This window comes from Nansenia antarctica (genome assembly GCF_963989245.1).
Source record: "Nansenia antarctica genome assembly, chromosome: 12".
Taxonomy (NCBI): domain Eukaryota; kingdom Metazoa; phylum Chordata; class Actinopteri; order Argentiniformes; family Microstomatidae; genus Nansenia; species Nansenia antarctica.
The window spans coordinates 15,059,813-15,348,170 of NC_137682.1; the positions used below are offsets into that span (position 1 = coordinate 15,059,813).

The 288,358-nt window shown below is 43.8% G+C and overlaps 9 protein-coding genes across 9 annotated transcripts in view; 7 read left to right on the forward strand and 2 right to left on the reverse strand.

The window, feature by feature from the left end:
• plcxd2 (phosphatidylinositol-specific phospholipase C, X domain containing 2) overlaps window positions 1-3,631 on the forward strand; it is a gene marked incomplete at both ends in the record, with an annotated part of 14,438 nt that extends 10,807 nt beyond the window's left edge. The window contains one exon of the mRNA XM_080543550.1: window positions 3,472-3,631. Within this exon, the coding sequence (XP_080399676.1) occupies window positions 3,472-3,631 (160 nt within the window). The remainder of the gene's footprint in view (window positions 1-3,471) is intronic.
• Window positions 3,632-19,173: 15,542 nt separating this feature from the next.
• Window positions 19,174-55,591, forward strand: LOC308168229 (pleckstrin homology-like domain family B member 2). The gene is made up of 22 exons (XM_080542735.1): window positions 19,174-19,209; window positions 20,076-20,196; window positions 21,129-21,311; window positions 28,144-28,263; window positions 29,940-30,115; window positions 31,831-33,039; window positions 34,339-34,698; window positions 35,922-36,059; window positions 36,425-36,562; window positions 39,855-39,983; window positions 40,679-40,834; window positions 44,578-44,688; window positions 44,853-44,942; window positions 46,088-46,240; window positions 49,751-49,894; window positions 50,071-50,170; window positions 52,207-52,360; window positions 53,044-53,134; window positions 53,417-53,563; window positions 53,679-53,898; window positions 54,005-54,090; window positions 54,182-55,591. The coding sequence occupies exons 1-22, from the start codon at window positions 19,189-19,191 to the stop codon at window positions 54,320-54,322; spliced, it is 4,188 nt and encodes a 1,395-aa protein (XP_080398861.1). The 5' UTR covers window positions 19,174-19,188; the 3' UTR covers window positions 54,323-55,591.
• Window positions 55,592-61,690: 6,099 nt separating this feature from the next.
• dynlt5 (dynein light chain Tctex-type family member 5) lies at window positions 61,691-63,197 on the forward strand (the record flags this gene model as incomplete). Its single annotated transcript, XM_080542998.1, has 4 exons — window positions 61,691-61,803; window positions 62,095-62,186; window positions 62,497-62,621; window positions 62,994-63,197. The coding sequence occupies 4 exons, from the start codon at window positions 61,691-61,693 to the stop codon at window positions 63,195-63,197; spliced, it is 534 nt and encodes a 177-aa protein (XP_080399124.1).
• Window positions 63,198-68,788: 5,591 nt separating this feature from the next.
• On the forward strand, window positions 68,789-130,063 carry gpr158b (G protein-coupled receptor 158b; the record flags this gene model as incomplete). Its single annotated transcript, XM_080543551.1, has 11 exons — window positions 68,789-69,690; window positions 83,047-83,152; window positions 105,731-105,842; window positions 108,927-109,132; window positions 110,541-110,609; window positions 114,916-115,025; window positions 117,813-118,051; window positions 120,483-120,621; window positions 127,559-127,664; window positions 127,957-128,103; window positions 128,294-130,063. The coding sequence occupies 11 exons, from the start codon at window positions 68,789-68,791 to the stop codon at window positions 130,061-130,063; spliced, it is 3,906 nt and encodes a 1,301-aa protein (XP_080399677.1).
• A 3,581-nt stretch (window positions 130,064-133,644) lies between these two features.
• Window positions 133,645-139,088, forward strand: LOC308169085 (annexin A13-like; the record flags this gene model as incomplete). The annotated part of the gene is made up of 11 exons (XM_080543725.1): window positions 133,645-133,659; window positions 134,489-134,564; window positions 135,187-135,281; window positions 135,522-135,692; window positions 135,810-135,843; window positions 136,082-136,161; window positions 136,872-136,940; window positions 137,796-137,897; window positions 138,374-138,449; window positions 138,768-138,880; window positions 138,969-139,088. 11 exons carry the CDS (start codon window positions 133,645-133,647, stop codon window positions 139,086-139,088), a joined length of 951 nt encoding a protein of 316 aa, XP_080399851.1.
• A 57,161-nt stretch (window positions 139,089-196,249) lies between these two features.
• Window positions 196,250-238,235, reverse strand: LOC308168450 (sodium/potassium/calcium exchanger 2-like; the record flags this gene model as incomplete). The annotated part of the gene is made up of 11 exons (XM_080543044.1): window positions 196,250-196,499; window positions 196,968-197,134; window positions 198,438-198,527; window positions 198,798-198,932; window positions 206,225-206,307; window positions 208,251-208,349; window positions 211,998-212,048; window positions 214,892-214,906; window positions 217,373-217,481; window positions 218,834-218,875; window positions 237,303-238,235. 11 exons carry the CDS (start codon window positions 238,233-238,235, stop codon window positions 196,250-196,252), a joined length of 1,974 nt encoding a protein of 657 aa, XP_080399170.1.
• A 21,118-nt stretch (window positions 238,236-259,353) lies between these two features.
• Window positions 259,354-261,754, forward strand: rpl34 (ribosomal protein L34). Its single transcript, XM_080542886.1, has 5 exons — window positions 259,354-259,371; window positions 259,867-259,939; window positions 260,454-260,553; window positions 261,058-261,161; window positions 261,609-261,754. The coding sequence occupies exons 2-5, from the start codon at window positions 259,875-259,877 to the stop codon at window positions 261,691-261,693; spliced, it is 354 nt and encodes a 117-aa protein (XP_080399012.1). The 5' UTR covers window positions 259,354-259,371; window positions 259,867-259,874; the 3' UTR covers window positions 261,694-261,754.
• A 14,043-nt stretch (window positions 261,755-275,797) lies between these two features.
• Window positions 275,798-278,254, forward strand: ostc (oligosaccharyltransferase complex subunit). Its single transcript, XM_080543449.1, has 4 exons — window positions 275,798-276,009; window positions 276,184-276,277; window positions 276,593-276,790; window positions 277,753-278,254. The coding sequence occupies exons 1-4, from the start codon at window positions 275,871-275,873 to the stop codon at window positions 277,769-277,771; spliced, it is 450 nt and encodes a 149-aa protein (XP_080399575.1). The 5' UTR covers window positions 275,798-275,870; the 3' UTR covers window positions 277,772-278,254.
• A 1,660-nt stretch (window positions 278,255-279,914) lies between these two features.
• Window positions 279,915-288,358, reverse strand: part of etnppl (ethanolamine-phosphate phospho-lyase) — a 15,669-nt gene continuing 7,225 nt past the window's right edge. The window contains exons 7-13 of the mRNA XM_080543072.1: window positions 288,260-288,342; window positions 287,423-287,648; window positions 282,577-282,731; window positions 281,776-281,865; window positions 281,482-281,612; window positions 281,274-281,344; window positions 279,915-281,053 (exon numbers count right to left, since the gene is read on the reverse strand). Coding sequence (XP_080399198.1) covers window positions 280,943-281,053; window positions 281,274-281,344; window positions 281,482-281,612; window positions 281,776-281,865; window positions 282,577-282,731; window positions 287,423-287,648; window positions 288,260-288,342 — 867 coding nt within the window. The 3' untranslated portion in view covers window positions 279,915-280,942. The remainder of the gene's footprint in view (window positions 281,054-281,273; window positions 281,345-281,481; window positions 281,613-281,775; window positions 281,866-282,576; window positions 282,732-287,422; window positions 287,649-288,259; window positions 288,343-288,358) is intronic.

Here is a 288,358-nt window from a genome sequence, read left to right on the forward strand (position 1 = left end):
TGCGGTCAACAGAAAATACAACGACCCTGTCTCCCCTCTCTCTCCACTCCCGCCATACAGGTGAACAGGTGTTTTAGTTAACCTCGGGCTATCCCCGCCCATAATCATGTGACTTCCGGAAGGAAGAACATAACCTCATCAAAACAATAAACAAACAAGCAAATAAACTCACAGATCATATTCATGGCTCCTACAAGGTGTTTCCGGTATGTCTGGTGTGTTCTATCACATCATTTGTGCAGGCATAAGAGAGCTGTCAATGTCAGAACAATCTGAAACATAGTCAAAACCTTAGGGTTGCCAAAAAGTTCAGATCATTAAAAAGAAATAAAAGCACAGGTGAGCTCAGCAATAGGGCTTGTAAACCAAGGGGTTTTAAACCACTTCTACAGTGGATGACTGGGTGGATAACCATAATTAAGAAATAGTTTTTTTAGTAACTAAAAAGAAAAAAGAAAAAAGTAACTAAAAAGCCTGCAGAGGTCTGGAAAAATGTCTTGTAGACAGATAAGATAAATATTATCATGTACCAGAGTGATTGTAAGTGGAAAGTTTGGAGAAAAAAGGATCTGCCCAAGATTTACAGCATACCACCTCATCTGTGAAACATGGCGGAGCTCATCTGTGAAAAATGTTGTGCTTTCTAAATGGTTAAACCAATCTGAAAAAAAGAACTCCACTGAATTAAAGCTGAGAATCTCTACTTTAACCATATAGCAATTGTTTGATTTAAAATCCAAACTGTTAGAGTATAAAAGAAGACAAAATGCTTCCTCTTTCCAATATTTATGGAGGGCATTGTCATTTATCTCTCATTCTTTGAGCAGCCAGCAGAGGGCAATGTATACAGTCAGGTGTATACTGTCCTCAAACTCGAATTTAGGATGACCAAAATGGTCCTAAAAGCTAACCTTACCCAGGGGGTCTATGGGCACAGTTTGAATGGTGCCTTGGTCACACCTATTATCTGTGTTTCCTTGAATTTCAGTTGGTATTTACCTCGTTCCAAATGGCGCCTTGAGTTGCTTGGTTTAATAATGAATCCAAATGTTCATCCAAACACTTACTGTAGCTAAACACAGCATCCATCATGATTGACATTCTGTGCCCCATTCCACTGCCCTTTTCCCTCACATGGATTTAAAAAGCATATGATACATTTAAGCATGGGCTTCCACCACATCTTACAGGAACAGTCCATTGTTTCTACATACATGTAGTTGAGTAAACGTGCAGAATGGAACGCAGACGGATCTATAAGATACCTCACTCCTCTTGCCCTTAGGCACACTTCTAGGATCAGTTCCACCTCTCTAAATCCTCACATCAACCATAAGATGGTAACACTCTTAAAAACTGATGCTAGATCAGTGTCTAAACTAGAGGCAACTTCCCCCTACTCTGAAGCCAACATTCTGTGGAGACAGTGGTCTGGGAGGAAGCAGCCTAATTTTGTGTTTTCCGAGGAAACGGGATTGTATATTACAGTGTCTGGCGTTTGTAATGGGACAGTGAAGCTTTTTGTATTCCTTTATTTATATACTCCAAATGTTTAGATTTGAAATCAAACAAACCATTTAGAAATGACAACACTCAGGTGTATTCTGTCACGTTATTTGTGCAGCCATAAGACAGCTGTCAATGTCTAGTATTATTTGTAGGTTTTGCATTTGCCTTTGGCGTCTGCTATTGGTGTTTGTCAAGATAAGGACCAAAGAGAGGTCAATGAAAGTCAATGAAGCCATTATGAGGCTGAAATATCAGAAACACAAACAAAATTACCTCACTATACATAGCTCATAACTGTATATAGCTCATAACTGTATATACCTCTAAACTAAACTGATGTTTACAATACTACCTCTGCACATAGTGTATATTACACAGTTACCTATCACTACCATTCTTGTTCTATTTATATCATGCCCTTATATAACTATTTGCACCTTTGGTTGGATGCTTAACTGCATTTAGTTGTATAGTACTTTGCAATGAAAATAAAGTTGAATCTAATCTAATCTAATCTAAAATCTTAGGCATGCCAAAATCAAGAGTTTGGATCAATAAAAAGAAAGGAAAAAGCACAGGTGAGCTCAGCAATCGCAAACTTGACTGGTAGGCTAAGGAAGACTTCTACAGTGGAGGACCAAAGTATATTCACCATAATTAAGAAAAAGCCTAAAACAATTGTCGCACAGATCAGGAACACTCTCCAGGAGGTCGACATAGATGTCTAGACATAGATGTGGATAGATGACATAGATGTGGATAGATGACATAGATGTGGATAGATGACATAGATGTGGATAGATGACATAGATGTGGATAGATGACATAGATGTCTACCATCCACAGAATACATCACCAGCCGACCTACAAAGGCTTCACTGCGAGGTGCAAGCCACTAGCTAATGCTCAAAAAGGATGGTCAGGTTAGAGTTTGAGGTCTGGAAAAACGTGCCCAAGATTTACAGCATACCACCTCATAGTGAAACATGGTGCAGGGGTGTTTGGGCACGTATAGCTGCCGCTCGAACAGGCTAACTTGTCTTAATTGATGATGTAACTGCTGACAGCAGCATAGCAGTGTATAGAAATATTGTCTGCTCGAGCAAATGCCTCCAAATTGCCTCCAAAAAGTGGAAGGTGATTGATTGGCCAAGTCAGTCTTCAGACTTAAATCCATTTAGACATGTATTTAATTTCCTGATGATAGGATTTTAGGCAAAAAGACCTCAAAACAACTGAAGATGACTACAATACAGGCCAGGCAGAGCATCACCAGAGAAGATACCCAGCATCTGGTTGGGTCAATGGGCCGAAGACCGTAGGCAATTATTGAATGCAAAGGATTGTCGACCTTAATACTAAACATGACTAGACATTACATAAATCTGTCGCATTACTTCAGGTGCCCTGAAATAGGGGGACAATGTATAAATGTGCTGTCATTTCTAAATAACTAATATGTACACAAATACCATTACATAAAAACAGAGAATATCTACTTTAACCCCCATAGTAATTGTCTGATTTCAACAATCTAAGCTTTTAGCGTGTAGAGCCAAAAGAAAAAACAAACTTTTCTCTCTGGATAAACATTCCCAATTTCCTGGTTTTGTCCCAAACAGCCGCCATGACTTAGCAGAGGGTTAAGGGCTTTATCACTGATATAAATACTATGTGTTTGTGCATGTGTGTGTGTGTGTGTGTGTGTGTTTGTGTTTAAAAGTGCGCCTGCTCATAACTAAAACAGTGGGTCTCCAAAAAACAATGATTTTGAAGATAATGACTGTCTTTAGTTTCACCAGCCTCTATTGAATCCTATCTTTCTCTTATCCCCTTCTTCCTTTCCCACCCTTCTCTCTCCTGCACCTCTCCCTCTTTTCCCTCTCCCTCTCTCTCCCTGCCCCTTTACTCTCTCTCCCCCACTCTCTTTCTTCACCCTCTCCCCCCCTCCACCCTCCATAGGAACCTTCCTACCATTTTGACGTGGGTGGAGGCCCAGAAGCCTGGCGTTGGCGGGGTTAACATCATCACCTCGGACTTCGTGGAGCTGACCGACTTCGCCAACACGGTCATCAACCTCAACAACCTCTTGCTGCGCGACCAGTCTACCAAGGCCACGTGACCCATGCCCTACACTAACAACCAGTTAGAACAGCCCAGCAAGGCCACGTGACCCATGCCCTACACTAATAACCAGTTAGAACATTCTATAAACTTGAAAATTCACCTGGATTTCTTTTCATGGTTCGAAACCAAAATGGCAGCTGCACCGACGTTGATCACAGGACTAAGAACTCAGGGACAACCCTGTGATCATGTCAGAACTCATTGGACCTAGAATGTCTTGTACCATGAGGATGTCCTCTTGGTCTAATGTTTTTTGCCTGTGCCATCCAAGCGAGAGGTCCCTGGTTCAAACCTTGCCAGTTACACATAGGGGTCCCTGCACCAGTTCCTGCATTTATATGTGACAGCAGCTGGTGAAAGTGGGAATAAGTCAGTTGCCGACTTATTCCTGCTTTCACCAGCTGCTGTCACATATGGTCAGGCTAAGAGAAAGCAAGTGCACTCTGGGACTGCTAATGTCTTGTGTTCTAGTGATGGGGGGGTTTTCTGGCATGGTCATGAAAATGCTGCATGTGTTAATTATGTATTGAGTTTATACAAATGTAGCAACGCTATGCAAGAAGCCTGAGACTACTTACGCATGTGCGTGTGCACACACACACACACACACACACACACACACACACGCACACACACACAGAAATAAGCAGACCCGCACTCACACACAGGCACATAAACACATTTTCAATGGTTACAGTTATTCTTTTACAGCTATATTGTCATGCAATTACTCATTGTAATAACGATGCTGCATCATAGATCATAACATTTTATTGACATCTTGATTTATAACCTTTTGAGAGTAATGAAAGAATGCCACACACTTCATAGCCATACACAGCAGTCTGGTTTGTGTGTTTGTGTGTGTGTGTGTGTGTGTGTGTGTGTGTGTGTGTGTGTGTGAGTGTGTGTGTGTGTGCACACGCGCGGTTCTAATTGTTGCTTATGCTTATGTTTGCTATTGCCTTCCGCTGACAACTTAGCGTAACCGGATTGGTACATTTTATATTTTTGGGCTTTGAAATTAATGATACATCACATAGCCATTGATTCTTGAAGAATATCATTTAGAAATGCCTCATTAGCTTAGTTCAACTGTCTTACCCCATCAGAACCCCAAATATAAGGTTGTTTTATTCCACTGTTTGTAAACAATGTTATTGTAAACAAACACTGTATAGCTTCAAAATAATAGTTAAAACTATACACACAGATTGCCAATTTAAAAGGGAGAATAAGGAGGGAAAAGATACCACAATGATATTAGAGAGAGTGAAAGAGGAGAGAGCGAACCAGAGAGAAAAAGATCAAATCATAACAGCTGCACTCCTCTAAGCAGGATCCCTCCCTCCCTTTCTCGGCTGATGTGAGCGTGTCCCTGTCCAGGCCGCATTGTTGACTCTGTCTCGTGCGGTCCATGAGCACTGTGGCAGTAACTCTCTCTCTCTCTCTCTCTCTCTCTCTCTCACACACACACACACACACACACACACACACACACACACACAGGGACACTAATTACATAGTCATTACACATACCACAGAAGGCCTGTGGGAGTGGAGCAGCTATAATGGACTGTGGGAGATCGCCGTGTTGTTCTGTCCTTTGTTCTCTTTCTCTCTCCCTCCCTCTCTCTCCTCTCTCTCTCCCTCTCTCTCCCTCTCTCTCCTCTCTCTCTCCCTCTCTCTCTCCCTCTCTCTCCCTCTCTCTCTCCTCTCTCTCTCCTCTCTCTCTCCCTCTCTCTCTTCTCTCCTCTCTCTCATCTCTTTCAGTGGGCTCTCCAGGTTACCAAGGAGAGTTTTGGCTTCAAGACCCGTTGACCCGTGTCTGTTTGTCTATGGCATTAAAAGAGGTGTGAAAGGTAACGGTCTGGCTCTTATTACACTGAGAAGTTGACACTGTGTCTACATTGGCACAGAGGCATCAGACTGAGGGAGAGAGACGGTGAGATAGGTGAATGAGTAAGTGAGGTAGTGAGGTAGGTGGAGGGGGGAGAGAGGTAGTGAGGTAGGTGGGAGGGTGAGAGAGAGAGAGAGAGGACAAGACAGGGGAGTGCTTTTTCTAACCAAAAGCTTTGGGGATCTGCAGAATAAACTGGTCATTCTGGATGTAAGAGCTCTTAATTCCGAGTGTTATCCCTGTCAAAACAGCCCCAGAGAGCCTGCTCAGCCTCCAGAGTGCCTGCTCAGATGTAATCACTTGGGAAATCTGGAATTCACTCTGGAATGTTGCCAGACATTCCACGGCCGCCACGGCATCCGTCTGTGTTTCAGTATGATGTCATTGATAACTTACAGCTCCTCTACGTGCGTGTGTGTCTGAGGAGGGGGCGGGGGGGACATGTGACAGACATGTGACAAAACAATACCAAACATGATTTCTAGTCAGTTCAATTACTTTTTAATCAATTACTTGGTGTGATGTACAGTATGCATGAAGATGAGTGGTGGAAATATTGTTAGTGGAGAGGGTAACATGGATGTAGTGAAGAGACATGGATGGGGCAACATTACGTCTAGCATTATTATTACATGGTCATTATTTCCTGCTTACATCAAGTTGTCCCGGTGTCTGATATGATATCCCCAAATGTCCCTGTCGAACGAGACGAGTCTTACGCCATAGGACCGCTCAGATCTGCCCAGAGCCTCCAGGTGCTGAGATAGTATGTGCATAATCCTCTCCTAATCTCCTCTCTGGGCTTTAACCTGATCTAGAAGGCTAAGTGAAAGCAATATGGAGGATACCTGCAAGTGGAACAGTCCCAGAAGATGGGTAACACGTGTGTTTCTGTGGTAAAAGACTATAACCTGAGGAGGCACTTCAAGACTAAACACTCACATTTTCCAATGGGTTCAGATGTTCCCAAAAACAACATTGAAAATGTATCGGCCTCCTACAGTATAACCAGAGAATAGTCACCATGGTTATAACTTGCTCCGCACAAGAGAAGGCTACAGCCTTTCTCCGTGTGGCATGGATCCTTGCTAAAAAGAAGACGCCTTTTACAAACTCTGAGATAGTGAGTGAGTGGATGTTAGCTATTGTTGATAAGTGGTCAGAAATCAGGCAATGTCGTAGATTAAAAACATTCCCATGTCTGACACATCAACCACATGATGAGTTGACGTTCTAGCAACAGATGTTTTCGAGACCCTTTTGGACAGACTGAGAAACACAGAGGTCATGTCATGTTGACGAATCCACAGACAACACTGACATAGCACAGCTTTGTTTATATGTGCGATTTTTTGATGCCGAATGGTTTCTGAAGACCTTTTTCAATGAAAGTTAGGGAGGAGATTGTTGCTTTTCTCTGAGATTGTCAGGACAAGAAAGCCAACACATATACAGTTAGGTCCATATATGTATGGAAATGTTGTTATTTTAGCTGAAATTACAGTTATTTCATAAACATGGGATTAAAGTGCAGACTCTCAGCTTTAATTTGAGGGTATTCACATCCAAATTGGAGGAAGGGTTTAGGAATTACAGCTCTAATAGCCCCCTCTTTTTCAAGGGACCAAAAGTAATTGGACAACTGACTCAAAAGCTGTTTTGTGGACAGGTGTGGGCTATTCTTTTGTTATTTATGTCTTGATTAAGCAGGTAAAAGCTCTGAGTTGATTCCAAGTGTGGCATTTGCATTTGAAAGCTGTTTCTGTGAATGCACAACATGCGGTCAAAAGAGCTCTCAATGCAGGTGAAACAGGCCATCCTTAGCCTCAGCCTGCAAAAACAAAAGAAAAATTCAGAAGAGAGATAGCGGGAACATTAGGAGTGGCCAAATCAGAAGTTTGGTACATTCTGAGAAAAAAAGAATGCACTGGTGAGCTCGGCACCACAAAAAGGCCTGGACGTCCATGGAAGACAACAGTGGTGGATGATCCCCCATGAAAACCCATTCACAACATCCAGCCAAGTGAAGAACAGTCTCCTGGATGTAGGCATATCATTATCTAAGTCTACCATAAAGAGAAGACTTCCTGAGAGCAAATACAGACGGTTCACCACAAGGTGCAAACCATTCATAAGCCTCAAGAATAGAAAGGCCAGATTAGACTTTCCCAAAAAACATCTAAAAAACCCAGCCCAGTTCTGGAACAGCATTCTTCGGACAGATGAAACCTGTACCAGAATGATGGAAAGAAAAAAGTATGGAGAAGGTTTGGAATGGCTCATGATCCGAAGCATACCACATCATCTGTAAAACTCGGTGGAGGTTGTGTGACGGCATGGGCATGCATGGCTTCCAATGGCACTGGGTCACTAGTGTTTATTGATGTTGTGACATAAGACAGATGCAGCCGAATTAATTCTTAAGTGTTTATGAATATACTCTCTGCTCAGATTCAGCCAAATTCGGCAAAGTTGATTGGACGGCGCTTCACAGTGCAGATGGATAATGACCCAAAACATACTGCGAAAGCAACCCAGGAGGATGTTAAGGCAAAAAAGTTCTGCAATGGCCGAATCAATCACCTGATCTCAACCCGATCGAGCAAGCATTTCACTTGCTGAAGACAATTTTTATTTATGATTATGTTAATTTGTCCAATTACATTTGAGCCCCTGAAAATACAGGACTGTGTATAAAAATGGTTGCAATTCCTAAACGTTTCATGTGATATATTTTTTTAACGCCTTAAATTAAAGCATTTCAAATCTATTGTGCTGGCGTACAGAGCCAAAGTTATGGAAATTGTGTCACCAATATTTCCAGACCTAACTGTTTATTGCAAATGCTGGATAGGGAATTTATGGCAGAGGTTTGCTTTTTAAGTGACATCTTCAACCACTTGAATGGACTTAATTTGGGACTCCAGGGCAACATTGATATTAAAAGCTTTTCAAAAGAAATTGGTCATTTCTTCTTCCGATTTGACATAATGCTCCATTTCCCTACACTGGTCGACTACGTATATTATTAGGCAAGGCAATCAAATTTATTTGTTTAGCACATTTCATACAACAGGGGCAATTCAAAGTGCTTTACATTAAGCATTAAAAAATACAGAAAAAGGAGGCTAGTAAGAAAATAAAAATGACAAGAATAGCCCTAACCCTAAATATAGTAAAAAAGTAAAAATGTGTTAAAATGTCCTATGTTTTAACTTATTATGTTTTTTAGCATGTTTCTTTTTAACTCTGTAGCACTCTGAGATTCTTTTGAATGAAAAGTGCAATACAAATAAAATGCATTATTATCATTATATAAATAGAAAATAAATAGGTAAATATTTAACAAGATAATAAGACAATGAATAAAAAGATATAGATAAAAGTGTTATTACTGCAACTGTATTCAACCGTTGTCCAACCACTGTCCCGATATGGCGTGTGAGATTGCAGGTACTCCGTCTGTGTTTAGCCACTATCTTGCATGATATGGTGTGTGAGATTGCAGAGTAAAATGACACATCTGCCTATATTTACAGTGAATTTATAGCTCTTGGATATTACTCATAACTGCTGCAGATATAACAAGTAAAAAGATAAAATGTTTAATAAGATAATAGTTAATGGATAAAAGGCATAGATAGAGTGTTAGTGTTTAATCATAACTGCTGCAAAACATTAAGGTTTTTAGCTTAGATTTAAACATTCGTAGGGTTTAGGCCTGTTTGATTTCTTCAGGGAGTTTGTTCCAGGAGCATGCAGCAGAGTGACTTAATGCTGCTTTACCGTGTTTTGTTTTCACTCTTGGAATGATTAGCTGATTAGTCTCAGCTGACCTTAGTGGCCTTGCTAGAATATTGGGTGGGAGAAGATCTGATATGTATTTTGGTCCAAGACCATTTTGTGATTTGTATGTAATTAGGAGTATTTTGAATTACATTCTCTGAGAGACTGGTAGCCAGTGTAGGGATCTCAGGATTGGTGTTATTTGTTCAAACTTTGTTTTTGTTAGGACTCAGGCAGCGGTGTTTTGGATGAGCTGCAATTTACGAACATCTCCTTTAGATAGGCCTGTTACATTACCATTACAATAATCAAATCTACTCAAAACAAATGCATGGATGAGTTTTTTTCTAGCAAGGTCTTGCTTGGACATGAAACCTCTCATTCTTGTTATGTTTTTCAAGTGATAGTAGCCTGATTTAGTTATCGAGTTTATGTGGCTGTGGTTTAGATCGGAGTCTAGAATTACACCAAGATTTCTGACCTGTTTTTTAGTTTGAAGAGAGAGAGACACCCTCCCACCTAACAGCTCACAGCAAAAACATAGTATAGAGTAGACTACTCTCCAGCAACCCCGAATGAACTCCTCACTCCTCTCTTTTAACCCCCAGAGTCTCAGAGTTTTTCAGCCACATGGCTGTCCATGGTTGATTGCGAAACACCCCCTCACAAATGTCCCCTCCCAAAACAGGTTCACTACAGTACTACCAGTACTACCAGGGGTGTTCTAAGGGAGTAGACTGTTTCATTGATTTCTGCCTCTCTCAGGTGGCTGCCTCTTCGTGCAGAATCATACCATGATTCACACAAGTCTATTTCGGGGGTTATATTATTATTAGGGAGAATGTTGTTGAATTTCACCAGGGTAGCCAGAGGTGGCAGATTTCCAACCAACTTCATTCATCAGGAGCCCTGCTCCTTTAAGAGCTGTATTTCATCCCCTAAAATAGTAATCGTGAGAGGAAATACATTCCAGGCCTAATATCATTATCTAAACGGCAGAGAATGTATGTTAATTAGATTAAATCTAAGTGCATATAAGGGACTGGCTCAAGAGGTCATAGGGACAGTTGGAATATCTTTCTATTTTCCCTTACTCTTTCTCTCTCTCTCTTTCTCAGAAAATAAAATGAAATGGACTTAACCAAAGACCATGGAGAAATAATCAACTCACCGTTTTCGGACAGAAATAGAGAGAGGATGGTGAAGGTCAAACCGAGGTGTCTGTTAACACCTGCCCATTATGTGTGTGTGTGAATTTGAGAATGTCTGTCGGTCGGCACCGCTGGACTGAGCCTTTCCCCAACACACACGCACACACACACACACACACACACACACACACACACACACACACACACACACACACACACACACGCCCCCCTGTCCCGTCCGTCCCTTGCGGGTCCCGTTCCAGCTGTTACGCATTCCTGTGCGTTACACGTCGCCACTGGCGTGGGCCGGCCTTTGTGTGTGTGTGTGTGTGTGTGTGTGTGTGTGTGTGTGTGTGTGTGTGTGTGTGTGTGTGTGTGTGTGTGTGTGCGTGTGTGTGTGAGGAGAAGGGGGGGAGGGGGGGGGGGCGTCAAAGTCTCTCCAAATGAGCCGCAAGTGCCGTTGTACTTCTGGGTCCAGGTGTGGAACGCGCTGGGGAAGTGTTCGGATTACCTCGTGCTTGGAGAAGAGACGTACAGTGACATTCCGCCGGGACAGTCCTAAAAGAACAGCTCAGATATTCTATAGAACAAATAATATTATACTTATAAAGACAAACGAAGAGAAACTGGGCGACTTGCGCGCCTGTGTGTTTGTGTAGGCACCTTCTCCCCGACAGAGTTGGCGAGTCCCGCTTCAACTATGGTAGGAATACGTTCTTTTAAATAAGTTCTATACATGTACACTAGTAAAAAAAGACTATTGTAATTGTTATGAACGACAAAACCGCTGTGGAGTGTTTAAAAGTACAGGTCTGTTGCGTTGTTCTTCTCAGAACGCAGCCTGTGCTATTAGGACCCTTAATGGTTGATTATTGCTCAGTAATCCATGTTGTTTAATTGCACATTTTGTTAATTTAGAACGGAGATAAAGGCTGCTGTTGTGTGTTATTATATCGTGACGTTAGAATTATAAGGTTCTATCTCCATTTTTGTAAAAATTGAGTTTTTTACATAATCTGATCCATTAGGTGTTTATTGATGCCTGTGTGGTGTTATTTTTAAAATGTTGACATTTTTGAGTTAGTAATTCATAAAATACAAAGGTTCCATCTCACAAAACATAATGGAATGTAAAAACTTTGACGCTCAATATCTCTGAACTACCCTAAACGGAGATAGAACCTTATCATTCTAAGCTCACGATATATCGTTGCGCATGGTTTGGGAGGTCGGGACGAGAGTAGAACCCGCGTGTCTGATTTCTATCAATACCAAGACTGTTGTGGTTCAATTATTATTATTGTGAGCAGTAAACTATAAGGTTGACCACGCCCCAGGGGTTAGACCTTGGCTGAGGTTGAATCTATGTATTAACCCCCTACCCCCCTAGGTAGGTGGTAGTCTAAAGTCTGTTTCTACTTCTACTGCTTTTCTACTTTTCTACTTCTACTCTTTCTATTTTGAACCAGAAAGGAGCATTAAAGCCTGCTCGATGGCTGACACACGCACAAGGCAAGAGGCATGTTTATTTAAGGTGACATTGAGTGTCTTGAAAGTGTCACAAAAGTTGTGTCCTAAAGTTACCCCTCAAATGTATTATCACACACTGCACACACCCTCTCCCTTTATCTCTCTCTCTCTCCCCCTCCACCCCTAGTCTCTTTCCTTCCTTCCTTCCCTCCCTTCCTCTTCTCTCCTCCTAGCCATGGTCTATCCCAGAGACACTCCCATATGAGGTCTATTGGTGGAGGTCAGCAGACCCAGTCCGAACGTGGTTTACGTGTGATATCCGCCCTGCTGGAAGTGAAGTGAAGTGTGTCTGTGTGTGTGTGTGTGTGTGTGTGTGTGTGTGTGTGTGTGTGTGTGCGTGTGTGTGTGTGTGTGTGTGTGTGTTTGTGTGTGTGTGTGTGCGTGTGTCAATAGTGATCATTAATACCATTGACTTACCTGTTGTATACATGATCATTAATACCATCGACTTACCTGTTGTATACATGATGACCATCGACGGACCACTGACTCTCTCAGTCAATGTCTGTGTTCCAAATCAAGCTCTTACTATTACAGTATGTACTAAATACTTGTATGAAGCCAAAGTGACGTACTTCGTATTTCATATACGAGAGCAATCAGTGATTTCAGTATGGAATCCTTTTCCTTAAGCCGTCACTTATATCCCCTATGCGTACTAGATACTAGTATGGAGGTATGCATTTTCCAGCAAAGCCTCTGCAATGATTCAGAAGCCTCTTCTGTCATGCCTCCATCTCGTGCAGTGATGTATATCATAGATCCAAGGAGAGGGGGAGAGGAGAGAAGGAGGAGAAGATCACCTCAGGGGGAGGAGGGGGAGAGGAGAGGTTCACCTTAGGGGGAGGAGGGGGAGAGGAGAGGGTCACCTTAGGGGGAGGAGGGGGAGAGGAGAGGGTCACCTTAGGGGGAGGAGGGGGAGAGGAGAGGGTCACCTTAGGGGGAGGAGGGGGTATGGAGAGGGTCACCTTAGGGGGAGGAGGGGGAGAGGAGAGGGTCACCTTAGGGGGAGGAGGGGGAGAGGAGAGGGTCACCTTAGGGGGAGGAGGGGGTATGGAGAGGGTCACCTTAGGGGGAGGAGGGGGAGAGGCGAGGTTCACCTTAGGGGGAGGAGGGCGAGAGGAGAGGTTCACCTTAGGGGGAGGAGGGGGAGAGGAGAGGGTCACCTTAGGGGGAGGAGGGGGAGAGGAGAGGTTCACCTTAGGGGGAGGAGGGGGAGAGGAGAGGTTCACCTTAGGGGGAGGAGGGCGAGAGGAGAGGTTCACCTTAGGGGGAGGAGGGGGAGAGGAGAGGGTCACCTTAGGGGGAGGAGGGCGAGAGGAGAGGGTCACCTTAGGGGGAGGAGGGGGAGAGGAGAGGTTCACCTTAGGGGGAGGAGGGCGAGAGGAGAGGGTCACCTTAGGGGGAGGAGGGGGAGAGGAGAGGGTCACCTTAGGGGGAGGAGGGGGAGAGGAGAGGGTCACCTTAGGGGGAGGAGGGGGAGAGGAGAGGTTCACCTTAGGGGGAGGAGGGGGAGAGGAGAGGTTCACCTTAGGGGGAGGAGGGCGAGAGGAGAGGTTCACCTTAGGGGGAGGAGGGCGAGAGGCGAGGGTCACCTTAGGGGGAGGAGGGGGAGAGGAGAGGGTCACCTTAGGGGGAGGAGGGGTATGGAGAGGTTCACCTTAGGGGGAGGAGGGGGAGAGGAGAGGGTCACCTTAGGGGGAGGAGGGGGAGAGGCGAGGTTCACCTTAGGGGGAGGAGGGGGAGAGGAGAGGTTCACCTTAGGGGGAGGAGGGGGAGAGGAGAGGGTCACCTTAGGGGGAGGAGGGGGAGAGGAGAGGTTCACCTTAGGGGGAGGAGGGGGAGAGGCGAGGGTCACCTTAGGGGGAGGAGGGGGAGAGGCGAGGGTCACCCTCTGACGTCTCATGTCATTCTTAAGTCCAAATCGGCGCCTAGCCCCTGTGGGCCACTTTGGTCCTAGTCGGGGCCAAAATGCATAATTTTATCATTTTGTGTATCAATTTGCAGGCTGCATATAGGACAGGTGTAAGCTGGATGCGGTTCATGGGCCGCTAGTTGCCAATCCCTGCCCTTGGCACTAGATCTGGAGAGGGGCATATCTGAGGGCTAGATGAAGCTTTAGCCTATCCAATCCTCTCAGATCTACAGGAGTGCGTAGGGGGGAGGGGCTAGTGGTCGATTGGGAATTCAGCATCTGAGGGACAGGCAAAGGGGACTCCATATTAAACAGGAGAAGGAACACAATACTGCCTTTGTCAGGTGGGAGGAGACCATAGCAGGAATGTGTGTGTATGAGAGAGAGAGAGAGAGAGAGAGAGAGAGAGAGAGAGAGAGAGAGCACCTCCTGACAGCCCTTCCAATGACCACCACACACACACACACACACACACACACACACACACACACACACACACACACACACACACACACACACACACACACTTGGAGCTTGAGCTCCACCCTCCACAATATTTACATGCATTTACTGAACTGGTGAGGGCACTACAACAACTGCAGCACCCGGTCTCACCCTTCAAGAGGTCAAAGGTGACAGCTGCTGTGAAAGGAGCCGGCAGCCGATTTAATGTTCTGACTTTTCAACATTTCAGCGTTGTTGAACATCAGTGACACACTCGCTAGGGATCTAAGACAGCTTGTTTTGTGAGCCTGCTAACAATGTAAAGTAGTTAACTAGGTAGTAGTGGGGATTACTCACCGAATCCATTGCATTGCAATATTTTGGCTTGACTAGCGAGTGTGTGTTGTGATTTTCAACAACGTTGAAATGTATTCCCGTTTTTCAAAATAAAAGTCTGAACATTTTGATTACTTGCCGACTTGTTCCCCCTTTCACCAGCTGCTGTCACAAATGTCTCCTGCTTGCGGATGCTCTGGTGCTAATGTCCACAACCCAGGGGGCCTACAGCAGCACCTAGATCTTCTGCACAGATTCTGTCAGACCTGTGCCCTGACAGCGAATCTCAATGAGACAAAAATAATGATGTTCCTAAAAACAGATGCCAGGACCACAAATGCAAATTCAATTTAGACGCTGTTGCCCTGGAGCACACACATACCTATACCTACCTCTGGAGCACACACATACCTATACCTACCTCGGCCTAGGCTCACCACAGGTCACTTTCACAAGGCTGTGACCGACCTGAGAGACAAGGCAAAGAGGGCCTTCTACGCCATTAAAAGTAACCTAAAACTTGACATCCTGATTAGGATCTGGCAAAAAATACTTGAATCAGTTATAGTGAGGTCTGGGGTCCACTCACCAACCAATAATTCACAAAATGGGACAAATACACAATTGAGACTGCGTGCAGACTTCCGAATCCATTTGAAGTAAAACTTCTAATAATGCATGCAGGGCAAAATTAGGATTATACTAGACTATCCTATTAGGACTAACATCAACATTCAGTAAAGAGATGTTCAATTCAACAAGGAAGCGATGCCCAAACCTTCCACCACAAAGCCCTGAACCTGCCTAGAGAGGAGTCCCCTCAGCCAGCTGATTCTGGGGCTTCCTGAAGTTTTATAAATAATACCTAATAAATAAGTTGCCGCATAAATCTTAATTGAGGTTGCGGCTGTGGTTGTGTGCGTGTGAGAGTGTGTGTGTGTGTGTGTGTGTGTGTGTATGTGTGTTTTCTCTAACCTGCTGAGGAAAATATTGAATTTGTGAGTTTGCTTACTGTGTGTGTGTGTGCTACTGTGTTACTTATTTTCCCTTTATACAGTCCCCCCCCCCTCACACACTCACACACACACACACACACACACACACACACTCACACACACACACACACACACACACACACACACACACACACACACACACTAACCTCGGCACCTTGTGCGACCTCCTCACGCCCTGCCCACAACCCTGTGCGGTGGTACATGGTGTCTAATCAAGAATGTGGCTTTTCCAAAAACGACAAGTGTGCACGCACACACACACACACAGGCACGCACATACACACACACACACACACACATACACACACACACACACACACACACACACACACACACAGATCCTTTGAACTCCGTCCATTCCATCTGTATAACAGCTGAGGGTTTCCCCAAATACCCTCTCCATCTCGCATCTGGAAGAGGGCAGAACTCTCAAAGAAGTGAGGAAAAGCAGCAGAGAGAGAAGGATAGGAAGATGGAGAGGGAGAGAGAACTCATAAAGAACAAGAAAGAGAGAGAGAGGGCAATATTCATCCAGACGGTTTCTCTTAGTTACAGCTCTGCTCTGGTTCTTTCATCTCATCTCTTCTTCATGTTCTCCTCTCATCAGACACCCCTCTGTCTGATCCCCCTCTCCTCCCTTTCCTCCCTTTCCTCTCTTTTCCCTTTTCCTGTTGTCTCGGTAATACATTTAGTTTTTTTCAACTAGACGTGCCTTTTCTACCTACTAAAAGAGCCGCTTGTAAATTAGCCTGCTACCTACACAGAAAAACGGCAAAATAGCTTTATATTAGCTTATCCTATGATGATCCCAAATGATTTTGAAAATGTAAGGATACTGTGTGGTAGAACGCACATATCTAGGGAAAGTCATGAAAGGAGGGTCCTGAAATGTTATCGAGTGCAAAGATATAAAATGTTTCTTTACTCACAGGGGTCAAATGACCCCTCATGGCTGTTCAAATGTTCTCAATAATGCTGGTCTTGATCTTGTACTTGAGCCACTGAGCTTTGTGCAAGTGTTGACACTCTGTGTGTGTGTGTGTGTGTTCTTCCTCTCTATCTCTATGTCTGTGTTTGTGTGTGCGCTCTCTGTATGCGTATGTGTGTTATACCGTTTAAACATGTCTAACCTCTCTACCTGAGGCAGTAACATTCCACTAAACTAATCTGTTATGATTATCACATAGACTACACACACACACACACACACACACATTAACCTCAGATTTTCAACACCAAAACACATTCTCCAACCCTCCCCTGTCCTCTCTGGTTGATATGGACAAATCCTGATAGTATCGGGATCGGGAGAGACAGATCTCAGGAATGCAACCTCAGAACGTCGTTCTGTATTCTGTATCCCGGGGCGACATCTGATTACTCCACTAGAGCGAGACGGGGCTAAACAATATGTGTCTGGGCTCGTCTGCTCACCTGGAGGGCACGGGGGGGGGGGGGGGCAGGTGGTGACTCTTTGTGTGACTTCGAGACTCCCCATGAACTTCAGGAGAATGCACCTACAGTATATAACTGTCTTTCCCTTTCTGGGTTAGGGTTAGGGTCCCCCCTCTCCCCCCACTTCCCTCTCTCAATCACTGTCTCTCACTGAATGTAGATATTACATATCATTTCTAGTTTTACAAGTAAATTAACACATTATCTCAATCACGATGAGTGGTAGTTGTAGTTGTGTAGTATAGTTGAGCCTCTGAGCTGTTTGGGGTGTGTGTGTGAGTGTGTGTGTGTGTGTGTGTGTCTGTGTGTGTGTTGCTGTGTCTCCTTGCTGTGACACTCATTTCCCTTGTGTTTGTTTCTGTGTTTCCCACACGCACACACTCACACACACACACACACACACACTCACACACACACACACACACACACACACACACACTCACACTCACACTCACACTCACACACTCACACTCACACTCACACACACACACACACACACACACACACACACACACACACACTCACACTCACACTCACACTCACACTCACACTCACACACTCACACTCACACACACACACACTCCAACAATTCAATCACCCTCAACTTTCTCCAAAACACATGCAAACAGCCACATTTTCAAATCAGCCCTTCTCCTTATCACACAGACCTGCTTCCGTACATCACACATTATGGTGTGTGTGTGTGTGTGTGTGTGTGTGTGTGTGTGTTTTAAGGGAAATGAGGGAGCAGTACAGGAAGTGAGTTGAGACAGGATGTGAGCCCTGAATTAGAGGAAGTGCTCTATGATTGTCTATGATTGTTCTTCCTTCTGTTAGAGAGTGGAAAGAGAGGGTGAGGAGAGGAGGAGAGGAGAGAAGGTGGAGGAGAGGAAAGGAGAGGAGAGGAAGAGGAGAGGAAAGACAGAGGAGGACGAGAGAGAGGGAGGGGGCGAGGGACGAGTTAGGAGGAAAAAAACGAGATGGAAAGGGGCGGTTGGGTGCAAAAGAAAGGAGGGAGGAGGAGGGAATGATGGAGGAAATGGTAGGAGGATAAGGAAGAGGTGCAGGAGGAAGAGAGTAGAGGACAGATGAGAAGATGGATGGAGGGATGATTGAAAGGGGAGTGCGGTTTCTTGGTGGCTTGGCCTTGCCACACACACACACACACACACACACACACACACACACACACACACACACACACACACACACACACACACACACACACACACACACACACACACACACACACACACACACACACACACACACACACACACACAGCATGTCTTATCTGTAGAGAAATTCTCTCCTATCTTCTCCTCCTAATTTCTCCTACATTCTGAACCTGACAGAAATTATTGTAATAATAATGCATTTATTTTGTAAAGAGCTTATCTCCATACTCAGACACTACATTTCATGAGGAGAACAACAATAGATAAATAAAAAGTTAAACCAAAGTAGTTCGGTCTGTACAGTGAGACAGGTTGTCTTGAAGACTTGCTCAAGTTGACACCCTCTAGATTTGAATTGATGCAGTTCAGCAGCGCCGGCTGATTACAATACAGTAATAATTAGCAGCATTGATGGTATTGAGTGAGAACGGGTGTGTGTGTTGATCATTGTTGTCATAGGTTCTAGCATAATAGCTTTCCTTAACAGCTGAGTTGTACTCCCGTGGCGTGCCAAATACTCCCATGGACTAGTGGGAAAACTGCCGGCATGGAACATTCCTATCCATTCCTCTCATTGTGTGTGTGTGTGTGTGTGTGTGCCCGCAACTGTCTTCCCAGCCTCTGCCCTGTTGAAGCAATTTTTTTCCCTATGGCACTATTTCACACGGACGGACTCTATCAGCCAGCTGTGGTCAACCCTGCTTCTTGCATGACCTTGCAGTTGCTGCTTGTCTGTGTGTGTATGTGTGTGTGTGTGTGTGTGTGTGTGTGTTGTCTCAGTAACACTCTCCTTTCTATCCTGTAGGACCGAGGGGCATTTTTCCAGCCAGAGTTGGACCAGATGAGTCCAGACGAGTCCATGGTGAGACAGACGCCTCCTACCGATGAGACAGAGCTCAACACATTACACTAGGAGAGACGAGACAGAGCTCAACACATTACACTAGGAGAGAGACAGAAGAGACAGAGCTCAATACATTACACTAGGAGAGAGACAGATGAGACAGAGCTCAACACATTACACTATGAGAGACGAGACAGAGCTCAACACATTACACTAGGAGAGACAGATGAGACAGAGCTCAACACATTACACTAGGAGAGACAGACGAGACAGAGCTCAACACATTACACTAGGAGAGAGACAGATGAGATAGAGCTCAACACATTACACTAGGAGAGACGAGACAGAGCTCAACACATTACACTAGGAGAGACAGACGAGACAGAGCTCAACACATTACACTAGGAGAGACGAGACAGAGCTCAACACATTACACTAGGAGACACAGACGAGAGCCAAAGTTATAATAATTGTATTATTATATATTAGTAATTATATTAGTAATTAATTATTAATTAATACATTATTAAGTAATACATTCTTATAGTTATAATAGTTATAAAGTTATAATAATAACTTTTCCTGCAAACGAAAAATTCAAAATTTAATAAAAAAAATAAATACATTTATGAATTAATTAAACATTTAGAATTATGTATGCAACCTATAATCATTCTGTTATGGGTTAGGGTTAGGGTTAGTGTTATTCTGTTATTGGATTTAAATCCACTTCACTTTCTGTAGCTCAACCAAAAACAACAACCAAAAGAGACATTTTCAAACTCAACGTATATGATAACTAAGACCCCAATGTCTCTGTTACCGTGGAATTGCCAATCTACAACGTTTCACCTACTGAATACATCTGTTTTTGTGTTTTCCAGTCTCCTCTTGACTTGATTGACACAGGGAAAGGCTTGACGTTGCAGACAGCCACGCCCCATCTGGTTAGCTTAGGCAGCGGAAGACTGAGTGTGGCTATTACTCTACTGCCACTTAAAGAAGGTAATGCACACACACACACACACACACACACACACACACACACACACACACACACACACACACACACACACACACACACACACATATTCGGGTAACAATGAGAGCAAAATGTGGATGATGATATTGTTTACACAATAGTCTGGCTAAGACCCTCTGGGAGTTTGTGTGTGTGTGTGTGTGTGTGTGTGTGTGTGTGTGTGTGCATGTGTACGCTCACGCGCAAATTCTATTCATAGACTGAATGGACCAGGACATTGATATGGGTGGGGTTCAGTGTTCACCTATCCTATCCTCGTAGACGTAGAGTAGAAGTAGAAAGCGGGTGGAAGGGGGGGGCAGAGGGGGGAAGGGGGGGGGCAGGGGTATCCGACACCATGGGAGGATATTAAGTCACAATAGTCAGGATAGGGAGCCAAGTCAACTTCCTCCCTTAGGCCAGACATGCATTCACCCCCACACACACACACACACACACACACACACACACACACACACACACACACACACACACACACACACACACACACACACACACACACACACACACACACACACACACACACACACAGTGTTTGGCCAAGATACATGTTAGTAATGCAGACTGTATGAAGAGTTTTGACAATGTGACTTCAGTTTTGAACACTGCGGGTACTGTACTTGTCTATTCCATAGATATACTGTCGTATTCCAGACAGTTAGGCTAACAGAGTGTAGATGGAAGCACAGATAGAGAGATCTACACAGAGATAAACTGTCTGGAAGATGAACTTGTACTGTGTGAGATTATGAATATCTTACTCCCATTTGCATGCAGCATTATATGATCATGAACATAGGGAATAGGGAACGTTTCTCTGGTAAATGTACACACATACACACACATGTACACACATACACACATACACTAACATGACATTCTTTCCCTGTTCCAGGCGTGACCCTTATTGGGCGAGAGGATGCTCCTGTGCCCCAGGACATCACCATCCAGGGTGCGGGCATCGAGGCGGAGCACTGCCGCATCACCAACAGGGGCGGAGTCGTCACCCTTGACCCCTGTGGTCACCTCTGTGCCCTGGACGGTGTCCCTGTCTACGCACCCACCCCGCTGACGCAAGGTGAGAGATGCACATAGACCTGATGGGGCTGAATTCTGACAGTTCATCCGGGCCGGGTCGGGCCGGGCAGGAAACACACAGCTGTGTTTAATTTGATTTAGATATAATCTGTGAATGGCTGTGTGTATAACTCACAGGCGCCTACTGCTCTCTCCCTATAGATGCACAGCAGCAGCACTTGTTCAATACATGTTTGTGTTCATTTTGGTTGCTGTTATTTTTCCCATCTGCAGAAATAACGCAAATACTTTAGTTGTTTTTTTTATCCCTTTTTTTTATGTTCTCTTGCCATTGTCATTGCCACTTCGAAGTATTTAATTGGTGTTTATACGCTGCAAAATTAGCTAATTTGACTTGCTCTGATCAATTGAAAGCATAACACACTTCGCTAGATCTGGCAAATTTTTGGAAATATGGTATTCTAAGCCTAAGGTAAATACAGTTGTTGATATTAAAGTGAGTTTTCATCAGTCTCTCTCTCTCCACTCTTCTCTGAGAGTAGCTTACTCTTCCTTTACTCCACAGTGCTGCATTTTTGCTATGGTGCTCAATGGAGATGTCTTCGATGTTGGGCTTGGGCTTCATCTCAACGGGCATGGGTTGGTTCGGGCTTGAACATCCAGGCCATTTAAAACTCTATGCTAACTGCATATATTATATCATCGTGTGTGTGTGTGTGTGTGTGTGTGTGTGCGTGTTATATGTGTGTGTGAGAGGAATTTGTGGGTTGGCTTGCATGCCTGTCTGTGTGTGTATGGATCATGTGATTGCTCTGATGATCCCAGTTCTGCACACTGTTATACAGTGAGTTGGATTGTTTGTGTGTGAGTATGTGTGTGTGTCTCTGGTTTGGCCACCATCCTGTAGCGTTAATTCATTGGTTTGGTTGAGGCTAGCTGGTGTTGGCTGCTATGCTGTGAGTCACAACCTCCTGTTCTCCAAGTACTCTCTTCCTTACACAACCCCTCACAATGTTTCCTCTCTTTCTCTCCACTCTCATCCAAGGTCTCTCTCTCTCTCTCTCTCTAAACTTTTATTTACTGTATCTCTTTCCCCCCTCCTTTGTGTTTTGAGGGGAATGACTGGGGCCACGTTCTTCTACAGCACTCTCAGTTTTACTTCCTAGTCATGCCCCTGTGTTTATCCTCACCCTCAGCCCTGTTTAGAGAGGGCTGTGGAAATCAGTTGTGGACCGCCAGATGTTTGCCGTATATAAACAGAAAGTATATCGCCAAAAGGGTTTGTTGCTAAAAATTCAGATTTTCCCGCTCTCTTGCGAGGTAGCATGCAACAGTTCCGCAAATGAACAGTACCCCCCTGTGTCTCCCAGCATGTACATGTACATTTATGTAAAATCTATGTAAAATGTAAATAGAAATTGCCAAAATATCTAGCTAGATTAGTTGCGACCATTCCATTGCTCTGTGTTGCTATCTCCAAATTGTGTCAATAAGGCAAATGCAGGAGACAAAGGGAGCGTGTGGAGTAACAACTCCCAACTGCCCCTAGGCCTGAGCTAGATCACCCTTCCTGCTACAACTGGTGGATTGATGATTCACTTGCTTAGTCAAATGTATCGATGTATAAATGTAAGTCGCTTTGAAATAAGGCGTCTGCTCAATGCCCAAAATGTAAATGTAATGTAAACATGAGTGAGAATGAGACCAGGGCTCCCCTCTCTCTTTGGTAGACTGACCGGATCCAGTGATCTCTGAGGGAAGCGACCTGGGGATGAACTGAAGGGTGTATTTACATAATGTGTTTACAATCCAGTCGCGCAGCTTGATCTTGTTACATTTTATGTAGATTACATGAAAACACAGGACATTTTATCATCCACCATGATTTGTGTGATCATTCCACAAAGCAAAGTAAAGAGCCCCTCTCTCTCTCTCTCTCGCTCTGTTAAATATTGACTGGCCTATTTGTTTTTACACCGTGGCTGGCTGCTTCAAATATTGACAACGTCTTGGTATGTATACATCGTAGAGGCAGAGGCATTGTGAAGTCAGAGAATAAACCAGAGGTCCACAGAGAGGGCAGGGAGAGAGGAGGGGAGACAGAGAGGGCAGGGAGAGAGGAGGGGAGACAGAGAGGGCAGGGAGAGAGGAGGGGAGACAGAGAGGGCAGGGAGAGAGGAGGGGAGATAGAGAGGGCAGGGAGAGAGGAGGGGAGACAGAGAGGGCAGGGAGAGAGGAGGGGAGACAGAGAGGGCAGGGAGAGAGGAGGGGAGACAGAGAGGGCAGGGAGAGAGGAGGGGAGACAGAGAGGGCAGGGAGAGAGGAGGGGAGACAGAGAGGGCAGGGAGAGAGGAGGGGAGACAGAGAGGGCAGGGAGAGAGGAGGGGAGACAGAGAGGGCGGGGAGAGAAAAGAGTGAGGTTAGAGAGAGGGGAAGAGAGGGAGGGGAGGAAGCGACACAAGGAAGATGAGCAAAAGAGACAGAGAGAAAAAAGGAGGGAGGAAGACAGAGAAAAAGAGAGAAGGAGACAGTAAGATATAACAATTCCACTTGACTAATCCAATCCCTCAGACTCCAAACCAATGGTAATGAATTAATGCTACAGGATGATGGACAAACCAGAGACAAAACACACAAGCGCGGTGCATATCACTTTGAGATGAGATCCATCCCATATTGCTGTCCGTGGTCAGATCTATACCACCCATATCCCTGTCCCTGGTTAGCGCCCTGCATAAGTAATGGGACAGTGAGGCATGTGTTCTTCTTTTGGTTCTATACTCCAAAAGTTTGAATTTCAAATCATACTTATACAAATCATCTTTTATGTGATGGTATTTGTGTGCATATTGGTTTCACCATTCAGAAATGACACTTTTCAAGGTAATGAGGCTATGGTCAGCTTTCTTTCACCAATCCTAACATCATTAACCAGTGGGGAAAAAACACAAAACTGACCATTTACCAGCATCAAGGGGACAGCATCTTACCCATATGCAGCCCCCACTGGCATCCAAAAATACTTTTCTGAAACTCAATCTCTAAAAGGAGATTAGCCTCGCTCAGATGAATACACACACATATGGGCATATTTGAAGGCAAAAACACACACACACACACACACACACACACACACACACACACACACACACACGCACACACGCACACACACACACACACACACGCACACACACACACACACACACACACACACACACACACACACACACACACACACACACACACACACACACACACACACACACACACACACACACACACACACACACACACACACACACACACACACACACACACACACGCACACACACACTGAAACTCTATCCCTAAACCAGAGTCTGCCAGGAGTCTTCACAGGAAAATATCAGAGTGGATGTTTTTCTCCTTCTCACTATGCCCTCCCCTAGTCTCTCTCTCCCTTTCTCTGTCCCAGTATACAGTATCTCTCCCCCTGTCTCTTTTCTTTTCTTCTCTTTGATGCACTGGCACTAAACTGCTATTTATCTGAGGTAGGTAGATAGGTAGACAAAGAAAAAAGAGAGAGAGAGAGAGAAGGGAGGGGGGGGGGGGGGGAGGACCAAATACCTAAGTGTGTTTAAACCACTACGAACCCGTCCAACAGAAAAAATGGGGGTCAAGGACTCAAACAGTTAGGCTGTACTACTTTTTTTAGATCGAATACAGTCGGATTGGTTTTTACAATCGTGTTTATTGCTCATTTAGAACTTGTAAACGTTTTAACGGGGTAGATTTTGCCTTCTACAACATCTGTTTGTATGAAGCTGAAGTTGACACCCCTTTTTGAAAGAGTTGGTGCGTTCTTTAACTCCCAGCCCCATCTGGATGTAAATCTGAGGACCCCAACGTAGAGTCAAGTCTGGAACTGCACAGCAAAATGTGACTTCACGCCGTACTCACTCCACGAATAATCAATTGTCATGATACTTATTTAGTCTGAGAGGAAATAAAAAGTCTTTACCCAGTGTTCGCTGAATGGGACTCGGTGAAAGGTCAATAAGGTAATGAACAATTTCTATAGTTCACTGAGTTGTAGGAATCTCTGTGCGTGTGTGTAGATTATTGAACATAGTCTCCTCTTCTCTTTATTTTGCCATAATGATCTGGAACGAGTTAGCATTGCAACTTAGTTGTGTTGCATTACTTTTAGACAAAGTGGGCTATTTGATATGGGTTGTTATGCTTCACAGCTGCTGTTGATTAGAAAATGTTTGAGTAATTTGAAACGAAAATGAAACAATTTGAGTAATTCGTTTGCTGTCGCAATGCAAACCACTTGAATGTGATTAAGCATGATATTTGGACCACGTTTTCTGTGGGATTCTTATTTACATGATGATGATATCAAGTGGATTACACTGACTACATTGTGACTGAAGGTAAGTCTTTCTATAAGTATAATACAACTTTAACCATTCTCTGCTAACCCCCCCTAACCCCCCCATCCCCCCTATTTTGTAGTGAGAAAGTTGGCAACTTTTAATTAACATGTCTACCACCTTTTATTGACATAATAACTGGTCAGAGACTAGTGGAATATTAGAACCTCTGAATATTCCCCTCATTCCTTTCCCCAGGCTTTGATCCCTGTCACAACAGGATTATACAGGTGTGTTCGTAGTTTGCTTTGTAGTTTGTGTTAGTGTGTCTGTGTCTCAGGACGAGGATGGGACAACAGTGGTGTATTTGAACCCTGGGCCCTGGATGGGCTCTGCACATACTTATCACATCTATAAATCATCTCAACTTCCAAATCAACCAAAATCACTCACAGATCCTTATGGTGGATGGATTAGCTAATCTACACAGGCAAACCTACATGTGAGCCTGCAGATTGTTTTCTGATTGCGTCATATTTCCCTTGTGTGTGTCCCACACAGATTGATCGGTGGTTTTAGGGCCAATTACACACACACACACACACACACACACACACACACACACACACACACCTCTCTCACCCACCCCATGTAAGAGGAAGAGGACCGTATGGTTTCAGTTGGCAGTTTCCACTCATATTTCCAAGCGCAGAGCAGTTCCCCTCCCATAACATTGTGGCTTTAAGTGAAGTGGATCATTAATTTAGATGCGGCAAGAAATTGGTACCAGACTTGAAACCCCATGGCATATGTGTCATCAAAGCAGTGAGGTTATCTTTGTAGATGGCAAACACAATATTTTTAAACGTATGTGCATAGGCATGTGCATGTGCATGTGTGAGAAGGGAGGATGGGGGAAGGGGGTTGCTGTTTGTTTGGTAATGGGATGAGAGGAAATGAGAAAGTAGTGTAACAAACAAATAAGGGGAACATTTCACCTCTTCTATAACACTGGCATCCCGGGGGAGAGGGGGAATTAGCCTAGCTTTTATGAGGAAAGTTGTTTAAGCTGTTTAAGCCTATTTCTTTCTCTGTTTGTTTCTCCTCTCTGTGTTTGAATGAATGAATGAATGAATGAATGAATGAATGAATGAATGGTCTTTATTGTCATTGCTACAGTACAGGTACCAAACAACGAAATTTAGGAGGGGTGGCTCCTTTCATGCTAAATCATTTAATTTATTTCAGGGGTTTGCTTTCATGCTAAATGCAGAGTGGCACTGTCAGTCATTAGACAGCCACTGTAAGGAATATGTATACATGGTTAACACTCGCTCACACTTCTGAAGACGTATACTTTACACACGTATGACACATATGACACACAAACACAAAAGCTAACCGTGGACACTGGACACCCATTTTGGGATGTGGGTTTGACTGCTTGGTGTGAGCACGCGTGTGTGTATGTGCTTGTCCAGAACACACACACACCACACAAAGTACACTGGTTAGTAAACAAAATCTGGAATGTTAAGGGTATGATATTGATATCTGGATGTCACACACAGACACACAGACGTTTAGAGAAAACACATCACCTGTAAGGAAGTGTGTCAGTGTTTCTTTATACGGTGGAGTGGACACTTGTAAAACACCTCAGACCTGAAGACTTGAGTAACTGGAGTGCCTACGTTTTAACCGGATACCAGGATTGAAACCCAGTCAGCCACACCAGCTGCCTACCAGACATGTCATCTACTGTACCTACCAGACATGTCATCTACTGTACCTACCAGACATGTCATCTACTGTACCTACCAGACATGTCAGTGAAGCACGCTAGCTATGTACTTTAGAGGAATACTGTATGCTAAAACAACACGTTCCAGTTCCTTTGCCTTTTCGCTCGACTTTGGAGCTTTAGGACAGGGAGAGAGAGTGTGAGAGAGAAAGCCAATGGGCTTCGAGAGAATGTTTCCATGCTGCCCCCCCCCCCCCCCCCCCCCCCCTTCGGTTCTGTCTGACAGTGCATGGGCCCATGGTCTCTGGTATAGCACCGACGGAACATTCCTGTAGCCCAGTGTTATAAACTGTCTTTTACTCATACGATAAAGAGGAAAGTGAAGAGAGAGGATAAGTGAGAAGATTGTTTGGGAGATAGAGAGAGAGAGAGAGACAGAGAGACAGAGAGAGAGAGAGAGAGAGAGAGAGAGAGAGAGAGAGAGACAGAGAAAGAGAGAGAGAGAGAGAGACAGAGAGACAGAGAGAGAGAGAGAGAGAAAGAGAGATAGAGAGAGAGACAGAGACAGAGACAGAGACAGAGAGAGAGAGAGAGAGAGCTAGGCCCAGTGTTGAACTGTAGTATAATAGTTCCTTCTGAGGTATTTGGACAGCTGTGGCTTGTGTGTGTGTTTTGATGGTTGTGACCCTGACGTCTTGTGTGTGTGTGTGTGTGTGTGTGTGTGTGTGTGTGTGCGTGCGCGTGTGCGTGCGTGTGTGCTTCCTCTCCAGGTTACTCTCTGTGTCTGGGTAAATCCTACATCTTCCGCTTCAACCATCCAGAGGAGGCCAGCCGTATGAAGAGTATGCAGCCACAGAAGAGCCCTGTATCAGCCCTGGCCTACAACACAGGTACAACACACACACACACACACACACACACACATTCAGGCAGGCACACACATACACACATCCATACAGATTCAACTCCTACCCCCTCCTCTTTCACCTCTGAACCCAACTTAACCCCTCAGTCCTGTCGTCTCCTTTGTTCCCCCTCTCCACCCCTCTTCTCTCTCACCGCTATAATCTCACAGGTCCCATTTCTCTCTCCCGCTGTGTGTGTGTGTGTGTGTGTGTGTGTGTGTGTGTGTGTGTGGTTGTGGGTACAGTTACAGGTAGACCCCCCACCAGAACATGTGCGTGTGATGGAAACGGGACCATGCATGACTAAACTGGGTTGCTGGACAGCAGGAATGTGTGTACGCACACACACACACACACACACACACACACACACGCACACACACGCACACACACACACACACACACACACACGCACACACACACACACACACACAGACACACACACACACACACACGCACACACACACACACACACGCACACACACACACACACACACAGACACACACGCACACGCACGCGCACATACATTCAGCCTCTTGCACGGAGCCTGAGAATGCAGAAGAAACATCTGTATAGGGGTGTCTCTCTTTGAGGTTACACCATATAGAACAGATCCTTTCAGTGCCCAGAGTACAGGGAGATCACAGAGAGCCGATACGAGCCAGGCCTGCCCCATATATGGAGCCAAGCTGTGTGTGTGTGTGTGTGTGTGTGTCTCTGTGTATGTGTGTGTCTGTGTATCTGCTTCTGTGTATGTGTGTGAGTTGCACCAACAGCGTCTTGAGATCTTGTAATGCATTTTAGTTTCTACCTCATTCCTACCCCCCTCCGAACAAGGCACTGTAAGTAAGCCTAACTTACACACCCAGGCCCATCACTGTCTAAATGTATACACACACTCCCATCCGGACGTGTGTACTTAGAACTTACACACATCTACCCACAGCATGTCCGTCTGGGTTCACATTTTATCATTCAGACTGTAGAGAGGTCCCGTTTCCACATGCCTTGCGGTTCTCTGACAAACATCTGTGCAGTGAAATCCATTTCTGACCCTAAGCCCTTTCTGAAATGTGACCTGAGTGACAAACATTGTTAGCTTAGTCTTGCAACTTGGTTGTAGAGAGAAATAAAGCACTGTGTTACCTACAATAGTTACTCTACTATCACAGATGGGCCGTTGAAAGAAATAAGGGGGCATTTAGGGGGCAATTCCTGAGCACAATGTTTCCCAAATTTCCAAAATAAGGAACTCTGTTGCTCTGCTACTTTTAGAGAACGGAAACTACCACATGTGTGTTTGTTTTGGACGTTCCTGTGTGTGTGTGTGTGTGTGTGTGTGTGTGTGTGTGTGTGTGTGTGTGAGTGTGTGTGTGTGTGTGTGTGTGTGTATGTTTTGGCTTTTGGAGTACATTTGGTTCTGGATGGTTTGCTGCCAGGTCTCTGTTGTTTGTTGCCAAAGCCGTCTATGCTATGTATACACTGTATAGACCAGCTCCAGGTGCAGACACCTCCCCCCCCCCCTCTCTCTCTCTCTCTCTCTCTCTCTCTCTGTCTCTCAATAACTCTTACACTTTCCCCCCACCTCTTTCTCTCCACCCCTCTCCCCTACATCTCTCTCTTCCCCTCTCTCTCTCTCCCTGATCCCCCCCCCCCTCAGACTATCTGAAGTTCAGCAGCGACTACGGCCATGCGGTGGTGGGAGGGGCGAGGGGCATGCGCTCCGCCTCCGAGCTCCGCGATCTGATGGACACCCTCCAGCGCAAGAAGGTTGCCCTGGAGACCAGCCTGAGAGCCAATGGGGACTCTAGCCCCTCCTACTTCAGCATGACACAGGTACAAGCGCCAGCGTAGCCCTGATGAAACAGTCCTAAACCCTTCTGTTCTGCTGTATTCATTCGCAAGGTTGCAGATGGAATCCGTCTAATCCAAATCCTATTCTACATGCCAGTTATTCACATTGTGTGAATGACAGGGGACTTCATTCCTACGCCCACAGTCGGAGCCTGAACTGACCTGTCTTGTAGGACATGAAACCAATCTTCAAAAAGAACAATCACAAAGCATCAGCCATAAAGTATTTTCCTAATTTGTGGTATTACTGCGCCCTTCCATTACTTTCCATGGGACGGCTACTTATGTTACAAAAACCACTATATGAGACAGATCAGACAGATCAGCTGCTTGGAGAGATTCTGTGCCCTGCGTAAGTAACGGGACAGTGAAGCATTTCCTCTTATTTTGGCTCTATACTCCAGAAGTCTGGATTTGAAATCAAACAATAACTATGGGGTTAAGAGGAGAGATTCTCAGCTTTTATTTGATGGTATTTGTGTACATATTAGTTTCATCATTTAGAAATGACGGCATTGGTTGGTCAGGTTTGTTCTGTCACATCATCTGTGCAAGCAATGTCTAGTATTGATTCTAGTCTTTGCTGTTACCTTTGGAATCTGCTGTTGAACAAACATAACCAAAACCGTAGGCTTGCAAAAATCAACAGTTTGGAACATCGTTAAAAAGAAAACGCACTGGTGAGCGGGTGGTTGGCAGGCAAAGGAAGACTTTTCCAGTGGATGACCAAAGAATGCTCACCATAAACAAGAAACCCTCACAAAAAAATGTCCCACAGATCAAGAACACTCCACAGGAGGTAGGCGTGAATGTGTTTGGGACTCTGCTATCCACAGAATATGTCCCCAGCCGAACTATAGAAACTTCACGAACCACTAGTTAGCCTCAAAAAGGGCAATTAGGTTACAGTTTACTAAAATGTACCTAGAAACCCTGCAGAGGTCTGGAAAAAGATCTTTGGAGAGATAAGATGAATATTATCATATACCAGAGGGATTGAACGTTTGGAGAAAAAAGGATCTGCCCAAGTATTACAGTATATGGTTTGTGCATGTATAGCTGCCACTAGAACTGGCTAACTTGTCTTAATTGTTTTGTCTTAATTGTAGAGAAACATCTTGTCTGTTTGAGTATAAGCAATCCAATTGTACATGCATTTCATTTCCGGATGATCAAATCTTTCTCTAGAAGAGATCCAACATCTGGTGGGGTCAATGGGTCACAGACTTCAGGCAGTTATTACATGCAAAGGATTGTCAACCATATACTAAACATGAGTGATTAATTTGGACATTATATTAATCTTTCTGATTACTTTTGGTGGCCTAGTATTTTTTTTATTTCAAATCCAAACTTTTGGAGTATAGAGCCAAAAGAAAGTCTAAACTATAAATGTACAGATAGATAGAAGGTAGATAGATAGATGGATGGATGGATGGATGGATGGATGATAGATGATGATATTCAACCAGGTCTAAGTTATAAATGGAGGTCTAAACTGCTCTAAACTATACATGAACAGAGGTCTAAACTGCTCTAAACTATACATGGATAGATAGATAGATGTATTCAAACAGTTCTAAACTATAAATTAACAGAGTGCAAATGCATGACTTTATTGTTCCATATTTGAGTCTTCTAATATGATATTGTCTCCATTTCCTCTTCTTATCTCTTTCTCTCTCTCTTTTTCTCAGTCTCCTCCCACCACGCCTGTGACCTCACCTATCTCGCTCTCATCAGCCTATCAGGAGCAGGCGAGACATTTTTACAGCTCAGAGCGCCCACCCCTGTCAGGCAAAGCCAACCAATCACCGGACAACCAGGTCTCCTCTCGTGATGGTCGACGCCGGATAAATCCAAACACCTCCCCCCTGCTCTCTATGTGGAATGGTGGTGGCTCCTCCTCTTCTGTTGCCAGTAGTGACAGCCTCCTCCTCTCCCCTCCTCCCCTTGTTCCAGGAGGGGTGGCGAGCATGCCCTCCAGCCCCCGCCTCGGTCGGCGTAGCCACGGAAACCAGGACTCCATGCCTAGCAACCGAACCAGGAAGTACTCGGCGGGATCGCTAGGGGGGATGACGGGAGGTCACAGTCGCTCCCTGCCCCGCCTCTGCCCATCGCCCCGTAACCCGGGCAACGGAGTGGTCACCCTGACAACGTTGCCTCCACGTCGCTCCGAAACCAGCAGCTCTCAACATAACCACAACCAAACCGCTACTCTGAACCACAACCAAACCACTACCCAGAACCACAACCAAGCCACTACCCAGAACCACAGCTCCAACATTGACCGCAACCACAACCAAGCCTCTACCTACCACATCTCCAACACTGACCGCAACCACAACCAAGGGGAGGGGGTAGTGTCCATCTCCCTGTCCTCCCCGAAGACCCACACCACCACCGCCACCCCCGGCCCCCCTGACGTGACTGTCCCGTCCCGAGCAGGGGGCTCCTCCAGCCCCCGCATGGCCAAGAAGCTCAGCCTGACCTCCACCAGCTCCAGTACCGGCTCCATCCCTCCAGAGCCAGGGAGGCTGGCCAGCCACGGAGTCTTCGCAGGAACAGAGCTCTGTCCGGGGGAGACGGAGGGGGAGAGCGAGAGGAAGGGGAAGGAGGAGAGAGAGAGGTGGGGGATGGGCCTGGATCCTGGACTGGGGGAGAGGAGGTCTTCATTTGGGAAGGCTGGGCTGGAGTCAGGTTCAGCCGGGTTTGGTCTGGGCGAGAGAAGGCAGTCGTTTGGGAAGGCCGGGGTGGGGGTGGGGCTGGGGCTGGGGGTGACTCCACCAGGGGGGTTCAGGGAGAGGAGAGGCAGTATTAGCTCCCTGAGTGGGAAAGAAGAACTGACAGACTACCACCAACACCAGAGAGATGAGAGACTCAGGGAGCAGGAAGTGGAGAGGCTGGTGAGTTGTGTCACACACACACACACACACACACACACACACACACACACACACAGACACACAAATCTCTTGGTAGCTGTAGTCCCACATTCTTCTCCTCTGTGTGCTCAATGGATCCAGTCTGCCCTCTACAGGTTGGACAACTAAACTACAGGTTTTGGGTCTTAGTGGAACACATACCTGTCACTCCACTGTCCTTGTACTAATATAGGAACATCGAGTAGATCTCCGTGTTCCTATATTTGTATATCCTCTCTCCTCTTTCACACCCCCCCCCCCTTCTCCACTCCTCTCCATCCCTTTGTGCCAGGGTGCCAGAGATCGCATTACACTGGAGTAGCCAGTTGCTTACTTCGCTAGATCTTCCTCTCTCTCTCTCGTTTGCTCCCCCTCTCTGCTTCTCTCAATCTCTTTTATACCCTCTGCTCTCTCTCTTGCTGCCTTTGTCCCTCTCTCTACCACACATAGTCACACTCACTTTTGCTCATGCTATATCCTCTGCTCTCTCTCTCTCCTGGGTGACAGTGTTATTGTAACAGACTCTGTGTAGTAGCTCTACAGAGGCTTGTGTTCATTACAAGTGAACCAGGTGTGGAACTGACACAGTGTTTGCTTAGTGTGTGTGTGTGTGTGTGTTGTGGTGTAGTGGTGTGTGTGTGTGTGTATGTGTGTGTGTGTGTGTGTCCTTCTGAGCCTTCTTCCATAGAGAAAAGACATGGAGGTGCATAAGAGTCCTTGATGAGTGTTACTCACTCAGATGACTGTGACTGATCGTACATACATTTTAAATGGCTTGTGTATGCTTAGCTTTTCCGGTCCAAGATTCCTTGACTGTGACTGAGAGCCAACAGCATTCCCAGGAAAGCCCCCCGCCCCCCACACACATGCACTCTTACACTCTCCCTCCCTCATACTGTACCTGATATCAGTTGCACTGCCCTGGTAGCTCTCTCTGTGTGGTTCGTAGTTTCTCTACATTAGGCGCTAATAGCACATAGGGCTGCTTTAGCCTGTAGCTACTAGCTTCAGCCGCTTTTGGAGTACATTGCTATAGGTTCAGGTTGTGTTAGGCCATGCGGTCATGTGATGGTTAGGAGCTTGGTGCTGCTGACCCAGGTTCGCACAACTATGATGCATGTTAATAGGTCTGTGAGAAGGGGATGATTCTTTCGACAGCCATGCTTCCTCAGGTAATATCTCTACAATGGTGTGTGGTGTGTGTTTGGATGTTATTTCAACGGAAGAATGTCTGTTTATAGGATGTGTGTGTGTGTGTGTGTGTGTGTGTGTATGTTGTAGGAGCGTCAGCGGCTGGAGACCATCCTCTCTCTGTGTTCTGAGCTGGGTCGAGCGGAGAGGGACAGGGAGCGTCCTGGCTCTGCCATAGCCAACCTCCAAGAGATCAACCGGAAGCTCGAGAAACTCCAGCTCTCCGACGACGACGACGAATCGGAATCCGTGTTCTCCGACTCGACGGCTAACGGAAACAGGAACGGACACGACGCAGGCTCCGAGAATGGTTACTACAGCAACGGCGAAGAGCGCCAGGGCCGACAGAGCTGGAGCAGCAATCACTGTGACAACAGGGCGGAGTCACCTGCGGTCAGTCTGCGGAGTCTGGCGCCCTCCCCCACCCTGTGTACACAGAGGACCAATCAGGTGAGAGTCCTGACAAAGACATCAGGATTTCAAGCGTGGGCCATTGTTAAAAAAACAAGGTGCATCCTCCTCAACTTCCAAAATAACCGTGAAATGCTTTGTCTCAATGGGATTCCTCTCAAGTAGACCTAATATTAAAACAAAGCAAGATTAATACTGCGTTAAATAGGCTATGCACTACTACAACTTGAATGAATATAGTGGGCCTAACCTGCCTCGCAAAAACTGCACTCTCATCATGACTCCCATCTCATCCAAATCTGTGTTCTGAGTTCAAATAATGATTTCAAAAAAGCATGGTTAATTCACTACGTCAACACAAATCAAAGAATCATTTCTGTAAATCATGAAAGATTTCTAGTGCAGGTAATGTGGGATAACTGGGTCAGGATAGGCACACCAGACTCTGCCAACGGCTCCTTCGGTGTACAAAAATAAACATTGATGGTTGCCAAAGATACTGTCCCTAGGCTCCTAATGAATCAAATAAACACCACAACATGACCCTCAAGAGGCGACGGCCCCAAGGTAGCAAGATGCTTTACTTTACTTTACTTTATTTGTATAGCACTTATCAAGACAGCAGTCACAAAGTGCTTCACAATACAGTTGGTAGTATACAGCATAACACAGGAAGTAAACAGCCAACAAATAAAATATAATTCATAGGTAAACAAGCACTTCACAAAAGCAATGAAACAAATGATAAAGGATCAAATCAATACAGATATCAGAAGTAAAAAGAGAAAACGACTTATAAAAATGCCATCCTGGGTTTTTAAACGTTTTTAAAAAAGTGGTACAGACCCAGCTAACCTGACAGTGAGGGGGAGGCGATTCCATAATGTTGGAGCTACAACAGTAAAAGCACAGCCACCCTTTTTGAGCCTAGACCGTGGGACAATTAAAAGCCTTTGGTCAGACGATCTAAGTGATCTAGGTGCAATGTATTCTGTTAAAAGATCGGAACAGGACAGGAGCGAAAATGCCTGATTGGGGTTATTTTGGAAACAAAATGTTTCTGTAGGCACAATTTCCCCATGGCACTGAGAACCAGGCAGGATTTAAATAATATATAGGCTACCTCGCACAAACTGTGGACCTCTCATTCATTGAATCAAAATGTTATCAATGAAGCCAAGTGAAGTTGAAGTTGATGAAGTTTCACCCAACTGAGAAGCTCTTAAACTGTATTCACTGTGGGAGTGTGATGTCATCAACAGGTGCCGGAGGACGGCCAGCAGCAGAGACAGGAATTGACCCGTGTGGAGGAGGAGAGGATCCAGGTGCTGAACGACATGGAGGAGCTGGAGCAGAAGATTAAAGAGCTGGACAACCAGATGGACGAGTCTCTCAGAGAGGTAGAGGGAGGGAAGGAGGGAGAAAGGGGGAGACAGGGAGAAGGAGTTAAAACAACTGAGAGGTCGAGGGCAGGGTAGAAGATAGATAAACAGAGGGAGTGAGGGTTACACACTAAATACATCTACCTTAAATAACGCTCCGGTTTATCACCAACGACACATATACCACTCGTCATTGTACTTCATACCAGAATGTGGGTTGGGTTGCCCTGTCTAATCGAACATCATGTCATCGGCTTACTTTTGTTTTTTAAAACTTAAAGTTTCTCCAGAAACTACCATCGTACCGTACCCTACTTTTGAATCGTATGTACATTCATGTGTGCGGTACCTGATGGTTCTCTATGTGTGTGTGTGTGTCCCAGGTGGAGGTGGAGCGTGCTCTCGTAGAAGCGGAGCAGGAGACGGAGCTCACCGCCCTGCAGCAAGAGAGAGATGCCCTGGACACACTCAACACCAGGATGGTCCACATGGAGACACACACACAGGCCCAGAAGACTCAGGTAAGGACCTGGGTCTAGAGATCAAATCTAATCACACTTTATTTACACAGCGTAGTTTCATACCAACAGAGATAAAAACCCTAGTGTATATCTGCACAGGGTCAATCTCATCTCTTGAGGGAGAGAGAGGGAGAGTGTGTGTTTCTGTACATGACATAATGAGTAGTGAGTGTAATGTGAGTGGGGTATATGTTTTCAAGCACACTTTGTAAGTGTAAATCCCTCATGCTGTCCCTGGTCCAAATATACAGCTGTTAATACAGCACAGAGTGTAGCAGTCACGGCCCTGTCCCATCTCACACACCCAGTGTGTGTGTGTGTGTGTGTGTGTGTGTGTGTGTGTGTGTGTGTGTGTGTGTGTGTGTGTGTGTGTTGAAGTAAAGGATCGATGACAGGGCAAAAGATGAGATTGGATAAATGGAAGGAAGTGTGTGTGTGTCAAGTTTGGCACCCTTTCCTCCGTGAGATCGTGTTCAGGCCTGCTTCCGGAGAGTTCCGTTAACCCCCACAGCTGGCTGATACATGAGAGAGGGGTGGAAAAATAGATGGGGAGAGCTAGAGATGTTTTACATTTTAAGCTAAAGGCAAACAGGGTTGCCATTACCAACATGTTCCTTTTGAGACTTTTATTTGATGGGATTTGTGTACATATTGGTTTCACCATTCAGAAATTACAATACTGTTGGTTTTAGCAAGTCGGAGGTTTTGGTTATGTTTCTTTTCATATTTTCCAGCCTAATAAAGGCTTCCTTGGCTGTCATTGACACTGCCTTGGTCCTCAAGTTGTCACCAATAGCAGAAACCAAAGGCACAAGGAACACAAAACTTAGAATCAATACGACAATAGACATTGACAGCTCTCTTATGCTTTCACAAATGATGTGATGAAACACACCTGTCAACCCAATTACTTTTTCTGGAAGTACTGGAAGTCCCAGAGTCAATGAGAGGCAGGGGGCTTGTTTGTGAGGCAGAAACTGTGAGGAAGAAACTGTTCAGGTGGCGCGAGGTTTTGGTCTTGATAGACCAGAACCTTTTTCCAGATGGAAACCAATGTACACAAATATCATTGAATAAAAAATGCTTCCTTACGCAGGGCACTGTATGTGCATAACTACGCTTTTTGCAAGACAAAACACATCTAGCTGTGAAAACATGTCACTTTGTTTCACCAAACTATTTACAACACCAGCCATACACTCTGGGCTCCAATTGCTTCTGCAAAACAGTAGCAGGCAGTGCAAAAACCATGTGCAAAAACCGTTGGTCATTTTGTGTCACCTCGAGGCGCGTCTAAGTCTGACCAACACAGACTTTGCACCACTATAGGCAGAACAATAAATAGGAGTGTTCAGAGGACTTGGAGTGGGCAAGTTAGCCATTCCACGTTAAATAATTAACAATAAGCAAACGTAAGTCTTATTGGGATTGACTACTGTTACAGGGGGACATTAGTAATGTAGATACTACCCTGGAACGGATTTCCAGCATACCACCTCATCTGTGAAACATGTTGGAGGGGGTGCTACAGTGGGCCACTGGTTATTAGGTTGACCCGCCATTGCAGCGGTGGTCCACCTGAATGCTGCAAGTACAGGTTACAAAGTGCTGCTGAAAGCCACCACAAGGTGGTGACAATTAAGCAATATCACACGAGAGGGAGTGTGTTATACTGAATATCAGCACGGCTGTGATTCGGTCGTGTGACGATCACAGCCGTGCTGATATTCAGTATAACAGCACGACCTCGAGTGTGATATTGCTTTTAAACAACAGTTCTACAGCGCGATTTATTAGTTAACAGTAATAAGCGACAACAGATTATGATTTGTTTGTTTATTTAATCATAAAAATAAACAAAAAATAGTTCCGCAACTGAACTTCAAATGGACTGTTGCCTAGTAACCTGAACAGAAACATGTAGTCTAATTAACGGTAATTCAGTAGAACATCTGTGCGGCGGAGTGATACATATAGTTAAAAGTCCCAGTGCTGTTATACTGTATACTCATGGAATGCCTCTTGTCCAATCAAATTACTTGGTCGGAACTAACTGTTGTATAAGGGCTGTTAGAGAATAGTTTTCCTTATCAGCTTGCCTTATCAGATACATTGGCAAAATCTAGTTTATTATAGCAGCTCATGAATTACAGAGATTAAGAATGGAAATTGTTTAAATATCAGGTTATTTTAACGAGGACCAAACAAAGGGACCAACTCCTATCTACTCTCATACTGTCATCACGCAGTCTCTCACAGAGCAGAGAAGCGGGGGAAATGTTTTTGCGCAATCTGACATGGATAAGTGTGAGTCGGCTTTAATTGCATTTTAATTAACTCATACAGATGTAATGTTTCCCAGTTGATTCCGCCTATTTCAGCAGTAGGCTATGGTGAACAGTGTGCTCACAAAGCACAGAGCGCAGTTTGTGTAATGAAATTGAATGACAAAATGCTTTGTCTTTCCAATACCTATGGAGAGAACTGTATTTGCATTCATGCAAAGAGGTAATCTATCTTGGAAGAGTAAGGCACTGCAATCATAAACTAGAAAGACATTTTACTTACTTACTTACTTACTTACCATCTCTCCCTCATGTCCTTACATCCCTCATGTCCATACATCTCTCATGTCCTTACATCCTTCATAGCTCTTGCCTCCTCCTGATGATGACTTTTGGCAGCACTTAACATATCTTCACAACTACTCTCTGGCAGTAGCAGCATTGAGGCAGTCCACCACTGCGATGACAGCATGCAATGCAAACAGTGACCTATTGTACCTACTTCATAGAAAAATATGTACAACCTAAAAAGATGATGGTTAGAATCATTCTGAAAATGGCCCAATTCTACTTCTTCAATCCATATTGGGAGAGACTACTATGACTATATGTACTATGACCTACCTAAGTCTAATCCTAAAGGCTGTGTTGTGTTTAGACTATTGAGATACAGCCTTAAAAGCAGGACCCACCCACCATTCTATCTCCCTCCTTCCCTCCTTCTCTCCTTCTCTCCCTCCTTCTCTCCCTTTCTCCCTGCCCCCTAGTCCATCCTCTTGAAGACAACACTGTAACACTGTAGCGCCTAACCCTGCCTCACCAGCTCCCACTAACGCTGCCCTCTCTCTCTCTCTGCCCTGTGCGTGTGTACGTGCGTGCATGCGCGCACGTGTGTGTGTGTGTGTGTGTGTGTGTGTGCACGTCCTCCATGTATGTGCGTGTGTGTGTGTGTGTGTGTGTGTGTGTGTGTGTGCTGGTTGTGCTTTCTGTGTTGGTGTGTGTGCCAGATGTGTGAGTTGCTCCAGAGTGAGAGGGGCAGGGTAGAGAGGTTGGCTCAGAGTGTGTGTGAGCAGCGCTCCCTGCTGGACTCCTGCCCTGAGGCTATGAAGCAGCCCCTACAGGAGCAGCTTGCCAGGGTCAGTACACACACACACACACACACACTTCCTGATCACCTATTCCTGTTCCTTCTAAGCACTCTACCTCCTGCTATGTCTGTCTGCATCTGCATCTGCCACCTGCCTGTTTGATAACCCTCCATCCATCCCTCCATCCATCCCTCCATCCATCCCTCCATCCATCCCTCCATCCACTCACTCTTTCTCTGTGCCCTCCGTCAGTCAGATGAAGCTCTAAAAACAATCTGCCTGCTCTTTGGCTGTCCTAGCTGTGTTTATGAGGAAGGATACAGCACGTTGAGTGCCACATTTTGTTTGCAAGCCTTTGATTTACTTGTGTTCATTGTTTAAAGTCTGGATTGATATGGAAATAGTTGTGGTACGGTTGTGTGTACGGCTGTATGGTTCTGTCTGCCTGTCTGCCTGCCTGCCTGCCTGTCGGTCGGTCTGCCTGTCGGTCTCCCTGTCTGCCTGCCTGTCTGTCTTTCTCCTGTGTGTACAGCTTGGTTTGGTATGTCTGTCTGTCTGGATTGGTGACATGGGTGGAAAATGTGTATGAGTGTGTGTGTGCTCTCATTTGTAGCGGATACAGATTTGATAAATGGAAAGGTACAAATACAGATTTGTAAACGATCTTGACTATTTTCAATCCGCATACAGTAGGTCTATTAAGTATGTGTGCGTGTGTGTGTGTGTGTGTGTGTGTGTGTCAGGACTTGGAGGTGCTGGAGGCTGAGACTAAGCATTTTGAGGACCTGGAGTTTCAACAGCTGGAGAGCGAGAGTCGTCATGACGAAGAGAAGGAGACATGCACACAGCAGCTCCTCCGAGAGATGGCAGAGTACCAGCGTAGCACTGTGACACGCAAGGTAGATGTGTGTGTTGAGATTAACACTAGAACAGCCATTACTCTTTGAGCAAAGAAACATTTTATATCTTTGCAGTCGATCACATTTCAGGACCCTCCTTTCATGACTTTTCCTAGATATGTGCGTTCTACCACCCAGTATCCTTACATTTTAAAAATCACATCAGGATAAGCTAGTATAAAGCTATTTTGAAGTTTTTCTGTGCAGGAAGCAGGCTAAATTACAAGCGGCCAACTAGTGGTTGTTGTGTGTAAATAGCAGCTTGAGCATTGTAAAGAGGCGGCTCTTCTAGTAGGTAAAAAGGCACGGCTGTTCTAGTGTTAAGTGTTTTTGTGCTTACTTTTATTGTGTCGGTTACCTAGTGTAACATGTGCCGGGTCTTCACACGTCATTTGAAATTCAAGCTTCCAAGTTGGACAAAAATTGCATGAAAGCTTCTGGAGCCTCTTTGTGTCTGCCTGTGTGTGGTGTGGTGTATTTGTATGTGTCTGTACAGTAGGTCACTGTTTGCACGTTGTCATCACAGTGATGGACTACCTAAATGCCACAACTGTGGCAGGTAGTAGTTGTGAAGACGTGTGCCGAAGTGCTGCCGAAAGCCACCAGCAGGTGGAGGCAAGAGCTGTGAAGGATGTTGGAAAAGATCCACCCTTCTGTGGTGGAAATTACTTTTTAGTTTTTTCTTGTCTACCATGCCTCTACTTCAGGGGCGGATTTAGGATCGTAGGAGATCCGGGGCTTAGCCCAGAGGGAGAATATAATGTGGGCGCAGAGCGCGCCGGAAAATTTTGCCTTCAACCTTCAACTTACCACCACCTTAAAGCGGACAAAAGGCACTGGAGAACACATATACATTCACACCCTTTAATGAAGCAAACTAATTGTGGTGGTTCTGGGCACAGAGGGAGGTCAGCACACGTAGCTCCCCCTGCCAGTCACCATCATTTATATTTGTATAGAATTACATAATTGATGGGCTGAGGCTAGTTATGTTACAGTATGTATATCAGGGCAGACTCTGTGCTCACCACTTATATTGTATTTAGAGTCTTGTCCTGTGTTATATGACGATATATTACATGTATTGTTGGCCTGTGTATAGTACTGTGAAATCAAATCCCCCCTGGGACATTAAACAAACTTAGTTAGTTAGCGTTACATCTTAGGATAGATTTGAGTCATGTTCTGTATACATACATACTACCATAAGGGCATACTTAATGTGGTTACTCCATGTTTACTAGCTGTAACATTAACGTTACATCATTCTTTTTCACTTGTTACTCAGTCAACCAGAGTGCAGATATCAAAGACTATCAGCCTGTTATTCACTTTATTTGTATAAAGTGAATAACCACTTCATTCCATCTGTTTTTCAAATAAAGTCCATTCCATTCCATTCCATTCCATAAGTATTATCCTTTGTTTGATTTCTTACCATGTACCGTAACAGTACCTTGCTATGTTTCATTTTCATTATAACATAACGTTATGTTATGATAGCCAGCTAGCATTAGCAAACCGGAAAAGTAGTGTCAGTGAGTCAGTCACCTTTCTAATAAGATTCACAAACCTGAAACATCATCTATGTCATCACTGCTGGTGATGTCATTGTTGTCAGCTGCTGATACGGCTGCTGCAACAGTTCTTGGCGCTTGTTTTGTTGAAAACAACTTTCGGATATCCATCCTTACACTTTTGCAAGTCAGGCACTGATTGAGATCACTTCTTCTTCAGGGCAGGGTAGGCTACGCAGTATGCAGGCTAATGTCGCGCAGCTGCTGCCTCTCTGTTGGACTCCGGTACTGCACGTTACTCACGAGAGTTTTTATTTTATTTTATTTTTGATTTATTTTTTTTAAGTAAAACATTCGGGGCTTTTCAGAAAACATCCGGGGCTTGAGCCCCAGTAGCCACCCCCTAGCGCCGCCCCTGCTCTACTTCATAGCTGTGGCAGAGATGCCTATGTAGTGCATCATTTACATTTACATTTTGGGCATTTAGCAGACTTATTCCAAAGCGACTTACAATCAATACATTTGACTAAGCAGGTGAATCATCAATCATCCCCCCCCCAAAAAGAGCCCAGCATCACCTTCCCAACATCTGTTATCAATGGGGTGCAAACAGTCTAAACACCCACTTATAGCTTAACACCCAACCACCCTGTGGATAACTGATGGTTTAAAAGAATACTGTTGACAGGCTGCTGATGAATCACAAACACATGGCAGGGTTCCCGCGGGTCCTGTGAATTTGAGAAAGAAAAATCAAGGTCTTAAAAGTTTTCTTCATTGAAAGTGCTTGAATTCCCCCCTCTCTCTTTCTCTCTCTTTTTGTTTTTTTTACTTAGCTTGGCAACAGCCCGTGTGCACAACAGACTTTTTTTCTGGATCCTTTGCAACATTTTATTATGCACTACAGTAGTAGACTATTAGACTTCCTGTCTGTTTTATTTGATGTGATTCATTAATCACATCTTTCACCATTGCTTATAATGTGCGCATTTGTATTGTGTGAGTGAAATGCACTTTTAAACTGTCATCTCAAGAATGGCTCTTCAGTAGCCTAGAAACTATGATACATTCGCTCCGAAATAGAATCACACCTTCCCCCGCCCCACATTGTAGGCTATGATCGCTGCCCATTGCAAACCCATTATTGGCATTATGGCATTACATTACTAGTCTTCGTCTGCTTTTTGTAGTATCAGCAATTCGGCTACAAAGAATGGAAACACAGATCTCGGTGTCTCGGTAATGATGTGTAGCCTTTTCTTTGCAGTTTCTAAACATCATTGGACTCATTTGGCACAATTATATTATTATAACGGATGAATTAAACAGGACACAATGTGGCCAATTAGAAATGCATTCAATAAAACCCATTCAATAAAACCCATTCAATAAAACCCATTCAATAAAACAGGGCAACATTGGGTCTATTGAAAACACCTTTTACATGACTATTTGTTCTGTGTGCATTTTGACCTCCTGACTGTCTCCATGGGCTGGGGTTTATTATTTATGTGTGGAGGGAGGCTGAGCTCCTGCTGTAGCGCTTTGACGGGACTCCGCCAGGGGTTCGGCTTTGCTCTAATAAATAAAAGAATAAATCCAGACCAAAACGATCAATGCAGCTGCCTGGCGGAAATGGAAAGCTTGTCATGGCCCAACCACACCATGGCCCAACCAACCCCCGAAAACAGAAAGGTTCCAATCCTGAAAACCAAAGATATTTGCAGACACTCATACTCCCCTTTGCAATGCATGTAGTCTAATCTTAATTTAGAAATGTGCCCCTAGTATCTACGGTCGTTTGCAAAGTCAGGTAACCAAATTGTATTCACTGCATGCAGTTCTATGCGTTCGAGACGCAGCAGTAAACCAAAACTTGTGAAGTTCACCAGTGGTTACAATTGAAAAGATAGGCAAGGACCAAGAACATAGAGAATTATAAAAGGAGGAGAAATTAAAACGATTTACTCCATGACAATTGTTTTCCGTTAGTGTCAGTTTTGGGGTTAGACATACACTACAGGCCACCCGCCAGTCACCATAACTGTATGAAGTGTGATGAGCACATCACTTGTGTGTCACGGTAACCGTGCTCTGTCGTCGTTGACAAATTCATGTATTAATCACTGACCTACTGTATGAGGTTGTGTGTGTGTGTGGGTGTGTGTGTGTGTGTGTGTGTGTGCGTGTGAGTGCGTGGTTAAACTAACTATCTTGTTCTCTCAGGAGAGGCTCCTCACTCTGAACAAGCAAGCAGCTCAGATTACCCAGCAGGCTCAGCGAGAGAAGGCCAGTTTCTTGAAGGAGAAGAGCAACCTACAAATAATGCTCCAGAGGGTACGAGTGTGTGTGTGTGTGTGTGTGTGTGTGTGTGTGTGTGTGTGTGTGTGTCTGTCTGTCTGTCTGTTTGTAACTATTTCTATTCTCTATTTTACTGATATTTTTCTACATCTAATTTATTTTATTCTCCCCCCTCTCCTCTCTCTCTCTCCATCTCTCAGGAAAAAGAGAAACTTGCCGCTCTGGAGAGGACGTACGCTGACCTCATGGGGGGGCGGGGCTTCCCTCTCAGCCCTGTCAATCTGAAGGAGGTATGTTTGAGTGACAGCTCATCCAACCAGCCCGGTTGGTGTTACTACACCACATGTCCCACCATATCATATCAATCTGCCTTTCCCTGTCTACTCTCCTCACTGATGATGCAATGGCCTTGTTCCAATACTCTAAACACACATCCTTACTGAATCCCCTCTATTGAGGTCATCACTGTGACAGTGGATTGGATCAGAAAGAAAGGTTTCCACCCTGATGCGTTTAGTAGCCTTGTCCTTGTCCTTCTCTGGATGGTTGCATGGCAGCTGTCTCCATGGTGGCATGACCTTTGGGGATGTGGCTTCTATCTTCTGTCTCTTAGGATACAACCTCACTGGCTGACGTGTGTCAGTCTCCTAGAGACCTCACCTGTGACCGCAACTCCTCCTTTCTCTCTCTCCTTTCCACTGACCTGCTGGCCCTCTCATCCCATCTTTGCTCTCTTTCTCTGAAGAGCGCTGAGGTACTTTTGTCTTTCTTTCTCTCTCTCTCTCTCTCGCTCTCTCCCTCTCCCCATGCTACCCAAAAATGTTTTGAAGAACCCTGTCCAAACTCTGACATAAATAAATTACAATTCAATCCTTTCTTCTTTCCTTCCCTCCCTACTCATGTTCATCCTACCTGAATAAGGTCACTGATCTGAAGGGTTTACCTCTCTATACAAGAATCAGTGCTCTCTTAAAGCAATCTGCAGAGGGAGGAAGAAAGATATGGAGTATACGAGAAGATACAAGTTTAAGAATGTGGACAGGGTTCTAACCCTAACCCTAACCTCTATCATACTCTATTCATACGCTATTCCAGTGAAATAGAACCTTTTTAAAGCTGATTTTTTTAAAGAATATTCATTCCAATATTAACAGACTGCTAAATATATGTCCATGTTTATATGTTTACCTTTCTCATCATTTCTCTGTGGAACTAATAGCACATGTGTAACCTACATTAACAACAAGTTTACAACAAGTTTAACGTGGCGGAATCTCTCTCCCTTTTCTCAACCAATGTACAACCCTTCTCCCTCTCTCTGACAACCCCTTAACTATTGTCTCTCTTCATATCTCCACCCCTCTCTTCCTCCTTCCCACCTTTTCTCCATGCTTTCTATATGGACCCCCCTTTCTCCCCTCATGGTTTGTTCCAGGGCTATGTCACAGTCAGTGAGATCAATGAACTTTACTCCCAGCTGGGGGGGAACCCTAACCCCACCCATGCCCCTGTTCTGGCCAATTCATCACATGAGCCAGAGCCTAGCCCCTCCCCTGACGGCAGCGCCCAAAAAACAGAAGAGGGCCAGGTGTGTTCCTCTCTCTGTTTGTCTCTCTGCCCCTCCATCTCTCTCTCTGTTTCTCTACCCCTCCATCTCTCTCTGTCTCTCTACCCCTCCACCTCTCTCTGTTTGTCTCTCTGCCCCTCCATCTCTCTCTCTGTTTGTCTCTCTACCCCTCCATCTCTCTCTCTGTCTCTCTACCCCTCCATCTCTCTCTGTCTCTCTGCCCCTCCATCTCTCTCTCTCTGTCTCTCTACCCCTCCATCTCTCTGTCTCTCTACCCCTCCATCTCTCTCTCTCTGTCTCTCTACCCCTCCATCTCTCTGTCTCTCTACCCCTCCATCTCTCTCTCTGTCTCTCTACCCCTCCATCTCTCTCTGTTTGTCTCTCTAACCCTCCATCTCTCTCTCTGTTTGTCTCTCTAACCCTCCATCTCTCTCTCTGTTTGTCTCTCTACCCCTCCATCTCTCTCTCTGTTTGTCTCTCTAACCCTCCATCTCTCTCTCTGTTTGTCTCTCTAACCCTCCATCTCTCTCTGTCTCTCTACCCCTCCATCTCTCTCTGTTTGTCTCTCTAACCCTCCATCTCTCTCTCTTTGTCTCTCTACCCCTCCATCTCTCTCTTTGTTTGTCTCTCTACCCCTCCATCTCTCTCTGTTTGTCTCTCTACCCCTTCACCTCTCTCTGTTTGTCTCTCTGCCCCTCCATCTCTCTCTTTGTCTCTCTACCCCTCCATCTCTCTCTGTTTGTCTCTCTACCCCTCCATCTCTCTCTGTTTGTCTCTCTACCCCTCCATCTCTCTCTTTGTCTCTCTACCCCTCCATCTCTCTCTGTCTCTCTGCCCCTCCATCTCTCTCTTTGTCTCTCTACCCCTCCATCTCTCTCTCTGTTTGTCTCTCTGCCCCTCCATCTCTCTCTCTCTGTCTCTCTACCCCTCCATCTCTCTGTCTCTCTACCCCTCCATCTCTCTCTCTCTGTCTCTCTACCCCTCCATCTCTCTGTCTCTCTACCCCTCCATCTCTCTCTCTGTCTCTCTACCCCTCCATCTCTCTCTGTTTGTCTCTCTAACCCTCCATCTCTCTCTCTGTTTGTCTCTCTAACCCTCCATCTCTCTCTCTGTTTGTCTCTCTACCCCTCCATCTCTCTCTCTGTTTGTCTCTCTAACCCTCCATCTCTCTCTCTGTTTGTCTCTCTAACCCTCCATCTCTCTCTGTCTCTCTACCCCTCCATCTCTCTCTGTTTGTCTCTCTAACCCTCCATCTCTCTCTCTTTGTCTCTCTACCCCTCCATCTCTCTCTTTGTTTGTCTCTCTACCCCTCCATCTCTCTCTGTTTGTCTCTCTACCCCTTCACCTCTCTCTGTTTGTCTCTCTGCCCCTCCATCTCTCTCTTTGTCTCTCTACCCCTCCATCTCTCTCTGTTTGTCTCTCTACCCCTCCATCTCTCTCTGTTTGTCTCTCTACCCCTCCATCTCTCTCTTTGTCTCTCTACCCCTCCATCTCTCTCTGTCTCTCTGCCCCTCCATCTCTCTCTTTGTCTCTCTACCCCTCCATCTCTCTCTCTGTTTGTCTCTCTACCCCTCCATCTCTCTCTCTGTTTGTCTCTCTACCCCTCCATCTCTCTCTTTGTCTCTCTACCCCTCCATCTCTCTCTCTGTCTCTCTACCCCTCCATCTCTCTATCTGTTTGTCTCTCTAACCCTCCATCTCTCTCTGTTTGTCTCTCTACCCCTCCATCTCTCTCTCTTTGTCTCTCTACCCCTCCATCTCTCTCTCTTTGTCTCTCTAACCCTCCATCTCTCTCTTTGTCTCTCTGCCCCTCCATCTCTCTCTGTCTCTCTACCCCTCCATCTCTCTCTTTGTCTCTCTACCCCTCCATCTCTCTCTGTCTCTCTACCCCTCCATCTCTCTCTGTTTGCCTCTCTACCCCTCCATCTCTCTCTGTTTGCCTCTCTACCCCTCCATCTCTCTCTGTTTGTCTCTCTACCCCTCCATCTCTCTCTCTGTCTCTCTACCCCTCCATCTCTCTCTTTGTCTCTCTACCCCTCCATCTCTCTCTTTGTCTCTCTACCCCTCCATCTCTCTCTTTGTCTCTCTACCCCTCCATCTCTCTCTGTCTCTCTACCCCTCCATCTCTCTCTCTGTTTGTCTCTCTACCCCTCCATCTCTCTCTGTCTCTCTACCCCTCCATCTCTCTCTCTGTTTGTCTCTCTACCCCTCCATCTCTCTCTTTGTCTCTCTACCCCTCCATCTCTCTCTCTGTTTGTCTCTCTAACCCTCCATCTCTCTCTGTCTCTCTACCCCTCCATCTCTCTCTTTGTCTCTCTACCCCTCCATCTCTCTCTCTGTTTGTCTCTCTAACCCTCCATCTCTCTCTGTTTGTCTCTCTACCCCTCCATCTCTCTCTCTGTCTCTCTACCCCTCCACCTCTCTCTCTGTTTGTCTCTCTACCCCTCCATCTCTCTCTCTTTGTCTCTCTACCCCTCCATCTCTCTCTCTGTTTGTCTCTCTACCCCTCCATCTCTCTCTCTGTCTCTCTACCCCTCCATCTCTCTCTCTGTTTGTCTCTCTACCCCTCCATCTCTCTCTCTCTCTGTCTGTCTCTCTACCCCTCCATCTCTCTCTGTTTGTCTCTCTACCCCTCCATCTCTCTCTCTGTTTGTCTCTCTACCCCTCCATCTCTCTCTCTGTTTGTCTCTCTAACCCTCCATCTCTCTCTCTGTCTCTACCCCTCCATCTCTCTCTTTGTCTCTCTACCCCTCCATCTCTCTCTCTGTTTGTCTCTCTACCCCTCCATCTCTCTCTCTGTTTGTCTCTCTAACCCTCCATCTCTCTCTCTCTCTCTACCCCTCCATCTCTCTCTTTGTCTCTCTACCCCTCCATCTCTCTCTCTCTCTCTGTCTCTCTACCCCTCCATCTCTCTCTTTGTCTCTCTACCCCTCCATCTCTCTCTGTCTCTCTACCCCTCCATCTCTCTCTTTGTCTCTCTACCCCTCCATCTCTCTCTCTCTCTCTGTCTCTCTACCCCTCCATCTCTCTCTTTGTCTCTCTACCCCTTCACCTCTCTCTGTTTGTCTCTCTACCCCTCCATCTCTCTCTCTGTTTGTCTCTCTACCCCTCCACCTCTCTCTGTCTCTCTACCCCTCCCCCCCTATTTGTCTCTCTACCCCTCTGCCTGATTCTGTTCCTCTCTTTTTTCTCAAGCTCTGTTGCTCCTCCTTCCCTGTTGATGGTCCCTCCTCCTCCTCCTCCTCCTCCTCCTCCTCCCAGCCCCTATCTCCCCGCCACCTCCCCAAAACACCCTCTGTTCATTGGCCTGAGGACATGGTGACCTATCGAGATCCCTCCCCTCTCCCTGACTCTCTTCCTCCTCCTCTGCCTGTCAAAAAACACCGCCATCGCAGGCAGGTAAAGTGTGTGTGTGTGTGTGTGTGTGTGTGAGAGAGAGATTAGATTTGTATCTGAAAGATGTCTTATTACTGCCCATCTATTAAAGACTGAGTGTGTGTGTGTGTGCGTGTGTGTGTGTGTGTGTCATCAGCACTTCCGTTCACTGGAGGAGAGGAAGAAGTTTGGGAGCCAGAGCGGAGTACACTTGAGTGACACGTTACCTAGGAAAAGAAACACACCCACGGTGAGCTCTCAGCTAAGCTGTGCTACCCTGGGCCGTAGCCTCGCCAACAAGGTACACACGCACACACACACACATGCTCGCACACACGCACACACGCACACGCACACACGCACACGCACACACACACACACACACACAGCAGCATAAAAAGAGACAAAGTATGCTCCATGTGCATATCTTGGTTTACCTCACTCACTTACTCCCTCACTTCCCCTGGTCCTCCACAGTCCCATCAGCCCTTGATGCAGAGTTCTAGCTGCGGGAGCATCATACCCCGCTCCTTCTCTGTCTCCAGCAAAGAGGCCGACACTCGCCGGCTACATAAGGGTGAGACACACACACACACACACACACACACACTCACTTGTTTTAAATGTTACTGTTGCTGCAAAACACATGGACGGACCAAACCATCTTTAGACCTTTACTGCATTAACATTTACAACAAGCCTCACAATGTGCCTTAGTTGTTTTGGTAACTTGCCATGTCTTGGCACGGATTTGCTGCATGTTTGCGCCACACACACACACACACACACACACACCTACACACACCACATCTAGTTCTATGTAAAGGGCTGGATGTCACACACCTGGTGACCACCAGTGACAAGTGTGAGAATCACACAGCTTACCATTTATGGTCACGGCTTTATAATAATAATACACTTTTTATTTGTATAGCGCTTTTCCTGCAAACGTTGCAGCTCAAAGTGCTCCAATCATTATCCCTTTAGCCCAGTGAGTGAGTGTGTGTGTTCTGTTAGTTTTTTGTTTGTAGAGATAATGCAGGAATGCTAGTGAAGGAGAGGAGGGACAGGAAACTGGCTGCTGTGGTTGAGTCTTCCCTGACCACAAATGGCCCACACATCAACCACAGACCTGTAGTGGCGTAGTGAAGGCTCACTGTACGTGTGTGTGTTCATCCATCTGTGTGTGCTTGTGTGTCTGTGTGTGTGTGTGCGTGTTCATCCATCTGTGTGTGCTTGTATGTGTGTGTGTGTGTGTGTGTGTATGTGCGTGTTCATCCATCTGTGTGTGTGTGTGTGTGTGTGTTCATCCGTGTGTGCTTGTGCTTGTGTGTGTGTGTGTGTGTGTGTGTGTGTGTGTGTGTGTGTGCGTGCGTGTTATCATACCAAACGTTCTTTCCTGCTGGTCCCAGGGGCCAGATCATCAGAAGGGTGTGTCTTTTGACCGCCTTGGGTTGATGGTATCAGTGTGACGTCCTGTGTGTGTGTGTGTGTGTGTGTGTGTGTGTGTGTGTGGGGTGTGGTGTGGTGTGGTGTGTGTGTGTGTGTGTGTGTGTGTGGTGTGGTGTGGTATGTGTGTGTGTGTGTGTGTGTGTTTCCTGTAGCCATTGGTTGAAGTGAGGGATGAGTGTTTGCCCTCCCAGTCCCAGTCAGGTTCAGGTGGTGTGCTGGTCAGGACAGCGTCTTCCCCTTCTGGTTCAACCGTGGTTGTGTTTTCTCCTCTGCGCTAACGGCTTTTGTACTGCTGCTGTGTTTCGGATTGTATTTGGATCATAATTTTTTCAGTCATTTGTGTTTCAAGATTTGCGTTAACTTTGTTCGAAGATATTTGGTTGGGGGTCGCTTAAAAAAAACGGATCATATATTTGTGGAAGTAGTTTCTTTCCAATCTCACAGTTGGGTTTATGACTGGAAGGTTTCTGTAATATTTGTTTGGAAAAGAAGAGAGCGCACACCGCAGAAAACGTAGGCGAGATGCTGGCGACGGAGCAGAATACTATAGAATGAAGTAGAAGCCTCTAGAACACTCTAGTTCCAGATGCAAAAGAGTAGATTTTAATTGACAACGGTTTCCGCCGTAGCCTTTGTCAAGACTTACTCTGTAATATTTGTACCATCCGGTTGTGGTGTTTGTGTTGACTGCGTTCTCACTGTGGCTGGGCTCTGTGATCAGAGGGAGGGGCAGCGGCCAGAGTCACATGGTCAGACTGCGCTCCCTGGGACAGGGATTAGACAGGGTGACCAGGGAGGGGCACAAACAGGTAACTGAATTTGACACACATGCGCGCGCGCACACACACACACACACACACACACAGTCATTCAAACACACGCTGATCCACACACACGCTGAGCCACAGACATTTTTGATGGACAAAATGATTGTGACTCTGCCTCTAAAGGGGATGTTAAGCCTCTGTTAAGAATTTGTGATCTGAGACTGTGACGAGACGTTAACGCTGGCAGGGTGTTTACGTATCGTTTTTGGAGTCGTTTAGTCGGCGATTGGGTGCGAGAGTCAATCAGCGACCCGTCTCGTAGTTGACATCGTAACGAACGATCCCTTAAATTCTCAGTCCTCCTGACCGTGGGTGGTGTCTTGTTGCGGTCCAGGTCAGTCCAGCTCCAGGGCTGCCTCCCAGACCAACGTCTACCTGGACACCTTTGGTTACCGTGACAACGGGCAGGCCTTTGACACGATGAGTGTGGACAGCACCGACTCCATAGAAACCAGCCTCTCCGCCTGTTCCCCTGACAACATCTCCAGGTATGACCTCTGTGTGTGTACGTCTGTGTGTGTGTATGTGTGTGTGTGTGTGTATCTAGAGTAGCGTACAGATCAGGCCTGAAAATTCTAATCCAATCCGACCCGTTGAGCCCAGCCCAAGCCCGACATCAGACATTTTATGAGCCTTTGGTCCGGAAAAAAGCCTGAATTCTAGAAAACATCTGTACCTTTTTCTATTGCGCACAACAGCAACATTGCAGCGCTGTGGAGAGGAGAAAGCCACTCCCAGGGAAGAGTGGAGAGAGAGAATGCTTGAAAACTCACATTAGTTACTATCAACAACTGTATTTACTGCACCTAATTTTCTGTAATACCTTATATATATTTCCCGAAATTAGCAATCTCTTGCCGCTGTTTCCTGTTTTGTTTGTTTGTTTGTTTAAGCATTGATGTCAATAGCGTTCCATAAGAGAAGGCTAAGGCAGCGCACGTTTGTTATGCTATTATTGACCTGGTACCCATGGTCAGCGAAGACAACATGACAGAGCAGAGGCACAATAGCCAAGGGAATGTTTTTTTTTCTTCAGCCTTTAAACACCAATCGATTTCAGTAATTAAGACTGACAGAAACAGCAAGATAATGTTAGCGCTAAAAACATGGTAGCCATAACAAAGCCATAACTAAGCTGACACCCAACTAAGCCCAATGTGTCTGGTTGCAGTGCCAGCATGTCTAACGGGGCCAGACTGGAGGAGATGGAGCGCCTGCTGCGGGAGGCCCACGCAGAGAAACACCGCCTCATTGAACACAAGGTAACACACATACACACACACACACACACACACACACACACATACACACACACACACACACACACACACACACAAGAACACCAAACCGCATTCACACACTTCAACTGTCTCTCTCTATCTCTCTCTCTCCCACCCACACACATACACACACACACACACACACACACACACACAGTCCACATTGATGTTCAACACTGGATAAGAGTCACTATGAGGTGTGTGTTATAGTCGTGTGTGGTATGTGTGTGTGCTAAGCTGTGTATTGTATTGCGTGGCCATCAGGAACAAGAGATGGAGGGGCGCCGACAGGCCCTGGAAGAGGAGAGGAGAAGGAGGGAGGATCTGGAAAAACGACTGCAGGAGGAGACCAACAGACGGCAGAAACTCATTGAGAGGGAGGTGAAACTACGGGAGAAACAGAGAGCGCAGGTGAGAGGGAGAGGGGGAGGGTGGTGAAATTACAATTGACTCACTTGATGTCCTTGCACAATCACATAACTTTGACGTCTAACCCTACCCTTTGACCCATATCCTTTTTACCCAGTCTCGTCCCCTGACTCGCTACCTGCCAGTGAGGAAGGATGACTTTGACCTGAAGGCTCACATTGAGTCGGCGGGTCACAATGTAGACATCTGCTTCCACCTATCCCTCACTGAGAAGACCTGCAGAGGCTTCCTGGTCAAGATGGGAGGCAAGATCAAGACCTGGAAGAAACGCTGGTTTGTCTTTGACCGCAACCGCAGAACACTCTCCTACTACTCAGGTAACTCCTCCTTCAGACACAGGTACGGTATGTGTGTGAGTGTGTGTGTAACTTTACTGATGTGTGCATGTTTGTGTGTGTGTGTGTGTGTGTGTTTTCACTGCAGACAAACACGAAGCCAAGCTGAAAGGTGTCATCTACTTCCAAGCCATAGAGGAAGTGTACTACGACCACCTAAAGAATGCACACAAGGTACCTGCTTAAGTAATGCACACAAGGTACCAAAGAGAGAGATTAATTTCCATGTTACTTAAATGTTACAATCCCTGTCCCTCTCTCTCAGAGTCCCAACCCGACCCTGACGTTCAGTGTGAAGACTCACGACCGGGTCTACTACATGGTAGCCCCATCGCCTGAGGCCATGCGCATCTGGATGGATGTCATCGTCACCGGCGCAGAGGGATACACCCAGTTCATGGTGTAAAAGGAGTTGTGATGTTTTTTTTAAAGAGACTTTTTGCCAGTGTGCCTTCATACAACCAGTTACTTTCTGGCCCAGTTGTGTTGCCTTACGTTGACAGTGAGTGGTTGCTATGGCAACAATAGAGATGTCTGTGTTTCTCATAATGACATGACATCACCAAATGACAATTTTCATAGTGTAGGTTTATTTCCTGTGTGGGCGGAATACTTCCTGGTTTGGTGGGAGGAAGTTGTCATGTGTGCGAGTGGATGATGGGTAATATGAGAGTCATTTGGTTGCTTTTCAATCAAATGATCAGGGGGAAAGGTTACTGAAACATATTCAACCTTTAAGTCCAAGGGTATTATGTGTTGATTTGTGTGTGTGTGTACTCTACTTGCCAATGTTAACTGGATATCCTGAGTGTCTCCAAGACATAGCCTCATATCTAAATCTGTGGGAAAAGGATAAACCTCAAGCAAATCTCAAATGACACACAGTGCAGTGCGCCATGCAGTCACATTGGGGAATAGGCAATCATTTGGGATGAAGCCTTAGAAATATGTGTGGTACAAGGACATTAGGTTTACCTAGTATCATAAGATTATTTTACCTTTATCATTATGCTGTTTTGCTTTAGCTGCTTTTATCATTCTCTAATGAGATGATGTTAGCCAAGGGTTGTACTGTATTTATCAAATGCCTGCCTTGTTTTATATATTATTGAGACCAGCCTTAGAAAATATTATTGTGCACCTGTTTGCCCTCCTGACATCATATACTGTGCAATTGAGTGTATATTGTGCAAGGTTGATACCGGAAGAGGAGTTTGGCATGTTTTGTTAAATGCTTCTAGTTTTTTGCATATTTTATACTCACATGAAATCATTTTGTTGATATGTTTGGATTGTGTATGTGTGTGTGTGTGTGTGTGCACATGAACATGTGTGTGTGTTTGTCCATATCACTCACTCTGGTTTAGGAGTGCAATATAGGAGGATGACAATCCCATGGAATGACCCTAACCTTCTTGAAAATCTGTTATAATGTTCAGAGAACAGCTCATCTGTCCCTGTAGCTACTTGCTCTCACCGACAGAGTCGGCGGGATAGCTGTGTCGTTAATGCGGAACAGTTGTTTAAAATATATACATATATATATACATACATACATACACTGGTGCCATTCATACTTATAAGTATGAATGGCACCATCGTTTAGTTATTATATACTGTATTTATGCCATCGATTACCAATGCATGTATTTTTATTTTTAAAAATTGCATTCAGAAAAATAAAGCTAAAATATATTGTGGGGCTACCTTGGGTTTGTGGTCATGTTTTATGAGTAACATTATGGTGAACCATCAGCTTGATGGAAGGGTATATACAGGGGCGCTGCCAGGTCGGCGGGAAATCAATCTTGGGTCAAAGGCATAAAACTATTTGAATGCCTCCTAAATGGCAGAGCTAACATTTAGTATAGTACTATAGTCAGTGTAAAAACACGTGTGGTGAATCCTCCCCACTAGCCTTCCTAACACGCTTTTCTGAAAAATGGTTTGCTCCACATATTGTAGCCAACCCTATAGTACACATGGTGAGGAAAGCGCGGTAAACAACAGCAATGGTCTGTTAAATGCTGCAAATTCTAGTCAATGACCCTAACCCTAACCGTAAATAACAATATAACATTGAATGGGAAGTTAAACATGTTCTTAACTGTGACCAGGGATTATAGTACTTTAGAAATGCAAGATAACGTTGATATTGGATGACATCTAGATCAGAGGGGTCATCACCCTTATGGAAAGGAACCTTGGGGATAACACCTGAGATAATTGTGACAGTGTCTGGTGAAAAAGTCCTCAAGTAAGGCAATTATGAGGCCCTCATTATGAAATTGCAGATTGTAAGTTTTCAAATGATGTGTCATACATTGAAATCTGAAAATAGTTTAAAAAGATATGCTTTGAATGTTGGTACACCTAAAACCAAATACTGGAGAATCTTGCTCTGGATCAAAACACACACAAAACAGCTAGTAGCTATCAGCTAAGAAGGTACATCGCTATGAACATCTAACTGCATGCACAACATGCTGATAAAACATCAACATGCTAAAAACCCATAACTGCACATCATTAATTCTGTCCCTGAAGAAGCAACAACCAAGAAGACGTCGCTCATTAAGGCCAGTCGCACCTAGTCAGACAGAGACAGAAAGAATCAGAATCAGAATCAATTTGATTACATCTTACTGTCCAAGTACACAAGAGTACAATTCTTTGGCTTTGGTTCCTCAACATTGACATTGCAGCATTCAGATACAAAAAACTATAATAATAATAATAATAATAATAATAATAATAAGTAACATATGTAAATTAAAATAAGCAGCCCTAGATTGATAATTATATCTAAATAAAGAACACAGTGATGGTTTTACATTTCGAGGGCCGAAGAACATAACCTCCTATCTGAAAAATTCACTTTTTTTTTTTTTCTTGTAGAATGCTATTTTTTTAAAAAAAATAGCATTCTACAAGAAAACAACACAGTTATTTTTTAAGGATACCCCTATACAATTCATACAATTGTATAGGGGTATCCTTAAAAAATAGCATTCTACAAGAAAACACCGTTTTTTGTGTTTTCCCAAAAAAGTAAAATTTTCAGATAGGAGGTTATGTTCTTCGGCCCTCGATTTGCTTCAATAGTGCAAAAATGCTGTGCAGAGTACGATGATATGAAATGCAATATAATACAATACAGTACGGTAGTAAATTAGTCCAATGTTAAGTAATCCAGTAGTCCAGTACAAGCTTGTATCACCTAGATATGACCGTGACCGTTTGACTAAGAAGACCATCACCTTGGGCAACACCAACAGCACAGAGATTGAGGGCTTGCGCCTGGAAGGAGCGTGGTCGATCCAGCGAAGGATGGCCTCAAACACGACGTCCTCCTGTCTCACGTTCAGGTTGTCCTTCTCGGTGAGGTCGCAGAGCTGGGCCAGCGGCAGCTCCAGGAACTCCTGAGAAGTGCCGACGATCTCCTCGAAGTGAAGGACGAATAGAAACGCCTTTCGTCGCAACTCGGTGAAAGAGTAGAATTCAGCGAACTTGCAAATGCCGATGCAGTTCTCCACACACAGCTGGCTCTCCATGAGGTCACAGCACGCCTGCACGATACCCAGGATGCAGAACTGGTCTGCTGCTTCCAGGAGCGACTGGACATTGTCTGCTGTGACCGGGAGAGATTGTGTGTAGGCCAGTGGCGTGCAGTCAGGTGAGGCAGGGTAGGCAGTGCCTCACCCAGGCATTTAAGAAAGAAAAAGAATATCAGTCTTTTTAAAATATTTTTTTATTATTTTTTTATCTCAAAATTATATTTTTAATTTATTTTACTCATTATTTTTAACTTTAATGTGTTAATATGTTGTTAAAATAAAAATAAATGATGTAAAATGTGTTGTTATAAAAATATAATGCATGCCCTGGCACCAGGAGAGTTTGCTCCCAGAGGCTGAGGCAGACTGTGCTTGTGCTTCTGTGCTATGCGAAGTGACAGACCAACGGTTTCGTAGGTTTGCGCATGCGTAGTCTGTTCTCACATTGTCTTCATTGGAGGACGTTGAGGCACTGTGCCACGCTGCTTCTGACAGCATGATTGACAGTTTGCGTTTGGCTTGCCGTAGCGGCATCCTCTGCTGTTCGCGCCGCGGTTCTAGGTGAATGTAGGCAATGCCATACAGGCTGAGCTATGCTATGTGTAGTTATGAGATAACAATACATTCAGGGTTCGAGTTATGTGGGAGCCAATGGGAGCTGAGCTCCCATAGAGATGGTCTGAGGCTCTCTGAGCTCCCATGAAGGCAGTAAAATCAAAAATCTGTGGGGGTCGCTAATAATACATTACCACAACTATTATTTGATCAAAATGTCAATGTAATGAATATTATTTAATTTATATTATCAATATTGTAAAATAAACACGTTTTTCAAAAGAACTACGCGCACCATTAATCTCCTGTGAATGACAGTTTGCCTTTGACTGCCTGCACTTCACCACCAAGACACCATGGGGCGCAGTAGAATATTGTGCAACAGCAAAAGGTTGATTAATCAGCTGTGCGGTAAACCGTTGGAACACACAGTGCACAGCTGATTAATCAATTAAACCAATAGAGTGAGACACCAGTTGCCTTTCAGGAAGTAGTGAGATCGTGCACCTAGCCTATTATTGAGAAGCAAACATTCATTAATTAGCTATACAGGAGTATATACATACAGTAGCTACCATGCCGCCCAAAAAAAGGCCACTGCTGCCGACCGGGTCATCAAGCCTAGAAAATGTCGGGTTTTTATCAAAGAAACCTGCTATGACACCTAACGTTAGCCCTGTTGCTACTACTGTTACTACTACTGCTGCTACTACTGAGGACTCTGCTACCTACTGAAAACAGACCACTCAGCCTACTGAAAACAGACCACTCAGCCTACTGAAAACAGACCACTTTGGTCTATCTTGTCTCCGTAAAGGTAAGGTGGCTTTTACTTTTTACTAACCTAGTGTACTAACCTAATGTATTTTTCGCTCCTTCTGTATAGCAAAAATAACAAAATTATTGGCCGAGATACATGTGTGACTATCGCTTTTATAGCTGTTGTTTCATGTGGGGCTGTTGATGTGGTGAAATGAGTAGCCTGCAGCTGTAGCGTCAGGATATGTTGGGATTTGAGGATGAGGATGATGTTTCTGTACCGGTACCGTTTTTAAAGTATCGATTTGTCACCGGTATCGAATAAAACCCAAACTGTACCCAACCCTAACTATATGTTTACATGCCAACTAATTAGCTAATTCATTTCTTTCATTTAGAGCTGAGGGGAGCAACAGAGAGACGGACAACAGGACAGCAACAGAGAGACAGACAACAGGACAGCAACAGAGAGACAGACAACAGGACAGTAACAGAGAGACAACGGGAGAGGAGAGCAATAGAGACAGAACTGAATGCACTGAACCTTTTTTTAATTCTTTGCATTATTAACACTGTTGTGTTATTGTGTTATTAAAGTGTTTAAGTGTTTTATGGTAAAGCATTATGAGTGGTGTGTGTGTGCAGGGTGCTCGTGAGTTGTATATTTTGGGGAGGGGGGAGACTTGTGTATGGGGGCGGGGGGTCCTCACACAAAGGAGTAGCCTAGGGCCACTGACCACCTTAATCCGCTACTGCCTATAGCTAATTAAAACTTGTAAGTCCCATCGCTGTGTGGGCATGATTCGCGCGTGCATGAGAACATTTCGCACTGTTATTTTGGAGACCCCCACAGAGTTCAGCTTATAACTCGAACCCTGAATACATTTGACATTTTTGACCAGCTATTTGATAGTATAGTATATATGGGCTATGTGATTGACTTTAGTATAGTATATTAGCCTACATTACAGTCATTTAGCCGACGCTTTTATTCAAAGCGACTTACAATAATTGCATTTAACGTAGGAGTGTACTGCTTTTTTAAGGCAAAATGAAGAATAGCAAACTAAAAATACAGTATAGCAATATAGCAATAGCAATAGCATAGAGAAGAATAGCAAACTAACAATACAATAGGTGCAGGGAGGATTCTGGTAGTAGACCTACTTCTTGAAGAAGTGAGTTTTGAGCCTGCGTTAAAAGATATAAGGGCTATTGATTGCCTTTATAGTATGCGCTATGCCATTTGAAGTCTGGCTGCTGCGTTAATCGCATGATTTTTTTTAAATAGCTCACTGCCTACCCAGCCAATGACCTCACTGCACGTTACTGGTGTAGGCGTACTCAATGATAATCCCCATCATCTCTGGGGAGATACCAGGGATTGCGTACATTCACTCATTGTTGCAAATAAATAAATACATACATTTAAAAAATTGCCGTTTTAGGACACCCGGCCTCTCCACATGCGTTGCACCTCCTGCTAGCTACCTGTCTAACGTTAGCTGAGTGGAACACGTGTTTCTTCCAAGCAAAGTCAGTGGAACATCGGGACAAAATGTGGGGGGAAAAGACAGTTATTTGTCTTACCATCCTCTAAAAGCACCGTTTTGTTGACGTTGATCCGCTGAACAACTCCGAGGAAAGTTGCTGTTTTCAGCGTTAACTTGATACGCTTTCCTCTGAAGCTGTCCATGAATTGGAAGTCGTCCATTCTCATTTTTAAAAGCTTAAGTTTGATCCAGTGTCTGATGTTGCTATGTATCTACAGTTGCAAAGTTGTTGTTGTAGAAAATATTTTTCCGGGTGGAGTGTGGTGGATGTGGACAAGGCAGGAAGTGTCTGGTCAGCTTTCTTAAGCGAACAGGACTGATTGATTGATTGATTGATGGCAGCTGCTGGCCTGAAAAAATCAGGTGTAGTGCTGAGGCACAAACATGTACATTTCAAGCCTGCAAACTGTGACACTTTAAATAAATGTGAAATAATACCATTGTGCAATATGACAACCCTAGTCGTCTATCTGTACAGTATAGTACAGTGGATAGTGTACATAGCCTTTATTTATTTATGTAAACCAGCTCCTTCCCTTCTTGTGATTTTTTAAAAAGTGTTTTTTCCCCCTTTCCTAACACCAGGGGAGCCACCCCTCCTAAATTTCGTTGTTTGGTACCTGTACTGTAGCAATGACAATAAAGTCCATTCATTCATTCATTCATAAGGAAAATCTGACAAAACGGACATTGTAGGAGTTAACTAATTCCAGTAGATGGCAGTAATGCAACACCAAGGATGCACGCTGCCGTTAAACCCCAAAGAAGACGAAGAAGAAGGGAAACCCCGCCTCTGAAATTGACGGTTGTCAGGACAACACAATGCTTTGGCTGCAGTACATCGTTTCCTGTTTGATTCATCCAATTCTGTTTTGGTAAGGTGCTTATATTATTATATTCTGCACTATTCAACTGCACAAACTTCCGTATCATTTTAAAAGTCCGATTATTAACCACCTTCTTTAGAAATGGCAACATTCAAACTTCAGCTAGCCAGCGAAGCGCGTGAAATGTTGCACCTGCTCAAATATGAATGAATGTTCCTGTATCTTTTGTGTACGAAATCGTTACATTGACATCTCAGTGTCAATGTAACGATTTCGTACACAAAAGATACACACGAATGTATCGGCATGCACTACTGTATGCGTCATTGATTTGGAAAACTGAAGTCAATGGGGACTTTACTTTTTGCCAGTGAGAAATAGCCACAATGTGTCTTGATTGATACATCTTTACCACCATGTGGACTGTAGTCCTGTAGTTGTGATGATCATATTTCATATCTTAAGTAACATTTGGTAATTATTTTATCCTGTTTGATGATATTAGAGAACAACAGACAGCGTGATGTCTGATGTGGCGAAAGAGAAAGCAGCTCGTCTTCTGAAGAAGAGAGGCAGTGTGTCATCTCTTGGCAGTCATGAGGTCAAAGCCAAGGAGACAATGGGAAAGGCCAAGGAGTGAGTATGCTTTTGAATGGCACTCAGAATAATTTAAATCAGTTTAATGATAACTTCATTCCCTCACTATACCCTACATGTGTGGTTTATCTTCATCCATCCGATGTGACTTGCCATGCATTGCTGTATTTATCACTGATTGGCAGAAAAAGCTCAGTCAGAGAGGTAGCCAGCGTGCTTAAAGTAAATGGTGAGACTGGCACACAAAGTCAACATCAACAGACTTGCGTAGAGTATTATGTTCACCTGAACATCACCTGCATGCAATGTGTGGCTCTTCTTAACTTGTAGCTCCGTAAGCACTGTGTCCTATATTGATGAGCCTGGTCACCATGACGATAACCCTCGGCCTGCTGTGCAAACGGAAAACACATACCATTTGGGTGAGAATTTTATTTACATCATTTACAAACCATTACACCTGCATGATACGCATCAGTAGATGTCTTCGGAGGACTATGGTCACGTGTTACATAAATACAGAATTTGGCTATTTTCCTTTCATTACAATTCAATCATGCATGCACCTTATCGACAGCTACCATGTACAGCCCAATTACATTCAATATATATAATACAATACATTCTTGACACCGCATAGCTGCACGGTATCTACAGCTTATTTGATTGCATTGTGTAGGCTAATGCTTTTGTGAACAGTTTCCAAAAGTTTGGTTTTGCCCTCTTGTATAGGACCTTGTAGGCGCTTTCCAGTTGTCATCGTCAATGACATCTTGAAGGATGTACTCGACAGTTACTTGCAAGAGGAGAAATATGAAGCTGAGCTCTGCAGGCAGATGACAAAGACCATATCTGAGGTAACGTGGTCCTCAGGCTATTACTGTGTATATATCCACTAATAGAGATTCAGATTTTCAGTAAAGTACAGAATGTCTTTCCTTTGGTAGAAGTCATAAAGGTATTTACAAGTAATTGAAGTGACAAGTGTAGTGAATGGCGGGGTAGCCTTATCCAGGGTTGTTACACAAGGTAAATGAATAAATTACTGACAGTATCTTAAGTCCTTATGATCAGTACTCCAGTCCTGAAGCCTTGGTCCAAAACTGTCTCTACATTCAACAAACATTGTCCTACCACAATGACAGATTGGCTATCAGAAACAGACTGCCACCCAGGCTACATCTGTTGACTTCCAACTCTCAGCAGTGTAATGGTTGATCTTCCTGTAGGTGATAAAGGCCAGGGTGAAGGATCTGATGGTTCCCCGCTACAAGATCATTGTTCTGATCAACATTGGGCAGCTAAGTGACCAGAACATGCGTATCGGGAGCCGTTGCCTGTGGGATGCATCCAATGACACCTTCTCCTCACACACTTTCAAGAACAGCTCTCTCTTCGCTGTGGCCAACGTCTACGCTGTTTACTTTGAGTGAGTCACAGTTACTGATAACTGCCATGGACTGTGTTTCTCACATGTTTTATGTCCATCTTTTATGTCCACCTTCATTTTCATATCATTAAAAATGGTTGTGTGGAAGGGACTCCTTCAGACGAGCTGATGATTTATTTGTGACAGCAGCTGGTGAAACCAGGACCAAGTCGCCAACCAATCAAATTGTTCAGACTTTTATTCAGAAACATTTACATTAAACTAACTAAAATAAATAAATAATACATTTCAACCTTGAAAATCAATGACACACTCGCTAGTCAAGCCAAAATATTGCAATGCAATGGATCAGTGAGTAATCTCCACTACTACCTAGTTAACTATAACACTACTTTACATTGATAGCAGGCTCACGAAACAAGCTGTGTTAGTTGAGTCGTGAGTGTGTCATTGATTTTCAACAACCTTGACATTTATTTACATTTTTCAGAATAAAAGTTTGATCGGCTGCCGACTTGTTCCTGGTTTCACCAGCTGCTAGCAGAAGAGAGAGAGAAATGCTGCTAGCATAGCATTGTTTTTTTGTAATTAGTTCAACCATAAGGGTTTTCAAACATATAAAGGCAGTAACTGAAGCAATAATTTGATGGTCTCAGGTAAACGGGAATGGTGTACACTACATACTTTTGTGGGAGAATGTTACAAAGTTATCTGTAATTTGTACCAATTATGAGGTATTTAACACTTAGCCAATCCTAGCCTCTCAAATGCAAAACAATGTACTATATGCTAATGCATAATATAATAGTGTACGATACATTCTAATGTTTGCAGTGAGCATATTTTGACTATTGCCCCCGTTTTCAGGGGACATGTTTTACTCTTTGTATAGGTAGATTCTTGATCTGTGCTGTATAATTCTAAACAATTACTCTAAGCAACACCCTGAGACTGCACATTCAGTGCAAATGTTATTGGTATTAGCAATATGCTGCTTTATGTGATAAGAGCAATCAGTAGCAAGACACTGTAGTGGTGAAGATATTTATTGTTGACATGAACAATGAAGGAAATGGCATTATCATTTTCACGATGCAGTGTTGTACTGTGTTTAACTGATTTCCATCGGAGCTTGGAAACTTCAACTGGATGAAAAGTGGCTTTCAAACAGGCAGTAAGGACAAGGCTTCCCCTTTCTCTCCGTAGCAGAGGAGGTGAGCAAATTCTTTAGACACCCAACTGTAGTTGACAGCACACAGTGGTCTTAGGGCTTGGTTCAGGTCTCACCTGTGTCGCTCTGTTACAAGCCCAGTGTCCCAGGGACCGTTCTGGTCCATGCTGCCTGGGTAATATTAACAACAACAGTTATCACGGTCATAGTTGCTCATTTTAGCAGTGAATCTATTTGTGAATATTTTTACATCTTATCATTAATTTGCATTCAATCATAATGAAATCAGGCTTGCAGATGCATGATGTTGTGTTCCAGTTTGCTGTAAAAGCAGCTACGCGTTGACCATCAAGTGCCTTCTCCACCTGGATGCCAGACACATTCCTGCACAAGTGCAAATGACATAAATCTAATGTTTTTGAAACATTGCTGTTTTTCATAGTCCGTTTCCCAGGTTTATTGCCATACTCTGGCTAAATGTTTCCTAATGATGGTTCTTGAGAAACATCCAGTTACCTGAATTAATACAACAGATTAGGCAATTACTGTAATAGCAACAGTGGCATGCATGGTTATTTTTCTCCCTCTCCAACAGTTCCAAGAAATGATATAACTTCAGTTTTGCATGTTGCAATTTGCAGTGGGTTACTCATACCCTCAGCCATAGAACATTAGAACCAGTGACTCCTGTCGAGCAATAATAATAATAAAAGAAAAATCAAATAAATGTTTTTTGTCTTCTTTACCAATGGTTAAATGTGTCAGTGTAATATTTTACCCTTGCAGCAGTTATGGTTTGTTTTGTCAAATGAATGAAATAAATGGTGATGCATATCTGATGCATTTCTGTGTGTTCCAGATTAATTATGTGAATCGTTTAAATGATTTGAGACAAACAGTGATGAAAGATACTGGTGATGTCGTTGTGGCCGGGGCAAGTTATCCAGGATAACTACTGTCACATTCCAACAATAAGACTTCTGGTTTCGTTCTAGTAAAAAAAAAAAAGATCATACATTACTGTAAAGTGAAGGGATCACTTTTCATCGGGGATCACTCTTCATTAATTAATTGCACGCATGCGTTCAGGTAGCAGTGGAAGGGGGTGGATTATGACTGGTCTTAGCGCCTCAATGTTTCCAGGAGGCATTTCCTGGCATTTCCTTCAACAAGCTGTGATTTTACACCTGCCTGTTTACACTCACGTCGAGCCAGACTGCTCACATCACCACCTCACATCTCAATGCTCACACACATTGCTGCCCATCTGTGGCAAGGCTATTTTTAACTCTTGTATTTTTCCTCTCTTACACACAGAAATTGTACATGTTCTTAGAGTTTCTTTTATAATACTGATATGAAAGCAATTGATTGTGTTATTCATGCAAAGTTATTCATGCAAAGCTGATATGTATTGAATTGAGTCTGCAATTAGTTAGCTGTAAAAACGACCTGTATGTAGGCATATTATTGAGGTTACTAGGCTTTAGTGTTTAGGAGAACACAACCATTGAAAGTAGAACCAATTTGATTCTTTCATCTCAACCCTCTTACGAAAGTGGACGTTTGCTTCGTAACATTTCACAAACTCTCTGAGTTTTTCCAAGGAGGAAATCACCCAGACATAACATTTACAATACCAAACGTCCATACACCCAAGACAGCAGATACAATAGACAGAAGACTAAGACAGCACAGTGGCAGATATTCCAATGATATTCCAAAAGAAAAGAGCTGCTAAATCCATCGACATGGCTACCTTATCAATTAGCAGGGTGAGGTTAATATGAAAAGAATGGTTCACTGCCCCAAAAACGTTCTTAATCTATAACATATCTTATCTGTGAGTACCTGTCATTTCATTTGCCACAGAAGCAATGTCGTTCCGCTCAGAAAAAGCACACATGAAAATAGCTCCCTGGTATACTGCCTGCTGTGGTCTGTCTGTTTTTTTGCTATGTATTGTCTGTCTGTCTGTCCTGATCTGAGACCACTGGAATGTGTCAAACCCACTGAACCTATGGGTTCTAGTCCAATAACTGGATCCACTAGCATGGGAGCCTTAGCAGTCATCACCTTTGTTGCCATGGAAATCAGTCACCCCAGGCGGCATGCAAATCTCCTGGAACTGGCTCTAGATGAGCCCTGAAGAACATCAACACACCAGGGTATGGTTGTTTTTATAAACACATTCATGGCCCCATAGAGGACACGACAGAAGTCCCCTCCAAGAACCCTCCAAAGAAATATGCAAAACAAAACTGTAGCCCTCTCATATCTTCCTCATAACCACTTGGCGTTTAGAAGAAATAATTTGAATGAAGAATGTATTAAATGAAGGACATCCTATCTCCTTCACTCAACGGAGCTCCAAGGGCACATCTGACATTTTTTAAGGTGTTCCATCCAAAAATCTGTGTTTAGTGTCTGAACTACAGCATAGTATCACATAGCAGCTGGTGCCATTCAAGATTATATTTTTCTACACATTTTTAATTAGTATGGCCTTATTTCTATTGTTGGATGACTGTATTCGCATTCCATTCATCAATCAGCTCAATGTAACATTGAGGTTTCAGCCTGGGCATGATACCCATGATGAGGTTGCTACAACCTAGCCTACACATGCAAGTTTATAAAGCAGGCCCACAGGAAACGATACATATTTGAGTTAATAAGGTGGCAGTGACACATTCATCTCAGAAGGTTTTAAAGAGAACATTTGAATGTATGGGACTTAACAGAGCAGTGAGGGGAGTCGCTAAATTCAGTCTCCTCTTTCTATTCAGCCTGCAGTTACCATGTTCAACCATTTGGGACCACTGTTGAGACTACTACACTAATGAGACTACCTATCTGAGCCTATTTTTTCTGGATTAATGTGAACAGTTGAGTGAATTTTGTGCAGCAGAATCAAGCATAAATTAGTTTTAATTGGAGTGTTATTCTATTTCATAAAAATTCAAGGGAGGACCGTCCTCCTCTTCCTTAATGGATCAGCCGCCACTGATCAGTGAAGGCATGACAAAGACTGCTCCCTCTTGATTCTCTCTGGAAGAAAGAATTCATTCACATGTCAACGATAATCTTAACTGTCAGATAATATGGGACAATGCAATTCTTTCATTGAGAAACCACAATCACCATGATGATCTACTATAATTACATTCACAGATCCTATCTTTCATCCGAAAGCATGAAGGCTCACACCCGACTGTTCCCTGAGCTCAGGAAATGTCACAGGAGGGTCATTCCTCAATCCCAAACTGTGATGCTTCTGGATGATAGTTCCTCAATAGAGCTTCCTCTGAAGGATAGGCACGTCCTCTTGGCAGGCATCACTGCTGCTCAGAGGATGATTGCCTGTCACTGGATATCTCCACATACACTTTGTGAGGGAATGGCCCCTTTCATAGATGACACGCGCACACACACACACACACACACACACACACACACACACACACACACACACACACACACACATGCATAGACTACACTACAGACTATGCATGATAGACTAAAGTTCACGACCCCCTCTCCCCTCGCGCGCTACTTTCAGCACTGGACAGCTCCGACCACCTCGCTCCACCCATCTCTCACATCGTGAAGATTGGCAGAAAGAATAACCACACACTTTACACTTCACACACTACACTGGGAGAGAGACGGGACACTCTGTTCTCCAGTGTTTGCTCTGTTTTTCCTCACCCATGCAACCGCTATACTAGGCTACTATAGGCGACAGCTAAGCGGACCAATCCTCCTCAACACTACGTGAGCTCAGAATGATAAGGTTCTATCTCCGTTTAGGTTAGTTCAGAGATATTGAGCGTCAAAGTTTTTACATTCCATTATGTTTTGTGAGATTGAACCTTTGTATTTGATTAATTACTAACAAAAAAATGTCAACATTTAAAAAAATAACACCACACAGGCATTAATAAACACCTAATGGATCAGATTATGTACAAAACTCAATTTTGACAAAAACGGAGATAGAACCTTATAATTCTAACGTCACGACTCACGACTAAAACAGCAGGAGCGATCGCTTGGTAAAGCTTGATAAAGGAGCGATCGCTTGGAGTCGGGAGGGCGTCACTTCAATGGTAAACCGTCTGGACATGGGAGAGAGGATTGGTTGACTGTGACAGCATCTGCACATCCCCGACACCCGGTTGCAGAGCGTACACGACGGCTGGAGAAACATGTGAGGTCTGGCATCGCTCTGATGGGGACAAGCATGTGAACTAGCAAAAAGGCGTTGTACGTTATCTTCATTACTGCATATTATGGGTGAATTCGGAATAATCTGTAAGGTGTTTTTATAATTATGACAGTCTAAATATTTAATAATTGAAGCGCAAAGGATTGGTTATGCTCGGTTATGCTTAACACAGAACAAACGGTGTAGCCTTGGCTTAATTCCCTCTGTTGGGTTAAAGGCGTCACGGACCGGTATGGCTTTTTTCCTTATGCTCTTGATTTTGCCAACGGCATTCGTTGTTTTCGGATCGAATGATGCAGGAGGATACGTGGAATGGTCAGAGAATGACAGAGACGCGGAGATACGAGGGAAGCACCCTATAAGCACTCAGAATATCAACAAGGAATCGCGTCTGCAGCACCCAACTTATCACCCGCCGGGACCCGGGGCCACGGAGCGCACCGTGCTGGCGCACCGCATCGAGGAGGATCTGCCCAGGGTGGTGACAGCCTTCCTGCACACGGGAGACTCGTCGGCCCTGAGACAAGTCAACTGTTCACGGAGGTACGAGCTGAGCAGCCTTCGCGTCGCCTCTCACAGTCACTATCCCCTGCACAGCGTGCTGGACACCGTGGCTCATGCGACCAACTTTCTCAACATGATCCTGCAAGCCAACAGGTCCAGAGAGCATAGCCTTCGCCGGGATATCCACTGGTACCACGCGCTAGTTCGGAGTATTATGGAGGGGGACCCCAAAATCCACCGGGCAGTGATCACTTTCCATACGGCTGCTGCTCCGGCGACGCCGGGGGGTCCTCACGTCTTCCTCCAAGCGACAAGAACTGAGAAAGAAGAGGTGGTCCTGGAAGACCTCTCCGATTCTGCTCCCCATCGTCTGGCTCTGGACAGCAGATCCCCGGATTCCGGGTGGTTTAACGAGTTCAGGGACCGAAACCACAAGCCCCCCTTGCAAAGAAGGGCGTCAAACCGAGATGGTGTAGTCACTCCGAATGGTTACTACATTCTAGACAAAAGTCAGATCAAGTGGTCTGCGCCTTACTTGGAGTGCGAGCGTGGGACTTTCGTTCCACACTGGCTACTCACCCTGTCTGCGGGGTTCTACGGGTTGAAGCCAAACTCAGCGCCCGAGTTTAGGTGAGTTGAATGAATGAATGAATGAATGGTCTTTATTGTCATTAATATAGTAATTAATTTAATTAATTAATTAATTTAGCCATTTAGCAGACGCTTTTATCCAAAGCGACTTACAATTACGAATTACAGGGACATTCCCCCTGGAGTAACTGAGGGCTAAGTGCCTTACCCAAGGGCACACTAGTAGTGGTGTGGCTTCAGGCGGGATTTGAACTCACAACCTTCCGATCCCAAGTCCAACTCACTATCCACTAGACCACCACTACTAGTCCACTAGTACAGGTACCATACAACGAAATTTGGGAGGGGGGGCTCCCCTGGTGCTAGGAGAAAAAAAAAGTTGAGTTGTTGTTTACTGTGACAGCATTAATTACCTGTATATTCTCATGGGGGGGGGGGGGGGGGGGGGTTAGAGGTGGCTTCACCCAGAGCATGGTTAGACTGGGATAGTGAGTTGGACTGATGATCAGAAGGTTACGAGTTCAAATCCCATCTGGAAACACCACCACTAACTAGCGTGCCCTTGAGTAAAGCACTAAATTAGCCCTAAATTACTCCAGGGAGACTGTCCCTGTAATCTCTAATTGTAAATCGCTTTGGATGAACGCGTCTGCTAAATGGTAAAAACTAAAAATGTATGTTTCTATGTTGTAATTCAAAATGTATTCCTTCAGTAACGTAACAACACGTTTCATCCAGAATAGTCCTATTTAAATCGAACCATGAATGGAGACGCAATGTCACATTATAGGCTTGTTTGATTTCAACATGGGTCTCAGCCTCAAGTTGGAAAATGAAATGCAATTCTGACTGCAGGGCTTGAAAACATGGCGATCACCACATGACGGCTATTGAAATGCTCAATAAGACGATGTGTACATTCTCTTTGAATAATCACCACATAACACAACCATTAACTGAACATATTATGTGCTATCAATAGATCTTTCAAATACCATAATTATTATATTCTACCACAGTCTACACATCATGGCATAAAGGGCTTTTGCTGATTCAGTTACCCATGTCAAGAAAACATTCCTATGATAGGCCATGAAAAGTGCCTCTCACAATGACTAACTGCTTCACAGGGACTTGCATAGGGCAGACCGGGAATGGTTGTAACGTTTTTGACATTTCTGTCTCTATCTTGGAGCTCTTTTAAGCCAGTGCATTCAAAATGTGATACAAACCAGAGGAGGGGGCAAGCGGGCAGGCTCCCCAGTCACATGTGTCTGCTATGAAATGGTATTTTACATGGCCACCAAACAGAAAATGCCTGGTTTAATCTCAAACGCAAGGAGGGAAATGTTACAATTCACCCCATATTACATAGCCTGAAATGTAACGTTACAAAATAAGTATTATGACAAAAACTGAAAGCTTTTTATTGAACACCGACTTTATAACATAAATGGTGTGTGTGTGTGTGTGTGTGTGTGTGTGTGTGTGTGTGTGTGTGTGTGTTGACCATGTTCACCAACTTCAACAACTGCATATGTGTGTGTGTGTGTGTGTGTGTGTGTGTGTGTGTGCGTGTGTGTGCATGCGTGCGTGAGTGAGTGAGTGTGTGTGTGTGTGTGTGTGTGTGTGTGTGCGTGAGTGTGTGTGTGAAAGCCAAGGCATATGGCACTCCTGGAGGACAGGCCTCATGGGCCCAGAGTGCAGGTCTTACACTAATAGACTACAGGTCTTACACTAACAGACCATGGGCCCTATTATGCACTTCTTAACTTGCCGTATTAAGTCTTAATTAAGACGCACCGCCAGGTTAAGACCTACCCCCACCCTTATTATGCGCTTCATACGCGCTACTGCTATTATGCAGGTGTCGATAGGCGCCCACACATAAGACGTAAAACTCCCGTGCATATATTGCTCATTGTGGGAGTGTTCATATGTTAATGAAGTGCACTAGGCGCCCCTGCTATTATGCGATCTGACTTTGCTCCTATCGCTAAGAAGTGGTTTGAAAAGTTCTTAAGTTTAGACTTCATACACGTTTTGAAACACGAGCGCGCCTCCGCGGTTTGCGCATGCATGTGGGCACACATGAACACGCACGTGGCTCCACGGCAAGACGGTCACAGTATAAATGCTTTATTTCAGAAGGGAGAGGCAGAGAAGCGCGCTGACCTCCTTCTCAGGACTTCCATAATAGCATAGCGCTAATGACTCAACGCAGCCGGTTCTTAAAGGGAATGGCACCTGGCACGCTGATTGGGTTGATTGAGAAGACGCCCAAAACACACCCATGACTAATTTCTTTGCTTAGTGCCGGGTTTTAGGCGCCCACTACCGCATGCATAATAGCAAAGTGGCCTTGACCACGCCTCCACGTCTTAAATTTAGATCTACCGCCTCGTCTTATTGCTTCAAACTTATGAAGTGCATAATAGGGCCCTACAGGTCTTACACTAACAGACTACGGGCCCTATTATGCACTTCTTAACTTGCCGTCTTAAGTGTTAATTAAGACGCACCGCCAGGTGAAGACCTACCCCCACCCTTATTATGCGCTTCATACGCGCTACTGCTATTATGCAGGTGTCGATAGGCGCCCACACATAAGACGTAAAACTCCCGTGCATATATTGCTCATTGTGGGAGTGTTCATATGTTAATGAAGTGCACTAGGCGCCCCTGCTATTATGCGATCTGACTTTGCTCCTATCGCTAAGAAGTGGTTTGAAAAGTTCTTAAGTTTAGACTTCATGCACGTTTTGAAACACGAGCACGCCTCCGCGGTTTGCGCATGCATGTGGGCACACATGAACACGCACGTGGCTCCACGGCAAGACGTCAATTACGGTCACAGTATAAATGCTTTATTTCAGAAGGGAGAGGCAGAGAAGCGCGCTGACCTCCTTCTCAGGACTTCCATAATAGCATAGCGCTAATGACTCAACGCAGCCGGTTCTTAAAGGGAATGGCACCTGGCACGCTGATTGGGTTGATTGAGAAGACGCCCAAAACACACCCATGACTAATTTATTTGCTTAGCGCCGGGTTTTAGGCGCCCACTACAGCACGCATAATAGCAAAGTGGCCTTGACCACGCCTCCACGTCTTAAGTTTAGATCTACCGCCTCGTCTTATTGATGAAGTGCATAATAGGGCCCTACAGGTCTTACACTAACAGACTACGGGCCCTATTATGCACTTCTTAACTTGCCATCTTAAGTCTTAATTAAGACGCACCGCCAGGTTAAGACCTACCGCCACCCTTATTATGCGCTTCATACGCGCTACTGCTATTATGCAGGTGTCGATAGGCGCCCACACATAAGACGTAAAACTCCCGTGCATATATTGCTTCATATGTTAATGAAGTGCACTAGGCGCCGCTACTATTATGCGATCTGACTTTGCTCCTAGCGCTAAGAAGTGGTTTGAAAAGTTCTTAAGTTTAGACTTCATGCACGTTTTGAAACACGAGCGCGCCTCCGCGGTTTGCGCATGCATGTGGGCACACATGAACACGCACGTGGCTCCACGGCAAGACGTCAATTACGGTCACAGTATAAATGCTTTATTTCAGAAGGGAGAGGCCAGCGCTGTACAGTATGTTGCCTCCGCATACTGTGCACATACAGTACGAGCATGCCGTGCGTAATATAATGACATCAACATCTGTCATTCCTGCAGTCTTCCAGCGACCCCTCTGTAATACTTCTCAACTCACAAGCGGAGGTATTGCCGTGTTTATTCAGAAAATAATTATTGCTGCGTTTATTCTGAATACTATATCACACAAGGTTGTTCCATGTTGCCAGGTGACTGTCTCCCTTCCGTCTCCCTGTCTGCAGTTGAACTTAAACCAGCTGACCTGTTCTTTCCTTTAACGAATTTGAGTATAAGGTTCCCTTGCACAGAAAACGAGTAAGCTCGAGATAAGATTGCGAACTGACGAGCCTTGACATGCACGAGCTTGTTACTTTCTTCTGCAGAGAAGCGCACTGACCTCCTTCTTAGGACTTCCATAATAGCATAGCGCTAATGACTCAACGCAGCCGGTTCTTAAAGGGAATGGCACCTGGCACGCTGATTGGGTTGATTGAGAAGACGCCCAAAACACACCCATGACTAATTTCTTTGCTTAGCGCCGGGTTTTAGGCGCCCACTACCACACGCATAATAGCAAAGTGGCCTTGACCACGCCTCCACGTCTTAAGTTTAGATCTACCGCCTCGTCTTATTGCTTATTGCTTATTCCTGCATACACCACTAAGACTGTCAGAACCTGGCCAGAAGGGTCCGCTCCACTGCAGATCTGCCTAAATGACACCCTATGGCAGGAATATGAGCATGAGGACCTGGAACAGTACACGTCGTCGGTTCTGAACCACATAGTGAACTGCACCAACTCAGTCACCGTGGACAAACGGGTCCGGGTCTACCCCAACACGAAGCCATGGATGACTGGGAAGGTCCAAAAACTGTTAAATGAGAGGGACAACGCCTTCTTCGCAGGGAAGCGCACACCGCTGTACAGCTCCACCAGGGCCAACCTAAAGCGCGGCATCAAAGCGGCCAAGGCAGAGCACAGAGAGAAGATTGAGGAATGCCTCCTGAGCAACGACTCCAGGCGGATGTGGCAGGGGGTTCAGCAGATGACAAACTTCAGAGCCAACAGGCTCACAGCCGCAGAGGACGACCCCCTGCTGGCGGGAAAGCTGAACACCTTCTACGCCCGGTTCGACGAGGGGCGAACGGAGGTAACCACAACACAGACACCACTCTCTCCAGCTCTCAGCAGCCTCACCCTCACAGAGCACGAGGTGAGACACGTACTGAAGGCGGTGGACCCCAGGAAAGCCTCGGGGCCGGATGGCGTCCTGGGACGGGTGCTGAGAGACTGCGCCGACCAGCTGGCCGGGGTTTTCACCAACATCTTTAACCAGTCCCTGTCCCAGGCCACCGTCCCACCCTGCCTGAAAACCTCAACTATCATCCCAGTCCCGAAGAAAAGCACGGTGAGCTGCCTAAACGACTACCGCCCGGTGGCACTCACACCAATCATCATGAAGTGCTTCGAGAAACTAGTCCGGGCCCACATACTCACACGCCTCCCGCCCAACCTGGATCCATACCAGTTCGCCTACAGAGCCCACAGGTCCACAGAGGACGCCATAGCGACGACTCTCCACGCCACTCTATCCCACCTGGAGAGGGGAAACAGCTACGCGAGACTGCTCTTCGTGGACTTCAGCTCCGCCTTTAACACCATCCTTCCAGACAGGCTAGTGACCAAACTACTAGACCTGGGTCTATCACACTCTATATGTGCGTGGATCAAGGACTTCCTGACCGACCGCCCCCAGAGGGTGCGGGTGGGCCCCCACACCTCCACAGCCCTCAGCCTCAGCACTGGGTCACCCCAGGGCTGCGTGCTAAGCCCCATCCTCTACAACCTCTACACCCACGACTTCACCCCCATCCACCCCAGCAACTACATCGTAAAGTTTGCAGACGACACCACCGTGGTGGGATGTATCTCGGGGGGGGGACGAGGTAGAGCAATTGAGCAAGCTGTGCAAGGTTAACAACCTGCTGCTAAACAAGTCAAAGACCCAGGAATTCATCGTAGACTTGATTGATTGATTGATTGATTGAAAACTTTATTAGAAGATTTGCAGAAGTAGGTACATGAAAGTACATATTACATACAAGGTCAACTAACAGGATAAAAACCCAAGAAAGCCACTGGCTTATTTCAATTGGGGTCCTTGATTCTCAATTCATCGTTACATGTAAGACAGACAAAAACGCTAGTACTATCTACAAGATAATACAGACAAATAACTATTACTATCTACAAGATAAACACACATCCATCATGGGAAGAACAATACAACAAAACATAAGGTATGTACAGCGGGTAGGACAGGTGGGGACATACACCACAGGTGGGGGCGGGGGACAAAACACAAAGTATGTACAGTGGGTAGTTCGGGTCTTTTAATCTGATTTTTGATTTAGAGGGTCCAGTTACGGATTGCAGCCTCCTGTAAATGTTTTTTGAGAGTGGTTTTGAAGGTGGGCAGTGTTTTGCACTCCTTTAAGATTATAGGAAGGGCGTTCCACATTTTTACTGCATAGTTTGCAAACGAGTTTAACCCCTTGTTTGTGGTGCAACGCGGTTGAACGTGGTTCGTGGAGCTTCCTCTGGTGTTGTATGTGTGGACGTTGTTCACTTTTTGGAAGTATGTTGACAGGTACTTGGGTGTCTTTGTGGTGTAGCGTATCTTGAAGACCAGGCCCAGTGCAAGCTGCTGCACTCTGTCAACTACTCGTAGCCAATCAAGGCTCAAAAAATGAGCAGCGGTTAGATGTGTCCTAGGGTTGAGGCCTAGCAGAAGCCTAACCAGTTTATTTTGGGCTGTCTGGAGTCTTGTTTTATGGGCCTTTGTGGTTCTATAGTACCATGATGTTACGGCATAGTCGAAGTGACATTGAATGAGAGCTCCTGATAGGGTCCTCAGTGTGTTTTTACTGACAAGTGAGGATATCCTGTACAAGAATCTAGTTCTTTGGTTCACTTTTTTGATTACTTTTGCTGCCATTTTATCTCCGGAAAGATTTGCCTCTAAGATGGAGCCCAGGTATGTAATATCCTCTTTTCTTGTGATATTAATGTTACCCACTTTTATTTTAAAATGTTCAGCCTTTCTGAGTTTAGATGGGGATCCGTATAGGATGGTTTCAGTTTTACCTAGGTGTATTGATAGTTTATTGTCAGCTAGCCAGATGCAGATTCTACTCAGTTCAGTGCTTAGCGCTTTTTCCACCTGCAATATGTCCCTGTCAGAGACCAGCAGAGCCGAGTCATCCGCGAACAGGAACAAATTGCAATCACATGCTGATGACATGTCATTCACATATATTAGGAACAGTAAAGGTCCCAAAATGCTTCCTTGTGGAACGCCGCAGGTCACTGGGAGGGGGGGGGACAGTGTTCCGTTCACACTAACCACCTGTTCCCTCCCCTCTAAGTAGGATTGCATCCAGCTCACCGATGTTCTATCGAACCCAATTGCTTTCAGTTTATCTAACAATATGTGGTGATCTACTGTGTCGAAGGCCTTCTGGAGGTCCAGCATGACCATGCCGCAGTACTTGCCCGAGTCCACCTCATGGTTGATGTGGTCGTTCAAATAGAGAAGGCATGTGTCAGTGGAATGGGATGTTCTGAATCCTGATTGAAATTCATACATCAGCTTTTTTTCGGTAAGGTACCTATCGACCTGTTCATAAACTATTTTTTCCATAAGTTTCGAGATGGAATTAAGAATAGAAACAGGTCGGTAGTTGCCTGGGTCTAATTTGCTTCCTTTTTTATACAGTGGGGTTACCCTTGCTATTTTAAAGTCAAGGGGGACGTGTCCCTGTTTGATGGAGAGGTTTATTATGTGGGTGATGATTGGGGTAATGGAGGCAGCTGAGTCTTTTAGAAATCTGGCTGGAATATTGTCATGGCCCGTGGCCTTTTCTGAGTGTAGAGCGCCTAGCTTTTTAAACACCTCATCGTTTGACACCATGGAGAGTTTAAAATCATCATTGCGTACACCCAGTTTATTGTAGAACTCACGGATGTGCTCTACACCATAACGCCCTGAGTGGGGTGGTAGATTGTTAACTAATTTAGTGGCTATGGTTGTAAAGAAAGTGTTTAAGCACTTAGCCACATCCAGCTTGTCTGTAAGGAGAGAATCACCAGATTTGATGCTGATGTTTGTAGACCTGGTTTTGAGTTTTTGACTGCAACCTAGTTGGCTATTAAGTAGCTTCCAAAGGTCACGTGGTTTGTTTAAGTTTTCTTCGATTTTGTTATCGAGGTATTCTTTCTTAGCAGATTTGGTCATGGTAATTACCTGATTGCATAGTTTGTTGCATTGTTTTTTAATTTTCTCAAAGTGGGTTTTGTGATCTTCGTTTAAGTGTTTCACTAATTTTGATTTGCATTTTTGAACTTCAGAGCATTTTAGGTCTCTGACTTTCATAGCATTTAGAATGTCCGAATTCATCCATGGTTCCGATCGGGTTTTAACCCTGGTGGTTCTCATGGGGGCTATACTGTCAATAATATTTAGGAATTTGGTTTTGAAACCTAGCCATGCCTCTTCAACCTGTGTGCATTTTAGTTCATCAAACCAGTCTTGATTCTCCAGTTTATGGTTTAAGGCCTCACTAGAATAGGATTTAAGGGATCTAGTGGTTATAGTTTTATGACCGCCAGCCTTGGGTTTTTGTTTTTTACGAGTGCAAAAGATCATGTAATGATCACTTAGCCCACATACAATAACCCCACTCTTGGAGATTTTGGACTCATCCGATGTTAGAATGAGATCTATGGTGGTTTGAGTAGAAATACACACCCTAGTGGGTTTGGTAATTTGTTGACGGAGACCGTGTAATTCAGAAAACCTAGTGAAGGATTTGAAAACGGATGCTTCATTTCTGAGCATGTCCGTGTTCAAATCTCCAATAAGAATCTTTTCCACACAGTCAACGTCATCCATGCACCCCTCAAGAATATCATAGAAATCACTCTGATCGGGAGGTCTGTAGATAGAACCAACCAGCACCGGTTTTGCTTTGTTAAAGATAATTTCAACCCAAACAGATTCTAATTTGTCATGATTCAGGTCATCACGGGTGTTAAAGATAATATCGTTGTGAATGTACATGCAGACACCACCCCCATACCTGTTCCTGTCGTTTCTGATGACTGTGTAGTTAACTATTTCAATCTCTGGGTCTTTGATGGATTCATCAAACTTGGTCTCAGAGAAGCTCAAAATATGAACCTTGCTGTCATGGAACATTTCTCTGATTTGGTCCAGTTTAGGCACAAGACTGTTCACATTAAGGTGAACAATATGCAGGCCCTTACTGCTGTGTCCAAATAGAGAGTTTATGTCTTTGACTTGGAAATAGTCACCACCATTTTGGTCATCGTCACGTTGAGGATTGGGGGGTGGGGGGGGGCGCCCATTGTTCAACGGTTTCGTCGTAGAGTCTCCGGGTGGAGAAGGGGGGGGTCGTCGTCGGGTGGGGGAGGGAGGGGGGAGGGGGGGGTTCGTCACCGGGTGGGTGAGGCCTCTGTGTTCGTCACCGGGTGGTGGGGGGGGGTTCGTCACCGGGTGGGGGAGGCCTCTGTGTTCCCTGGCTAGTTGGTGGAAGATAGGTGGGGGGGTAATGTTATTAGCATATCTACCCATTGTTTTGCTAGCCACGTCTGAATCCTGGAAGTCTGCTGTTGCCGGCAAACTAACCGGTTTGTCGACAATGGCGTCAATGTTTATGCTCGTAGCATTTGCCTGGGAAAGATATAGTTGTTGTCTGGCTAAACGTGAAGCCCGCCTGGTTGCGACTGGTCCGGGATTCAGCTGGATGTCTCCCGAGAGCAGTAGATAGAGCCATATCACGGTTCTTCTGTCCATTCTACCTGTCGGGGGTTTGTTTCTTCTCGTCCGGTCCGCCGTCAGCGTCAGGAGGAAAAAGTCCGAGATCCTGCCCCTGCTCATCGACGGAGAGAGCGTGGAGATAGTCTCAAACCTCCGATTCCTGGGACACAACATGCGGGATGACCTGGCCTGGAAGGACAACACTAAAGGCACCATCAAGAGGGCACAACAGCGGCTATACACCCTGAGATGCCTCAAGAAACAACACAGCAAGCAGGAGATGCTGGTGGCCTTCTACCACGGCGCAGTGGAGAGTATCCTCACCTTCGGCATCTCCAACTGGTACCACAGCTGCACGGCAGCGGAGAGAAGCGATCTACAGAGAGTCGTGAGAACAGCACAGAGGATCACCTGTCTCAGGAGGGCCTCCAAGATCTCCAAGGACCCGACCCACCCTGGGCACGAACACTTTGTCAAGCTGCCCTCGAACAGGAGGTACAGGACCCCGGCCGCTAAGACAAACAGACTGAAGGACAGCTTCTACCACAGGGCCGTCAAGGCCCTGAACACAGAAAAGGCCTAAGTTCTGGGCCCAGGACAGTCCGGACGGATTGTATGGCAGCTAGTGCTGAGGCACAAACATGTACATTTTCAAGCCTGCAAACTGTGACTCTTTAAAATAATGTGAAAAAATACTTTCTTGTGAAATATGACAACCCTAGTTGACTATCTGTGCAGTATAGTACAGTGGATTGTGTACATAGCCTCTATTGATGTAAACCAGCTCCTTACCTTCTTGTGATTTTATGCATCTATGCTTTTTCCAAAATGTGTTTCTTTTTCCTTTCCTAAACACCAGGGGAGCCTCCCCTCCTAAATTTCGTTGTTTGGTACCTGTACTGTAACAATGACAAATAAAGTCTATCTATCTATCTTAAGACTTATGAAGTGCATAATAGGGCCCTACAGGTCTTACACTAACACATGAACATTATAATACAACTGAACAAATTGTGCAAATGTGCACAAGCTTCAACAATTGAGTGTGTGTGTGTGTGTGTGTGTAGTATGAGTAACCCCCACTGCTACCTTAACTATAACACTACTTTACATTGTTAGCAAGCTCACAAAACAAGCTGTGTTAGTTGACGGCTAACGGGTGTGTCATTGATTTTCAACAACGCTGAAATGTATTTACATTTTTCAAAATAAAACTCTGAACATTAAATCGGCTGCCGACTTGTTCGCCCTTTCACCAGACCGTGTCACAAATGTTAAAAAAATGCCCCAGACGGAAAAAAACTGTGGTTTTCAGTTTGTTGTAGACAAGACATTGACGAAGACACTCACATACAATTTGGCTTGTGGGTTTTTAATTCCAGAGCTCGCCATTGAGGTCAAGGTAAAACTACATTTTATTAGACCAAAATGACCACTCTTACATATTGATTGACCATGGTGCTACTCTGAGAGTCCTTCATTGCAAAACTGGATTTTAATCAGTTATGTGGTGACGTGAATATATTTAGTAGTAGTTGTAAAACTGATAACTTCACAACTACGTCTGTATTTTTGAATCTTCCTGTTTTGGCCTAGAAATTGAGCTATAGCCCGTACATGTATAATATATACTGTGGGCATCATATCGAGCACTCACTTACCCAGTGATATGACCGCAAAATCGTCGGCTGTAATGCATAACTTTTCCTAAAGAAATTTCTGGATTGAGGATTTTCTCTCAAGAATGAGCTAGAAACATCCATTTGAAATCTTTTCAATCTTGGCGTCCTTTCAGTGACAATAAATACCATACTATATCAAGAGGCTGTTTAGTATTTATTTTATCTATTGTTAACTAGGTTAAATATTCTACATGTCACTGTCATACATATGTTTTCATATTCCTATTTATTAGCCCCAGCGTTTATTTGCTTTAACCACAGAGCACCCCCACGCGGTTGGTACATATAAAGCTACTGCTGTTAGACTAGAAGTCGCAACAATCGCCCAGAATCAAATGCGTTGCTCTAAAGGAGACCTATTATGCTCTTTTTTCCACATGTTAATGTACTGTAAGTCTCTGAGGTCCCCAAAACATGTCATAGAAGTTGTATGCTGAAAATACCACTCAGATTTTAATGTAAAGGTATTCTAGCATGGCTCTAAATGCCCCTTTTCTCCAACCTTTCTCGCCGGACTGTTTCACGGGTCAAAAAATCATCAGTGGTTTTCTGTGTGGCAGTGCTGCTAAAAAACACACAGTACCGGGGGAATCAAATTAAAAACCAAATATTCTTGGGCTCCCCACAAAACAAGCAATCCAAAACCATTCACATGGAAACAATCAGTTTCCCTTTGAATGTAGCAGACGGATGAACATGGTGAGGGAAATGTTCAACACAGCACCCGATTTAAATACAATGTCAATACGCACCGACTACACTCTACCCCAGTGTGACGTAAGTCTGAGAGGCATATCTGAATAACTTATTGAATTGCATGTTTTCTGAAATACGCAATCCACAAAAAACGGACCAAATTGCTTTATTTCACAGTTTCTGTGTTAGTAGACACCCAAATGTATAGCAAGCACTGAAACAGTTTCATGCTTTTTTCATAATATGGGACTAATCATCTGCTATTATCAACAGAGATTATTTCCTTTAATATCATTAGTGGCCCGGCTATTATTGGCATTTGTTGTAGTTTGTTGTGTGTTTATTGGGAGTTAGAGGGTAATCTCGCTTAGCCATACTTCCAAATTACGTTGTTCTCATGCCTCTTCAAGGTCTGGATACATTGTTATTATCCAATTCTGTTGGAATGGAGCTCTGGCTGCGAGTAATAATTTTGTCTTTGACAACATCAGAAGTGATGTTTCGATCACTACAACCCCCTCCACTTTTCATTACTCTTGAAAAGAGCAAATTAGTCCATATTAAACAATCAACATGGCTAACATTGCTTGCAAGCTATATTTTTGAAAATGTATGTTATTGTTGGAACACTACCCATGTAGGGATCAGTGAAAACCTGCCTATTGACTGATTGGGTGTGTGGCAAGCACTGGTCGCCATCCCTCACTAACGCACTTCTGCCTCGAATTTCCACAGGCTTTCGGAACAAGGTGAGAAGAAAAACTGGCAGCCTAGTTTATTTAATAACTAGCCCATATCATTTCCCCATGTCCAAGCCCATATCATTTGTCCCTTGTTGAATCCTCCTCGCAGATCTGAAAACATTGGGTCGGATACAGTTATATGGTAAGAACAGCCAGAGTGGAATAATGGCTATTAGAATAGGCTGAGGATTCAGTTTTACAACTTCAATTCCAAACAGTCAAGATAAAAGGCAATGTCTTTCTCTCTCCATTAAAAGCACTGTTCTTCAAAAACACACCAATTCAACTCATCAAGGGCTTGATGATTAGTATATCAATTGAATCAGGCGTGAAGTACCGGGCTGGAACAAACGTTTACACACCACGTGGGAAGTGGGTTGAGAACACTTATAGAGTTCAGTAAACCAACATTTGAATCCAGAGGAATTATAGGCAGATAACCTATACACAAAAACAATACAGACTGTATTGTCAAATGTAAATTATTATAGTGTTCTTTAGAGAACATTTGATACATTATTATTGATCTTAATACATAACAGATGTCATTTGTTAATGTAATGTAACTAGTTTGCTGTAATGGCTGTATGTTTTTATTAAAAAATATATTTTTCTAAATAGTCACTCCAGAAATAGACCTTGCACCCTTTATCCTTAAATCCCCTACACACACACACACACACACACACGCACACACACACACACACACACACACACACACACACACACACACACACACACACACACACACACACACACACACACACTTCCCTGTGTTACACACTCTCTTTCACTCTCTTTTTAACACCCCTCTCTCCTGAACAGGGGTGTTGTTCGAGTGGATGTGAACCTACAGGATGTGGACATTGACCAGTGCTCGAGCAGTGGGTGGTTTGCAGGAACTCATCGCTGTAACTTGACCAGTATGGAAGTGAGTCTATTTCACTTTATGATCCATCCATCCATCCATCCATCCTTCCATCCATCCATCCATCCACCCCTCCATCCACCCCTCCATCCATCCTTCTGAAAAATTGGGATAAAAACACTGAAGTATAGACAAAGAAATGGACGGGTTACGAATAAAGACACATTCATTCCCCATGACAACTTCAGATGGTTATGGGCTTGATGAAGCAGACTCTACACAAGTGGTTTCATGACCAACTAACACAAGTTAACATTACGTTACACTCTGGTATGCATTACAATAGCAAAGGAATTGACAACAAGCAAGGCGCAATTTCTTCAGGGTGTCCACCAGAACATGCTTGTTCAACTGTAAATAGGTATTCCGGGCTGAGAGAGGGGGGCATTGATCACCATTCACACTGGAAGAGCAGACGATCACTGTCTTTGGCCCAATCCCGATTCCCTTCCCTACCCCTATGGCTCGTTTTGGAGTGCCCCTCACTTTGGAGGTTGAAATCTTTCCCTATGAAATGGGACAACCCTTCAAGACCCTGATACGTCATCAGTAGTGTCATAGAAAAGTGGGTGTTTGATAGTGTCTCAAATCATGTCCTGAAGATCATAAATATGTCACTTCAAACAGGCATCTTCCCAGATGCCTACAAAACAGCTGTTGTAAGACCGCTATTAAAGAAACCCAACCTCGACGCCGATGCACTGAAAAACTACAGACCGATATCCAACCTCACATTCATTAGTAAGATACTTGAGAAGGAAGTTTCATTACAAATAAACTCATTTCTCAAAGAAAACAATGTCATGGAGGAATTTCAATCAGGTTTTAGAACATATCACAGCACTGAAACTGCTCTTACTAAAATAGTGAGTGATCTCAGACTAAACTCTGATGCAAATAAGGTCTCAATTCTCGTCCTATTAGATCTCTAAGTGCAGCGTTCAATACGATCGACCATGATATCCTAATCAATCATCTTGAAGAGTTAGTTGGTCTTTCTGGCAGCGTGTTAAATTGGTTCAGAACATACATTACAGGGAGAAAGTTCTATGTCAAGCTTGGAGATCATGTATCTGAGAAATATGACAAGGAGTTGCACAAGGGAGCTGCCTTGGTCCACTACTATTCTCACTATACATGTTACCACTCGGGGACATCATTAGAGAGCACAATGTATGTTTCCACAGCTATGCCGATGACACGCAACTGTACATTTCTGCTGAACCAAATGATACTTCAGCTATAAACTCCATTATGAACTGTCTTCTAGCAATAAGTAAATGGATGAGCAATACCTTCTTGAAGCTAAACGAGGACAAAACTGAAGTCCTACTGATTGGCCCTAAAGCAAAATAATCTGGGGAAACTGACATCATGGATTAAACCTGAGGTTACAAGTCTATAGTAAATCACACTTTCAATGTAACATCTCCATTGAAGATGCTTTTTAGTCTAGGATTAGGCTTAAGCCTCGTCAGTGAAACCGGCCCTAAGTGTTATTTTCGACTCAGACCTTTGCTTCAAGTCCCATATTAACAAGGTGACGAAAACATCATTCTTCCACCTTAGAAACATTGCTAAAGTAAAAAAAATGCAAAAAGATGCTGAAAAACTGATTCTTGCCTTTGTTTCAAACCGGCTCGACTACTGTAACACACTTTTTACTGGCCTTCCTAAACAAAACTACTGCAAGACTTCAGCTCATTCAAAACTCTGCAGCTCGACTTCTAACTAGAACCAAGAGGAGAGAGAACATTACTCTGGTCCTAGCTACTCTGCACTGGCTGTCAGTAACATGTAGGGTTGATTTTAAGGTCCTCCTCCTTCCATATACAAAGCCCTTAATGGGCGAGAGCCAAAGTACATTGCTAATTCCCTTGTCAACTATGTGCCCTCAAGAACACTAAGATCATCTATCACAAGTTTATTAGAGGTTCCCAGCAACAGTCAGAAGAAGATTGGGAGTGCAGCCTTTGCCAACTATGCCCCAAAGCTTTGGAACACATGACCTTTAGAGATCAGGGAAGCCAGCTCACTAAATATTTTTTTAAAGAAAGCTAAAAACGCACTTCTTCAATATAGCTTTCAACTAGCTCATCTGCACCTGCCTACTGCTCATTTGCCAGATACTGCACTTTAAACGTTTTCTCAACTAGCCCTTTTTAAAATTAATTTTTATTGTATTTTCTTTACCTTTTCTTTTTACTGTTTTCCCCTGCTTTTATATTCACGTACACAGACTGACTAGTTGAGAAAGAGGTGATTGTGCATTGTGCAAAAGAAAGAAACTGTAATGTTGATACTGAGTAGTTGGATTTTTGGTGCAAGGTCCAGCAGAGACTGAGAACTTACACAGAGACTGGGAACGTATACAGAGACTGAGAACGTATACAGAGACTGAGAACGTACACAGAGACTGAGAACGTATACAGAGACTGAGAACGTACACAGAGACTGAGAACATCTGAGAACGTACACAGAGACTGAGAACGTATAGAGACTGAGAACGTACAGAGACTGAGAACGTACACAGAGACTGAGACAGACCTTTTCCAAAAACGGATGTTTGTGGTGCTGGTGGAAAGCCAGTGAGAAGTACAGAAAGACTGTGTAAGGTAGGGAGATGAAAGGGATATGGAATGTTAGATCTTTACCTTTTCTTTTTACTGTTCATTCATTCTATGCTTGTATATGTTTTTATATTCACTTCATGTTCTTATTCCTGTTGTAAAGCACTTTGAGCTGCATTTCTTGTATGAAAGGTGCTATATAAATCAAGCTTTACATACTTACTTACATTGACGCTCGCGATTCATTCACAACTTAAGTTTTACCCTATCAATTGATCAAACAAGTAATTGCTTTCGGTTGAAGTGAAACTGAGAAGTCTTACCAGTGTTTCTTGTGACTGGTACCCGAGATACATCTTGTTTTATCACCCTCAGAGCGCAGGCCATTGACAGAACCATCTGTCTTCAGAGTTGTTGATAATGTGATAGTGTGTGTGTGAGATGTGTTGCTAGTCAGATCAGGAGTTGCTGTTCAAGTTTGTGTGGCGTGGTCCTGACTATGATCTATAATAAATGCAGTGTAATGGATTGCAGTAAGAGCTCTGAATTATTGACCATGCTCTTTGTCTCTGTGCTCCTCTTCCTCCCCCCGTAGGGGAGTACTATTGGAGCGACAGCCTCAGTGTGTATTGTTAGTCTCTACTTTCTCTATGTAGGAATGTCTGAATTGTAATTGTATGTGATGTGGGGGGTGGGAAGGCATATTATGAGTTTGAGGTATTTGCTTACTTGTACTTTATGTGTGTGTGTGGGGGGTACATGTGTCCATGTGACAGAAGGCTTTGGTCTAATGAGACGAGTTGCCATATATAAACATTATAAGAGAGCTTGGCTGTCACAAGAGTGGTACTACCACTGGTTCCTTTTGTCAATAATGATGGCAGAGGTGCAGCAGCATTTTCAATGCAAGGTGTTTTATTTACCCAGTGCAGACAAGAACAGCAAGTAGACAAACAACAGCATCCTGGCTCTCCCAGATTTCCAACTCCCCAGGGTTTACTCTGAGGCCCCTCTTAAACTCTAAGCCCCGCCCCCTTGGAACATACCAAGTTTACACACAATAACCATTTCATGGAAACCTAACCTCATTGTCTGTAAAGACTATAGCCTGCTATATTCAAAATACAAAGTACTTTACAGCACAGTACACACATCCACATACCGTAGTTTTCCGGACTATAAGTCGCACTAGTGTCCCCCACCCCTCAAAAAAGAAATACCAGACGGATGTGGCCCGCGGGCCGCCTATTGGCGCTGTTGTAAGCTATCAATGGATTTGCTTTATGGCATTCTTTCTTTGACTTGAAGTAAAATGTAATGACAATGGCACAGAAATGCCATGATGATGTTACTCAGGGGTTACTAATTAAATTGATGAGTCATCACTAGGGGTGTAACGGATCACCTAACTCACGGATCGGATCGTGTCACGGATTTTGAGTCACGGATCGGATCATTTTTCGGATCAACACAAAACATATATATATTTTAATAAAAACAAAATTTTCCTTGAATTCTGTAAAAACACCACTTTTAATGTGTGAAACAAAAAAACAACATTCAAGATGTCAAAACTGATATATATATATATCACATATATATAACATCTATATATAACAACATATATATATATAACAACATATATATAACATCACTGCTGCAATCTGGTTGCCAAGTGAAACCTAACTTTACCTAAATAATAAAGTGAAATCCTTTAAACATGGTAAGAAAAAAAAGTAAATAAAGCAAAGCAGCCTCAAGCTTATAACTTCTTCATATTCATTTTCAAAAAGATGAGGATGTCCACATTGTCTGGGGAGAGGGCAGACCTATTTGCAGTCACTATGTCTCCTGCTGTGGAGAACACCCTCTCGCTAGGAACTGAAGTAGCCGGCACAGCCAGGTAGCGTCTTGCCATCATGGCAACGTGAGGGTATTTATCCTCATTCCTTTTCCACCATGCCAGTGGATCACCATCCAGTGGAATGCTGCTTGCTACCTTGTAGGATGACACCTCCTCCTCAATGGTGTTGGCAAACGTCTGGACTATGTCCATGCTGCTCACAAAGGTCTCCCCAAAAAGCTCCTGCATGGCTGACTTCTTTTGTGGAGGAAATGCATCTGGCTCTGCGTCTTCTCCTGGCAGCTCTGTGGCTTGACCCTGCAGAAAAAAGGAATCGATCTATTAATCTAACTAATCATTTATTTTCATATTTCATAGAACTATAATTGTAGCAATAACATACATTATTATCTAAATCCAAAATGGCATAGACTAAAATAATTGCAGTATTTATTATTTAAGTAATTAAATATTAGGTAAAAAAAACGTTTATATATATATTTACCTTTTCTTCAGTGCCCATAATCTCAGTGATGAGATCGCTGTATGTCCTCTGACGTAGGGTAGGGTCTAGGTGAGACAGCGACTTGAACCTTGGGTCCAGTGCAGTAGATCGATGAAGGTAGTCCTGTAGAGGGGGGTCAGTGTATCTGGGACTCAGGTCCCCTCTAATGGCAGCCTTGACATCTCCAGTGATGTTGCTGTCTTGCTCATCTGGGGCCATGGATTGTAGAATCCTTGTTTTCAGAGGTAGGATCATGGACACAGATGGTGCTGTTTCAGTGCTCATCAGAGTTGTTATCATCTTTAGGGGTTTGAGCACTTGGAGGACCTCTTCTGCCACTTTCACGTCACCATCAGACAAGGTGACAATGTCTTTGACATTTCTTTTCAGGGTCTTGTCTGTCAGTGCAGAGTATACAGCTGCCTGCTGCTCCAGATAGCGCTCCATCATGTCATAGGTGGAGTTCCATCTTGTTGTGACATCCTGTATGAGCTTGTGGGTTGGTAGCTGTAGCATTTCTTGCTTGGTCTTAAGCAAATGAGCGGCTGTTGTGCTCCTGTGGAAATAGGAAACAACCTTCCTGATCCTCCCAAGGAGGCGGTCCATCCGGTTGACAGAGATTCCCCTTTGGGATGCTAAATTAATGGAATGTGCAAAGCACTCTATCTGTGGCCCCAGTCCAGCTTCTATCACTGCATTTGCTTGGTTCTTGGCATTATCTGTGGTGACTGGGATATTTATATTGGGTCTCTCTAGCTTCCACTCTGCTACTGCTCCTGTCAGGATCTGCGCAAGATTGGTACCTGTGTGACTCTCATAGAGTGCGCGCGTCTGCAGCACGGGACTGCGCATCTCCCACTCTGCTGTGATGAAGTGAGCCGTCACGGTCACGTAGCTTTGCGTTGCACGGGAGGTCCACCCGTCTGTGGTGAGGGCAACAGAGGATGCATTTGCTAATTCGCCGACAATTAGGATCCTGTTCTTTTCAAAGAGGTCGGGCACAACCTTCTCACTGAAGTGGGGGCGCGAGGGGATTTTGTAACGTGGCTCAAGCACATTGATCATATTTTGAAACCCTCTGTTCTCCACAACGGAGTATGGCCTCATGTCTGCCGCGATAAACTTCCCAATTGAATTGGTAATGGCTTTAGCCCGGTCTGAGTCTGCAGGAATCGTTTGTTTAAATGACGTTTGGAGAAGTTGTTGTTGAGCTACTTTTTTCTTGCCCCCCGTCATCAACACACCAGGGTGATGTCGCGTTAAATGTTTGGCCATGCTTGACGTATTGCCTGCCTCATAAGATTTCCGCGTGGCACAATGCCTACACACCGTAACTTTCTTATCGACCTCCCTCCTTCCATCATTATTATAAGTGACAGGGAAGCCAAAGTGCTCCCATACATGTGATTTCAATGACGAGGGAGGCCTTTCCAGTTCGCCAACGTTGCTAGCACTCGCCATGATACTTGTTGCTGTGGATTCCCAGCTTCACGTGGAGTGAGTACGTAACAGAGTACTTTTTTTGTGTGTTTACACAATCACCCAGGCTGCTTAGCGGGTGATATGACGTGATATAAGTGGGACAGAGATGAGTGAATGAATGTTGTTGTCAGTACGCATGCAGAGAGTGAGAATAAAGCGCACATGATTGTTCTTCTACCGGTTACATTTTGCTATTGATCCGCGGTACACATGCGTTCCGAACCGTGGAGGGCGATCCGAACGGATCACGGAATTTCCGTGATCCGTTACACCCCTAGTCATCACCATCCTTGGCTCCAGGCTCCAATGGGCTGGAATCCATGGTAACCAAGTTGTAGGGGATTGATGCCACACAGCAAGATAAATCGTATTTTACAAAGGTTTGAACAGAACAAGCATTGTGATTGTCCAAGACGTGTTTGAAGCCATGATTTAATAACGATAATATCACAGTTAAATCACCTGTGAGGATATTCATATGCCGCAGTAGATTTGTTTATCACGTTCCCTTGGCAACATTTGTAGTTTTGGGAACTGTATTTCTCAGCGCAGGGTAGAATCTATAACAAAATAAATATTTAACGAATAGTTTTCTTGTCCCAATTTTCAGATTTGTTGTGGAACGGCATGAAAGCTACAATGCCCTTAAAGCCGTGATTAATCGTTAATATTGTCACTTGGTAGGGGTTTGCCAGCACTCCACTATGCGTCGTGCCTAACAGCTCCCACTATGACAATGTTGACAATACATCACAGCTTGTTGTCCCTTTGTTCGCTTCCTCCTCATCCATCTTTTTGCATTCAGTCTCTTCCATTCCTCTCCCGCTACTTTTCCTTGTTTTCTATTTCCTGTCAACCATCAACCTCGGGCCTGTCTAAGGGAGAGTGGTTGGGGAGAGAGACAGCCGACGTGAAGATGAACACTTACACCAGGGGCGGGAGCCTGAGAGACCGACCCAGGGTCTCCTACACGGAAGAGGAGGTACCGAAGGATGACCACTACCTCTACTGTGAGGAGTGCCAGGACTTCTTCCTTGAGGAGTGTGAGGTGCACGGCCCCCCCCTCTTCATCCCAGACAGCCCCGCCCCCCTGGGGGCTGCAGACAGGGCCAGGCTCACCTTGCCCCCTGGTCTGGTGGTGAGGACCTCAGGCATCCCTGGTGCCGGCCTGGGGGTGTTCAGCTCTGGACCCAGCCTGGCTGTAGGAACACACTATGGCCCTTATGAAGGAGAGCTGACTGACCCGGAGCTGGCTGTGAAGAGTGGATACTCCTGGCTGAGAACTCACCAGAGTTTGATGACTTATTTGGTTTCTCTGTGGAAGATGTCAAGAAGGAGATGAAGAGGGGAGTTAAACTGAAGTGCTCCAGGTGTAAGAAATCTGGTGCCACTGTGGGGTGTGAGCTGAAAATCTGTAAGAGGTCCTACCACTACCCCTGTGCAGTAGAAGACGGGGCCATCAACAGAGTGGACACTGAAAAGGGGACCTTTATGTTGTACTGTAAGAAGCATGATCCTCAGTTAAAAGAAGCCATCGTTGCAGTGGGTAGACTGTCACCATACCAAGGGGATTCAGACACATCTGAACACCACAACAGAGAAACGCCTTCTAAGATGTTCTGTCTCATCTGTGAAAAGAAGGAGGAAAGCGTTAGTGTAGACCAGGTTACTGGTGCCATTTTCAAGTTTTACTGTGAAAAGCACAGGCGACGATCAGAATGGAAAATGTTTGAATCTAATAGGCCAGCGTGCTGTGGCTGGACCATCGTGCAATGCCAGTGACTCAACCATTTCCAGAAATAGCGGACGACAAACATCATCCAAGAAACCATTGAGTCCTCCAAGCAAGCAGGATGAGAGCTTATCCAAACCAAAGTTCAGAAGGATATTGAATGCCTCAGATTTAGAGAGAGGTGAAAATGACATTGACATCAATCCTTTCTTTTGAAGATGCTGAGGTTCTGATCCATTCTTTTGTGACATCCAGATTAGATTATTGTAATGTCCTTTTGTCGGGATTGCCAAAAAAGAGCTTCCATGGCATACAAATGGTCCAAAATGCTGCAGCTCGCATTTTGACTGGGTCCAAGAAATACGACCATATCTCACCAGTGCTGGCCTCCCTTCATTGGCTCCCTGTCCATGTTAGAGCGGATTTCAAGTTGCTCCTGTTAACATACAAAGCTATAAATGGCACTGCTCCTTCTTATTTAAAGGACCTTCTCGTCCCATATGTGCCCTCAAGGGCTCTGCGCTCACAAGGCTCTGCCCTGCTCATTATTCCTAGGGTTAGAAGAAAGACAATCGGTGAGCGTGCGTTCTCTTTCCGGGCACCAACTCTCTGGAACCGTCTTCCACTGGATATCAGACAGGCATAATCAGTAAAAGTGTTTAAAAATAAGCTAAAGACCCACCTGTTTTGCGTTGTCTACATGTCATAGGCTGTTTTTTTGTGCTGTTGTAATTTATGTGTGTTTTTAAATTGAAATAGTTGTTTTTAAATTTGTTTAAAATTTTAGTTTTTACCTTTTATATTTGTGGAGCGAAATTGTGTGTTTTTAAAATTGAAATAGCTGTTTTTATATTGTTTAAAATGTGTTGTTTTTTACCTATTGTACTTGTAAAGCACTTTGACGTAAAGTGCTATATAAATAAAGTTATTATTATTATTATTACATGGAGTTGGCTCCTCTAGACACAGATATAGACAGCAGTGGAAACTCAGAACAAAGGGTGTCTGGATATAAACCTGACAGAACCGATGCTGAGATCCCTGGAGCCTCCAGGAAAGGAAACCTCCCAGCTTCTCCAAACAGAATACACCCAGGGGTATTGTTGTCGGTATAGATGGTGAAATGCGGCGCATAGTACAGGTAATCTCTAAACTTTTCGCAGACTGCCCACTTCAATGCGAGGAATTCAAGTTTTCCTGAGTGGAGTCGGTAGTTTCTTTCCGCAGGTGAGAGAGTCCGCGAGCCATATCCGAGGACTCTGGGTCTACCATCCTGGCGCTGGTACAGGACAGCTCCAAGTCCTTCTCTGATGCATCTGTGTGTAGAACAAATGGCAGGTCAAAGTCCGGGTACGCCAGCACAGGTGGAGTTACCAGCACATTGATGAGCTTACAGAGGGCCTCGTGATGTTTCGCAGTCCATTCTACTGGTGTCTTTGATGGTAACTGTGCTCCTTTCCCCTTCTCTCTCCGGCGTCTCGCCGATGTCTCTTCTGTTAGGCTGTGGTGCACTTGCAGCAGCTCATAGATGGGTGCCGCGATGCGGGAAATCCAAACTCAGGAATCCCACGATCCTCCGCACATCTCCAACAGTGGTCGGTGGTGTATCTCTGAGGGAGGTCACAGCTGCCAGGTCTTTGGGGTCGATTCTTACTCCCTCGGCGGAGACCAGCCGTCCCACATACCTCACCTCCGGCTTAAACAGCTCACACTTGGCGGGTCGGAGCTTGACCCCGTGACGCTGCAGGGCTCTCAGGACCTTTCTTAGGCCTTCCACATGGTCTTCGAAGGTCCGGGCGAAGCACAGAATGTCGTCCAGGTACGGGATGCAGCACTCATCACGCAGGGACGCCAGCATTTCTTCCATACTCCTTTGGAACGCCGCTGGGGCGTTGGTTAGTCCGAAGGGTATACGTACCCATTCGTAGAGTCCCCAGAGTGTCACGAAGGCCGTCAGGTGGCGTGATCCCTCTGCTATGAACCCTTGATGGTATGCCTTCCCTTGGTCGAGGATCGAGAACCAACTGTATCCTCCCAGGGTGTCAGTGATGTCCTGGATTCTCGGCAGGGGGTGTCGGTCAGGTATGGTGCGCTGGTTCAGCAGTCTGTAGTCAGTACAGAGCCTGAGGGTGCCATCTTTTTTTCGTACACATACGACTGGGGCTGGAGTATGGAGATTTGGACTTGATGATCCAGCCTTTGGCGAGCAGGTCCTCGATGTACTCCTTGACCTCTTGGTACAGCGGTTTTGGAATGGAGGTATATGACCTTTGAACTGGAGTGTTATCCTTGAGTGCGAGGGTCATTTCCAGGCTGGGTATACACCCCATGTCATCGTCGTTCCGGGCGAATGCGTTTGACTCTTCACGCATCATTTTCTTTGCAACCTCCTGTTGCTCCTCACTTAAGTGGCTCACATCGACTGGTGGATCCCACTTCACTGCCACATCTCCTTTGCCAGATGGTGGGCCTGCTGAGGACTGGACACTGCCAACTTCCACTCCCATCCGTAGCTCCTCATTTTCCTGCCCTGCTGTCTGGACAATCTTGGAGATTGCTTGGATGCTCCCTAGGACCATTTTGTGAGGCAGTGTCATGTTATGTTTCGTGTAGTTGCCGATGGGGACTCACGTAGGGTCTGTCCAGTCCCTCAATCTGTACAAGACCATCGCCAACATCGAGCTGCTGTAGCTGGGCATTTTCCTCATTTGGTTCGAAGAGCACTAGTGAATTGACGGTGTCGAAGTTGGGGGGCACCTTGCACTTCACATGTCTGACCTGTCCCGGCGGGATGACGACGTCCCCAGGTCCCACCTTCACCACGCCATAGCGCCCATCACCATCACTTGTAGGTTGTGTCTGGACGAAGTTGACCAAGGCAGTTACTTGGTCCTCCTGGATGTTCAGAGCTCCACGCAGTAGGCGTGCTATTGCGGGTATGATTTCAGTGCCCTCCTTTGGTCCCAGGATTAGCTGCTTGATCACGTTGAACCCGATCAGGGGCCGCTCCATGGACACGCTGCTCACGAGGAAGGGCACTTGTACTGCTAGGTCTGGGTCACTGCCAGGGAGGTTCACCATCACCCCCACCCAACCATCATATGGTAAGGGTTCGCCATTGATGCCAACCACTTCCAGAGATACTTGTCCTGTGAGCTCAGACAACGGCCGTATCTTGTGATCAGAGAGGTATGTCTTCACCCACTGACGGTCTAGAATGCTTACTTGGGCCCCAGTGTCCAGGAGGGCTTCCACCGCATAGCTGTGTATGTAGCAATTGATGGTGCACTTCTTCCCCACTAGCTGGACCAGTCTCTCATGGGTCTGTACCTCCTGAGCTGTGAAGGTGGAGGCTGCACTCCTGGCGTTCGCTCGGTCAGTGTCTCCTGTTCTCCGCTCGGCCACTGTGGAGCCTTGTACTTGGTGGCTGCCCATGGCGTGCGCGCCTGCCGGTGGTCGGGAGGATGGACCTCTGCTCTGTTCCTGCCCCCCTCTCCTCTTCAGGCAGCCGACGGCTCTGTGGCCCTCTTCCCCACAGACGAAACAGTGACCACATCTGTTACCCGCTGCCACACAGCTCGGGCACCCAAATTGTCTGGGTGTTCTCTGGTACTCAGGCTGTCTGGGTGTTCTCTGGTACTCAGTTTGGGCAACCTGCCGCTGACGTGCATGTTCAGGAGGGGCTCTTGTGTCTTTAAGAGTGTCGACCACTTTGGTCAAAGCATCGAGTTTGGCACAGAGTTCATGTAGCAGGTTGTCCTTGCTCTTTTGTTTTGGTTCAGGAGGCACGTTTGGTTCCAGTTGTGCGCTGTGAGCAGTGGTTACCTTTTGGCGGGCGCCGTAGCCCAGTCGCCGCTGTCTCTCACTCTCCTCGCTGCATATTTTGTTCACCTGTCTCAAGAGAGTTTCATCAGTAACAGTACAGTCGGACAGGAATGGCTTGAGTTCAGTACGGACATCACTGTGTTTCGGGAGGAGACCTTGGTGGACTGTACGTAGGAACACATTCAGGACTGTGCGAGGCTCATACTCAATGTCTGTGTTGGCCTGTTTTGACGCGAAGAGAACCTTTTGTTTCAGGCCCATCATTCTGTATAGGAACTGTTGGGGGCTCTCCTGTTCATTTTGCTTTGTGCTCATTAACTCTTGAAAGAGCTCGCTGCCACTCTTCTCGCTCATATGCCAGCGTAGGAAGCCTTTAAGTTCGCTGATAGTCAGGTCATCTTTGTTGATGAGCATATCTTTATACTGTCCTGGTTTAACTATGCGTAACACGCCTTGAATAACTTCATTCTCTGTATGTTTGACTCTGATACCCTCATCTATCTGTTTGCATAGACTGTTAAACCCTATGTCTGATGTACTGTCGCCAACCTGCCCGCCTTGAATCTTAAATTCTCTGCGTAGTAATGGTAAATCTCTCATGGAGACAACATTGTCACTCATGGTGCCGGTAGGTGTGTGACTAGTACTCAGAGGGTGTTGGCTATGTAGTGCGGGTGTGAGAGGCTGATTCACTGTAAATTCAGCTAGCCTTCTCCCTAAAGCCTCGTAGTTAGCCATCAGAGTCTGGTACTCAGTTGTTGGTCTGTTAATTAACTCAACTTGAGATGTGTCTGCACTGCTTTGTTCAACTCTAACAGGGTGAGATGTTGGTGTTGCTTTAACAGGTGTTGACGTATCAGCAGGACTGCGTTCTGTTCCTATAGGTAGAGTGACCGCTGGTGAGGTGACTTCTTTATCTGCCACACCAGTTTCTTTCTTTCGTCGCCACCTGCGGTTACCTTGCCATCTCCGTCCATCTTTACTGTTCACAGTCCCAGACGTCTTTGAGTTTGGAGTGCTGCACTCTTCCAGCCAGGTTCCTCACTTGGTCACCTTAGCTGCCTCAGTCGCACACCCCTCGCTCCTCCACGCTGGTCAGTTCACTTATGGGCTTTGGTTGGTAGCTGCACGGACGACGAGCTCCCCCAGGCGGACGTCAGCCGGTCTGGCTACTTGTGGGCTTGCGTTCGTAGTTGCACGGACGAGGATCCCCAGGCGGTCATCTGATGCCCGCCCCACGTTGGGCGCCAAGAATTGTTACAGGTCCCGCCTTGGTAAGGGGCGGGGCCAGCAACGTATAGGGATCTGTTTTATGTAGAAAGACGAAATAAAACAGGAGAGATCATATTGCTTGTTTAGCAGGCTGTGTAATCTTTATTTACTTAACATCAAATTAATCTTCTCTTTATGCACTCTCATTGTTCCCCATGCATCTCAACAACCATCCTTTCCAACCAACAATCACCATACCCCAACAAACTTCCATGTACACATCACACCACGTACACATCACATTTCTACCTGCACTTCATGCAATACTAAACCAATACATTGACCTATTAACACTAACTGTTACGCTCCTTACTGTTTTTATTACAGTTCACTATAATCTTATTATCTATATTTTAGTATGATATTTTATTATCTTCAACACAATATTCAAAATATATCAGCCTCTGTCCAGCAAACTACATATTTACATACAAAACTAGGCTACACTTACCAACAGTAACTGAAGTGAGCTTATACTTTTATTACACACACACACACACACACACACACACACACACATACATACATACATACATACTAACTGATTCACAAACCAAACCCAATGAGCCCAGGAGCCAAAACGAAACAAAAGAAACACTTAACACTGGCGCGAATCACCACTCTCCCCCTCAACGCAAATTAGCATGCCACTAGCCTCAATGCTAGCGAACTTGCAAAGTTCGACAGAATACACCCCTCAGTGGATAACAATACCTATAACTGTATCAACTAACACTTTATATTATTATACATCTGGTTCTCAAAACGTTTTCCTTCTTGGTGACTTTACACACCTGTTTTATGTAGAAAGACGAAATAAAACAGGAGAGATCATATTGCTTGTTTAGCAGGCTGTGTAATCTGAGGACACGAGCCCGCTGCAACAGTCTTATTGTACCGATAGATCGCCCTCTATTGGCGGGAGGTGAACATTGCAACAAATAATTACCAAATTAATACAATACAATATACAAAATTAATACAATACAATATACAAAATTGTGACAACACAATTGTGAGTGTCACATAATCAATAGCTTACTGTTGTCCAACCCATTCTCAACCACCCCATTTCTGTACCTTTGCTTCTCTCCTATTCCTATACCCAGATGCCCCCATTTTCCTTCTTACTTATGTGAAAAATGTAAACTTTTAAAAGAAAAAGACAGTTTCGCTATTGTCACACCCTCCTCCTTCAAATGTTCTCTTAAAACCCATCTTTTAAACGTGCTTTTAATGTACCTTTCCCCCTACATTGGTCTATCAGTACCTGATACTCTTTTTTGAGGTCTGTACTGTTTTTACTGTTTATGTAAATTGTCTTTGAGTACTGAGAAAAGCGCTATAAAATAAATGTATTATTATTATTATTTGGGCCTATTATTAAGCACTTGGCCTATATGGAATCACAGCTTGTTCTACAATCTGATTAACTACTACAGTACCTGACCATGTCCATATACCTCGTTCTTGTAATTCTATCCATCCCTCTGCTAGCTGCATTTTACCCTTTTTCATTTGCCCAGATAAAGTGAGTCTGTACAGGAAGTTACTGTGTTTAAATCACCGTGAACCAAATACAAACCCTCATGCTTTATAGATAGTCTGGTGTAAGGGAAGTATGTTACATAAGGGTCTGCAGCTTATATAATTAGGGACTTCAGAATGTTTTGAGCCTGAATTCAAGGAGTGTATGTGTGTGTTTTTGTAAATGTGTCTTTTCCCCTGCCCATCCTCTAAAACATGGTGATAGAGATAAACTGCTTCAAAGGGGGTTGCTTTGCTAATTAGTGTGAGCTCCTGTGACAGCCCGGGGAGGTTTGTCCCCCCTGGACTCCCTCCTCCCTCCACACCTTCCTCCCTCTCTCCTTCCCTCCCTTCATTCATCTGCACTTCATTCGTTCTCTCTTCATCTTCGTGGAGACATACTTCAGACAAGCCCCGAGATGAAAACTTCTAATCATTTTCCCGTCTGTCAATATATCATCATTTTTTTTTTTCTTCTAATTCTTCATTCCCCTCTCCCTCCTTTCATTTTTGGATTATACTCCCCAAATTGAAAAATGTAAGCACCAGGTAAACACATTACAGCCACAGTCTGTATGATTTCCAGTCATTTCAAATAATGAAATACAGCCCTTGATTTACATATATGAATGATAACTATTACAAAGTAAACATCAATGACAGTAGTACAACTGTCACTGATCACTGTGTAAATACAAAAGCATTCACACATTTTACCTACTGTACACTTACAACATCCAAACAGGCATTTGCTATACAGGTTGCTTTTGAGTTTCTTGGTGCGCTTGCATGAAGCTGCCATACACAATTTATTTATGTTTGGTCTATGCTTGCCAGAGGCTAAATATAGTTCACGAGTAACCTGAATTTGCACTTAAAAACATTGTCTTTATAAGATATGTGCGTATATGAACATACTGTATATAGTATAGAACCATGCAGAACCATGCAGAACCAACACACACTGATATGGGCTAGTGTCAGTTATTTTAGTCTGCCTGAGATGAGAGAAGAGAGCAATGTACGGAGAAAGCTTACTGACAAGATTATTATAAATAAAAGGAGTATACAACTCACAAATGTGTATGATGATCCGTAAACCAAAACCACAAAGCAGTGGTGTTCTGTGTGTGTCCTTCTTACTCTCTCACTTGACCACTTTATTATATCAAGATTATTATGATTATTTTAGTCCTAGCCTACTGTTGAATTTTGTTTGAAAATGAAATGTTCCCCAATGCACTTTCCAAGTGAATATTCAGACAGCGGTGATCTGGAATTGTCAGTGTAATTTGTCATAGGTTGATCACCCAAAATAATCATGGCGAGTTCTAGATATTGCTAATATTATTTCAGCATAAACAAATGGCTTTGAGATCAGATTGTGATTATTAAGAATAACAATTCATCGGGTTTTATATTTTACTCATTATGTAAAGCACATACAGTATCCTAGTGCTGTGCTATATGAGTCTGAGGACCAAACAGGTTCTGTTTTATTCATCGCCAGACAGGGCTGATCAGATAGGAGCGGCATCCACGCTAAGGCAGCACAGAGCTGAGCATTTTCTCTGGAGGTGTGCTCAGGCTGGCTTCAACACTGCAGCACAGTGCCAGGCACATGCACACATCCTCATCTAATCTTCAACAGATAAAAACTGGCGAGCCGAGGAAAAGCAAAGAGTCCCTGTCAGAACTATCTCATATTTCATCTCCCCTGAGAGTTTCCAACTCCAGCTCTAAACATTATTTGTCTGTTGCTTTTGCAATCATTTGGGGATGTAGTTTTATTCCTTCTGAAATACTGAAATAAACAAACAAAAATGCTTCTGCATATTACACCGAAAGCCTCTGTGATCCTTAGCCTGTTCCATCAACAGTTAAATGCTCATTATGATGAAGTGTTAAAATTGCATTTATAGTTTATAGTATAGACTGTGACAGAACATCAAAACTCAACACACAGAAGCCGCTATAGCCCAGGAGTATGAGCCATCAAAATTAAGTTGAGTTATCCTAACAGAGCGGCAGAGGAATGTAACTCAGTAACTCAGTGAATTCAAATATTGCCTTTTTCCCTAATGCCTTATTCAAAGATTATTGACTTTTATATTAATTAATTCTCACTCATATTCATACTGCACATCCATAGAACTCTTGAACCGTTCTTGAGGGACCTGGACTATGTGACAAGATGGCTGGTGATGGCTGGTTTGTTTGCTAATTAGTGTTGGTATTAATTGCTTATACATTTCCCTGACAGCGATACTGTCACGTAACAATCTTTATGATTTCAGGTGCATTATTTAAGTACAATGTTGTATAAATGATTAATGAGATCACGTTAGAAATAATAGTTACGTAAAAATGATGGAAATACCTGACACCTCTAATCTATGTAAATGTCTAAAATACTAGAATCTTACATACAGAAAGCATCTTCACTATTATATTATTTGGCCATCTCTCTGACAAAAAGGATATGCTGGCATGAAGAGGGGGCCTCACTGAAACATGATTTACTCCCTAATCTGGTGTCTGCAGCATTGCAGCTGCCACGGCAATATTAAAGAGGCTGTCAACAAAACATGGGATTATCCTAATTGGTGTGAGCTTCCTTGACTTGATTGACTATGTAAGGCACAGTGACCACCCACAGGTAGCTGTGAGGATAACCAAGCCTTGTCTCTCCTATTGAAATGTGTAGGGCGCCTTTGCAGATGTTCGCTCATTGGTCCATGACTTAAATTGCTTATGCTGAAACTGTTTTGTTGTGATGTTTTCATAGGGTAAAACATATCTACTCCAAGAAACCATCAAATCCCACTCACCAAATTGTCATAAATTGATAGAGAGATTCCAGACAGTCTAGAGACCAGGGCCTTTCTTATTAGACATACAGTATTTCAGTGTGAGGCTGCAGTCTCCAGACTCCAGGGAGAGAGTGATTGTAATGCTTTTAGAGTTTAATGCTTTCAGGATATTTATAGATCTCGGAGGAACGTTGCGTGCTTTCGCCTGTAGTATGTGGTTTCTAACTAAAGTCAGAATCAAAGAAAACCTAGCAGGCAGGATTGGCCAGAGAGCAAACATGAGACTCTTCTCAAGTACGCCTCCAAATACCAGAGTATCTGATACCAGGCAATCCACAACCTTCAGAGAAAGTCCAACCCTATGGTTGTAGTATTATACTGTTTGTCATATCGGGCCATCATGATAGTATCTCTCATGACGTCAATATTTTTTGAAAACAAATACTTTTCATCCCTAGCTAGCCAGATTACCAAGATCAGGAATTTAGCTAGCCAGCTAACCTTAGCTTTAGTATAGAACTAGAATAATGTTTACAGTATAGAACTAGAAAAAATATGTTCCAGGAGAATCTTTGTGGGCTTGCAAAGTCTTATTTTGGTAGTAGAAAAAAGTTTTAAGATGATTTGGATGATGGATTTGCTGGGTAGTTGAAATAATGAATTGAGATGGTGTTATTATGGTAGCGGATTAAGTTAAAAAGATGATTGAAGATGTTTGGTGGGTTGGATGGATGTATGAAAGGTTGGTTGGGATTTATTTATTTATTTGAGTAGGGACAGATGCAATAAAATGTACATTTATCATCCATATACAGTATATATTGGCTCCTACAGTATGTTTTCCTTAAATTCCTTCTTCAGCAAATAAAATGCATGTTCAATTGGATTTAAAACTGTAGATTGACTTAGCCACTCTAAAACTTTCCACGTTTGACCCTGAAAAACGTCCTAGTTGCTATGGCAATATTGGGGTATTGTCTTGCTGTATGATGAAGCGCCATCCATTGGAAGCATTTGCTTGAACTTCAGCAGAGAATGTTTCTGTATACTTCAGAATTAATTTTTCGGCTGCCATCAGCAGTTACATCATCAATGAATGTCAAGTGAGTCAGTTCCAGTGGAAGCCATACATGCCCGAGCCAGAACACCCTCTCTACCATGTGAGAGCCTCTGGTGAAACTGGGAACAAGTCACCAACCAATCAAAATGTTCAGACTTGAGTAATCTCCACTACTATCTAGTTAACTATAACACTACTTTACATTGTTAGTAGGCTCACAAAACAAGCTGTGTTAGTTGACTAGAGAGTGTGTCATTGATTTTCAACAACGCTGAAATGTATTTACATTTTTCGGAATAAAAGTCTGAACATTAAATCGTCTGCCGACTTGTTCCTGGTTTCACCAGCCACTGTCAGATATTTCGCAGATGAGGTGGTATTCTAGGGAATTCTTTTTATCCACACTTTACACTTGCCATCACTCTAGTGCATGTTAATCTGTACACAATACTTTTTGTTCCAGAATTCTGCAGGCTCTTTTAGGTACTTTTTTGCAAACTGTAATCTGGTCATCCAGTTTCTGTTGCTAACTAATGGTTTACACCTTGCAGTGTTTCAGTTTGTGTTTCCGTTTCAGTTTACTGTTGGGATCCTTGGCTTGCAGTCAGTAGTCACAATGAAAAAACGTACAAAATACAATATACCATTACGCAGAACAATCGTAGAAGGGCGTGGTCTTCACTGTCCAACACAGACCTGGCCTTACGGAGAACATGCTGGTCAAAGATGACAATGAGGGTGGTCTGTTGGACATATATAGCTTTGCCAGCCACCTTGACAATAGAGCTCAATGAATGAATGAATGAATGAATGAATGAATGAATGGTCTTTATTGTCATTGCTATAGTACAGGTACCAAACAACGAAATTTAGGAGGGGTGGCTCCCCTGGTGTTAGGAAAGAAAAAAGAACTACAAAAACACAAGAAGGGAAGGAGCTGGTTTACATAAATAAAGGCTATGTACACTATCCACTATACTATACTGTACAGATAGACGACTAGGGTTGTCATATTGCACATAGTGTTATTGCACATTCATTTGAAGTGTCGCAGTTTGCAGGCTAGAAATTATTATAAAATAAGCGGCTCTTATTCCTGATATTAAGGTTAAAGTACCTAGCAATCATGGAGAAGGTAAGAACAGATTCAATAAAATACTTGTAGAACAGCAACACCATTGTCCTATTTACATTCAAACCATTTAGGTTTCTCAGGAAATGCAGACGTTGCTGACCCTACTTACAGACAACGTCAGTGTTGGTATCATAGTTCAACTTGTCTTCAATTACTGTACCAAGGTATATTGATCGACAAATTCAATACGAAGCCCTTTGATGAAGGTCTGAGATGGCGAGAGTGGTTGTCTCCTAAAATCAATAGCCATATCCTTGGTCTCAGTTACATTTAGTTGGAAGAAAGCATCATCACATCACTTTGGTGGTCATTTCTGTCCCATTCATCTCTAGAGCACTGCATTTAACCCCTTGATACAAATTGGGTCCATATGCATGTCCACCTGGTTCGGATTGTCCCATTTCCGTAAGAGTTCTCAAAAGTTATGGTTCATCAACAAATCACTCAATAAGTTGAATTGAGTTCATCTTAATGCAAGGATAATGTCATTTTGGAATCAATATCTCTGATTTGCATCCATCTCCCATCATGCATTGTACAGTTGCTTCCAGTCAGGTCAAATCAGTTTCGCAGATGGTAGTGGCGTTGCAAAATATTCCTTATATTTTCAAAACTTTGTTGTTAACTCTTTTTAGACTCTAGCCAACCATACGGGTAAAACATTTTAAGGTCATGTTCTCACATGAAAGTCAGAATCGAGACCCGGAGCAAGTGGATGAGTTCACAACATTGTTGCATAAATTATTTCTCTGATTTGCGTTCTCACAGCCCTTCATGTAAACAAAGTAACATATGCAATCGAAGCAACAGACGTGGTAGTTGATTGGTCAGAAAAATTGAGAATTGCCCATTGTCCCTCTCTTATCCAGATCAACACGCGTGCGCTGTTGTTTTCCTATGGACTGCCTCGAGCAGTGTTCTCACCAAAAGCGAAGCGAAGCAAAGTGATGGATGCGTCGTTTTTAACCGAAGCGAAACCACCCTTTTCAAGCGGAGCATCCGACGGGTATTTGCTCCGGGAGTTACTTCGAATGCGCGTTCTCACAACTCCAAACAACGCAGAGCAAAGCGAACTTTATCCTAAACTCCGTTTCAAGTGAAGCAAATGTTCTAGTGAGAACACCCCCTAAATGTTTGTTTTCACATAGCTACAGTAGGTCACTGTTTAAATATGCATGTTGTCATCCGACGGTGTTGAGCACAACCTCTCTCAGTGTTGTCAATGGCCCACATATGCAAGCATACAGTGTAAGCCACTGATTCAAGAAACAGGGCTATGGATGGGCGCTGTGGATCCAGCTGTTGCTCAACTTTGCCTTTTGTTCTTTATTTTGGTGCTAACTGTTACTTTTTGTGTACTTTTGTTTAGCTTGCCCTAAGCATTTCATTGCCCCGTCAACGGCTGTGTCTATGATGAATAAACATTGATTTGATTTGATTTGATTTGACGGTCGATCCGTCACATTGCACATCTATTTTTGACAGAGCTCAAAACTGCACATGTTGAAGGAAAGTACCCTCAGTCGATCCAGATGGCCCATGAGCATCACTCTCTGGAATTATGCATCACATTGAAATCCTGCAAACAAGTCCTAATTCTTAAAAAAAAGTGAAGGGGTGTGTTGACTTTCTATAGATAGATAGATAGATAGACTTTATTTGTCATTGTTACAGTACAGGTACCAAACAACGAAATTTAGGAGGGGAGGCTCCCCTGGTGTTTAAGAAAGGAAAAAGAAACACATTTTGGAAAAAGCATAGATGCATAAAATCACAAGAAGATAAGGAGCTGGTTTACATCAATAGAGGCTATGTACACAATCCACTGTACTATACTGCACAGATAGTCAAATAGGGTTGTCATATTTCACAAGAAAGTATTTTTTCACATTTTTTTAAAGTGTCACAGTTTGCAGGCAATTTTTTCACATTTTTTTAAAGTGTCACAGTTTGCAGGCTTGAAAATGTACATGTTTGTGCCTCAGCACTAGCTGCCATACAATCCGTCCGGACTTGTCCTGGGCACAGAACTTAGGCCTTTTCTGTGTTCAGGGCCTTGACGGCCCTGTGGTAGAAGCTGTCCTTCAGTCTGTTTGTCCTAGCGGCCGGGGTCCTGTATAGCCACTGTATATGTTATTTTATTTATTTAGTGTGTGTCTTTATTGAGTGTGTGTGTGTGTATGTTCACCCCCCCCCCCGCCGAAACACCCGGCAATCGAAAACTCCAACCCCCCGACAAAACGTGTGTGCGGGGGGGCTACATTAAAAATCTCACTTAGACCCACAAAAGTCCTAGGGCCGGCCCTGTTGGCATCTTGCATGTCTGCACCAACAGGAGTCTGTTAGCAATGATATGACTGTAAATGTAAATGTGAAAATATGCGCAATGAATGTGAAAAATGCAAAGGAGCCTCAGCGTGCCTCAGAGTTTGAGTATCAGGACTGTTTGTAATGGTGGAATCGAGTTGAGTTTGAACTGACTTGAGATTTGAATGGGAAATGAGAACCCCTTTCAAAGAGTAGTGAACAGAAGACATAAAGAGGGGGACTGTTGAAAGACAATTTCAAACCTTATGTAACCAACCCAAATTGTTCCATTTTTGACAGGATTCCACATTATAGTGCCAGAGGGTTTTTTCGTTCTGTTTTTCAGAAATACACATAACAGTATTCTTTTTTTTAAAAAATGTTTTAAAGCTTTGAGAAACACAAACAGAAGACTGAGTCACTGCATCTGTCTGTTATCCCCTCAATCCTGTTTCCCTGCCTCTTAAATAAATCCTCTATCATTCATTCCTTATTCTCATCTCTCCCCAGTGCACCCCCATCGTGGGCCATGGATTTGTGCTGGACAAGTACAAGTGCCAATGCCGGAGAGGCTTCTACCATCCCAGCAGAGTGGCGCTCAATGGCTTTACAAGTAGGTATAGTGCTCCTCCATTCCAGCAACAAGTGGCATTTCTGCATCATCAACCTGGATCACTTCTGTGGCTTTAGCAACAATGATGGCTTTAGCAGTGGACACAAAACACATGCATTTGCATTGTATTTGTTTTTATGTTTAGTTTGAAGAACATTGCTTGAATATTGTTTGGGTCTTTCTTTTTTAAGTCTTTATGTTTCTACACCACTGATAAATGCAAGGCAGTGGCTTGAAGGCAGAGGATCATTAGCGGACAATAAATTAATATGGTCTTCTCCATTACTTTGTGAGAGAAAATTATGTAATAAGACATTTTTCTACATTTAAGATTCAAACTTCACAACAGTAAATTGAATGTCTAGAGCAAGCTGTAGAAACTGATTTTCTGTTGTAAGCACACAATGAAACCTGTTTTCTCTGCTTGTCCTCCTGTGCCACACATTTGAATAAATGCAATTACCCTTTTGTATTCCATAGTCTGTCTTTGACCCTAGAAACTCAGAACAATGCTGAGTCACACCAGAGTGATTGCCCGGCATTGTTCACTCTAGGGTCACCACTCCTCACCTTTGTTATACTGTAAGGAAGGGAGGGCCAGATTCCCCCCTAACCTTCATCCCCATCATCTTCCTCAATGTACAAATCCACACCCCTTGTAAGTGATTGGTCTAGACCTCACCTAAAGGCGGACTTGTTTATGAAGGGACCTGAGAGCATACTGACATGTAATGAATGATCTTGACTTTGAGAGAAACTTTGACTCTTCAGATGCGTCTGACGAACCTGTAAACGTTCTCCTTCTATAGAGGAAAACATTAAATATCTTTTTCTTATGCATCTTGAAACGAAACAGGCTGCCTTTCTTAAATTTGCTCTAACAACTTCTGCCAGACAGCACCCATTGGGATGCTACAACATTATTGTAATGACACCTAAAAGTATCAGTGAAGAAAAAACCCATACAACTGCATCATTAAAGAGATTCCAAATCTCCCTAATTTGGTTTGGATTGCAGGAGGATACTCATATCAGGGTCTGAATGGACCTGCCACTGTTATTTCTCATACATCCCTCAAAACCGGTTTTTGTTGTTTCCTAGCAACAATAAAACTGTCAAGCATAACTGTGAAGCATAACAAGCACAATGGCATGGTACATAAGATGTTAAAACTATTAAAATGTTCTCCACATTGCTTGTCAGAAACAGTATTGCATGGTAGATTCGAGTTAATTATCACAACAAGAGTGTATCATGCCTAAGAGTGGAGAGTAGAAGAGGAAAAGGTGCCCACCCATTGTGATAATTATTTCCCCAGATATTTTTTGACTAGCTTGTTGTGCTGACACATCCACATCCACACGCACCGCACAGCTGATCAACATCAACTCTGCTCACAAAAGTTACCATGACAATCTAATTTCCACTGACAAAATGCTGCTACAGAAGCATGCATCCCTGGTACTAGGGGTTAATGTGTTTCAGAGAGGCCTTTTTTAGGACAGCTTTTGAAGGGCTTGTCATCTGTACACAGAATTATATGACAGTGATAGTACTATCTCTGTGTTGCCATATCTTCCTGAGTGTAAAGATGACTTTGTTAGACGTGTATTATTTCACTGGATTTCTCAACTGCTCCTTTGTTTAGCTTTGTTTTGATTGTAGTCCAAGTTGTGCATATTTTACTATAATTGGGTTGCAAATACTCTGCACACCACTTAGCAAAATCAAAACCACTGAGAGAAGAAGAGAGGAGTACAGAGTCTAACTCCTCTTCACTTAATTGGGTTCAAATCAATTGAACTTGTTATTTTTGGGGAGGCTGTAGCTTCATACATCATGGAGGAGTAAATTGTAGGAGGATGGACAGATTCTGTGTAGCCCCAGTCCTTTTCGGTGATTTAATCTGAACCAGAGAGTATAGCAGTTATGGTGATGCACTTGAGCAGATGGTCTTCAAGTAGGAACTATTCTTTAATTAGTGTTATTTTAAAGTTGACTTCTGGTTACTATAGGTTCTTAGGCCAATTATGTTTAACCCGTGACTAACACTGTAGCAACACTGGAAGACAACCATCAAAATGACACCGTGTTATCACATTCTACTGTGCAATGTTTGATTCACAGTAAACATTGTCCTACAGTTATTTTCCATTGTCTCACTATGGTTGGCACAAAACAGTGAATCCTTTTACATGTATACAATGTTTAGATTTAGACTGCACCATACTGTTTTCCGTCAACAATGTTCCATCAACCATACCATGTCCAAAAACAATGTTTCAGTCTAGACACTCACTTCAGTTTAATCATAATGTTTTAGGAAAATGGTAATACATTAGTTTGATGTAATTAGATGGCTCCGCTCTGTATAGCTCCCTGCCTGAAGTTTAACAACATAATCCCCAAAAAAACTATATGGCAGGGAGCCCATGACTTATCAGACCCCACGTAGGCAGGCTAAATACAGAGAGACTGAGGGTAAGAAGGTTGGGGCGGTGGGAGGGACGTACCAGCAAGTATTACTCTCATAGACAGTGGTGTCACACTGTTTAACCATGGTGGAGTGTTTCAAACTTGGCTGCTTTTAAGCCTTGTCCCTGAACATGTGATGGAAGTTTTTGCATACGTGTGAATCAGCTGTCCCATCACCTGACTTAAAGTGGCCTGCCACTGTTCCATTTAGAGCGCCCTGCCTGAACTAATGCAAGCTTCATTAATACAACGTCAGTATTTCTAAAATGGGGAGTATTAACAGGGCGGAAAGCTAACATCTGCGTGTTGAATGTTACTGAATATTCGACTTAATATTACTCGCAAAGGAAGCTAGAACTATCATAGAACTGCTATTGAACGTAACTTGCTATTGAAGTTGAAAACATAACCACATTTTTCACTCAATCCATCATGTCACCACATGGCACAGTTTTTGTTGTGACACATTTATAATGCTTTACTGATGATAAAATGCTCGCAACATTACTATCCGCAGCATCTGTCTTGAACTTTGACCTGCAACAGCCTCCCCAATGCTATCATGACCCATCGTCTTCTTTGCTTACTGTGTCCACTATCTTTGCCCTTTCTAAAAGAGAGGGGTCCACACAGTGAAGACCTCTTTGAGGGGTCCAGCAAGTGTCTGCCATGCCAGGACGGCTGCCCCTTCTGCCGGGATGACACGCCTTGTCTGGCCCAGGAGGATGGGACCCTCCGGCTTGCTGTAGCCTCCTTCCAGGGCCTCTGTGTGCTGCTGGACTCTGTCGGCATGTTGCTGGTCTACCACTTCCGCAGGAACAAGGTGATTGCTTTCAGGTCAATGGGGTCAGGTGTCAGGTGTTCAGACTGGGCCTATCAGGTCATTAAAGGGGTTCTCCAACTAAACCATACTTTTTATATGATGAAAATAACACAACCCTCCTCAAAAACAGATTAAAAAAGTGACACCCCCCCTCCCGTATTTTAGACCCTCTCCCTCCGGTAATTATCAAACAGTCCTTGTAAAGCATATAGCACCCATAAATTATACCACTGACTTTGTTCATGGGTAGCCTTGACCCAAATCCTGCATCACAAAATACCTTTTGATCAGAGTAAATAGAGCTAGAACATTGTGAAAAATCTCAAATTCACTCTCCCCGCCTAAAAACTACAGCTTTTAGAGTGAATATCAGCTTGGAAACCTGACATTATAGCCCAAATCATCTAGGAATCAGTACTCCAGGGTCTGATGAGTACTTGTGCCAAATTAGATGCTTTTGATCTCCAAAGATTACTGGGCAAGCTGCAGCAGCAGTGGCTCGTCTGTAAATAATAGCCTACCTGTATAGGCATAGTCAAAGACTGCATAGACTTAGCATACCCCTCTGTCTCGTGTCTAATCAAAAATAGCCGATGCTCATATGTAGGTAATCGTCTGTAAACTGCATATCATCATCTGACCAAAACATTCAAGTATTCCCCCTAGGAAAGCCAAAATTATGACAACATCAATGGAGGTGATAGATAAATATGAGACATTCAAGTTCAAAGCCTTATATCAATTTCAACCTCATCATAATTTCGATCAATTGCGACCTGCAAGAAAATGGTAGTACCGTACGTAGTCTCCGGGCGGGCCTCACCAAAGGGATTCCATTCTTTCTTCAGTCTTCAATATAAACGACAGGACTAACTATTAAACATTTTGAAGATTAGAAATAATGAGGGGGTTGTGTCTTAAAAATATGTTATTTATAGCACTTTATGTTGTTACCAAATAATCTTTTTGAAATACAGTTCAGAGACATCCCTAGAGGTGTGGAAATTTAAATAAAAGACAGTGCCTTCTAGGATATAATAGGTAATTAAATCCAGCCCAGAAGTCTCCTGGCCTTGCTCATCTTCTTTTTATTGGCAGATAAATAAAAGGAAGACTTTTACTCTCCATAACCATTGTGGGTTTTTTGCCACTGAATTAAATACCTCTACATACTCCACAGACCATACATTATGGTACATATTATGTTTTTAGGTTGTTTTGTTTTTAACTTATTATGTTTTTACGGTTGTTGTTTTTTCTCTCTGTAGCACTCTGAGATTATTTTGAATGAAAAGTGCAATACAGATAAAATGCATTATCATTATTATGATTATTATACAGTGTGACAACGTTCTCTGTGGTTAAGAGGCGTTATCTATTTATTCTGTTGTTCTTTTTGTTTCTGTAGAGAATCCGAGCCTCTGGGCTCATCCTCCTGGAGGCCATCTTGTTTGGCGCTTTGCTGCTCTATGTTCCTGTAAGTCACAATGTCTATCTTGTTGTTGTGTTGATTATACCCAGTACTCAAGTTGTAAAAGAAAATCAGGGGGGATGGTGCATTTTATCATATGGGGAGAATTTTAGCATCCCCACAGCGTCAGTGACTTCAGTGTCAGTGACTTGGTAACAATGTCATTGCATGTGTGCGTGCCCCCTCGCCCACAGTGTTTTACTCAATATGCGCAAAACTAAATGTTGAAATAACAGTAATACCACGTTCATTGATAAAATGACATAAGGGACGGAAAGGGGGGATGGCAGTTTTAGAAGGGGGATGATTTTGACTGTTTTTATTTCAGGGGGAATGCAACTCGAATGCTGATTATACAGTAGTTGTCCTTATCTGCTATGGACTGCACTCTGTGATGAGAACATGTAACACCAGACCAGGGTTGAAATAGTATATTATTGTATCAAGTATTTCAATTACTTTCAAGGCGGGGGGAGGGGATAATGTGTAAAATAGTAAAAAAAACAACAACAAATAAAACAAAGGGATAATTACAAATATTTTTGACAGAAGTTGTTGTTTTAGGCAGACCACTCTCCTACACAACTATTCCTGGACAGAAGTGGAGTCCTTCCCCAGAAATATCCCTTTCCTCTTTCCACCCGACAGGAGCAGCATCTCCTCAATTTGACATGCACATGTCTCTTCCTCCCTTCATACTCCCTTTCCCTGCCTCTCCCTCTCTCTTTCTCCCCCCTTCTCTCTCTCTCCCTATCTCACCCCCCTTCTCTCTCTCTCTCTCTCTCCCAACCTCACTCCCCTCCCCTCTCTCTCCCTATCTCACCCCCCTCCTCTCCCCTCTCTCTCCCTATCTCACCCCCTTCTCTCTCTCTCTCCCAACCTCACTCCCCTCCCCTCTCTCTCCCTATCTCACCCCCCTCCTCTCCCCTCTCTCTCCCTATCTCACCCCCCTCCTCTCCCCTCTCTCTCTCTATCTCACTCCCCTCCCCTCTCTCTCCCTATCTCACCCCCCTCCTCTCCCCTCTCTCTCCCTATCTCACCCCCCTCCTCTCCCCTCTCTCTCCCTATCTCACCCCCCTCCTCTCCCCTCTCTCTCCCTATCTCACCCCCCTCCTCTCCCCTCTCTCTCTCTCTATCTCACCCCCCTCCTCTCCCCTCTCCCTCTCTCTCTCTCTCTCTCTCTTACTGCTGCTGCTGTTGCCACAGCCCTGGCTTATCTTAGTGCAGCTGCTCCACTGTGTCACGCAATGCATTTTTAAAGGGTCCATCAAGTTCTAGCACAACTTGTTTTAAAAATAAAGCTGCTGATTAATTGATGGAAGGGGGTGGGGGGAGGGGAGCCACCTTTGCAGGGTGATATAAACATGAAGCAAAAACTCTTGTTGGCTTCAGAGTTCCATGTGACTTTGTCTCCCTCAGAGTCTGTCTGTCTGTCTGACAGTGTATGTTTGTGCGTGTTTATAGGGGAGTGTGTCACCTAGTTTTACCTCGTATTTTGTAGGTGATGTATTTCGGCCTGTCATGGAGAGCCGGGAGGCTAGTTTACTGTAAAGGGAGAATGAGGCCAAGATCAGCTAATCCTAGCCACAGATTATCAGAAGAGAGGGAAGAGTGAGCATGCTGTATATTGCCTCTGCCCTGTTTGATGGTTGGAGTATCGTAGTTGATGTGAAGTTGAAGTTGCCGTTGGGTATTTCTCTTTGCGTGGGTGTGTTTCATAACAGCCACAAATAAACAAAAAATGTGGGGCACAAGACCAACTCTTAATCACCACGAGGCAAGCATGGAAAAGGATGTTGAATGTTCAGCTGTATAAAATCAGCTGTGTAAAATCTACATAAAATATAAATGGGCATTTATTTATTTTTTGGCAGAGCAATATCACAACTATGACTACAATCATAGTGTTTATAGATAACATCACAGCTATAATCCCTGAGCTGGGTACTATGGACATGGCGTTACATTTTCCATGACCTGCATAATGCCAAGCTTTAGTATTTTAAGACTTTGATCAGATGACGATGCAACATATCCTTGATTCTGTGCATTACATTTTCATCTTGAGCTGTTAGAGCATTTCTGGCTGTATGAATGAATAACTGAAGGCAAAAAAATCAAGATGATATTCTTACATTAAGAAAAAATAGGGTTAGGGTTATGCGGTGTGTCCTAACATTTTAACATGACAGTATTTTATTTTGTGGATTTTATGTATTTGATAGTAGTTCTCTTTCACAGCTGTCTCTACAGTAGACAATGTAACACTTAACACCCTGTGAGTAAAAAAAACATGTTATTGTTAAAACTCATTGGGCATGTTTTTGTATCAGTACCAAATGGCACCTGTAATTTTCAGGATGGAATCAAATGGTAACACTTAAGGTTGTCAATGACAACACTTGCAGAGCATTTTTTACGTTAAGTGTGGCAACCACTGGTACCGGCCGTGGGAAAAGCACACACCCAAATCAGAGAACGGCACACAGACCGGGTATGTTTCAGCCACTCTGAGCATATTTAATAAAACAAAGGGATAATCTGTATTCTCTGATGCAACTGGGCTTCTTCCTCATCTCGAGGGTAAAGGAGAGAGAGACCCAAGAATAGCTCGCCTGGGCTTGGGGCAGCTGTCTCTCTCGTCTGGGGGGTGTCCCACCGGGGCCAACCGGTTGGCCTCACCCGACCGTCACTGGGGAGACAGAACAGACCATGTTATGGTAAAGTGGTACTTCGATACTGCCGGTATCCGGCGCTCACCCTTCTCGTGGCTTCTTGTCGTGCTCCCCTCCAAATACGTAACATTTGCACACTGTTAGCCAACTGTGTGCTAACTGGCCTTAGGAAGTACAGCCTTCTTGTTTCTGGCCTTATGAAGTATAGCCTATTCGTCTACGGCCTTATGGAGTATACCTTTTTCCTCTGTGGCCCCATGGAGTATAGCCTCTTCATATGGCCCCATGGAAAAATACTTATTTTAAGGGTTTGGGCCTGTTTGATTTCTTCAGGGAGTTTGTTCCAGGAGCATGCGGCAGTGTGACTGAAAGCTGCTGCACCGTGTTTTGTTTTTACTCTTGGAATGATTAGCTGATTAGTCTCAACTGACCTTAGGGACCTTGCGGAAATATAGGGTGGGAGGAGACTAACTAAGGATGTCCTAAAATGGACACATGTACATCAGAATTGCCCACCCTCTAATAATGTGAAGATGGAAACATGATGTCAACCAAGCACTGAATGGTATACAGACTGTGAATATTGAGTGCTCTCACATCATGGAAGTGTGAATGACTGCAGCACTGTTTCAAGCCTCCTGAGAAGATGTTTTCCTTGTTTGAGAGTTGGTTCGTCACTGATCGCCGACATGTTTTGGTGCCTCAACACCAAAAGGAGGTGCGCCTGTCACACCCGCAGGTGCACCTGTCACACTGCTTAATTAAAGATAAAAATAAGAATGCATCATGGGAATTTGAAAGGGGGATAAATTACTGGGTATAATATATGGGTGTGATATGAGTCATATAGTTTAGTTTAGTTTTAGCACAGTGCAAGGAGGGAACGAAGCCCAGAAGGCTTGTACATAGTTCCAATCCCGTAAATAAATAAATATACAGCATGTAAACAAGAACATAAAGGTAACCCAAATAAAATGGGTTTGGAAAGGCCTTCACACTCATGTGCAGGCTATGATGGGTTGGGGAATTGTGGAAGACGTGTTTGTTTGGTCGTCTTTGTTTGGATTCCATAAAAGTCTGCAAGGCTGTGGAAGCGGTTAATCTGAACAGTTCCTTCTGATCTATGTATGTTTTAAAGGGCATTGATTGAAATAGTAGCATTGACACATGGGAGAGATTTCATCTTAGAGGAATTCACAATATAAGATTTCACATAACACATTGTGTATTCAGCATAGACTGTGACACTCAATTCCATTTTAGTCGCTTGAGATGTGATATATTTGCGGCCCTCCTCAAGTATAAACAAGTGTAAAACGGGGACCTACAACACATAAGCTTTGCAAACACCCATTGTACTTCGTGAAGTTTGCCTATGTCTTGAGTCAGGCTGTAATGAGCAAGTACGATCTTCACACTGCGCAAAAACCGCAGGGTAACATTTTTCAACCCACTGTCAGCATTTTCCCATTTAGTCAACATGCAGAAAATTAGACTGCAAACATTAAGGGTACGGGCCCTGCCCCACAGTCAGATGTCCTCTGGCAATTGGGCATAACGAAAGTTAAAGTTGTGTTTGCAATGCTGAGAGAAAAGTGAGCACTTGCCGTGTATGCTAATGTTGAATATCCCTTTAGGTGATGATACTTTACTTCAACCCGAGCGTATTCCGCTGTATCCTCCTGAGATGGGTTCGTCTCCTGGGTTTTGCTTCTGTTTATGGAACAGTGATCCTGAAGCTTTACAGGTATTAGTTTGATCATAACTTGTATGTTAGTAATACTAATTAATGTATACAGAAAACTGTTGTTACATTGTTGATACTGTGTAAATACATTTTATGCCACTCGACAAGAGGTGAAACAATGAATTTACTCTTATCTTTTTCCCTTTTTTTTCTAAAGGAGCACTTGTCATTACGGTTGCAAAATTCAGGGAATTTGCATGGAAACTTCCCATGGGAATAGTCATTTATCTACAGAGGTTTTTGGATACCGTATAGTAAAGTGACTTACAATTCAATGGATACTTCCAAAAGTGAAACAAAACCAAAACACCACAACTCACTTTCAGACACAGCCAGCAAAACAGTTCACAGATACAGCAACATCACTACTTCACTACTGAGATGAGGATATTTCATTCTAAGTGAAGCATGGCATCGCAGTAACATTTTGTGGTTGATTCAAAGTTGAAAAGACATCTCTGACTCTGTCCAGCGTTGATGTCACACAAATTTCAGGGGCATATGTGAAAGGTCATTTTGAGGTTGTTTCAACTGTTCGATTCAACCCAAAATCTAATTATACATGAATCCTCCACAATTTCTGACATGTAAAGAGTCCAGCTTTCTTGTATCCATCACAAATGGATTTCCTTGCAGAGTGCCTAAGGTGGTCTGCCATGGCATCCTCAATCTCATTGACGATTGTCTGTTGATCCTAATTCACGATGAACAGTGTCAGAAAAATAATGCAGAAAAAATGAATGAATAATGAATTCCTTTAATTATTATTGAAAACAATGCAACAGTTCTAGGTTCCGGTCGTACACTATAATCATATTAACTTCACTAGTCACAGTGATTACATACCTTATAATAACACTGATAATTTTAGAATTTGACTTAAAACAAAACTGACGAGTTTGCTACCATTGGGTTGGTAGCTAGCTAGCAGCTAACAAAAAACATTGCTATATAACATCTAACTGCATGTTTAACACATCACAATATGCTGATAGAACATCAACATGCTAAAAACACTACACATAACTAGATGATCACACAGACTGAGCTTTTGAACAGTCCTAAAACGTACGATGGTTAACAAGCCATGTATCACTAACACTCACCGGAGTACAAAGTAGGAAGACAGATGATATTTAGTGATCCTAAAACTGTTGTTTCTTGCTGAGTGGGCTCTTTCGTAATATGAAAAAAACTAAAACCTTTTGGTCATTTTTACGACTTGACATTTCCCGACTTGTTACCTCTTTCACCAGACCCTGTCACATATAGAATTTAGCAGAGCATAGTTTGCAGTTTGCTCTACTTTTGTCGTTATCATCGCTTATCCTAAAATATCTCCAAACTGCTGACATTGCTCCTCCTCTGCCTACCTGCTACGAGAAGTTACGTTACGTTGCCGTAAAGTGGTATTGGGAGCAGTTGTATCGGAGTAGTTTTCCGATTACGAGTATGAGTATGAGTACAGTATCGGTATCGGTGCATCCCTAATTATATTGCACATTATGCTATCTTATCCTAATGATTCATGTGAGAGGACCATGACATATCATTTTGAATTACACAGATCTACCTACCACAATGTAAACGTTTTCTCCTCTTCTGTGTGCGTGTGCGTGCATATGTGCAAGTACATGTTCACTCCCACTCCCACTCCCACTGCTCGTAGAAGAGGGGGCAAAGGGTAGCTAGCTACTTCTCTTCACAAAATTACCAATTACATTCCTTTTGGTGTGGAACATTTGAAACCTGCCCTCAGGGTCAGACTTTATAGCAGTCCCACTCAAACATATCAAAGATGAGACGGATCAATCCTGGCCTGTTCCTCACAGAGGTTGAGATATCCCCTCCTCGCTATATCTATGATAATCTAGTGCACAGCTCAGAGAGAGCACACAATCACGAGAAGCAATTGCTACTAAAAGAAAGTACATACAGTGGGCCAATGTTTAAATGGTTCATACTGCCATTGCAATGGTGGTCTATCTCGATGCCACCCCTTGTGAAGACATGTAAAGTGGCTATGCAGCTCTCTACAGACTGCATTATAGTCAACGTGATATGTGATCTGGTTATTTACACAGCCGTCCTAACCATTCATTTTGGGGTCATTGTAGTTATCAGGTGTAGTTATCAGTTATTGATTGCATTGCTGTAATTGCTTCTTTTTAATAAAGAGAAGTCCAAACGTTTTCTACCTCAACCCGGAAGTTCACCGGGTTGATCTGGTTATTTACACAGCTATTCATTTTGTGGTCATTGTAGCAATAGTGAGAAGGAATAGACACGTAAATACATACAGGATCCAAGTTATTTGTTGATAATATAGTTCATAAATATTTGTTATTTGATTATAATATTGGACTACTGTACATAGTGTGCCTTAATACAATGGAGTCAGTGTTTGTTCATCCTCCTCAATAGGTGCTCTTTGGTAAAAGAGTTAATTGGTCATTTAAAAACGGAAAGAGGACCAAGGCACTCTTCATACATTTAAAATGCCTTTATTTATTCTGGCATGTTTAATAGAACACATTATAAAAACTGGTTTTCGTTTAGGCATGGCCTTCTTCAAGGACTACAATTGGTTGCAACTAGAAATGTAGGGGATAGTAGTAGTTCCAGTGTAATTACAGTATGTAGATGTAGTGTTATTGTGTTACAGTAGACATAGAAATAATGGTGGTGATAATACCAGTATGGTAGGAGTAACAGTAATACAGTTACAAGAGGAATAGTAACTATATTTTTACAAACCCAATACCCAAACTTTTCGCCCTAATACAGGGTCCTGAAGGTGTTCTTGTCGCGCACTGCCCAGCGGACCCCTTACATGACCAGCTGGAGGGTCCTGCGACTGCTAGGGGTCATCTTGCTGGTGGTCTGCTGGTTCCTGGTGGCCTGGACCTCGGCTGTGTGTCAGAGTCCTGATCGAACCCTGGCCCTCATCGATGTGGGGGTCACCCCCGAGGGTCTGCAGTTCAGCATGTGTCTACTGGACCGCTGGGATTACATGATGTCCATCGGTAAGTCCGTCACGGTAAATGATAGTGATGGTGAGGCTGCTAGTACTGGTGTAGTTTGGAATGTGACTTTTATTACTACTGTTTAGACTTTTATTACTACTGTTCGTACTAGCAACTAGTGCTTTGACTGAAGACAATGCAGTGGAGTCAAAATGCCTTTTACAATTAATATCTAAGTGAAAAGAAACAAACCTAACCTCTAAATGGTACAAAGTTAAACATTTTATCACATTCTAAAGCAAGATAAATTTTTATTTGTAACTTTTTACAGTTTCAAAATAATAAAACAAGGAAAAAGGCCTTGTGCAAAAGTTTGGGAACCCTGTCAGCTAGTACTTTGTAACCCCTCCTCGGGTAACTATAACAGCTTGCAAACGCTTCCTGTAGCCAGCTTCGGGTCATTGTCTTGCTGGAATACCCAACCTCTCTTCAACTTCAATTTCTGGACTGACCTTCAAATATTAGCCTCCAGAATGTCTTGATATTTGGTGGAATCCATTCTTCCTTCCACCCACACAATATTGCCTGTGCCCCCAGCTGCTAAACAATCCCAAAGCATAATGGATCCACCTCCATGCTTAACAGTTGGCAAAGTGTTCTTCTCTACAAATGCTTCACCCTTTTTTCTCCAAACATACCTTCTTTGGTTGTGGCCAAAAGGTTGGTTTGGTCAGTCCAAAGCACATTGTTCCAATAGGCTCCAGGTTTCTCAAGGTTTTCTTTTGCATACTTCAGACGCTTACAGACGTCTGCTACTCTTTTTTGCAGCTCTTTTGCAGTGATGTGTGGATTCTTCTGAGCATTTCTCACCAGACCGTGGGCCATTCTATCTGAAAATGTTCTTGGTCTTCCAGATCTTGCCTTGACTTCAATTGTTCCATTTATTTTCCATTTTCTGATGATGTTTCTGACAGTGGAAATGGGTAGTTTTAAATGTTGGTTTCAAGAGTTAGTTAGTTAGTTAGTCTTCTCCTTGATGGTGGAAGTGAACTATCTTGATTCTGACATCCTTGGACAACTGTTTAGAGGAACCCATGGTTTTTAACACCAGACACAACAGCCACCGCAGTCGGATACTTTAGAAGGTACTTCAGAATATATAATTCAACCCTTTTTTTTGTTTTTGCTTTCAAGACATTTAAACCAACGGTGCCCACATTTTTGCACCCATATATGAAAATATAAATGATATAACAAATTATATCTGTATTCTAGCACTTCTCACTAAAGCATATGTACCTGAAATAATTAGAGTCTTTATGACCTTTCATAATATACAGATTATGCCATCCTTATGACAGTGTTATGTTGACCATATCAAGATGTTGTAAGTAAAGTGTTCCTACAAACAACAACAAAGAAATTGCAACTTATAACAAACTCATTACTAAACTAAAGTTTAATGAAGCATTCCTAAACCCATAAAGCCTTCATCATAAATAATTCATACTTAATTTGGGTGTTATAAAAGGTCCTGCAATCTGGCACTAAGTATAAGTCTTTTGCCAACATTAATGTGGCATAACATTTATTCATAAATTATATGTGAAGCATTTATTTGAGGCTTATAAAGAGTTTCAGAAGGCTTAATAAAGCCTTTAAAGTTGTAATTAGTTTAAAGTGTGATTCCAGATACAGTGGGGAAAATAAGTATCACATCAACAATTGTTAAATTAAACATATTTCCATTGCAGCTATTCACATAAAATTAACATAACATTTATAAATTTAGACCAGATATTCGTATTAACTCAATGAAACTACACAGCTAAAGAAATTGTAACATTCCAATCCATAAAAAATCTATGTGCAATAAAGTGGAATGACACAGTAAAAAAGTATTGAATGAATGGTCTTTATTGTCATTGCTATAGTACAGGTACCAAACAACGAAATTTGGGATATCAAAAAAAAAAAAAAAAAGAAGGGAAAGGAGCTGGTTTACATAAATAAAGGCTATGTACACTATCCACTATACTATACTGTACAGATAAAACGACTATTGAACACAGTAAGAAGAAAAAGCTACAAACAGCTACCATACCAATTAGTATCACATAATTAGTAATGATTTATAAATATTCATGGATGATAATTCACAATGATATTCACTGCTGACAAATCATCATCCAGATTCCAACATGATTCCCAACTTGTAATTGCTAATAATTATTGGGAGGATTTTTGGGGGGATTGGGAGGATTTTCCAAAGAACATTGGAGTCAGATAACTGAGCAAATTTCTGATATAGCAGAGTGAATGAGAAACAATATACAGACTCTCTTTCAGTCTGCAGCTTGCATCCACTCTCTAGCAGGAGATCTGTCCACATGGTAGTGGTGGGTTCTCATGCTGTGGGGGAAAAATGCTGGCAGATAAATGCTGGCAGTCTGTTCTAACCCACATTTTTTGTCTACCTTTCCAAATACAGCTGAATTTTTGTTTCTCCTGTGGGGGGTCTATCTCTGCTATGCTGTCCGGACAGTACCGTCAGCATTTCATGAACCACGCTACTTGGCTTTGGCTATATACAATGAACTTCTCATATCGGCAGTATTCCATGTCATTAGGTAAGTTGAATTAAATTACACCTTAAGATTTAATTTAATTTAAAATCCCAAATGTATAAATGTAAATCCCAATGTATGGTATGCAATGGATATAATAAGCACAAACAAGGGTCAATTGAAAATGCTCCTGTAAGGTTGCTATATAGGTGCCATATACTGTAGTTTATATTCATAATCAAGGAAGATGTGGGCCTCTAAGTAAGAGAATAACAAGAGCAGAATATCCCTGTTAAAAGGCATGGACTGCTCCCCGTCATGTAAATGAATAGTGTCAGCAGGACAGCACGGATAAGCCACTTGAAAGGAGGTGAATAAAATATGCCTGCACCAAGCAGACAGTGCATAAATCTGCCAAGGCTTAAAATAAACTCCTTATGCCCTGTAACTGTCTCTCTTGAGTCTGCTGGAGCTGACACTCAATGAGCTACCTCCTCATTTGACCACTAGGTGTGTGTGTGTGTGTGTGTGTGTGTGTGTGTGTGTGTGTGTGTGTGTGTGTGCGCGCGTGTGTGTTTGTGCGTGCGTGCGTGCGTGCGTGCGTGTGTGGGTGTGGTGTGGTGTGATGCCTGTGTTTGCTGACCTATACTTTAATACCGTCTCACCGTTTCGTCCCAAACCTACATATAGAACTTATCTGTTGTAAGTACATTTAATGCTGAAATTAAATTCCTGAATTATTAAAAGCGTTAAAGCGCTTGGTGTAGAAGTATAAAAAGTCTAGAAAGTATTTTGTCATGCTCATTAAAGCCAGTACAAGTCCCACCCACTTTTGAAAATGATTAGTTTGGACCCCCCCCCATTTTTACCATGTTTTAAAAATCGGTCAAAAATCAGTGCCTCGGTCTATCGACTCGGCCCTCTTTTCAGAGTGCTGTGTCAGTGCTTCATTATCAAATCCATTCCACTTGCATATTGAGAGAATGCCCAAAACAATGAAACTCCATACCATGTTTTCACTGCTACCTTGCACCCAGGCAGATTCTCACTGTACGCACACACATACACAAGAGTGAACACAAGAGTATAACTGGCTAACAATATAATCTAGCTTTGAGACACAGGCCTCAGGTCCTGGTGATTCTTCATAGTAGTAGTAGAAATGATTGGAGGATTAATGTAGTTTATACCCATCGGAGAACAAATTTAAATCGCAGAAAAAGAAAGGCATGACAATGAACAAATAACATTTAATAAAATAACATCGGCAGATGACAGTGCTGTGAATCGTGTATGTTGATCAATGAACACTTTGTTTTGTAGACATTTTGTAAACAAACAAACACACAGACATGCGGCCATACTTATGGGGTTGGCTGCAGGTGCCACCTGTTAAAAGGCACCAGAATACAGGAAACATCTACTCTGTTAAAATGTCTGGGGGAGGATCCCAAAACCCCCCATTACATTGGACCCACCCGTATTAATAATGCTTTCAACACCCATCTAGCCAGGTGATTGTTCTGCCATCACAATAAAGCCTCACTCAAAGTTGTCTGATAATGTTTAATATTGTAGTGCCGGAGGAAAAAGGAAAGACGTAGGCAACGTAATGATAACTGTTTAATCAAAATAACAACTTGTACTCTCAGTACAGGACCAGAAAATAGATCACCAAAACTGTTGTGTCTAAACAGGAAGTTGCAACGTTAATAATCCTCCCCTCTGCCCCTAGTGCCAGAACTGGTTCCCTCCCACTACACAACCAACAGTAAGAGGAGAACATGAACCCATAATGTAGTCACTACACCAGCCCCCCCAGTGTTCACCTCAATATTGGAAATCCTCACGGCGAGGAGGGCGTATGGCCCGGCCCCTACGATCGTAGGTAAAGTCAGGAGGTGCGGGAGGAGGTGTGACATCGCCCATCACGTCCTCCTGCAGGGAAGGACGGGGGGCAGTGACGACCGGGGGCTCGCGAGCTGCGGGGGGTTGTCGGGGTCGGAGGGGGGAATGGCCAGGGCGCGGCAGGGGCGGTAGGACTGGAGGCCGGCCTCTGCGCGGTGGCAGGGCCAAGTCCAGGGGCAGTTCAAGGTCCAAGTGGGCCGGTTTGAGGCGATCAACGGACACACACTCAGGCCTACCCCCCATGTCAACCATGAAGTTCTTGGCTCCGGCCTCGATGACACGGAAAGGCCCGTCATAAGGAGGACGTAGTGGAGTCCTGTGGCCATCATGACGAATGAAAACGAACCTCGCCGAGTGCAGCTCCGGGGGCACCCTCGAAGTAGGGACACCATGCTGCGTAGTCGGGACCGGGACGAAGGTCCTGGCGCTGTCCAGCAGGGAGGCGCGCTGAGCGGCGGCGGACCAGGGCTCCGTTGACTTGGGAATGAAGTCACCGGGGACCCGCAGCGGCTGTCCAAACACCAGCTCAGCGGACGACGACTGGAGGTCCTCCTTAGGCGCTGTCCTGAGCCCCAGCATGACCCACGGCAGCTTGTCAAGCCAGTCGCTGTCCGTGAGGCTGGCTCGAAGGGCGGCCTTCATGGATCGATGGAAACGCTCACAGAGCCCGTTCGCCTGCGGGTGATAGGCGGTTGTGCGGTGGAGCTTGACCCCCAGATTCTCCGCCACCGCTGCCCACAGCTCTGAAGTAAACTGTGAGCCACGGTCAGAGGAGAGATCAGCAGGGGTGCCGTAGCGGGAGACCCACACCGCGATGAACGCCCGGGCCAGGTCGGGGGCTGTCGTTGAGGAGAGCGGAACTGCCTCCGGCCAGCGAGTCGTCCTGTCCACCATGGTAAAGAGATAGGTGTATCCGTGCGAGGGGGGCAGCGGCCCTACCAGGTCCACGTTTACATGATCGAACCTCCGCTCAGGCACAGAGAACTGCTCCAGGGGGGCCTTGACGTGTCGATGCACCTTGGCGCGCTGGCAGGCGATGCACGTGTCTACCCAGGCCCTCACATCCCTCTTGAGCCCATGCCAGACGAATTTCTCTGACACCAGCCGTGAGGACGGTTTCCTACCAGGGTGAGACAAGCCGTGTATCGCCTCGAAGGCGGGGCGCCTCCAGTTGGCGGGGACCACCGGTCGTGGCTGACCCATGGAGACGTCGCACAGGAGCGTGGCCCCTGCGTCACCGAAAACCACCTCTTCTAGGCGCAGTCCTGTGTCCGACAACTTGAGAGCCTGGACGGCGGGGTCGGCGGCCTGGTCTGCAGCCATGCGCGCGTAGTCCAAACCCAGTTGGACCGCACCAACCACCGCCCTGGAGAGACAATCCGCGACCTGGTTGGACTTCCCAGCAACGTGCTGGATGTCTGTGGTGAACTCGGATATGTAGGCGAGCTGGCGCTGTTGGCGGTCGGACCACGGCTCCGCCACCTTGGACATGGCGTGCGTGAGTGGCTTGTGGTCCACGTAGGCCGTAAACTCGCGGCCCTCCAGTAAAAAACGGAAGTGTCTGACAGCAAGCCACAGCCCGAGGAGCTCCCTGTCGAATGTGCTGTACCTTTGCTCTCTGGGAGACAGCTGGCGGCTGAAGAATGCAAGAGGCTGCCAGGCGTCCCCAACCCACTGTTCGTACACCGCTCCCACAGCAAAGTCAGAGGCGTCCGTGGTGAGAGCAGTGGGTGCCGAGGGCGAGGGGTGGGCCAACATGGCAGCGTGGGCCAGGGCCGCCTTGGTGTCCTGAAAGGCTTTGACACGCTCCGCCGTCCAGTCCACCGGCTGCTTCAGAGTCTTGCCCTTCTGGGCATCGTACAGAGGCCGCAGGATGTGAGCGATGTGGTGGAGGAAGCGATAGTAGAAGGTTACCATCCCGATGAACCCCTTGAGCTCGCTGATTGTGCTGGGGCGCGGGAAAGCAGCGACAGCTTCCACCTTCGAGGGGAGGGGGGTCACCCCCTCTGCGGAGACCCGGTGCCCGAGAAAGTCGATGGTGTTCCGTCCGAACTCACACTTCGCCGGATTGACAATCAGCCCATGTTGGCTGAGCCGTGTGAAAAGGGCCCGGAGGTGGGACAGGTGCTCCTCCTCCATGGTGCTTGCGACGAGGATGTCATCCAAGTAGACGAAGAGGAATGGTAGGTCCCGGAGCACCGAGTGCATGAGGCGTTGGAAGGTCTGCGCCGCGTTCTTCAGGCCGAACGGCATCCGCAGAAACTCGAAGAGTCCAAATGGCGTGATTACGGCCGTCTTAGGGACGTCCTCGGGGTGCACCGGCACCTGATGGTACCCCCGTACCAGGTCCACTTTGGAGAAGAAGCGTTTGCCTGCCAGGTTCGCTGAAAAGTCCTGGACATGTGGGACCGGGTAGCGGTCAGGCTTGGACGCGTCGTTGAGGCGGCGGTAGTCCCCACATGGGCGCCACCCGCCGTCTGACTTAGGGACGATGTGCAGGGGAGACGCCCAGGGGCTGCTCGAGCGCCGAACGATGCCCACCTGCTCCATATGCGCAAACTCCGCCCTGGCGATGGCCAGCTTCTCCGGGTTGAGGCGCCTGGCCCTGGCGTGGAGGGGAGGCCCCTCGGTCTCGATGTGGTGCTCCACTCCGTGTTTCACCGTGGGCGCGGAGAAGGTGGGCTTGGTAAGGTCGGGGAATTCGGCGAGCAGCCGAAGGTACTGGTCACTTTCGGCGAGCGTATTGGACCACCCGCTGTAGACCGCCTCCCCCTGCGTACAGGCGAAGGAAGCGAAAGTCTGTGAGTTGACCAGGCGCCTGTTCCCCACGTCCACCAACAGGTTGTGGGCGCACAGAAAATCCGCACCAAGGAGGGGAAATGTGACAGCCGCTATGACAAAATCCCACGAAAAGCATTGCCCTCCGAAGCACACGTCCACCGCCCTAGTGCCATAAGAGCAGATAGGTGTGCCGTCCGCGCCTGCCAACTGCGGACCACGCTCCTCCTTCGCCACATCCGATCTCTCTGCCGGAATGATGCTCCACTGGGCACCTGTGTCACAAAGGAAACTGCGACCAGAGGCGGTGTCTTGTATGAAGAGCAGCCTGTTGGTGACGCCAGCGCTCAGGGCCACTACTGAGTGCCGGCCCCGCCGTTTCCCGTCGGTCCGAAGGTGCAGGGTGAGCGGCACCATTTGGCCTTGGCGCCAAAAGTGGCGTGGTAGAAACAATGGCCCGCAGCGTTACCCTGCTGGCCAGAAGGTCTGGCGTCATCCTTCGCTCTCCTGCGACGGTCGGGTGGCGGGGCGGCCGCGGGAGCGAGCAGGTCGGGGGACCGTTGAGGCATGGCCAAGACGAACCGGTCCGCCTCCCTGGCCAGGGCGCGGGGCTCCATGATGGCGGTGTTGGCCAGCGCCATCCTAACTTGAGCTGGCAATGTGCGCATGAACAGCTCTGTGAAGAGGATCATGGGGTCTTCTGTACCGAGCAGGTTTAGCATCCTCTCCATGCGCGCAGAAGGCCTCTCGTCACCCAAGTCCGACATGGCAAATAGGCGACGCACCCTCTCCGCAGTGGACAGTTCAAATGTCTCTAGAAGCAGGGCCTTGAGGCGCTCATATTTGTTCGTCGTCGGGGGAGCAGACAAAAAACCTACCACTCGAGCTGCGGTGGAGCTGCCCAACATCGCCACAGCATGGTTGTACCGGTCGTCACGTCGGGGTCACCAGTGTAGTGCCGGAGGAAAAAGGAAAGACGTAGGCAACGTAATGATAACTGTTTAATCAAAATAACAACTTGTACTCTCAGTACAGGACCAGAAAATAGATCACCAAAACTGTTGTGTCTAAACAGGAAGTTGCAACGTTAATAATCCTCCCCTCTGCCCCTAGTGCCAGAACTGGTTCCCTCCCACTACACAACCAACAGTAAGAGGAGAACATGAACCCATAATGTAGTCACTACAATATCACCATTATTTGTTGATATGTGTCTCCCAATAAAGCCAGCCATGATTGAATAGTGCGGATAAGTATAAAAATCATATACTTTCTGTGGCAAAATGTAAAATTCAGAAGATTAACACATTAACACACAGTAAATGCTTTGAATTACAGTCTTACGTCATGTTCTCACATGAAAATCTGAATCATGACCCGGAGCAAATGGATGAGATTGCAACATTGTTGCATAAATATTTTTTCTGATTTGCGTTCTCACAGCCCTTTATGTAAATGAAGTAACATACGTCATCGAAGAAATCTAAGCACGCAATCGAAGCAACAGACGTGGTAGTTGATTAGTCCAAAAAAACGAATAATTGCCCGTTCATCCCGCTCTTATTCAGATCAACACGCATGCGCTGTTGTTTTCCTATGGACTGCCTCGAGCAGCGTTCTCACCAAAAGCGAAGCGAAGTGATGCATGCGTCGTTTCTAACCAGAGCGAAACCACCCTTTTCAAGAGGTTTGGATAAAATGTGCTTTGCTCTGCGTCGTTTGGAGCTGTGAGAACGTGCCACGTGCCAAGTGAAGCAAATGTTCTAGTGAGAAGAACACACCCCTATAATCAGGTGCAGTCCGAATAACATTTGCCCAAAAAGAAAGACATGAGGAGGCATCAGAGCAGCCTAGTGCTGCGGCCCGGAGATAAGGGCTGAGTTTGTCTGAAGAAGGAGGGGGGAGGTGCAGAAGGAATTGAAGTGTTGTTGCTCTTCAAGGCCACATGCCAAAACACCCCCTTTGGATGACTAACATGATTAACGAGGCAGAATCGTATTACTGAAAGCTGTGATGGAGGGTCAGCGACCTCCGGAGCTTCTTGGCCACCGCCGCGATCCCTGCTGAATTAGCACAAGGTTGAAGGAGCCAAACACCCCCTTGTAATTTACTTGCCTGATTTGAAATTGACTTAGATTAAGCTTTTACCTCACTTCTTGCCAGCAATTTTAGTAGGATTTTGTTCTGAAAAGAGCTTTTGTTACCAAGTTACCAAGACCGTTGTTGAAATATACTGAGGATTTTGAATTTATTGATTTATCTGTCAGTGACAAGGATCAATGAATGGATCCTCTCTCAAACCCTCTGTTTACAGATTCTCTCTGGCCCCTGGTCTGCACCCTGACTGGATGCTCATGCTGTTCTTTGCTCACACACACTTGACTGTGACTGTAACTTTGGGCTTACTGTTTATTCCAAAGGTAACTCTCTTCTTTTACCACTACTTATTCCTTTCAAATCCAAGGTGGAACACATAATCACTGATTACTACTGTGTCAGTGGTTATTGTCATCTAGCTAAGTGCACCCAGGGGTATTTTCATGCATCTCTTCGGTCTCATGAAGAACATTTAAACAGCTGTGCTGAGTGGAGAATAAACCATTCAGTCTTTGTTCTTATTCAGATGTGTACTGTAAGACAATCACAATGGGATGATGTCAATCTAAACTGTGTCACTCTTGAAGCTGAGGTGTGTTTTTTTTCCTTATCTAGTTTTTCTCCACGGGGACTCAGGCTAGGGATGACATTGCCACAGAAGCTTACGAGGAAGAGCTGGATATGGGCAGGTCTGGGTCCTACCTGAACAGCAGCATAACATCCGCCTGGAGCGAGCACAGCCTGGACCCTGAGGATATTAGGGTGAGCTGGGTCCTCAGACTAACTGACTAATTTGCTAAAACAATCAACAACAAAAGGTATTGTGAATTTTGGGTCACACTTGGTGGGATGTTTTAACCTATTTGCTAAAACATAGGAAAAGTCATATGATATAACAATCATATCATATCAATCCATGTGTATGCGACCTTTGCATCCATTTCCATTTCAGGATGAACTCAAGAAGCTCTATGCCCAGCTGGAGGTCTACAAACGTAAGAAGATGCTGGCCAACAACCCCCACCTGCAGAAGAAGCGCAGCTCCAAGAAAGGCCTGGGCCGCTCCCTCATGAGGCGCATCACTGAGATTCCTGAAACCATGCACCGCCAGTGTAGCCGTGAGGACCGTGATGGCAGTGAGCACGGCAGCAACCGCAGCACCCTTCGAAGAAATCCCTTTGACCCGTCCCATTCTGGTAAGTCCCGCGAAGAGTCCCTGAAGAGCAAGGTCCCAGACCTGAAGAAGTCTCACAGCTACGACCACGTCTGTGACCAAGGAGAGGAAACTGCTGGAGTAATGGGGTCCACGGCAGACAAAATGGCTGGTGGTGGTGAGGGTTCCTTGCTGGGTTCCCTCATAGGCAGGAAGCAGGCCAAGAAGTCGCCTGAACCGACAAGAGTACAACCAGCAGAGTCCACCGAGTCGGTTCCCTTAGTGTGCAAGTCGGCCAGCGCGCACAACCTCACGAGAGAAGACAAGAAGCCTATCCACCTGAGGTCGTCAATAATGCAGAAGTCCCTGAGTGTCATTGCCAGTGCTAAAGAGAAGATGCCCGGACTCACAAGCAAGACCCACAGTGTGGAGGATGCCAGCAAGAAGGGGCTGAAGGGAAGGACATTGTCGGAGGTGGATGAGACACCAGAGTGTTACCCCAAAATGATCATCAGCCAATCAGTGGAGTACACCAAGACCCCTAGCAAGATGGGTATCATGAAGCAGCAAGTGCACGGCAGCCAGCCGTCCATCTGTTCTGAGCCAGGGAGGAACCTCTATGACCTGTCCGAGGTGTGCCCCTGGGACATGGAGGAGCCCTCAACCCCCACAGAGGGAAAGTCCCAAAAGCATGTGTCCATTGCACCGGGAGAGACCACTTCAGTTCACGGTGGCAGTGCCAGCTCCAGCAGCAACAAGGGAAGCCGATCCCAGCAGAAGCAGAGAGTTGCAGGGCAATCTCTCGCCAATCGTCGCCGCTCCAAAGACAAAGGGGGAGAAAGAGATGGAGGGAAGGAGATGAGGAACCCCAGGTCTTTGCTCCCCGTTAAACCAGAGGTTTGCCCATGGGACTTTGAGAATCAACTGGTGTTAGAGGGCGATTCAGATTCCATCTCTCCTGAGAGAATTCAACGTAAGAAGAGCGTCACGCCCACAGACGGGAAGCCAAAGATCCTCCACTCGGACTACTCTAAATCCACAGGGAGTCTGCTGCAGCCGCCTACACTGATGGTGGACATCTGCCCTTGGGACTACGATACCCCACCTTCCCCCAAAGAGGAGAAAACCTCAAGCCCCGTGCCGCATTCCAAGCGGAAACGGAAAGGCTCATGCTCCTCCAAAGACAGGGGAGACAGAGAGAAAGGGAGGGACAAAGAGGAAGAGAAGCACAGGTCAAAGAGCAAGGAGAGGAGGAGCTCGTCCAGCAGGCCCTCGGACAGGAGACGCATCAGCCAATCCTCAGAAGGCGGTCAGGTCGCCCCAACAACGTCAGGGAGACGGAGGAGCTCAACAAGAGACCCGGAGGTGTCGGAGAATAAGAGAGTGGAGGTGTCTCCATGGGAGGGAGAGAGTGTGCCCACCAGCAGTGCACAAACCAAGATTTCCCCAGAGAGAAAGATTGAAAATTCTTTGAGTTCTAGTTACAAATCACCAGCGGTCAGTAGTGCCAAAATGGTTGACGTTTGTCCATGGGATTTTGATGACAAAGAGTCAGGGAAAAGCGCATGATATTTGGCGTGATATACTTTGTATGTTTTGTATTCACAGCACAGAAACCTACAAAGTGGGTTTTAAAGATTTGAGATTGAAGTGTGAGAAAGTAGGCCTCTGTTCAATCTTGTATAGAAGTAATTTTGTGAGGAAGAAAAACATGACACTACTGTCTTGTTAATGCATTCCAAAAAAAGTATTTGCTGACCTTGGGCTCCAATTTGATTCCACTGTGGCAGGCAATGGAAAATCATGTGCAAAGACGGTTTAGGTAAGTAAGTCTATGTGCATCTGCACTGACCAACACAAACTTTGCAGTTATATACTGTAGGCGGAGCAGTAAATAGGTTCTGAGGATTTGTGAAGGGGAATAGGCAAATGAATAATTCTACTTCCAATAAACAATAAGTAAGAATAGGCACTTCATAGCGTCACAGCAATGGTCAGGGATAATCCTTCATAGGACCATCCTCTACAAATAGCACCCTCCTCTACAATGTGTTCTATGTGTAAGTAGGCCTTTACACACAAACATCCTGAAAGTTGTAAAATTCCACTTCTTATCCATGGTATTATTGGGTCGGGAGAATATTATAAAACAAACCAAGGTTTGCAGAGTGGTATGATATAATAGACACTTCAGCTTGTGGTTAAATGTGCTGCCTACTACTGGAAGTATGGTAATTGTATTTGTCACGTGCTGTTATTATTATCCATTCCAACATATGCAGTGGAATCCTGATTGGTGATTGGACAATGAACATCTTCATCTCAGGCTCTTCCACCCTCCAGTGGACCCACCCTCCACCTCATGAGCTAACTGAAACTATCTAGAATTACCAATCTAGTGCCCATGTCAACTTAACTTTGTGGTGTGCAGTGCACTAGCAGAAGCGAATTGGAGCCCCTTGTGTTATTACTGGTGAAATTATGCAACTCAAAGTCACTTTACCTGTAATATAGAGGAATATTTAGTCAGCACTGTTTGCTTGTATATTTGCTCAGTTTGTATTCATACATTTGACATCATACATCCAACCTGTGATAGGATGTCTTTTTCATCAGAGATGCTGTATGTTGCAAACAAACAAATCAAAGTTTACCATTGGTGTATAAGCTTTGTAAAACTGATGTTGCATGTGGCAAAATGTTCAAAAATGTCCATGTGGTAATGATGATGTAAGACTTGATGTTGCCTATTCTAATTCAGTGTCAATTTAAAATGGAAGTGATTTAATACTCGCAATCTAGCTAATAGGCCTACATGAAGCGTTTGAGAATTCTTCTATGTGCATTGATACAAAAACATTTACACAGATTTTTACAGGAGTCACCATACAAGAAAGCAGTATTGAAAGGTTTCACCTTTTATGTACAATGTTTACATGAATATGTACATTTTTGGTGAAACATTAACTTCTCATTTCGTCTTTGCCCCAATGACCTGATGCCGTAGTATACATATTTGTTTTAGATTTTGAAATGTATGTAGACTTATTTTAAATACCTCTCTGATGGACCAAAAACAAATCACAATTTGATGGATTATGTGGATAATATTCATTTTGGATTGCTTTCAAAAGCAATCCATGAATCTGGTTTTTCATTCCTAAGACCACACAGGTAGGTGTGTGTGTGTGTGTGTGTGTGTGTGTGTGTGTGTGTGTGTGTGTGTGTGTGTGTGTGTGCGTGTGCGTGTGCGTGTGCGTGTGCGTGCCGTGTGCGTGTGCGTGTATCTGTGCATGCGTGTAAATCTTTCTGCACCATGCATGAAAGCCAATAATGTTCGCTGCTTCAATCTTAATACTTATTCACTCTTTGTTTACATTGTAAGGTAACAGGTTAACATCAGCTACAGGTTTTTGTGCAATTTAGTCAAAGATGTCAGTCAATGGGGAACACTATTTCTTCTGTATCCTACACTAATGCTACTGTGACTTCTGCATGACAGTAAACATGCCCAATGCCTCACTGCCCTTTACAAATCCTGGTCTTTTAGACTGTTATGAACTTTGTTAAATTAACCTGTACCCTGACCACTATATTGTATCCTTGTTATGCTTTAAATAACAAGCTGTTGCATCCACATGGGAATATTTGAATTCTACATTTATATTGTGTTCTGTTGTAATCGCATGTACATAATTACCTCCTCCTTAAACTGCAATAAATATTTATATAAAACTAAATTTCCTTTTTTGCTGTTATTTGATGGGTTTGATGAAGAGAGGCTGCAACTGTGCGGCCTTGGTTTGTTTGTGTATCTCAACCAAAACAGGTGAAAAAGTACTGTATGCCAGGCTTATACTGTGCATTGCACAGGACGCCACTACCATCTAGTGGGGACAAAATCAACAAATGACCCAGTCATAGAGGTAGTAGTAATATACTGTATATTTTACCGTGTATGCTTATCTTGCCAAATTACATCAAAAGATTGTAATGATGCTCATTACCTACTGTATGTTAGATGTTACCTTAATGGTTTTCCTTTTGAGATTATATGCGCAACAGGTTTGCTAAGACTAATAGGCAGACTACTGTTAGGTTAAGACTAATAGGCAGACTACTGTTAGGTTAAGACTAATAGGCAGACTGCTGTTTGTGAAAGTATTTTTTTCTGCAACCCAGATATATAACTTAGGCACAACCTAATCAATAGTACTAGCCACTAATCACATGTGCACACAAGCCTCAACAATATATATCTACAAATAGATATCTACAGTATAGATTAAGATGCCAGGCATTCATTGAATAAATAGATGCAAGGTTCCTGGATGTGGTCTATATATAGATCCAAATGCGTGAAGAAGAGAAGAAAGAAATACCTTATTGTTACATGATATTACAAGAGGCATTGTGCTACATGCTCTGGTCAGTGGTAGGGCAAAGCTGAATACATAGTGCAACTGTGGGCAGTCATTCTGTTTTGAGACAATTAACAACAGAAGCTTTGTCTTTCATGATATGACAATATATCATAACTATGGATAAAGACAGACTGACTGACTTGAGAATTCAACAAAATGTTTGACCTTTGTGTGCAATCTATTGAATGTAAAAAAAAAAAAAGTACACTGTACTTTTTGTAATGATTGAAATTATAGGACTAACATCATGGTAAACATCTGATTATGTATACTATGCAATCTCATGTGTGTTCCGATAGTTTTTGCAGTTGTGACATCTAAAGCATTATTTTTAATTGTAGTACGGTAACTTGAAGCTCTGCTCTGTAGTAGTACCTGAGCAAGATACATCAACAAAGAAGTACATTTTCATGGTTCTGGCTATTTAATTTCCATTTCAAAATAGGCGTATTCTATCTGTTGATATGATTGGAATATATGTATTATTATTTCATCAATTAAATGAACTGTGATGAATGACGATCTCAAAATCAGATCAATAGATCAATGCTTTCCTTAGGGTTAAAATTAATAATTAAGCAATATTGTTAACCAATGGTGACGTCAGCTATGCAGTAGGGGATCGGGCAGTGTCATGCGCGTGCAGAACGAACCTTCGGGAGGAGAACCGGCCGGGTAGCAACAGTGCGAATCACATCTTGACGCTGGACTAAAAACAGTCGCAGTATGGGCAACATACAAGTAAGTGGCAGTTTGACAACATTTTGATAACTGCAATATGCACTTTTAATAAAGACGTGCACGTATAGCCTATAAACAAATGTGCAACGCTTTATCATTTGCAGCATTCATGTTGTATTGCCTTAAAAGATTTGGAACAAATGACGTAATTACAAAGTCACAAGTGTCGCAATGTATTCATACCAGCTGTTTCATTCGAATTTTCGAAAGATATACAAAGTTTGACCCTGATTTGTGTGAATTCGATTGTAATGATTAAATATGCGACTTTTCAATTGTGTGTCATTAAGTTAATTTGATGTATAATTAAGTTCACTTAGTGTATTATTTCACTGTAATTTCATGAATCTGATTAAAATATCAATGTATTACTTTAGGGCAGCAGCCCAACATTTTCCAAATATGTGGCTCATGACATTGTGGAGGGGGCAGTTTCTCTGTGGAATCTTTCAGAAACCTCTGCTCTCTGTGATCAATAAGACTGCATTGTCTTCGGGGAGGGTGGGCGAGGAAGGGTGGCTGATGCCGCGCATCTCTAGGCTATGCAGGGCCCCATGACTCTGCAGGGCCCCATGACTCAGCTACAGCTTTCCTGGACTGGGAACAGTCGAACAGAGGAACATGTTTTATAGGAGGACTGTTATGCAGACATGTATTTCCTTGCATGTACAGTATATGTTAGAGTGTAGCCTACAATAAAGAGCATAGGCTTCTTGTCAGAATGAGCAAATCATATATTCATATGGTCATATTTTATTTATCATTTACATTTATTACAGTTCCATTTGCATTAGTGTCCTAGTTTTTGATATTTCTGTCCGTTCTATAGCCAACCATTATCCCATATGAGGACTTCGATGTTGTGGCTGATATCAAGGCCATTCGCACAGCCTGCAAAGGTTTGGGTAAGTTTAGAGGTCCTCAAAGTGCCATATTCCATGTTTGTAGTATAGTCTTATTACATTCACTCCATAGCACTTTAAGAATTTCCCATAGAGTGAAATGCACAGGGCAGATTTTTGGTCATATTTCTTAATACTTACATCATATGAGGAGTCATGTTGTATATCATTGTAATCAGTTAATCAGTCAGATATTACAGAACATTAATATATCCGTTGCTAATTAGTTACATGTAAAATAATTTCTGGCACACTTTTGTCATGTTTGTGTTCTCTACACCGCTACAACATTTCTGACCAGTCTCACTGCACCATTAATGAATTCAGATATGGCCATTCAAAATGGGTGTGGTCAACTAAAGCAGGATCTTTAAAATGGCCGCCAGGGGGGTATAAGAGCAAATCTGTGATGGCCCTATAGCTCATACTGATTAACCACTTAATTGTTTTGATCTTTCTATACTTCCCTTCTCATCCATACATCCTCTCTTTCACCTATCCATTTATCCATCCAATCAACCAGCCAAAATAACACTTTGCAAGCCCTCAAGGTTTCTTCTGGAATTGACTTTTTCTAGTTTCTAATAATGTTTTCTAAAGTCTCATTATGTATTATTCTCTACAGGAACAGATGAGAAGGACATCATTGATGTCCTGGCCAATCGTTCCTCAGCTCAGCGTTTAGAAATCAAACAAGCTTACTTTGAGAAGTATGATGACGTAAGTCGCTTATTCATCATGCATTTATCATCTGTAGAGTATTGACTTAAACAGTAGGGTGTGATTATGAAGGAGTTGACGTTACCACAGTATTAACACCGTTTAGTTACAGTCAAGTGTTGAGACTTAACGGGATGAGCTTGTTGCTGTCTTGTGTGTATTTCCCTTTGGAGGGACTGTAGCTCACTGTCCTCACACACCCAAGACCCAAACTCACACAGCTTATCTGTATCTATTCAGGAGCTGGGGGCGGTCTTGAAGAGCGAGTTGTCGGGTAGTTTTGAGAATGCCATGGTGGCCCTGTTGGATCCTCCAAACATTTACTATGCCAAGGAGCTGAGGAGGGCCATGAAAGGGGCGGGCACTGACGAGGCTGTTCTGGTAGAGATCCTGTGCACCAGCAACAATCAGGTCTGTCATCAGGAAACCGCTAACTAATGGAGCCCCTCCTTCCTAAACTTCTATATGTTTGTTTTCATTATGAAAAGGACTAGGCCTCATGTTTTTTTCCTTTCTTGTTTCCCACAGGATATCTTGAATTACAAGGAAGCATATGCTCAGGGTAAGGGTTTTCATTCATGAATACACTTTTAATAGTATGGTCTCTCACACCCACACAGGAGGAGACTTGTATTGGTAATGTCCTTGGTGCGTCAAGGATGAATCACTCTAGAATTACTGGTGGAGATTAGGACATCAATTCACAGATTCCTTTCAGTGTCAAACTCTAGATAACTCACAATTATGAATGGTATCATGCAGGAATGTAGAATCCTGTAAATGTTTACATTTTCCTCCAGTGAATGAGAATGGCTTGGAGGCTGACATTGAGGATGACACCAGTGGTGATGTGAGGAACCTTCTGATCTCTCTACTGCAGGTAAATGATTTATTCTGATATGTATATATTGTGAAAACACATTTGTGACAGCAGCTTGTGAAAGGCGGGAACAGGTCATTATTGAAAATCAATGACACACTCGCTAGTCAGGCCAAAACATTGCAATGCAATGAATTCAGTGAGTAATCCCCTAGGTAGGTAGTAGTGGGGATTACTCACCGAATCCATTGCATTGCAGTATTTTGGCTTGACTAGTGAGTGTGTCATTGATTTTCAACAATGTTGAAATTTACGCAACGTTTACTAGTTCTCAGCTTTTATTTGATGGTATCAGTCTGATGCTCAGTCACATCATTTGTGCAGGTATAAGAGAGCTGTCAATGTCTAGTATTGATTCTAGGCTTCACGTTTGCTTTTGGAGTCTGCTAGAAGGATCAAAGTGGTCACAATAAATGCCAATGAAGTCTTTATTACATTGAAAGATCTGAAAAACCTCATTAATCTGCACATAGCCAAAACACTCACGTTCACAAATACCATCAAATAAAAGCTGAGAATCTCATAGTAGTTGTTTGGAGTGTAGAGCCAAAAGAAGAAAAAAAATTCTTCACTACCATTATTTCCATTACTAATGCAGGGCTGTATGTACGATGAAAACCTACCTTGTGACTCTTGCTATCAGCTATCAGTACCAAGTTTGTTGTTGTTGATTAGATCTCTCTCTCTCTCTCTGCCTTTTTTTCTGATAGGCTAGCAGAGATGAGGGTTACGAGGTGGACGAGGGATTGGCTGAGCAGGATGCCACAGCTCTGTTTGAGGTGAGATCTCACCTCATCTTGCTCATTCCTGTGTGACAGACAACTGATCATATCGGAATACCTGAAATGCTATTTCACCATGCCCTCAAGTTAAGATAAATCGGCTTGTGAGGAGTTTACGCTCAGGCCAATAGCTGAAGCTGATGACTCTCTCGTCTCATTAACAATGCATGTGAACATTAGACATGGATGGTAAACTCTCACGATTATTTTGTGCTGTTTTAACAGAAAATGAGAATAGAGTATCAACAAAATAATCAACATTACATTTCAGAAGCAACATATGACTGTAAGTTTTAACCATACGTTTTAATGTGCATCAAGGACAACACGGGAGAACGTTGCCCGCGACGGGCCTAACGCAAAACTCAAAGAATAATGTGGTCCCTCTCCTTAAATATCATTCCCAACAAAGCACAAGGTGTGAGATGCATTACAATGGCGAAGGAATTGAAAAATGCTGAGGGTGTGACTCCAGGATGTCCGCCAACCTCATTAATCTGCAAATATTTATACACATTGGTGAGGGTGTGACTTCTTCAGGATGTCTGCCAGGCTCATTCAACTGCAAATTGTTATACACATTAAATTCAAGGCTGACGCTCAAAATCCCTCTACAATGTCATCACTGAACCTGAACGGCACAATGTCATCACTGAACGTCTTATGAAGTCAAATAATATGATCCAGGTCAGAAATAACAATACAATGTCATTATTATAAATATAATAGATATCGGAAAAGGTCACGTGGGAGGATTTGAGCGATATGGACATACAATACTGTATACAGAAACAATGACTGCTGATGTATGATGAAAAGGTTTTGTATTCTAATCTCTATTATCGTTGTAAGGCAGGAGAGGGCCGGTTCGGGACGGACGAGTCTACCTTCAGCTACGTTCTGTCACACAGGAACTATCTACAACTTCAGGCCACCTTCAAGATCTATGAGACGGTACGGTAGGCCTACAACTACCATATGAGGCTCATGAAAGAGACCAGACTTCTATAGATGTCTGCTATCAAATCAAATCAAATCAAATCAAATTTTATTTGTATAGCGCATTTCTTACAAGATGCAACTCAATGCGCTTCACATAATAAACATTCTCAGTCAATCAATCAATCAATCAATCAATACTGACAGAGCCGCAAGCAGGCAAAAGTAAAAACCTGTACACTATGTAGCCAGGAAAATTCCCTTGCAGCCCTCTACACATAGAGCGACTACTAGCCAGTTTGCCTACCAGCACCCAGCGGTGGGCCCCCTATAGCTCTGAGCTGAACATATGAAATTCTGCATTCTGTAAACAGTAGTTAAGTGACTGGGAGAATAAAAAATAATGTTTCTCTGTACTGTACAAGTTGGAAATGTTTTGTACACAAGTGTACTGTATGGTAAAAGTTCAAGTTGTTCTTTTTTATTCACAGCTTTCTGGAACAGATATCCTGGACACCATTGACAATGAGGCCACTGGGACCTTAAAGGAGTGTTACATCACACTGGGTATTTAATCACCTTAAAGGAGTGTTACATCACACTGGGTATTTAATCACCTTAAAGGAGGAGTGTTACATCACACTGGGTATTTAAATCACGTGACATCAGTCTGATCATTCCAGATTAGTTTGGCTTTGTCAAAGAGTGCTACTTCACACTACCTATTGTACATGAAGGGGTACAAGGATGTGATGCTGCCCCTTGGTGTGTGTGTGTGTGTGTGTGTGTGTGTGTGTGTGTGTGTGTGTGTGTGTGTGTGTGTGTGCGTGTGTGTGTGTGTGTGTCTGTATGTGTGTGTGTGTGTCTCTCTCTCTCTCTCAATAGTGAGGTGTGCCAAAAACCTTCAACTCTACTATGCCCGCCGCCTAAACGCTGCCATGAAAGGAGTGGGAACGGATGAAGACACACTCATCCGCATCATTGTTGGGCGTTCTGAGGTATGGCTGTGAATAGGAACAGCTCGTATACAGTGGGATGACAATCCAGTGTGTTCATAAGATTAGTGAACATGTTGTGTTCCAACAGATTGACCTAGAGACCGTTAAGGATATGTACCTGGAGAAGTACGACGTTCCTCTGAAAGACGCCTTAGACACAGACTGTGGAGGAGACTTCAAGCGCCTTCTATTGGAGATTCTGCACTAATGCTTCTGTCTTCTACTGTTCCCTCTCCCTCTTCCCCTTCCTTTCCCACTTACACAGACAGTACTCTCTACAGCACGGACCAAAAAAAACAACAACTACACAGTTGTATGTCTCTGACACAGACTATAAGCTAATTTTACAACCTGTTTTGTCAGTGACAGAAAAACTGCCGGTAAAACTAACACTGAATAGTATGTCTAACTGTTATGCCAAAGCCTGTTATGTCACTCTCATGACAGCATCATTGACAGCAGGTATGGCACTAAATTGAGCTACTGAGATTGAACTTACACATAGCCAGTTGTTTAATTTGAGTAGGTCATTGAAATAATTTTCCTTTTACATTTTGATTCTTATCTGTGCCTTATCTGTTCTAGTAAATAATATCCGACGATTTTAGCAAGTAATGTGCACAGTCAATTTAATTTTTCTCTGTGATATGTGAGTATTTAACACTTAATCAGCCATGAGGGGTAATTTGACCTGTGAGTAAAAAATGTGCGTTCTACCACCCAGTATCCTTACATTTTCAAAATCACATCAGGATAAGCTAGTATAAAGCTATTTTGCAGTTTTTCTGTATAGGAAGCAGGCTAATTTACAAGTGGCCAACTAGTGGTCGTTGTGTGTAAATAGCAGTTTAGGATTATAAAGAGGGGCGAGCTCTTTTAGTAGGTAAAAAGGCACGGCTGTTCTAGTGTTAATCATACAGCCAAATCCATTGCAACTTCGACTACTACAATAGCCCCAAGACAGGAGTTGCTTAAAAATGCTTTAAGAATTCCTAAGCAAACATTTCTGGTTTACTGCTCTCATATCATATTTAAATACCTTGTATACCTTATTCTGTTCAATAATTTATTGACTATTTCTTTTCTTTATTTGTTACTTTTGTTTTCTTTTGTCTGTCCTTGTTATAAGCTGATAATGACATGTTGGTTTTAGCGTCACCTTAACTGTATTTTCCACAAAGATGCCTTGAGCAAGATATGCAATCCTTTCTTTCTGCTGCAACACTTACCACTCAAGTGCCGAATAATCAGATTTTAGCTCCGATTTTAAATTACAGATGAAAACATAATCACATAATAACTCAAGTGAATCCATTAGAGACCTACTGTCGTATATCTGTTTTTAGAATTTCTATCCCGATTTTCAAATATTTTCAAAAAACAGTTGGCTGATGTGAATCCATTTGGGTCAGCTTTTTAATCACAGCCTTAAAACTGCCTTCTCTCACATACTGGACTATGGAAACTCAATAGACATAAACAACAATCATAATATCTATTTGACATAATAAGCTAGCATTGCACTCATATCACCTTCATGGGCAAGTAATATAATGGCTTTTAGTGAGCAATATATGAGAAGTGCATTAAGATGAATGAATGAAGGATGAATTCCAAAGCAGGAGAAAGAATCGAACAATTACTATGAGGGTAAAGTACAAATTGCCAGCTTGTATTCAATGGTATTTTGTACAGAAATGACAACATGTACATAGTCCCGCTATTTCAGGGCCAACAGTAATGGGACAGATTAATATTCATGTCCAGATTAAGCACTCGTATTTTGTGTTTGGTCGACAATCTTTGCATGCAATAACTGCCTCAAGTCTGCAACCCATTGACCCCACCAGATCCTGGGTAACTTCTCTGGTGATCCTCTGCCAGGCCTGTACTGCAGCCGTCTTCAGTTGTTGTCAGTTGTGTCAGTTGTGTTTTGAGGACCTTTTGCCTAAAATCCTATCAGGAAATGAAATGCATGTTCAATTGGATTTACATATGAAGATTGACTTGGTCAGTCAATAGCTTTCCACTTTCTGGAGGCTTTTTAGATTTTTTTTATCAAACTAAAGGGTAACCTGACCATCTTTTTTGAGACTAGTGGTTTGCACCTTGCAGTGAACCCTCACATTCATTCATTTTCTTTTTCATTTTTATGATGTTCCAGTTTCAGTTTTTTTTTCTCCAGATCTTTCAGCATAGTAATGGCTTCCTTGACTTCATTGACAACTCTTTGGTCCTCATGTTGACAGACATCAATAGTAGACTCCCAAGACAAACACAAAGCCTAGGATCAACGCTAGACTTTGACAGCCTGCACAAATGATGTAATGGAATACACATGATTAACCAGAAAGCCCAGTCAAGCCAATTGTCCCATTACCTTTGGTGCGCTGAAATAGGGAGACTATGTATACAAAGTATTGTCATTTCTAAATGGTAAAACCAATATGTACACCAATAACAAGAAATAAAAGCTGCTTCACCTGTGTAGGACAAAGTAAATAAAGGCAGCTATGATAATTAATGTCCCTCTAAAATAGTAGCTTACATCATTTACTATATTAACTATTAGAAAACAGTAACATTATATTAGGAGTAAGTATGACTTGTGTTGTCTGTATACAGTATGTAGATCAAAATATCTGGTTAAAACACTAAATCATGGCAACCAAGTTATTGGTTAGCAAACGATTTGTGATCTATGTAATCGTATAACAATAAAACATAACTATATTTAACCAAAAATATGCATGTTCCTGTGTCCTTTCACATCTCTTGTCCTCCAGGTTTTTCATGCCTACAAGTATCTATATTATTGATGGCAGACACTTCATCAACTGTACATTGTATGGAATTGTTCCATTGAGTATGTTCTTTTCAATAACATGTTTAAATTGAGAGCTAAACGATGGAAGTCAGCCTCATTATTGACTTGTGATATCCATTTGCACCTCTAGATGGCGCTGTCTCTCTATCCGTACCGTGGTGATGGAGCCTCAACCTCAGGAACAATTTTTTCTGGGATGAATGTTACTGTAGCCTCTGCTGCATTGATCAGATTCAGCTTAATTGGGCTGACATTTTAGCTACTTCCTTTTATACAGTGTGTTTGTGGCCCTGTATTAATCATAAACAATAACAGTACCAGTACATTTATCCCTTCAGAAGCTATTAAATATCCAATCATACATACACTGTACAGTATATCAATGGTACTATAGCACTGCAAAATGCAATTGTTCATTTGTTGTGCAAAATGCAATTGTTCATTTGTTGTGCAAAATGCAATTGTTTATCAGTTATGGTACTGTTCAATCTACATTCTGTATTGGCTTTATCAATAGTTTGACTGCATCTGTGACCTGAGTATCTTCAAAAGCATTGAGATGACTATGGCAAGGAAGTACTATTGATAATGTAAAAGGATCCTCTTTCTTAATGTTGAGTGAACAAAAATGAAAATACAAAAGCTGTATTGGGCACATCATTTGGAAATGTGCCTTTATCTGCAGTCATTGACATGACAGATAGCCTTGACAACAAAACATCAGGAGTTCAGGAGAACTTGACCTCACTAGGATGTAGATAAAATAAGATCAAAGGAAATATTTAACATGCCTCTGCTGACTGCCGGTAAATCGAGCAATTGTCTTGAGGAATAGGCAGACAGAATTAACATTGAAGCTGAAGAGAAGCTTGAAGCTTTCCTCCTAAACAACACAGAACTGCTTCCAGATGCTGCACCAAACACCATAGTGGACCAATTCTTCCACAGGGGTAACAGTAGTGTGTGCACACACACTCTCTCTCTCTCTCTCTCTCTCTCTCTCTCTCTCTCTCTCTCTCTCTCTCTCTCTCTCTCTCTCTCTCTCTCTTGATAAAGGGCTAAAACAGATCAACTCTAGTTGTGGTTGTACTGGTCTTCTCCCTGTAACATGTGCAGACCACACCATCCGCCTCACTCATCGGCCTCGGCCTCTTGGCAGCCTCTGTGACTCCTGTAGAGTGGTGTGCATGTATTGCACACGTGTGTTACATAGGTTGATGAAATTCCATTCAATATGTTCTCTCTATGCTGTTAACAACAAATGTGTGATGTATGTATGATGTATGGTTCCCTATAGACAAATTCCAGCTTTGAGAAAGAAGCGTAACTCTTTAGATATTTGATTCGTGTAAGATCTTACACCTCACTTTTTCTGTCTAGTAAATAAAATAGCCTTTGCAGAAAACAAAGTTGTTCAAAATTAGCCTCCTATTTTGAACAGACCATTCTCTGTAAGTAGCGGTCAAGGCAGTTCACGACCCAAAATGGCAAAACACAAAACTGAAAGTCAATTTTAATATTATTAGATTTTTGTTCCTCTTTGTTAAACATCTACAGTGCTGCTAGCTCAGATGGCTCTCCATCTGTGATACATTAGTCAAACAGGAGGCTGGCTGGATCCTCTGAGGCCAGCTCTAGGTAAGAGTTCTTAGGGTTTAGCTCGGCTATAACTCATGACTTGTCAAAAACACAGTGTGGAGTGGTTTCCATTTGTCCCCTAATATGCTTTGTTCCTGTCTTGTAGGTCTTACAAAATATGTTTTGACAGTAGTTATTCCTGCTCATGGGACAGCAATTAGCCAAGGCTAGTCAATATGCACTGTTAAAAGAAAGTGTTGCCACCAATTTAAAGCATTCAAAATATGCTGGTGTTTGCAAAACATACACAAAGTACTGAAACACATTTTTGTGAAGGTTTAGGGAACCTTCTCTTATTTAGGATGTAACACCTATCATGAGATTTGAACCATGGCATCAAGAGTTTTGAACTGCCGCTAAACTAATCTAGAGCTGTTTGAGCACCCAATTTTTTCAAATCACTTCATGTGCACAATTAGAACAACACTTTTTTAATTTATTTTTTATCTCCAACACAGGCTTCCCTCTGAAGTTTCCAAACACTTTTTTTAAATGTAGATACACTCCCCATCAGGAGTCCCTGGGGGGTATTCTATCAAAGTCGTAAAGGAAAATCCAGTCTTATTTTGATATGTCTAGCTAATTTCAGTGACAGTTCCGTTCCCTGAATGTGGCTTAAAGATAATCGCTGCTGAGTAACCATGGCAATATACCTCAGAGCTAACTTGGTTCGTACCAGGGGGGTATTCCATCAACGTCGCGACAATCCAGACTCCACTAATTTTAGTGAGAGTCCGTCGCCTGAATGTGGCTTAAAGGAATCCCTCTTCAATATCCAAGGTCATTTATACCTCAGAACTAACCTGGTCCGTACCAGGCTAACTGTCAAGTTTAATTTAGCTGTGCCTCAACATTTTCCAACAAGCAAAAACAAAATCCCAAAAGACAGTTCCGTCAACTGTCTTCGTGATTGCATCACTTTTGTGATGTCTGCATTCGGAAACATTAGGTCAGACCTTTTATTCACAATGTGACAAAGCATGAATTTACGTCTTTACTGAAGTTCCAAAGAACGTATTAAGGAAAATAAACAAGTTAAGAAAATTACCTCCAGGTGACCTATTCTGGACAACACCTGGTTCACTAAATCCAGAGTGGATGATTTCCAGATGATTTTCTTGTCAGTTTCTCCCCTTGCTACTGTAGCTACATGCGTGTTTATGTTTGGCAGGAAAAAAGGAAGACACTCTGTAGTAACTCTTAACTTTAGATTTTTAAACCTTCGCTGCCTAAGCCGAGCAGTGTTCAGAATGAGCATAGCGAAATTGACGCCTCGGGAACACTAGCTTTCTCCACCTGCCACCCAGTTGACATTAAAAGTTCATTGACTGCCAAGCAGCTATCACAGCCTTAATGCACAGAAAGTGCAGCAACAGAGCTACAAATGCCTTTTATTGCGTTCGATATATATAAAAAAACAAATATACATTTTATTACAGCTCACTTTAGGTGAACAACAATAATTAATTGTAAAGCGCTTTGGAATAAGGCGCTATATAAGTGCAGTCCATTACCATTACCCATACAAGACAAAAAAACAGACAAATGTGTGCATAGAATTTCTACAAAAAACACTCAAATAATAAAAACTGTCGAAATAAAAACTGCCCTTTTAATGGGTTTATAAATGGTTTATAAAGGAATTATATAAACTATTAAACATTGGTTTACAGTATAATAAAGAAGTACTGAGAGTTAGCTGCTTAAAGAACATACGACAAAGCTACAATAATCAACCAAAGCAGGCTTTTCTAAACATGATTAACAACATTTTTATCTATGCTTAAGTTGCTGGATATTACTGGCCTGTGAATTATAGGATACATGTGTCTGCACACGATAGTAGCTACTATCTAAGCATATGTGCATGCATGTATCAGACAATAGGAACTGGCAGAGGGCTACAAAAGGTTGGCGAGCGAGCATATAACCAAGTTCAAGTAATACCTTACAATTTACCCTTACCCTAACTATTCATTATTGAAGAGATGCTACCGGATTTGTGTATCATTTCAGCCACTAGCCACAGGTCCCAATAGACAGAAATACTGTCAACAATTGTTTATTTTTTGCTAAATTTTGTTGGTCTTAAACTGAGGACTCTGTGGTGTAATGAGATAAGAAATCGATTAAGATTATGTCATGACCCATACAGTCAACACTTAAGCCAACAATGGATGGTGACAAAAATCCTGTAGCATCTCTTTAATGCCTTAACCCTAATCCTTTCCATAAGCATTCAAGTTAATGCCTTATTCTGCCTAACCACCACTTAAGTTGGAGTACAATGTGATTGCATTGCTAAACATTTTTAGCAGTGCTTTCATGGAATCGTACAGATTTCATGTTACAGTAACGTGCACATGAGCATGTCATGGTGACCGTGTATAATTACTACATGCACATTTGCCATGAAACTGTGATATTGTTGATACAAAAAAAGTTAAGTGTACAAAAAAACAAGCTTTACACAAGTGTGGTATTGTTCTTTCCGTCCATCTGTTCATCATGCTGCCACCCACAGTACCGAGACGCCACTCCCTGCCTGATGGCTGACCTGGTTGATACGTCCGCGCACACAGTCCAATGTGAAAAACACTGCTGTTCCGTTGTGAACCTGGAAGGATGCCCGCAGCCCCACGCTGACCCACTCGCTACCCTCTGGCATCTGACCCCCAACCTGCTGGGCCACAGGCTCTGGCTTACCTCCCTCCACTGCCCCCTCGCTTCTACGCATGAGCAGGGTGACCTTCACCAGGTTGCAGGAGTGGATCAACTTCAGGTCCAGGGCCAGGCTAGCAGTTCCACTCTCCCTAAAGACAAAATAACGATCCGATTGACCATTTCCAGATAGCCCAACCTGCGGCACCTGGGGGCTGACCTGGCGGAAGTGCAGGGGCTTGTTGCGAACAGCCCCGGAGGGTAAGCCTGTCTGGGACACAGAGGCCGAGAGGGCTGAGGAGATAGCTGCAGGCACCCACACCAGGCTGAGGCCGCTGATCCCACTCTCGTCGCCAAAATAGCGCATATTGCATTGGGCCGGAGAGAGGATCTCAAGGCCCAGGATATCACCAGGACTGACCTCGGCAGCCGACGACAGGGAGATGGAGGTGTCGCGGTAGTGTACGCCAGACTTGAAGGCACGCGCTAGCTCCACGCTACTTCCGTTGCGGTTAAGGTAGGCCAGCAGATGGAAGCCCTCGCTCACGCACGCCTGGCCCATGGAGTAGAGCGCCTGCTGGAACACAAAACGCACTGTACCGCCTTCGGCGAATCGAACGCCACGCCCGTCATGAGTCAGCCCCACCACGTAAGGGTCAGAGCTGGACGTGGTCTTGAAGGCAGGCCGATAGTTGGTGTGATAGTGCGCCGAAGTGACCGCTTGTGCCGTCATGGCGACAGCTCCCGTGTCGTGGGAAAGCCAGAGTAGGCTGAGGGGGGGGGCTGAGGGGTCATGGAGATGCAGGCCATCACTGACGTAGTTGCAGTGCTGGCTGCCACTCCTGAGGAGCAGGGAGAGCGTATGGCCAGGGGCCACCTCTGCCACCCCACTGACACTTATGCTCTGAAGTGACTTCCCTTCCCGCTGCTCCACTCTTACCCCACTGAGGTCACGGCCCTCGCTGGCGTTAAGTCGCAGACCCACCTGGACAAAACTACGGCAGCCGTGGCTCAGGGCGAGGTTTTCATCAGCCCACAATAAGCCGTGTTGTCGGAGCACTAAATGGCCATCTTCAGCCGAGACCAGAGCGTCTTCCCTGCCCTGGATGTAAAGCTGCATGCTGGGGGAAGCAGGGTCGGGGGCGTGGCCTTTGGAAGGGGGCAGGTTCACATCTCCAGCCCAGGAGAGTGACAGCCTGCTGTAGGTGGTGGTGGTGGTGGTGGTGGTGGGGACGGAACAAACGGTGTCGGTTGTGAATGAGCAGGGTGTGGCCACGGGCTCCGCCTCGCACTCAGAACAGGCCTGACACTCCTCCATCTCTGCATTGTAGAAGTATATGTGTCCACACATGCCTGTGCTGGCCTCTCTCTCAGTCATCCCCTGACACCTGAACCCACCTGTTTGACACAAAATAGTATAGACACAAATAAACTATAGTATGTGGTGTGTTTCGTTTAAGACATGATTTTCTTCTGTGCATCTTCCACAGATGCATCATACTACCAAACAGAGGAATCCCTCCTTACCTGGGGTATTTAGACATTTTTGTTCGTCACCGCACAGGTTTGATATTTCAAGGCACTCATCTCTGTCCTGGAACACAAAATGTGGCTTAAGTGATTGTGTTTTTTAGTATACAGTATGTGTTATTTTTTCCCCCCTGGCCTTTCATATTTCCCATTATTTTAACATTATTTGAAATAGGAAGAATGAGAGGGAAACAGCAAAGAGGGGTCGCAGAACAGAATATCTGGACCCAGGGAAAGAACCTGGGTCGCTATGAGGATCATACGTGTTCAGAATGGTTGTGTTATATATTACAGCTGTATAACTGTAATATTATTCTACTCTCACCTGGCATATCCTGTCTGCTTGGTTGGAGCACTGGGACACGAGGAAGAACCCTGGAGGACAGACGGTGCATCTCTCACACTGTGGTCGACCTTGCCTGTAGCTGCAGTACTCATCCGGGCCACAGCTCCCACATGCCAATAGGGGGCGCCCTACGTCCATCACACTGGCCTCCATATCTACCTTGTGCACAGCATAGGCCTGGGTGTGATGTGCCTTAGCCTGGCCTCTGAGGGTATCCAGATGGCTCTCTAGCTCCTCCTGCAGGCTATGGAAGGATACCTGCTTAATGCTCTCCAGAACCATGCCATACTGGGCCTTGACCTGCAACATAAACGATTCACAGATTGAGACATTATCAAACATGATCATATGTACTTCTACAATATAAATAGGGCTGGGTTCAAAAAATCGATTTCCCGATTCTGAATCGATCTTCATTAAATGAGCGATTTATCGATTCATAAATCCCGAGATCGATTTTTTTTTTTTTTTTTTTTTTTGCTTGCAGCTTCAACCCGCAACGAGATCTCGTGGCCAGATCTCGCGCTACAATAATTTATCATATCTCACGCAACGTGAGGTCTCAACACTAAAATCTAAAAACATGGCGATGGCAGGGACACTCAAGTCACCACCAGGCTTAAAGTCAGATGTCTGGGTGCATTTTGGATTTTAAAAATGTGACGATAGAGATGAGCTGGACAAAAGCAAAGTCATATGTAAATAAAAAGTACATTCATGTAACTGCTTTGGAGTCAATTCATTGATATGTTTAACAATGCTACATGTTATAGGGTTCCTTGAACCATTTATAGCATTAGTTCGGAGAATCTCTTTCATATTCAAGCAAAAAATGTATATTGTAACTAGATCGAATCGGAATCGAATCGAATCGAATCGAATCGTGAATCGAATCGAATCTGGAGCTGTGAATCGGAATCGAATCGTTTTGGGAAATCAGTGGCGATACCCAGCCCTAAATATAAAGGAATAACCAGTTTCCTGATTTACTCAGGGATGGTTTATACAGTGCCCTGCCTAAGTAATGGGACAGCAAAGCCTTCCTTTGGCTCTATACTCCAAAAGTATGGATTTGAAATGAAACATTTAGGCTACTATGAGGTTAAAGTATACATTGTAAGCTTTTATTGTATAAAGTATAGATTGTAAGCTCTTCTTACACTATTTCAGGGCAACAGAAATAGTGGGACAGATTCTTATAATGTCCAAATTAAACACTCATGTTTTGTCTTTGATCGACAATCCTGCACGCAATAACTGCCTGTCGTCTGTGACCCATTGAAATTAAAAGCATGTTCAATTGGACGTAGATCTGAAGATTGGCTTGGCTAGTCAAGAACATTCCACTTTTTGGCCCTGAAAAACTCCCTGTTCCAGACCACTGCAGGCTTTTTAGGTGCTTTTTAACAAACTGTAGGCTGACCATCCTTTTTGAGGGTAACTAGTGGTTTGCACCTTGCAGTCTCTATAGTTCGGCTGGTGACTTATTCTGCAGATGGTAGTCTCTGACACATTCACATCTACATCCAGAAGAGTGTTCCTAATTGGTGGGACAGTTGTTTCGGGTTTTCCTAATTATGGTGAGCAAGAGCATTCTTTTTATCCATTGTAGAAGTCTTCCTTGGACAACCAGTTCGCTTGTGATTGCTGACCTCACTAGTGCTTTTCTTCTTTTTTTTGCGATGTTGATCTTGCAGATAAAGGTTTTGGCTGTGTTTCTCATAGTTTCTATTTCCTTTTAAGGCCTAAAATGGCTTCCTTGACTTTCATTGACAACTCTTTGGTCATCATGTTGACAGACACCAATAGAAGACATTGACAGCTAGGGCTGGGGCGACTCGTCGATGTCATCGGCATAATCGATTACGCAAATACATCGATTTGCATAACGTGCGTCGGCGCAGCGCAAAGAAGTAAGATGGCTGCGCCCGGTCAAAGCATGGATTCACAATCTTCTAAACTTAAGTGTGGGAGTATTTTAGATAGAGACCCAGCAATGTGGTGCTCTGTAACCTCTGCAACACATGAAGCAAAAGCATCCCGGGTGCCAGATGTGTCCGGTTGCTGGAGGAACCAGGACGCCGGCAACACTGCACAGTTTAGCCAGACAATAGAGTGCATTATCCCGCTAATAAAATACAGTTCCAGTAATAACACTTTTTGACAGTCCTCTTATGCCTGCACAAATGATGTGACAGAATACACCTAACTAACCAGAAAACCTCTGTCAAACCAATTGTTCCATTACTTTTGGTGGCCTGAAATAGGGGGACTATGTATAAAAAAAAGTGTTGTAATTGCTAAATGGTGAAACCAATATGTATACAAATACCATCAAATAAAAGTTGATCATCTCTACTCACTATTTTATAGTCAGATGGTTTCTTACCCCGAAAAGTAGTCTATGGGACAGGAGAAACTGTAATCCATGGTTCAGATTGTTTAAAGCAGCAAGGCTTTGTTTGTTGGCCACCTTGGAACAGTTTGAAATCCCACACAACAACATCCTCCTTAAATAATAGAACCCTCCGAAATGGACTTGCAGTGCTGGACATTAGGTGTTTCTGCATGCACCGAAGAGGCAGCCACCAGAGACAGAGACAAACATCTGTCAGTAATAACATGTTGGTATGCAAATGAAGTGTCGGATAGGACAGTCTATTTTAGAAAGCGTTCCCTGATCGCTACAGATTAAACATAGTCATTACAAGCATTAGGAAGCTTGAATGGCACATACCGGACCTTTAATTAGCCACATGCTATTTTTCTCTCTTTTAGTGTATGCTTTTTAGGCTACCTTGGAGCCGATAACTGTATGCCCCATTTTAAAAAAACGTGTCAAATAAATTCATTAATTCAGTATAGTCACCGCAAAGTACTTTCAAGGTAAGGAACCATCTAACCAATGTCGGAATTGGGATGAACCATCCCTTTAAGATCTACACCAGACCTGATCCATCTGCTTGTATATACTCCTCTGCTGCTCCAGGATCTCTGCCTGCTGGCTGACCAGCGCTCCCTGCTGCTCGGTCAATAGGCGCTGCAAGTCCCTGATCTCCTCCTGCTGGCCTTGCAGAGCCTCCACTAGCTTCTCCTGGCCCTTAGCCAGACGCAGCTGCAGCACCAGGGCATCCTCTGAGGGCACCTCGTTGTTGCCTAGGAGGATGTGGAAAGATACACATGCTTATACATGAACGCATGCATGCCATGTACTCTCTCTCACATACACACACACACACACACACACACACACACACACACACACACACACACACACACACACACACACACACACAGCATTGACACACACTCCCACGCACGAACACAATGAACGTATACACACTGTGCGCACACGAACACCCACTGAGAGACCATTCATTGTCCTTTCTGATTGAGAAACTTGAGAAACCAAACATGATACTGTATTATTATATTTGGGGAATGCTGAAAAAGCTGGGAACTTCGTAATCCTGATTTATTCATGCATTTTAAGTAGGCTATGCGCATTAAACCAAGCACCAACAATCAAATGTCAAACTTTAGTCTCAAAATGTTATAACGTCGGGTTTCTTCTCTTAGTTTTGGCTTGAATCTTTTAAATCAGCCAATTAACCTGATTTAATGTCGCACGTCAACTGTATCCCCAGAGGCGATGCGCCGCGTTCCGATCCCAAGTCTGGAAACTCCCCGAGAAACTGAGCTGCTCTGTCCGTCATGTGAACCATGGGGGGCGGCCCGTTCTCCCCGGCAGGGGCACAGCTGTCGCCGACGCACAGTTGGGGCTTCAACTTTGGTCTCATCCTGAGTGGCAATTTACACTCGAACCCTTTGCATTCCCGCGTGACACTCTCGTCGTGTGCCGTCGGTTGCGGGGAAGCATGGCAATTCCCCCCCGTGCAATCAGGATGGTAAACCTCAGCGGTGACGGTTCCTGGGTTAGCCCTCTGTGCGCTGTCCGTGCCAGTGGCCGTACCTCCACGTTGTGGCTGAATAATTGTATACGGTACCGGCGCGCTCCTGGTGTGAATGTTGGCAGGCCTACGGACGTCTTGGTAAACGGGTTGGATCTGTGCTTGCCTGCCCTGGATCTGTGCTTGCTTGCCCTGGATCTGTGCTTGCCTGCCCTGTGTTGAAGGGTTTAAGTGCCGCTGCGATGCTGTGGCTGATGTGCGCCCCGGGCAATGAGGTCCGGAGCATTGTCTCATTGTCCAGTCCTCGGCAGTGAAACAGTGCGTTCCCCTACATATCTCCGCCACACTCTCAGCTGTGCCGACGAACGATGTTACACAAAACAAAAATAATGGAGTTATAAAAGCCATCTTCATAGCCTAAGATCCACGCGTAGAGGTAAATCGTCAATTCTACTGAAAACACTGAATCTTGGCCCACATCACACCATTTTACGCATCCACGTCGCCTGCCTGTAGTTCACCTTGTTCAAAACATTTCCCCAAGTAAAGATTAACCCCGAGCTCTCGTATGCACTTGAAGTGTCTGGAACTATTAAGAAAATGTGAATTCCTACTAGTACTCCTCTGCTGAGCTTAGTGAGCGGGTAGTTTCTGATGCTTTACCAGTTCTGGGGTCTACATGTGGCATTCCATGCGCTTAATTGGCAACAGGTTTCCTCTCGGGCTTAAATTAACCCATGGCTTTCCCGGACATACCACTGTGCCGAATTACTATTGTTGCCATTCATGTTGTGCATGTGGTAGATATTTCGAATATTTGATTCATAGTATTTCTATTCTGAGACTTCAAGAAATGTTCATGCATTGGATCATTAGGGGTCCTTTTAAGAAATAGAAAGCGTTTTCCCTCCCCAGTAGACCTACATCGTGACCATAATATGAGATGCTTAAAAACACAAAAGGAGACACAAATGTAAGAGATTCTGATCCAGATTATGCAGATGATGAAGTCTACTTTTCAGTATGATTATGCACGTATCGCCACATTTCGTTTAAAGCCTCAACATGAGGTGTGGGATATGGTACTGTGATATATATTTTTTTATTTATTTTATTTATTTTTTTACAACAAGAGTGAGACATGTGGTTTTTTATAGGCTCTAGACAAAATTCAATACTATTACTGCATTTTAGAGGGGAAATAGCTTTGATCTTATCTCTGATATCAAATTAAAGTGTGCAGCAATAGTCTTTAAAACACAATTCTAGGGAATTGTAAAATAAAAGATATAACTTTGAGACCCGCCCTCTACCCACACTAAATGTACACTTTATTACCCCTCTTTTTACATTTCCCTCATCTTCTCTCCCCATGTGGCTTTGGTTAAAGTAGCCTCCTTTTGAAATTCAACCACAGTTAAAGGCCTATGCCAGCCTGTTTTGCTTCCTGGCTTTTCTTGAAAGAAAATACTCAAAGAATGGAAGCACTGAGTAGGAGCAATTTTCAATCAAATGTGTGAAAAAGTTGTTTGACTCTAACGCTAAAAAGATGGAGGAGGGGGTTAGGAGGGTTATATTTGACTTTGGCAGCTAACTTTACAAACAGGCTAAAACCGTCTGAAACTGTCACTTCATGGCACATGGGAAACCGTTTTAGGAGAAGCTAAGAAAATAGATATATCGCCCCCCAAAGACATACTTTTTAGACTTGAATCATTGTACCGGTACAACAACATTATGCACCACCAGGATGTCATATAGCAACAAAAAAAGGCAAGATTACTACGGTAATGTGGGCCTTTTAAAGTTTCCTTTGCCTCCATAGCCTTAACACCCACTAAACTCTAATGACTATGAAATCAAAGAAGGGCTGTGGTGCAGGCATGCAGGCATACTGGCTTAAATAAAGTCTCATTGGATCACAGGACCACACAGGACCAAGCATGCAACTTAGTGTGTCTATTGATGTCTACTCTACAACCTGTTAAGCAATAGTGAACTGATGCCCTTAGCCTTGACAAACCCATATAGGCTACAACCTAATCATTAGGCTAAGCTTGTGTATCGGATTGTTGGTAGTTTGTTGAAGGTTGAGTAATGAGTAGCCTTGCCAGAGACTCAAAGATTGAGTCTCTGAGCTAATGCCTATAGATGTTCAGTGGGTAAACCCAGTCTTGTTGTGAAATACTAAATTCTCCTCTATATACCTCTGTATATCTAACATACATATCAGGAGAGGCTGGTGGAGGTAGAAATCGGAGGATAGTCAACTTCTGCATTTAACAGGAAACTGAGCTCCTAAGATTCAGTCTTCACACTACTTCACAGCCCCACATGCAAGGTGCACATGTATGACTAGATAAAAGAGCCCAATATATCTACACATTCTGACTGGCGTAGCATTTTGTAGGATTTTTATCTGTGTCCTTGGGATATTTGGTTACCTTAGCCCTACTGTGAGTTAATTTATAATATTGATATATGATTGTGAGAATATGTTTTGCATTCATCAGGGACAATACAATAAAATGGAAATAAAAATAGCTCATTTTGGTTTATTTTGTGACATTGGCATAGTTGTTCTCTGTACAATTATCAAATGTCACTGAAATGTGAATTGTGTAAAATACATTTGCTACTATTCTAAATGTATCACAAATCATACAAAATGACTAGACTAGTTTAGGGTTAAATATTTCAGCAGTCACATCAGCTTTAGTTAACACAGGGCTAACACATGTCTTCACACAGCAGCCAATGACTGCTTGTGCATTTAATTAAAAAACAGTGGGAGCACTTCACCACAAGTGGATTGAACATATGTTTAGTTAACATCAATAGGTACTGCTGCTCTTTCTGATATTTAGGCCTTAGTTTTCTTCTTTATTAATTGTATTATTTTATAAAGTTTTTGTGTATTTGCTTGTTTGTCTGTCTGTCGTTTAGTGGTTCTCTGAGTTTTGTCCATGCATACATAATGGACTCATAGGCTGAACTAACACTAACTAAAATAACTGAAATAAAAGAAGACATGTTAAATTCTGGAGTCCAACCAAGGTTTATCATTTATTACAGATCTGCAGGAGAGAGTCAAAAATGTCTGACTGCACTGTAGGTAGTCTGAGGCCAGCCAGTGCAAATATTCAGAGTAATTGACACACCATCAATTTGGTCAAAACTGCTCCACAAGCACTGTGCATTTTTTACTTAACGCTGGCATGAATGATTCCCCATATGGAATACTCAGCTGCTAACCTGAACAAACCTTGTCCAAAGAACATACAACTTTCTGAGCCAGGACATGCAGACACTAGTGGCATACTTCCGGAAACGGAGATTGAAGCTTAGCGAGGCAAAGACGGTGTCGGCTGCCTTCCACCTTAACAACAGGGAGGCTAAACGTGAGCTTAGAGTACACCTAGATGGAACTCCCCTGCCATGTTCCACTGAGCCAGTCTATCTCGGCGTGACATTGGACAGGACGCTCATGTTTCGCCGGCACCTCGAGTCACTGTGCAAGAAGTTAACAGCTCGTGTGGCGTTGATGAGGCGACTGGTTGGCTCGGGCTGGGGCGCCGGCGCAAGGACCTTGCGCACGGCAGCCCTAGCCCTCGTTTATTCAACTAGTGAATACTGCGCCCCAGTATGGTGTCGCAGTGCCCACACCCGCCTCATCGCCTCATCGCCTCAACCTTCCCATCCTAGCAGGCATCCAGCCCGCAGGCCTCCGCCGCATGGGAGCCACAGCACGTCTCGCCTGCCGGGCCGTGGAGCTTAATAACCATCTGCTCCATGATAGGCTCACTATAACAGCGGAGCCCTCCCGGCATCTCAAGTCGAGACACCCATTTGTGCCTGCCGCACAGGATCTCAGGCAGCAATGCAGAGATCTTAACATCAGTGCGGCAGGATGGGCGGATTATATCTGGCACGCGGAGTGGGAGGCAAACACCTCCAAACTCCGCGACCACATCCCAGTCGCCGGCCCTGAGGCCCTTGGGATGGACTTGCCAAGGCTATCCTGGGTGAGGCTCAATCGTCTCCGGACCGGCGTCGGGCGTTTCCGCTCATCAATGCACAGATGGGGCTTGGCCCCAAATGCGTCATGCGAGTGTGGCGCAGAGGACCAAACCGCAGACCATGTTATCCTGGATTGCCCGGTGTACCACCCACCCAATGGGATGCATGGTCTGTCGGTATTAGATGACGAGACGATGACGTGGCTTCTGGAGGGATGTCCAGAAATAGCCCGGGTGAGCCCCTCAACCAGGTCTAGGGGTGGTAAAAGGGTAGCCCCTCAGCCCCGAGCCTGGTGGAGTGGAGAGGAAAACAACAACCCATACGCCGAAGAATACAACTTACTGTGGTCATTCATTCACGGCACGAGGTCACTCCATCTGGATCAGCTGTGTGGAAAAGCTGCTGACTTTCAGGTCATAGAAAAAGATCCTAAAGCACTTGGATCCTTCATGCTACTACATGGCATGTTAGACACAACTTTAGACACTCTAAGACACTAATAGACACTAATTAGACACTAAAATCTGTTAATTGTGCATTTCCATAAACCTGTTTTATGTGTACAGTCCCAAGGCGTATGAGTATTCCTTAGACTGAACAGTGTAACATTATACTGTATAATCTAATTATTCAAAAGTTGTATATACTTTATTGTACCCAGAGGGACATTTAAAGTGCTACTGCTTCACACATCAAACAAAAATAAACAACCAATTTACACTATACACAGTGCAAATCAAAAAACAACATAATACAATAAATGTAGAATATTTAACATAAAAAAAAGAAATAGGCCTACACAGGAAAGTCAAGACGTGGGATCATTGTCGACCGCATGAACCTCTTGAGACTGCGATGCGCACAGTTCCAATGATCAGTGAAGGTTATGTGGGGAGTAGCCTTACATGGGCCTATGCTCGGTTATATTATCTCCCCTCCCAAATTATGACCCTGGATTGAAAAAGTGGAATTTGACAACTTTCAGGATGATTCTAGCAATCATCGTTTTAGTTTTGTACGTAAAGGCTCTCCAAACATACACTGATGAGTCAAAACATTATGACCACCTACTTAATATGCTCTTGCTCCTCCGTGTACCTCCAAAACATTGTCAACCCACCGGGGCATGGCCTCTACAAGACCCCTGAAGGTGTCCTGTGGTATCTGGCACCAAAACACAAAACAGCAGCAGATCCTTCAAGTCTTGTAAGTTGTGAGGTGGAGCCAATGTGGATCGGACTTGTCGGTCCAGCACATCCCACTGATGATCATTAAGATTTGTGGTTTGTCCCTCCTCTGACCACTGTCGGTATGTACTCACCACTGCTGACCGGGAGCACCACACAAGACTTACCGTTTCAGAGATGCTCTGACCCAGTAGTCTGGCCATAACAATTTGGCCCTTGTCAAAGTCGCTCAGGTCTTTACTCCTGCCCATTTCTCCTGCATCCAACACATCAACTTCAAGAACCGACTCTTCACTTGCTGCCTAATATATCCCACGCCTTCACAGGTGAGCTTCACGCACACTGATTGGCTGCTCTAACCCGTTAACATCTGCACTGAAATGAAAAGCACACGCGCTGCTGAGGTAGAGGTCGGCGGTGTGTTCGAATCTTAAGGGTATTCATTTTGAATGAGCTCGAACATGCACACGTTTCCAGCTATACTCAGTTCAGCTGCTTGCCAGGAGAGATGCAGGTTGGCAGGTCGCCCAGTTTTAGGCTGTTTGATGTTGGCTGTTTTATGATTTAATAATTAGCCTGGAGTGACAGCTGTGGTTGTTTATGACAACATAGGTTTTCAACATCATCAACTACAATGTAAAATTGATGCCAAAGCGGTGCAGCACCATGTTTTTGTCCTTGTGACACAACTCGGCTACTTGAAGGTTCAGATAATCATATGCAAATTAGGGGACTCTTTTCTATTCATGTTCTGGCAAATGTTAGACCCCTCAATGGCATTTCCACCAATTTCATCAATTCCACCTGAGTATCCAAAACCATTGCAACCGGTACACTGATAGGTTGGAGTGCATTTGTATTGAAGAAATGTATGAATCAAATATTTCAGAATTAACTACATCTCCTTTATTGTTTTGCACAATTGTTTGTCATTTTTTCATCTATGTGCACTGGGGTTTCAGCATAAGTGGAGACTATCTGTACTTTTCTTTTCCTATTCTTAACCTCCAAGTATTTATCCAACTGAAGCACAAGCGAGAGCAGTCAAAATGAAGATGACACTGGTTCAGAGAAGCCAAAGTGAAGAAAGGTGCTTTAAGAAGGCATTGTCCAGTTTTGTAGAGAATGTATAGATTTTATCACTGAGGGAATGAATGAGATACACCCATTAATTAATTAAAAGAGCGTTGGGTTATGTTAATTGTTTTATTATAGCCACAATCTCTGAATTGTGAATTATATTTCTTCGCCAAATGGCAGCCCCGCCATTTGGTTTGCCTTAAAGCTGAGAGATGGGGCTGGAGAAATGTATCCACTTTCAAACTCATCTGTTATGTAGGACTAGATGTTGATATCCCTCGATACATACATACTAAAGGCACCGATGAGACTCTGTGGTGTTCAAATGAGCGATGGCATCCTTTGGGTTGTCAAGTGGGCGCCCTCCTTCATGAGTGTTTCGCTGATAAGCCCACGACACCTCCAGAGGGTTCAGCAGTGAATCCCAGCGTCCCAGGTTCACTCCCTAGATGCGATCAGCTCATTTGAACGCCCGGGTCGAGTCCTTTCTCTTCATCCACAGCCACTGGCTCCCCTTTTCAGCAGCCCTGGAGAGGTCCTTGATTGCCTGCCGGTGGGTCTTCCCTCGCACTCCCATCTCCCTGAGTAGCCTGGATGTTGAGGTGGCTACGAACCCTCTGCAGCCTACTTCCACTGGGCGTACCTTCGCTGTCCAGCCTTGTTGTTGGGCATCTGCTGCGAGTTCAGTGTACCTCAGCCTCTTCCGCTCGTAGGCCTCCTCCACTGCACCCTCCCAGGGCACAGTGAGCTCGATGATGTAAACGAGCTTGAGCGAGGCTGACCACAGCACAAGGTCTGGTCGCAGGTTGGTGGCTGCGATCTCAGCTGGGAAGCAGAGTTTCTTGTCCAAGTCTGCCAGCAGCTTCCAGTCCCGTGCTCTGCCCAGCTGCCCAGTGTCTGGTCTTATGGTGGTGAGGCTGGCTTGACCCTCGCCCTCCCGAACAAATGGTGCTGGCTGCCACCGGGATGATGGGGGAGGAAGGGCGTTCACACTTGTCCGTTGACTTTCCAGCACTGCTGCAAGACACCTTAGCACCTGGTCGTGCCGCCAGGTGTAACGGCCTTGGGTGAGGCTGGTCTTGCATCCCACTAAGATGTGCTTCAGTGTTGCTGGACTTTGACATAGAGGGCACGTGGGGTCTTCGCCATACCACTGGCTTAGGTTTGCAGGAGAAGGCAGGACATCGTAGGCAGCCCTGATGGTGAAGCTCGCTCTGAATGCCTCCATCTCCCATAGATCTTTCCAGGAGATCTTCCTCTTTTCCACTCCTTCCCATGCCATCCACTGCCCTTGCTTTGACTGCGCCACAGCTTGTGCGCGCCTTCCTGCTTCCTCTTCCCGACGTACCTCCTGGACCACCAGCTTGCGTCTCTGAGATGGATTGGCCTTGCTCCAGGCCGGTGTACTAATCCCGAGGCCAAGACCACTCCTCCCCTCCTGCACTCGGCCCACAATGTCCCTGTGTCTGAGTGCTGCCTTTGCCTGCTCAGTTGCAGCCAATGGGGTCCACTTCCTCCCAGTGGCCAGGATGGGGGCAGCTTGGGCTACAAATGGATCATTCGAATCCAGAAGCATCATCTCCAGTCTGACTTTGGCACACTTGTACTCCTCTGACAGACTGGAAATGGGCAGGTGTAACATCCCTTTGCCGTAGAGCCCAATGCTGCTGAGGCACCTGGGAAGGCCAAGCCACTTCCTTGCATATGAGTTGACCAGTCTCTCCAGCTTTTCCACCTTTGAGAGAGGAACTTCATAGAGGGTTAGTGGCCACAGGAGACGTGGAAGTAGTCCATACTGCATGCACCAGAGCTTCAGCTTGCCAGGAAGCAGGGTTCTGTCAATGTTCTCCAGGCCGCTGGCTACCTCCTTCCTGAGCTGCTCTACTTGCTCTTTATCTTTGAGGGAGGCATCATACCAACGACCTAGGCTCTTCACAGGCTTCTCGGAGACCGTTGGAATGGGTTCTTTGCCAATGTGGAAGCGGTGGTCTGACAACTTCCCCTTGACAATGGAGATGCTTCTGGACTTGCTCGGCTTGATCTTCATGCGAGCCAACTCAATGTTTTCCTGGAGCTTTCTTAGTAGCCGTACTGTGCAAGCCTTGGTCGTGGTGAGTGTTGTGAGGTCATCCATGTAGGCTCTGATCGGCGGCAGCCTCAGCCCAGGTCTTATTCGCTGTCCGCCAACCACCCATCGAGAGGCCCGAATAATGACCTCCATGGCCATGGTGAAGGCCAGCGGGGAGATGGTGCAGCCGGCCATGATTCCCACTTCCAGATGTTGCCATGCTGTGGTGTACTCTGCTGTGGTCACGCAGAGCTGGACGTCCTGGAAGTAGGCCTTGACAAGGGTTGTGAGAGCTGGTGGGATCCTGAAGTAGTCGAAGGCTGTCCACAGGAGGTTGTGAGGGACTGAGCCAAAGGCATTCGCGAGATCCAGGAACACCACGTGGAGGTCCGTTCCCTCCTTCTTGGCGACCTGGATCTGATGCCAGATGACACTAGCATGTTCGACACACCCTGAGAAGCCTGAGATGCCTGCTTTCTGGATTGACGTGTCAATCAGGTTGTTTCTTTGCAGGTATCCTGCCAGTCTATGAGCGACCACGCTGAAGAAGATTTTTCCCTCGACATTTAGAAGGCTGATCTGCCGGAACTGTCCGATTTCTGTTGAGTCCTTTTCCTTGGGGATAAGGATCCCTCCGGCTCTCCGCCAGGACGTTGGTATCGCCTTCTTTTGCCACACAACTTTCATCAGCTTCCAGAGGAATCTCAGGACATCTGGTGCGTTTTTGTAGAGCCTGTATGGAACTCCGTTGGGACCTGGAGCTGACGCGGCCCTTGCTCTACGCACAGTGTTGTCTACTTCACTCCACCTGGGTGGACTGATATCTAGTTCGTGCTCTGGTGGATTGACTGGTGGCATGTCAGGTGGGAGCGTGACCTCTTCCTGGTGTCGGTCATCTGTGCAGCCCTTTTTCAGATGTTCTTCCAGGTGGGCCTTTGCCACAGAGAGACTTCCGCTCTTCTCCTTTGTGAAGAGAGTCTTCACAAATTTGAAAGGATCTTTGTAGAAGCGTGATCTTGTTTGCTCCTTCCTTCTGCGCCTCTTCAGGAGGTTTTCAGCTCTCCTCAGTGTTGCAAGCCTGCTCTTAATCTCTTCCTGCAGCAGGTTTATTCCCTCCTTCTCCTCCTCTGTGGCCTTCCTCCATTGCTTCTTCAGCTGCCTCCTCTCCTTGACTAGTCGGTCTATTTCTGTCTGCCTTCTGGACTTGGTGGGAATTGACTGAGTAGATCGTTTGCCTTCGACCACTCCGAACTGTTCCACTCCATAGGCATAGATGAGGTTGCCCATTCTCTCCAACTTCTTCATGGTGGTGCCTCTGATCCCTTCTAGGATGTTGCAGAGATCAGTGTTGACCTCCTTCCACAGCGTCTTGTTGCAGGACTTTGGCCACTTGACTAATGGCCTTCGCCCCTGGATCTTCTTCTCTGCTGGTGGTCGTGATGTGTTGGATTCAGGTTGCTCTCCTGTGCCTTGTTCTTCCTCCTCTGGGACAGGGGTGTTGATGTCCTGCAGACTGTGGTGTGTGTCCTGCTGCTGAACTTCAGTCGACTGACTCGGCCTGCTTCTCAAAAAGTAGCTGTCGATGCGACTTCCCTGTTGACCCTTCTTTAGGCACCCTTTCTTGCCCTGGTGTATCTTCAGGCCATGGGTGGAAGTAACCTTTGTCCAACCACATACGCAGTTCTGGAGCGTGTGTCCTGCTGTAGCTGTCGGAGCCTCAGGTATGCTGATCATCAATCTCGTAGTCTGTTCCGTTCCTGTGTTCGTTACCGGGTTGTCTGCCGATGAGCCATCTTCCGCCCCCGCTCTCGCAGGCTCAGGGGGTATTTTCTTCTTAGAATTTTTCGTAGCCAAGTTTGGGTGGGACCCATACACTGTTCGTGCTGGATCCCGCCGCCACGGGTAGCTAGCCCATGGCGGCCCCGTTGGGGTCTATTCCCTCCTGTCAGCTGTCTTTCCATGCTGTCGCAAGGTCTTTCCCTTGTTGCCAGCTGCACTTTCACAGCAGTCACTGGTTCACCAGATGATCAGATCTGTTATGTAGGACTAGATGTTGATATCCCTCGATACATACATACTAAAGGCACCGATGAGACTCTGTGGTGTTCAAATGAGCGATGGCATCCTTTGGGTTGTCAAGTGGGCGCCCTCCTTCATGAGTGTTTCGCTGATAAGCCCACGACACCTCCAGAGGGTTCAGCAGTGAATCCCAGCGTCCCAGGTTCACTCCCTAGATGCGATCAGCTCATTTGAACGCCCGGGTCGAGTCCTTTCTCTTCATCCACAGCCACTGGCTCCCCTTTTCAGCAGCCCTGGAGAGGTCCTTGATTGCCTGCCGGTGGGTCTTCCCTCGCACTCCCATCTCCCTGAGTAGCCTGGATGTTGAGGTGGCTACGAACCCTCTGCAGCCTACTTCCACTGGGCGTACCTTCGCTGTCCAGCCTTGTTGTTGGGCATCTGCTGCGAGTTCAGTGTACCTCAGCCTCTTCCGCTCGTAGGCCTCCTCCACTGCACCCTCCCAGGGCACAGTGAGCTCGATGATGTAAACGAGCTTGAGCGAGGCTGACCACAGCACAAGGTCTGGTCGCAGGTTGGTGGCTGCGATCTCAGCTGGGAAGCAGAGTTTCTTGTCCAAGTCTGCCAGCAGCTTCCAGTCCCGTGCTCTGCCCAGCTGCCCAGTGTCTGGTCTTATGGTGGTGAGGCTGGCTTGACCCTCGCCCTCCCGAACAAATGGTGCTGGCTGCCACCGGGATGATGGGGGAGGAAGGGCGTTCACACTTGTCCGTTGACTTTCCAGCACTGCTGCAAGACACCTTAGCACCTGGTCGTGCCGCCAGGTGTAACGGCCTTGGGTGAGGCTGGTCTTGCATCCCACTAAGATGTGCTTCAGTGTTGCTGGACTTTGACATAGAGGGCACGTGGGGTCTTCGCCATACCACTGGCTTAGGTTTGCAGGAGAAGGCAGGACATCGTAGGCAGCCCTGATGGTGAAGCTCGCTCTGAATGCCTCCATCTCCCATAGATCTTTCCAGGAGATCTTCCTCTTTTCCACTCCTTCCCATGCCATCCACTGCCCTTGCTTTGACTGCGCCACAGCTTGTGCGCGCCTTCCTGCTTCCTCTTCCCGACGTACCTCCTGGACCACCAGCTTGCGTCTCTGAGATGGATTGGCCTTGCTCCAGGCCGGTGTACTAATCCCGAGGCCAAGACCACTCCTCCCCTCCTGCACTCGGCCCACAATGTCCCTGTGTCTGAGTGCTGCCTTTGCCTGCTCAGTTGCAGCCAATGGGGTCCACTTCCTCCCAGTGGCCAGGATGGGGGCAGCTTGGGCTACAAATGGATCATTCGAATCCAGAAGCATCATCTCCAGTCTGACTTTGGCACACTTGTACTCCTCTGTCAGACTGGAAATGGGCAGGTGTAACATCCCTTTGCCGTAGAGCCCAATGCTGCTGAGGCACCTGGGAAGGCCAAGCCACTTCCTTGCATATGAGTTGACCAGTCTCTCCAGCTTTTCCACCTTTGAGAGAGGAACTTCATAGAGGGTTAGTGGCCACAGGAGACGTGGAAGTAGTCCATACTGCATGCACCAGAGCTTCAGCTTGCCAGGAAGCAGGGTTCTGTCAATGTTCTCCAGGCCGCTGGCTACCTCCTTCCTGAGCTGCTCTACTTGCTCTTTATCTTTGAGGGAGGCATCATACCAACGACCTAGGCTCTTCACAGGCTTCTCGGAGACCGTTGGAATGGGTTCTTTGCCAATGTGGAAGCGGTGGTCTGACAACTTCCCCTTGACAATGGAGATGCTTCTGGACTTGCTCGGCTTGATCTTCATGCGAGCCAACTCAATGTTTTCCTGGAGCTTTCTTAGTAGCCGTACTGTGCAAGCCTTGGTCGTGGTGAGTGTTGTGAGGTCATCCATGTAGGCTCTGATCGGCGGCAGCCTCAGCCCAGGTCTTATTCGCTGTCCGCCAACCACCCATCGAGAGGCCCGAATAATGACCTCCATGGCCATGGTGAAGGCCAGCGGGGAGATGGTGCAGCCGGCCATGATTCCCACTTCCAGATGTTGCCATGCTGTGGTGTACTCTGCTGTGGTCACGCAGAGCTGGACGTCCTGGAAGTAGGCCTTGACAAGGGTTGTGAGAGCTGGTGGGATCCTGAAGTAGTCGAAGGCTGTCCACAGGAGGTTGTGAGGGACTGAGCCAAAGGCATTCGCGAGATCCAGGAACACCACGTGGAGGTCCGTTCCCTCCTTCTTGGCGACCTGGATCTGATGCCAGATGACACTAGCATGTTCGACACACCCTGAGAAGCCTGAGATGCCTGCTTTCTGGATTGACGTGTCAATCAGGTTGTTTCTTTGCAGGTATCCTGCCAGTCTATGAGCGACCACGCTGAAGAAGATTTTTCCCTCGACATTTAGAAGGCTGATCTGCCGGAACTGTCCGATTTCTGTTGAGTCCTTTTCCTTGGGGATAAGGATCCCTCCGGCTCTCCGCCAGGACGTTGGTATCGCCTTCTTTTGCCACACAACTTTCATCAGCTTCCAGAGGAATCTCAGGACATCTGGTGCGTTTTTGTAGAGCCTGTATGGAACTCCGTTGGGACCTGGAGCTGACGCGGCCCTTGCTCTACGCACAGTGTTGTCTACTTCACTCCACCTGGGTGGACTGATATCTAGTTCGTGCTCTGGTGGATTGACTGGTGGCATGTCAGGTGGGAGCGTGACCTCTTCCTGGTGTCGGTCATCTGTGCAGCCCTTTTTCAGATGTTCTTCCAGGTGGGCCTTTGCCACAGAGAGACTTCCGCTCTTCTCCTTTGTGAAGAGAGTCTTCACAAATTTGAAAGGATCTTTGTAGAAGCGTGATCTTGTTTGCTCCTTCCTTCTGCGCCTCTTCAGGAGGTTTTCAGCTCTCCTCAGTGTTGCAAGCCTGCTCTTAATCTCTTCCTGCAGCAGGTTTATTCCCTCCTTCTCCTCCTCTGTGGCCTTCCTCCATTGCTTCTTCAGCTGCCTCCTCTCCTTGACTAGTCGGTCTATTTCTGTCTGCCTTCTGGACTTGGTGGGAATTGACTGAGTAGATCGTTTGCCTTCGACCACTCCGAACTGTTCCACTCCATAGGCATAGATGAGGTTGCCCATTCTCTCCAACTTCTTCATGGTGGTGCCTCTGATCCCTTCTAGGATGTTGCAGAGATCAGTGTTGACCTCCTTCCACAGCGTCTTGTTGCAGGACTTTGGCCACTTGACTAATGGCCTTCGCCCCTGGATCTTCTTCTCTGCTGGTGGTCGTGATGTGTTGGATTCAGGTTGCTCTCCTGTGCCTTGTTCTTCCTCCTCTGGGACAGGGGTGTTGATGTCCTGCAGACTGTGGTGTGTGTCCTGCTGCTGAACTTCAGTCGACTGACTCGGCCTGCTTCTCAAAAAGTAGCTGTCGATGCGACTTCCCTGTTGACCCTTCTTTAGGCACCCTTTCTTGCCCTGGTGTATCTTCAGGCCATGGGTGGAAGTAACCTTTGTCCAACCACATACGCAGTTCTGGAGCGTGTGTCCTGCTGTAGCTGTCGGAGCCTCAGGTATGCTGATCATCAATCTCGTAGTCTGTTCCGTTCCTGTGTTCGTTACCGGGTTGTCTGCCGATGAGCCATCTTCCGCCCCCGCTCTCGCAGGCTCAGGGGGTATTTTCTTCTTAGAATTTTTCGTAGCCAAGTTTGGGTGGGACCCATACACTGTTCGTGCTGGATCCCGCCGCCACGGGTAGCTAGCCCATGGCGGCCCCGTTGGGGTCTATTCCCTCCTGTCAGCTGTCTTTCCATGCTGTCGCAAGGTCTTTCCCTTGTTGCCAGCTGCACTTTCACAGCAGTCACTGGTTCACCAGATGATCAGATCTGTTATGTAGGACTAGATGTTGATATCCCTCGATACATACATACTAAAGGCACCGATGAGACTCTGTGGTGTTCAAATGAGCGATGGCATCCTTTGGGTTGTCAAGTGGGCGCCCTCCTTCATGAGTGTTTCGCTGATAAGCCCACGACACCTCCAGAGGGTTCAGCAGTGAATCCCAGCGTCCCAGGTTCACTCCCTAGATGCGATCAGCTCATTTGAACGCCCGGGTCGAGTCCTTTCTCTTCATCCACAGCCACTGGCTCCCCTTTTCAGCAGCCCTGGAGAGGTCCTTGATTGCCTGCCGGTGGGTCTTCCCTCGCACTCCCATCTCCCTGAGTAGCCTGGGGGGGGGGGGGGGGGGGGGGGGGGGAGATGGGAGTGCGAGGGAAATAAATGTAGCCTTTGCCTAAACTGTACCTTTACTGCAAGTCATTCTCATTATCACCATGATGTGCTCATCCTCATGGATGTGCGCAGGTACAGGCTATTGTTGCCCGGGCAACAGCCCGTTTACCCTGATTGGCTGAGACTTGAGGTACAACAAAATTAGGTGAATTCAGTTGTTACACTGTGACAGTTACAGTATTACCAATGGTCAGAAAAATAAGAAGACACTGTAGGAACTTAAATAGTTCATCTAATTTATACGATTTAAGTAATTTTGAGATAATAATAATAATTTTTTTTAAATCTCTGGTTAGGATTGCTTGTTTACAACATCCTTCAGGGAGAGTAGACTGCCCACAATGTTTTACTATAGCTGCAGTTTTAGGATAGTTTCTATAGAGGGCGCTACTAACCTCTTGAATAGAGGATGTGAGATACATCAACCTCTCTGTTTTATCCAATACAAAATTATGCAAATAATAGAAAGAGATCGATTTATTTTTGCAGTGCACTGCATATTTTTATCAGTGGTTTGCTGTTCAATCTATAGTGCCTTCTGTAAGTATTCCGCCCCTGGACTTTTTCCACATTTTGTTGTGTTACAACCTGACTTTAAAATATATGTAATAGTTTTTATCACTCATCTACACAGAATACAATATAATGTTCACTCAGTATATCTCTCTAGTACATGTGCATGCACTTTCCATATGGATTTTGAATATATTGGTAAAATCAGTGATCAGGTTTGGACGAATGCTGAAATGACACAGATCTGCTTTTGTTATCCTACTGTCACCTCAGATAGGATAGTTCGTGGGTGGGCAAAATGCCTTTACCGGCCGAAATGGCGTGACTGCAGGGAGTAGCCATTACCAGATATTTAAGGACCCCAATTGAAATAAGCCAGTGGCTTTCTTGGGTTTTTATCCTGTTAGTTGACCTTGTATGTAATATGTACTTTCATGTACCTACTTCTGCAAATCTTCTAATAAAGTTTTCAATCAATCAATCAATCAATCAATAAAAACGGCATGTTTCGTCAAAGAGTTCCGGATTCGTTTTTGCGACTTCAAAATAAAAGCGCGAGGTCACGAAGCTCACTGTACGTCACGTTCTACCTTTGGAGTCAGGAGAGCTATATTACCTATATTTTCTTAACACATTCATCACAAGTTGGGTTGTATTTACATGAATGTCGTACTTTACTTGTGGTGATTTAACAGATGATAAAAAGACATCAAGTAACAAACAGAGAGCATCCTAATCACACCGTTTTGTTGGCCTCCGTCAAGGCAAAGTTGCTATGAGAGCCGCTGATATGAATATGATATAGAATGTGAGGAGATATTTTAACAACGTAATTATAAGTACGTTTAACGCAAATGTTGATAGGATGTGTGATGTATGTGGGGGAAGCAGCGGAGACATTTATGCACCAATATGTGGTGTGTGGGAGACTGGGGTTATACAGTGCCTTGCAAAAGTATTCACCCCCCTTGGCTTTTTACCTATTTTATTACATTACAACCTGTAATTTAAACATTTTTTTAATCAGAATTTTATTTGATGAATCTGCACAAAATAGTGTTAGTTTTTAAATGAAATGAGAAATATATATAAAAAAGAATTTAAAAAAATAAAGAACTGAAAATTGGCATGTGCATATGTATTCACCCCCTTTGTTATGAAGCCCCTAAAAACTCCTGGTGCAACCAATTACCTTCAGAAGTCACATAATTAGTGAAATGAAGTCCACTTGTATGCAATCTACTGTAAGTGTCACATGATCTGTCAGTATATACACACCTTTTCTGAAAGGCCCCAGAGGCTGCAACACCTAAGCAAGAGGCACCACCAACCAAACACTGCCATGAAGACCAAGGAACTCTCCAAACAAGTCCGAGACAAAGTTGTTGAGAAGTACAAGTCAGGGTTGGGTTATTAAAAAATTGCTTTAGCAGTATGCTTGGGGTCGTTGTCCTGCTGGAAGGTGAACCTCCATCCTAGTCTCAAATCACTTATAGACTGGTACAGGTTTTGCTCAAGAATATCCCTGTATTAAGCACCATCCATCTTTCCCTCGACTCGGACCAGTTTCCCAGTCATATTATTAGTACACTGACATACAGTGTGTTACTTGTTAATGTAACATGTGTGTGTGTGTGCTCCACTGGCTTGGCCTGTGCGGCGTGGGCCCAAGGTGGTCATGTTGTTGACAGGTCACGCCGAGGCGAGGTCAGACACAAGACAGAGTACACCCAGATAATGATGTCACATCCTCCTCTGTTACTATGGCAACATCCACCTAACATCACATTGGGATTTGTGGTTTTCAATATTCTGTCTTAGGCATTATGGGATTCAAAGTTTGTCATTGCAGAGTACAACGAAATGCATCTATGGCGTCTAGGCAACGGGTCGCAGCCATTATAGGCGACCCCGGAGCAATTAGGGGGTTTAGTGCCTTGCTCAGGGACACTTCGACACGCGGCCCACCGGGGATTCGAACCGCTGCAAGCTGCCGACTTTTGCGATCATTAGACACCGGCTCTACCGATTGAGCCACCGATCACCCCCCCGCTACATAAATGTGTGCTTTGTATGTGTTTGGATCAGGAACATGAAGGCGCCGTCTTGTCGCCGTGCCGACCCGAATGCATTCTGGCCGGGTCAGGATAATCACGTCAGAGTGTACTTGCCCCGCGTGGCGATCACCCCCGAGGGAGTCCACTTCCAGCACATCGTCCGCTCCCTGGCCCCGAGTCCAGGAAGCTGGCCCGTCAACGACATGGGTTACTCCACCTCAGGGGACATCGATGGGCGCAAGGCCTACATCCTGAAGAGCTCTTTACTCCATGTTGAAGTTCAGTCACATTCAAGTGTCTTGACTCTATGCAGTTGAGTTTATTTTGCCTGTAAAGGTCATAATAAAGACTAACCCTGATAAACAGGCATTTCTGTCCCGTGACTATGGGTGTGTATATACGTTTCTCTGACACATTTACATTGATGCTAAAACGTACATGTTTTTTTATGTGCACTGACCCACTGTCAACTTAAGGGCTAAACAAATACATTAATCCAGCTGCTTAGAGCTAGCATAACATTTTAAAGTTAAATTTGATTAATTTATGCGTGTGAATATGATGTGTTGATGTGATCTGTTGATTTGTGTCCTTCAATAAATCATTATTGGAATGTTCCATTACAGTGCACTATATACTGTATGTCAAATATCAACAAATAAAGTATCTGAGACTCTGAAGTGGATCATTGTTTTTTAATCTAAAGTCATAGATCTAAACTCATATAGCATGTAATTTGTCTTTTACTCTAGTAGTTTAGGAGTAAACAAATCCTACAAAAAAATATCCTCTTACACATACGATGAGTGTATGTGGGTTATTTGTCTCAGTTGAACCTAGACAGATATTATCCTATGCAAGTCTGATGGACTGCATAGAGTCCAAGACTTTGTCATGTAGGCTATCAAAATAAAAAGACAGTTTCAAATAAAATCCTTCTTTCACTCACTCTATACAGTTTGATAGTGTGATAGATAAATAAAAATGTGTAAAAGGGGCGCAGGGGTTAAGGCAGCCAGCTAGAGGTCTGAAGGTTGCCGGTTTGATACTTGCAAATCGATTTACAATATCTGTCTAAGTAAGTGAATCATCTATCCTTCAGTAATCATAAGAAAAAATAAATGGAGAATTTCCAATTCGGGCTTGTGTGAACATTGATGACACAAGCCTGATTCTCATTCGAGGTATCACTGTTCTATTTATATCTATATCTTGCCCTTATATCACTATTTGCACTTCTAGTTGGACGCTAAACTGCATTTTGTTGTATTGTACTTTGTAATAAAGTTGAATCTAAAGTTGAATCTAATCTAATCAACAGATCATTTTCATGCGCTGTGTGGCTGCTCTAACCCGTTAAAATGAAACGCACAAGCGCCACTGACACTGACGTCCGTGGTGTGGTCCTGGCGTAACATGTCCTATTCTTCACACAGGGCACTTTCAGAACATCAAGACTATGCCTGAAGTGACCTGATCAACTATCATGCTTTCACCATCCCTGCATCTGCCTACGTTTCCCAGGTCGGTCCAATTGGTTGGCATACATAGGTTCCATTACTGACAGCCCACCCAGCCAATGCCTAAAGCAACATTTAATTTAAATCTCTTGAAGTAGAAGTGGAATTCCATCAGTAAATTCCTCCGCTCTTGTCGTTCTCGAACTCCGACGGCTGCTACTCTGGCCTGGGCAGCGTTTTAGAACTCTGGCCTGGGCAGCGGTGTCAGCAGCAGGCTGTGGACCTGGGGAGATTCTTCATCAGGGAGTTCTACACCGTCTTTGACAGACAGAACAACATGGTGGGACTGGCCCAGGCAGTGTAAGCAGAACCAGACACACCTCCACAGAGCTCAAATATCCCCTAACAATAAGTCCTCTAATAGAGAGTAGTATGTTTTATTTGATGCTAGAAATTATGGAGAAGATCAACGATGGAAAGATGTGCATAACTGCCTATGAATTAAATATATTTGAACATTGCAAAAACATTGTCTGTGTAATTGATTTTTGGGGTGTATGGGTGATCTATGTATCTGAGAGCTCATGTAGTGGGGTCACAGTACAGTCAAGCGACCATCTTTGCTTGCTGCCGTTAAGGCCAGAGGTAATAGAAATCACTTGTAGTCTTTTCTAACAGACCAGTTCTTTTGTATCTGAACAGGCACCAACATTAGGCTGTATCTTTTGACTTTTCAAGCTCTTTTGTTGAGATAGAACGACCGTCCTCTTAGAGGTGGAACCTTTCTGTAATCTAAGAAAAAGCTGGGAAAAGCAGGGAAGTTGGACGGATGCCGGTGGTATTCCGCGCTGCAGCTGTGCTGCAACTGCTTACAGTTATTGCTGTAGAACTTGTTACCTTTCAGAAGGACGCAACAAGGTGACCTCACTGACAACTTAAATAAATCAAGTAAATTGAGTACGCCTACAGGTGAATGATTGTAGATAATCATGATGAGACTCGTCATGCCGAGGGCTCTTGTGTGCAGCGCTGGTTCAGCCCGTGGATCAGTATAAGGTGCTTATCTTGCTAGTTTAGACACTGTGTAACCTGGGTATCTTAATATAAGGTGTTTATCTTGCTAGTTTAGACACCGTGTAACCTGGGTATCTTAATATAAGGTGTTTATCTTGCTAGTTTAGACACTGTGTAACCTGGGTATCTTAATATAAGGTGTTTATCTTGCTAGTTTAGACACTGTGTAACCTGGGTATCTTAATATAAGGTGTTTATCTTGCTAGTTTAGACACTGTGTAACCTGGGTATCTTAATATAAGGTGTTTATCTTGCTAGTTTAGACACTGTGTAACCTGTGTTAATATCCCAAATCACTATCATTCTCGTATCTCCTGTAAGAGCTAATAGTTCCTCTGCTGTTTATGGTTCTCTCAAAGCAAACAAGCTTTTAGAGAAACAAGTTTAGTTGATGTCCGTATACCCATGTCTACAGAACAAGCAAAGTCATAATTTGCCATCAATCCACACATAATACCCCAGAATGACAAAGTGAAAAAACATTTTTAGACATTTCAGGACATTTATTGATTTGCTCTGACAGTTCAGTTTTGCATCTAAAATGCAAAAATTATCTGAAAAAAACATGCAACATTTTTAGGGTTAGTGTTAAGCCTAAGCCTAGTGTTAACCCTAAGCCTGCCAGCTTTGCTGTCCTTACTCTTTCTTCTGCCACTCGGGCCTTCTCTGCCATGTACCTGGCCTGGGCTTCCTCCATCTCCCTCTTCCAGACCCCTTGTTCTTCCTTTCTTTCTTCTGCCACTCGGGCCTTCTCTGCCATGTAGAGCTCTTGCTCCGCCTTTCTTTGGTTCGCCTCCAACAGCAGGGCAGCCTGGGCCTCTTTACACTCCTGTGGACATACAGTGAACACACTTAAGGTGCAATCTCAAATGTATTTGGCAAGAGGGGTCCCTTGTCTTTTCTGAGAATAAAACCAGTCAGTTGTCTCCCCTCATCTTTGTGTATTGTCTATTTTTAGCAATCCTAAATAGGGTGAGTGGGCAGTTATCAAATACAGTACCATAGTCCTTTGAAACTCCCCGATGGAGATAACAGAGCTATCACTCTGATAAACAATCCACCCCTCCACATACCCCACTGAACTATTGCCCCCCCTCGCACACACACACACACACTTGACTATGACTCTCAGTACCCCCCCCACCTTAGGATACTATAGACAATGGAAAATACCTACACTATGATGACAATGACAATACTTAATAATGGCTGCTCATCCCTGGTTAATGTGATCACTCTATAACCTTTGCACTACTGATGTACATTACTACCTTTGTACTACTGTATATTGCACATTGCACATGTCTCCTGACATGGGGTGGGTCTTACCTTCTCCACAGAAGCATATGAAGCCTGGGCTGCCATGTACCTGGCCTGGACTTCCTCCATCTCCCTCTTCCAGACCCCTTGTTCTTCCTTTATTTCTTCTGCCACTCGGGCCTTCTCTGCCATGTAGAGCTCTTGCTCCGCCTTTCTTTGGTTTGCCTCCAACAGCAGGGCAACCTGGGCCTCTTTACACTCCTGTGGACATACAGTGAACACACTTAAGGTGCAATCTCAAATGTATTTGGCAAGAGGGGTCCCTTGTCTTTTCTGAGAATAAAACCAGTCAGTTGTCTCCCCTTATCTTTGTGTATTGTCTATTTTTAGCAATCCTAAATAGGGTGAGTGGGCAGTTATCAAATACAGTACCATAGTCCTTTGAAACTCCCCGATGGAGATAACAGAGCTATCACTCTGATAAACAATCCCCCCCTCCACATACCCCACTGAACTATTGCCCCCCATCGCACACACACACACACACACACTTGACTATGACTCTCAGTCCCCCCCCACCTTAGGATACTATAGACAATGGAAAATACCTACACTATGATGACAATGACAATACTTAATAATGGCTGCTCATCCCTGGTTAATGTGATCACTCTATAACCTTTGCACTACTGATGTACATTACTACCTTTGTACTACTGTATATTGCACATTGCACATGTCTCCTGACATGGGGTGGGTCTTACCTTCTCCACAGAAGCATATGAAGCCTGGGCTGCCATGTACCTGGCCTGGACTTCCTCCATCTCCCTCTTCCAGACCCCTTGTTCTTCCTTTATTTCTTCTGCCACTCGGGCCTTCTCTGCCATGTAGAGCTCTTGCTCCGCCTTTCTTTGGTTTGCCTCCAACAGCAGGGCAACCTGGGCCTCTTTACACTCCTGTGGACATACAGTGAACACACTTAAGGTGCAATCTCAAATGTATTTGGCAAGAGGGGTCCCTTGTCTTTTCTGAGAATAAAACCAGTCAGTTGTCTCCCCTTATCTTTGTGTATTGTCTATTTTTAGCAATCCTAAATAGGGTGAGTGGGCAGTTATCAAATACAGTAGCATAGTCCTTTGAAACTCCCCGATGGAGATAACAGAGCTATCACTCTGATAAACAATCCCCCCCTCCACATACCCCACTGAACTATTGCCCCCCCTCGCACACACACACACACACACACTTGACTATGACTCTCAGTACCCCCCCCCCCCCCCCACCTTGGGATACTATAGATATGACAATGGAAAATGCCTACACTATGATGACAATGACAATACTTAATAATGGATGCTCATCCCTGGTTAATGTGATCACTCTATAACCTTTGCACTACTGATGTACATTACTACCTTTGTACTACTATATATTGCACATTGCACATGTCTCCTGACATGGGGTGGGTCTTACCTTCTCCACAGAAGCATATGAAGCCTGGGCTGCGCTCTGGACCTGTGGGGCTGCGCTTTGGGCTGCTCCCTGGGGGGCTGCTCTCTGGACCTGTGGGGCTGCTCCCTGTGGGGCTGCTGTCTGGGCCTGGGCCAGTCTCTCGACTGCTTTCTGGGCCCATCGGGCTGCTCTCAGGTCCTGGGCTGTTTTCTCGGCCCATCGGGCTGCTTTCGTGGCTTCCCTCTGGGCCCATGGGTCTGCTGTGGGACTCTGGGCTTCTCTCCGGGTACGGGCTGCTCTCTCGTCTGCTGTCTGGGCTGCTCTCAGGGCCTGGACTACTATCTGGTCCTGGGCTTCTCTCAGGTCCTGGGCTGCTCTCTGGTCCTGTGGGTCTGCTGTCAGGGCCTGGGCTGCTGTCTGGGCCTGGGCCAGTATCTCTTCTGCTCTCTGGGCCTGTCGGGCTACTCTCTTGGCTTCACCCTGGGCCCAGTTGACTGCTGTGGGACTCTGGGCCTCTCTCTGGGTACGGGCTGCTTTCTGGGCTGCTGTGTGGGCAGCTCTCTGGGCCTGGGCTACTACTGCTCTCTTGGCCTGGCTGGCTTCTCTCTGGAGTGCCTCTACCTGCGGGATGCCTACCTGGGCCACATTGGCATATGAAGCCTTGGGCTGGTTGTCCGCGGGGGCAGCCATGGCCATAGAGGCAGAGGTGGCCTCGGGTTCAGCCTTGACCTCTAGGAGGGGGGCTGCTCCCTGGACCTGGTTGTCCTCGGGGGCGGCCATGATGGGGGCAACCATGGCCACAGAGGCATTGGTGGCCTCGTCACCCGAGCAGACCTGCTGCAGGAGCAGAACAGAGGAGGTGTGGCATCATTCATGGCTACATGGTTACACAAAACTGATATAACTGCAGGGACGTGTGCTAATGGTGATGGTTACACTTACAGTTACAGGTCTGTCCCCTCTATCCTCCTGCTTCCTCCCAGTCCTCCTGCTCATGGCTACAATATGAAAAACAAGGAAGAGAATGTGAAATTACGTATTTTAGATATATATTATTATTATATAATTACTTGTCCCCTATGAGTTCATGGATGACTGTGAGGCTGTTTGAACTTCAAAAGTGACTGACTGTTGATATTGCGCAACATTATGATTGAAGCATCAGTTGTCATGACAACAGGTGCAACGTGGCAAAAAGCCATATCCTTGTAGTATTTCTACCTCAAAAAATTATGGCTAGGACGTCGGGTTGTAAAGCGAAAGCTTCTTTATATAAAAAATCTGTTGGCCTACACTTTTGATCACTTTCAAACAATAAAAGAGCTATTTGATATTCACTTTAATTCTGGACGTTACAATTTGCATTTCTCAAAACCAACAAACTAAACTGTCAACTTCCATGACGTCTTGCCGCAAGGCCTCCTGGGACCTGCAGTTCTACCTATTCTTAGCCAATACAACAGAAATGTACTTCTTTATGTTATGTAATATATATTAATTAATTAATTAATCTCTTTTAATTGTCAATCATGTAACATATTAATTAATCCTGTAACCTATAAAGTTAATCATGTAACCTATACAGTTACAACAATCCTATGAATACAGTCAGGCCGTCAACCCCATAGACTTTTACTTGTCAAGGCACATTTTTTATGTGCAAATCTGTAATTCAAGACTCTCTGGTAATTTACGCACAAGACCCATGTTGATCTCTACTCAGCGCACGCACACACACACACACACACACACACACACACACACACACACACACACACACACACACACACACACACACACACCACTGGGTTGGTCCTCCAGGCTGTCTGCTGTCTGGGCCTTGTTGTTGTCCCTGGGGGCGGCCATGATGGGGGCGGCCATGATGGGGGCGGCATTCATGGCTTTGGTTAAGGTGATCTCCTCATCGTCTGACTCATTTTCCAACCTCCAAGCTTCGTCAAAATTAAAGCCTCCCTGACCTCCCTGACTCTTCTTCTTTTTATTTGGCATTTCTGAACAAGGACAGAGAATGTGAAATTACGTATTTTATATTTATATATTATTATTATTATAGAATTACTTGTCCCCTATGAGTTCATGGATGACTGTGAGGCTGTTTGAACTTCAAAAGTGACTGACGTTGCCCATCTGAGTGGAATACAAGTTCCAATAGCCACATCAGTTACAGAGATGCATATGCTTCATACACATGTTTGAGGGCTTGAACTTAAGGCTTGAAGATGTATCAATTGGATTCTACAAAGGCAAAGTAAGGTCATCCCACTTCCTTTCTATGTTCCACATTAATATCACAGTGAGTACAGGGCAGGCTAGCTAGCTAGACATTAATAATATCACTAATATCACAAGACCATAGACTTTGACAAGTAGCTAACACAGGCTTACCTTGCTTGTGTCACGGTGTGTTGCTCCTTCTCGAAGTTCAACTGGCCTGATACACTAGACGCCTGGCTTAGCAGACATTTGATTGTGACCTCCTCTCGACTGTTGACTATGACGTCATAATGCATGTTTTCTGAACATTCTGATCTCAGGAGCTCCATTTTTAACCAAAGAAAATTATTAAAAACAATGATAATAATACAAATAATAATATTTAAAAAGCCCCATATGTATTCATCTCTCATTCTGATGATTAAAGCATTAAATCCCTCGAAAATAATATGATATCATCAAAATATCAAAATGCAGGGTTCCCACGGGTCCTTGAAGTCCTTGAAAGTTTGTGAATTAAAAAAAAAAAAGTTTTGAAAAATAGACATGGGTCCTTGAAAGTGCTTGAATTTCCCCCTCTCTCAATTGTTGTTTTGTTTTAGAGAGGGAGAGACTCCCTAACTCAATTCTTGTTAACGTAATGTTAGTAAATAATAATTATGCTCCGTTACGCTGTCTGCATGTCTCTCCCGCTATCTGAGTCGCGGGGTGTGTTTAAGCACTTTTACGTTTTGTTATTTGAAGTAGGTACATGTCTCTACCCACTCCACTGAAGTACCCCAGGCTCATCCTATCTATCTATCGATCGGTCTGTCTGTCTGTCTATCTAACATTCTATCCATCCAACCAACCAAACCATCTCTAACTTTATCCGCTGCCATAATAAGACCAACTACCCATCTATCTGTTTATTGAAACATCTTTAAACCTTTTCCACTACCAAAATAAGCACACAAAGTTTCTTCTAGAACTTATTTTTCTAGTTGTTGTTGTATTATCTCCAATGTATCACTATGAATACATCCAGTCTGATCATGATTAATATTGTCTGGCAAGACCTTCTTAGTAATTCAGTGTGCTATACATTCGGTATCTGTTCATAAGACATACAGGACTGTACACAACATAATTTAAACATCTAAACATGATTTTTACTGTTGGGCCACATTGTATGACATGGTTGCAACTCACTTGATGCATATTCTAAAAGTGTTGCTGAATACAGTGGTAGTAAAAATCATGTTTAGACTTTGGAAAATTATTTAAATATGATCATTTATTATATGTCCCCTATGCAGTATAGCAGTCTTTTGTTGTGGTAATTAGGATATTAGAAGAATTACAAACCCTTAAAAACACAAATAATACATTGAGAGGATTAAATGTTTATTTCCAGATATAGTTACATATAATTGGTGGTCCCTTTATCCATATTTAGTATTTCTTAATGTTTAAACAAGTTTAATGTGGCCACTTTTATTTTGAAGATATCCTCATTTACATACACACAAGTGGGCGCGCTTCCACTGTTGTCATTTACAGAACACAGCTGTAAAACGAGTGGACTCACGTTCGCTCTTGTTCACTACAATTTCTTATGAAAATTGCTGTTATGGTAGCACTAGCAAAAGAGTCAAGTGTGGCAGAACCCCAGAACAGACGGACACAAGAGGCAAACTAACAATAAAAGGATTTATTAAAATGATGGACAAAAGAATAAACCTACTCTAACGGGGCCTAAGTGGGGGAAATGTGTGGATGCCAGAGAACTGGATAATGTAAATGAGGTGTGAGTGGGACTGTACTCTATGTGTCTGGGTGTGAGTGTCTAGCGTGCAAAACTAGTGTGGTGTAGATATGTAGATGAGTGAAGTGTTGAAATATGTACGTGTACTAACCAGTCCAGAGCAGAGAGGGGGAATAGTCGGCAGGCAGGCAGACGGGGGGGGTTAGGCAGGAGGAGTAGGCGGCAGGCAGGCAGGGGGTTAGGCAGGAGGAGTAGGCGGCAGGCAGGCAGGGGCATAGGCAGGAGGGGTGGTCGTTAGGCAGGCAGGGACATAGGCAGGAGACGTAGTCGATAGGCAGGCAGGGGGTCTAGGCAGGGGGAGGCAGGTTCCTTTGGGGAGCGAGGATCAACAAAGAAAACAACTAAGGTTAGCAAAATAACAAACAAACAAAACTCTGAAGTGAAACTACTTGAACGAGAATAGACAACAGGGAGAGCCAAACTACTAACCACATGGGTCAAAATAATCAAGCGTCGGAGGAAGGTTTCTGGGGCTTCTTATAGGGCTGCCTCCTCCTGAGTTGATAGCTGGACCCAGCTGTCTCCACTTGAGCCTGATGAGGCTCAACGAGCGCCAACGAGGCAGGAGGGGGCGGAGCCGATGAGGGATTCACAACAGTACCCCCCCCCTTAGGGGAGGCACCTGACGACCGTCCTGGAGCGTCCGGGTGGGCCTGATAGAAATCCTCCAGGAGTGTGGGGTCGGCGAGGTAGGATGGGGGCACCCAGCTCCGGTCTTCGGGGCCGTAACCCACCCAGTCCACCAGATACTGGAACCCCCGTCCCCTACGGCGGACAGCCAGTAGGCGGTCAACCGTCCACACCTGGTCGCCATCCTTCAGGACCCGGGGAGGTGGGGGGGCTGGAACGGGGGGGGACAGGGGGCTAGTGGAAACAGGCTTGAGGAGGGACACGTGAAATACTGGGTGGACCTTGAGAGCAGGGGGAAGGTTTAATCGAACCGCTGCAGGGTTAATAATCCGGTCAATAGTGTAGGGCCCAACATAACGGGGATTTAGCTTACGGGAGGAGGTCTGGGCGGTCTGGAGGGGCAGGTCCCGGGCCAACAACCAGACCTTCTGGCCGGGACGATAGGCCGGGGTTGGCACCCTCCGCCGGTCGGCACAGCGACGGGACCGCTCAGTGGCCCGCAGCAGAGCGGTCCGGGTGGTCCTCCAGATGCGCCGACACCGGCGGAGGTGGACCCTGGTGGACGGGACTGCCACCTCCAGCTCCTGTTGGGGAAAGAGAGGAGGTTGATAGCCCAAGGAGCATTCAAAAGGGGACATACCCGTGGCGGAGCTCTCCATGGTGTTGATGGCATACTCCACCCATGGTAGGTACTTGGCCCAGGAGGCGGGGTTGCTGGTGGTGACACAACGCAGGGCTGCCTCCAGGGCCTGGTTGGTCCGCTCGGCCTGTCCGTTGGACTGCGGATGGTATCCAGAGGTGAGGCTGACCGAGGCCCCAATTCCCTTACAGAAGGCCTGCCACACCTTGGAGATGAACTGGGGGCCCCGGTCGGACACAATGTTGTGGGGAATGCCGTGAAGCCTCACCACATGGAGCGTGAGGAGGTCAGCAGTCTCGGCCGCGGAGGGGAGCTTGGGAAGGGCGACAAAGTGGACAGCCTTGGAAAACCTGTCCACAATGGTTAGGATGGTGTCCTTACCCTTGGATAAGGGGAGCCCCGTAACGAAGTCTAAAGCGATGTGGGACCAAGGACGACCGGGGATAGGGAGGGGACATAGGAGGCCCGAAGGAGGACGATGGGAGGCCTTACTCCGGGAGCAGATGGTGCAGGCACCCACAAACTCCTTAACGTCCCCCCGGAGTGTGGGCCACCAAAAACGTCGGCTGATAAACTCCGCTGTCCGGTGGGAGCCAGGGTGGCAGGCAAAGTGACTAGAGTGCCCCCACTCTAGCACTTGCGGCCGGACAGTGGAGGGAACAAAAAGTCTGTGCCGGGGTCCGGTACCTGGGTCCGGCTCGGCACGCTGGGCCTGTCTGACCACCGACTCGATGGCCCAGGTGACGACACCTACCACCCGGGTAGGGGGGAGGATGGTGTCTTGGGTCACCGGCATATCCGGGGACTCCCCCGGGAACAGCCGGGAGAGGGCGTCCGCCCTGACGTTCTTTGACCCCGGGCGGTAGGTGAGGGTGAAGTCGAATCGGCTGAAGAACAGGGCCCAGCGTGCCTGTCTAGGGTTAAGCCTTTTTGCCGTCCTCATATAGGTCAAGTTCTTGTGGTCAGACCACACAAGGAACGGCAGCTTAGCCCCCTCCAGCCAGTGCCTCCACTCTCCGAGGGCAGCGTGGATGGCCAGCAACTCCTTGTTGCCCACATCGTAGTTCCTCTCGGCAGGGTCAAACCGGCGAGAGTAGTAGGCACACGGGTGGACCTTCTGGTCCTCCTCCGACCGCTGGGTGAGAACGGCCCCGACGCCCGTGTCTGAAGCGTCTACCTCCACGATGAACTGCCTGGCTGGATCCGGGTGGGCCAACACCGGCGCGGTCGTAAAGAGGCCCTTCAGGGTGGAGAAGGCCGCCTCAGCCTCAGGGGTCCAAGAGAACGGGCGAACAGTGGAGGTACAAGCAGTGAGAGGGGCCGCCACCTGGCTAAACCCCTTGATGAACCGCCGGGTAAACCCGGCGAACCCGAGGAAGCGCCGGAGTTGTGTTCGGTCGGTGGGTCGTGGCCACTCTGCCACCGCTTTAATCTTAGCCGGGTCGGCGCGCATTTGCCCTTCTTCCACGACGTTACCCAGGTACGTCACAGAGGAGGAGTGGAAGACGCATTTCTCCGCCTTGACGAAGAGACGATTCTCCAGGAGCCGTTGTAGGACCAGGCGCACGTGTTGGTGGTGTTCCTCCATGGTCGGGGAAAAGATCAGGATATCATCCAGGTAAACAACCACGAAAACATTTATCATGTCCCTCAGCACGTCATTGACCAGCTCCTGGAAGACTCCGGGGGCATTGGACAGGCCAAAGGGCATGACCAGGTACTCGAAGTGACCGAGGTGGGTGTTGAACCCGGTCTTCCACTCGTCCCCCTCCTTGACCCTAACCAGATGGTAGGCGTTGCGGAGGTCAAGTTTAGTGAACACCCGGGCGTGAGTGAGTGGCTCGAAAGTGGAACTCATAAGGGGGAGTGGGTATTTATTCTTAACAGTGATGGTGTTTAAACTACGAAAATCTATACAGGGCCTCAGGCCACCATCCTTCTTCGCCACAAAGAAGAAGCCCGCCGCGAGGGGGGAAGACGATGGTCGAATTACACCCGAGGCTAGGGACTCAGCTATATAATTGCGCATTGCCTCCTTCTCCGGGACCGAGAGGTTGTAGAGACGACCCTTGGGAAGGGCTGCCCCGGGAAGGAGGTTGATGGGACAATCATACGGCCGGTGAGGAGGAAGTGAAAGGGCGCGGTCCTTACTAAACACCATGGCCAGGTCAAGATACGTAGAGGGGACACCAGTGAGGTCCGGGGGAGAGACTAAGGGCCTGGGACCGCTGGACGGAGAGAGGGCGGAGCGTAGGCAGTTGGCATGACAGGGGATGCTCCAGCCCAAAATCCGTCCAGTGGTCCAGGAGATGTGGGGATCGTGTCTCTCCAACCACGGCCTACCTAATACTAGGGGTGCAGTGGGGGCGTGGAGGACAAGAAAACGTGCCGTCTCGACGTGATTACCGGACATGGTGAGGGTGAGGGATTCAGTGCTATGCGTGATCCTACCTAAGGGCCTCCCATCGATGGCTTGGGGGAACAAGGCATGGTCGAGGGGAACGAGCGGGATGCCGGCCTGCCGAGCGAGGGTGATGTCCATCAAGCACTCGTCGGCCCCGGAGTCAATGAGGGCGCCGGCAGAAATGGACTCCTCACCCCAGGAGAGGGTGGCTGGGAACAGCCGGTTGTGGTTCTTGATGGGTTGGGGGATCGAGGCACGGCTCACCAAAAACCCCTCCTTTAGCGAGCCGGGTCTTTTGGCCGCGCCGGGCAGGTTCGGAGGACGTGTCCGGGTCTTCCGCAATACAGGCACAGCCCGCCCCGCATTCTCTGCTCTCTCTCTTCCTGAGAGAGGCGGGACCGGCCGACCTGCATGGGCTCCTCCGCTGACTCAGAGGTGGACGGGGCTGGGGAGAGCATGGGAACCCGAGGGGGCAGGGCCGAGTGGGCGGCCGCAAAACGGGGGAGAGAGGACGTGCGGCTGGGGACCGAGTGAGGGGGCCCCACGGCGCGTTGGCTGCGCTCCTGGCGGCGCTCCCGCAGGCGCTCATCCATTTGTAGGGACAAGGTGACCAGTTCTTGAAGGGAGCCTGGGCGGTCCCGGACGATAAGGTCCTTCACCGCCTCACTCAGACCCCGCCGGTAGGCGCAAAGGAGCGCTATGTCTCCCCACCCGCTGTCGGCGGCGAGGATCCGGAACTCTAGGGTGTAGTCCGCGACGGTCCTGGAGCCTTGCCGGAGTTCCAGCATCCTGGAGGCGGCGTCCGCGCCGTCAGAGGGGTGGTCAAACAAAAAGGAAAACTCCCGGCGGAACGCCTCGTAGTCCTGGGCAAGATGTGGGTCTCTGCCCACCACGGCTATGGCCCAGTCTAGAGCCTTGTCCACCAGGAGGGACATAACGAAGGCTACTTTAGCCTCTTCTGACCCATACTTGGACGGTTGGAAAGCAAAAAAAAGTTCACACTGGGTCAGGAACCCTCTGCCCAGATCAAAGTTCCCTCCAAAGGGTCGAGGGGTAACCAGGTTGGGCTCGGGTTGGGCGGGAGCTCGCCCTGGGGGGGCTGGAACCCCCGGTGAATCAGCAGGGGGAGCAGGGACTGCAGCTCCTCCAGGGAGCGTGTTCAGCCTCAGCTGGATGGAAGCCACCGCAGAGGCAAGAGTGCCCATCTGGACAGCAAGGGAGGCGAGAGCAGCTGAGGCGGAGGTGGACGACTTCTGGAGCTCAGCGATGTTACCCTGAACGGAGGGGAAAGCCTTACTCAACTCCGCCTGGAGGGACGCGAGCTCGGCCGCGTGGGCGGAAACAAGCTCGTCAACTGAATGGGATACTGGGTTGGGCTTAACTGCGGGCGTCTGCCCCGAGGTGCTGCCTTGACTCATGATGGCTTGATTATTCTGTTATGGTAGCACTAGCAAAAGAGTCAAGTGTGGCAGAACCCCAGAACAGACGGACACAAGAGGCAAACTAACAATAAAAGGATTTATTAAAATGATGGACAAAAGAATAAACCTACTCTAACGGGGCCTAAGTGGGGGAAATGTGTGGATGCCAGAGAACTGGATAATGTAAATGAGGTGTGAGTGGGACTGTACTCTATGTGTCTGGGTGTGAGTGTCTAGCGTGCAAAACTAGTGTGGTGTAGATATGTAGATGAGTGAAGTGTTGAAATATGTACGTGTACTAACCAGTCCAGAGCAGAGAGGGGGAATAGTCGGCAGGCAGGCAGACGGGGGGGGTTAGGCAGGAGGAGTAGGCGGCAGGCAGGCAGGGGGTTAGGCAGGAGGAGTAGGCGGCAGGCAGGCAGGGGCATAGGCAGGAGGGGTGGTCGTTAGGCAGGCAGGGACATAGGCAGGAGACGTAGTCGATAGGCAGGCAGGGGGTCTAGGCAGGGGGAGGCAGGTTCCTTTGGGGAGCGAGGATCAACAAAGAAAACAACTAAGGTTAGCAAAATAACAAACAAACAAAACTCTGAAGTGAAACTACTTGAACGAGAATAGACAACAGGGAGAGCCAAACTACTAACCACATGGGTCAAAATAATCAAGCGTCGGAGGAAGGTTTCTGGGGCTTCTTATAGGGCTGCCTCCTCCTGAGTTGATAGCTGGACCCAGCTGTCTCCACTTGAGCCTGATGAGGCTCAACGAGCGCCAACGAGGCAGGAGGGGGCGGAGCCGATGAGGGATTCACAACAATTGCTCCGTTTTCATGGGCGTGATGTCATATCACAGAGTCTACCTTTAACTGCATCTTAGCAAAGACTTAGAATTTTACCACAACATTCTAAATGGCCAGTTAATCTAATATCTAGATTTGGTTAAGGTTGTATCCTGATTCCTGTAATAATATCGGTCATCATTACTGTTTCAGTGTCAACTTCCAAAACGCAGGGTCAATGTTGTGGTGGATGGAGGAATCACTGACTGATCGCATCAAATCATGTTTCTATCATCATAAGCAGCAATCTGTCATGATTGAGGATGAATATCTTATCTGTCTATTATGTGTCACAATGTTCTACATTTATGTGACACTGTATATAGCCTACAACATAATCCCTATACAAATGATTGGCATTCACGACTTCCTTTCATGAATGTTGCATCCAATATTCAATAACTATCTCCTCCTCCCGTGTCCCTTCTCTTTCCACGTGTCCCTCCTATTCTCCCTCTCCCTCGTTCATTAAATGAGCACATGACATTTTCATTGTAGCCTACTACAGAATATAACGGCCTTGGAAAAAAATCCCGTATTCCTTGCAGCCAAAGGAAGCGAAAGATGGCAATAAAATGGCATAGCAGGGCCTTTAAATCAACAGCTATGCCAACATCTTGCCATCTTTCCTCAACCCACTTCCAAGACCTTTGATTATATGGCAGAGATGTCCTGTGTGATTGTAGTCTCCGTGTTAGGCACTGCTGGGGGAATTAAGAATTACGATTAAGTAGACCTATAATCAAAGTTTTAATCATAATGTTTTCAATTAATTAACTTTTTCAGTGAGTCAATACAGTTAATACAATACATAAACATCTTTTTTTGGGGTTCAATCTTTGATCTATGTTGAAAGGTGTGAAACCATTTATAATAGGTAAATTAACGGTGTTTGTTGTGGATCAATAAACAATGTATCAGTCAAGTACAGTATAGTTGACCTAAATTGTCATAATAACTTCCACATTAAAGCCACTAAAGACGAATAATGATAGCCCTTCGTTCTATCATAAGCAGTCAATCAAAAGTTCTACGAAAGAGTTCTGGAAGCAAGTGAATGTAGATGCTACGTAACTCAAATTGTAACTTCACAAGCCCTATTTCACAAGTCACAAACGCACCTACCTTTTGAGCTTTGATCGAGGAACTCTTTTCTAGATTGTATCCTGCTGCTCCGTGTAGATCTGTGTTCACTGACTGAATGACTAATGACTATGTTCCCTCGAAAGACACAGAACGGTAGGCTACCATCTGCAGACGCCGTCATATTTCAAATGACTCAGCGTTCACTGGAATTAATTACTCACGTATAGTAGGTGTATCAATGTTTACTTTCTGGGGTAACTTACTAAATCAATGCGGAGCTGACTTTATTCAAATTATAAAAAGAAAAGGTGTTTGTAGCTGTAGCTTAATATATATATATATATATATATATATATATATATATATATTAATTGTTTCAATTAATACAAGTTTAAAAAAACGTGACCTGAGCACTTTTTGATTTATGGACAGTGGAAACGATTTTCTCATGAATGATTGGTGACGGTGATTAGGCTAATTAGAAATACGCACCCCTGCAACTGATTTCAACAGTATTAAACAGTATTTCATAAAAATACACTATGCCCTGTGATAAAGGGGTCTCCACAATAACCAATAGAGGTTATTGGCTTTGAAACTGGTCATATATGTAACATGTAATGGCTGGAGAGAAGAAACGTTACTGGAACCCCAATTTGAACTGCGCTTTAAATGAATTACACATTGCAACATATCCATTTCTTTCACAGTCACTGTCAACAGTCATCCAACACAGCTTATTTATCAATTTTATCAAATGACAGCAAGCTACACATACTTACTTGTGTTTTTCAAACCCATACAGTGTGACTAAGAGTAAGATCTGGGCTCTCCCAGACAGAATGGCAGAGGACCAGAGAGTTGTGGCGGGAAGACCCTGCTGCCAAGATCCCACTGCTGAACCACACAAAATCAGCTCTGGATATAGTTAGTGCTACATCCATCTCCTCTATGTCTGGATATTGTTCCCTGTAATAGTGAATCACAGAATCATGAAAGAACGTCTAGACTAGGGACTGAGATTTCATAATGTCATTGTAATCAAATGTACTGTATGTATTTGTGCATTCTAGACTTGTATGTTTAGACGGTGAAATGTAACTAAAGTATGAAATGTAATTTAGTTCATGAGATAAGTACTGTCAGAATTGATCTAACATCAGATAGGTACAGTGGGGTGCAAACATTTGGGCACCCCTGGTTTAAATGTCTGTTAGCCTATACAATTAATCTCACAAGTCTTTCACTGTCAAATATCTAGTGAGCACACCATGCAAGGGGCCAGTAGACCTCTGTTGATTTAACCAAATGTGGGACTGTGATTCAAATATCAATCATTGCTGACTCATTTCCGATGTTATAAGGGCCACACCTGTTGACTCACACATACACGCAAATAGTTAATTGAACAGGACAGTCCCAGAGCTTGACAGGTTTAAAGACGCTTGTGAGGCAATTTCTCTATTGAATTTTCTGTTAAGTGTCTGTGTTTATTGTTTATCAAGGTTACTATAAGGCAAACAGAAAACACAATAATTAACCTCAATTAATTTAACTGAATATATATTCAGTTATTTGTTGAGTTATCAGAGACATAAATCAAACCTATTATGGATAAATTAGATGATTGGCATTCCTTCATCATACTAGGATCTACCTAAAATGAACTATTTTTGTGGAGGCAAAGATACTTTGAAAGCAGTGCTGAATATATTTGTTTGTATGCTCTAAGTGTATTTGCCAGTGATATGATTTGCAGGCCTCTAAGAATTGTTGTGAAACAATGTTGTGAAATATTTCTTTAGTCCATACTTCTTTGAACAATTGTTTTCAGATTTGTATTGAATGCTCCTATGTATACATGAAAAAAGTATTCTAAAAAGTATTCTGAATAGTGAATACATTTTGAGCGATGTCTTCAGTATTCAGTACCTGAATGCATTTTAAAAGTATTCTATATAACCCTGCCTACAACTTAGATCAACAAAAATCCTTGTGAGTCCATTGCATGTTCTTACTCCTTTGAGGGCCATTTGCAAGACACAATGAAAATAACACCCTTGCAAACACTAAAATCGAGCTAAACTAGACAGTCTAGGATGACTCTTTCTCTCATGACAGCCACACAGAGACATTTGCTCACTCCACAGGCAAAGTCTGCTTGATAACAAGGTCCAGGGGGGAATGAGTGAAGAGTGTTCATTTGTCCTTGAACCACTTCGAAGATTTTTTTGTCCACTTGGAATAATTTTTGCTGAGTCAAATGCTAGTACGCTTGCACTAGCGAGTAAATGAAGTCATTGAACAAAGTCTGGCAGTGGTAGTCCTTCTACTTGCTGATTGAGCCACTCTCAGTTCTACTAACCGCTGTCTCACACACCCATATGGATTCTATCAACTGCAGCCACATGAGTAGGACAGTGATTCGGCCCTCATAAAATGTGAGCACAGGATGAGGGAAAATCCCCGTTGAAGTGGCCAAGATAACTCACTGATTCAGAAGTTCAGGGGAATTTTGATTTTGGTGCGCTTGAGTCATCTAATGTTTCAATGTACCTGATAGCCTGTACATGTCAATAGGGTTGTTTTTGGTGAATAAAGTTGTGGTTAGTAGCTTTAGTATCAAGAGTGTCAGTTTGAATCTTCTATATTGTACGCCTCATATCTAATCTTAGAGGTCATAAAGCCTTAACACACATACTGTACAAGTAAGCATGAACGCATGCACTCACGCTCACACACACGCGAACACACACACAAAGTACAGTATACAGTACAGTACAGTACAGAACACATACCAAAGTTGTGTGTAGACATGTGTTTACAGCCAACTTATATTATATAAGTTTATATATTCTTAGGGTTAGGGTTAAATAGCTATATAGGTATCTCCAACACTTTTTTTAATTATTTATTTTATTTTTTGGAATGTTACAATTTCTTTATCTGTGTAGTTTTATTGAGTTAATACCAATGTCTGATCTAAATTTCATGTGAATAGCTGCAATGGAAATATGTTGAATTAAAAAATTGTTGAAATGTTGAATACTTGCACTGGGGGAAATAAGTATTGAACACATCAACATTTTGTCCAGTAAATGTATTTCCAATGAGCCTATTGAAATGAAATTTGCACCAGACTTTGGTATTAACTCAAACAATCCAGACCAAAAAATCTAAACATTTAAGTCCATATGTAAATAAAGTTATGTGTAATAAAGTGGAATGAAACAGGAAAAACGTATTGAACACACTAACTGAAAATAAATCAATACTTAGTGGAGAAGCCTTTGTTTGTAATGACAGCTTCAAGACACTTTCTGTATGAAGTAACTAGTCGCCCGCAGTATTCAGGTGTGATTTTGGCCCATTCCTCTACACAGATTGTCTTTAAATCTTGAAGATTGCGAGGGGCCCTCTTGTGAATCTGGATCTTCAGATGCTTCCACAAATGTTCAATTGGGTTTAAGTCAGGTGATTGACTGGGCCATTCCAACAAGTAGATTTTCTTTCTCTGAAACCAATTGCGAGTTTCCTTTGCTGTATGCTTTGGGTTGTTGTCCTGCTGGAAGGTCCACCAACGTCTCATCCTCAGCATCCTGGTGGATGGCAAAAATGGCAGCAGGTTCATCTCAAGAATCTCTTTGTACATGGCTCCATTCATTGTTCCTTCAATGATATGAAGTCTGCTAGTACCACGAGAGGAGAAACAGCCCCACACCATGATACTTCCACCTCCAAACTTCACTGTTGGTATAGTGTTATTTGGGTGATGTGCAGTGCCATTTCTCCTCCAAACATGGTGTGTTGTGTGACCACGAAAATGTAAAAATGTTGTCTCATCTGACCAGAGTACATGCTCCCAGTAGTTCACTGGCTTGTCCAAATGTTGTTTGGCAAACCTTAAACGAGCTTCAACATGAGCTGAGCGTGCACAGAGGCCATGGCAGTGGAGTGCATTGCCTGCTGTCCTTTCTGTCACAGTTGTACCTGCTGCCTCCAAATATTTTTAGAGCTCTTTCCTAGTGGTCCTTGGCTCTTTGGCTACTCTTCTAAGTAGTTTAGATTTTTTTGTCTGGATTGTTTGAGTTAATACCAAAGTCTTTACCAAATTTCACTTGAATAGGCTCATTGGAAATACATTTAATAGACAAAATGTGTCAATACTTATTTCCCCCATTGTATTTACCCCACAGTATAGATATACAGTGGGAAAAATAAGTATTTCACCCCCTGCTGATTTTGTGAGTTTACCCCCTTACAAAGACATGAACAGTCTATAATTTTAAAAAAGATTTGAAAAAGATTTTTTTTAAAAAATACAGATATTGACCCCAAGAACATCATCCCCACCGTCAAGCATGGCGGTGGAAACATTATGCTTTGGGGCTGCTTCTCTGCTAACTTCACCGCATCGAGGGAAGGATGAACGGGTCCATGTACCGTTAAATATTGGGTGAGAAATCCACAATAGGAAGTAGCTAGGCTAGTGACTAATCCAATCTCTTGTTGGTGAACCAAACTAGAAAGAACTTCAATCGGCCTTAATCAGAAGGATTCATATGCGGAAGAGTGAAGCAACCTAATGCCTTGGAGAAAGCTGTTAACTTTTCAGTACCCATCTAATCTAATCTACCCTCCATGCTCAACTGACCATGACCTCACTGTCATGGGAGGACTTTAGAACTGCCAGTCAGTGGTCCAGAAAGCAGAGGCTATTTCAGCTTACGCCTGCTTTATGGACCTCCACCTCCTGGAATTTATATATTATATCATTTTTATATATTATATAATAATTAGGCTATGTTTGCCTTTTACAGGATGGTGAGGCAGAGGTGGACAATGAGGAGCCAGAGGAGGGTCTGGAAGAAGGAGAAAGAGAAGAAGTTGAGAAGCAGGAGGTGGAGGAGGAGAGAAGGGAACCGGTTCCAGCTAAAAATAAAAAAAGACCAGTGACATTGATCAGGAAAATGATGTCCTTGGTGCAGTAGGCACCTATTTCATTAATAAATTAAAACAAAAAACCCCAGGAAGATCAGAAAGATCAGATCCATTTTTAAGCCTAGAGCTGCAAGTAAAAAAAAGGAAGGACGAAATTTGAATTCCAACATGAATTACAGGAGGCCTGCTACCGGGCTAGAATGGGAGACCGGTACAATGAAGCCCATCCCCAATACTACATTATTTACATAAGCTGTAAACGGCTTGTCACAGTGTCGGAGGGTTTCACAAATCGTTTATGTAAGGATACTGTAACTGAAGATCTTTCTAAACTTTGCCATACACTGAAATTGCATAAAAAGGTCGTACGTTTTTGTATACAGTCAACTTGGAAATATTAATAATGGTATTGAATGTACTATTAATGCTCTTCTGCACTGCAAGATCCAATTTGAAACACGTATCATGTCTTTTTTTTGCTATGTTATGAACTGGTTGGTAGAACGACTAACGGTTAATCTACAGTAGGTACTGTAGGAGTTGATGATTAAAGTAAATGTTCTTGTGCCATTTTCAGTTTTGAACATTGAGCAAAAAAACAAAAAACATCACTTACCGTACTTGCCTCTGCAGTACACTTGCTTCCATCCACCAATAAAATGCCCTTCACCGTAATCCATGACTAACATATTTCTTCTTCAACTTCCTAAGTGAGATATTGGCATACATACAGGTAGCTATATGCATAAAAACAATGGCCAATGAATGGCCAGTGGCCATTAATGTTGATAGTCATATGGAGTATAGGATATTTTTTAGGAAAAACATCTGAGGGAAAAATCCCAGGTAAAAGTGTGAGCACAAACCAAGCTACAGCAAGTTCTGAATGATTATTCAGAAGTATTTTACTGTATGCTGCATTGCACAATAGTCAGTTCAAGGCTTCAACAGGAAGAGCAGGGATTTACTAAGAAAACCAAGGGTTTTCATCCTTATTTTCCTGGAATTCTCATATCTTTGCTTTGTTACCACTTGTCTTTAATTATCAGCAGGTCAACTGTACATTCACTGTATTAATAATGGTTTAAAGCAGACACTCTAACTCCCTCACATGGAACTTTCTGATAAGATCATTTAGCCACTCCTAGAAATGAAGCGCCCTCAAAACGGCATGCTGTAAAGACAGTACTGTAACGTTATTATCTGCAATATCAAAAGTTCAGTTCAGAAAAACGTTTCATTCAAAGGAATTAATTTGTGTTGTGTCCTATCCTGCATTTAGATATGAGCTTTGTGCCACAAGAGGGCGAACCAACCCACGATAACTCACTTACTGTAGAAACAGTGTTAATGAGCCCTTCACTGAAGTAGCCTCTTCACACTATTACTAATACTATTCTATTTTAGATCACACAGAATTGCCAATGGCCCACTCAATGGAATCTTAGGAATTCTGGCATAATCTGTGATAAAGGTATAATACCTGATATTTTATAATGATGTCTTAGAAATTATTTGACAGTATTTATGTACCCAAAAGTGTACAGTCATGCAGACCATTGTCAGATCAGATTAAACAATATTGCTTCATATGAAATCCATGACTGATCATCATTGAGATATCTTTGAATAAACTAATTAGTGAATTTCTCTAGAAGATCTTTATTTATGCTGAACAATGATGACACACTGTTGATTTAGTTGACATTTTAATGGTATTCTAGAACAGATGTCAGTCAAGCCATAAACATTTAACATAAAACCTGATCGTAAAGGGCCACTGTAAAATAGGCTAAATTGTATTTGCAAGGCATCTCCAGTAGATAGAAGTTGATGGATTGCAGCAAGAGGCTTCAACCAAAAGACCAGGAGTTCACATAGAAAACAAGAGATACTGTATGTTTTAAAAAGTGAAATGTATTACCTTTGGTAAAATGTATTACTTTTTTGTGTGATAACAAAACCTATTTGCTCCTTTAGGACTACACTTTATTCTGTGAATGAAGTGTAGTCTGGGAAAGTTAGTTCTGGGAAACAACTACTTAGGACTTAGACTTAACGTATAAGAGCTGAAAATGTTTTCCAAAATCATTTCCACCTGCCTCTGCCATGTGCTGTGAGATTAGAATTCTGAATCACTGTCAAAAACAGCTTTCTGGCATGATGTGACGTGTCTCCCTCTCTGCTTCTGTCATGCGCAACCATTTATGTTTGGATTCCTCAGCAGCACCTGCAGTCTTCCGCAGAGATTTGAGGAATGTGAGATGACAGGTGAGAAAAGCAGGCTCATCAGGAGCATATTGGAGGAGTGAAACTCAGACCACAATGTTCTTATTAAACATTCCACTCAGCTTCAAACATGGGCAACTAACTCTGCTCAATGCTGATTAGAATACAGTAATTAAAGTATACCCTTTCCAAATCTCAATCTGGTTTCCTGAGGAACAGATATTATTGTCAAAGATTACATTTTTAAACCAAATAGAATATTAACTGATTAAAATCAGACATGAAATGTGTATTATTTCTTTATGACCTTTATTCATTTTATTACATACTTTATGTGTTTTTACATAAAGAGACATGTTCTTTTACACATATAGATTATATGGTTAATTTGTATCTGTATATATGTACACCTTAAATAAATCTTACATTAACACCAAGAAAATAAAAACATTTACAGTGCAAGAATGTGTATTAGTGGTCGATTCATACCCTATAATCCGCAATCAATGCCAGTCTCACATGCTAAACCAATTGTTTTTTTTTTTCATTTTTAGCTCATCATTCATGCTCACACACAAATACACCATAGAACTTTGGAAAAATGGTACCTCTACTCATATGTGATTCAGACAAGAGGAGCCAACCGGAATGCTTAATGCATGTACGCACATTTGACACCCGACATACTGTAGAAGCCACTGAGGGAAGCAGGAAAAGTGAGGCTGAATGAAGAGTCCAGGCGCACCATGGCAGTTTCACAAAGGTTGGGAGAGTGTAAACTCAAGCAATTAACCCCCATCTAAGAGAAATAAGGGGTAAAGTAAAGGTGAAAAGGTGAGATGAGGCAAGACTATATGAGACTCTGCATGGGAGTATAAGGGAAGATGATGACATAGTAATTATGTGTCTGGCTAGCCATAAAGTCAAAGCTTTATTAAAGTATTTTATTATAATTGTGGATTGTACTACACTGGATGAGACTGGGGTACTTCTATTTGTGTGTGTGTGTGTGTGTGTGTGTGTGTGTGTGTGTGTGTGTGTGTGTGTGTGTGAGTGTGTGTGTGTGTGTGTGTGTGTGTGTCTAACTTTGGCGCCAACTATAAAGATAGGTACTGGTGGTAATAGATAGACAAAACAATATCATTAGTATATCAGTATGAAGTTCTATGCTCGTAGACTTTCAGGAGGCATTGTGGTATCTAAAGCCCTCTTTTTTTCAAACCAATGCATAACCTTGACAAACACAAAGGGGAAATATGTAGACAACATATAGAGTATAAGTTAATCATACTTATAATGATTCCATGGAGAAGTGTATGAGCGTGGCTTCATATATACGAGTGTTTTTGCTCAAGTGAAATACTCTGATAATATGGGAACTAGTTTATATTAATATTTCCATTGAAAAAACAAATGAAAGGAAAATGGATTTAACACAATTACAACAAGAACTAAGGAGTTTTGATTGGGATTGGTTCAGTGTGGAATCTTGTAAATATTTAAGTATGTTGTTTCTATTTACAAAATCAAATCAAATCAGTACCAGGATTATTTTTGTGTTAATGCATAAGAGTTAACATACATAGTTGGTGTAGCTGATCTGTGCAGTCCTATGGGTAACCAGCCCAAATTCCTTGCATGCAGTTTTCCCTCATACATTCTCTATGTATTCATATTTTACAGTTAATTCTTGCTAAGCTACTTGCTAGACTGAACTGAGGTAACACAGGTGTTTCTGGCCAGTTTAGAGATCTGAGAGTGAGTGAAACATTTCTTTCTTTTTTTTCTCCAGAAGAAACCATCTACAGTATTCTATGTGTGTAGGAGGTTAGTAAAGTCCCAGCAGGCAGGAATGATAGCAGAGACAAATGTATGGAAATGCACTTCTCAAGGACAATGCATACAGTATATTGCTGTTAGTTTTGTGATGTTCACATACCATGTAGTGACTGTGAAAATGACTGCATGAGATTTGCCAAAAATTACTTGTCTGAGTCCAATAAAAAAACACATTCTAAGTATGTTTTTGCACTTAGTTGCAAAATACTGGGAATATAACCTCTATTTATTTGTTATTACTGTATATCTTTTTTTGTTTGTTAATCACATGGTAATCGTATGATGCCAGAATACAGATTTCACACATGCAGACAAAAGCACCCTTGATTTAAAAATAAATTGCACAAGATTGATAGATATTAACCATACAGTACGTATTTGTTAACATTGTTCTACATAGAAGCTGAGCACTCGTTTGCATCGAAGTAATTACGGAATTCAAAGCATTTGAAAAATCATAATTTTTTTGTAGAGAATTCCTCATAGATATGACAGGGAAATCCAGCCTCATGTTATTTCATCATGCATTTTACACCTTTTATTCACTTTCCTAGGAGCTTTAAAAAGTCCAATGAATTGATCAACTCTTAATTTGAAGAGTGCGCTAAACATATAGGCTAGTAATCTAAATAGACCATTGTATGACTCTTTCAAACACAGTGTCAGTTCTTTTATCTACTACTGTATTTCGTATCAGCATACAGTATTGGTTATGAGTCCTATCTGCGTCTACACATGCTGTTTTTTCAAAGTATGAAGGATATTGAAGGCTAGAATATATTTTTAAAGACTAAAATTCAGTTAACTTTTTTTTTTAAATTTCCCGTATAGTTTACCTTACCAATTGGTGTGTAAAGCGTGGCAAGCTCTGTACAATGTGAACACGTGTGTCCAATGGCAGATGGAGAAGTGGATGAGAAGATAGAGGGTCAGGACCCAGGAGAGGTCAAGATTCTATACCTAATACTGCTACTATACAATTGACGCTACTTCTATTTTAGTCATAAGAGTAGTATATCAATAAAAAAAAAAAAAAAATGAATCCTCTGAAGAACATTCAGTGGTATGGTGGACAAATGACATTTGACAGGGGTAGAGGGAAAGCTTGAACTGCAGTCTTTTGGACAGAGCACAAGATGAATTTTGCTAAAAATCTCTTCCCGTACCCAGCTCCACACTCATGCAAAGCTGTTTGGACTGCGTTGTCCATTGTTACTCAGTCACTTAGTCCACGAGAGGAGAGGTGTGTAGCTCAATGCCATATTCTGGTCCTGTCAGAGTGATGACACAATGCCTTCTGTGCCAATGAACTCAGCATCAGCAAATTCCTTCGTCTAATGGTTGCTCATCATTTCACTCACTGGAACGGCACACAGACTAGAGTGACAAACAAGTCAACTATAGTTTGAGAGTCTGTCATTCAAACTCTCATTTGAAACAGGTTTCTCACGACCAGTCCTGAAGCAGAGAACTATATGTGTTGCCCTCTTATGTTTTATGCTAAGCTCAGCCAGCCTCACTACAGCTTTGTCAGAGGTGTCTGTGAGCATGAATGTACAGTACTTTCTGGTCAAATGCCACAGGAGGTCATCCTCCTCATTCTACTAAGAGTAGTTCCGAGTCCGCTGACCGAGTGAAACAAGTGACATGCAATAAGATGGCAGAGCTGCTCCTCTACCATCCAAAAAATCTATAATCCCAGCCAACCCTCCCCACAATAAGGTCCAAAATTGACTATTTCCGCTCAGGTCTTGCTGTCCACTGAATCAGCCAAGCCAAATCATGCGTCCTCATTCTTTTGGTGTACAAAACAAAACCAAAAAGAAAACCATCCATGTCCTTCCTCCAGTCCAGTCCAGCCTCAATCCCCTCCCCTCGCTTTCTGTATTAGGGGGTTAAAGGTTAGGGGTCAGGAAGGAGGGGGGGTCCTCAGATGGAGATAGGGCAGGCGATGACCTTGTCCTCCAGCATGACGCTGACCACCAGGAACACAAAGTAGAGGAGGAACATAATGAAGCCCAGCAGCTTGCTCATGCGCCACTTGCAGGCGGCGATGGAGATAATGACGAAGATGAGCATGAGGAAGAGGAGCACAATGGCACAGAACAGGCCATTGGAGCTCACTTGCACAGGACTCATGCCGTTGATGATGGACCACAGGAGCCACGGGAACGGCAGGCTGGAACACACACACACACACACACGCACACACGCACACGCACACACGCACACGCACACGCACACACGCACACGCACACGCACACGCACACACACACAGAAAAAGGCATGTTACATTTTGTTCTGTGTGCAACTGCGCAGAATGTACAACTAACTCCTTCGAGGTTCTCTCTGAGCATTGTGTGAATGTGGTCTCACCTATCTCTCATTCACCCAAGAGAACGTACCCCTAAGGGACATGCATAATGACATTAGTACTTAATAAAGTCCCTTGGTGAAATGTCTAGTGTGGTTGCGATGAACTACCTTTTCACCCATTGGTAAGATACCTTTCTAGGTATAGTACTAACTACCAGAATGTAGTAGCAAAGTATCAAAAGATATGTTGGTGTTAACCATGACACATTTAATTCCAACTTGCTTTCTGTTTGTGCTGGGAACTACTACTACTGTAGTAACACAAGCATACCCGACAGTAATGTCAAAGATGTTGGATCCTACAGAGCTGGAGACAGCCATGTCCCCCAGCCCCTTCCGTGCCACAATGACACTGGTGATTAGGTCAGGGATGGAGGTACCAGCTGCTAATATAGTCAATCCCATAATCTCCTCTGTAATCCCAATGGTCTCTCCAACCTGCAAAAACAAGACTTGGGGTTAATAAAAAAATAATAATCTTGTTTTCTCTTTTTTTTCACAGAGAAGTGTAAATCCCAGTATTTGTGGAAGAGAGGCTATTTCACCACAGGGAGTTATTTCGAATTATTCGTTGTCTCGCTTTGAATGACATCCAGATGTAATTACCCGGGCCAATGAGCGGTTCTAAGCTTGAATACATTGCATGGAACACTGATAATAACAATCTCAATTCCACACCCCCTCCTCTCTCTCTACCCCTCTATTCACCACCTAGAGTACTCTTTTCTTGATTTACTGTATGTGTTGCTGCCTGCTACCTTGTTATTCCCCTCCCTTTCTAAATAATTCACTCCTTTTCTCACTACATTACCTCTCTCACTATAAGACATTCATGTTCTGATAGACCGACAGTTCAGCCTGTTCCACAAAGTAACATGATTTCATGTTTCATTATCGTTTCTCAAATAGTGAATGAATCAGTGGTTAATATAATCATAAATATTATAGAGGTCATTTTGATGCTAGAAGAAAGGTAAGGCAAGTTTATGTATATAGTAGCAACGGTAAGAAGCATCAAGCTGATGATTAAAGAAATTATACACTCAAGTGGGTGAAACATATATCTTAGTGATAGTTCACCTGAATTACAAAATCACATATTTGGTTCCTTACCGTGATGGGAGTCTATGGATTGTGGAGCACATACTGTAGATGTTCGGGTGTCCCAATACTTCTGTCCATATAGTGTCATTTAAATCAAGTCATTGAGTCCCCCAGGCCAATGCTCACATAATCTGGGATGATTTGGGCATGACATTTCAAACATCTATTGACTATGTCTATTGACAGCCATTGTTTTTTTTTGGTGAGTGACAGTGCCAGATAAACAGAACCCAAATGTGGATTAAATTATTGTTAATTATTGTTTTAGGCAAAGGAACAAAATATGTGATTTTGTTATTTGGGTGAACTATCCTTTTAGCCTCTATAGTTTCAGTGAAGCATGCCTTGGATCTGTTCGTGTATTGCTAATGCTGAACCCTGTCTGAGTAACCTTCGGCTACACACTACTACAGTATCACAATCCACGAGATTCTTAAATTGTCAATTGTCATTGGATAATCAAAATCAACACAAACATTCTGGCAATGTTAAACAACATGGGCCATAACAGGAATGTAAAAAATGTCAAAACTATTACCGTAATTGAAAGAAATAGAGTGGTTAGTAGTTATACTGATAAATATTGAGTAGCTTTAATGGCTGTCTCATGATGCCGCCTCACGGCCACCTCACGCACCTGGTGAGCCCACCACACCATCAGGTAGGAGAATGCTGCGATCCAGCCGATAGCCCCCACAAACGTGATGGGGAAGAACTTCTTAGCAGTCTGAGAAACAAAAGTGGTGAGGGGTAAGGTAAGGACTGTTACGTTATTATTGGATCACTCTTGACGTAGAAGTAACACTTTCTTGGTTAGTAACAGCTAGAACGGTTCTTTACTGCCATCCACTATAGGCCAACTGTGCCAACACAACAAATACCACAACAAACATCTTATGCATTATCAGCTACAAATAAAGCCAGTGTGCCTCTCCACCTCCCACCTGTGTTAACAGTGAGAGAGAGAGTGACAGAAGAGAGGTGGGGCAGCACTCACTGTTTTCCTGACGTCAGGCAGCGTGAGCCACAGGGGGAAGACGATGGGCATGATGAAGAGGTAGGTGAAGCGCTTGCGGTTGCTATCGGGCCAGCCTAGGCTCAGAGGCTGGTCCTCATCCTCCTCATCCTCAGCCTGTGCAAAGTAATGACGAGAAGGAGAGGGGGAAGAAAGGGAGAAAGGCTTTACGGGTTATATTGGTCTGCGAAATGGATGATCTCTTATTCAAAATAAACTGGTTGTCTCCTAAAGCCCCGCTCCTGAAGCTATCAAAATGCTGGATAGTGAAACAACAATAGGCCTACAATATATATACAGCAATGCCCAAGGGTTCAAACCAGGCACACCCACAGGTATCTGAACTGATCCTTGTGAAGAATGAATCAAATGCTTGTGTTTTTTCCATCGCCACTTGACCTCTTTAAGAAAAACCAGCATTTTCCTCCAGATGAATCACTCAGTTCCTCTGGGTAATCATCCTCCATAGCAACAGTCCCAAGACAAGATGACCACTCACACACTGGCATTTGTAGAAATAACAAAGATGATGATAGTGACGAAAAGGGCCTGAGAAATTGATGAAGAAGTTGGTTGGCATCCTCTCACTCTCAGTGACCTTGTAAGAGTGCTGTTTGATGATAGTGATTTGGGTGATTGTGTCGAGCATGAAGGGGTCTGACACTCATCAGGGGCTCTGACACGTCTGGACCTCCAGAGGCTGATTGGACATGACATACTGTAGGAATACCAAAAGAGTGAGAAACCACCACCTCATGAGATAAGGGTCCACTGCGCATCGCTATACAGCTACAGCGGACACGCACTTGGGCAGTAGCTAACTCAATTTTTAAACTGATAATATCAACATTGTATGACAACTACAGTCATGCACGAACCATGAAACTATCAGAAAAGTGGAGGAAATTTAACACAACTTGGGTATTTGGTATTTTCTGGTATTTTAATAATGTTCTTAGATCAAATGTCAAGTCAGAAGAATTTCTCAAGGTTGTTATTGTTATACTAGAATTATGGATGTACACATGCGATCAAACTCATGTTCAAGCAGACTTAAGACATTTTTAAATTAATTTAACACTATCATTATGAACAATGTATATTAACTTTAGGTAAGTGAAAGAGCACAAACAAACATGAGCTCTTCGGTGAATGGAAAGTTGTCTTAGGTCCCAAGTTGTATCCAATTAGAGCAGGGGACCAGGACCCAAAGGACTGCTGAAGAACAGGTCCTCACATGCCGATCAAAGCAGAAAGCACAGAGGACCCAGAGCCTATACATCGCCCTGCCGCCAGTCATGCTGAACATCAAAAAAAACATGGGAGTGGTTTTTCAACATGGTTCCTGGTACACTCCTGTTTACTCAGACCAGAGGCTCATTTCTGAGGGTTTGCAGTGCGAAAAGAGGTCAGGAAGAGGTGCCTATGCAGCGTGATGGAGCTGACTGCCAGGCTGAGCCCACGTCAGAGGAAGCTCAGGCTGCTCATCCCGCCGTGACTGTCACTGCTGTCAAGAGTCTCGCTTGTAACCTTGGCAATGAGCATCAGCGAAACAAAAGGACTCGGCTGAGGCTCGCTGTATTCCCTCTCTCCCACCCTCTCCACATCCAGATGGTTGCATTGTTGCCAATGAATAGATCTAGAGACAGATGCTTCTGGAACTCTAGGTTTTCTTCCCTTCACATCTGCACACCTCTCTCTCTCTCTCTCTCTCTCTCTCTCTCTCTCTCTCTCTCTCTCTCTCTCTCTCTCTCTCTCCTGCTCAGAACTCTTAGCTTCACTTCTGGCTGGCATAAGAGTGGCAGTGCCAATTGGCCAGATGTGAGTGTCTCTCTCCATCAGCCTGTCTGTCTGTCTGTCTGTCTGTCTCTATGTCTGTTTGTCAATATTTTCAAGGCTGAGGCGTCCTACAGAGATGGTACACCCCTCTTCAGAGTTGGCTCCCAAATGCCAGGCCCTCGGGGGCCCTTCCTGGCGTGTTGTGCCTCAGTCAGTGTTACTGTCAACGGTAAGCTTAAAGGCGTGAACTTCTCTGCAGCGCCACAGAGGGGTGGGGGGGGCTGACATTTGCTAAATTTGATTTTCCTCAGAGGGAAACAATCATTACATTTACATTTACATTTTTGGCATTCATTGAGGAATTGAACGATTAGTGTGACACGGCATTCATTGAGGTATTAGGATTCAGGCTCAAATGAACAGAATTGGGGTTGGCGAATCTGTTACAAGGTGCACTGTCTATTGGCTATCATCTTCATTACCTGTTTTTTTTCAACCTTCTTCAATACTATTGCCCAATAGTGAGTCTGCTAGCATAGAGGTTCCTGCACATGATCACACACCCTAAAGGTCACAGGTTCAAGACCCACCCTAAAGGTCATGGGTTCCACCAAATTGCTCCATCTTCCCTCTACCTGGTCACCCTCTCTGGTTTCCTATGCTACGGTCTCAATTAATAAAGGGGGATAGAACTAGACATTTGTATTTTTATATATATTTTTTCAAATAGTAATTAATCCAGTAAACACAGTACAATCAGATGAGGGTCCTGTGTATGAGGTGTATTTGCACATCAAGTTGTATTATACTACTAGTAGTAGTATACTACTTACTATAACCAGTATACAGCTGGGTGACCATTCTCAAACCAAACAAGTGGGAATCAAACCCACAACTCTGGTGATGTACAGTAAGCACCACGTTCAAACCAGTTGAGACATGGGAACTTTAATCAACGCCTTCAGTCACTTCTGAAACATACTCTATGTGTACAACCTGGACACGTGCTGTGCATAAAAGCATGTAAAGCAGGGGTCTGGGCATTTGTTGTGGGTATGAGTGAACATCAACATGGGAGACTCGTTGGGTGGAAGCTGGGACAACCCGTCAGCTCATTACTGTAGATGGTGGTGTGGAACAACCTGCTCAGATGGAACACGGAGTCTGTTCTCTGTACACGGGAGGAACGTCTCATTGGGAAGAAAAACCGCCACGACAGTACAACGACTGACACATTTCGCTCTCCTGTCATGGCTATTTACTCTTTACTCTTTGCTCTTTGTTTTTCAGAGAATCATAGTTAGGTCTGTCTCTTTCTGTCTTTCTAATGCAGAGAGAATCTCCGCTTGTGGTCCTTGACAGGGCCTAGATTGTCTAGTCCATTATCAGGCCCAAGGCTTCTCCATCAATCAACTAGGATGTGATCTTGTGTGGAGAACAATCAAGATTAATATCTGCCATTATAGTGACCTGGATAAATCTAATGTTTCCTCTCAGTATCTTTATATGGCAAACAGCCATGGCACCCTGTCTCCCTGAGAGTTTGTTTGGGAGTTAAACAAGGTCATGGTCCTGGTCATTACTGGTTGATGCTAGAAATGGTATTGGAAGGTCAGAAGGGGGCATATACCAATGCCACAGAGCATTGATATGGATCCTGCTTGGTAAAGGACGTCCTCCTTCGGATGAGATGATAAACTGTTTATGATCCTACGGCAGTTGATTTAATATACCTTCATTTCATCTGAGAGAAAATTAGGTAAGGTAGATCATGCAGAGTGGCTGTCGGCCGTGCTGAAGAAATGACAGGGGCTGATATAAACGGGGCAGCTGGGTGACAGCCTAGCTCCAGCAAAAAGGTTCTTTGTGAATCCCAAGCAGGATGTGCTTCATGGTTTAACATTAGCATGGATGCTCCTTCTGCATGCAGAGGCTTTCAACCACTTGACTGGGTTTCTATATAAAAAACACCATATCATCCATCAACCATAACACACTGTAGTTCTCCACACATTCCTCTTTTCAGTGAAGCTGTAATGGAAGGGGTAGGATGACTCATAAAGCCTGTTGGTTATCAATCTCTTGGTTTTCTACTCTCTGCTTTTGTTTGAGGAAAAACAGATTAGGGAAGCATTACACTCTCATGAATATCTACCGTATCTAGGCAGAGAGGAGAAACTGCTAAAACCGCTTCAAAGAGAAGAAAACTCTCGCTTATAGCATATGAGTCAAGTTTGTGCGTCATATGAGTCGAGGTTTGCGTCATACTTTATGGAAATGTCTGTTCAGAAAATGAAGGTTTAGACTTACGAAGAAAAAATAAAAAACAGGAACCAGGAAATTGAACTAGAAACCTGCTGCGATTTTTATTTGACCTTAATCATCCCCCTATTCCCCAATCTTGGTTGCCAAGGCATCCTGTAGGAATTGAACAATTAGTGTGACAGGGCCGACGGCGACACACGAAGGTGTGAGCTGCTCCCAGGCACTTCCTGACAGGTGCATTGTGGGATACCAATCTAAGGCAGCCCTCTTAAAATAGCAATGTGTAGAAACCAGGTACATAAATTAGCCTGTAGTCCCTTATTTTCCAAAAAGGAAACACTAGCTGAAAATGTGTTTACATTTCCACTGATAAGTTTGGCACTTCACTTCAAAGTTTGGTTTAGCAAAAAAACTGTCTGATGAAGGTTGACTTTCCTCTCTTTTTAGAGATGCCAATAATTTGAGAGCTACAGTATGAGTGATGGGGGTTATAGTGATGACTATTATTAGCCAGAGCAATAGATCAGGCTGAAAACCAATGAGGTGCAGGAGAATCGATCAATACGTATGGTCATATTACCAATCAGGCTCAATTTCAAGAGCTTCCTTCGGTAGTCTATTCTGAGACTGTCCTATATGCTTTCAATGAGTTTGTGTGTGCCTTTAATGAAGGTACAAGAGAAGAAAAAAGCTTTTGAAAGAGACTAGGTATTGAGAGAAAAAGCCATCTTCTTTCAGGAGGACAACACAACCAGGAATTTATTTCAGAGGGCGATCTATGAGGCCTGTGTATTTTCAGCTCCATTAGAGTCTATCATTCAAGGGGATCCTATTCTTTACTAAGAGCCTTTACCACATCTATGTGACTGGTAGGTTGTTGAATGGGGCAGGATGGGTAATGTTTCTCCACTGATGGCCCAGAGATCTCTGTTTCAAAGAACTGATCAGTGTTTTCTTCAAACACTGTATCCAAATGAAACTGACTCCCATTCAGGGACAGACGTAAGGATACAGTACTCGCATTTTGGTCATCTTGTCTTCTACAATATACAGTGGGGTAAATAAGTATTGAACACATTTTTTAATTCAACATATGCAATTTCCATTGCAGCTATTCACATGAAATTTAGAAAACTACAACAATTTCCCGGTACATGGCTCCATTCATCTTCCCTTCGATAATTTGGATTGCACCAGTAGCATGTGAAGAGAAACAGGCCCATACCATGATACTTCCACCACCGAACTTCACTGTAGGTATGGTATATTTAGGATCATATGCAGAGCCATTTCTCCTCCAAACATGTTGTATTGTTGTATTGTTGCCAAATAGTTTTTTTTTGTCTCATCTGACCAGACTACTACTTTTTTTTTCTTTCTTTTTTTTCTTTCCTAACACCAGGGGAGCCACCCCTCCTAAATTTCGTTGTTTGGTACCTGTACTGTAGCAATGACAATAAAGACCATTCATTCATTCATTCATTCATTCATTCATTCATTCATTCATTCATACATTCTCCCAGTAATCTACAGGCTTCTCCAAATGTTCTGTAGCAAACTTCAATCTTCAACATCTCTTTTCTTCAGTAATGGTGTCTTCCGGGGTGATCGTGAATGGAGGCCGTGGTGGTGGAGTTCATTGCCTATTGTTTTCTTTGTGACAAATGTACCTGCTGCTTCCAGGTCTTTCTGGAGCTCTGGTCGAGTGGTCCTTGGCTCTTGGGCTACTCTTCTGACTAGACTTCTGACTGCCCGGTCCGGGATCTTGCGAGGAGCTCCTGTGCGTGGCCGGCTGATGGTCGAGTGATGTTCCTTCCACTTACGGACAATGGTGCCAATGGTGCTTATAGGAACATTTAGGAGTTGAGAAACCCATCGGTAACCAGTACCGTTACTATGCTGCTCAACAATCGTGTTGTTCTTTGCCTCTACCCATCATGAGATGTTTCTTGCAGGAACGCTTGGTGACAAATGATTTGTTTACTTGCATTCAGAGGTGGGGAAACACTTTTTTCAAAGTGTGGAAGTACTTACCCACCAACAGGCACTAACCCAGCTGATTCTAATTAGCACAGGTAGGAGAACTGTAGTGGCATAAGCTGATTTAGTACTTTTCTTACTGTGCTAAAAACTTCCTGTGTCATTCCACTTTATTGCGCATTGCCTTTTTTATGGATTGGAATGTTACAATGTATTTAGCTGTGTAGTTTAGTTTAGAGTTAATAACAATATCTGGTCTAAATGTAATGTGAATAGCTACAATGTAAAGATGTTGAATAAATTTATTTTTTATACTTATTTCCCCCACTGTATATGTATGTACGACTTTGGGGACACCATATACAGTATTTCGTTGTACTATTCTATTACAACTATCATTTGATCATCATATATGGTAACAACTCTTGCAGGTACTTATTTTAAACAATCCTACACCAATTAAATAAACTAGAGTAGGTATTGATAATGAGTAATAGACATTACATTATTTTAAGGTCTAGATAAATACTAGGTATATGGTGCATGTCACCAACGTTAGTTCACCCTATGTCCTGGGGTCATGTCAGACTCTAGTCTTGTCAGTGAGGCCTGCTGGACTGCCATAGAACCTGGGCGTCCCTTCTGCCCCTCCCTTCCCAGTCCATGACTTTCATAAGGCACCTGATCACACTGAAACCACCCTGTGCCATCTGCTGGCCTGGCAGATCTCAGTGCCAACGGTGTAGGGGTCAGTCTCATCACTCATGCCAGCGCTACGGTAGTGAGTGATTGCATGTGACTTTTGTGATTGTGCGCGACTTTTGTGCAACCAATGGTAGTAGGTAGCGGGAGGGAAAGGGATGTAATTGAAGTCACAGCAGGCAGAGTGGGTCTTTGGCAGGTCTGGGGAACGATGGAAGGGTGTGCCCAATGGCATGCTGGGAGATAACCAGCGGTAATGATCTGTGCGGAAGTCCTTGCGACCTTTGCATCAATTTCATACTCAGAGAAGAACTTCTCACTGTCCTGACTCCCCGTTTTCAGTTTTGGAGCAATTAATTCAGATACACAGTATCTCACCTACGTACAGTAGTACACAAGCGTATTGGATGTAAACTTGTACTATACAAACAAATTATGTTCAAGTCCAGACTAAAAACCCATCTTTTTAATATTATTTAAACATTAAATGAAAAGATAATTAAATTATGATTATATAATGATTGGAGCACTTTGAGATGCAACGTTTGCAGGAAAAGCGCTATACAAATTATACGTGATTATTATTATAGCTACAGTATTACCTGTGTGTGTGTGTGTGTGTGTGTGTGTGTGTGTGTGTGTGTGTGTGTGCGTGTGCGAGTCATTAAAATGCTGTTTCTTACCGCTTCCCCCTCTTGTCCTGCGGTGCCATTCATGGGTGGAGTGACCTCCACCTCAAAATTAGAGCTGTTTGGAAGATTCTTATCTGCATGATGAAGAATGAAAACACAAGAGTTCATAAATTCAATCGTATCATACAGGTAGACAATGCCAAAAACTCTTTAACTAGGTTTGTATTTTGGAACAAAACACTTCATTTAGGTTCTTAAGACCCCCTCAGGAGGGGTGAAAATCGTTGTTTGTCATCTGGGTTAGGGTTAGGCATTTCAGGTAGTTCAACACTCATGAATATGCAAGACATTTGGTGGCAATGTGCGTCTGTGTGCGTGTGTGTGCGTGTGTGTGTGTGTGTGTGTGTGTGTGTGTGTGTGTGTGTGTGTGTGCGTATGTGTGTGTGTGTGTGTGTGTGTGTGTGTGTGTATGTGCAGCCAGGTGTTGGTAGGATAACAGTACAGAGGGGCCAGTGTTAGACAGATGGCGAGGCGATGGCTAGTTTCTCCATCATTGGCAGACACAACCACACAGATCCACACCTATGTCATATTAACTAGTGCACATGTCTCTCTAGCTGGTCTGTACGTAGGTAAAGGAGTGAGAGAAACAGTGTGTATCTCCCTTCTCCTATCCTACATGATGGCTAATACGTCTCCAATTCATTTAGACTGACTTAATTCTCTTGATTAAAATACAAAGTGCCGAAAGCCATGTAATCAGATGATTAAAACATAATTGCCATGGAAATTAGTTTAATGCAAGTGTAGTTGTGACACAGCAGGGGAGATTGTCAGGAAGATACCATGATCTGATACCGCTGTCACCCAACACATGACCTCCCTTGTCCTTTGGAAGGCGTTGTACAGCGCCTGAACACTAATCAAATCAATTGCATGGTTAGTTTTGTTGCGGGGCCCAAGTTTTTCCTGACCACATCACTTGAATACGAAAACTCCAGGCCCAGTTGTGAGTTTACAAGGCCCAGAGTTTTCAAGGTCAGGTCACTTGACACACATACAGGTGCAACTCAAAAAATTAGAATATCGTGCAAAAGTCCATTCATTTCAGTAATTCAACTTAAAGGGTTAAACTTAAATATGATATAGACTCATTGCATTGTACGTATGCATGATTATACTTTTCAGAGGGCTGACATTTCTGTATTTAAAATCCTTTTCTTATTGATTTCATGTAATATTAAACATTTCTGAGATATTTAATTTGGGGTTTTCATAAGCTGTAAGCCATAATCATCAAATGTATAACAAATAAAGGCTTTAAATATCTCGCTTTGCATGTAATGAGTCTATATAATATCTAAGTTTAACCCTTTAAGTTGAATTACTGAAATAAATGAACTTTTGCACGATATTCAAATTCTTTGAGTTGCACCTGTACACTCAAATATAATGTCTGAGTGCATAAGACATCACACGGCATTGTACATTTTAGAATGAAGCATTTTGACTGCAGTACACTAATCAGCAACATAGACTATATAAGTTCCAGTCTGGAGCAACGAGAGAACGGAACATCAAAGCAGGCGACTATCAATACCGGTCATGCATTTGGATTCTGTTAAGATGGTAATATGTTAATGTAGCGCTGTTAGCATAATTTCACCTCAGTAATAAATATCCATGTCTCTCTTTGATTTCGTTGTATGGTAACATTGTACCCATGAAAGCTCTCTCTCTCTCTCTCTCTCTCTCTCTTTATCTATGTCTTTCTCTCTCTCTCAGTGTCTGCTGGCCTGTTGCGGCAGTGCTCTTTGAAGTGAAAAACACACATTAAATAAATTACATTTGGCAGTGGCCACAATTGAACCAAAAGCTGCTTGAAGACAACAGTCACAACTGAGTTGGTAGTATTTGAATACCATGCAACTTGTTTGGAATCATGAAACAAAGCTTATTAAACCTACAATGGACAAGGCTTACAGTACTATGTGTTTAGGTATCATTAATCTATTATACCTGTGCTAACACATAGGGGGTTCCACTGCTCAGGTTAACCAGAAGGCGATCCACTCACCTGAACGACTGGCGACTCCATTGGCCTTCTCGCTGTCCTCCACTTGACACTTCTTTTTGGCAATCTTGTGAAGGATGGATGCCTTCTCTCTGAATTTCCCTGTAACACAACCACAGGAGGAGGGGTTAGACAGGAGAAGTAAGACTCGCATGCCCCACGTTACCTTCACATACAGGTCCCGTCGCCTGGACTTCAGGGTTCCTCCACCTTTCGCCTGTGGTCCCAGACTTCTCACATTGCAAAGGAAAGAACACACTCAACAAGGGTTTCACATCACCTTTTAAATGACACTAAAGTCAATACAATCTCATATCATGTGCTGATGAGCCAGCATTGTCCTAGAGATGCTGGAGAGAGCTCTGATCAAAAGCCTTTATGCTTCAGCATGATCAGTCAGACTTGGGTCAAGAAAATGAATTATAATGAGACATTACAGTGTAAAATGTATAGTCCTTTCATCAGTGAGCTTTGTTTTGTTTTTCTAACTTTGCACCAGTAGAGATGGTTAGATCTGACTATTAACCACTTGTGTGATCTCTGCCTTCTCAAACCCACTTGGTCGGGGGGGGGGGGTACAGTGCCCCACACTAACGTATAACTAAAGTATAACACACTACTATATAAGGGCAGGGGCGGCTGTGGCACAGGAGGTAGATCACACGTCTAATGATCACAAGGTTGGCAGATCAGCGGTTCGACCCCCGGCTGGTGTCCTTGGGCAAGACACTGAACCCCGAAAATTGCTCCCAGTGAGCGGGCTAGCGCCTTGCATGGCAGCTTGCCGCCATTGGTGTGTGAATGTGTGTGTGAATGGGTGAATGAGAGGCCATTGTAAATCGCTTTGGAGCCGCAAAAAAGGCGCTATATAAGTACAGTCCATTTACCATTTACCAAGAGTAACCAAGTCAAATGTGCTATAATGGCACTTAGCAGTACACCATGGTGGTGCATTGGTCACCACAATCTCTTCTTCAGGAAGGTGTCTACAGTGCAATGGATAACACTGATTGGATGACAATCCGATAGCAAAATGCACCAAAAATAAGTTTTTTTTATTCCCAATAAAATAAAATAAAAACATGTACAGAAACTGAAATAGAAAGACTATAGATACAGAATACCTTACTAGACTTCCAACTACAAGGGAATAATAAATAGATCAGATATGACAGTAGATTACGCTTTAGCGAATCACAGTTAGTAACAGGACCTGCTGGCTTAATGACTGGCTTATGTATGCGCTGGGCGCTCTCTTGACATTCACAATAATGGCGCAGGCAAAGGCAATTTGGCCCACACTGCAGTCAATGATTAGCCGCTGTGGTGTAGAAGAATGGCTTTCCAAGAAATCCCTGTGGCTTGACAGAAACCCATACAGGCGTCTGAAAGAGAGCACAGACAGGACTGAGGGACACGTGTCAATGCACCAGCACTCTGTGTATTGTACCTCCTGACAACATCTGGTGATTCATGTAGTACTGTAACAAGGCTAGGGCTTACTGATAGTGGCCTGCTGCACACACATGGATGCATGCTAAATGCTAAAAGGATTGGAAGAGATGTTCGGCGTGTTTCTGACTGTGTGTTCTTTTTCCGAAGTGCCACAGTAGTACTATACGTATTCATGACGAATATACAGGATTTTTTTCTCACAAGGAAAAGAGCCAAAGCTAACCCACGACTAGGATAGAGAGAGACATTGAATCAATGTGGCAAGTGTTGACCCTGGGATTGTTAAGAGACGGAGGGTCCCTCCAATCAACATTGGGCCTGATGATGGAACCAAATGTACTTGAGAGTGCTCAAAGAATGTAACGGGCTGGTCGGTTAGGGGAGACCGCTTCTCATTCTGTGCTGGTACATTTTATTGGATGGATTAATTCCATCATGGTGGCACACATGACCTTCCATAGTTGAGTGTCTGAGCTCCCCATCACATCTCACTGATGTATGAGGGGACTGTATATGTGTGCGTGCAGGTCTATCTGAAAGCTCCCGTATGGTTATTTATTTTGCTGAATGAAGTAACATCGGCTTATTCAAGGTCTGATATGGTGACTCATCGACTTGTACTCCACCCGACCGTGTCACCATCTGTAACCTTACAGCAAAATCATTAACCGTCCAGCAGCACTGGTCTGGTCTAGTCTGGTCGGGTCGGGTCTCTCTCTCTCTCTCTCTCCTCTGTCTCTCTCTCTCTCTCTCTCTCTCTCTCTCTCTCTCTCTCTCTCTCTCTCTGTAACAATCAACACCTTTGCTCGGCACGCATGCACACAGACACGCACACACTCATTACTACTTTCTGTGCGTGTGTGTGTGAAGCAGAGCTTCCAGTAAGTTTTCCCGGCAGGTAGAGGTGGCGTAATGCTGTGCTGGACGTAATTCTGCATCTGTCCTTAAATGGCGAGTGTGTGTGTGTGTGTGTTTATTCAAGAAGGATGTGAGCATATTGCTCTTCCTGCCAAAATAAGTGTCTGTCCTTAATAAAGACAACCACCTCAATGTACAGCCTTCACAATCTGTATACAGCATGTACTGTATCTGTATATAATAGGTATTTCCTAGCTCTGTGTATGTTAAAGTACAAGCCTCTACACAGCATAACCTTCTTCTCCTCAGGCCTGTAAGACACAATAAAGAAAAAGCAAATCCTCAAAGTGAATTAGTAAATTCTGTCGTAGACAGCCCTTCCCCAGTTGTCATTATTGCATTTGCTGTCTTTGGCTACTCTGTTTGCCTTGACAGCCACGGCTGTTATGCAATTCCTGGGTGGATGAGTCACTCTAGTTCGCCAAAATCGGTGACGTAGATCTTACGTGCGTACACAGTCTCGCTCCCTGCTGCCGGTAGTGGGGTTTCCGAGTGGGTGCTCAGGCGTGGCCGATAAGAGTCTCCAAGATGCAAAGAGGGAAGGGACTGGTAATGTTTAGAATGCTTTTAGTGTATTTGTGTGTGTGTGTGTGTGTGTGTGTGTGTGTACGTGTGTACGTGTACACACTGTATGTGTCCATGTTTGCATAGGAAAGGTGGCAACTTGCTGTTGAAACGTTGGTTAAATAAATAACTAGCACCAGAGCTATAGTATAGTATATTCTTTTCTACTATAATATTCTAATATATAGAATAGTGTGCTGTTCTCTTTCTGTTTTTTCCCCTTCTTTGTTAATGCATAGGAAAGAGATACCAGCTTTGTATAATATAATTGGCAAGGCCCCTGGGGCTAAAGACAAACCCCAAATGCATTTCGAACCACTACAGACAAGACAGGGATAACTGCTTTGGCACACCACAGCCTTCTGCCTGCTATATCACACATACATTTACAACAGCAAGGCAACACCGTTGAAAATGTGAAAAAAGGGTGTTAAGTCTTGAAAACATTTCATGAACTGTTATATATTAATGTATATATAAAAAATTGAACATCAATATAATACGCAATGTACATGTACATACAAAATATAATATCAAGAAAACAACAAAACCAAGACAAACCACAAAAATAATATACCTCAGACCATCCAAGAAATAAGAGTTGAATCGGAAAAAAATACAAAAATACAAAAATGAGCATGGCAACCACGATTTGCACTTATGTCAGTGAAATCTCGTTGAGAGAGGTCATCAAACTTAAACAAAAGCGTACACACACAAAACAATGAGGCTCCAGGCAAAGTGATCAGAATGGAAAGACAAATAAAATGGATGGAAAAAATGTGACCAAAAAAATCCAGAGAAAAAGCTTACCTTCCTCGGTCATTGTGTGATAATATTTTAGTTTTCCATATGTCCCAAGCTCTACAACATCACAGCAAAAGACAAGGGTAAGGCAACGAAGACACGAAAAAGGAAAGAGTGAACATGAAAGAACAAGACACACTTTGAAGGTTTAACATCACGCGCACACACATGCTGTACACACACAGCACCAACAGAATTAATTTTCTCCCTCTTTCACCAAGACATCACTGCATAAGTGCAAAACAAAGCAGTAATAATGCAGTACTGTACTACATAACAAAGCAGTAACAAAACAAAGCCAAATAATTTGACTCTTGTGTAGTTGTACATTGGGATGTAATAAAAGTGAGGTGGTTGGGGTGGTTCTCAATATAGAGGTTCTTCCAATATCTCTCGTGCTAAGGAAAACTGTATAGTAGATGCATTCATCTGGAAACCCTCAAAATTAAACAATACAATGATTTCATGTTTCAAGTGCTGTATGATAGGATGACAAATAGACCAAGCAAATAGACTGTCAACAGTGTAAACACACATGCAATAAAGATGGGTCCTCGTCTCCTCTCCAGTCTGATGCTCAGGGACATTAACGATGAGTTTGTATTTATGTTCAGTGATGAAGCTAACATAGTTCTGATTCCCCTTGCTAGTCGTCCAGGTACAGTGAGGAGAGACAGTCAGCACATCTATTTGATGAATTAGCCAGGACTAAAAACTGCACAGACAGCCAAACTCAAATAACCACAATAGAGGACACAGCAAGAAATAGAAATCTTACAGCATCAGGATGCTTTTGTCTGGAAAGGCATGTTTTTTTTTCTCCCTTAATCAAAGCATTCCACCCTGCAACTATGCCAAGACCATCAGAGCAAATTGAATCCGCTGTCTGTGGTAAGAACACACGTCAACATGGCCTCCTTAAATATTTTTTTATTTAGCATATTCAAATATCCAGAAAGAAGCTAAAGACAGAAGCTAAAGACATATCCAGCCAAACATACTGCCAGGACTCTGCACTGTGAACGTAAAAGAAACTCCATTGATTAGAACTTTCATTAAAATATTGTTCCCTAAGACATCTGTTTGAGAGGCTTTAGGACACCTTGTGGAAAAGCTTTCACTGGAGAGTGGAGAGAGATCTGGTGAAAAATGTGTTAAAATAGCATGGTAGAAACTACTGCATGTCAAACTAGAAACAAATAACACTTGTAACTTGACTGTCAAGGAGGAGGTTCACACGTAACAGTTTCAGCTGTAGATGCCTCAGGCCTACATCAATGACAAATAACACTTACAGCAGCGCAGTCTAATTTCATCCTATGAGACAGTACAATGACGATTTCCCATTCATTAGGATATCTGATGAACTGCTTATGGATGGAACTCTCGCTTTAAGTATACTGTACCATTGACAATCTCCCTGGAAAGTGTCCACCACCATTGCAATGTGAGCAATCATGATCTCAATACAATCATTCCCCATGTTCAATTACCCTCTGTAATGAGGAAGAGGGACTTGTTGTTTACCAAGAGGCTTTTTTTTGTCCTTGCAAAATGACCTCTTAGCACTATTTTCTTTTCTTTTTTTAGCATGATGTACATTCACAGTCTGTACTGGAGCAGAAGGCTTTTAACATTGATTTTTTTTTACCAGCCCGCCGCGCACAGGGGGAGTGGAGGGGCTGGGGGGCTTACATAATATAATCACGGCCCAATCATTTATCTAACGATTTCGTTGTGGGGCAGTAGAGGCCTGGGAGCGCAGAGTGGGTGAAGCAGTTGGTCGCAGTGTTTTTTTCCTCAAACCAGTTGGCGGGGTTGGGGAGGGGGAGGGGTGGCATCACTGGGGGCACAGGCAGTGGGCACCGATTGAGTCTCATGATCAATGAGACTCTGGGTCAATGACACACAGCTGGAGCGACCCCAACCATGCAACTTGCTCAGACACACGAATGCCAGATGTGGGCCAAAACACAACACTCAGACGTGGCTGCAGACACAATGCACAGAACAACAATGTGTAGACGGTTAGTGGTGGTCAATTGTAAGTCGCTTTGGATTAAAAAAGCGTCTGCTAAATGGCAAAATTATTAAAATTATTAGACGGAGGCAAAGACTGCAATCTCAGATTAGGAACAGTATGAGACATTATGAGACAGTATGACACATTATAGCTATATACCGTACTTGTGTGTGTGTGTGTGTGTGTGTGTGTGGGTGTGTGTGTGTGTGTGTGCGTGTGTGTGTAGGGTGTCATTCACCATATACAGTAGCAGTCGTAATGCCCAGTCGATGAAGACAGTATAACAGCAACATTATGTACAGCCCACTCATCCCTCCATCCCTCCTTCCCTCCCTGCCTCCACCCCACCTCCATGCTATCCTCTGTAGTTCAATATTTGATGCAGTTTCTAAGTGATATTGTTTTTAGCTCCACACTGATGGAAAAAGAGATGACAGTTGTGCCATGCAGTAATAGCACAGGGAGGCTGGTCAGATTTCAATTGTCTCGTTCAAAAAAGAAAAAGAAAAAAGGCGTTCAATAAAACGGGGTGTGCATTACACATTTGAGAAGTCCTAATACATCTCACAGTAAAATGAGCGTGCATGCTGGTTATTGTGGTTAACATAAAAAGTAACACTACAAAGTCAGGTAAAACAAGGTTAAAGGAGAAGAGAGGTAAAGGATCATGGAAATAATACAGAAATGGTTACATAGGTTTTCCAATGAGTATACAGCCACATAAAAGAGACAAACAGGAGGGACTTGGGTTGGATAGTCATTGACAAAGCTACAGGGATGTACAATCAAAGGTGAACGTTTGGGGGGAAAACTGCTTCTAAGCTGTGGGATGAGAATGAACAGCTTAATGGCAGAAAGAATTTGAGTAGTAACTCACCAGAATCAGCAAATTCTGAGGGGACAGTGAAAGAAATCGAGATAAAGAGAAATAGACAGAGAAAGAGAAAGAGAGAAAAGATATGCCAGGTGGCGTGTGAGTAGATACAACATAGTAAGACATTTAACCTCATGATTGTATTACATTATCTTCAAACAAAAACAAAGATCAGGTAGATCACGCAATGGTTGTTCTTTGCATTCCAATACAAGTTCCTATCTGGGTGGTCAGAATAACAGGCAGCATCACGGCACTTACTTTTAAAAGTCTCTATGAAATATGGATGACTTGGCAGCTTTATATAGCCACACTGAGCCACTTAAGGTCTGAGGGCCTCCAAGGGAAGGTGAGCCATAAGGACAAGCAAAAGGCTTGGCTCTGGATTTGATGGATGCTCCTGCTTGTCCTGTCTGAGTACGTCTCTCTGGCGGAAAAAAGGCTCCTTTGCATAGTCAATATCTCTCAAGGTATGCACAGGGTAAAACCACTTTCGATCGGACCCCATAGTGGACAACTTCAAGGAAAATGCCAGATGCTTCAAAGCAGTTCGATGTATCATACTGTAGTAGTACAACTTGTGAAAAACAGTATATAAAGACTGCCCACCACCGTGTGGTTGGTATCAGAGATCCGTGTGAAGACCACAGAGCTGGCTTCTCAACAGACCACGAGAGGGTGTCTTGCTGCTTCGTTTGAAGATCGCAATTGTGTTTTTACACTGGGATTTCCAAGCTATGCCCTCAGACATGTTCATTCCCACGGCAGGCTGTGATTTAGAACTTAATCAAACAGATGGAATGACTAACGCATTGAGTAATGGGGCGTCTAGGATTCTGAGTGTGAGAGGGTGATGCATGTTAATAGGCACTTTACAGTCAGTCAGGCCACAGTTTATTCATCTTCCTCCAATCGACTCATTCAAGGCTCGAAATTCAAGGCTAGAAATCATTCTTTCTAGAAATGTGAAAACTGTGAACGCTAAAATGACTTTTCATCACCAAGTCCAAATCGCATCCAGCAAAAGCAATCAAATCCACCCAACAAGCATCCTTCAGATATTTTTTTTTTTTTTGTCATTAACTACTATAAAACTATTTTCATGACTGTTGAAAACAATCATTTATCACATATGCATTGATACTGTAAGCAACAGGTGAAGAACATAGACAAATGAAGTGTGTGTATGTATTATCATGAAAGTATGTAGAGGCTAGGCCACTGATGGAGCCTAATGAAAATATCCTCTGGAAAGTCTCTCCAAACCTGCATTTCAAACACTTCTTCTGCTGTCACTCTTACTCTATATTCATTCCACACAAAAAACAACAACATTGCTACTCTCTTTTAACTTTAAAAATGTCCTTCACCTAGGCTTTAAGGTGCAGAATCTTTGGAAATGCAAATCATTCAATCCTCCTAAAGTACCATAACTTTCAATGTAGGGCTATTTGCATCCCATAGAAAGGGGATGCTTTAAAATATATATATCATTATAATTATAATTATTATAATTATTATGTATTATTATTATTATTATTATTGTTATTGTTTTACTTCTGCTCCTTAGGATGGGTTCATACGAGAATGCCACGGTGCCTCCCCTCCCCCTGTATCAGCATATCCAACCCCTACGCAACACACTAACGCTGCAATTTAGCACTCGTCTGAACACCACTAATAGGCCTTCAGCTTGGATTAAAGGAAATCATCTCTCTCCTTCGCTAAAGCCCTGACATGAGCTTAGCAACCACTTACAGTACAAGGATGAAAGCATTACATACATATGTGAGCTAACCGTTTTTGGGGAAGGCTAAAAACTCCAAGCATGGCTTAACTATATTTATCCTACCCTCATTTCTTGGAGAGATGACACTGGACATAAACGTTCACAAACAACATGTGCTGTCACTATTGACGTCACATTCGTTTCAAGGTCAAACTTCAGAAATGTTAAGCAGAAAATACCCAAACCCCTTTCAAATGCAAGACTACATAAGAGGGATTTTATATAACTCCAGGCACTTCCTGCAGATACAGTTTGAGCAAATCTCCACTTGAGTACCAAGATAGCAGTCAATTAAGACCCTATCTCACATGGGAGGGATCGAGGTGGCCACAGCTCAATCACTGTTTTTCCGTCTTTCAGGGAGCTCAGTGAAAAAAGGGAGAGACAGCAGGGAGGCTGATGGAAGCCATGACTCACTGGGGGTATATGCTCATTGTTCCTAAAGCCTTTAGCCTGAAACAACAAGAGCAATTCTACAAAACGAATCACAACAGCAGATGAACTATGGAGCTCTCGCCACAGCTTTAACCAAGAGCAAAGGTGGTTGTTAGATCATATGTCTGGATACTTGGGAATGAAAGAGATTATGATCACTATTTTGGACCTGCTGGTAACCAGAAATAGAGATAGAGAGGTCCATCTGGCGTGTGTGTTTGTGGGGGGTGGGGGGGGGGGGGGGGGTACGGACGTCCTACCTTCACTAAGAGGGTCCAGCGTGTGGATCATCAGCTGGAAGATACTGTTTCTCATCAGGCTGTTGTGCAGGGAGGCGGAGCTTCCGCCCCTTTGGAGCCGGGGCCTTGCCTGCAAGAGGAGGACGAGGGTGTCAATCAAACACACAATGACATCATTAGACTAGCCTTTAGAAACCTGTTTGTGCCACAAAGGATATATCTGACATCTACCTTATTCAGCACTCACACAGCCTGTGTTTTATTTCTACAAATAAAACCCTATTTCAAAAACATGCACATTGTCACTAGGGTTAAAGTATGATGCTCTTAGGGTAGTGAGTGCTGACCCTATTCATAGAACCCTCTCGGAGTCAGATCTCAGGTTTCATCATAGGTTACGTTTCCAAAGATCCATGTTGCCTTCGACTGTATCTTCCAACAGTCCAGATGAAAAAGGCAAATAGTGTTTTTTAGGTAAGTGAAAAAGTGTTTTTTAGTATCAGCGTGTCTTTGTAAACTGTGTTGTGCATCAGGGATCAAATCGGACTTGTTTATGACTCATTGCTAAAGGCCTATCATAGCATTAGCACCAGTTAAGGCCCTGTGAAGAGGCTTAGCTATCGACTGGCTACTGGTCTCTCTGACAGGTCTACTGAGCTCTAACACCCTCATATTTAATGACCCTCTTCTGGATATGACTCACCCATCATCCTTTTCATGACACCCAGAAGCTTAACTCACCACCCGCTAATGTTACGACACAAGTTTCATACAGAATTGACCACTCGATAGGTTAAAGTATCCAATCAGAGCTAAAGCAGCCCTCTTGCTTTTGCCAAAATAGCACCCCCAAAGACCCTTGCCAAGGTCACTCCACCAGTTTGAGCTGAACTTGAGAACTGTGGGAAATCGGCCATCGTCACAGGCGGCAGCTGTTTGGAGCGTGTTCACGTTGGCTTGCCCGTGGTGATGCGTAGGCACAATCTGGAGGTGTCAGATGCTAATTCCTGAGCCCATATGGGTGTGAGCGGGTGGGGGGAGACCCTAACTGGCTGCAATGTTTATAAGGCCATAACGATGCAGTTTAGTGGAATCTGCTGAGATTTCTCCTTTCACTGGCCAAAACTATTGATTTGGTTTATTCTGAGATTTTGGAGCCTTTTTGGATCAGGCGAAAATGAAACACTTCATTGTTGCTTGAATTTGTTATATGGAAAAAGGTCTCCAAGTGTTTCAACGGTAATATATCTCTGTGGTCCTGATGATCTTGAGGTCATTATAGAACTATAAGGTCAGACAGAGCTACTCTATGTACGCAGGGAGGTTGAACCTACAGAAGATCCAGAAGGTTCAGAATACAGAGAGCACATAGTTCACGTGCACAGTATGGAAGGACAGAGAGTCAGACTAGATACATAGCCACACAGACAAACATAGAAATAGACAAGGAGCCATAAATAATGCCAACAAGACAGGACCTACCGACAGCTTGTTCTCATCCTCAACAGGTGGATCGGGACTTGCCTTCACATCCAATAAGAAAGAAGGTAAAAAGAGAAGGAGAAAGAGAAAGAGGACATAGATGTGAAGCATGCCTTACAAAACCAGAGACAGACAGATGAAAAGACAGTAGAGAGACATTACATTGTCATGGTGGTGGTGGTGATGATGATGTGACGTGAATGGACAGGACTTGAGAGACAGACACCTCCCCAGTAATGGATACTGTATGTCAATCACTTTTGACATACACTTTTTTGTTGTTGTTGTTTGTTTACAGTGTGTATATCTTACCAAGATACCCCGACCCAATGAGTAAAAAGTGCTTCTCAGCATACTCTTGAGAAAAACATTATCCTAACCACACCGTTAAATCTCTTCTGGACCGTAAAGCGGGACACATATATAATCAGAGGGAATATAAACGTATAACATTACAGGCCATAGTTATAACAGACTGGGCTCAAATCAAGCTAGAGCTTTTTGAATGACAATTAATCGAAAAGACTCAAAGACAGAAGCGCACAGGATGAGATGACGGAGGGAAGACTATTCACAAGGAGGCCGCTTTGCTTCCCTTGTGTTGTTTCCGTCTCATAACCACATCTCTGAACTAATGAGGGAAAGCACTCTGATGGAACCCTGGTCAAGAAAAAATGCAAGGAAAGGTGATCAATAAAGGGCATCATAGGGATATACTGTAACTATTAAGGGCTGACAATTGGGAAAATGTGCTGACCCTTGAACACTCTCGTAACCAACCCGCCCTGTCGGAACAGTGTGTGCCTGTCCCGGGCATTGAATATTAGTGACTTGTGAGCAGGTACTTGGCCTTCATCTTGCCAATAACACTTGGTCTGACTTGCTAATTCCTAACCTCGAGGCATAGGCCATTCCAACAAGGCAGCCAGAGTTTGAATAACAGAGCCTTATTAGTGCTAGATACTGCACTGCTTACTGGGTGGATGGATCGCCCTGCTTGGCCACCACAGTTTAGCAGCTAAACCCATAACAGCCTCTTGGATCACTAGCTCCACCAGTCTTTGTTCAAACAACGCCAACCTTCTCTCTTTTACTTGAGATGAATAAAAAGCAGTTGGCCCAGAGAGGGTCACCTGGTGATTCCCGGCCAATCAGGGAGTGGCAGAAAAAGCAAACACTCTGTGTAGAGGGCTTCTAATCAAGAGTTTATAAAAAAGGGTTTATAAAAACACCAGACATTTTTGCTTCCTGGCTTTACTTGATAATACTTACGAGTGGTTGTCATTCACTGAGCAATTTGAGAAACGCCAGATATAGCTAATAGTAATTCTCAGTCAAATATGTCGAAAGGTTATTTGGGGGTTTAGAAGGTTATATTTCACTCTGGGTGCTCTCTTTGCAAACAGGCTAGCCACGTCAATAACATTGTGCAGTACCAGGACATCATACAGTCTATATGACTAATGTTGGCCATTAAGACATTCTCAAAATAGAAAGTCATTCTCATTGATTTCTTCCTCTGCCTGTATTCTGAGCTAAATGCACTCTATGCACTATGTGTGTCTGAAATAACAATAACTGTAGAGCCCTATGCTCCCAAATGAGGATCGAGCACAACACATTTGCTGGGATCTAAGCACATGGAGCCTTTCATCATCACATGGCTCCGCTACTTAACTAGGGAGTTCAGAGAGCTGTGCACAATGCCATGATGTCTAAGTGAGTGTTTGCAGTGAGTGCGTAAAGTGTAGTTAAGTGATAGAATGCAAAATGAAATGCTGTGATATTCAAAACACATTATATCCGTTTTATGGCATGCATACCACATTTTAAGATACAGTACAAAAACACAAACCCATGACAAGGAACAACCTCACAAAACTGTGGCGTGTTACTGTGTGAATTCATTAGTACTCATTGCATAAACAATGACGTGCTCATATCCGTCTCCCTAAACGTGTCGAAATTAAGTGTGTTCCTCACAGAAACATCTCTTTAGAATTTGTGGAAGGGTGGTGCCTGGGTTGAGGTTGGTTAGCAATAGTTTGTCAAAACTGTTTCATGAGTTCCCCCATCTCTTCATGTGTATACTTACGTGTTTGGATTAAAGCATTTACAACACCTGAACATTTAATCAAATAACAAAAGGAACTGGTGCTCCCTTTAGCCCAGAGCTAAACCTCCCTCCCTAATTCCATATCTTTTGGTTAATCCCTGACTTCTAATCAATCTATTTCACTCTCTAAACCTTTTCTCAGAGGCAGGTCCAGAGAGCCAGAGAGAACAGGTGAGTAAGACCGCCAGATAGCCTAGAGAAAATACTGAGCTTGTGTTAAATATTATGACTAATAATCACAAAGGGAGATTAGCATGTTCTGTAGAGTCGCTGCAAGTGCTTATCTGGACAGCTCTGTTCTTATGTAATGTCAGGATCGTTCCTGGAAACGGATCAGGAGAAAATAATTCTCTATGGGCCAAGCCTTGTTATGCTATATTATGGAGTATTATGTGTAAAAAGTAACCTCATGCTAGTTTGCAGCTCCGTTCTCTGTTGCCCCAAAGTTGCACTCCACAGAGGAAAGTAAACTGTGCTGTGCATCAATGTAAACGTGAATTTCATTTTTGAAAGTCAGAATTTGATTAGCTCCTGGGGAATTCCACAGTAACAGAATGTTGCTGGGACTTTACTTTTCACTTTCAAACATATGCCAAACAAAAACCCTTTATAGCAAAGTTAAACAAACCATACAACTCTATGCACAAGGACTACTCTTCACAATTCCTACTGAAAATGTACTTTTTACTTTAATTTGTGCAAATTCAACATTCGGTCATGGAATGACCCTAAAATCTCCCTGGGTTTTGTATGTAACCATGTTCGTTACAAAGTAGTCCATTGAGACTACCTCGTCATCATATTGATAATGTAGGAAAGTGAGAGTAAGTCAAAATGCATGACGTTGCCAGATTGGGGACCTTTTCATCCGACCCTGTCACGAATAGGCTGCGGCATTCAAGCGATGATTGAAAAGTGTGCCAAGAAAACATTCCCCACACCATTACACCACCTCCACCAGCTGAATAAATGAGACGGTGTACACATGTTCCTAATAAAGTGTATGTTGTGGTGTCCCTAAGACAGATTCTTAGGATCCTTCCCATACTGGCAGAGGCCTCTGAGGCAGATTGGGTGTTTCTGTGTGTGTCTGCAAAAAGTGTAAATGTGTGGTGCCAAAAGTGTAAATGTTAGTTAGTTTTTAATCAATTTCCATTTTTAATGTGATATTTACCGTAAGTTGATACAAATATTATATTATTGGAATTATTAGAAGTAGGATAGTCATTATAGAGTTGTATAGTTTGTTACATTTTGCTATCAATAGTTTTTGTTTGGTATACGTTTGAAAGTGATAAATAAAGTCCTGGCATCATTCTGTTAGCGTAGAATTTTCCTAGTAAACATTAAATCCATCACAACAGAGTTGTATTATTTTGATATTTGCTTCAACAAACAAATGCAGCATCAAATAGATGATAAAGGTATACATGCCAGGGTAGAGATAAATGGAGGCTCGTATGTTCTATGCGGGGTGAACTACTTCTTTATGATTGTTTGTTTGTTTGTTTCCCTGACATTTCCACATAAATCTCTCTAGTCACAATACAGCTGTGTTTATGTCAAACAGAAGTGGAATGACAAAGGAGCATGCAACAACTCAGTAAATCACCTTTTCAGCTACCCTAGAGCCAGAGAAATTCATAACCTGCCTCAACTCATTTACATTAAATCTAATGTAAATGTCAACTCAACTACAATAAACAATGATTTTACAACAACAGTGTTACTACAGTGGTGTAGGGGCAACACAATGTGAAGTTACTTATATTATTACTTAATTATTATACTATTATAAGTAATTATACTTATTACTTAATTACTTAATATTATTATCACTTGTATTCCTGTATATATAGGCTTATATTCTGTGGTTGTTAGCTTTTTCTAACTCTTGGTCAGCCAAGCCTTGAAAAACAATGACAATGTCATCATCCAAGCTACCACAGCTCTCTTGTCAATGTGTGGAGGAAGGCCAGGCTTTCTAAGGCGTGCAGCTACAGTAAAATGCTGTAAAGCATCAGGCATGGGCCACCACGTGTGTACAGTAGGCAGTCTGTCTGTCAGTGGTTGACAGACGCCCCTTCGAGAGCTGTCTGTCTAGATGCACCGCGTCGGCACAAAGCTGTTGAGATGCCCACTTGAGCATCTCTCTCTCTCTCTCTCTCTCTCTCTCTCTCTCTCTCTCTCTCTCTCTCTCTCTCTCTCTCTCTCTCTCTTTCTCTCTCTCTTCTCTCTCTCTCTCTCTCTCTCTCTCTCTCTCTCTCTCTCTCTCTCTCTCTCTTTCTCTGTCTGCCACAAGGCTCCTCCTTAGATTTGCCTAGAGAAGATAATGATGATCTTTAAGAAAAGGAGGAAGAAAACATACAACAAGTCAAGAAGCCATCCACTTTCTAATTAGTAACCCCTTGAATTTCTAACAAGCAGAACTAATTACAGGAGCTGCCACAGCACTGATTTCCCACAAGGCAATGCTCCACATGCCCACCAGGACTAAGCCAAAATTGCCTCCTCTCCGCACCAATCAGGTTGCTTGTTGGCTGGTGGCAAGTGGTAAGATAAAAAATTGCTGTGTCATTTTCCCTAGTGAATCGGCAACAAAGCGCATTTAGTGATCAGTCGACCTAGTAAATGTAGTGTTCTTTCCCTGAGTGGAGCATTGTTGTCAAAGCGTACAGCAGTCAAAGGGAAAACTGGTATCAGTGCAAGACAGTGGAACCATTTCAATTAGTTCAGTCAATATATCAGATCAGTCTCCAGGACTAGGAAAAGGAAGATTCACTGAGCCCTCTCCTAAGTCAAACATGACAGTTTTCTAAGCTGACAAGGAACCTTTGAAAGGCACAACATCAACACAGTGTTCATGGTGGCATGCCATGTCCCCTTTCTTATAGTAATCTCTAAGACTCATGACAAGGATAAGGGTCACTGTCGTCGTTGATCCCTTCCTGTAAAAGATCTCCACCACCCATCATGTGCATGCAAGGTTGTTAACCTGTATTTTCTGTTGCTCCACAATTTTCTGTTGTGTCTTTCTTCAACAAATACCATTTCTCTGACAACCATTTTAGTTGGTCATTTTGATCAGTCTAAAGACCCTTGCTTTTAGAGTGACTCAATACAATTATGTAGCAAACATCATCAGGATATATTGTTTCTGTCACTCTGTGATCTTCATGTTGAGGCAGCATCTTTTCTTTTTACGGTATGTCGCCGGCACATCTGTCACTTAATCCTGACAACAAATCTCCTGTTGCTTTGTCAGCATGTCAGCTCACGGTCAACCCAAACGCAGGCTGCAGATAGCCAACCTTATCTCCAAGAGACAAGAAGGAAGCACCGTTAGCCAGGCTGCTGTCTGTTACCATCAGCTTCAGAGGCACGTGCCTCCACAGTCCCACACTTGCGGTAGGCACGGCAACGTGCTGATGTAGCCCTTTGGGGTCACCTTGAAGGTTGACGTGCAGGACGTGGAGGGCCAGCTGCTACGCCCTTTGCTGAGTGGCGGCCAGAGGGGCTTAAAGCAGATTCATTGATAGAATCTAGTCCTCCTCCTAATTAGCTCGTTAGATACCGCCTGATTGCAATCATGCCCATTTCAACGAGCATAAGAGTGGGGGGATTTTTTTTTGTTATAAAATCTCAGCATTGGAGGCAATGTCAGGTCAGTCTAACACTGTGGGATATGATGTGTTGTGTTACGCAGATAGCATTTCACTGCATATTCTAAAGAGAGGCGTTTTGAACCGCCACCAGAGAAACTGACATGTGTTAGCAGCACTGCTAACACTCTCTACACTCAGCTGGTGCAGCAAAGCGAGGCCGACAGCATTACTGCGTAAAATCCCCCCGAGGACGAGTACAGAGCACGAGTACCAGCCCAACCAGAATCCTCCTCCCACACACACCTCCCCCATGGTCTGGATGGCATTTCCAGGAGGATCCCTGTGCCCTTCACGTGATGCTTTTACAGTGGCTACATTAGCTAATTCAACCGGGGCTTTTAAAATAGCCCTGCATCGATTGGGCTTCCGGTTTCTCACTCACCTCGGCCGTTCACCTTGAGCCTCTCCCATCAAAACATGTGACCCTCAGACCCTGACACACAGAGAAAAAAAATCTAGGCGAGCAGGATTGCTTTACATCAACTCAAGAGGCAGGCACAACCAAACCTGAATGGACGGATGCTGTGACCTGCTTGACCTTGAGGGCCCAGTTTAATTAATAATAATAATAATAATAATAATACATTAGACTTATATAGTGCTTTTCTAGACACTCAAAGACGCTTTACAAACTGAAAAGATTGAGTAGTTGTTATGTATGCAATAGGCATGGGACTATTTTATGTTGTTGCTATACTGTGGGTGCGCATTAATATGTGGATGTTATGTTGGTGCGTATTGATATGTACATGTTGTTGTTGAACTTGACGTTGACAGTAAAGTTATGAAAACTGTAGCTCATTGTTCATGCATCCTTATTACTGTTAGTCCAGGCAGAAGACGTAACAGTAGTAATAATAAAAAGAAACAAAAAGGTAAATAGAAGAAAGTATAGGGGCCTAATTAAGGAAGTGCTGGGGACACATGGGAAGGGGAGGGGGAGAGGGTTAACTGGCGAAGGCAAGCTTGAAGAGGTGGGTTTTGAGGGCCTGTTTAAATGTTGGGAGGGTGTTGGCCTGTCTGATGTGGTTGGGGAGGGCGCTCCAGAGGGACGGGGCTGCGGCTGAAAAGGCCTCATCACCCCAGGTCCGGAGCTTGGTCCTGGTGGTCTTGAGGGTGGTTTGGTCGTCAGACCTGAGGCAACGGGAGGGGATGTGGAGGGGGACGAGGTCGGCAAGGTGGGAGGGGGCCAGATTGTTGATGGCTTTGTAAATTAAATACAATCCCCATGGGCACTGGGAAGACCTGCCCCACAGCCATGTCTGCAGAAGCTGAGTTTGTATGTATGCACATTATGTATTCATTCATGTTGATCGTTATACGTCATGTTTAGCTTGTTCAATATATTGTATTGAATGATTGTGTATTCATGTACAAACCCAGAAAGATAATTAACCTAGTCAGATATTGTTGATCTGAGGTTATTGTATTTTACAATACTGGAGTAGCCAAGCGCGTCAGGTCTTCGTCATAGAGACATGGCGAACAAACATGGCGACATCAACATTACATTGAGGGTCTATAGCGATACTTCACAGCTTTATCAGTATTGTTCATTTACTTCATTTGAATATGTATATTCTTTGACTTGCAACAGCTAATATAGAATTTCAAGGTGTGGAAACGATTATGCTAAAAATACTGTAATTGACCAAATCCTCAAAGGACATTCAAGATCTATGGATTGACTGCAAGCTAAACAAATGTTTCTCCATGTTACGCAAACCATCTGACCGCCTTAGTCCTCAGGGCATAAAACAAGAGTGTGTACAAACAATGGCCAAATCATGGAAATGGCTTCTATTGAAGACGACAGTTTAAGCTTGAGCCAAAACTACTTATGAGCAGGCCCCCACTCCCAGGCCACTTCAGAACACACATTCATTAAGCATCAAAGAGCAGAGAGGCAGCTCACAGACCGGACCTATTCAGACACCCTTCTCTGCTTGTGCCATCGATGAGACTGCTTTGTTGGCCAAAGCGTTCAAGCAGCCTGCCTTTAAGGTAGCCTTTGTTTAGGGCTATAGTGTCAGAACATCCTGAGGTAGATTTAGCTTATGTTGACGAGCAATCTGGAACTGGCCATGAGGACACAAATACAGGCAACACAGGTCAGGAGCCCTCCAAGAGGAACAGAGGACGCTGTCCATGGTGCTGAGGAAGAGATTGGGACTTGAGAGGGGATACAAAGACAGAGTGGTGGTTTGAATGTTACAATGGGCATGATTCACTTAATGTTTTCTACCAGCTGGATCAGGGCCCTCTGTTTGTATGGCAACACCGGACGGCAGCTTTTATTCAAAGCACTGGTTGGGAAAATGTGCTGTTCAATATTGAGAACACAATACACATATGAAAGCAATTCAACACAACTTACAGAACCGCAGTGCTGCAGCATCAATATACATAATGTCACAAGACAAATTACTTAAAAAGAGCTCAGTAGAAGATGTTCGGCATCCATCACGACTCAAACTTAGATGTGTACTCAGCTATTGAACAGCATGACATAGTGATATTGACATAGTTTCAGTCCTGCACCTCTGACACGTCAACTCTGCTATCCGGTATAGCAGTCCGATCAAGTACAATTCAGATCAAGTACCATCACAAAGCAAAGGGATGAATGACAACAACCGAGAGGTCCCATCGCCCTGCCATCAAGGGGCCATTTTGACATTTCCATTTAGTTTGGCAAACAGCATCATTCAAGCTGACGGTACACGGTGCAGCAGCTTTCAGTCGCGCTGCTGCATGGTCCTGGAACAAACTCCCTGAAGAAATCAAACAGGCCCAAACCCTTAAAATATTTAAATCTAAGCTAAAAAAAACTTCCTGTTTTGCAGCAGTTATGATTCAACACAAACACTTCTATCAATGTCTTTTTTCCATGAACTATTGTCTTATTAAATGTTTTATCTATTCTTATATTTGCTTTTATTCATTGTCATTTTTATTTTCTTACTATGCTCCTCTTGCTGTATGTTTAAATAATGTATGTAAAGCACTTTGAAGAGCCCAAAACCAGCTGCAGTACAGAGCATAATGTCCATCCCTTGGTTTGAAAAATCCACAAAGTGTTTCTCCTCCGTCTTCATTTCCAGGCACAGTTTAGCTGTATTGGCTTGCCCAACAGACCCATGACAAGGTAATCCCGAAATAGGAAACTCACAATTTGCCAACAGTATTACTCATACCTTTACCCAACCCCAACTCAATGGATGAGCAGAAGCTGGAATGGTTGATAAGAATTGGACTCCTCAGCACATTGAGATGAAAGCAGAGGTTTCTATTTTAAGACATTATTGGATTCTGGCTCCGTCTGGCACGAGCTCATATGCTGGAGTTAATCTTTTCACCATGTGCCTACATTTGTTCACTGTGTGAGTGTGTGTGTGTGTGTGTGTGTGTGTGTGTGTGTGTGTGTGTGTGTGTGTGTGTGTGTGTGTGTGTGTGTGTGTGTGTGTGTGTGTGTGTGTGTGTGTGTGTGTGGAGGGGGGTGGGTGTGTGAATGTCTTTAAAAGCAGAACTGTGGGTCTAAGCTCAGTTTCCCAGTTTTTGACAGTTGCCCTAGTAATGATTCCAGAAACACACGTTTTATTTGATGCCGCTTTAAACTGCATAATCAATTACTTAAAGCTAGCCACGCTCGGCCTGCAATTATGCTTTGAGATAAATCTGCAATTACTGTTCGGAGCTTCCAGAATTTACTCCACAGCTAAGAGACGTTTAACGCGCAGAACAGACACACATAGAAAAATCATCACCTTGTGATGAATGGTATGATAATACACGACTATACTTATTTAGTGGACACCTTAATCCAAAGTGACTTAGTACAGTACAGTAAATCAGCACAGACACACAGACACACACAGACACACACACACACACACACACACACACATACACACACACACACTCACAATGCTTCCCATCTTCAGAAGGACACCACCTTATACACTCACAAACTATCTTTCAACCACCAGCAGAAGAACACAACCTTGTGATACACCCCCATTCCATCAATTTTCTCAAGGACACAGCCTTGTCACTCCCACACACATTACGTGTGTCTAGTATTTCATACAGTTGCTACTGTGGCCATCAAATCAACATTCACCTCAAAGCAGCCACATTGATGGTTGTAAATCCCTTATGTCATCAGGCTACATACTGAATTAGATTAAACCAGACTTTGCAGGCAAAGGTACAGGATCGTATTTATGTAACACATTACAGAGCTACAGAAAACCCTAGACACTCTACACCTCAAACAAGCCAGCTTTGTCACACATAACCATTGTTTTTTATTACGGTCGACACTGAACAATTCAGAAGATAAAGGGCTAAATGTTTCATAGGGCAATTCTTCAATCCAATTCTTTTTTTCTTTTATTTAGCCTTTATTTAACCAGGAGGACCCAGGCCGTGAGATTAAAATACAATAAAAATTCGAGGGAGACCTGGCCAAGAAAGCACACCAGTACAGATACAAGTTACAAAATTGGCGAATAAAACATACAAAACATAATAAATAACAGACAAGAGATAACAGATAAATATTATTTTAAAAAACATCTTAGGAGTAGCAATTGCACATTTCTGTCACACAATTTGTAATCAGAGCTTTGAACTCTCTCAGGGAAACGAGGTTATTAAGCTTTAGTGTGTTCTGGAGGTTATTCCATGCAAAATAAGAAACGCTGCTTGGACACCTGGTAAAGCATCCATCTAGTGAGTGAGTGAGTGAGTGATATGAGATTGCATAAATATGAGGAGAGTTTGCCCAGTATGGCTGCGTAAATAAAGATGTACCAGTGATGTTGTCTCCTTAGAGTTAATGAAGGCCAGGAGACCAGATAGAAACCTAACTTCAAACCTACACTACTATCCAAAAGATGAAACGCCTATTATACCAACATCCTACCAATAACAGCTGAAGCATCATACATTACATCTTAATACATTACATCGTACAAGTAGCCTATACAAGAGTACAATTCTTCAGCTTTGGTTCCTCAACATTGGCATTGTCAAATGAAATACTAAACGTTTTTGTTGGTATATGCTGGCATAATTGTCATGTGAGTTCAACTGGATTGAGCAGAAAAGTAATAAAAAGAGAACAAAATCCATAACAAATGGCAAAAACAACCCATGAAGTAAGTCAATCTGGTACATCCTGACACAACAACTTGCAAGGTGGGAGTTCAACTGAAACATTTGAGACGAGCATTCCCTGAACACCTAGCAACGACATGATAAATACAGCCATACAAAATCAACACCAGCACCCAAATGTCCCAAACAGTCTGCCGATTTTGTACAGTATCCTCTTTGTAACTGATCTTCGAAGTGATCCACGGCACACGCCAGTTAATGCAACAGGCATCTCGCGGCTCTGTCAGTATTGATTGATTGATTGACTGATTGACTGAACATTTTCATTGTGTGAAGCGCATTGAGTTGCATCTTGTAAGAAATGCGCTATACAAATAAAATTTGATTTGATTTGATTTATCATTGTGGCTAGGCAGGAAATTCTACTTGGAAAGCACTGTTCCACTGAAATATCTATTTCACAAGTATTTTTGGATAATTACTTTCCTTTTCACTTACATTTTCTGTACTGGAAGGCTCCCAGGCCCATCTTACTCATCAATCTGTTCTTGTTACTTGTTCAAACATTTTGGTCTAAATGTAAGTTATCTTATCATTCTATGTATATTGTTGAGCTATTGTCATAATTACATGTAAGTATCTGTTACAATATTACAATATTACAGTTTGTGGCATACTATATTGTGACTCCATCTTTAAACTGTACTCGTACAGACAACAAGATGTTTCTGTACATTTCAGAATACATTCTGCTGCTGTCGTTAGCAGTTGACATCATCAATTAAGACAAGTTAGCCCGTTTTTGTGGCAGCTATACATGGCCAAACCACAGCACCCCCTCCACCTTTCACAGGTGAGGTGGTAGGCTGGAAATCTGCTGTAAAGCAGTTCCTTTTTTCTCCAAACTTTCATCTTGCAATCACTCTGGTACAGTGTTAATTCATTGTATCTGTCCACAAAATCATTTTCCAGACCTCTGCAGACTTTTTAGGTACATTTTAGCAAACTGTAACCTGATCATCCTATTTGAGGAGGACTAGTGGTTTGCAGTTGTTTTGGGGGTTTTCTTAATTATGGTGAGCATCCACTGACTTGGCCTACCAGCCCGTTTGCGATTGCTGAGTCCATTAGTGCTTTCTTCTTTTTTCCTCTTTCTTTCTTTCTCTTTTTAAACAATGTTATGTTATGTTATGTTATGTTATGTTATGTTATGTTATGTTATGTTATGTTTAAACGATGTTAAGCGATTTTGGAAAATCAACCCAAAAAAAAAGGTTTTGGCTATGTTTCTCATAGATTTTTCTGATATTTCAGCCTCATAATGGCTTCCTTTAATTTTTTCATTTACTTTGGTCCTCATGTTGACAGACACCAATAGCAAATGCAAAGCCTAGAATCAATACCAAACATTGACAGTTCTCTTATGCCTGCACAAATGATGTGACCGAACATACTTGACTAACCATGCCTTTCCAATACTTACGGAAGGCACTGTATACTCTAGTCCCAACCTATTTTGCTATGTACTGTAAAAACATTTAGCACCTTTAACCCACTACCAACAATACCTTAACATGGTGAAATGTCAGTTACAGTAATTTTCAGACTTTTGGTATGTTAGTTTTCAAACAATAAGGTCAGGTCCTCTATGCAAACGCGCTCTGTCTTTCATAAAAGCATCACGCTCAAAGTGCTGGCTAATCCAATCTGCCAGAGCCAGTATTTTCAAAAGCAGCGAGTCAGTTCATCAGCCCAACAATGAGAGAGGCCACAAGATAACAAGATAAGCCAGGGGCTGCCTGGGCAAGCCGTCCACATGGGAAGACCAGGCTAGAGCTCCAAATGACAAAAGACCGATCGAACATGTCGAATTGTACAGTCCATGCCTATGCTTTTAAAGTTGTCGAATTGTTATTGACGGTATTGATCAGGGGTGTTACAAAACATACATTAGTCTCTCGATTGACAGTCCCAGTGTTAATACATAACCTCAACCATTATGGCTGCTGCCGTCATGAACTACGACTTCTAGGCCTACCACTTTTATTAACTAGCATTGTAGCAACTTTGCTACGAGGATGGGAAATAGCATAGCTATGTGGAAGGTAAGTTATGTAATAAGCATAGGCCATCGATAATTACCCAGCTTAGTCCTTGAAAACAGATGAGATACATTTTCAAAAGCTGCAAGTGACAATATCTCATTGGTAAATTGATTGGGTCAATCCTTATTTGTTTTGAGTTTGCAACGAGGATTGCAACAGTTAAAAATGTCTAGCCATCACCTATTGCTATCACCTAACCAGTCCTTTCACATAAGTTTAAACTACAGGCCTAGAGACTAGGCTGGGGAAAGTGCTAGACTGAAATGGAACTATGAACAAGTCCTTTGATGTCGTAGAGGATGACCACTGAATGGCCAGGAATACTTGGAATGATTTGGATATATGATTGCCATTGACAAGGGGTTACAGCTTTCCACACCTGCTGCCTCGCAAATTAAAGTAGGGAAGATGTGAGAAAAATAGATCATATTGATTGATTGATCATATTGGCCATTGACTTGTCTTGCCATGGGGAAAATAAAATTCATAAGGCTTAGGTTAATGAGGCTAGCCACAAAATGACCTTGGAATGTGATATCACAGTAGGCTCATTTGCATGTCCCATGTTATCTTGCATGTGCTGTGGGAGTGGTACCTTTTTCCTTCAGGTTTTCTTCCATTGTATTCAATTTTGCAAGCTAGCATAGGCAGCAACTCTCTGCAAAATATTCCTACCCAGTCGGAAAAGATGAGATGTGTTTAGAACTACAATTCTTAACTCTGTCTTTGAACTGTGAACCCTGTGCCGAGCCATGACAGTCCAGTCACAACATAATTACCGACCGCCTATTCTCGACCACCTATTTATAGACCACCTATTTATAGACCACCTGCTTTGAATGCCACATAGAAAGTCACTTAAGACTCCACTTCATCAAGCAAACACCTGGATGGGATGAGTTGAGGGGTTGCATTCGCTATAGATTTACCATATGTGGCCTACAGTACAGGCAGTGACAGCTTAGTCCATTTAGCATACAGATGTTTTAAATCAAAAAAGGAAACTGATCGTCTCTAGAGTTCTTTTTCAGATTGTAGGTCTTGAGTGTGATCACTTTTGAAGTCTTTTAGTTAGCCTATTCCACACTCCAATATACTGCTATACAGTATTCTGCTACAGTATATGCTACAAGCCAAGACACAGACTCCCTTTCTGCTCTTCTACTACTGTATGACCCTGGTGTATGGCAGGAAAAGAAACCATTGGTAACATGGTATGCCAGAGTGGAATGCACCTATTAAGAGCTTAGTAGTGGCTAAGCGCTCATTAAGTCATCATGGACACACATGTATTAGGCAGTATGCACCTATTTAGGCGTGTATTAATGAAGGTTAATCTTGCTGTATTTTACATGTAATGTTCCCCATCACAACGGTCCCACTCCATACTAAATAACATGAACTTAGGCTAACTCAAGCATTTGCTATTTTGCCACTGCACCAGCTGAGAGAGGTTATGAAAGATCACTTTGACATCACTTTGTGTTGGATTGTCATCATCAGCAGTAAGCAATGAATACCTTATTTCTTGAGGATTTCTCTACGAGTACAAGTGCGATTACATAGTCTCATGTCCGGTAGATGGATCATAACCATTTGTTTCCCTCCACCATGCCTTGTGTCACTCCAAACTGCTCTCCTCTGACTTACTGTACTGTCTATGCAATGCCAGAGAGGTCAAAAATAAACATCTCTCGTGCACTTTTGGTTTCAATTCAAAAGCCAACTGAAGAGCACAGCACATCAAAGTATAGTTTTCCTAATTGGATTGAGGGCTCAACATGGATTACTTTTCGATGAAGCTGGGACACAGTCTACTGTCACCCAGCGAGCTCCAAACAGAACAATGAGGTTACTGTATATGTGTGAATAGCACCGGACTTAGTTGGTTATAACGCAGCAGGGGGCCCCGGTTGATGGCTAGTGCAGCAGCATGGCCTTTAGAGGAATGACACGTAGCGGAACTGGGAACAGACAGTTGAGTGTGAAGTATTGATATGTGTGTTATGTGTTATTCCCCCAGGGCTAAATGAAGTTGTAACCATCTAATAAATAACAACTATGACTTTGTTTTGAAGTTTAAAAAAAATTGTGGACTGTACATCCCTCCTGACTTCATGAAATATGTCCAAAACACTTTAAAAAAAAAGAGATTTGCCATTCAGGAATGTAAAGAAAACAATGTAAAATGTTAATATGTGAATTGTGTTACTGTTGAATTATGCCCAGTACTCAAGTTCAGCCACAGAACTCCCTAGTTCCTCTGCACTCACAACACTCTCAGTAGCTCCCCATGTTCTCATTAGCACCCTATTGGTGTCTCCTGCCAAACCTCCTGATCTCAGCAGAAGGTGTATGAGCCTGTCCTCATTGCCATGGTGATGGCCGTCCGCCAAATCACGGGCCAATGGCTCAGTTCTGTCTTTGAGTTGTCACCTTGTATGTGCACCCCGCCCACCCCCCACCCCACCCGCGTTGAGTTTATGTCGATGGAAGCAATATGTGGCAGTATGGGGACAATACACTGTCTGCTAATGTAGCAGTTGGTTTCAGGGAAGCCCTTTCAGCCTGCACCTCTCACTCCATTGCACTGCTGCTGGGCATTTCTCACCAGGCCAATTGACTTCAAAAACACAACCAGATTTATGTGCTATTGTAAGTCAAAATGATTGTCATTCTGCTGGGATAGAGCATATTTGAATCATTATCCAGCCGAGTAAAAATTATTTAATCTGAATCCAAACATGCATTTCTCACAGTTTACGAGTGTTTGTATTTGTAACATGTATCAATATAGACTATAAATGATTCTCTGAGAGGGTTTTTTAAATAACTGAAATGACGGTCGAAGACTAAACCTCCTGACTGACCATATTTATATAAATCCACTTCAGACACAATGACTCTCTCTCTCTCTCTCTCTCTCTCTCTCTCTCTCTCTCTCTCTCTCTCTCTCTCTCTCTCTCTCTTTTTCTCTCTCTCTCTCTCTCTCTCTCTCTCTCTCTCTCTTTCTCTCTCACACACACACACACACACACACGTAACACCATAACCAATTAAATCTTGACACATTTGTCACATTTGTGTCTATAAATACTCTTGGGCCAACGAGTTCATCTTTGTATTGCAGTGAAAAAGAAAATGTTTAGAAAATGAAATTCTAATAATATCTATGTGTACCTCGATAGCTTAATCACCCAGGAGGCTTGGACTATAAAACAAGAGGCTGTGATAGCCTACATCCATATAATATCAGTCCTCATATACCATATCACTGACACTTCAGAGCTGTATACTCTAGCAATCATGTAACCTATCAAATTAAACATCTGGTTAAACCTACTTATATCATCTCATCACATACATAACAACAAACACCGATAACAGGTCAACAAAGTAAAAGAGACATTGGTCTAAATCCAAGGGGTTAGCAGCAGGGCATTACCCAACCCAACATGCCTTAGCTAGAGAGAGGAGGGAAATTATGGACTTGAGAGCAGAGACAGGCAGGGTTGATCGACTCACCGGTCTCCCTCTTCTCCTTTTCTCCTATCCTCTTCTTCCATGCACCCAGCATGCATTTCAGCTCAAGGTCAACTGAATCTCCTCTTAGATCTGTCACTCCCTACCGTATGCCCACAAATCACTGTGTCAGTCCGAGGCAGTAATACTTCTCTATGGACAAAACAACCCCCTTTTTCGTTTTCTCTTTCCATTTTGAATGCTTTGATTTCGGTTTGGAAAGAAGTATCTCGCCTTCCTTGAAAGCTATGCGAATCCTAGAGAATCTTGAAGGCTGTTCGATTCCCAGTATTGTGTGCTTTCCGATTAAATATCCTTTATGTACTTAGAATAAATCCTGATTTAGTTAAAGCTTTACAGTACAGCTTTCTGGGATCATATCTCCCAAAACTCATTTCTATCTCATGTCATGGAGTAGGCCTAACCTAAATCCATCTGGATAATCTCAACATGGGTATCAAATTGCTCTTGAATATCTTTCCTTTGCCCTCCAGTGTCATTGAGGGGCGCGGCACATGTTATGCAAAGCAGTGTCTTGATTCTATGGATTTTCCTGGGATACAGTACAACCTTTGAGTACATATCCTGATGAAAATACAAGTGACAGACACCATTATGTGTGTGTGTAACCACAAAACATAGATCATCATCTAACAGTAGGGAGTAGTTCATAATGCTTGACTTTTTATCATGAGAAAGACAGAGGGACAGATTAAGTAAGGCCATTGTAAATGTAGCAATGCAGCGTGCAGCAACTATTCCTCTTCCCAGCAAGGATGCAATTAATTTGTTAGGATGCAATGTAACTTTCACATTTAAAGTCCTTTCATTCTAGGAAACAGGTTTTCACTGTAAAGGTCTGTTAATGTATGGTAATAATCATGCAAGACTGAGATTGAAATCGAAATTCTTAAACCCATATCAGAACAGACCTTCCTTAGGCACTGTGATATAAAATATGGCTTGTAGCCACTGCTTGTATTTCCAGTGATTTGTTTGTCAAACTGGGACACAATTTGACAAGCTTAACCCAGAATGACATTGGCGTTTTTATTAATCCCACAAAGTAATACAGTACAGCAGCTTGAGTGACGCCATGGTAAGTGCCATTCACTCCCAAAATTATGGTGCAGACTAGCTACTTTGAAACCAATTTCATTCTATTAGAGCGATCTCTACAAAATCTAGATACTGTGGTATGTTGGTATTTACAGTGGTGGAATCACCAAGTGCATAGAAGAGGCATATACTGCAGTAAAGTGTTTTATATGTAACCAAACATACATGTTCTTGGATCTAAAAGTTATTAGCCGGGTTGGGAATGTGTTTATCCATGAAAGAGTGTTCAAGTGATTAACGAGGAAGTATCTATAGAACAGTCGTTATTAAGACACCTGAGAAGTTCAAGTTGCAATGACTTTAAATTAGAAACAACATGGGATGGGAAATAACATCTTACTGGCAGTCGTTTGCATATTGTGTTGCAAGCCCATGAAGGCCGTGGTTGAGTACATTGATCCTCATTATCAACTACCACTGATTTAGTTTTGATATCATCTTCTAAAAAAGCTGTGTGTGAGTGTGTGTGTGTGTGTGTGTGTGTGTGTGTGTGTGTGTGTGTGTGTGTGTGTGTGTGTGTGTGTGTGTGTGTGTGTGTGAGAGAGAGAGAGAGGAGGAGGAGACATATCCCATACAAGGGCATGTCTATCTGTTGCCTGGCAACATCACAGACAGAACCAACTTTTTTGTTGCATTTCTGTGTTGTTGTACATCCCTCGTGATCTGACATTCCAACCACCAAACACAAATGGCCATATTCACTCAAGAGAGAGGAATATTTGTGAGAAGTTCCACTCCTGAAAGCAGAAGCAATGGTGGTTAAGCATTGAGAGGACACAAATACAAAGAGGGAAAGAGAGGGGGATGACCAGACTCACCTTGGGCTGCACCTGCACCTCTACCTCCACCACTTGGTTCTTATTCATACAGCCTTTCACAAAGCTCTCCACGTTGCCGTTGAACTTCATAAAGATCACGTAGGCAGCGTAGGCCGAGAGCAGTGTGATACTTTCCCAGTATGAGATGATGTTATCCAGGAAGAACACAATGAGCATGATGAGGTCCATTATGTAGAACGACACGTCACGGAAGAGTGGCCACCAGGTCAGGTTGAGGATCTCCTTGGAGAAGATGGCGCACATCCCGATGACGAAGAGGATGTTGAAGACAGCAGAGCCCACAATGGTCCCGATGCCCACATTGCTATGCGAGATGAACACTCCAATGACCGACGTAAAGAGTTCGGGCGCCGAGCCCCCTGCCGCCATGAATGTGGCGCCCGCCACATCGTCGGAAATGGCCAGCTTCTCGGTGATGACCGTCAAGGCCGGCACGAAGAACTCGTCGCACACGATGGCTAAGGCGATGAACATGTAGAGCATGCCGAACATGTGTAGCACCACCGCACCCTGGCGCCTCTGATCCAGGGTAAACAGGTCAGTGGGGTAGTCCCCCTGGCTGTCGTGGCTTTCGTTGCCGTCCGCCGACGACCTCATGGCCACAGGCGTGTCTGCCGAGACATTGGGGTCCCGCTGGTGGTGGGTGGAGAGCAGAGTCCTGTGGGGGGCCGGGCCAGGCTGAAGGAGAGCCTCCTGGGGCAGGAGTGGCTCAGCGGGGCCCCCTGAGTTCCACGCAAAGGCACTGAAGGAAAGTGAGACAGTGCTTATGGCTACGAGGCTGAGGACGAAACCCAGGATCCGCACAGGCCTCAGCTTTCTCCGCAGCTGCTGGTGGTGGTGGTGCCTCTTACACGTGGCACCCAAGAGGGGGCTTTGTGCCACCATCTCCAGGCAGGGCTGGTCCAAACCCATCGCAGTGCTGTTTGTGTCCTCACTCTCAATGGTCGGGCAGAAAGAAGACGGACAGGTTTTACCGGATACAATACATGGTGCTGCCTTCGGCTTCAAACAATGTGAGATGATTCCAGATGCTTTCCAGGGTCTGGCTTGCCAAACGGCGGCTTCATATTAGCCCCTGAAAACAAGAAGATTTGGGATTCACGTGGATGAAGAAAGGATGAAGAGGTCATGAAACCAAATCGATTCCATGTTTTTTACACAAGACAATAAAAAAGCTGTTATATCCTGGTATTATATGGTATGAAACTCTGCCGTTACCATGTGGCAATGCATATCGACTTGAAGGCAGAGAAGCTATATCAAACTAAATCAGTTTTTCACAGAAAAGGAGCACTACATTTAAGCGACAATACATTTTCAAAACAAAGGTCATTCATGAAGTGTTATAATGTTGGACAGTTTGTTAGTGGCTGACCACCTAATTCATTTAACAAAATAGCCACACTATTGCCAAATTCACATGGCAATAACACATTGGATAGCTTTTCATTAAGTTTAGGGAACAGCAATTCTATCTCAAGGTTGTTTTTTTTCCAATATCAAAGTAGCCTGATCTATGAAGCTATCTGACCCGATAATTGTTTCGGTCATAAAAAATAATTTTAAAAAAGACTTTGATTTTCAAGAATGACTTGGGGATGTTAGGCTAGACTAGAGCCTTATCAAATAATATCAATTTGTTAAAATATCGGGCTATATCATTAAAGCATAGCCTACGCATTCCGTAAAAAAAATAACGGAATTGTATTTATAATCTCACAAAATATTGATTTAGAAGAGATGATGCACCAAAGGCCGTATGAACTTCTCTGACACCGTCGCACAATTGGATTACCGCGTTGCAAGCAGATCATCTGCACATGGACTTTCACCTTATCCGTTAGTATTTTTTTTTCAAGCAATCTCACGCATTGTCAACTTCTTTATTGATAGAATATACTGTGTATCATTGCGTGTAAGTGGGCCTACGTGATTAACTCAATGGCATACCATGTCTCGAATCACAGCGTATACCTATTCCCATTGTACAATTGGAACATCTAAAAGAAAAACATTGAAGAAATGTATCAAGTCAGTCTGCACTAGAGGTCACAATTGAATGAAATAATAGCCTGCGCATAAATGCTGACCACAATCTCTTAGAATAATTCCTTAGAATATCAGGATGTATAGCCTGTATGTTTGTACGAGGACGTAGGCAAGCAAACAGCTGTTGAAACGTGCGCCTCTGTCCTTCAATGAAATCACGCTGCTGTCAATTGTCATATAAACAAAAAACAAAAGCGGTCCAAAGGAAGCGTGACATTGCTGCGTAAAATAGAGGCACAAACGCGTACAAGCGCACCTAAACGGGTAAATCAGTACCAATTCCTTACCTTTGGAAAATCGCAGCAGGTTGAAATCGCGTATCCTGTGTTGTGCCCTCTTGCTCTCATTGAACAAATGTGATGTTTCTCCCCTCTCGGACGGCAGAGGAGGAGCTCCGACAAAACTGGTTGCAAAACTGCGCTCACTTCATTCAGAGCATCATCATCCCTCCCTCCCCATCTAACAATCCTTCGAATCGAAAAGACCTCTGCTAATCTAGCAGAAAAGACTCGAACCTTACCCCCCTAAGGCAGGGCCGGGCTATAACCACGTGAACAGAGTGGGAGACTCTAACACAGGTGGGCTGTGCTGTACAAACCAGACAGAGCCTGAACCATTCCGTGATTATCTCCCACAGAGGTCGTTAGTGTAGTGATGCCCAGTGCCACAGACTTGGGATGGATGGAGGAGTTGCCGTGGTTACTGGAAAGGCAATGGTGATATTTCCACTAAAATAGGCTACACGAGGACTGACAGAGATGAATGTTTTTTTTGCATGAAGGCTTTAATATTTATTTGACTTGAAACGACTCGATCCTTTACATTTCAAGGTCATCGATAGGGAGTCGACCAATGGAGCTAAACCAACATCAATGATCCACATTATCCATGTGGCTGTTTATTTAATTTATTTGAGTGATGATGATCAAGTAAAGCTTACTCATCATTGATTATGTTAGCATGTTACACATGGATTATGACTATGAAGATGAAGGGGACCTCTCAGCATTATCGGACGGTCACTCATTCAGACATACAGTAGACATGATGCCATGTTGCCATAAGTAGTGTTTAAGGATTAAGATATTAGGGTTTATTATGAGGTCATGGAGGTCAGTCATAATAAGGACTTCAAGGTCAAACACTGCTCTATGGACCTGCACGATTTGTCGTTTGGGGATTTGTCTGTCGCTCGACCATCAGCTGACATAAAATTATTCTGCACAACCTAGGGTGCCTATGTTTACCTTCCATCCCTCTTACATCAAAAAGCCTCCACCAGGGCTTATCTTAGCTAACAGGCCAAACAGGCTGTATTGGATAGACATAGACATGCAATCTCTGCACAGCATGACAAAGTATGTGTGACACTAATGCCGTCACTGTGGATAATAAATCACGATTCACTGACCTCATTGATTGCCCTCTCCCTCTCTCCCCCGCCTGCAATTACCTAACACGAAACACAGTGGCAGAGAGTAACTTTGTCTACCTTCCCATTATCAATATACACTCGTCACTCACAGAGTAGTGTGTGCATAGACAAAGCACAACATATATACCAATAAATACCCATCAATACTGATGTAAGAATAAGGAATTGACCTTAGACCCCAAACACTGACCAGGCTGGAGATTGATGTCAGAACTAGAAGTCTAAATGCACAAGTTGCGTTAGTTCTCATCACCTCAAACTACATCACCGACATCTTTGAATCATGCTCTTCCACAGTGGTCTGCTGTTCTATAAACATTAACATAATTCCACTTTAACAGTTTGCCACGCGCAGTCCTCTATTGCTCCCATAAAGAAAACACAAATTGAAACATCATTTTTAAGAAAGCCCTAGTGTGTAATGTAATAAAGCTCTCACTTGTAGGACAAACATACTTTCCTGGGGCCTTCCAATTCTGACTCAACTGTGGTTTCAATGACGCTGTCTGAGGCAAAACCCCACTGGACCACTCATTTACTTGCAAAGTGATTCAGAGTTTAATTGCTCAGCTTGATCCATTATGCATTGGTTCGCACTCTTCATAATGGATTGGCCACTGCCTCTAGTCGTCAGACACCCTTGCTGTCTTACACCAAAGTTTTTCCCTCTGAATATGTCTTCATCCATCAGACAAGTTAATTAAAATGAGAGTTTGATTGATGGATGGGCAGATAAGTAGGCTACATGATCGATCAGATGGTTGGAAAAAGATTTACTATGCTGCAAGCAGTTTTTGTTTTGTTATTTGTCCATCTGTCAGCATGAGGCATTAAACTTTTGTGAATTCAGAGTGTGCCAAATGACACTTTGTTTCAGGGGGCTGCAGATGTTGTGTTTATCTGGCAGTGAGGCAACTACTACTCTGTGTAGTTAATAAATAATTAGAATCCATGATGATGATGGATACTACTCAGCACGGTACCTACATCCTTTGAAATGTGACAATATATCATCCCAGCATCTCGCCTGAATCAGGAGCAGGGGCGGAGCTACCATGGGGACACGGGATGGCACTCACCCCCCCCTTGTGATCTGATTGGCCCCCCCGTGTGCCCCCCAAACACCCATTGGATGTTGAGTACTGTCAATCAGTAAAGACGTTGTGAAAGTTTCGAGAAGCGATCGGATTGCGATCGGATTGGTCATTCCATGTGCCTCCCCAATTTCATTGGCTCTAGTGATGTCAATTATTGTGTGCTTTGATAGCACAAATTCAATTTAGTATATGCAGCTACTGCAGATGTTGTTGAAGTTGTTTTCCGTTTTTTTTCATGTTACGAAAGTTTAAGTGTTGAAGTGCCCACTCGATATAACAAACAACAACCGTTTTGGATCACTAAATACATAATGAGTGTGTGCTAAACATGCAGTTAGATGTCCACTTGCCAGTATCAGCAGTGCATCAGTCAGTTCTGGCAGCGACTTCCATGTAGACCATGCTGCCTTCTTTCCATGTCCAGCAAAGCTGGATACAGTGTCACAGCCTGTCAAAGCATGGAACATTGGAAGGGAAGATGACATCTCTGGTCACCAACTGCCACTGTGAAAACCAACTGTCACCAACTGCCACTATGACTACAACAAATAGACATATTTTATATCAGAATGTTCAGGGCTTCACTCTGTCACTCAAAATCGAAATATCTAAGCCATAATCCTAACAGTTTTTTTATTTATTTTTTATTTACATTTAAAGTCTTTTATGAATCAAATGGCTGCTACATAGCGAGTTAAAAATAATAAATTATAAAAAGAGATGTCCAAAATCCCATCTGTAAAAGCCTTTGACTCTATGTCAACAAGATTAAACAATAATCTTTAACCTGTCTTTATCCAATATTTAAACATAACATTTCAGAAAACTTGTAACACAAAAATAATTGTCTTAATGTAAGTGATTAACTGGGGAAGTCTATAATTATTACCCTATTCACCTACCGTGAATATATACAAATATATGTTATGAATCAAATGGCTGCTACGGCCATCAGGGGGCGAGTTTCTGATCGCCCAATATCCAGATTTGTTATAAATATATTTATCAACACATCTGCCAAATTTGGTGCTTGTATCACAAAATGAACAATTCTTATGATATATTGAGCTATGCCGCCCCACTATTAGTAGTTTAAATGTTGTAGAGATGGCGGCCTTAATTTTTAACCCCCAAAATTGTTTTGGTCGCTTTTGGCTAGCCCCCCCAATTGAACTGTTGTCCCCTCCTGTGTCCCCGTCCTGAAAATGAACTGGCTACGCCCCTGATCAGGAGGAGCTAATGCATCGCTCTCAGTATGTATAATAATTAATATAATTAAAATTAAAATTAGTATGTACTGTAGGCCTATATTGAACTTGATTAGAGTTTCATACAGTTTCAATATTTTTTTGGTCTTTGAGAGAAATATATAAATGTTTTACAAAAAGGAGATGAGCTTTTATTTTTCTGAAAAGTAACTGGGGCTGTCAATTCATCAATATCCCTGCACTGTAAACAAAAAAAACAAAAAAAACATGTATTTTGCATCACTTCATATAGTGTGTCGTCCTGCCTGTGCTATGAGACCTTCTAACTACAGCTATCTCCTCTTCACTCCTCTTCATGAGATTAGATATGTGGCGATGATGTTTGCCTATCAAATGAGATCCCGTCATAATGTCAGCTCTTTTTCCACAATGGGCCCCCAGCCTCTCCTCCTCATTGAGTGGCACAGATCTGGCTGCATCTCCAGCATAAAAGTGATGACTGGTCATTGGGGCTTGTTTTGATTCGTCTGAAATCTGCCGGGGACAAAACAACAGAATGATCCACCCCAGCCCGAAACCCCCCATCCCACCCTTAGTTAGGGCCAGCAGCTAAATCCAAGCTTTTGTGTGCCACATAGTTGTGTGGATTTGTCAGCAATGGGGAAGGGGTGGATGGATGGAGGGGGGGAGGGGGGGGGGGGGGTAGGGGGTGATAGCGAGCTTTTCCGGTGAAGAGAGAGAGAGAGGGATGCAGCCACTAAAGCAAATTCAACACCCCCTTACTACAGTTATTGCCAAAAGGTTTATGGGCTGGTGTTCTTAACAGTGAAAGTGAAGGGCCATCCAAACAGCGGCTTTTTCAGGAAGACTTGGTAGGATTATGTGATGGCCTTACGTCGGCTATAGGCTAATCCCCTCCACAACCACAATACTGACCAAAGAGGCTTGGAGAGGCCTGAGACCAGCTGTCCATGTTGGGTAAATACTACAGTGTTGGAAATTCCCAGGTTCAGGTGTGGAGTGTGGAATTAAGAGATGAGATCAGAATCTTCTATTAAAGCTTTGTTACAATATATGCACATCAAAGAAATACATCATACAGCAGAGTAACAACACACTTGCTTCTGAATCTTAATTTGAGTGGACATTCTCATTTAATTTCAAGTGTTTTTTTTACTTATCTTCTAGCACCTTTACCATTCTGTTTGCTTGTGTGGTTGATTCCCACACACGTCAACATTATAGAATCATATGGATATCAATCTGGGATGGAAGGACAGGTTAGAGGAATTATGCTCAGTCTCCGTTAGATGTAGAGTAGGCCTGTGTAGGTTTGGAATGGGGCCATGGTAGAAACCACTGAACAGAGAGGGCAGAGGACGTGAATATTCATCTTCCTGCTAAAGGGATTAGAGACATGATAGATTATCATTGATAATCCATAGGTACATCTCCCAACAGTAAGTACAGGGACTGATTAGGCCGCGGCACAGACGGTGAAAGTGAGACACCCCACTCACATCCCTTAAATGTAGATACCATGTGATGGTAAAGACACAAAGATTAAGGAGTTCCAAACAATGGCTATATGGGAAATCAATTGTGCCTCTATAAACCACTTAATTTGCAAGATAGTGGTGGACTGGATGCTCCATTTTCATTCAATAGATTTTAGATGTTCAATTCAGAGCAGAAAGAGGACAGTGTGTGAGTTCCATAGAACACTGACCGGTTCCTTAACTCACAGTGGATGCACATATTCTCTACTCTTTTTTTCAGGTTGTACTCATGTCACAAGTGACACTGACTCGTACTAGTGAATGCCATTCTGCCTTATACTGTAGTTTGCTGAGGATGCCTGCTCCTCGTTGCTGCTCTTCGGCCGTTGCGCCGACTATGGCCTCAAGGGACCTTCCCGCCACAGCAGCGAAGCTACCCCGGGATCTAGTGGCAGTGAGTGAATATAACTCCCAACTTGTTGACCTCTCACACTATTTTTTGTGCTCCTTGGCAGAGTTCGACCCTGACGTCGGAACCCCTCCTGCAATGACGACACTGTCATCACGCAGCGGATGGACGGAGGACGCACATGGATTGTGATGAGAAAAGTAAAGTTTATACTTTAAACGGACTAAGTTTTTACTTTAAACGTAATAAAGAACTTTTGTGATTGTAGTCTACTTACCTGTCTCTGTAGGGACCATCGTGGGATCCATTTCATAGAAAGAAACCACCTCGCTATCTCTCTGCTCAGAGTAGATTTTAGCCTAATGGGGACTCATTGTATTTGAGTATATTATATTGTCTTGCTATTTGTGCTCTCTACTGTGAACCAACTAGTCATATAGCCTACTTTTCTCATTTTATCTATTTCTGTTCTTTGGTTTTGAGTGGGGGGGCGCCGGCGTGGAGAGGGTAGACTGGTTCCCTGGTCCATGTCTCCTTGCACTGCATCTGCATGTGGTGTGTGTGTGAAGTGTAATTATTGAATCACTTGGGAACACCTTAGATCACTGTCTGCTGTGTGTTTGTTTGCCGTTGGCTTGCTGCGCGTGTGCCGTGTGTTTGCCGTGTGTGTGCCCCCACAGATTCACGGTGTGCCTGTCCTGAGACTGCTGTGGTGGTAGCATCCCCCTCTACAGCCAGTTGCCCTACCCTCATTTCATTACAACAGCAAACATAGCCACCACCATTTGTATGACATTTTAACATAAAGTAAACATGTTAAAGCATAGACATGGTAAATAAAGTATTGTTATTGAACCTTGATTCCTTCTTTAGGTTCTCTTATTTGGCAGCACCTATTTTAGTAATTTAATAAAGTCTTGATCTTAACAAACCAGTTTCATGTCTTTGCTCCCTTATTCACGAACCTGAGTGCTTAGTTTAGTCCCAAGGACCTCCCCACGTGTAACAAAAAGGTGGTCGTTGTCCTGCAGTATATTCATCAACTGATTAGCCGCAGCCATTCGGGCTTTGAGTGCTTTATGCCACATATAGGCTTATAATTTACTCGGTCCCTCATGTATGCTGACAGTTTCTAGCTCCTTCGCCTCACGTGAACAGGGCTAGCATCTACCGAGCAATGCTACCTATTGGCATCTATCTTCCGCTATCTTAGTGAAGTTGAATTGCTGCACTGTTTTGGTGTGTGAGCGAGTGCTTTCTCTCAAGGGAGATTTTACTCATTTCAACTTCCTTAATTGCCACTGTGTCTCCTGTTTCCTTCTACAGAAAATATGGCTCTACCAGATTCGGGAGACATCGTCTAAGGTGAAGGTAGGTCTCTGGGTAGACTGCTCGAATGGATGTGGTCGTGTCTTCTGGAAGTTGGAATCTCACAAAGTCTGCCCACCTTGCTTTGGATTAATCCACAAGCTAGTGGCTCTGCTGGATACTAAGGTTCTCAAATGATGAGTCAGGTACGTTGAAGGTGCTGCGGAGAGCCTCGATGATGGCGAGGCAGTGTAGCTCTCCTCTGGAGAGGGACCCCTCAACTCTTCTTCCATCACTGAACCCCCATCGAGGGTTGTAGGCGTCGCGAGGAGTTGAATGATGAGTACACCGACAGTGAGGCAAGCAAGCTATCTGGCGGTGCCTCCAACACAGAGTTCTCCGATGGGGACGGAGATGATGCTGCTGAACTGGACTCCCTCTCTTCTGCCCAGCCTGCTATGGCTGCAGCCTCCTCCAAGCTCAAACTCTGCCACTGCCCAAGAGCTTATGTCTGGGATTGCAGCCCCATTTGGGCATCCGGGCGCACTCCACCCGCGGGTTGGCATCGTCGTGGTCAAGGGTGTCTTTGTTTGCCACAGAACATGGGAGAAAGAGAAAAGTCTGTGTCTTGGGAAGAATTTCAGATAGAATGGCCCGAGATCTGGTGAGAAATGCTCTGGTGAGAAATGCTCAGAAGAACCCACACATCAGTGCAAAAGAGCTGCAAAAAAGAGTAGCAGACACCGGTCTAGTTGTTCGGTGCCACATCAAGATGCCGACGGACCGTTGTGCCGACAGCCCTCCCTGCATGTGAATGCTCTCCGCTTCTCTGTTACGGTACATGTGGGAAAACTACGGTTAGGGTTAGGTGCTACGTCGACTTGGTACATGCTGGCATGTCTAACCCTAACCCTACTCCTAACCCCAACCCTAACCTTAACCGTAGCACCCTAGCACCTAACCCTAACCCTAGTTTTCCCACATGTACCGTCTTGTCAGCTCTCGCAGAAATCCGCTAATAAACTGTCGGCATCGTGGTCCGTCGGCATCGTGGTCCGTCTGCACAGCGGGTGGGCCCCTAGTTGTTCACAGGACAACAATACAGCGTACCTTAAACAACAAAAACCTACATGGCAGAGTTGCCAGAAAGAAGCCTTACCTACGACCTCAACACTAAATTAAACGTCTGAAGTATGCAAAAGAAAACCTTGAGAAACCTGAAGCTTATTGGAACAATGTGCTTTGGTTGATGAAACCAAAATTTAACTTTTTGGTCACAACCAAAGAAGGTATGTTTGGAGAAAAAAGGGTGAAGCATTTGTAGAGAAGAACACTTTGTCAACTGTTAAGCATGGAGGTGGATCCATTATGCTTTGGGGTTATGTTTTGCAGCTGGGGGCACAGGCAATATTGTGTGGGTGGAAGGAAGAATGGATTCCACCAAATATCAAGACATTCTAGAGGCTAATGTTCGAAGGTCAGTCCAGAAATTTAAGTTGAAGAGAGGTTGGGTATTGCAGCAAGACAATGACCCGAAGCATACCTCAAAATCAACCTCCAGGGAAGACAGATGAAGGTTTTGGAATGGCCATCACAGTCCCCAGACTTGAATATTATTGAAAATCTGTAGAGAGATCTTAAGCATGCCGTGCATGTGTCAGCAAAGCCTGGTGGATCATCAAAGATCCCAACCACCCCAACCACAGTCTGTTTGAACCGATGGCGTCCAAAAGGCAAGGCCTCTTCCGGAGCCTCAGGGCCAAAACTCAGAGGCTAACCAACAGCTACGTCCCCCAGGCGATCAGGCTCATGAACAAGCCCACTGTAGACAATTGACTATCATCCCCAAGCACACCCCATGCATACAGACTATCTTAACCTTAAGCTCGCAGGCACTTTACTACTTGAACTATCTATTTATTACTAGTTGTACTGCTAATGGTATCCTGTCTTATTTGTCACTTATGTCCTGTACTATTGTTACTTTTTTATCTTGAATGATGCCTATTGCCTTATTGTCATGTGCTGCAATGTCAGGAACCAAAGCCTAAGATTTTTACTCTCTTACACTTGTGTAATGTGACGTAACAAGAAACGTATTGTTGCTGACCATGTGCATCCCTTCGATGGACTCAATTTACCCATCTTCTAATGGCTACTTCCAACATCATAATTCACCATGTCACAAAGCAAAAGTCATCTCAACTTCATGAACATGACAATGACTTCAGTGTTCTTCAGTGGCCTTCCCAATCACTGGATCTGAATCCAATAGAACACCTTTTGGGATGTGGTAAAAGTGGAGATTCACAGCTTGAAATTGCACCAAATCTGCAGGAATTACATGATGCATTCATGTCGTTATGGACCAGAATCTCAAAGGAATGTTTCCAACATCTTGGAGAATCAATGCCACAAGGAATTGAGTCTGTTTTGAGAGCAAATGGAGTCCCTACCCAGTATTAGTATAGTGTTCCTAATAAAGTGTTTGTTGAGTGTATATTGTAAAGGCTTGACTGACACTGGTTAAGGCTATAACATGTTGTTCGCCTAGGCGCAGTGACTTGGACCAATCTCTTATGATACAGGTTGTAAATCCAGCTAATGAGGAACAGAGAGGACAGGCATGCACTTCTGGTACCAACAATAAATGGGGCGGAGCTGACAACCTTTGTCTTTCTATAGACACAGGCGGGGCTATCTTCCTGCAGTACATCTTCCTGTAGTATGTGTAACACTAATTGTGGATAATCAGGGAATCTGGGCACTGTAGTAGGCCTACACAGACAAACACCATCAAACCTGCCTCTATTTACTCCCTGGCTGTTACCTGGCTCTCATTGACAAATCGGATATGAGTGGGATCAGCATTGATAAAGGGTGTCCACCGTATTATAAGGTTAATCCCCATGTCATCACCCCAGCCAATCCAACAGATGGACTGACCTGCTGGGCTAGAGAGAGGAGGTTTAGGGGTAGGAACTGAAAATCAGTTCCCGCCTGGTGGTCACAATGAGTGAAACAAATCTGGGGAAAAACAGTAAAAAATACATTTTAAAAATAAATAAAGGTTTCTTGCTCCTATGTCATTAGGAGGCGAAAGCAGAGCTCTAATCCTATTTTAATCGCAGTGGGATTTATTAAACAGAAGCAGCAGGTTTAAATCTCAGCAGATTACCAGCCAGGCCCAAGGAGATGCAGAGAAGGCCCAGAGAGACTAGAGAGGCTTGTGTAATCAAGTGCACTTAAGGTGATGCAGTCCTTTCTCTAGTCACCATTCAGTTGGGACAGGATCAATGGAGATGTTGTAACTACAGCTCTGCCAGGATCCGTTAAAATCTAAACAGGTGCCCTATTTGCTTGTTCTGAGATGGAAAATGTTATCTATTCAAAGATCTTTCAATGAAGTTCGCATATTTATTGAGTGTTTAGAATTGTCTGTGTGTGCATGCATGTGTTGTTTCTGTGGTCCTTAAGATCAATGCATGGATCACTGAGACTCTGGGCTCTACTTTCAGATGGCGTAAAACAGATCTAATCTAAGCAGGTTATGTGCATTCATGTGCACTGAAAAATCTGCCTAAAAACTCGAGAAATAAAAGCGCCCACGTTTTTGCTAACGGCCAAACTATACCAACGCCGCCACGGCACCATAACCGTTATGGCATAACGTCTCCATGAGCACAGTTTAACAACTCATGGTGATCTGTGAGAAGACCGTATGCAAAAGCATCACGTCTCCGAAACAAGGTCACTTGAAGCAGGGTAGTTTTTACTCTTCTATTTTCTCTAGTCTCTAGTCTATTTTCCTTGCCAGCAAGAGCATTGCAGAAGTGTAGATGTAGAGAAATGAGCACATAATATCAAATATAAATTCTCAAATGATCTCAATCATCTCCAAACTAAGTAGGAACATTGGCAAAAAAAATCACCCTGATTTGCAAAAATCACCTTGCACACATTGAAAGCTTTGGTATCACATTTTAGGCTGGTATTTTAAAATAAAAACAGTGTTGACGAAATCATACAGGTATAGGCTAGAAATTGCAGATTAGTTGTTGAGGTTTCAAGAATAAAGTGTCCTGTTATGAAGTGTAGACAATTATTTTCAGATAGCTTCTTTTTATGAAATATTGTCTATTTTGTCTGCTGATGCGTTTGTGGCAGAGCATGACTATGTGCGGCTCCCTGAAAGCTGTGTTAATGGAACTATGATGGTACATGATTTGTAGTGCAAGACCCCCTTCCTTAAGAGGTTCACTTAAAGTAGCTAGCGATACCCGTGCTTTTTTACAGGTCCATGGAAATTTGGACATTTCTGTATTCAACTCTTTAAAAAATAAGGTTGGTGTTGTGTACCTACTGTGGTTAGTAGGCTACTCAAATAAACACGGAGAAACGGACTGTAGTTTACTAGCTTCTTTACTTGGAGTAATGACCACGTTACATTGCATGTCACGTTCTACATAGGAATGCTGGGAGGTACGTCCAACAGGTACGTAATAACGTAGTGACGTAACATACTCAGGCCAGGTAGAATAAACAATGCTAGAGCAATAGATGCAAACCCAAATACTCTACAACTCCTCCCCTTCTAGATAACAACAACATTAAACACCATAGCATTTACTAGGTTGAACATAACTAACAATACCCTTGCTTTAAACGGATAACTAAACACACTAGTGTCTTATTCAGAGAGATAGTTTGTCTGGAGGTCTGTGGGTGCGTGTTGGATAACGTCTCTCCTCCGGGGGTGTGACCCCCGGGCTCGCACCACCAGCAGGGAGACCCAGGCGTGGGGTCAGGGGCCGACCAGGGCTAGGCAGACACCCCGTTTCACGGTCGGAGGTCGGCAGGCCCAGGCTCTCCTGAGCAGTGTTGGAGGTAGGCAGGCTCAGGCTCTCCTGAGCAGCGGTGATACGTGCAGCAGGATCCACCACCTCTTCTGCAGTGCGTACCTCTGACCTCCGTAGTTGGTCAAGGTGGCGTCGCCAGACAGTGTCAGGAGCTACTTCTACAGTGTAGGACAAGGGCCCTTGTCTTTCTTTGATTATGCCGGGCACCCACTTGTGTTCTCCACGGTAATCCCTGGCCAGCACAGTCTGTCCAATCTCTAGTTGACGTGTTTCCCTGTCGTGCGCCCTTAGACCCTGTCTGATCTGCCGATCCATTACAGTCCGCCGCAGATTTGGCTTAAGCAAGTCCAGTCTTGAGCGTAACCCACGTCCCAGGAACAGCATGGCGGGTGTCCGGTTGGTAGTAGCGTGAGTGGCGTTACGGTAGGCAAACAGGACATTGGCCAGCTTCTGACGTAGAGAGAGAGAGACATCTGCCATAGCTCGCAGACCTTGTTTTAGGGTTTGTACGAACCTCTCGGCGAGCACGTTGGTAGCCGGATGATAGGGGGCTGATGTTATGTGGCGAATTCCATTGAGCTTCAGGAACATCTGGAATTCATTAGCCGTGAATTGAGGACCATTGTCACTCACCAACTGTTCGGGGATACCAGTTCTTGCAAAGAGGCTTCTCAACACGTCGATCGTGTGGGCTGTTGTCGTGGAGCTCATGGTGAACACTTCTGGCCACTTTGAACATGCATCGACCACCACTAGGAATGTTGTCCCCATGAATGGACCGGCGAAATCAATGTGGATACGTTGCCATGGCGATGCAGGCCATTCCCAGGCATGGAGAGGTGCAACTGTCGGCTCATTCTGTACACGCTGGCAGCCAGAGCAATGCATGGCGAGCTGTTCTATCTGTTGGTCAATCCCCGGCCACCAGACGTAGCTCCTGGCGAGTGCTTTCATCTTCACCACTCCCAGATGGCCACTGTGTAGCTCTTCCAGCACCCTGGACCTGAGCTTGGTGGGGATGACGATCCTCATTCCCCACATAAGGCATCCAGAGTCAATGGTGAGCTCGTCCCTACGTCGGTAATAGGGAGTGAGGGGAGACCCTTCGTGGGTTGTCCAGCCAGTCTGTGTTGCTCTGTAAACTTGTGAGAGAGTTGCATCTTTCCGGGTCTCTCTCTCAATCATTTCCGCCGTCACCGGGAGGCTTTCGAGTTGCATGAGTGTGAACATCTCCACCGGTTCCTTGTCCCGCTTTGTCGTTGTTGCTGTGTCAAGTGGCAGCCGGGACAACCCGTCTGCGTTGGCGTGTTGCAGTGTTCTCTTGAATTCGATCTTGTACCGGTGCCCTCCTAGGAACAGGGCCCAGCGTTGCATCCGTGCTGCAGCTGTCACGGGAATCGCCTTCTGGGGGTTGAATATCGAGACCAGCGGTTGATGGTCAGTCACCAGGATGAACTCCCTGTCGTACAGGTACTGGTTAAACCGTTTTACGCCCCAGACCAGGCCCAACGCCTCCTTGTCTATTTGAGAGTAATTCTTCTCGGCCGGGGCCAGGGAGCGTGAGGCGAACGCTATTGGTCTTTCGGTCCCGTCCCGCATCACATGTGACATAACGGCTCCTATACCATACGGCGAAGCGTCGCATGCTAACTTCACAGGCAAGGAGGGGTCGTAGTGTGTGAGTACTGTCTCCGATGTCACAAGCTTCTTCACTTCCTGGAAGGCCTGTTCACATTCTGTGGTCCATTTCCATTTCCGTTCTGCCTTAAGTAGTTGGTTCAACGGGTAGAGCACCGTGGACAGGTTAGGCATGAACCGGTTGTAGTAGTTGATGAATCCGAGAAACGACCTCAGCTGCTGTACATCCTGTGGCTGAGGAGCCTCCATGACGGCCTCGATTTTCTCTTTGCATCTATGCAAGCCCTGTGCATCGATGGTGTGGCCACAGTATGTGATACATGATTTAAAAAACTCACACTTGTCACGTCTGGCCCGGAGTCCGTAGTCTTGAAGTCTCTGTAAGACCTTCTGGAAGTTCTCCAGGTGTTCGTTATCGTTGGCCCCCGTCACAATGATATCATCTAAGTAGCACTGTGTGCCTGGAATCCCTTGTAACACCTGATCCATGGCTCGCTGCCATATGGCCGGGGCAGAGGCCACTCCGAAGACCAGCCTGTTGTATTGGTACAGGCCTTTCAAAGTGTTTATCGTCAGGAACATCTTCGAGTCTTCTTCTATCTCCATCTGTAGATAGGCTTCAGCCAGGTCCACCTTGGTGAACCGTTTTCCACCGGCCAGGTTTGCGAAGATGTCCTCAATCCTGGGTAATGGATATTGTTCTGCTTGTAGCACAGGATTGATGGTGATCTTGAAGTCTCCACACAGCCTCACTGCCCCTGACTTCTTTGCTACTAGGACAACGGGTGTGGCCCATGGACTCCAGTCTACCTTGGACAGGATCCCATCAGCTTCCAGGCGGTCCAGCTCAGCTTCCACTTTCTGTCGTATGGCGTATGGAACTGGGCGTGCTTTGTGGAAACGTGGGTTGGCTCCGTCTTGGAGAACGATTTTTCCCTTGATGTGTTTTAACGTCCCGATGCCGTCTTGGAATACAGGTGCTGCGGCATCCAAGACTTTCTCCAGTTTCACCTCTGTGGACTTGTGAGTGGGGTTTGGCGCCACCTGCAGGCGCTTAATGGATTTCCAGTCCAGCTGCAGCTTCCTCAGCCAGTCTCGCCCCCACAACGCTGGTCCTCCTCTTCTTACGACGTACAAGTCCAAAATGCATTGTTGACCATTGTGTTGTACATCCACAGGCAGTACTCCGAGGGGCTTGATTTTCTCTCCAGTGTATGTTTTTAGGAGGATAGATGATGGGTTCAGCTTCTGGTCTCCAAAGTACTTCACAAAGTCAATGTGTGCCATCACTGACACTGCAGAGCCGGTATCCAGTTCCATTTGTACTTGTTTGCCATTCACCTGTGGTGCAAGCCAGATAGCTTCCCTGCCGCCTCCTTTGACATGGTAAACATCCAAGCTATTGGTATGTTCACTCTCCTCGTCTGACTCGTCGTCTGCAGCCTCCTCCATGTTGTGCACTTTCCTGTTCTTTTGCGCACTCCACTGCGTCTTTAAAAAAAAAAAAAAAACACTCTTGATTTTCCCGAGCGACACACCCTCTGGATATGTCCAGTTTTGTTACATAGTCTGCAGACTTCGTCTTTAAACCTACACTGTGATGGGGAATGTGAGCCCCTCCCACACCTGTAACAAAGTTCTTGCTCTCTTGTTTGTGTGACGGTTGCCATTTTGTTTACATTTACTGCCTTTACTCCTGTCTGCATTTCAACAGCATCCCTGGCTGCTGTTTCCATTGAGACTGCGATTTCCACTGCCCTTTTGAACGTGAGGCCGGCCTCTGTTAGCAGTCTCTTCCGTATGGCCTCACCAAGAATGCCACATACCAAACGGTCTCTCAACGCATCATTCAGTCCATTTGCAAATTCACAATGTTCAGTGAGTCTCTTCAGCTCAGCCACGTAACTGACTATGGATTCACCCTCATGTTGATTTCGTCTATGGAATCTGAAACGTTCAGCAATTAGTAGTGGTTTTGGGGATAAATGTTCTTTCATTACCTCCACCAGTTGTTGGAATGTTTTTACGGAAGGCTTTTCTGGGGCAGTTAAGCTGCGCAACAGGCCATATGATTTCCCTCCCATTGCACTCAGCAACACTGCAACATGTTTGTCATCCTCAATGTCATTTGCCTTGAAATACTGTGAAATGCGTTCAGTATATTCGACCCAGTCATCCGTCGCGCCGTCAAACGGGTCAATTGATCCAATTCTAGCCATCTTGCCACGCTGTATAACGGGACTTTCACTTTCACTACTCACGTCGGAGTCACAGTTTGTTGTTCCCGCGAAACAAGTTCGGTCATATCAGAGACAGGGTTCACTTTCCAACCACCTCGTCGCCACTGTTGTGTACCTACTGTGGTTAGTAGGCTACTCAAATAAACACGGAGAAACGGACTGTAGTTTACTAGCTTCTTTACTTGGAGTAATGACCACGTTACATTGCATGTCACGTTCTACATAGGAATGCTGGGAGGTACGTCCAACAGGTACGTAATAACGTAGTGACGTTATCCTGTTAGCTGTTTTTATCCTGTTAGTTGACCTTGTATGTAATATGTACTTTCATGTACCTACTTCTGCAAATCTTCTAATAAAGTTTTCAATCAATCAATCAAACGTAACATACTCAGGCCAGGTAGAAAAAACAATGCTAGAGCAATAGATGCAAACCCAAATACTCTACAGTTGGAATGGGACACCGATTTCTATCTTTGCAGGTAATCTTGCAGCTGATGGCAAGGCGGAGGTTACCTATTGTCTGGGAACACTGTAAGGTTTCTGCTGCTGGGGTGGAGAGGCGCCTGTAGATATCCCTGCCTGAGGTCCAGCTTGGAGAACACAGTAGAGCCGCCATGCAATGTGAAATTGATACAAAGAGGAAATAATTTAAATAATCTCAAACCATTTAATTGAGGTTGACCTCATGACCTGATGTGTCCTGGACAACTTCAACAAAGGCAGTGACAGAATGGTACAGAAGGGCAAATGGTAATCTATGTATTCATAATTGATTGAACAATGCCATGAGCTTTGACCTACATCTAGAGACATGCATGTGGCATTGTGACAGGTTTTTTTTTCTTTTCTTTTTTTTCTTTTCTTTTCTTTTCTTTTTTTTTTACCAGAGACACTGCTTTATAAAGGCATCATGTGGTTTTACCCCCATTGATGTTTCACAACCTGAATACTATTGAAACGATGACCCTGTTTTATGCACATTTTTGCTGACTGTTTCCGACTGGACATGGACATTTTGCTCTCCAGAAAGTCTAGCTGGCTTTCATTTCATTTCATTTCAAGCCGTTATTTAAACTCAGGGACCACTGAGGGAGACCCTCATTTTCGGTGGGGTCGAGTGCACAAGGATATACACATACAGTGCAACTATAATAAACACAATAAGAACAATAACATGAACAAAAACAATAACAAATACACATTTCAACAAGGATCAAACAAAGCAGGTACAAACAGATACACAAAAGTCCATAGTCATTGCCTTGAATTGACTAATAGATGGGAGAGAGTCTATCTTAAAAGTGCTTTGCAGCAGGTTCCAGGAGTGTGGAGCAGCAAATAAGAAGGCAGTCTTTCTAAGTTCTGTACGCATACAGGGGACCTCTAGAGCAAGCCAATCATTTGATTGAGTGAGGTAAGGGCACCTTATAAATAAACAGATACCAATGCCTATTTCGCCTAATTTCCAGGGATGACCAACCAACCATGTTATATAAAAGACAATGGTGAGTGCTGTTATTAGCACCCGTGACAAATCTAAGGGCAGAGTGATAGACTGAGTCAAGTGGCTTTAGCGTTGAAGATGCAGCATGTCTATAGATCACATCACCGGCATAGTCCAAGACAAACAGGAAAGTTGCCTCCACAATTATATATATATTTTTAAGGGAAAACAGGATTTGTTTCTGTACAAAAAGCCAACCTTCTGATGCTGCTTGCTGACAAGGTTATCAATATGATACTTAAATGCAAGTTTATGATCAATCCAGATACCAAGATACTTTACATTTCAAGATACTCAGATACTCTGAGACTCTCTCAATGCAGGAGCCATTTAATGTAGTTATACATAGACTATCAGGATCAATATTTTTAGCATTCGTAAATAGCATACATTTAGTTTTACTTGCACTTAGAACCAGTTTAAGATTGAAGAGTGCTTCTTGAAGAGCATTGAACGCAACCTGCAGTCTTTCAGTAGCCAGTTGTATATAATCTGCTACACAGTAGACAATTTATCGTCTGCATAAAAATGGCCTTGGCAGTTTTAAGTGCAGAGGCTTTACTGGCATGTATCACACAAAGGACAACAAAAGCTCAACATTCAATGTACTGCCTTCTGTATAATCATTAAGGAAAGGAAATAATACAGCAACCACGGTGAATTTGACACCAAACCAAGTTTATCAGTTTATACCAGGAGAGGGCATAAGAGCACTGCATAAGTGCATTGAATAGAGACATAACATTTAGGAATTCCCTTTAGAATAAGAATATAATGTATTGACTAACTTCATACAAAATACATGCAGCGTAAAAACAAACACCACTCGACAAGCCACATGCACAGACACTAGGTCAAGCCAAAAAGATGGTGAATTTTGACAGTGATGAGCACTCATGAGTAGACAGTTCAATGAATGCCAATGAATCAAACTTCATTTCCAGGAAGTGTGCTTTTCCCAGACTCTTACTCTAAAAGGATGCAAAGCTCTCCATCTGTTGGCAGAGCTTGGCATATGCCTGTCTGTGACACAGCAGTTTTTAGGTGTGGAACCATACAGTTCTCATTCTCACAGACATGGGCTAGAAGCAGCAAATTGCACTGCTTTGGGTCAATATGTTTTAGCAGTCCCATTAGGAATGGGACCCACCAGTGGCAGCATATGTAGTGGTGGGACTTTAACAGTGTTAAAAGCCTGGCAATAGGGTTACTAGGCTTTTGTTCCATTCAAGCAATAACTCAGCTAACTCACATCCGTTGATTAGTTGAATGAAGTGTGTTAGTTCTGGGCTGTAACAAAAGTGTGCACACCATGGGTCCCCAGGAAGAGGGTTGAATAACACTAGATTAGGTGAATGAAAGAAATTAATTTAGGTTAATGATGACAGATCTTATTACTAAGCTAAAAACCGTAATGTTCTGCAACAGTTATGATTAAACACCAACAGTTCTATCTATGTATTTTTTTTTATCCATGATCTATTATCTTATTAAATGTTTTAGCTATTTACTACTTATATCTGCAGCAGTTATGAGTTTAGGCTGAAACATACTAAATGGTCGCTAATCCAAGCTCTGTAAATTCACTGTAAATACAGACTAATGTGTTAGCAAACGTGGCATTTTACATTGTGATCTCACACACCGTATTGGGAAGGATAGCGGTGGAATACAGATGCAGTAATAATTTTAAAATATCAAGGTCGGAGCTGACATCTTGAAATATTAATACGTGCAGCCACTACCTGTGATAATCTTCTACCGTAATCCTATATCATAGGATACTTATACAGGGTGCAGAGGCTTATCTCTCAGAGACATTTATCATTTATATAGAGGTTTATCTATTTATTTTCTCTCTCTCTCTCTCTCTCTCTCTCTATATATATATATATATATATATATATATATATATATATATTCTTGTCATTGTTATTTTCTTACTATCCTCCTCTTGACCTAAGTTTACTGTATGTAAAGCACTTTGAATTGCCCCTGTTGTATGACATGTGCTATACAACTAAACTTGCCGTATTAAAAAATGCACTTGTACCTCAAGTCCACAAATCACCTATAATCCATCATTACTCATAGAGAGAGCTCATTATGGCTTTATTATGACAGACAGAAGTGGAAATCCATCAGCCAGGAGAGGTAGCCCTGTGGAAAGCCAGAGGGGCCCATGCTGCTATAGCGTGCGGCCCTGGGGCCCTCATTTCTCCTGGGTAAGGAGGATGAGGAAATAAACCTGCCAGGTGTGCTAGCAAGAAGAGTGCAGAACAAAGTGCTGTCCCAGCAACCATGAGAAGTCTGGTGATGACTAATGGCAATGACTTACTGGTGTGTGTGTGTGTGTGTGTGTGTGTGTGTGTGTGTGTGTGTGTGTGTGTGTGTGTGTGTGTGTGTGTGTGTGTGTGTGTGTGTACATTTGTGCATGAGCACACTCAAAGTAAAACTTTACAGGTCATACTAAATCCACCTCATGACTTTCAGTGACGCTGTACATCTTCATTAAACAGAACTAAAACTAAAAAAGTGTTTCTAATGTAAAGGCTGTAATCTGAGAAGAAAGAAAGATGAGAAAAAATGTACAAACACTGTTCTGTAAACGGGGATTGGGGTTAATCTGATATTATGCTGCCATCTAACGGTGAATGAAACAATTCGTGTGTGGCTCAATAGCGCCCCTATACGACAGGGGGCAGTGTATTATAAAACGTGAACATTTTCAGCGGATGAAACTTCAACTTTCACACCGCCGCCGTTGGTTCTTCCTTTTTCCGGTTACGGTGATAGCAGGTATGGCGGAACTTATTCGCTCTCAAAATTATATAAAAGTAATCTGTCCCAATCTGCGGTTTTGAAATAATACACCATATTTTTAAAAACATATATGCATAGCCCTGTAAACGGTCTACATGTTAATTATTATATTGACTTATTTGCTGGTTTTCCGACACTGTTCTTGTTGCCTGTTTACAGTCCCAAATAATCATGCCCTCGGTAGCCCCAAGCAGGGGTAAAGCCTGCTGTATGGTACCAAAACAGACATTCAGCATTTGTCATGACATCTATTTGAAGTCCCAGCGCTTGTCGTGTGAATTTGAGATATTAACTGAACCTAACTAGTAAACTGTTCATTCAATGGTCGGCTATCAAATGAGCTTGTCAGCTAGTGTTATGGACTGGGAGGCAGCGGGAGAATGTGACCGTTCATTAGCAGCAATCGAGCTATACACATTTTTTAGCGAATCGTTAGACCTCGGCATACTAACCATTCCCATTTATTTTCAGGTATCAACATGGTCCAACGCCTGACTTACCGTCGTAGGTTGTCCTACAACACCGCCTCCAACAAAACCAGGCTGTAAGTAGACATGTTGTTGCCCTGCAGTTCCCTCATCCAGTTGTGACTTCTCCTGTGTATGTGACTGCATGAGTGCTTGCCTTCAACATTTCGTGACGTTAGAATTATAAGGTTCCATCTCCATTTTTGTCAAAATTGAGTTTTTTACATAATCTGATCCATTAGGTGTTTATGAATGCCTGTGTGGTGTTATTTTTTAAAATGTTGACATTTTTGAGTTAATAATTCATAAAATACAACGGTTCCATCTCACAAAACATAATGGAATGTAAAAACTTTGACGCTCAATATCTCTGAACTACCCTAAACGGAGATGGAACCTTATAATTCTAAGCTCACGATTTACACTATGCCAAAGTCTTTTGAGAACTGTAGCTACTTAGTGCATTGCGTGTTTTATTTGAAATGTGTACCATGTCAAGTCTCGACTTAGTGTCTTACTGTGACAGTGTTGTCAGTCATGCTTAATAAGTGTTTTGTTTTTTCAATTCCCTTTCCTGTTCTTTGCTATTAGGTCCCGGACGCCTGGTAACCGCATTGTGTACCTGTACACCAAGAAGGTGGGCAAGGCCCCCAAGTCAGCTTGTGGCATCTGCCCAGGGAGACTGCGTGGAGTAAGTTCTGTTATTTTCACAGGCTCAGTCTACTTACTAACTGGGTGGTTTGCTTTTTTTCATACATGTTTGCATGGTGTTTTAATCGCCAAGCAATCGTCTTGATGTTCTTGGAACACTTCTCTAGGCCTGCATCTCATCTTGTTGATCCATTCCAGGACCTTAAGTCACATGGTTTCCATTCATCACCCCTCTTTCTGTCATTGGTACTGATCCGAAAGCCAAGATAAAGGCTCATGTTCTTTGGACATGAAACAGGAGAAAAAGCTAGAGCGCTACCTGAGTTTGTCCAATAAGCACGTTGGCCAACTAAACTTGAGTTGAGGATTTTCCCTCCTTCACATCTCTTCAGATGAAGCCAAGAAATCTGTTAAAGTTGAAATCACAATTTAAGTGTTATTCTTAGCTAATGAGGAATCCATTTTGCTTGCTGTCTGTAAGGGGTGTAAATCATTTGTTATGCTGCTAGTGATAACATTGTCACATTTATGCTTTGTCCTGTAGGTCCGTGCTGTTAGACCCCAGGTTCTGATGAGGCTTTCCAAGACTAAGAAGCACGTCAACAGAGCCTATGGCGGTTCCATGTGCGCCAAGTGTGTGCGTGACAGGTAAGAGAAACGTCACTAGTATATTTTATGAAGGAAATGGGTCCAATCTGGGGAATGACTGGAAGGATGTGATTTTCCATCCGAGTGTGATGCAATGCATCTGATACTATCTGCAAATCCCAAAGATGAGTTTGAGAAAGTCATTTTAATTAATTTGAGTGATTTGTACACCTTGTGGACTGCATAGCTAATTGTACTGCAACCAGATCTAAGATTGCTCTTACATTATTTGTGAATGTTAGATGTACAAACCGTTCTAGATTAAGTCAAGTAAATTGACACCCTTTTGATAATGCAGAGATAAAGAGTTTGTGTCCAAATATGAATTGTATGCTGAACAATGTAATCTAGTCTGTCATGAACAATGTGTCTTAATAGTTTGAGACCAGCGCTTGAATGCCATCGACACCACTAACCCCTGTCTCTGGCTCTCCTTCCTTCTCTCAGGATCAAGCGTGCTTTCCTGATTGAGGAGCAGAAAATTGTCGTCAAGGTGCTGAAGGCACAGGCACAGAGCCAGAAATCTAAGTAAATGTGTGTTTGTACTGCTACAATAAAACAATTGGGAAAAATATCCAATGCCTGTTCTTTATTAATCATTTGTGTATATTAACCATCCAAATCATTTAGTATGGAATGTTGAGGGTAGTTTAACACTAGAACAGCCTACCTCTTTAGAATGTAAGTGTTACAGAGGCTGTTAGGATTTGATCAATGTCGATACCAATTCTGGTTCCTCTTAATGATTCGGTTCCTGAATGATTCTATTAATGGTTCCCAATTAAAATGACTGTTTAAACCGTTGTGTTATTGAGGTCAGTAATGCATGGAGTTGAATGTATATTTTCATTCAACAACATTCATCACATAAACCTTAATACACCTATACTAACAATATTGCACATTAGGTTACTTGACTTATTGCATAGCTGTCTTCAATACATTACCACCAAAGATACAAGGGAAACTCCTAGGCCTTAATGAACTTTTGCAAATTTGAGCTGTCATTGTGAATCTTCAGTCACACATTTGATATTTCCCCCTGCTTGTTCGAAAGTTCCAACATGTTTCGATTAAGTCAGTTCAGGCCGTTTTGGAACCACTACCAGTATGTAGGCCTACCCCAATCTAACCTTAAAAATACATATTGGTTAGCCGCACACTGACACAACTGAAGATGGAGAGCATTGTTTTCTTTAAACCTATTTTCATGTGGTGTGTGTGTAAGTGTGGTTGGATAGGTGTGTGGTTTGATAGGTGTGTGTGTGTGTGTGGGGGGGGGTACCTTCCACATCATCAGTCCTCCCATGATGAAGGGGTTGAAGACTGTGAGAAAGCAGTACACAGAGGCTGGGTCAAAACTAGTTCAGAAAGTGAGAGGGAATAAGAGAAAGCATGAGGAAGCTCCACTCTTCTGTATAAAATAATACAGAGTGGGAATTAATAACTTAAATTAATAACTGTATGCCTCGATCAACTAGGGTACAATTGCAGTAGTCAATACTCAACATTCTAATCACTCAATATAATCTTAACATGAAAATTACTTTTCATCTTTTGTAAAATCTCCACAGTCCACAACTCAAGCTTAGTCACACCAAATAGCATGTAGAGCAACAGTATCAAGGAAAACATACAGGGCCTGAACATTTTGCAAAGCTGAAATAATCCATTTGTTTTCATCGCTACCATTTGCCCTCATCAGCAAACTTGTAGGCAACTTTTCCTGTATTTTATTCTGAAATGTTGACTTTTATTCAGAAATTAAATTATTCTGACTTTTATTCTGAAATTGTATTTTTCTGACTTTTATTCTGATTTTTTAATTTTTCTAACTTTTATTCTGAAATGTTATTTTCCGGACTTTTATGGATGCTCTAATGAGCTCATCAGTCTGGATGTGTTTTACCTGGAGTTGTAATTAACTAAACACCGTTAGGCGACAGGCCCACTCTCAAGAGTCATGGTCATTATTATCCCCCTCAAACAGATGGCATCTCAGTCCAGTTACGGTGCAGTAACATTCTTCTACCACTGAGTGGCGCTGTCACCCTCCAATGAGAACACATCTCTCAGCGACCCGACGCAATAATGTATCAGAAGTTCTGACTCAGAACGTATAATAATGTAGTCACAAACAATGTTTTAACATTCCGCACATGGTTCAGTCACAGAAGTTTTGACCTGGCAGAATATACTCGACTCTCTAGCGTTTTATTAGTACACTCGACTGTCACTGCGTTTTATTAGTATTCACAAGTATTCACGATCAATAACCATTATTGATTGCTCTTCATTCGGTATTTATTCCTCCAATGTATCAGAAATTCAGTATAATATTTTTTATATGTGTCTATATTTTATAGTTACTTGCTGTTTTAACTCGTTGGTTTTTCATGTTTCTCCCTCCCTTATGTTACCATGACCACAGTTAATATGGAGGGTGGTTATGATTATAAAGCCCTATTCCACGGGGAGGTAAGTTGAAACTACGGACAACAAGTCAGGCACAAATGCACAGGAGATAAACTGTTAAAACTTTAATGTGTGTCTCCCTCTTTTGCAGAAAAAGCTCATGAAGGCGTTCATGTTGCTGAAACGTCCGGTGGAGGTCCCCTCCTATATAACAGCTAAGGACATGAGGAACTGGCTGTACACGGACAGGCCCTTCCTGATGCATGAGTGAGTGATTTCTTTTTTTGTGATCAATTTTGTATTATTATTTCAGGGAATAATACAAGGGAGTGGTAACAAAAACTTAAACACAGGAGAGAAATACAATGACAAAATTCAAGTACAAATACAAAATTCCCATAAACCTGCTGGCTATGTCTATGAAGTCTAAGATCCACCTCTGCATAGTCAAAGATGAGTGAGAGATTTTGTCAAACTGTATAGATAGGTTGATATATTCTATGGATAGCAGTCTGATACATTATCAAACTGTATAGATAGGTTATTCTATGGATAGCAGTCTGATACATTATTTTATTCACATGAAGGTATAATGACATGGCTGAGAAAGAGCCCAACTTACAGCTCCATCTCCTTGAACTTGTAAGTAGCCTACTAGGACAACTCATGAACATGTTTACTGACATACCCAGCAATAACAGACAGTCAATTCATTTTATTAACATATTAGTGCCCTGACTCTCCTGCAAGAAATAATGTGTAATGTTGTGCACAGCTCTGGAGAGCCGAGAGGCTCCTCGGAATGGAGAAGATGGAGGAGGAAGTCCCCAGGGAGATCCAGGATGAGCACCGCCTCTCACTGCTGATGGGCAGAACGGTATGACAACACAACACACTGCTATTTCCTGGAGACAAACCTCAAAGTGCTCGCTTGAGTCAACTCTCTGTCTGTCACATGAAGGTAACCATGGAGGGGATGGACCTGTTCCTGTGCAAGACCCGACCAGCTGCGGAGAAGGCGGTCAAGAAGATCCTCCTTCCTGTCCTTCGCTTACTCCTGAAGGAGGACGCTCCCTCCAGGGTATTTCCAATGGTTGGAGATCTCTCCCCAAAGATCGTAGAGATGGCCTATGAACATTTCCTGGGTAGGTAATACAGAAGCATCATGCCTACTGTAAATGGACTGCACTTATACAGTGCCATATTCCAAAATGCTTTACAATGGCCTCTCATTCACCCATTCACACACACATTCACACACCAATGGCGGCAAGGTACCATGCAAGGCGCTGGCCCGCTCATTGGGAGCGATTTGGGGTTCAGTGTCTTGCCCAAGGACACCTCGACACGTGGCACGACACGTGGCCAATCACGTGGATTAAATCTCTGAACCGGCAACTTTGCGATCATTAGACGCCGGCTCTACTTCCTGAGCCACAGCCGCCCCATACTGTCAAATCTTATTTCACTTAAGAATGGCATCACAGAACAAGGCATCACATTACTGCAGTTAGGATTTTAGATGACAACATACATGCATATATTATATTATTAAATATTATTTATTATAGATATTTTATTTTTATTTTATAGAAGTGTCCTAACCCTAACCCTAACCCTGAATCCTTAACAGAGAACAGGTCAGAGGCCAAACTGAAGACCTCCACCATGGAGAAGACATGGGAGGCTGCTGCTGCCAGGGACATCAGTGGGCTGATGGAGAATGCAATTGCCTCTGTTTTCTCCCAGTCTGGGATTCTGTTTCTGGAATCTAGTAATTATCATCTCTCTGCCATCACCAAGGGCATGGCCCAAGATATGATCCGTGCCATCGCCCTAAAGCTCAAAGCAGGAGCTGAAACCTTCCACCTGTTGAGCTTTGCTGGGCAGTCGTCCGAAGCCAGGCTCATCGCCATGGACGCGGTGCAGGACATGGACATGAGGGTGAAGAGGGTGGGCTCTCGTCTGCCGCAGATCCCCAGGCAGATCATAGTCCTGGATGCCACACTCAGGCAGCTCTTTAATGTAGTACTCCTGCTGCTCAACCAGGAGGCCTTTGTTGGCCGGGGCAGCAAGTCAAAGGCCAGGGTTCTGACCAATGACGTGAAGGCGATGGCAACCTTCTTGCCATGGGTCCAGGTGACAAAGGTGGAGGAACTGGCGAATGTCCTCCTCCGAGACAATGACAAGTGGGAAGTCGTCAGGAATGTCATTTCCAAGCTGAAGAAGCTGGCCTACAGCAAGGAGGCGCTGAAGAGAGGAGTAGGTGACGGCAGTGCCTACAGGAACATCGCCTTTCTGGTGGGCATCGCCGTAGGGAAGTGTGTCCCAGACCAGTACGCATCCAGCCTAGAAGAGCACCGGGTGAGTTGTTTGGCGATGGAGGATGTCAACATCTTCTTCGAGTTCATCGGAGACGACGGCACCACCACAGCTCTCCTGGCAGAGGAGAAGAGGCTAGAGGAAAAGAGGCTGCAGAAAGAGGCGGTGCAGAAGGAGGTGCTGCAAAAGGAGGTGCTGCAAAAGGAGGTGCTGCAAAAGGAGGTGCTGCAGAAGGAGGCAGTGCATAAGGAGGTGCTGCAGAAGGAGGAGGTGCTGCAGAAGGAGGTGCGGCAGAATGAGGCAGTGCAGAAGGACACCCCAGTCCCACAGAGCACAGACGGACGGGCCTGCCACATGAGAGTGATGGTCAAAGTGGCAAACGAAAAAAAGGCAGAGAAAGACGTTTGGAAGAGGGAGATGGAGGAGAAAGAGAAAGAACGGGAGCAAGCAGAGGCCAGGCACACGAGAGAGATGGCCCGAGTGGCAGAAGAAAGAAAGGAAGAACAAGGGGTCTGGAAGAGGGAGATGGAGGAAGTCCAGGCCAGGTACATGGCAGCCCAGGCTTCATATGCTTCTGTGGAGAAGGTAAGACCCACCCCATGTCAGGAGACATGTGTAATGTGCAATATACAGTAGTACAAAGGTAGTAATGTACATCAGTAGTGCAAAGGTTATAGAGTGATCACATTAACCAGGGATGAGCAGCCATTATTAAGTATTGTCATTGTCATCATAGTGTAGGCATTTTCCATTGTCTATAGCAGGGGTCGGCAATAGGCGGCCCGCGGGCCATTGCTGGCCCATCACCAATAATATTTGGCCCAGCAGAATATTTGGAGAATCCACTTTTTTTTTTTTTTTTTTTTTTACAATATCCGACCGACAGTCCCACATATAGCGCCTATAATGTCCGAATAGAGAATCTACCTCCACCTGAATAATGCTTATTGTACTTTTATCCATGTTGAGAGTGAATGACACAGGGACAGACAATCAGGCAGCGGGGTGCACCGAAGCGCACTGACGCTGAACCCCTCATAGTGAATCATAAGTAGGTGGACAACGTGTAGTGCTGAAATAGCCGTGTGTGGTTTGAAAAAAATAACACCAGCTCAGTAAATAATTCAAACGTAATGTTTACGTATATGTGACTGCAACACACATATGAACAGTAACAAAGCAAATTCTGTTTAATATTCTGAAAAACATTGACAACAAAATCGGTGAAAAAAAGAAAAGAAAGAAAAGTAATTCGCTTATGCGAGGGGTGGTGGTGCATAGGCCTATGCTCCTGAAACGACAGAGCAAACACGCTATTAGGGATAATAATTACAATGAGCCATTCATTCAAAATATACAAAATACAATTAGGTTATTAAATACAATAACGACAGGCTTGGTACTCACTTAATGTGAAAAGTGGCATCTCCCATCGGTCAGTATTTGCTTGATATCTGGTTATATGGACGTCACTTTAATTCGCAGGCAGTTCTCAAGTTTTTTTTTGCATCAATCGATTCCTCTCGTGCGTCTTTATCACATTCATTGAGGAAAAGGACAACTCGCATGTATAGAAAGGGAACATTGTGAGCACGGAAGATGTGAGTCTCACAACGGCTTTGCGTTGATGAAACCAGGTAGGATGAACATTATAGTTCGCTGTCCATTCCTCTTTAAATGCCCTGTTTTCACCGTCAACTTTCCTCTTTACACCTTTGGAGAGTGACATGATGTTTCTCTTGCTAGTTAGCAGGTTAAATGTTTAGCTAACTTCACCCGGCAGGCAAACAACCAATCCAATAATAATGTGACCTTGTCTGGGAGGAGGGGGGAATCATTCAGAATGAAAGTATGTTAAATAATTATTAGAATAAGCTAGGCTGCGCTACATCGTCAGTCCACACATTTATTATTCAAAACTATGGAAAAGGGTGAAACTACGTTTCAACGTTGTTGAGAATCACAACACAAACTTGCTAGTCAAGCCAAAATACTGCAACGTAATGGATTGGACTGCTACCTAGTTAACTACAACACTACTTTACATTGTTACCTAGTTAACTACAACACTACTTTACATTGTTACCTAGTTAACTACAACACTACTTTACATTGTTACCTAGTTAACTACAACACTACTTTACATTGTTACCTAGTTAACTACAAGACTACTTTACATTGTTACCTAGTTAACTAGAACACTACTTTACATTGTTACCTAGTTAACTAGAACACTACTTTACATTGTTACCTAGTTAACTACAACACTACTTTACATTGTTACCTAGTTAACTACAACACTACTTTACATTGTTACCTAGTTAACTACAACACTACTTTACATTGTTACCTAGTTAACTAGAACACTACTTTACATTGTTACCTAGTTAACTACAACACTACTTTACATTGTTACCTAGTTAACTACAACACTACTTTACATTGTTAGCAGGCTCACAAAACAAGCTGTGTTAGTTGACTAGCGATGTGTAAATTTTTCGAAAGAAAAGTCAAAGCATTAGAATGTGTCACATTTTTTAACAATCAATTACTTATGAATGAATTAATGGAATGAATGAATGGTCTTTATTGTCATTGCTACAGTACAGGTACCAAACAACGAAATTTCGGAGGGGTGGCTCCCCTGGTGTTAGGAAAAAAAATAAAAAAAAAAAATAAAAAAAAGTTCGGGCCCGCCATCTAGTGGCTCAAAAAAAAATTGGCCCGAGGCCAAACCTAATTGCCGACCCCTGGTCTATAGTATCCTAAGGTGGGGGGGCGGGGGGGGGTACTGAGAGTCATAGTCAAGTGTGTGTGTGTGCGAGGGGGGGCAATAGTTCAGTGGGGTATGTGGAGGGGGGGATTGTTTATCAGAGTGACAGCTCTGTTATCTCCATCGGGGAGTTTCAAAGGACTATGGTACTGTATTTGATAACTGCCCACTCACCCTATTTAGGATTGCTAAAAATAGACAATACACAAAGATGAGGGGAGACAACTGACTGGTTTTATTCTCAGAAAAGACAAGGGACCCCTCTTGCCAAATACATTTGAGATTGCACCTTAAGTGTGTTCACTGTATGTCCACAGGAGTGTAAAGAGGCCCAGGTTGCCCTGCTGTTGGAGGCAAACCAAAGAAAGGCGGAGCAAGAGCTCTACATGGCAGAGAAGGCCCGAGTGGCAGAAGAAATAAAGGAAGAACAAGGGGTCTGGAAGAGGGAGATGGAGGAAGCCCAGGCCAGGTACATGGCAGAGAAGGCCCGAGTGGCAGAAGGAAAGGGAGAGCGAAAGATCTTGAAGAGGGAGGCGGAGAAGAGAGAGAAAGAGGTGGAGCAAGCTCAGGACGGGCAAATGAAAGAGATGGCCAGAGTGGAAAAAGCTAGAAAGGTAGAGCAAGAGGTCTGGAAGACAGAGAAGGAGAAGATAAAGAAAGAAGGGGAGGAGAAGGAGAAGCAACACAGCGATGCAGAGAAGAGGCTGAAGGAAGAGAGACAGAGGGTAGATGAGGACAGAGAAGAGCTGGACAGGGAGAAGAAAATAGTTCAGGATCTTCAAGATGAATTGGAGAGGAGGAAGAAAGTGTTGGAGGATAGGGAGAGAGAGATGAAAATGGAGGTGAAAGAGAAGATGGAGGTGATGAAAAGGGAAGAGGAGGAGAGAGAGAGAGTCAGGAAAGAAGAGGAGGTAAAGAGAAACAAGATGGAGCTGAAGAAGTTAGAAAAGGTCAAGAGAGAGAGTCAGACAATCCTGGAGGATAAAGAAAAGGAGATGAATGAAGTGAAAGAGAGGATGGAGGTGATGAACAGGGAAGAGGTGGAGAGAGAGAGAGTCAGGAAAGAAGAGGAGGTAAAGAGAAACAAGATGGAGCTGAAGAAGTTAGAAAAGGTCAAGAGAGAGAGTCAGACAATCCTGGAGGATAAAGAAAAAGAGATGAATGAAGTGAAAGAGAGGATGGAGGTGATGAACAGGGAAGAGGAGGAGAGAGAGAGAGTCAGGAAAGAAGAGGAGGTAAAGAGAAACAAGATGGAGCTGAAGAAGTTAGAAAAGGTCAAGAGAGAGAGTCAGACAATCCTGGAGGATAAAGAAAAGGAGATGAATGAAGTGAAAGAGAGGATGGAGGTGATGAACAGGGAAGAGGAGGAGAGAGAGAGAGTCAGGAAAGAAGAGGAGGGAGAGATGGAGAAAAGAGTAAGGACAGCAAAGCTGGCAGGCTTAGGGTTAACACTAGGCTTAGGCTTAACACTAACCCTAAAAATGTTTAGATAATTTTGCATTGCATTTTAAATAACTGTCAGAGCAAATCAATAAATGTCCTGAAATGTCTAAAAATGTTTTTTCACTTTGTCATTCTGGGGTATTATGTGTGGATTGATGGCAAATTATGACTTTGCTTGTTCTGTAGACATGGGTCTACGGACATCAACTAAACTTGTTTCTCTAAAAGCTTGTTTACTTTGAGAGAACCATAAACAGCAGAGGAACTATTAGCTCTTACAGGAGATACGAGAATTATAGTGATTTGGGATATTAAGATCCACAGGTTACACAGTGTCTAAACTAGCAAGATAAACACCTTATATTAAGATACCCAGGTTACACAGTGTCTAAACTAGCAAGATAAACACCTTATATTAAGATACCCAGGTTACACGGTGTCTAAACTAGCAAGATAAACACCTTATATTAAGATACCCAGGTTACACAGTGTCTAAACTAGGAAGATAAACACCTTATACTGATCCACGGGCTGAACCAGCGCTGCACACAAGAGCCCTCGGCATCTCATCATGATTATCTACAATCATTCACCTGTAGGCGTACTCAATTTACAGTAAGTTGTCAGTGAGGTCACCTTGTTGCGTCCTTCTGAAAGGTAACAAGTTCTACAGCAATAACTGTAAGCAGTTGCAGCACAGCTGCAGGACGGAATACCACCGGCATCCGTCCAACTTCCCTGCTTTTCCCAGTTTTTTCTTACATTACAGAAAGGTTCCACCTCTAAGAGGACGGTTCTACCTCAACGAAAGAGCTTGAAAAGTCAAAAGATACAGCCTAATGTTGGTGCCTGTTCAGATACAAAATAACTGGTCTGTTAGAAAAGACTACAAGTGATTTCTATTGCCTCTGCCCTTAACGGCAGCAAGCAAAGATGGTCGCTTGACTGTACTGTGACCCCACTACATGAGCTCTCAGATACATAGATCACCCATACACCCAAAAAAATCAATTACACAGACAATGTTTTTGCAATGTTCAAATATATTTAATTCATAGGCAGTTATGCACATCTTTTCATCTTTGATCTTCTCCATAGTTTCTAGAATCAAATAAAACATACTACTCTCTATTAGAGGACTTATTGTTAGGGGATATTTGAGCTCTGTGGAGGTGTGTCTGGTTCTGCTTACACTGCCTGGGCCAGACCCACCATGTTGTTCTGTCTGTCAAAGACAGTGTAGAACTCCCTGATGAAGAATCTCCCCAGGTCCACAGCCTTCTACTGACACCGCTGCCCAGGCCAGAGTTCTAGAACGCTGCCCAGGCCAGAGTAGCAGCCGTCGGAGTTCTAGAACGACAAGAGCGGAGGTTTTTACTTTTGCCTGCTCGCGGCTCTGTCAGTATTGATTGATTGATTGACTGATTGACTGAAAATGTTCATTGTGTGAAGCGCATTGAGTTGCATCTTGTAAGAAATGCGCTATACAAATAAAATTTGATTTGATTTGATTTGATTTGTTTTGTCATTATGTGTGTTTTAAAGGAAAATCAAGAAACATTTGAGCACAAAAAAAACTATGGTTGTGACTTTGAGAGGATCAGAGTCAGAACAACTCTACAGTATACACATTTTAATAAATAAATACTGAATCTGTTGAGTATAAAACTATCCACACCACAAATGTATCATTAGTAGAAGTACAAACCATTTGACTACAAAGCAGAAGAAATACATCCCTTATCCAGCAGTATAAAATGCTAACATATTACAGTTAGTAGTTTTTTTTTGTTGGTCCTAAACATTTAAATTAATTAACAACTTACATATATATTTGGCAAATAATGAAAATACAACTGACATGTAATACATACATCGTCAAACATTCAAGTATACTCCGCCCTTTGTCTATCTAACCTATGCTACAAAAATACAGTTTTAATGTAGACAACTACAGTGATGCATTTTGAGTGCACACACACACACAGTAAAAAGCATTCTTGCAGTATCTTGAGCAAACATCCAATCGATTTCAATTCATGCCATGTCATAACCCTGAACCCATAATCAAAACAGTCAATAAATAGTTCTAGTAAAAACTGCTTTGTCTCTCTCACTCTCTCTCTCTCTCACACACACACACACACACACACACACACACACACACACACACACACACACAAAAACACACACTATTCAGGGAAAGTGCATCTTGCGTCTCTTCCACAGGGTGACTTTCCTGGAGGTGAGGATGTGGGTCATCACACTCAGCAACATCAGGAAGATGGTCATGGACATCACTATCACGTAATGGCTGATACTGTAACAGAGGGTAATGGTTAATATGCTACTAGTAAGAAGTGTGTGTGTGTGTCTACAGTACTTTTTAAAAGTTTTATGTGTCATAAACTGCAGAATGTGTTGGAGTCATGCATAAAATAATGGGACACTGAAATATTGTTTTCATCTTATGGTTCTATACTCGCTCCCTCAAAACTTGCGACATCTGTGGCATTGTGCTGTGTGATTAAACCGCACATTTTAGAGTGGCCTAAGGCACACCTGTGCAATAATCATGCTGTCTAATCAGCATCTGGATATGCCACACCTGTCAGGTGGATGGATTATCTCGGCTCACTAACACAGATTTAAACAGAGAGAGAGAGAGAGAGAGAGAGATAGAGAGAGAAATAGGCCTTTTGTACATAGAAAAAGTCTTAGAAAATCAGAGCAATTGACAATCCTTTGCATGGAATATCTGCGACTCATTGACCCCACCAGACCCTAGATCTTCCCTAGATCTTCTTTGGTGATGATCCGCCAGGACTGTACTACAGCCATCTTCAGTTGTCTTGTCTTTTTGCTTAAAATCATATCATCAGGAAATTAAACATACAATCGCCTGTAGAATGGTTGTTTGTTTAAATGTGCTTCCCCCCCCAAAACATGTTTTCCTCTTCAATCACTCTGGTACCTGATAATATTCATCTCGTCTGTCCACAAGACCTTTTTCCAGACCTCTGCAGGGTACAGGTCATTTTACCAAACTGTAACTAGTGGTTTGCACTTCCCAGTGCACTTTCCAGAATAAATATCAGATGTCAGATCTGAATTTGGTAAAACTGCATTCTGTTACAATGCTCCTTCAACTTGGAATGTACTTCAGAAAAAGTAGAAACGTAGCATGTTCATTCCACTCTCTGATTTTAAACTGTGTGTTACAGAGACTTTGAATCATACATGCAAATGTGCTTAGGTTATCTTCTATAGCCTGTATCTGCTCACTGTTTCTGTTGCATGTTTGTTGTTATTTTATGATGTATATTGTATGTTTTTATACTGTATGTGGTAATGGCTAATGGCTTCCTTGACTTCTATTGATGCCTCTTTTGTCCTCATGTTAACAGACATCAATAGCAGACCCCAAAGGCAAACACAAAGCCCAGAATCAGTACTAGACAATGACAGCTGTCTTATGCCTGCACAAATGATGTGATGGAACACACCTGACTAACCAGAGACACCTGTCAAGACAATTTTCCCATTACTAATTGTCCCACTTACTAGTGTTGTATTTCCTAAATGGTGAAATCAATACGTTAAAATAAAAGCTGAGAATCTCTACTTTAACCTCACAGTAAATTATTGGACTCCAGGAGTATAGAACCAAAAGAATCCAAAAAGCTTCACTGTCCCATTAGCCTACTTATGATCAAAAATAAATACAAACAATCTGTTTCCCAGCTGACCAACCTGGTGCCGATGTCCAACCAGCTGCCAGAGTCCTGAACCAGGAAGAAAAAGTGCTGCAGAAGAAAGAGAGAGAGATTAAGCAGTTGAAGGGACATCTATTCCCATATTCAAGGTGGAATAGTCAACTCTATTTTCCCAGTGGCAACTCATGGTACTGCAAAGGCACTTAGCTAAAACCCCCAAGATCTACCTCCCTAGTTTACAAACAAATGCACGGGCAGCACTTAAGACCCAAAATGAAAGTTATATGGATTGCACCTTTAAGCCCACATAAAAAAAAAAAGTGTTAGGGCTATGGAGCAATTCTTTAATGTCAATTTCTGAGCAAGCATGTCTTACCAGAGCCATTAGGTCTGAGATGACCAGGACGATGAGGAATAGACTGGAAATAAAATAACAACAAAGAAAACCAGAATGAATGACCTTCTGAATCAAAGGCAGCAACCGTTTTCTTACCCTAGTTACATTGAAACATGACACGTCCATCATAAGACAATGTTACATCACTGAAACGTGACATGTCTATCACATTTGGGTGAGGAGGAGTGAGTAACTCGGTTACACTCACAATATCTAGTCTGGGCTCAAGACTGGGTTACCTTCTAGATGACAGCTGAGTGGAGACTTGGATGCTCTCGAACGTACACATGCACATCACAATCACAAACGGGATGATGACCTGCAGAAGGAACATGGGGGCCTTAGCCTAAATGGGTCACACATATCCACTTAGACTTAACACTAGAACAGCCTACCTCTTTAGAATGTAAACCTGCTATTTACACACAACGACCACCAGTTGGCCGCTTGTAAATTAGCCTGCTTCCTACACAGGAAAACTGCAAAATAAGTTAATATTAGCTTATCCTGATGTGAGTACAAAGATATAACATGTTTTTTTACTCACAGGGGTCAAATGACCCCTCATGGCTGATTAAGTGTTAAACATGAACATTAATTTGCCACTGGATTATCTGGAAGAAAGTGTACAGTCTGAAGAAGAAAAGTGATGTGATCATGGATCAGAGGAGCTCTACCAGGGGATGTTCAACCTTTTGACCCATAGCACTAGACCCCCCCGTTTTTTGTGTGTGATCACTCAAGAGCCTTCCGATCACCAGGACCAAGCTCCGGGGTTAGGGTTGGCTCTGGGGTGAGCCCTGTCCCTCTGGAGCGCCCTCCTCAACCACATCAGACAGGCCAACACCCTCCCAACATTTAAACAGGCCCTCAAAACCCACCTCTTCAAGCTTGCCTTCACCAGTTAACCCTCTCCCCCTTCCCATGTGTCCCCAGCACTACCTTAATTAGGCCCCTATACTTTCTTTTAATTACCTTTTTGTTTCTTTTTATTATTACTACTCAATCTTTTATATTCTAAACTTGACTGGAATGGCTTCAATAACAAATGCAATGTGTCCGATTTTTTCTGTAATGAAATATAATAGTTAATGTTAATCACAGCTTGACGTGTCACTGATTTGTTGACTATTAAATGGAAACCCTATTCGGTAGGAAACCTGGGGGGTATTCAATCATCGTCTCTAAACGACAATCCAGGCCTATTTGGATAAATCTCGCGATATTATTTTGAGTCTTATTATAATTCAATCTCGTAAAGCTGAATCGGCGCTACGGAGCCACAATGGCGGATAGTGTGGACAGTTTCATCAGTGTCGCTTAATTTCTACGTATCCATAGACTATCCTTGCAGATACATATCATAATATCACAATAATCGATATTGTGATAATTCGTATTTCTATTTTTCCCTCAAGACATGAATTTCATAGTTACGATGTAGAATTATTTTGAGATAAGCACACACATAACTTTTTAAAATGGGCATTATATACATCACTTGGTCTTACCCTTTATATAGTAACCAGGTACTTCCTGGACAACAACAAAAAAACAAGACTTCCTGGACACGTCAACGTAGCTAGCTCGCTGCACCCAGGAACATTTGTTGGGACTTGATTCGAAACACATTTCATATTATTATGGAGACTTTATACGGTCTCCCTTTTGCTGTATTGGAATGTCCAAACATCAAGCTCAAAAAGCCCTCGTGGCTGCACATGCCGTCAGCAATGACAGTCTATGCGATCGTTATTGTATCGTACTTTCTCATCACTGGAGGTAAGCTAGCATGTCAATGCTAATCAAACAACCCCCCCAAATGCTAAATGTTGAACTAGCTGTCACACTTGAAATGCATTCATTTTAAACGCTCTAGACACTGTATGTATGACTATCTATGTAGTTCTCATGTCACTGAGATGATATCGCACTTTGCGTTTATCCCATCTGCAGGCATCATCTACGATGTCATTGTGGAGCCACCCAGTGTGGGTTCAATGACTGATGAACATGGACACCAGCGACCAGTCGCCTTTTTGGCATACAGGTGATTTCCACAAAGCTCTGTGGCAAATGTGTCCCACTCAGACATGTACAAAACCGCCTGGACACTACAAACATTTACCTACAATTGCAGCATCACATGTTAATGCCTGTGTGGTGTTATTTTTAAAATGTTGACATTTTTGAGTTAGTAATTAATAAAATACAAAGGTTCCATCTCACAGAACATAATGGAATGTAAACACTTTGACGCTCAATATCTCTGAACTGCCCTAAACGGAGATAGAACCTTATGTTATTGAGAAGAAATGGAGGAGACACACAAACACTGACAACCCTATTGTCTCTTCTCCTTCAGGGTGAACGGCCAGTACATTATGGAAGGTCTGGCCTCCAGTTTCCTGTTCACTATGGGAGGACTGGGCTTCATCATCCTGGACCGCTCCAATGCCCCGAACATCCCCAAACTCAACCGCTTCCTGCTGCTGTTCATCGGCTTCGTCAGCGTCCTGCTCAGCTTCTTCATGGCCCGAGTCTTCATGAGGATGAAGCTGCCGTAAGATACCTCGCTTACCTGATGTTTTTGCATTAACAAATAGCAACAATTGAAAGGCACTGAGCTGTGTGTCTCTAATAGGCTAGGTGCACAATCTCCACTACTTCCTGAAAGGCACCTGGCATGAACATATCCTGTCTCACTCTATTGGTTTAATTGATTAATCAGCTGTGCGGTAAACAGTTGGAACACACAGTGCACAGCTGATTAATCAATTAAACCAATAGATGAGACAGGATATGTTCATGCAAGGTGCCTTTCAGGAAGTAGTGGAGATCATGCACCTAGCCTATTGGAATGAGGAGTGATCTGTCAAACAAGGGGTGTATTCAGTAAGACATCCACAACATTGCCGATAGAAATGTACGTTTTTCTGCTCGACATGATTGACTCTTCTGTACAGACTCAAGTGTCATGAGTTTGCATTTAGCACAGTATAACAACCAAATTGAAGCAGGTTTGAAGCCATGCGTCATCCTGATGGTTATCTAATTGCATCAATATCAAACAACACTAAAACAATAAGTAAGGAAATTAGGAAATGTAGCAATAGTTGGTTTTGGTAAGTAAGGGTAATGTGTAAGGAGGAAGGGGTTAGCTGACCCAGCTCATCAAAGGTTCTGATTGTTTCAATGACAAGTGTCAGGTGAATTGAACAAAGTGACCAATGGCTATGTGAGCTGAATCCCACCAGTCCCAATGAATTTAGAGTAGTGGTGGACATTGACTTTCATATTGACAAAATTAAAAAATGTTCATCAGTCGGTTCTTGAGATATTTAATAAACGGCAAAATAATAATAACTCCTTCAATTACAATAGGGTCTCAGCCCTTTGGGCTAATAATAGATTGTCTGTCCTCCTAGTGTCTTCAATAATTTGTACTGTTGTGCTTAGTGTTGATGTTGACTGTATATCTGTAGACTTTCACTAATCTGTGTCTCCTTTTCCATCTCTGTGCAGAGGATACCTCATGGGATAAAATGCACACACAAAACATATTACCAAGATTGATTGAGGACTGCCAAGGACAAGTGGAGTGGACGTGTGTAATATGAATGCAGGCAGTTGTACACTCACTCTTGATTTAAGGACTGAAGCTTCAATTAAATTCAACCAGCTTCAAAAGAATAAAGAAAACACTGAGCTCAATTATAAAACATAGAACCGATTGTAACAATATCTTTCCCTGGTCATAAGACTTGATTGATGTGATGTACATGTGACGAAGTGTCCCAGTATGTTCAGCGGCTTCAATGTAGACTATTGAAGTACAGCCATGACCTTTTGTAAACCGTGAGGGAACACTGTCCATGCTTTTTCAGAGTTAGTGTTCTGAACAGCCAGTATATTGAAATGGGGGTTGGATATTTTGTAGACAAATCTTCAAAAATGCCTTTAAACATGTTGTCACAATTGTGGGTTTTGTATGAGGAACTGAAATAAATGTTCTTTTCACAGTGAATTTCTTTGTCAAAAACTGCTAGAACATGAAGCTAACTATTTGGATAGCGTTTTTAACATCTAAACCCAGAAACAAACAATACATATACAGTATGTATGCATCCAAGCACACCAGCCCATATCTCATATACTTTACTGATTTACCGGTACATTTGAACTCGCACCACATTCAGACTTCACATCTATTAGAATCACTTCCTTGCCTTTAAACACACTGTCCTGGAAATGTTGTCAGTGCTATAATGGGCATCAGGTGAAAGTTCATGGAGAGCATACACTTTGGCTAGGTGTCCATAGGGTGGTGCTGTTATGAATTCAATGATCAAGGATCAACTTATCCTCCCTTTAGTTTATTCTATCCTACTTATAGCCACAGGGGGGAAATAGAGTGAGCAGTCAATTCTGGAAACCACAGTGATGGGGAATATGTTTGTCATTTGAGATGGCTGTGAAGATTTATTTTAAGTGTGTAATTGAGAAAGGTTTACTTGCCTTGTCACACAGTTTAGGACAGAAGAGTGTGCTATTTTAACTAATATAAGGTAGATATTATAGATTACGGTAGCTTGAACAAAGCTTTCTTGCTGACATTTCTTTTTTGCACTATAGATTTGCACTAGTACAGTATAGACTATCAGACAAGTTTAGCCTGACGAGATATGCCAAGAGTTTTATTTAAATGTGTAGCCAGAGAAAGCTTCTAAATTATTTCTAAACCGGAAAGAGAAAGGGAAAGAATAGAGCTTCCATGTTTGTTTGGTCAAGCGATTGTGGGAAAGGAGAGGAACAGACACCCTGACCCGGCCATAATACTGTCTGAAGCATTATTGCCCTCATCATTATAATCTACTGAGATGCTGACACCATCCCAACTGCATCTGACTGGACCTGTTTGCCAAAGCTCAATCTGCTTGTTTTTCCTCTGCTCTCTCAGCCTCTTCCATGGTGCACTGCGGATACTCCGTTGATACTCTGTTTGCACCTCATTAAGACTTCACAAATGAATGATTTCTATCTCCAACGTGTTTGAATGACACATGGACATATCATTACACAGGTGTTTCTATCATGGCCTGACCAAGAAAACTCCCCAGCCAGTAGCACCTAACTGTCTATAATCTAAATATTTAACAAGGATCTCTAGGCCTATAACCCGCTTCCGTACAAAGCAGATTGGGCCCCTTAGTGTCTTTTTGTTAAATTATTATTGGTTGATTTTCTTCAGTTGCTATAAACTGTAAGCATGAGTCTAATAAAAGTAAAGTCAAAGTTTTTCATCCACATAATGGTCTATTTTAAGATTGGGGTTATCTGATCCTATTTGTGGTTAGAGGTGTACCTCTTTTCTGAGTTTGTAGCAAGTTACATGTAGCAGCAACTCAGAAAGTAAGATATGCATGTGTTAACATATCATATATACATATGATATGTTAACGCCTCTAGAGAACGAACAGCAGCAGCCAGTCGGGCTGCTTCAACCTGTTAGAAAGGGGCCTAGAAATGAGACTCACATGCGCCGCAGGTAAGGTAAGATTGACGCAGCCGGTGTAATTTGGGCCTAAGCATTCCTTAAATATACACGAGAGGCCCACCATAATAACACATGCTTTCACCAAAAATGCAAAGGTTGCACCTTTTTGCAAAACAGTTAAAAAACTGTCTACATAAGACACACATTTATTGAGAAAGTATTGACAAACAAAACAGAATTATTACCTTACAGTATGCAGCCATTTCTCCCATTACAGTGAATCTCTTCTTCTGTTGAGCAACTCTCATTGCTCAACAGTTCAACTGACAATCAGTAATGCAATTTATTATTGTTGTTATATCTGCTTATGAATATGTTATATGAATTTGAACTACACAACTTTTTTCTGCTCAGTGATTTTCACCTTTGTTTTTCATCGAAAGTTGGCCAACCTTCACAATGCATATTGATGGTTATAGTATTTAGTGTGTCTTTATGAAATTAATGTATGGAATATATTTATCATTAGATGACAAATTATGTGGTGTTTAGATTTTTAGGTTTAAGTGCTCTATGCTTTAACTGTTAAGAGTTGAATATTGTTTCACAAAATGTGCTCAAGCAATAGAGAAAAACGAATAAATAATTATAGTGAATAAGAATTCACTTTCTATTTAAATTTGTGAAATAAACTGAAATAAAGATGGATGTTTCAGTGTCTTGTATTTCTTTGTAATTAATGTTAGGGGTGAACCAGTTTCACAAGTACAGGTTACACAGCTTTTAGCTTCACCCATAAAATCATAAACTCATTGGCTTACTGGTTGGTTACTTTCCAACTAAACATTATGATGGGGAGAGATCAACTAAGACCCAAACAAATCCCATGCATTAGCATGTTAGCTTGTCCATCACTGTTGTTACGGTTTGTTAAACCTCTCCATAGAGTCAGTAGACCTAACACATGCCTGTCTGAACGAATCACGTTTCAAAGTACCTGAGAGGACATTGCATCTCCAGCATTACATATTATTAAAGCATTAAAAAGTTGAATTATTATACACTTAAAACACTTCCTTTATCCATTAAAACATGGAAGTTAATATTAGATATACATTGGCTGAAATTATGAGCCATTGAATTTCCTACACTTGCATTTGATACCAGTGCGCTTGGCACACCATTTTGACAGGCCCGTCAGCCAGATGCAGAACTCTCCTATGTCCTTAGACGTTTACTCTTCTGAGAGGAGCTTTGTTGAGTGGTCTCATGGCTGTAGCCTTTTCCATTTGGATGATGATGTCCATTTTCCTCAGTGACCATGGGGACCTTGAGTAGATCAAAATCAGGAGATCAATGAGGATGAATCTACAAAATAATATGGATAAATGTTTTGCTCCTTCTCAAATGTTATAATGTAATAATTGTCCTTATATTGTCTGGCTCCATTTCAGTCACCAGCCCTTAGCCCTTTCACAACTACCACATTGCTTACACCTACCAGCCTATAGTGAAAGGCTTAGGGACTGAAATAAACCAGTTCACTCACCTTTCTCTTACTCCCTCCGTTGTCTGTCTTCACGGTGTTGGGCAGATGTAGCCCTAATGCATTCTCAAGGTCTGAAAAAAGAAACAAATATTTAAAAAAAACATCAAAGGAGTGCTGTGCTGTGATACCACCGTGTTATTTAATAATGGACTTTGTTTCGGCTCATTTCCCTACCACAGACCACAACCACAGAGGACATAGAGAGCACCTGTTAGAATCTGATCCACTTTCTCCACCACCAAGTTGGCATCCTCCTCAGAGAAGCACATAGGTGGTTTAAGCTTGAGGACGTTGCGGTGAGGTCCGTCTGCACTGAGCAAAATGTGCTGTTCCTTCAGTCTGGGGGAATACATCTAGTTAGTCTTTCTGAGAGTAGAACACAGGCATTCTCCCAAAAATAATCAGCTCTTTTTTCTCATAAAAAAAAAAAAAAAACAGAGAGAGAGGGGAAGGGGGAGAGGGGAAGGGGGAGAGAGGAAAAGGGAGAGAGTGCTTAACTCACTTGTAAATTATTTCCTGGGCTTCCGCTGTAGCAGGGGTTAGCTTCACTCGATCCTTCACTAGCTCCACCCCCAGGAACAGCCCGCGACCCCTACCAGATATTACATCATCACAACCTGACTCGCTGACCTCTGACACACACATGCACCTCCTGTTAACGTGCTGTAACTATAGCAGAATCTCGAAGAACCCTCTTGTCACAATGTCATTTGGCAAGATATTTACATTGCAAAGCAGTTTGTGTTTGTTTGTAACTATCATTTGCTCAATGGTTTATAAAAGTATACTACGGCTAGTTAAAACAATAATTATGGGGTTATCAATAATTCAGAGTTATCACCCCAAAAAACATATACAATACCCTGTGAAACATTGCAACATGATAGTCTCAAGTTGATCCTTCTTACACAATAGTCCAGAATGTTTTTTTAAGACAACCTTATAAATGAAGGCAACCTTAAACAAAACAACAAAGTTAGCATATTTTGATATGTATAGACACAGTTATTCTATCCGCTATTTGATGATCAAAGTTAGGGTTAGGGTTAGAACTGATGACACACTAATACAATGCAGAATATTGCTTTACATGCATTGACGCAGAAGAGAGAAGTGTTTCAAGTTTGAGGAACTGCCAATAGGAATAAATGCCATCATGTCAGATTAGCAATAAGACACCACCATGTTGCACCAAACCTGATGCTGTAAGTTGATCGAATAGCTCTCAGAGACTAGAATATGTTTGTGTGTGTGCCTGTGTGTGTGTGTGTGTGTGTGTGTGTGTGTGTGTGTGTGTGTGTACCTGATATCCCCCACTAGTGGGTGCTTCTCCTTCTGCTGTTCAAACAGCCTCCTCAGGTAGCCCCCCACACGCAGCGCGTTTCCTTGGAGGTCCTCTTTCTCAATAACGTCCAGCACAGCCAAACCAATGGCACAGGATACGGGGTTACCGCCAAACTGGGAAATACAAGTCCAGGGAAAGAACACATTATACACCCAGGTCAGGTTTAGACTCAGTATCTGAAGCAACTGTAATCAGACAGGGTTTAGTGACAAGGACTGAGAGGACTCAGAGGTTGAATTACTTCAGTTGTCTATGGGTGAAGAGTGGCAAGGAGTGACCAGGATTGGCCAGGAGTGACCAGGAGTGACCAGGAGTGACCAGGAGTGACTGCAATAGGCTTTCATTTCATCAGTGTGTATTACTCCAGAACAAAGCAGACTTACTCTAGCTAGCATCACCTGACCTGATTAATCTACTCTAGCATCACCTGACCTGATTAATCTCATAGTAATCAAAGCCCATAGATGACCCATTGTTAAGAAAAAGATGAACACATTAGCGAAACATGGGTGAACTATTGCTTTACAACAATCTAACACACTGTGACCTAGCTTGTACGGAACATATGTTCTCCAGATGAGGATACCAGATGTTTAAAAGCTTAGCAAAGATGTACAGGATGTTATTGTTAGGGATTGGGTCAACGCAATTTCAGCTCCAGTTAAAGGTGCAATATGTAGCTTTTTTTTCCTTTAAAGATTCTTTGCATAACCTTGCAAAATTGTTACTTATGATGCATTGGCAGTGTGTGACAGTGTGTGCATCTGCCAAGACCCTGCCCTTCTGCCTGAATTTGTTTTTCCAAAACGTTTGGGATGTTTCCCTGGCAACCGCGTTTCTTAGTGCTGGAAGCCGACGGAAGCCTTCGTGTGCTGATAGAGTTGAAGCCGGACGTTTACATACACCTTAGCCAAATACATTTAAACATTCCCTCTCTTAGGTCAGTTAGAATCACTACTTTCTTTTAAGAATGCTTCACGGTTGGGATGGTGTTCTTCGGCTTGCAAGCCTCCCCCTTTTTCCTCCAAACGATAACAATGGTTATTATGGTCAAACAGTGACATTTTTGTTTCATCAGACCAGAGGATATTTCTGCAAAAAGTAATATCTTTGTCCCATGTGCAGTTGCAAACTGTAGTCTGGCTTTTTAATGGTAGTTTTGGAGCAGTGGCTTCTTCCTTGCTGAGCGGCCTTTCAGGTTATGTAGATATAGGACTCGTTTTACTGTGGATATAGCTTTTGTACCTGTTTCCTGTTTGTTCTAGGATTGACAGAACGTTGACAGAATGCTGGTATGACGTCTGCGGGGTCCCATGGTGTTTATACTTGTGTACACTTGTTTGAATGTGGTACCTTCAGGCATTTGGAAATTGCTCCCAAGAAGGTCTTACCTGATTTATTTAGATTTTCCCATGATGTCAAGCAAAGAGGCACTGAGTTTGAAGGTAGGCCTTACGTTTTATTTGAATGAATGGTCTTTATTGTCATTGATATAGTACAGGTACCAAACAACTGGTGCTAGGAAAAATAAAATAAAAACAAGAAGGGAAAAGAGCTGGTTTACATAAATAAAGGCTATGTACACTATCCACTATACTGTACTATACAAATAAAACACTGTGCTGTACTCTATGCTATGCTATACCTATTCTAACATTTCCTATCTCTGAACCTTATGTACCCGAGGGTTGTCATATTGCACATAGTGTTATTGCACATTCATTTAAAGTGTCGCAGTTTGCAGGTTTGAAATGTTCACAGTTGTGTTTCAGTGTTGCACTTGATTTCAATCTAGTAGCTGCCATCAAATTGTCTAGATTGTCCAGGGCCTAGAACCTAGGTCTTTGCTGTGTTCAGGGCCTGAATGGCCCTGGGGTAGAAGCTGAGCTTCAGTCTGTTTGTCCTTGCGAACATGGTCCTGAACCGCCTGTCCGAGGGCAGCCGAGCAAAGTGTTCGTACCCAGGGTGGGATGGGTCTCTGGAGATCTTGGAGGCCTTCCTGAGGCAGCGTGTGTTGTACAGCTCTTCCAGAGAGGGGAGGGGGGCGCCGGTGATCTTCTGGGCCGATCTCACGACTCTCTGTAGCGCATTCCTCTCTGCGGCTGTGCAGCTGGAGAACCAGATGCAGATGCAGTAGGTGAGGATGCTCTCCACTGTGCAGCGGTAGAAGGTCACCAGCATCTCCTGTCCGATGTGGTCTTTCCTGAGGACTCTCAGGAAGTAGAGCCGCTGTTGTGCCTTCTTGATGATGGCTGCTGTGTTGATCTTCCAGGACAGGTCATCCTGTATGTGCACCCCCAGGAATCGGAGGGTTGAGACTCTCTCCACGCTCCCTCCATCGACGAGCAGGGGCTGGACCTCAGATTTTTTCCTCCTGAAGTCCACGATGATTTCCTGGGTCTTTGACTGGTTCAGCAGCAGGTTGTTAACCTTGCACAGCTTGCCCAGGTTAACAACCTGCTGCTGAACCAGAACCAGACCTTATTTGGGGAATAAGGGGATTTATCAGAATCAGAATCAGAATCAGAATCGCTTTTATTACATCTTACTGTACACAAGAGTAACATTCTTTGGCTTTGGTTCCTCAACATTGATATTACATTCAGATACAAAAAATCCTGATGAGGATACTTAAGGCTTACGGTGTCCCTCCCAATCTACTCGGGCCATAGAGACCATGTACACGGGTACAAGAGCCAAGGTGATGACTCCAGACAGCAACAGTGAGGAGTTTGACATCCTTGCTGGGGTGTTCATCATAGTCCTAGACTATGCACTCATAAAGCCATCAATGGACGGGAGCAAGAACTCGGCCTCACTATAACACCAAGGAGGTGAAGACGACACCCCGCCGTAGTCCTAACGGACCTGGACTACGCGGACGACATCAACCTGCTCTCCGACCACTTAGAGCAAGCACAGGAGCTCTTGTGCAAAGTGGAGACAGAGTGTGCCAAGGTTGGCCTTCGGCTAAATGCCAAGAAAACCGAGGTACCGGTAATCTCCAATAACATCCTCCCGGACCGTCCACCTCTAATAACATCAGGAGGCATTGCTCTGAAAGAAGTCAAAGACTTAAAATACCTGGGCTCATGGGTCAACTCGTCCGAGCAAGACCTTAAAGTGAGGAAGGCGCTTGCATGGAGGGCCCTGAACGGCATGGCCAGTGAGTGGCACTCTAACCTCCCACAACTAATCAAACGCAGCTTCTTCTACGCAACGGTAGAGTCCGTTCTCCTATTCGGCTGTGAATGCTGGACCCTGAAACCTACCCTGCAGAAGTCCCTAGATGGGTGCTACACCAGAATGCTGCATGCAGTACTTAACATCGACAAGAGCGAGCATATTACCAACAAGCATCTGTATGGGGCGTCACCAAGGAAAGCAAAAAAATAGCAGTCAGGAGAATGAGGCTGACAGGTCAGTGTCAGAGACACCAGGAGCTGTCAGCCAGCAAACTGGTTCTGTGGGTCTTTTGTATTCTTCCAGTGTATTTCTCCAGCAGCCTGAATGGTTGGGGGAAATAGCTGTTTGTCAGCCTCTGTGTTTTAGCCCTGAGGCTTCGGGTACCGTTTCCCCGACGGCAATAGCTCGAACAGTTTCTGATTGGGGTGGCTAGGGTCCCAATAATCCTGAGGGCCTTTCTGACACACCGGTCCTTGTAGGTGTCGTGGATGGAGTGAAGCTCACATCCGCTGATCTTCTCAGCTGTCCGCATTACCCTTTGCAGCGCTTTGCGGTTTTGGGCAGTGCAGTTCCTGTACCAGGCATTGATGCATCCCGTCAGGATGCTCTTGGTTGTGTCTCTGAAGAAGCCCCCTAGGATCTTAGGCCCTAAGCCGCCTGAGATGGATGAGACGACGACGTTGTGCTTTTTTCACCACCTGGTTGTTGTCGTTCATCCCAGGTGAGGTCGTTGGTCATGTGAACCCTCAGGAACTTGATGCTGTTGACCCTCTCCACAGCAGATCCGTCGATGGGCTCTTGTGCCTGCCTCTTCTTCCAGAAGTCCAACACGACCAGCTCCTTAGTCTTGTCGGCGTTGAGAGCGAGGTTACTGACCGAGCTGTACTGAGCCAGGTGGTAGACCTCACTTCTGTAGGCCATCTTGTCGCGCATAGCCTGGGGTCGATGAAAAATGTGAAAACCTCAAGCACGTCTCCCTCAGAGATGGTGGGAGCACTTGCTGTGTCGTCTGTGGTGTTTCCAGCTTTCTCAAGGAGGATTGTGTTGGCTCAGTTCAAAGTGGGCAGAGAAGCTGTTCAACTCGTCTGGTAGTGAGTCAGAGGTGATGGCCGTACAGCTGGGGCTCTCTTTGAAGTCAGAGATTGTGTGTAGACCTTTCCACATGCCGCGTGGGTTATTGGGAAACTTTGGGTTTAGCAAATGTGGGTGTCTCCGCTGGCTGGATCATTTCCATGTTCATGTTTTCACAAACATTTCCAAGTCTTTTCTAAATAACAACTGCACTGTCAACTACACAGGTCCAAATTTCAAGGTCATGTAACTAAGACGTTTGCTGACTAAAAACGTGAAAATGCAAACAAACTGATTCCCGGAAAACCTAAAACTGAACACATCATTTTCCACAAGAACATTCTGATTCAAAAACTTCTAATTCACTTGTTTGTTGAGTGTACAATTGTCCAAATCCAAATCGCTTGAGGGGTCTCTAAGCAACCCTTTGATCTGAAATAACTTGATATGTTTAGGCAATACGATAGTAATAGCTAAACTTTTCCCTCAACGTTTTTCCATGAAAATACCCCAGCCCTATAGTTGGTAGTGAATGCAATGTCCTCACCGTGTTGAAGTACTCCATGCCAGAGGACTTGAAGGCTTCTGCCACTTCTCTGGTGGTGACCACGCAGGACATGGGGTGCCCATTGCCAATGGGCTTGCCCATGGTGACGATGTCGGGCACAAAGTCCTCGCCCTGCAGCTGGAAGGCCCAGAAGTGGGAGCCAACACGCCCGAAGCCCACCTGGACCTCATCGGCAATGAATAAACCCCCGGCCTGATGGACGTGTCTGTGGGTGGGAGAGGGACAGTGCAGTAGTACAAACACATACACACGTCACACGCACACACACACACGCACACACACACACACACACACACACACACACACACACACACACACACACACACACACACACTCAGCCATTCCCAACGTGTCTATAAATGCTCTGCCAGTAAACCATATCAAAAATATCAAATGGCAGTTTGTGTCAAACCAGAAAGTTAAATCAACGTCTTTAACATTTAAACAAAAAAATAATAATATTACAGTTACATTTCAGGCATGTGGATTGCTTTCAGGCATACCATACTAGCTGTTACATTATGGATGCCTTACTGGGACAAACAGAGCAGAACCATCTCATTTCAATCATCATATCTACAATATACTGTATAATCAATTATATTGGAGCAACAGTCTGAGTAGATTGGTGTAAGCAATGTGGTGGAAACTCCTTCAAGTCAAGCCCATGCTTTCACAAATCTACTGCTTTGAATTCCATTAGGGGGATTGAGGAAGTGCATACTTTGGGGAGAAGGGTAAGAAATAGGAACGCAGCATGACAGTAAGTGGCGCTCTATTGAGAGTGAGTGAAGGCAGTCTCTTGTGTGTACATACTTTGCCACTTTCTGGAAGTAGCCCACAGGGGGAATGACCTGCCCACCACAACTCTGCAGCGACTCAGCAATAAAAGCAGCAATCTGCACAAGAGAAGAG

Excerpts from the sequence above, each read along its gene's own strand:
- LOC308168229 (XM_080542735.1), top strand. The coding sequence starts at position 19,189 with ATGAGTCCAGACGAGTCCATG. Across the intron at positions 33,040-34,338 it reads AGCAGGAAGTGGAGAGGCTG|GAGCGTCAGCGGCTGGAGAC; the intron begins GTGAGTTGTGTC and ends TGTATGTTGTAG. Across the intron at positions 54,091-54,181 it reads ACCTAAAGAATGCACACAAG|AGTCCCAACCCGACCCTGAC; the intron begins GTACCTGCTTAA and ends CCTCTCTCTCAG.
- rpl34 (XM_080542886.1), top strand. The coding sequence starts at position 259,875 with ATGGTCCAACGCCTGACTTACCGTCGTAGGTTGTCCTACAACACCGCC. Across the intron at positions 259,940-260,453 it reads GCCTCCAACAAAACCAGGCT|GTCCCGGACGCCTGGTAACC; the intron begins GTAAGTAGACAT and ends CTTTGCTATTAG. Across the intron at positions 260,554-261,057 it reads GCCCAGGGAGACTGCGTGGA|GTCCGTGCTGTTAGACCCCA; the intron begins GTAAGTTCTGTT and ends TTTGTCCTGTAG.
- ostc (XM_080543449.1), top strand. The coding sequence starts at position 275,871 with ATGGAGACTTTATACGGTCTCCCTTTTGCTGTATTGGAATGTCCAAAC. Across the intron at positions 276,010-276,183 it reads GTACTTTCTCATCACTGGAG|GCATCATCTACGATGTCATT; the intron begins GTAAGCTAGCAT and ends TCCCATCTGCAG. Across the intron at positions 276,278-276,592 it reads GTCGCCTTTTTGGCATACAG|GGTGAACGGCCAGTACATTA; the intron begins GTGATTTCCACA and ends CTTCTCCTTCAG.